The sequence below is a fragment of the Mustela erminea genome, chromosome 16, assembly GCF_009829155.1.
Source record: "Mustela erminea isolate mMusErm1 chromosome 16, mMusErm1.Pri, whole genome shotgun sequence".
Taxonomy (NCBI): Eukaryota; Metazoa; Chordata; class Mammalia; order Carnivora; family Mustelidae; genus Mustela; species Mustela erminea.
This window is the reverse complement of record NC_045629.1, coordinates 82548806-82766942: the sequence shown is the minus strand read 5'-3', so window position 1 is coordinate 82766942 and position 218137 is coordinate 82548806. Positions and strand designations below refer to the sequence as shown.

Sequence of the window (218137 nt, the reverse complement as noted above, 5' to 3'; positions counted from 1 at the left end):
TGTGGACGGAGGGGGAGGGGCCCCGAGCTCGGGAGAGGTCCGGAGGCCAACAGTTTTACGGAACTTACAGGTGCCTCCACTTACCCACTTGTCCATGGGGCTGAGCCCCAGATCCGCGGGAGGGGTTTCCGGAAGGATGGGGCCTGCACAGCAGTCACCCAGTGGCCGCACTGGGGTCTCATGTACGGGGGGCCTCTGGAAGTGAGCTCCTAGAGGTGGTCATCAGGGCCACGGGGACCTCACGCACTCCAGGGCGGGCGCCCACGCAGAGGTGCCTGAGAGAAGTGAGGCCCAACTCTTCCCTGTCTCCCTGTGCCACGTGGGCTGGGCCATTTCAGCCACCAGCCAGCCCCCCGGGGGGGGGGGGGGGGGGGGGGGACTTCTGAGATGCCCCTTGGGGACTGGTGAGGGGGTTCTCCTTCTGGATCAGCACTTCCTAGGGGGCTCGTGGCTAGGCACGAGGCCAGAGAGGTAGGCACAGAAGCAAGTCTCAAGTCTCCCCCCACACCAGTCCTTGGGTGCCCCCTGCCCTCGGCCCAGCCAAATGCCCAGCCTCTCCTCCCCCAGCCAGGTGGAAGCTTGCTCTGGGACCACCTCTTGGGGAGGCTGCTCTCCCCCAGCCGCCCACCCTCAGCAGCCACAGGGACCCCTGGAAGGCAGGTGATGGCTGAGCAAGGGGCAGACAGGTTCACACTCCAGGCCTGAATTCCAGGCTCCAGAATCCCCCCTGGAATCGGGAAGCGCTGAATGCAGGAGATCCCCACCAACCCCCCCACCCCAAGTGGAGAGGAGGCCCCCCTCAGAGATGGATTAGGGGGAGACAGACTGTGCAGGGGCCCACGGGGTGGGCAGGATTAGCAGATTAGCCCGGAGGAGGACAAAGATGAGGTCAGTGCTAAGTGGATTTCCAGAAAGCAGCCTCCAGCCCAGCAGGCTTGGCCCCAGAAGCAGCAGGGCCACAAGGAGGGGACGAGCGCCAGCCATGTGGGCCGCAGGTGCTCCGCGGACACGGGCCTCCGCGTGTGAGCCTCCCCCGGCGGGCTCTGTTGCTTAACCTCTCCTAGCCTCGGTTTCCTTATCCAGAGAGTGGGGCCACAGCGATCGCTCCCACCTCAGAGGAGACGACCGGCCTGGTTAGTGCCAGGTTAGCTCTGTCCGGTCCTGAGCAGGTGCTCAGTAAACATTCTTAGGACTGTCCTTTGAGGGCCATCCTCAAAGAGCGCGTGGTTCAAAGTGGAGGCAGGGAAAAGCGGAAGTTCTATGCAGGTACGAGCAAGAGAAGGGCCTCGGGAACGAAGGGCCTCGGGTGGCCGCGCCACACCCTCTGCCCCTGCCGTTTCGGCCCCAGGGGGCCCATTCTGAGCGCACCCTGACAGCACCTGACCCCCGGCAGGCACCGAGCCTTGAAGGCGTTAGCACCCCGGGACAGGCCTCGCCAGTGGGCACACACCCCAGCCTCCGGTCTGCGACAAGTCTTCAAAGCGGCACCTGAACACTTCTCAGAAGGCCCTGGGCATCACCCCAAATACACGTCCTGCACCCCAAGGCCCCACTGCAGACTGCCACCAGGGCATACGAGGGAGCCGCCATGAGCTGAACAGGAAGAGGAAGCCAGACTTGGGGAGCACAGGCTTGTGGGCCAGGGAGCAGTGAGAGCTGTGCTTGTTTCTCTCGTTCCCGATTTCCGGTAACACACTCCTGTTACTTATGTGACGACAGATTTTCTTTGGGCGTTGGTTAACTAGGCTGCGAGGCAAGTCAGCTCGGACCGGCAGTCCGACCCACCAGTCGCCACCGGGCCTTTCTCGGGGGCAGGCGGGGGGTGTCAGGAGCTCCTAGTAGCTGGGCATCCCTGGGGTCTCAGGTGGCCCCGGCCCCTCCCCTCCAGGTTGAGCGATCCCGGGGAGCAAGGTTTCTCGTTTATTATCGAGCCTCTAGGGTCACACGTGCCCATCTCCCGTTGGTCGCACAGGCCAGCCCCAAGTCAGTGCAGGAAGGGCAGGGCCGCTGAGCAGGCAGGAAAGGCAGGAGGAGCTCAGGCCCTGGGACAGCAGCCGGAAGCACCCGGGAGCACCCACCAGGTCTGGGAATCAGGAAGGGTGTGTCCTGGGCGTCAGAATTTCAAGGAGGTTCTGCACACCAAGCAGACGTCTGCCCGTTGAGTCCAGAGGAGTGCTCCAGTGTGTGTGCAAAGGCCTCCCCGACGACAGCCACAGCCGGGTGTGTCCCCCACCCAACCCTGCGGGCCTGGGCCCATCTGAGCCTGCACCTGGTGACTTCCAGTTCCGTACCTAGAGCCCCTGGGAACTCCGGGCCGTGCCCATATCCCAGACTGCACACGCACGTCCTCCACCCAGGATGGTGCAGCAGAGATCGTCAGAGGCCGGAGGACCCCCTCGGCGAGGGCTCCCACCAGTGAGCGGGCCCAGACACCCACAGTGCCCACGATCCCGATGCCCCCCAGGGCAACAGGACTGATGGTGGCATCTCTGGGATCCAGCACGCCTCACGCACGCCCTCTGGTGGTATCTGTGGGAAGAGCGAGCAGCACGGGTGTGAAACCTGGAGGGTCATTAACACTTCCTGGCAACAGTGGGTCCAGGCCGGGGAACTTGGATGGAACTGGGGGTCCCTAACCACCCCCACCCATGGGACAGGGCCCGCACGATCCCAGGGACTGTGGAGGCCACCGCCAGGCCTGCAAGCTAGAAGACACCATCCTCCCAATTTGTGTGTGTGTGTCTGTCTTCTCCACAGGGCCTGGGGTCCACTCAGGCCCAGGTCGCCTGCATGCCCAGCGGCAGGCACTCAGAGACCCGAGGAGAGGGCCGCAGCCCCCCGACCCCCCCGGGGAGATGCAGAGACCCCCGGAGCTGCGGCAGGCGGCGGCCACCAGAGGGCAGCATGGTTTGCCAGAGCCCCAGCTCCGGAGGCCCCGCGGCAGAGGGGAACCCCACGACTCGTCACACCCACCACCTCACACCGCCTTGGGTTGCTGACCCTCTACCCCGCGCAGCAGACTTTGCAGCAAGGCCAGGCCCGCAGTCCCAGGAAGCTGCCACGGCTGCGGATGTGGCCTAATGAAGTAGTGAGTTCCCCGTCACAGGAGTGTCCAACAGCAAACCCGAGCTCATGAGTTTGCACGCTGCCCCACCACTTACCAGGAGAGCCCACATGGACATCGGGTATGGTTCCCTGGCCTGGAAGAGTGCCCACCACCCCCAGGGCACACACCCAAGTGGCCCTAGTCTCCCCCTCCCTGTCTGCAGGCTCTGCGGGTAAGCCACGGGCCCCACCCTCCAGGCAGACAGACACTCGGGGTCCGGGCGACACTAGCGTGGGGGCTTGCGGGATGCTGCAGGCCCCCAAGGCGGGCAGGGCCGCCCAGACAGGGGAATGGTGCCTACGGAGGAAGGTAGAAAGGCAGAAATGCAAGGCACATCGGGACCACGTAGGCACCACCAGGATCGGGGCATGCGGCGAGTCATTGCGTCCCGGTGGCAGAGGGCCTCGGAGGCCATGCGGACACGCACAGCCTTCACTCTGCGTGCACAGGGTGTCTGTCCTCCAAGGGCGCAGGCCATGGCTTATTAGCTGGGGCTCTGGGGTTGCGGCTGGTAGTTACTGAGTACACAGCGCCGGCATGCTGAAGACACATTCAGGGGGCACCCCATGAGAGAGGGGGAACAAAGCTAGGGCAGTGGCCCAAGGTAGTGAAGAACCAGGCGAGTTCAGGATGGGAGGCGAGGGTGAGGGACTCCCACAGTTGTCTAGGACTTAGAGAAACTGCCAAGAGTGGACCCCACTCTTGGTGAGGTGGTGAGCATCTTGTTCTTGGAGGTAAGCAACTCCTGCTGGGCGCCCCTCCAGCTTCAACAGTGGAGAGATGGCCCCGCTGGAGAGGAGGCCAGCCTACTGTCCTGGGCACTGAAGCATTGAAACTGCTCTTGGGGATTTTCTTCAGAATGGGTTTACAGGGAAGAGGGACCCGGCCATGCCCAGTCCCACCCCGCCTCTGCCCAAACACAGCATTGTACAGCTGAGCACCTGCTAAGTCCAGGCTTGTGCCGGTCCTCTCGCAGGGTCAGGAAGGAGACCATGACAGGAGGAGCCGGGAGCTCGGTGGGCACAACTGAGGGTAAGCGTGTCTGGTCCCTCCGTGCAAGACATGGCTCAGCCTCTGACAGCTTCACTGCATACACCCCCATTTCTGTGGGGGAATATGCATGGCGGAAACAACTGTGTACAAGAGCCCCCCCATCAGAGTACAAAACCTCCGATCAGCGTACAGAATCCCCCGATCAGAGTATAGAACCCCTGATCAGCGTACAGAATCCCATCAGAGTACAGAACCCCCCATCAGCGTACAGAATCCCCGATCAGCATACAGAATCCCCCATCAGAGTACAGAATCCTCGCTCAGAGTACAGAATCCCCTTCAATTAAACTTTCTCATAGGTACCAGCATGCAGGTAGAAACCCAGCAGGTATGGGGTCAGAGCTCTGCAGGGCCTCAAGCGTGCATGGAGTGGGGTGGGGGGTCCTTCCCATCAGGCCCAGGAAGAGACAAGCCCGATTCCTAATACCAAAGGGAAGCACGGCGGAGGGGAGGGCGGGCTAGGTAACTAGCTCGCGCTCTCTCTCTCTCTCTCTCTCTCTCCCTCTCTCTGGGCCTGCCCTCCATACCGGTGCGGATGTGAGCGGATGACCTGCCTGGGCAGCCAGAGGAAGTGAGGCGAGGCCACCACCCACCACAGATGACGGGTACCGCGGGTGACAGAGCCAGGCGGGGAGGTGCCCAGGTGTAGCCATGTTCCCAAACCTGGAAGCAGGACGCCAACCAAACGTGCCCACACGTGCACCGGGGGCGGTGGTGCGGAAGCCCCCTGGGGTGGGTCCCTGAGGGAAGGAGCTGCAAAGGCCACGTGTCCCTCCAGAGCAGAAGCCCCTTGGCTCGGACGCGGCAGGCAGGGACCAGCCTGGAAGCAGGGTGCTGAGCGTGAGAGGTCAGACATGAAGGACCGTGCTCGCAGGACAGAGTCCCATGCAACGTGCACAACAGGCGACCTCACGGACCCAGAGAGCGGATGAGTGCTGGCCCAGCCTCAGGGGTCATTCTGGGTGATGGACATGCTCTGGGATTTTGTAAGCTGGTGGCTCTGCCGGGCTGTGCCCTGTGAAATGGGTCATTTCATGCCCCTCAGTGTCTCCTGAACAAAAACAGGGCAAGGGGAGGCAGAGGGCGTGGGAGCCCCTGGCAGGTGCCGCTCTGTGTGGCTCCTCCCTCCCAGGCTCAGGGTCACCATCCTGCACCCCGACACTCAGCATGACCGCGCCCCAGATGTCAGCCCTTGGGATGAAGCAGGCGCCCCAGGCCGTCCCGAGCGCTACCCCCCTGCACACAGCACAGGTGAGCCTCAGGGAGGCCGTGGGCAAGACAGCGCAGCAAGGCCCCCCACGCAGATGGGTCCCCGTGTGTTCAGGGACCGTCAGAGCCAGCGTGGGTGGACCGAGGCTGCAGTGCAAGACCCCCACCCGTGGGGCCAGCGGACCGCCAGGAAGCGCAGGCTGCCCTGTAGAGGGCTGGCAGCCCCTAGGGGCCTCAAGAAGGGACCAGCATGGCTGGATTCAAGCTCCAGGGACACCTGGATTCGAGCTCTGTAGGCCACCTGGGGGGAAGGGGCACTTCCAGGAACAAGGGAAAGAAACCAGGAGCAGGCTGGCTTCCCGGGAGGGAAGTTCTGATCTCCTGTGTCAGGAAGCACAAAGGCAGGGTGAGCTCCAGGCACAGGCCCCCCGGGCTCTGGCTGTGCTTCTCGGACATTCTTTCTTCTCGTCCTCTGTGGTTTCCCTCGTGGTCACAAAAAGGCTACGAGGTTACGCAGGGACGGGAGAGCGCACAGAACCCACAAGGCTGCCTCTGGCAGCATCTCCCTGGCCTAAATCAGGCTAGACTTGCCCACCCTGAACCCACGTTGGCTGGGGGTGGGGAGGGGCCTGTGACTGGTCAGAGAGTGGCGGTGTAGACCCCCAACCCAGCCATGCAGAAAAGGCCTTAGGAGCTCAGAACCCAGCGCTCTCTGGAAAAGGGGCAAGGGCCTTGGTGTCCGCCTGTGGCCCCGTTGGGTCACCTGCCACGGCTCTCTATGCTTGCAGCTGGGGCAGGGGGGAGGGGTCCGAACGCTAGAGCACGACTCCTACCTGTGCTCCCAGGTGATTCCCTCTTCACAATGACCCTGAGAACCCCTCACTCTGCAGGTGAGGGGACTGACCCAGAGAAGTCAGGTGACGTGCCCACGGCCACACAGCAGGGAAGAGGCAGAGCCAGAATTCTCAGCCAGGACCTCCGGCTTCCCCGATGCTGCCTGCCCTCTGGCCACACCCCTGCTTGGACAACACTGCCCAGGCTTCCCCCTGCTGCTGATACCTTTCCCTCCACCACCTACCCGTTTCCTCCTCCTCAGTCTTCACATCAACCAGTTCAGATGTCACCTCCTCCGAGAAGCCTTCCTGGGTTCCTCCTCTGGGAGGGGCGGGAACTTGGAAGCCTGGGGCCACGTTTCAGGTCTGTCTCTGGTCTGCAGGGTCCCCTCTGAGCCTCCGGGGAAATAATCTGGGGACTCACCTGTGAAAAGCGGACAGTGACAGGGCTGGGGACAGTGCAGCCTGAGACCCCTGTGCAGGAGGGTGCCCTGAAATCCCCCCATGGTCCCCACCCTCTCTCTGGTCAGAATAAACTGAGGCCTTCCTCCCACACCTGGAGTTTCCGCGGACACTGTAAACACATGGAGTTAGCAGGAGTGTCAGCCGCCCTAAACAAAGCCGCTTGCCGGAGACAAGGTGCAGACCACGGCGGAGGCTCGGGCTGCAAGGACCCAAGCAGGATTTAAACAGGGTTTGATTTACAGAGGGAAAAAGAGTTATCTACAGGGCCCAGGACATAGTAAAGTCCATTTGTTTTGAAGGGATTGGAGGGATGGAGGGGGGAGGGGGGAGGGGGAGGGGGAGGGGGAGGGGGAGGGGGAGGGGGAGGCAAAGAGGTGATGCCCACCTGGGACTAATGTCCGGCAGTAACTAAGTGTGAGCCGGGTTCGACGTTGCAAGCAGGGACCTAAGAGGCCGACACCCCAGTGTCCACGCAGACCAGCATCCCAGTGCCCTGGCAGGAACCGAGGTCAGCCCAGTGGCAGTCGCTCCTTGGCTACAGAATCACCGGGCAGGTTTTGGTTTAAATGCTGGTTCCCGAGGGGCACCTGGGTGGCTCAGTGGATTAGGCCGCTGCCTTCGGCTCGGGTCATGATCTCAGGGTCCTGGGATCGGGTCCCACGTCGGGCTCTCTGCTCAGCAGGGAGCCTGCTTCCCTCTATCTCCCTCTCTGCCTGCCTCTCCATCTGATTGTGATCTTTCTCTGTTAAATAAATAAATAAAAATATAAAAATAAATAAATAAATAAAAATAAATGCTGGTTCCCAAGCTTTTGCCCAGACCACTTGAATCTGCCTCTCCAGGATCCAGGCATAAGCATCGGATGGAAGCTTCCAGGGGATTCTGATACACACCCATGCATTCAGGCCCGCACGGCCATGAGGTGGACCCCAAAACACGTCTGTTTTCTCACTCGCTCCTCACTGCGGCACCAGGTATTGCCGTCCTCATCATACGGTTGAGGGGAAACTGAGGCACGGAGATGCTAAATGACTCACAGCGGAAAGGACGCAGCAGGGCCAGGATTTGGATCGGAATCTGTCTTCCTGAAATGTCCCCCTCGTCTTGTCTGAGGCCCCACCCCAGTCTCTCCAGCCACCCGGGGACCAGGCTAGAAACAGAAATTGGCCCCAGAAGGAGGAGGGCCCAGGGAGTGGGGGCAGAGCGGCACCCTGGCGCAGCGGTCAGCCCGTCTGGGCTCTGACGCCCCAACTCTGTGGGACAGCATGGCGGTCCCTTTGGACAAAACACTCTGATGTCTGAGCTTGGGGGTTGTGGGGCCGCTGCCCCTGGGGGACGGGGTGGGGGTCAGTCCCAGTACCCTAGTCCTGGTGTGGGGTCTCCAAGGGCCTGTCTTCTGGGGCCTCCTAAGTCAGCACAGAAGGGCTATTCCTGAATCAGGCCAGGGCCCAGCACTGCCGGGAGTGACCGTCACCCCCACGCTCCTTCCAGGCACCCTCTGGGGCTCCCCCCACCCCACCCCATCCCCCATGGGCAGCACAAGGGTTCCTCCTTGTTAGCGGTCCCGGCACGGCGGAGCTCACGGGGGCCAGCCGAGGGGTCTGTGCCGGACCCGCCCTCCCGATCGCCGTGCCCGCTGTCCCCAGCACCAGCACGCCCACCGGTGTCCACACATCCGCTGACGACCTCCCAGCCGGATCCAAGGCTCCTGGGCCCACCCCCGCCCCCAGGGAAGAGGACGGAGAGCAGCGACAGGACGCGAGGCTGTTTCCAGAGGGGAGGGCCGGAGCCCCAGTCCTCACCGGCAGCCTCACCCTTGTTGTCCCACTGACTGGCCCCAGTTGGTCACGTGGGGAAGGGAACCAGGTTGCTGGCCCTGAAAAGGCACCGTGACCAGGGACAGCCCTCCCGACAGCCTGCAAACAGGACTTGGCCCCACCCTGTCTCTCACTCTGCCTCAGGCTTCAACCCTGTCCAGCCCTCCTGCCCCCCGAACACCTTCTGGGCCTAGCCTCTGGCCTCCGGCCGGCCGGTCCCAGGTGCCAGCAGCATCATGGGAAGAAAGAGGACAGCTTGGGAAGGCCTCAGGTAGGACGTCTGGCACCTCCCTGTTCCCCACAGAAAGAGAAGCCTCCCTGGGGCAGAGGCAGGGCAAGGCATGGAGGTCACGGGGCCTGTTGTGATGCGTGAGATCCTTTCTAAAGAGGCGCCCGGGTCAGTCAGATGCGCAGGAGACACATGCCCAGACTGGGTGCCCTGACCGCTGACTCCCCCTGAGAATGAGCCCTAGTCACACACTGAGCCTTGATCCTGGCTACATGCTAAACCCTGATCACACATTGAGTCCCATCCTGGTCACACAGGCCTTGGTCATCACTGAGCCTTGACCCGGGTCACACACGGAACCCTGCCCCTGGCCCACACCTGACCCTACACACACGGGGACCCTCGAGTTTGGCAGGGCTGAGGGACATCATTCCCTACGCCAGGTGAGCAAGCTGAGGTCCCGGGGCAGGAATCCCTGTCCCTAGCTGCCCCTCGCTGCCACGGCAGGTCCAGTGCCAAACTGGGACCTGAGTTCGGGTCTTGAACACTGAGTCTGGCCCTGGCGCCCTCTTACCAAAGCTTCTGAGGACCTGACCAGGGCCCTGGAGGGGCCACATGGGAGAGTGCACAGTCTCTCGTGGGTAAGTGACCTGGGGCCAGGGTGTGGAGAAGGCCTGTCCCTACCACTGACAGAGGGTGACGCCTGGCAGGGGCCGATGGCCAACCTCCCCAGGAGGCCTCTGGGGGAACAGGCCAACAGAACAGGATGATTTGGGGGGGCCGGTACTTCCTTAGTGGTGAATGACCCCACCCTGCACCCCATCAGCAAGGCTGCAGATCCTGGCCCTGTGGGGAGCAGGCATCCCCACCCCCAGCAAGGACCCCCCCAAATGCAGCTCACTTCTCTATAAAATGCAGGACACAGCCAGACCCACAGCCGCTTCCGTGAACCTCTCGGGGCTCGTGCAATTCTGGTTGATTTTTCAAAGACAATAAATACTGTCAAACATCCCCACGGGGCTGAGCGGTCCCCCCACCCCCACCCCCCGCACTCCCCCGTCAAACACATTGACCATCCCACCGCGAGAAGTCCTCCTAGAGATTCCAAAGAGCATCAGGCTGGCTCAGGCCGCGGATGTAAAGGGAGAGCTTCCTGTCAGACCGCCCGCTCCCTCTCCCATCTCAGAGGAGCATGGACTTCAGAATCCCAGGGCGGGGGGCGGGGGCGTGAAGACGTGATGGGATCCGGCCTGCACCTCAGCCCAGGCTGCCCACTGGGCAGTGCCCGCCCGCTCCCTGACACTCCACGCCCACCAACCCAGAGAACTGGCACCAGTTTTCTGGAAAGCCACCGTCCCGGCCAACAGAAATAGCATCGCTGCCCATTCCCACCAGCTGCCCGCCCCTCAGGGCAGTGGGCAGAGTGGACTGGACAGGGGTCCGCCCAGGCTCCTGTCACCTCCCCCCGCCCCCATGCCTCATCAGCTGCAGGAGGGGCTTTATGCAGAGACATGGGGACTCACGCGTCCCCAGTGCCTGGTTCAGATCCTGGCTCCGCCTCCCGTGAGCTGGGTGGTCCCTGCCCTCTCTGAGACTTTGTTCTGCCGGCAACAAGGATGACTGGACATCCCACCCTGCTCTGTGCCCTTCGACCACCAAGAGGGGGCTGCCTGGCCCTTCAGAAGAGAGGACAGGAGAGCAACAGAGAGAGAAGACAAAGCTGCAGCAGGAGAGAATGTGGCTAGACACTAGGAAGAACTTCCCGCTCATAAGAGAGGTGTATATCCCCCAGGGAGCTTTCTGGGGAATTCTGTAAAAGCAAGAGGAGCCCGGTGCCTGCGATGGGGCCCTGGTAGCCTGAAGCCCCGCCCTCCTTGCCACATCTTCTAAACGAGTGCCCAGCTGGATTTATTGAGCTCCTCCTGTAGACCCGCACAAGTGCTGAGCGTCACGGAGGGAGAAACAAGTAAAATCCGGGCCCTGCCTGGGAGGAGTTGAACAATCAGTTAGAATCCGACTGGGCAAGTGAGGCAGGCCCGTAGTGCCCTGGGGACACTGGCCAAGAGAAGGTAGTAGGCGGGGCTCGGGGAGGACACGGCCTTGTGGGTGGACGCGGATCTAGAAAGAAGTGGGAAAGCATTCTCAAGTGGAGAAGAGTTGGGGTCAAAGTGTGGAGGTCAGAAGGGACTTGGCCTCGCCAGGGGGTGAGGAAATGGCCCAGGGTCTGACTTTCTGTCTGTAGGTGCCAGTGGAGCCGGTAGCCCCAGGCTCTTAGAAGTGATGGCAACTTGGGGCGCCTGGGTGGCTCAGTGGGTTAAGGCCTCTGCTTTCAGCTCAGGTCATGATCCCAGGGTTCTGGGATCGAGCCCCGCATCGGGCTTTCTGCTCGGCGGGGAGCCTGCTTCCTCCTCTCTCTGCCTGCCTCTCTGCATACTTGTGATCTCTGTCTGTCAAATGAATAAATAAAATCTTTAAAAAAAAAAAAAAAGAAGTGATGGCAACTTAGAAGTTTGGAGTCACAGAATCTTAGAACCAGTGACATTGACAGCCTGGGGACTCCGTGTCCCACACCTCAGAGTTCACGAGTCCTCCTGCCCCCCCGGGCCGATGTCCATGCAGCAGCTCTGGGCCGTGCCCATCCGGGCTCTGTTCTGGCCACTTGCAGTGACGGGGAGCTCACTACCTTCCAGGGGGGAAGGTGGACAGGGCTGTCTGAGAACCACGGCAGCTGCAGCGCCCCTGCACGGACACCACCCCCTCGCGGTTCCTGCTCCCACAGCTGCACCAGCGAGGCAGCTCGGGTCCGTAGAGCCTGCACGCCCAGGGCCGCCCCACAGAGACCGGCTGACCACGCAGACATACACAGACGTGGCAGTTCCGGTCCCACGGGGCCGTCCAGAGGCCAGGAAGAGCTGGAATAGAAAGCAGGTCCTGAGGCCCTGCAGGGGCCACGGCCAGCTCCTGGCCTGGGCTGGCCAGTGTGGCTCCGCTGAGGGAGCCACAGCCCCGCCCGGCCCCGGGGGAATGGGAATCCTGGCCCTGGGCCTCCAGAACCTGCGGGATCCAGCTGCCCGAGGAAAGGGGCGTGGACCTACAAGCCCCCTCAGACCCAGCACTGTCTGCGCTGGGGTAGTGCCTTCTTTCCCGGGCCTGGGATGGGCTCCCGAAGCTTCTGAGCGAAGGCTCTGCCGGCCCTACCCAGCCCCATCCCCTCCTAGCTTGTCACCTTGGGCAGGGGACTTCACGGTTCCTCTCTGGCCAGCCAGGATGGGACAAGGGTGCTCCCCACCGAGGGCTGTTTGGTGGACACCGGAAATGCTTTGGGACAGCATGCGCCCGGCACATGGCGACCGCTCCATAAATGGGTCCGCTGCTGAGCGACCGACCCCTGGACCACTGTTTCCAGACCGCAGGTCATGCCCAGCGGGGGGTCAACGGAGCTGGGTCACGACTGCCACTGTGCTGCCTAGCAGCGCCGCCTTCCAGAACCTCCCACCGTGTCCCCAGACCTCAGGAGGCTGTGGGGAAGGCCCAGGGGCTCAGGCCTCCTTTCACCTCTCCCTGGAGCCCGCATCATCCAACAGCCCCTGCCCCAGACGCACTGAAAAGTTCTGCCTCCTCCTTGACCCCAGGGTATAGAAGCCCCCAAGGCAGTGCAACCAGCGCCAGACCTCCCATCCCGAGTCCTCGGGAGCACTGGGAGAGCGCAGGGGAGGCGGTGTAGAGGGCCTGGCGTGAGGCACCCCCAAACCAGCACCTAGCTCCACTGTCCTCCCTGCCCCTGGGGAACCCGGCCATTCTCCCAGTGGGTCCTGGATGGGCTCTGTGGCCCAGGGCTGGTAACAGCTGAGGGGGTAGGTCCTGGGCGGGGGGAGGAGGAGCACCTGTCCAGACTATGGGGAGGCTCAGAGGGGGCTGCAGCTGCATCTGGGCTTGGGAAGCAGAGCCCACCCCTGCCTTGGTTCGCTCACCTGCAGGGTAAGGCCAACTCAGTGGGCTCCGTCCTCAAGCCCGGCAGAGCCCGGGGTGAATCCTGGGAGGGCCTGCGGGGCCAACGAGGAGCTCCTGCCCCTCGGGCAGGCTGGGTTGGGAGGTCGGGCCCAGGGAAGACTCGATGCCGCCCGAGACATCTCTTCTCCTCCTCCTCCTCCAAAGACCAGGGTCGGGCTGGGTGCCCGGGCGGGCCGGCACGCGCTCCCGAGGGGACTGGTCGTTAACCAAAAGGCTAGACAGGGCGTGCGTGCACGTCTGTGTGTCACACATGCGTGTCCGTGCATGCGAGGGGGCTGGAGCAGGGCCGGCTGCCGTGTACGTGCCCAGTAGGGGCTGGGTGACTCCCCCAGCAAGTCCTCCTGGATTGCACCCACCCCTCTGAGACCCGGGGCTCCACCTCAGCCTTCTCGCAGATGAGCCCAGCACCTCTGTACTTCCTTGCAGTTCCTCAAGGGATCCTTCCCTTTGTTCCGCGGGGCCTCAGGAGCCCTGCCGGCACCACACACCCACCCTGTGTCCCACCGAGAGCCAGGGCCACAGTCTCACTGAACTCACGAGGAAGGCTGTTCTCATGGCCCCAGACACCGGGTTTAATGGGAGGTCGAACAACCCTGGCCTGGTCTCTTGGGTGGTCTGAGGGCCCAAGAGCCTGAGGGCGACTGGAAGCCCAAGCCCACCCCCCACCCCATCCGCAGTGACCCGTCCACTGTGTGGCTTTGCGTGGGTCTCTATCATCTCTAGACTTCAATTCCTCCCCCTGTAAAAAGGAGAAGTGGGACAAGATGAGGTCCAAGGGGCTCGTGGATGACGGATGGGGCCCGGAGAGTGGTCCAAGGAGCTGGGGGGGACCCAGGGGTGGTGGTCCCAGTAGTCACCCTGGGACAGTTCTAAGGCTTCGGGGTGCAGCCCCATGATAATTATGCACCGGTCCTTGTTAAGTGCCCAGACACCTCTCCAGGAGGCGGGTTGCGGCCGAGTTCTAGCTGTGCAGCCTGAACTAGGTCCCTCCTTTCCAGAACGTCTCCCAGCCCACCCCGTCCTCACTCTCTTCGAGAACTCTGCCCACCTGAGCCTCACTCCCCTCCAGAGGGCCTTGTGTCTCTGGCTCTTCCACTCTGTGGGCTAAAGCTGTGGGCTTTCGGTGAGTCTCCATCTCTGGCCTGTTTCCCTGCACCTGCTGGGGATGAGCCTCCCTGGGGCACAGCAGGGCGAGGCCCTTCCTGAAACAAAGGGGACCTGGCCTGCAGGCCTTTCACGGGCCACGTTGTCCGCACTTTCTGGGGAGACACCTAGGGCCAGAGAGCGTAAGAGAATGGTCCAGCCAGGCTTGAGCCCACGACTGCCCAAGGGCTTCCCATTCTTAATCTCCCAACACACCCTCCTCGGACACTCGGGGTCGCCTTTTCCCAAGAAAGAGAAAGACCCCAGCCACCCTGCCCTCGCCGTGGAGGACTGGCACCTGCCTGGGGCTCCAGAGCACAGAAGGGACACGTGGCCGTGGGCCCCTTCGGAGGGCCCTGAGGGGCCTCTCTCCCAGCCCCTGCCATCACCCGTCTTCTCCAGGTGACCCCAGGGATCGCCCCGTACGGCTGCTAGCAGTCAGCGTCCTCCCGGGAGCCGACCTGCGTCCCCGACCCTGGCAGGCTGCAGGCCACGCGGCCAGAGCCCCAGCTCTGCTTACATCGTTGAGTGGCACCAAGACAAGGACCACTCGGAAGGATGAATGAGGTCTGGAGCCGCAGGCACCGGGCAAGTGACAGGACCTGCCTGGCTGTCACCAAGTGTCCCCTGTCCACTCAGCGGCTGGGTGGCTCTTTGTGGCTGAATCCCTCAGAAGGTCAGACTCCAGCAGTGACAGGACATGCTGTGCATCGCGAGCGTCACTGTGAGTCCTGGGGACTGGGGACAGAGCTCCAGAACTCCATGGCTCCCAGGGCAAGAGTGAGGGCTCCCCACCAGGAGGGGCAACCCCACCCTGACCTAGCCACGGACAGCCCGGCCTGCCCCAGCCTGTGGAGGTGACAGGGTGAAATCATCAGCGCTGCGGGCTCGGGGAGGGTCACCCTGAGCCTCGTGGGCTCCAGCGCCTTTCCCCCACCACCCCAAGACCCCTGGGTCTTCCAGAGAGGAGCCTCCCTAGGGTGAGGGGCTCTGGAAGCCGCCCCATGCTGTCGCCCTGCTCCCCAGGCAGTCGGCCAGCCTTTGTTTTGTCCTAGAGGATCTCCCCAAGATTTCTTTGGGAACCAGCCTGTGTGTGCCGGTCGGCCCGTGACTCAGCGGCCGTCTCCAGCTCATAAACTCTGAGCCTCCCCGGCTCAGCCCTTGGGCCCCCGCCCACATCCTGGCCGCCTCCAGGCTGCCCTGCAGGGAAACAACACTGAGTCGTCACTCCTTCCGCCAGATCCTCGGTGCCCTGCGCTGCCAGCCGGGAGCCAGCGCCGGCCTGGGGCAGGGGCCGCCGTGGGCCAGAGACACCTTCCCGTTCCTAGGTCTCTGTTTCCCTTTCTGAGACAGACAGCGCAGTATTCGGAGGAGACAATCAATGGTAACCTGTGGGCTCGGACCTGTATTAGCCGGGAAGCTGCTCCAGGGACCACCCTGCCCCCAGAATCTTCCATGGCTCCCACTGCCCTCAGAGTCCAGCCTATTCCCACAGGGCAGCTAAAACCCCCTGCGGAAGGGCTCGGTCCCCTCCCACTTCACCACTCCCGGGAGCCGACGGGCAGCGCCCACAGACCAGATGGGCTCCCTCTCTCCGCACTTCCTCCCCCCGCCGCGCTGCCGATGCCCACCTTCCGCGCTGCCCCTCCCCAGCCGGCTGTTGGTTGTAACGTTGTCCCTCCCCAGACCGAGCTCTTGGGGGCCAGGGGCAGCATCCCTGCTCCCAGTGCCCAGCACGGGCCAGCTCAGTAGTGCTGGCTGGAGGGCGCCGGGTGATTCCATCGCGGGAGTGAGGAGCCACGCAGGGACAGGAGCCCAGAGAGGGCAGAGGAGACGGCGAAGTCCTGACCCGGAGCCCTCCCTGCCCCGCCCCCACGGCAGCCACCCTCAGCCAACCTTCAGCCTGGCAGAAGCCCGACTGGCCCAGGCTGCCCAGCCCAGGCTGCCACGAGCCACCACCCAGGCAGGCTGACTGTCTGGGGAGGGGTGTCCCTCCCAGCCCCACCACCCCCATCAGGCCGGTTACTAAGATTTCCGACCCCCGGCCCCTCCCCCCGGCCCCGGGCACATCCAGATCTCTCCCAGGAGACCAACCCCATGTGTCCCCACAGAGCGGCCAGTACTCACAGGATGGGCGCTGGGCTGGTGCTGAGCCTGCAGACACACTCAGGCATGCGTGTGCCCCAGGGACACACATGAGGAGGCACCAGCGGAGGCCCAGATTCCAAGTACGCAGGCCCTAGGTCACGGGCACACACACACACCCGGGCTCAGGACAGGCAAAACACAGAAAACCCAGTCATAGCTGGGGACCCAAAGAACCACTGCGGGCGGTCGTAGCCAGTGTGCATCAGTCCCCCCGGCAAAAGACTGGGTCCCCGAGTGCTGTTCCCGCCTCCCACAGCCGCGCTCTCAGGGGCCCTGCAGCCTCCCCCAGACATGGCACGGTGGGTAGAAAGCCAGGGCCCGGGCCACCCTCCCTCCCCTCTCTTCACCGCCCCCCACCCCCACCCCCGATCTAGGTGATGCAGCTTTGGCCCCGCCCCTCTGTGCCTCAGTTTCCTCCTCTGTCTGGCCAGGAATGAGCCGCAGACTCAGCTGCCTCTAGGCTCCCTCCCCCGGGGCCCAGGAATCAGGCTCCTCCAGGGGGCTGGCCAGCCCGGGAAGGAGCCCGCCCCCACCCCGCCCCCACCCCTCCGCCTTTGCCCAAAAGGAGCCCCAGCGCGGGCCTGACGTCAGGCCCCAGGAAGGCGGGTCGGGCTGCCGGACTGAGTGGCCCACAGAGCTGCCCCGGGAGGTCTTCCAGGCTTAGGCTGTGCCGGCTCTGTCTCAAGCCACCGGACTAGGCGAAGGTACGGTGAGTCCCCCAAGGGCTGTCCCCCGCCTCCCAGAGCTGGACAGTGCCGGGAGTATCCTCACTCCCCAGCCAGGCGCGCAGCACAGGGGCTGAGGGACCAAGAAAGCGCTCCCAGACCGAGGGAGGGGAGAGATCAGAGCCTGAAAGGGCTTTGAGGTCCCACCCTGCAGGGAGCCATTGTACAGATGGGAAAACTGAGACCCTGAGGGCAAGGGGGCGGGTGGTCGCAGCTGGCCCGGCTAGGCAGAGAGGGGAAGGGAGGGCGTGCGGGGGCTTGTAGGAGCATCCTTCCTGACCCCAGAGCCCCACCTGTGCTGCTCCCACCCCCTTCCCTGGTTTTCATTCATTCATTAGCACTCTCCCTGGCCATCTGCGGGGCGCCCAAAGCTCTGTCTCTGTTTTCCCACCCATCGAGGCAGTAGGGTGGCCCCAGACGCCAGGATAAGGAAGGGATTGGGTGCTTGACCACCTTGACCGCCTTTGGGACCTTGGCCACCACTGTCCCCCAGGCTGGGGCAGGGCCAGGGGTTGAGGGACTCGTGTGGATAGGCTCCTGGCCGTGCCACCCCACAGCTGAGGCTCTATGCTCCAGCCCTGGCTCTTTGCCCACTCTTTCAGCCATGGGGAAACTGAGGCCAGGGCAACGGGCCCTCCCAGGCCCCAGCATGAACCTCAGAGCTGGCACTGCCCCCGCCCGGCTCCGGCTGGCGGTGAGCACCCTGGGAGAAGGGCAGTAGGAACAGGGTCCCGAGGGGGGCGGGCGGGTTGGGAACTGGCCGGTGGCCAGGGTGCCTGGCGGGACAGACAAGGAGCAGCTGTGCAACCTCGGGCAAGACTGGGGATGGAGGCACGGTAGGATGGTGGTGGCGGCTCACAGCCCCGCGGCCGGGGCCCGGACCTGCGTGCAGGACCCCGTACTCTCCTGCCAGGATTGGTCACTCCCAGACAGAGGGCCGCCCCGGATGCCACCTCTTCCCCTCGGGTAGCTTCCCCACGGTGTGGCCATGGGCAAGTCACTGCCCCTCTCTGCGCCTTGGCAAAAGTAGGGGTGGGGGGGAGGGGCTGCTGCTGCTTCTAGAGCCCTGGTCTGTGGGGGGGGGACTGGAGTTCCCCGAGCACCCGCACTCTGGTCTCCTTTCTTCCCGGGGGGCCCGACGGCCGGCTGTGGGTCTCAACGCGCCCACTTCACAGATGACAAAACTAAGGCCCAGAGGGGCCAGAGTGGACACTAAAAATCACTCATCTGGTGGTTTAGCTGCGGTGCTCACGGACTGCCGGTCCAGTAGGGAAACGAATAACTACCCAGCTGCCGGGGGCGGGTGAGCAGCAGAAAACAAAGCCAGTGAAGAGAAGGTAGTGCCGAGAGCTGGGCAATCTGGGAGGGCTTCCCGGAGGAGGTGCACTGGGGTCTGAAGAGCTCCCTCCGCAGACCCTGCCCCGCCCAGGGGAGTGGCCCCCACAGCAAGTGAAGCCACAGCTGTCCCTCAGCCAGGCCTGCCCGCAGGCTTCTCAAGGGTCCTGAGCACAGAAGCCCCCACGTCGGGGCCTTGGCCACCCTCCTCCTGTCTCAAACACCTGTTCCTCCAGAGGCCCCGGGGAGGCCCCTCCTGCTCTGGGGACTCCCCCAGCCTTGCCGCAGCTGTGAGCTGGGGGGAGGGGGCGGGGCCAGACCTGCCCGGGAACCTCTGTGCCCCCTGTACCTGCACCACTGGGGGTTCAGGGTCAGGTCTCATGCCTCAGAAGCACCGGGTCCTAACCACGCCTCTGACCCCGACTCCGGGCTATGCGTCCCAGGCCAAGCTGCTGGCTTCCGGTTCCAGGTCTGCACCATGGGCACAGTCAGCTCTCCAGGGCACGGGACTGGCAGGGGTGCCATGGGGCAGAGCTCAAGTCTTGGGTCCTCCAGCCCCCGCTGAGTGACCCGGACACACCACTTAACTGCCCTGTACCTCAGTGTCCTCACGGGCAAAACGGGGCCAGATGCACAGAACAGGGGCATCTTGGAAGGAATCAGCGGGGATCAGGGAGGGGTCGTCTCGAAGACAACCCCTGGATTGTGGGATCACAGCTCTCCCTCGTGGAGGGGTGCCCAGGGGCTGAGGGAAGACTGTGTGGGCCGGGGACTAGGGTGCACAGGGCCTTCAGCAGGTGACAGGGCCGGGGATGGATCTGCAGACAGCTTGCCCCGAGAGAAGCCGGGGGCGGGTTCCGCTGTTGTAAGCCCCTGCACAGCCGCCTGTGGGCCAGCCATGCCCGCAGCCACCCTCCCGGAGAAACCTGCACGTCCTCCAGGCTGAGGGTGCGGAGGGCGGGCTGTGGGCAGGGTCAAGCCCATGCAGCTCAGGGGCCCCTCTGCACCGCACTCAGCCCACACCCTCCCGCACCCCCTGTGCCTGAGCCGGGGGAAGAGAGCCGGACGGGGATAGGAACCCAGATTCTGGCTGGCACCACCTAGGACCTGCTAGGTGACCCAGGAACCCTCTTGGGGACCTCGGTAGGGACCCAGCAGTCCCTGGATGGAATGAGCAGAGAGGCTCAGACCAGCCAAAAACAGCAGGCGACGCTCTAAAGTGGATGCCGTGAAACCAAGAATAATCGTGAAAATAAACAGGAAGATGGTTCCCCAATAATGGCTATCTGGGCCGTGGAAAGCAGGGGCGGTCACCCACCAGCAGCCTGGGGACACGCACGGGTTCGCTCCGCTCTGGCCATGCCCTTGTGCACAAACCCCAGGTCCCGAGATGCCAGCCCACCCTCCCTTGTCCCCCCACAGCCCAGGCCAAGTGCGCTAGACCCGGGTTTGACTCCCAGTTCCACCAACTGTGTGGCCCAGGCATGTGGCTCTCCTCTCTGGGCTCCTTCTTCCTCATCTGCAAAGCACCCTGTGGATTTCAAGGGTCCTACAGGTGCCCGGCCCACAGCAGATGCTCTGTGCTCCTTGTCGGGGACAGATCGGGCGGCCCCTCTTGGCCTCTGGCACAGACCAGACTCCATGCTGCTGCCTGTTGGCCCAGGGCGGACGCCAGCCTCCCCATCTGCTGGGGACCCTACGTAGCAGGACAAAGGCAGACAGGCTGCAGGATTGGCATCCACCGGGCAGCTGGACAGCTGCGAGGGCACGTGCAGGGAGGGGGTGCGGTTTTGAGAAAAGCCACGATGTTAGGATGTGCCCACCCGTGCCAAAGAGGGGGCCCCCTCTCAGGGCCCGTGGGCAGGTACCAGCTCCTGACGTTGTAGGGAACACCCAGCAAGCTGGCAGCAGCAACCTCCCATCCCTTGTTGGAAAGGACAGAGTCAAATGACCTGTGCAAAGATGCTCATTCCCTGCTCTGGGACCAGGAGCAGGGTGGGGATGACAAGGGACCGGCTGGACCCCACAGGGTAACAGAGTAGGCTTCCTAGAGGGGCTGTCAACCCTTCCTGTGTCCTGGTGGCAGCAGGAGGCACAGGCTGGAGTCCTGCCCCCAGCCCCTCCCCCACCAGGCCCACCCTCCGAGGCTCCCGCTGGGAGTGTTTCCTGGGGAAGGGAGGCCAGAAAGTCCTCAAGAAGGGTGAGCAAAATGTTGGGGAGGGAGGGAACAAGGAAGAGTCTGGTGGAGGAAGAGCTTGGGCCGGAGCTCGGGGCGGGAGGGCTCGTGGAGTGTCAGCAGACAGCTGAGGTGCAGTGAGTCTGCAGAGAGGTCCCCCCAAGCCTAGGCAGGGCCTCGGGTCCCTCACAGGGACAGCCCCTACCAGGGGCATCACCCTTTACCCACATGCCTCCCTGGAAGGTCTCCGCAAAGCTCTGGAAGGCCTGTGATGTGCAGGGCTCTGCGTGTCCCCACCTGGAGGGGCCGGGAGGAAACACCGCCCTCACCGTGCCCGCCCCCCGGGCACACCTGCACCAGGCACTCTGGGTCCAAGCCCTCCTCCAAGGCCAGCTGAGGCCGTAAGCGGAGCAAGAGACTGGGAGGGAAGCCTGGGAGGTCACCTCTGGCCAGGAGCCTGCCTCCCAGCAGGTTGGACCCGGGCCAGGCACTTTGCACCGTGTTCAAGGCCCTGTGAGGGTGGCTCCTGGCCTCAGCCTCCTAGGCTGTTCAAGCAGGCTTCCACACCTGCGGAGTCCACTGCCTCTTCCAGGAAGCCTTCCCTGATCCCACCTTCCTTTGCCTCCCAATCACCCTGCCAGCATTCAGCTGGGGATCTATCTTCTCCACCCAAGACACCCCACAGGTCTCAGATCTATAGGAGAACCATGGATGAATGGGGGGCTGCTGGGTGTGGGCATCAGGCCCTGGGTCTAAATTGGACTCTGTCCCTGCTAAGTATGGGGCTTGCCGCCCCTCCCCGCCAAGACCTCAGGTTCTCACCTGGCAGGTGGACACCTGGCTTCCCAGTCTGCTGGGTGGAGGTGAGCGAAACCCAAACGCCCAGCAAGTGCTCTCTGTATGTGAAAGCAGGTCAGAATCAGCCCAGCCAAGGACAAGCCCCAAGGCCCAGCGGGGTGACCCCAGTTTAGCTGCTGAAGCTCCCTGTCTCTGTGTCCTGTGCCCTCTTTTTAAAATATGGATTAGCCCCCCTCCCAATAATTGGAGGAGTCCTCATGTCCCTTTCCACTTGCTCCCCACCACAAGGGCCCCCCAAGGGCAGGGGGCAAGAGAGAGCAGGCCACGCCAAAGACATGCCAAGTAGAGACTCTGGGGTCTATGGGCTGGGCTCAGGGGAGCCAATTTGGGCTGTAAAATAGAACGACTTCCTTTATTTTTGGAGCAGCTTCACAAGGCAGCAGCCTAACCTGGGGTGATCTCCCCAACCTCAGAGGAGAGCAAGCTAAGCTTTCATGAATTCGCTCACTCATTCACTCGACATGCACTGAATGTGATTTATGCTCCTCTCTTTTGTTGAAATTCACAGACTAGTGGGGACACCAGACAAGTGGCCAGGCAATGACAGAGCCACAGTGTTATGAGAACCCAAAAGAGGCCACAAATCTACCAGGGAGGGCTCTCTGAAGGAGAAGGCATCCAAAGGGAAGGGAGACAGCATGTGAATAAGAGTGTATATAGGGTCATTTTAGTCACAAGGAACGGAAACTCAGCTCAAATTAACGTAAGCCAAAGAGGGAGGTAATTGCTTCATTTAACTGACAAGTCCCAGGATACCAGCTTCAGGCAGGGCTGGATCCAGGCGCTTGAGCCACGTCCTCAGGACTTGGTCTCTGTACTTGGTCCTGCTTCCCCAAAAGCCAGCAGCAGCTTGACCTCACAGCCCCAGGGAGGAGAGAGTTGTCCTTTGAAGTCCCCAGGGCTGGCCATGGCTGACCAATCACTATAGCCTGGGGCAACTCACTCATCACTAGGGGTAGTCTGGGGCTCAGGCCTGCCGGAGCCCAAGAACAAGGCCAGGGAATGGAACAGGACCAAGCCACTGAAGGATTTTTTTTTTCCCGCAAATGGTCAAGAGAGGCTGAGCCAGCCTGTCCAGGCTGTGCAGTAGCCGCCTCTGACCCCAGGAAACCCTGGGCCTGGGTCTCAGCCCAAGCCCCACCCCCACCCCCGGGATACGACCATCACTCCTCCGCCCTGCCTGGCGGTGCTGCCAGGTGGTAAAGACGTTCCAGAAGGCGCAGACATGTCCAAGCCTTGCAGCGTTTCAGAGCTGGAGGTGCCCACAGATAGACGGCAAGACTGAGTCCAGCAAGAGGCCTGGGAGGGCCTGGGCAGGATGGATGGACCCCTGCCCCTCCTTCTGAGACCCCTCACTGTCTCTGAGACAGGCAGGAAGGAAGTCAGGAGGCAGGCAGAGTGAGGCCCTCCAGGGGCTGGGGATAAGTGCCCCGGCCCCCCAGCTGCCCCTCCAGGACAGCGGCACACTAGTAGCTCACTCGCACCCAGGACCAGGACTCACTCCTGGGGGCCGAGGGCTGCGCAGAGCGCCCCTGCCACCTCCCAGCACCCTTCTCCCAAGGGGCCCCCTTTCCCTAACCCTCACCTGTGTGTGTACTGGGCCCCATCTCCCCGCTCCTACCTGCCAAATCCCTTCAGGGCGCATCCTGTGCCACCTTCCAGCATGCCTCGGGGCAGCCAGAGGTGACTTCTAACTTTGCCCACCTTACAGGCGAGGACACTGAGGGCTGTTCCAGGGTGTTCTAAGTGGTTTGGGATGAGCTATGCTCCAGCACCCCCCACCCCCACTGCCCTGTGTCTTCCCAGTTGACCCTGAGCCCCCCGAGAGCAGCCTGCATCTCTGTTCTGCCTGGAAAAGTCCCTGAATGTGGGCAGGCCAAGCGGGCTGGGGAAGCAGGCAGTGCACAGGTCCTAAGTCCAACCGTTTCTAGGCCCTGGGCCCGGCCCCACGCCAGGCACTATGAGGGCATGGCCTCTGCCCACAGGGCTCCCGCCAGCTGGCCCCAGCTATGAGGTCCAATCCACCTCAGCCAGGCCCAGGACACCCTGCCAGGAAGGGGAGGGGACAGGGCTGGGCCACCCCCTCAGACGCTCTCAGGACAGAGCCCCACCTCCCCCATCAGGCCGAGGTGCCCAGGGTGAGGGCGTGGCAGAGCCGGCCTGAAACCAGGGTCCTGGGCCTCCTCTGCTCACTCTCCACCCGGGGCCAGTCTGAAGGCCAGGTCTGTGCCTCCCCCTCAGCCTGGGCGGGCGGGCCTGGGGCCAGACTGTCCCCACAGAGGAGCAGAACCTTCTCTCCTTTCCCCTCATTCCAGGCTATATTTAGAGGCCAAGCAGAGAGCGAGGCACATGGGGAGTGGGTGCCGGGCGCCTACGGGCGGAGGGTGCCGCTTGCCCGGGTGTCCCCGTGCCCCCTCAGGACCAAGGGTCCAGCCCTGGGCTCACCTGAGGCAGCCCCAGGTCCCAGTCCTGGCCTGTCCCTCCCAGAGCTTCGGCTTCTTGGAGTGTGAGTGCAGGACGCCCAGAGGCCAGGACAGGGACCCAGCACCCCGCTCCTCGCCACACCCACACCATGAATCCGCTAGAAATGGGGGAGAGGCAGGCTCTGCCCTTATGTGAGAGGGAGGCAGGCAGGGAGACCGAGGCTCAGAGAGGTTCCTCAACAGCCCAGAGCGGCTGCTGGTGCGTGGGGACCAACCTCTGTTGGCCAATGCCCCTGGACCAATGCTCCCACGACCCCAGCACTCCAGCCATCACTGGCGGTGACACCCCACCCGGCCCTGAGTCCCATCTTAGATGGAAGCATCGTGCATAGGCCTAGCCCTGGCCGGCAGGAGGGTGGGGGCCTGAGCGTGCACAGTGGGAGAGCGGAGCTGGCAGGAGGGTCCTCGGGGAGCCGCGCAGCCAGGGGACAGGAGCACTGGGAGCTGGGATTGGGTCGCTGGGAAGAACACCCTGCTGAGGGTCACGGCCTTGACCCGAGCAGTTTCAGAGGTTCCCAGGGGAAGCCGTCCCAGTGGACGGTCAAGGAGCGGCATGAGCAGAGGCAGTGAAGACCAAGGGGGAAACTGAGGCCCGGAGGACAGAAGTCCTTCCTGAGGCCGTGGGGAAGGAGGAGAGAGGGGGCGCCTCCGCCCAGAAGCTCCCAACCCAGCTCCTCCCCGGGCCAGAGAGGGGCGGGCCGGGTGCTATGTGGGCAGGTTCAGGAGGCCATCAGCAGGCCACAGCCCAAGAAGGCTCCACAGGCCAAGCCCTGGGCCTGGAGGCCCACCACTGAGTTCCTCATTGTTCAAAGCAAAATGAACAGATGCCCTGGAAAGGGGTCATCAAGTGAGAAGGCCCGCACTTAGCCACTGTGAGAAGTGAGCCGCGGAGTGTGGTGTGCAGGGCGTGGGTTGTTACAGGAACGGAGACAGCCAGACTCACAGAGGAGCAGGGGGGAGATGAGACCTGCCGAGAGTCAGGGATGAGGGCCCCGGCTGTGACCGGGGTCAGCGCTCAGAGTGAGGTCTGAGTCAGGGCTCAGTGCACGGCAGGATTGAGGTTCCTGGGATCCGGTGTGGCTGAAGTCAGGGCTCAGCCTTGCTTGGGATCAGGGTTCAGAGTCTTGGAGCCGGGAAGCGCGGTGTGCCCCGCAGACATCGCAGTCTCTCTCACCTGTCTGGCCTCGGGGGCGTCCTGAGCGCCCTGCCCGTCCCCCAGCTGCAGAGGCCCCCGGGCCCCCATCCCTGGCCTGGACCCTCCAGCACCTCGAGCCTGCAGCCGGCCCGCATGTGAGGCCAGCCCTGGGGAGTTTCCTGGAAGGGCGTCATCCTGGGACTATCTCCCAGAGGAAGTGTTCTGTAATGTTTATTATTTGTCTCTCCCTGTGACACGGACGCGAACCTAGTGCAGACACGCTGGAAGACCAACAAGCGCGCGGAAGGGGATCCCAAACGACTGTTGGCCCCGCCCCCAGAGCCAGATCCCTGCCATCCTCCACGCCGCGCACGGCTCAGTTGTTTTCACAGTAGGGACACAGGCAGGGAGGCAGCCCTCTCCTCCTTGGGGCCATTCAGGGGTCCCCCACCGCCTGGGAATCCAGGTTCCCAGCCCCGTGCCCCAGCCTCACAGCCTCCCCTCGCTCTTGCCCATGGCCCCAGGACGTCTCTCCCTGCCCTAGATGTCCCTGTGCTCCCCGCCGGCCTGACGTAGCATTCGACAAACGAATCGACCCTGCGTCTTTGGAGCTGGGGTACCAGACAGAGGGCAGCCCAGCCGGAAAGGACTAGAAAGCTGAGACCTAGACCTGCATGTGGTGGCTATGGCCATGGGCCTAGGCAGCCTCTGACTCCTCCCAGCAGCCTTAGGGGTCAGCAGATGCCCAGGGCCACGGTCCCAGAGGCAGAGGCAAAGCTAGGTGACCTCAGGCACGTGCAGACCTCTCTGGGCGCAAGGAGAGAGGCAGCCTACTGCCCTGCCCGGGCCTGCCTCCAGGCCAGACTGGAGCGTGACCCTTAGCCAGCAAGGACGCCGCTGCCGTGCCTCCCTCCACCAGGCTGGACATTTGGAGCCCAGCCCCCAGCAGACAGAACTCAGTTCCCCCAGTCCACAGAGTAGAAGCTGCCAGAGTGAGCCCGTGGCCTAAGGCCAGAGAGGCAGCCGTGGGGAGTGGGCAGTGTCCCACGTGCTTGCAGCAGACGCCCCACGTCCATGGGCCATGGTGGGGGCCAAGGGGTGCACAGTGTCTTCCTTTCTCCTTGCAGGTGGGGGAGGGCGCACTGTGCGGCTGGGATGTCCCACGTACCCACCCTTCCCCCCAGCTTGTCCCCAAAGCCCTCTCCTTTCTCCAGAAAAAGCCAGAAATGCCCTTATTTGGAGCATCAGCGCGGCAGGGATGGGGGTGGGGGCCTGTTAACCCTTCACGCATAAACAGAGATAAATCTCAGTACGTTAAACACAGCGGTGCAGGAACATAAACAGAGTGGGCGGCCCCTTACCCGGCCGGAGCGCAGCGTTTATTTAACTCACACCCGCCCCACAGCGGCTGCTGGGACCAGGCCCCAGCCTGCACCCTACAGGATCCTTGAACCTCCCAGGCAACAGGGGTGCCCACCTCCCAGCGCGGGGAGCCCCAGGAGGTCGGGTGGGGGCAGGGGGAGATGATGGCCCTTGGGCAAGGTTTCTTATGAGGACCCTAGCCCGCGGGCATTGACCCACCCCCGGCCTTAGAAGAGCCAAGAACAGATGGGCAGGCAGGAGGACAGGGTCTGGCCCGCCGGTGTGGGGGCAGCCAGGCAGGGCCGTCGTGGGCATCACGGGCCGGGCTCTTTGGAGCAGAACCGTGGTTTATCGGGCAGCAACTAACCCTGTGGTTTATCCAGCACCAACTATGTGCTCAGTTAATGCTAGCAGCTCCACAGCCCCCGCCATATGGGTCAGGAGGGGAAACACAGAGAGGTTAAGTGACTGGCCTAAGGCTGCACAGTGAGGAAGGGAGGAACCAGGCCTGGAGCCCGGGTTCAAGCCTCCCACTCTTGGATTCACAGCTTACCTGCGCCACAGCCTTTGTCTTCCCTGTTGGTCCTGGGACAGTCCTGTACAGCAAGGGTTTTTCCTTCCCGCGGCATCAAGGAGGGGCTCAGACTATCAACATTCGGCCAGAGCTCCTCCCCGGCAAGTGCAGGGCCCCATGGGATGGAGAGGGCAGGCGTCTCAGGGCCAGACGGGAACGCTGGGGACCTCGGCGAGCAGGCAAAGCCCAGCAGCACCAGGCTCCAGTCACGGCTCCCACCACCCAGGGCTAACCGGCCTCCTTCCTTGCAGGCCCCCCAGTGTGTGCCGGCCGCCACCATGCCCTCCGCGTCTCCCGTGGGCTCCTGGGCCCCGGCGGCCCCCAACGCCACGGTGGTGGAGGCCAACGGCAGCGTGCCGGAGAAGCCTCTGTTCCACGTGTTCGCCCGGCTGGACGAGGAGCTGCACGCCGCCTTCCCGGGCCTGTGGCTGGCGCTGATGGCGGTGCACGGCCTCATCTTCCTGGCGGGGCTGGTGCTCAACGGGCTGGCGCTGTACGTCTTCTGCTGCCGTACCCAGGCCAAGACGCCGTCGGTCATCTACACCATCAACCTGGTGGTGACCGACCTGCTGGTGGGCCTGTCCCTGCCCACGCGCTTCGCCGTCTTCTACGGCACGCGCGGCTGCCTGCGATGCGCCTTCCCGCACATCGTCGGCTACTTCCTCAACATGCACTGCTCCATCCTCTTCCTCACCTGCATCTGCGTGGACCGCTACCTGGCCATCGTGCAGCCCGATGGCTCCCGCCGCTGCCGCCAGCTGGCCTGCGCCAGGGCCGTGTGCGCCTGCGTGTGGCTGGCCGCCGGCGCCGTGACCTTGTCGGTGCTGGGCGTGACGGCCGGCGGGCGGCCTTGCTGCCGCGTGCTGGCGCTGACCGTGCTGGAGTTCCTGCTGCCGCTGCTGGTCATCAGCGTGTTCACCGGCCGCATCGTGTGCGCCCTGTCGCGGCCGGGCCTCCTGCGCCAGGGCCGCCAGCGCCGCGTGCGGGCCATGCAGCTCCTGCTCACGGTGCTCGTCATCTTCCTCGTCTGCTTCACGCCTTTCCACGCCCGCCAGGTGGCCGTGGCGCTGTGGCCGGACGGGCCGCCCCGCGCCAGCCTAGTGGCCTACCACGTGGCCGTGACCCTCAGCAGCCTCAACAGCTGCCTGGACCCCGTCGTCTACTGCTTCGTCACCAGCGGCTTCCAGGCCACCGTCCGAGGCCTCTGCCGCCGCCACGGAGCCGGGTACGAGCCCAACAGCGGCAACATGGTCAGCGTGCGCAAGAGCTCCCGCGGCTCGGGCCACCATCACATCCTCAGCGCCGGCCCCAGCATCTTCACCCAGGACCTGACCAACGGGCCTGACGCTTAGTCGGCGGGACCCTGCCGGGGGCCCAGAGGTCAGGACCAGGTGGGGCAGACTGGACCAGTCCAGGCCAACGGAGACCTCGGCTCTGCCTGGGGGTGTGGGTGGGAGGGCCGACTGCATTGCCCCTGATTGATTGGTGATGGCTGCCCCGCTCGCTGCCTGCGGAAGGGATCTGAGGCCACACAGCTCCGAAGTCGGTTAGCAATGTCTGCCTCGGGTTCCGCAGGGGATGTGGTAGTCCAGACGCCGACGGCTTATCATCCCGGGGGCACAGACCATGTCGGGTGAAAACGCAGAGGAGCACCCCAGAGCTGCTTCTCTCCTGGCCCGTCCTCACCCTACAAGGGACTCCTCAGAAACAGGCACTAGGAATCCCAAAGCGGTTCTGCTCCCACTGCTCTCATCCCCTCCTGCGCATATCTGCCCCCCACAGACGGGAGGCGTCCAAGTCTCTGGAAGTCCACCGCCCAGGGCCTCCGTGAACCGCACGGCAACACAGCATGACGGCCCTGGGGAGCTTTGCTGGAAGGGCTGTGACATCTGGGCTGAGGCCTGCCCCCCCACAGCCCACAGAAGAGGGGCTGTGTCCTGCCCATCTGGGGTGGGAGGGGGGAGGCAGCACGTACAGGGGCCACGGCTGGGCCACGGCCACATCAGAGTCAAAACCCCATCCCATGTCCTGCCACACCCCTGCGCCAGCCCTTGGAGGCAACTCCAGTCCGCCCAAAACCCCCACTCTAGGAATGACCTCAGAAGACACTGCCTGCTGCCTCAGGAGGGCGGCAGGGCTTGTGGCCCCATCCTATGGATGAGAAAACCAAGAGCAAAGACCTAGAGCAGCTCGGAGGCCTCCCAGCCCGAGGCTCCCAGCAGCCCACATCCAGAGCCTTTGCTCTCCTTCAGGGGCAAGGACCACTGTCCTGGGGAGGTAGCGTTTTTTCTGGCTTGGGTCTCCGGCGCCTCCTCTAAGCTGCACTCCAGGATTGCCTCCACAAACCTTCTATGGAGCAGCCAAGCTCTCTGAGCCCTTTGTAGACTGCTGCAGGGTAGGGGCCTCCTGGGGGAGAGGAGCCCTGGGCCTGAGCCAGGCCCCATGCTGGCACTCGGCCACAGCCACTGAAGCAGGCTGAGATGGAATCCAGCCTCGGATCTGCCCAGCCTTGCAAAGGAGAGTCCTATGTGCTCAGTGGCTCCCGCCAGAGGCCTCCATCCTCCAAGTTCAGGGCCCTGGAGGGAGGCCTGGGAGGCAGGAAGGCCATTTATAGCCCCATGCTACAGATGAGAAAACTGAGTCTCAAAGAGGGAAAGTCCCAGCCAGGGTCGGAGAGAGCACCAGGTCCTCCAAGGTCAGCTCTGTCTTTGCCCGCCCCTGCAGGACAGGTTCCAGGCATAGTGTGGGAGCCTCTCCCCGACCTTGCTCAGAGCAGGGCTATGGCTCCCCAGGGACCCAGAGCCGCATGGGGCAGAGCAGGGACCCGTGAGCCCGTGGCAAGAGGGACGCCAAGCCAAGGACCAGCACTTACTGGTGGGGTTTCAGGCAAGGAAGCCCCCACGGAGCTCTGTCTGTCCCCAGCCGCACTTCACACCAGGGCAGGCATGCGGTGGAGGGGTGGAGGGGGAGGGTCAGTGTCGGGGCTTTGCCCCAGCAGCGCACCACCTGTGGGCTCTCTCTCCCCGGTGCTCATTCTCATTCACACTCAAGAGGGAGTGGCTGAGCCAGAGGGCAGGGCCGTGTTTGGAGGTGGAGGAGTCGCGGTTCTCCTGGGACAATCCCTTCCTCTGGGACAGGTCCGTAAGGCAGGTGAGCCAGCGCGGATCTGGGAAATGGTGACCGGGACCCGGGTCTCTTCCCTTTGCTTCACAGCTGTTGTCTCGTTAGTCCCCACCGCGTACAGACGGAAGAGCCATGGGCAGCCCTGGGATCCGGCATCCAGGGAGGTGTCCGAGCCCCCTCCCCTTGTCCTCAGGCCTGAAATCCCATCATCCAAGCTGGGTTTCTCAGGGGCCCCCAGGGCCCTGTGGGAACCTTCCACCACTCAAGTTGGACAGGTAGCCACCTGTCTTCTGCAGCTGAGACGGGAAACGGGGGCTGACCTCGCTCTTCCGAGAACTCAGTCTGACAGCCCCCCCACAGAGCTCTCTCTAGGTGGGCCTCAGTTTCCCCATCTCCCCTGCCCTCTCTCCCTCCTTGGCCTGCAGCTGGCGGAGAACGGGCTAAGGAACCCCCCCCCCCCAACAGCTCTCTCGAAGGCTTGATCCCACCTCCTGACGTCTGGCTCCCTCCTACTCTGACCTCCTTGTAGGGACGGAGCCCCCAGGGGCCTCCAGAGGCCAACCCGGACTGTCCTTGTTCCCACAGGGGCCAGGGTGTGAGGTCTCTGGACCCCTCTCCCCGGCCTCCCTTCCCTGGTTTTCGGAAAGCCCAAGTGACGCGACATGGTGTGTGTATTTATATCTGATGTAAACGATCTCCTTACAAGAAGTGCTCATCCTGAATTAAATCTGTTCCTTCCCTCCCTGCCCTCCACTCAGTGAGCATGCGCAGGCATCACCTGCCCCAGACATGCGCCCCATGGAGTCTCAGACCCTTTGAGGTCTGAGAGTTTGGGGGGCTCTGCGCCAGCAGGAGCACATTCACCGCCAGGGACAGGCTGTGGTGGTGGGTGTGTGCTTGCACCGTCCCTACGGGGCGGGGGGTGGGGGCGGTTAGGGACCTGGAGCCCCACGGAAACCACTCTTGAGGTGTCCTGTCCTCTGAACCTGCCCAGAAGCCTGGGAGGTGGGGACTGTCATCCCTGATCTACAGACGGGGGAAGGGAGGCTCGGGCGTCCTGGATGGCCTGGCCTCCGGACACCTGGTTCCTGCCTCTCAAGGCAGCCTGGGTCCTCTGGTCCTCTGCTCCTCCTGGGCAGCCCCGGGTGGGAAGGGGCGTGGCTAGATGCCGCCCATCGCTCTGCTGTCTGGCGCGCTCTGAGGCCGGAGGCGGCCGGAGGTAAATATTAGGGCCTGTTTAGATTAAGCTCCATTAATAGCAGAAAATGTCACTGCGGCGCCCGCCCCAGCTTCCTGGGGGCCTCCGGTGCCTGGGGCAGGCGTGGAAGGCCCTGTGGGAGATGGATGTCCCCCCTGACAGCCGGATCCGACCCTGCACTGCCCCGGGCCTCCTCACACCCCCTCCCTTCCCCCGGGAGGCTCAACGTGCGCCTCCTCCAGGGGCCCAGGGGGCAGGTGCCGAGGAGGTGAGGTTGCTCAGCCAGCCGAGGCAGCCTCCCCATGGGGTCTGTGCTCCTAACTCACCGAGAAGGACACCGAGGCTTAGAGATGTGAGGGGACCCATGCAAGGCCACCCAGTGACACCCAGGAAGAGCACTGCCCACCCGGACCTGCCTGGTCCCAGGGTCAAGGCCACCCCCAGCCCCTGACCGCGGCAGGAGCCAGGGCAGCTGTGGGTCATTGCGCTGAGTCTGGGGAAAGGGGGACGCGCCCTGGGGCAGGAGGGAGGAGGGGGACAAGACAAACAGCGGAAGTGGGAGGGAAGGGGGCAGGCCTGGGCAGAGGCTTGTGTCATCCCCATGTCCGCGTGAGCCCCGCCCACGGAGCCTCCCCAGACCTCCCAGACGGGCCCTTCCCCGCCCCTGGCAGCCCCCTCTCGCCCTGCGCTTAGGGCCCTGCACACCCTCCCCTGGGCCTTCCTTTGGTGCAGCACAAGCCCTGACTATGCCCATCTTGGGTCCTTCCCTTCCTCTGGCCCTGGGGCCAGCCTGCCGGAACCCTTCCCACCCCAACCCAGGACAGACCACCCGGCCCAGCCGTCCCTCAGGGCTTGCCCCCAACCTAACCATCGGGCTTGGCCCCGCGCTGAGCCCGCAGGGACTCTGCAGGGCCCCTGGGAGTCCAAAGGCAGGTGGCACAGCTGTGACGCTCAGAGTCCTCTGCCACGCCAAATGGGACTGGCCAGACAGAGGCATCCTGAGCGGCTTCCTGGAAGACGAGTTTCAAGGCCGTTGCCTGCAGGTCCTCACCCCACCCACCTGGCCCGCCACACCCACCCCACTGGGCCTCACCTTGAGGTTGTGGTACTAGGAGCTTTTCAAGCCCCGAGGGCACCCAGAGCCTTGCAGGCAGGCAGGGCATTTCACGCCCATGTTACAGATGAAGAAAGGGAGGCCCAGTGGGTGAGTGGACTCTTGGACCACGCACCATGTCCTGCTGCGCCAACTCGGGGACCCCCTGAGCCTCAGCCCCACTGTCTGTGAGGAGGGGGCTTCTGCCCAGACCGCAGGTGCCCCAGGACCGAGCAGCTCTGGCCCCACTCCCAAGGCAGCCGAGGAAGGGGAGAGGAGCCAGGCAAGGCAGGCGTCCCTCCCAGTGTCCCCGAGACCGCAGCCTCGTCCCTGCCCCTCTGCAGGCCTGTTTGCTCAGCTGTAACACAAGGGCTCGGAACAAATGGCCCCCCAGCCTGGTGATAGATCCTGGGGTCTAGCTGACAGGACTTAAATGGGAGAAGCACGGCACGTGTTTATAAACTAGCCCCGGCTCTGCTTTCCTCCCTCCTCCCCACCCACCAGCCCTCCGCGTCCAGTGCTCTCGGCGGGGAGAGCAGGCGTCCCGAGCGCAGAGGTGGATGCACAAGGTATGGGGTCCCCAGGCTCACCCCCAAGCCAAGGAGGCCTTTGCAGCGGGGTCCCAGACAGAAGTGAGTAGGGCATGAACTTGGAGGGAGGAGTGGGCCAGGAGCACTGCCACCCGCCTTGCACTGGACCCCCAGGACCCAGGCATCAGCACGTCCCCGGGTGTCACAGGGTGCCACAGACATTCACATCTAGGGACTCTGGGTGGGGGCGACAGGTGTCTGGCCCCCTGTGAGCCCCAAGTGTCCAGACTATACCAGTGGCCTTTGGGACCTGTTTCATGGAGGAGTCCTGGGGCCTGTGAGGGTCTTCCTGCTTCACCCACCTTGGGTGCCTCTCCTAGTAGCCTGCTTCGGGCGGGGGCAGGAGGAGGTTGAAGGTCAAGTGAGGTCCAGGGGTCTGGCCTCATCTGCAACCTGACCTCTCTAGAGAGAGCCATGGGGGGCATGTCTGGGAGCAGCTCTGGGACCCTAGCACCAGAGCGCCACAGAGAGGGTGTCACAGTGCAACCCAGCCCAGAACACGCCTCCGGGGACAGAGCCCTGGCAGGTAAGCGGGTGTCTTGCCCAGGCCAGGTCCCTTCGGCCACACCAGCCTCTCCAACGCTGAGCAAGTCACGTACCATTTCTGGGCCTCGGTCCCCTCTTCTGCCAAGGGGGGTAATTGACACCCTCTGCCTTTAGACGCCGTCGTGACAATTGTGCACGTGTCCACGTGTGTGTGCCTGTATGCATGCATTGTGTGTGCTACATGTATGTGCACGTGCATGCTACACGCATGTTACTTCATGTGTGTTGGTGTGCACGCACGCATGTTGTGTGGATTTGTGTGCCTTGTGGGCATGTGTGTGTTGTGTGTCTATATGTATGTGTGCTTGTGTGTACGTGTTGTTTGTGTGTGCACACGTGTGTTGTGTGTGCGTGTACTTTGTGTGTGTGTCGTGCACCTGTCTGTATCCTTGTGTGTTGTGTGTCTATCGGGGATGTGTGTGCGTGCATGTGTCTGTGTGTGCGCATCTGTGCGGGTGTGTGCTTCTCCCCGCGGCACTCGGCACTCGGGAGTCCGTGATCAGCCCGGGCTACGGGAGGACACGAGGCCCCGAGCACGTTCATTCAGCGCGCAGCGCCCTCCGCCTTCCCCACACCGCGCGTGACGGAGGCTGTCCCCGCACCGGACCCCTGTCCCCCACGCGCACGGCGACGGTGACTGAGACCCGTCATTCTCCCCCATTCCTCCGCGGTAAGCCCCGACTTTGAGCTTCCCTGGAACGCGTGCCCGCGGTGAGTCGGGAGCCGTGAGACGGGCCAGGGCTAAGGGGGCACATTCCGGGCTCAGCCTGGGGCGCAGGATTCCGGGGCTCTGCCTCGGGCGCAGGATTCCGGGGCTCTGCCCCGTGCGCAGTCTTGAGCGAGTCCCTCCCAGACTGGCCCCAGAGCCCCGGGGAATGCGGTGCAAACAAAGGCATCGGGGGCCGTGGGCCACCAGGGGGCGCTGCTGGCCTGGGAGAGCCGGCCCCGCTGGACTTGGCGGGCGGCAGTGACCTCTCCAGATCACCTCTGCCTTCTGACCCCGGGGGGCTGCTTGGAGGAGGTGCGACGTCCTGACCCACCTGGGGGCAGGGGGAAGCTCGGCCCTGAGTCAGGAGGCCCCTGAAACCTCCGGCTCCTCCACCTTCAAGGCCACCCCTCGCCCCCACTGCCCCCCAACACAGGGAGGCTCAGTGAGGTGGTCACAGAAGGGAAAGGGTGGCCGGTGAGGCAGCACCTTATCACAGGCTGTGCAAGGAGGCTTACGTCCGCAGGACGCACAGGACAGTGGGCCCCGTGGGCAGCCAGCGCCCTCCCCCTCTCCTCAGACGCTGCCTCCCCTCCCACGGCACAGGCTGCATTACACCAGCGATTCGGGGGAGCTGAAAGGTCCCTAAGGCCATACGTGGCCCCCATAAGAACCTCACTCACTCTCTCGTGAGCCCAGAAGTGGTCAGACAGCTGCCTGCAGTCCCACAGCGTGGTGGGGCGCCCACCGCGTGGGCAGGAGAGAGAACACTCCAAGGGCTGCGATGTCCTGACAAGCGGGGCCTTGCGCTTCCAACCACAGCGCTGGCACCTGCCCCAAAGCCACGCAGCAAGGAGACAGACAGACAGACAAACGGATGCCAGGGAGAAACGGGGCTGGGTCGCTGTTCCTCGGCGATCCTGGAGCTCTCTGGTCAGGGAGAGCCACAGGCCCTGGGGTGTTGGACACAGAGGGAGGCAGCAGCCGGTGGACCCCTAGTCCGACAGCTGGGATGACACGGCCTCCATCGCCACCCGCCCACCATCCGCCCGCACAGCCGTCCTCACCGAGGCAGCTCAGTGGAGGACAGCACGGCCTCAGTGTCGTGGACACAAAGCCAACTCCAGCCAGCCCTGCCCGGGGCCTGGATTCCTGGAGAAGCCTGCTAACTTCAGCTGGTTGTGTGGAAAATGCAGGGAAAGGCACAGGCCTTCAAACTGCAACCACTCACCCGTGAATGAGGACCGTCCGCAGATCAGTCCCTCCGCAAGCACCCACTGAGCTCTGGTTCTGCTGCTTGGCATTAAACTGGAGGCTGCAGGGATGAATGAGGCACAGACCCTGTGTCAGAGAGCCCTAATCCAGCGTGGCGGGTCCTGGATCCCTGCGAGGGCTCAGTGACCTGCCAGAGGGCCAGGGAAGGCTTCACAGAGGAGGTGATGTTTTGCTGGGTTTTGAAGGATGAATAGGAGTTTGCCTCTCAGAGAAACAAGGGAGGGCATCTCAACCGGCACACACTGTGGGGGTCAAGACTCAGAGCTATGGAGGGGCAGGCCAGGGGTCAAAGGCCTGACTGAATGGCAGAGGGGCCTCGGGCAGGTCACTTTTCTGTCTGAGACTCTGTTCCCTTGTCTATCAAATTAGGATGAAAACACCACCTGATGGCTGAACACAGCTGATGGCTGTGGAAAGTGCCCGGCGAATGCTAATGTTCCCTATTTAATTTTCCATGGTCTTTTTTTGAGGCCAGGGTTATTTCTGTCCACACTTGGCTATTTCCAGGCCCAGAGCGCGTCCTTTCCCACAGAGGACTCCCAGCTCCCAGGCCACGGTGGGAGGACAGGGATGGGGGCACGAGGAGCAGAAACGGAGCCTGTCTTCTACTAAGGGAGGGCAGACGCCCTTGATGGGACAGGCTGGGCACTCCCCGCCCCCGGGGAGCCCGGGGAACCAAGGACCCAGTCTGAGAAACCCCAGGGCATACACTCCCAGCTCCTAAACCCCTTTTCCAGATAAGGTGTGACCAAGGCCCAAAAGATGTCGGGGGAAGGGGACAGGAAGAATTTACCATCATGAATGAACTCATCACTGCCTGCCCAGAAACTACCCTGCTACTGTCTGGCCTGCCAGGGAGCCTCCCGGCTCCCACGGCGGCCCTGGTGGGCCCGGGCAGCTCCTCCCCAGCCGCCCGCACCCACCTCGGCCCCTCGGTTCATCACCTATGCAGAGGACTGACCCAGGGGCGTTGACACGGGGAGGACAAGGCTGGCAAGGAGGGGAGGGGCTGGAGGGCAGGGTGCCACACACCCTACATCCCAGCTGTCTGGAGGCTTCCCAGAGCCTGAGAGGGCCCACAGGGGCCCCTGTCCTCCTATCAGGGGCTCAAGAAGCCCCGACAGCCTGGGCAGCCTCTCCCACCTCTGCGGAAAGCCCAGACCCCGCCACCCTGCCCTACTCAGACCCTGCAGGCCCTCCCAGGAGGGCATCGCTTGGGGTCACTCCCTGGGGGGGATCCTCCCTCCAGGGCCCTTCCCAGCTGTCCAGGGGCCTTGCCAGGGGTGGGGCCAGGGGTGGGTGGCAGGAAAGATCGGGGCCCACTGGGGCCAGCTGGGAGCAGGGAAGGGTCTATGGGTGTGGGAATGGACGCAGAACGAGAGGCCAGGAGGCCGGGGGGGGGGGTTGGCTGGAGATGGGGCAGCTGGCACGAGGCAGGAGCCAACAGACCTCCACGCACACACGGCAGTGGCTGCCCCACTTTGCAGGGGTCCTCGGGCTGCTGAGTCTCTGTCAGTGGTGCCTCCGTGCCTTGGACCGCAGTGTGCCTTCTGCCCCTTCCGGCCGGGAGAGCTCCAGCTCCCTCGGGGCCCACGCTGGCCAAGAAGCTGCCCACCCGCCCCGGGGGCCCCTCATAGCAACACACGCTCCCTCCCTTGCCTCCTTGGCAGACTCCCTGACCGCACTCTCTGGGGCCACGCTCAGCACAACCTTGGGACAGCAGTGGGGGCCCGCAAGTGAGTGTCCTAGGTGTCTTCCCGGCACCCACCCTGGCGCCCTTGGCCCCGCCTCGGCAGAGTCTTCTTGTGTTCCACGCCAACCACTCAAATAAATTAATGTTCCTATGGCCGCTGACTCACGGATGAGAACACCAAGGCCCCTGCCAACGGCTGCCAGCCCCTGGCCTGCCAGGGAGCGGCCCTTTGCTCTGGGAGCACAGTGTGGCGAGCCCGAGAAGCCACCAGCTGCCTGCGTCACGGCTGCCAGCTGCCGGGGCGCCGTCCTCAGAGTCTAAGGGCTCAGCACCAGGGCCGCCTGCCACTTCGGTCAGGCTCTGTGAGGAGGCCGGAGGAAACAGGCCGAGCAGGGTAAGGGCCAGGAGGCAGGCCGCGTTGGTAAGGGCCAGGAACCAGGCCACTAACGCGGCCTGCCTCCTGGCCCCTACAGGGACTGCGCAGCCTCCCGCCCACCGCCCCACTCCACCCCCTCCCACTCACGCCCCACCCCCACCCCCCCACCAAGGGAAGCTTCGGCTCAGATTTCTGAGCATGGGGTGCCCTCAGGGACCAGTTGTGGGTCTTCATCTTAAAAGAGCCCAAGAGAGAACCATCCCCAGGCCCCCAAGCCGGGGTGACCTTTGGGACCCCACGGTCCAGGAGATTGAGTCCCAGACAAGAAATCTGAGAGAGAAGTGCAGTAAGACTCCCCAGCCCTGGACAGCCCTAGGATCCTCTGTCCCCCTCCCCTCAAGGGCCTTGCAGCTGGGGCAGGGGGCAGGGGGGACCTGGGCCTGCAGCCCTCCCTGGGTTGGAAGGGCGTAGAGCTGTGCCAGCAGAAGGCCCAGCGTGGTCCAAGGCACAAAGATAGGCTCTGCTGTGGCGGGGGTGAGGTTTGCTGGGGCAGGGAGCAGGAGGAGGGTCTCGGTGAGGGGGATGCTGGAGGTTGGTCAGTCTTTAGCTCAGACACCGCTCTGGGCCTTGGCAGGAACCCTAGGAAGGCTGCATCTCCTTTTCTGTAAGACAGGCAGAACCAGAGCTTGCCCACTGGGCTTCCGCGGGTAGGGGAGAGGCACAACCACTGCTCCATGGGTTCGACCCCAAGGGGGCAGAAGCCCTCATTCAGCTGCTCAGCTCCAAACGTGCAGCTCAGGGATTAGAACCCAGCTCAGGCTGGCCACAGAGCCCTTCTCTGCTTCTCCCCACCCAGAGACGGAGGTGGGAGACAGCTCACATCCCCCTAGCTACCCCACCCCCACCCCAAGACCAGGGCCCAGGGACCTGCGTCATTCCGGACATCCTACAGACTGAAAACTGGATTTTTACAAAGTTCTTATTCCATGAAAATCTCTGGGGGGATGTTCTCAAACCAGTGTTCAAGATGGACAATAGCACACCGACCTTACCGACGTTTGGTAAGGGTTATTTTTAGCCAACTTTCTGTGACCACCTTTTGAATTCAAAGCTCCTGGGCATTGGGCGGCAGAGAGTGGGACGCAGCAAAGAGAGGGAGGGAGTGTTGTCTCCCTCCTAATCAAGGTGTGACTCGGGGCACAACCGTGCTGCAAACCGGAGTGGACCGACCGGGACAGGGAGGGGCTGAGATGGTTATCCGGCTGCGAGAAGGTAATTACAGGCCTCTCCATTGTTCCCAAATCTCAGGGTGCCCTTTATCGCCACGCTGCTAACCTCCGCTCTGCCCGGGCAAGCCTCGATGGGAGGGCAGGAGCTGGGGGCTGTTTTCTAGTCATAAACTGTGAGTAAACAGGCCCCGGAGAGCGTGGGCCTCGGGAAATCCTGCCAAGGACCAACTGGACTTTCGGGCCTGAGAGTCTATGCCCTCCATTTCAAAAACAGAAAAACCCCATGGTGGGCGGAGGTCCCCAGAAGCCCCCCAGCATGCTGGCAATACCACCATGATACCCCCGAGGGCCGCACCTGGGGAGCTCTGAGAGTGGGACCAGCCTGGAGCCCGCTGTGCGAGGATGTGCCTTGATTGGGTCGCTGCCATGATGCTAAAGACAGTTCCAGAATGCTGCCTCCCGCCGTCTCACGGAGCTGCCTCGGCTGTGTGACCTAGGGTGAGCTGGTGCCCTCTCTGGGCTCAGCTCTCCCAGAGCCCTGTGAGCTGCATGCGTAAGGGCCGTCCTCCCGTGTACTTGGCTCCCACACAGCTGACGCAGGGCCTGCCCGGAGGAGCTATTCCAGATGGCTCGGGGACAGAATGCGGAAGCCTCCAGCGTGGGCCCCAGGTGGAGGCACCCGGAGCAGAGATGTGGGTTCAGGCTGCGGACAGTGCGCGCTATTCCCAGGCTGATCTTCAATCGTCCACACAAGACCCCTGGAGAGAGTCTCTTGCCTTATCCCGTGCTACAAATGGGGACACTGAGGCTCAGCGGTGAAGGTCACGCCAGGTGTGAGCAGTCGTGCCCACTAGGGACATGGGATGCCTCGCAGCCTCTCCTGACCCCGCTCCCCAGCACCATGTTAATGGCAGACTGGACTCCCACTCTGGCAGGGGACCGCTGCCCCAACCTCACCCCACCCCACCACGCAGCTTCTGCTCTGCCGATGCCACAGTTGGCCTGTGTGCTCAGGTCCCCGTGGGCACACATGCATACACTTCTCGGGTCCCATGAACACCCTCTCCGGCTGGGTCTGCCCACATCATGGCCCGGGTGTATGCATGAGGGCTGGGACTGGAGAGGCAGTGGGAAGAATGTGTAAATTGGGTTGGGTCAGGATCAGGTACACAGGCAAGACAGCGGACAGAGTGGAGAGGGCTCTGACCCTGAGCAGGAACTTGTGTGGTAATGCTTGTGCCCAGCTCCTAGCCAGCAAGAGGGTGCAAACTTGGATACGAGCAAAGCCCCGAAAGCGTGGCTGACCCTGCTCTCCCCAATCGTAGGCTGCCTGCAACCATGGGGGTCAAGAGCCCTTTCCAGGCCAATGCGGGCCAGCCGCAGAGGGCTGCACTGAGCCATCTGGCCTTAGGGTGTGCTCCGACCTGCCACTCGCTGGGCTTCCATGCGGGTCACGTGCTGACTCCCGATCCTGGTCATAAGCTGAGCTCTGACTCCAGTCCCACGCCGAGCTCACAAACCCATGCTCACAAACCCACTGGCCAGAACCAGTCACGCGGTCTAGCCAGTTCAGGGATGGGGCAGGGGTAGAGGGGAAACGCAGTCCTTCTGGGCCTCAAAGAGAGGAGAACCGGTACCCTTTTGAGGGGCTGTGCCTGTGAGCCCGAGGAACTGTCTGCTCCGAGGAACCTCGTTCTAATTCACAGGCAGGGTTATAATCCTGGACGTGGGCTCTGACACAGCCTCCCAAATAGCCAGGACCCCACTTTGACCCTCTCAGAACACAAGTCCCTGCTCTGTGGCCCCCGCACTAGAAATCAACATAAAGGCTAGTGCAACTATGTATTGTCACCTACATAAACGGGCTCCAGACTCTGCAGATTTCCCCACTCAACACTCACGGCACGTATTTTTGTAATTCTTAGGATCCCATTTGATAGGGGAGGACACTGAGACTCAGAGAGGCAAAGGAACTTGACGGAGCAGACACAGCTCGTTTATGCCAGAGCAGAGTTCGAATCCAGGACTGTGGGCTCCACGAGCAGCTTCCCCCCCTCTTCCTTCCCAGTGCCTGGCTGGTCGGCTTCATTCAGCCCGTTCCAGGGTCTTGCGGCCCCAGCCAGGATTGGGGTGGGAGTTCTAAAGATGAGGCAGGGTCCTTCCCACCCCAGAAGCACGTCGGCTGGGTTTTATACTGTTTCTGCCACCGGGGAGCTCAGTGACCTTGGGCTAGTTACCTAACCTCCCCGAGCTCCTATTCCTAGTCTATAAATGGGCTGTTAAGAGGATTTATTTTCTGCATAAATAAGAGATGATGAAAAAAAGAAAAAAACCAACCTCAGCACAAAGCCTGCTACACAGGACACCCTTAATAAGTGTCAGCTGCTGGCCGCGTCTGATGAATGTGGGCTCAAAGCTGGAAAATCCAGGAGTGTTAGAGGATCAAAGCCATGTGACCCCCCAGTGATGGGGTTTCAGGTACTGTGCCTGCATTCAGAAAAGGAGAGGCTTACAAAGGTCCCTGAGGCCCATGTCATGGCCCCTCACTGTTTGGTCGGTCACTAGGAAGCTGGTTAAGAAGATGATGGGGCCCTCAAGACAGGTGTCCCTCTTCCTGGTCATCCTATTGGATCAAGTGCGCCCTCTGCTTAGGGAATTTATAATGAACTCTCATTTCTGCTAGGCACTGGCCTGTCCCCTGGACCCCTATGTCCAGAACCTGCGATGTGAACATCATCCCAGCCCAATGACTCCCTTACACAGGAGTCCTGATATGGGGGACAGAACAGGGGCAGAGGACAGAGCTCAGAATCCACACTTGCTCCGCATCTTACCTACAGTCCCCATGTTCTGTGCCCGTGCCTGGTCACGATCACCCAGGTCCTCGGTCACAGAGCCCCTTCCTATGGACCCAGGACCCACACCTGGAGACTGAGCTCGTTGACTCTGCAGAGTGGGTGCGGTTCCCCCTTCCTAACAGGTGGGAAGTGAGGCTCAGACCTGAAGGAAGTGTTCCTGGCCACACAGGCACCCGAGGAAAGGCCCATGGGGCTCCTTCTCCTTCCCTAAACTTCCAGCCCTCTCTCCCTGTGCCCACAGCCCAGCTGCAGCAGAGCCCTGCTGGGCTTGCCAGGAGCCCCCATCCCCATCTCCCCGTCAAACACCGCCCATGCAGACCAAGCAAACGCGTCTCTGGTCGGTGGCGGATCCTTTCTCCACTTTCTCTCCTCCGGCGGGCCAGTCTGTCAACAGACGGCTAGCATGGGGGCAGGCAGCTGGAAAAATGTCTGCTGCATTTGAAACCAGAAGCAAAAATCCCAGTCCCCAGAGCTTGGGTGGGGCAGTGAGAACACTGGCGAGGGCGGGCATCCGCCAAGTGCAGGAGCCCCGACGTGAGACATGAATTCTGGAACTTGGGGTGGACCGTCACCACCAGCCTGCCATCGCGCTTCCCCCCAGCCCACCTGCTGCAGGTGCGAACCTGGACTTTGGCTCCCCCCATCACCACACACCTGTGTCACGCAGGTGGGTTCAACCCTCCTACCCCCTATTTAATTTTCAGCGAGCAAATAAGAGTAAGGCACATGGACAGTCAGAGGATACTAGAGGGGGACACAGTGGGCTCCCTCGGGGGCAAAAGACGAATCAAGAGCGACACGCACATGACTCAGAAGCCCAAAGAACCGCGCAGAGAGCGCGCCGCCTGCGGGCAGGGGCCCCGGCGCCGGGCATGCGCAGACAGCACGCCGCCCGCGGGAGGGGAATCCCAGGGCTGGGCATGCGCAGAGGATGCACGGACGGCCGATCGGCCGGGCTCCCGAGGCTGGGCATGCGCAGAGGGTGCACCGCCTGCGGGCGGGGCTCATAGGCGGAGCATGCGCATGGCCTCCTCCCAGGTCCACCAATCAGAGGCGGCGGGAGGGGGCAGCGGGTCCGCGGCGCGGGGGAGACCGCGCTGCACGCGCGTGAGGCTGCGGCGCCGCGCTCTCCGCCGCCTTCTCGGCGCACCTGTCGCAAGGCCTGGCCGGTGGCTCCTCGCGCGTGTCACAGCTGCCCCCTTCCCCTTTCCGCCCCTCCGCTCCTGTCCGAGCTCTCCCAGGAGCCCCGCTGGCCCTCCAGGCCCGACCGCCGCACCCCGGCTCGGTCCTCTTCCGCGGCCCCCACCGCTCTTGACGGGGGCGACCCCGGTCCGCAGCCCACCCCCGGAGGCCGCCTGCGCGCCCCTACCCTTGTCCCGCCTCTGTCCTAGCACCGCACCTGCAGCCCGACCCCCCGCGCCGCACGCCCCTCCCAGTGCCACCTGCTTCCCCGTGTCTCTCCTGGTGCTCCGGCCCCTCTGCTCTTTGCCCCCCGATGCCGACCGGGTTTGAGGGACTGGAGACATCTGCCTCCTCTTCAGTGATGAGCGTCCGCCCCAGGAAAGCCCCGCTCTCTCCTTCCTTCCCAGCCGAATCCCCGCCGCCTCACAGGGTCCGCGGCACCTAGTAGGTGCTGGGAGGGAGGAAAGCGATGGACACCCCGAGGTCAGGCGGTGTGGACTAGTTGCGGGACCGAATACTCATTTTTTTTTTTGAAGATTTTGTTTATTTATTTGACAGAGAGAGATCACAAGTAGATGGAGAGGCAGGCAGAGAGAGAGAGGGAAGCAGGCTCCCTGCTGAGCAGAGAGCCCGATGCGGGCCTCGATCCCAGGACCCTGAGATTATGACCTGAGCCGAAGGCAGCGGCTTAACCCACTGAGCCACCCAGGCGCCCCGAATACTCATTTTTTTAAAAATTTATTCGACAGACAGATCACAAGCAGGCAGAGCAGCAGGCAGAGAGAGAGGAGGAAACAGGCTCCCTGCCGAGCAGAGACCACCCCCCCCCATCATGACCTGAGCCGAAGGCAGAGGCTTTAACCCCCTGAACCACCCAGGCGCCCCCCAAGTACTCATTCTGAAGCTGCGGAGTGACTTAACTCCCAGATCGGGCTGTTACCGGGAGTTCAGCTGGGGGAGAGGAGGCCATGCCTCAGAAGTGAGGAGCCACAGCCAGAAACTTCTCGGCACACGGCCATACTTAGCTCTCTGTGGGGACATCCGCGTGAGCCCACCGGGTTCCCACCCCGGCCCATGAGAGCACAGTCTCAGTGCCCCCATTTCACAGAGACGTGGCCAGAGGCTCAGGGAGGTCAATGCCTCCCTCAGGCCACAGGGCTGGGAAGTGCTCCAGACTCCCTCTCTGTGGCGCTGAGCCCTGGGGCAGGGGGTCTGGGCTGGGGAGGGAGCAGGCAGGCCAACTTGCTGTGGGTCCCCAAAGAGCCCCAGCTATCTTCTGAGGCAGCTCCGGCATCCTCCTCCCCCAGGGCACGACCCGGGGCGACCCAGGGGGCTGGCCCTCCCTGCCCCTGAGGCGCTGGCCTCCTGCAGCTGCTGGGGGCCCCCTGGCTGCGCGCCCACCGGTGTGTGAAGTGCTTCCCGAGGACTCCCCGGGGGAAGCCCCTGCCGGACGCCTGCTGGCGAGTGCATCAAGGAGGAGGCCTTCCTTCCGGGCTCGTCCACAGGGCCCTCAGGGGTCAGGCCTCGGGTCACCCTCCAGCTGGGACGGGAAGCCTTGCAGGAGTCTGGAGTCTGGGGTGGACAGAGGCCGCAGGGCTGAGGACACTAGCTGTCTGAGCGGACACCGGCACGAGCTCAAGCCATTCTGCTCTGCGACCTGCTCGGCGCTGCCTTCTGGGCAAGCTGGAACCCGTCATTCCAAGTCCCTCCTGGGCGCCCCGCCTGGGCTGGCACCTGGAGGGGAAGCCCAGAGCCCTCCACAGCTCTCCAGGGACAGATGGTGGCCTCCCACCAGCCTCCCTGCCTCCACTGCAGTCCTCACACCTGTGCTGTCGAAAACGGCCACTCGCCGCTTGTGAGCTCTTGAAGTGTGGTCGGAACTGGGAGTGGTTGTATGAACACGCACCGTCTGAGTCTGAGGAGGAGAGGGATGGGGTAGAATATCTCAGTTTAGCTCAATAACTGTATATTAGTCACACTTTGAATATTATTTTGGATATATTAGGTTAAATAAAATATATCGTTAAAATAAATTGTACCGGGGCATCTGGGCTGCACGGTCAGTGAAGAATCTGATCCTCCATTTCGGTTCAGGTCATGGTCTTAGGGTCCTGAGATCGATCCCTGCATCGGGGGCCACGCTCAGCAGGGAGTCTGCTTGACATTCTCTCTCCCTCTCCCTCTGCCCCTCCCACTGATTCTCTCTCTCTCAAAAACAAATAAATCTTTTAAAAATTTGCATCAATTTTTCATTTTTATTTTATTTTTCTTAAAGATTTTATTTATTTATTTGACAGACAGAGATCACAAGCAGGCAGAGAGGCAGAGAGAGAGAGGAGGAAGCAGGCTCCCCGCTGAGCAGAGAGCCCGATGCGGGACTTGATCCCAAGACCCTGAGATCACAACCTGAGCCAAAGGCAGAGGCTTAACCCACGGAGCCACCCAGGCGCCCCTCTTGTTCGTTTTTATAACACGAGACTACCAGAGACTTTAAAGTGACATATGGCTGACATTGGTGCCCACTGGAGAACACTGTCTACACCACTGACAGAGGGAGCTTTCCAAATCTGAATCAGATCTGCCTCTCTCTTGCTCAGAGCTTGTCCATGGCTCCCGCTGCCTTCAGAGAAAGTCCTTCACGCCCACTGGATCTCTGTCATGACCCAGGTGCCCCTTCTCACGCCAGCCTGACCTTTCTCCTGCCCCAGCTGCCCCATCGCCTTGCACCCGGAGACCTTGCATAAGCCATTCCCTTGGCCAGGAATGCCCTTCCCTGTTGCCTGCTCGCCCCTCTGCCTGGAGTGTCACCTCTCCCTCAACACTCCTCTGACCTCCTCCCCCAGCCAGTCCCATGACCCCTGCTGCCCCCGGCTGCCCTGCGCTTAAAGAAGTTTGGTGGGAAGCATACAAGTATGGAGGTCACTGAGGCAGTCACTTTCCTGAACGGAGCCAGTGAATTTCAGAAATGTGTCTGGAGCCCAAGTCTTGTGCTGAGCTCCAATCCCACCTGGTGCCTCCCAGCGGCCACTGTCCCTGCTCTTGATCAATGGGCTGCACTGTGCTCTCTGGCCTGTCCCCCCAGGGCTCCGAGGTAAACCGTGAGGGCTGCTTCCCCAGCTGCTGAGCCCTGGGTCTTGGCAGTGGTTTTGTTGTTTAGTGTAATCGCCCACACTTCTTTGGAGGCTGACGCCTGCCAGACTTCACTGCGGCCCTTCCTGTACAGTGATCTAAATGACGGGAACCACCTCCCTGTATTAGTTTGCTCGGGCTGCTGTAACAAACACGACAGATGGGGCGGCCACAACGCCCACTGTTTACTGTTCCACTGTCTGGAGGCCGGAAGTCCAAGGTCAAGGTGTGGCCCCGCTGGCTCATTCCGAGGGCCGGGAGGGAGGACCTGCTCCTCTCCTTAGCTAGTGGACAGACCGCCGTCCCCTTGTCCGCACGGCACTCTGCCTGCATATCTGCGTCCACACGTCCCATCTTCCGAGGATGCTGGTCATCGTGGTTTCGCACTCACACATGCGAGCTTGCCGACACCATCTCCTCCGCGAAGGCTCCACCCCGGGGTCCTGGGGGTTAGGACCTCAGCGTGTGAATTTGGGGATGGAGGTACAATTCAACTCATGACCTTCCCAGCAGAGCCTCACCCCCCATGTCACAGATAAGGGAGGCCTTGGTGGCTATGAAGTGGGCCAGGACCCTGCCAGGGCAAGAGGGTCCCCTGCAGGGAGGGAGGCTCTGGGTTCCAGAGAAGGCGGATCCCCGGCTATGGGTGAATTGAGTTCAACAAGGTGGTTATCGCAGTCAAATTTCAAAATCGGGGCCCTTGCAACAGCCTCCTCCTCCTCGACTAATTGGCTGTGGGTGCCCAGGGCGGTATCGGTTTCTTCTCCAGATCCGGGTGATGGTTCCCACAGAAGGGCGCAGGTCCCGCCCTGCCCGCGGAGCAGTCTTGGCACCTTCCTTCCCGACGGCCCCACCCTGGGGCCAGGATGCTCGTTCCTTCCCAGCAGCGACCCAGGCAGGCCTCGGGTTCCCTCGGTGTGCCCATCTGGAAAATGGGCTGAAAAGAGGATTGATTCAGCGTCCCTGGAAGAGGAAACTGCACAGTAAGTGCCCCAAGGGGCTGTGTGCACAGCAACTGGCTGGAAATGCCCCTATGGGCCTTCCTCCAGCTCTGTGGACCTCCACCCACCTCTCCCCCCCCCACCCCTGATTCTTAGAAACTCCTGGGGGGAGAGGGACTGCCTGCCTGCCTCCAGCAGAGAAGAGCAAGCTCCTGGCAGGGGAGGGGGAGGCCTGGCCCCGAAGCCTGGCTCAAAGCCCTCCCCTCCTCTTCCCTTCCTTGTCCCCCAGTCCCAGCTGCTGAGTCACTTTCCCCAGGGAGGCCTCTCTCGGGAGCTCTCTAGGCAAAAGCGTATTTTGAGCTGGTCTTGGTATTGGCGAGGAAGGCCTTTGTGAGGGAGGTTGCGTCTTCATTTAGTTTGGACGGTGGAGAGAGCGTGGACAGGGCCGGGTGGCATTCTGGAAGGAACCAGCGTATGTAACAGCTGGGAGTGTGGCTGAGTGAGGACAGCAGCCCCTCAAGAGTGCCCCCTGCACTGACCACCCCCCACCTCGGGCTCCAGCCCTCCCAGGGGTCTGTGTGGCCTAGAGCAGACCTCCAGGCCTCAATATCCTGCACCTGCTGTTCCTTCTGCTGGAATGCTTTTCCTGGCCCATGAGCAGGGGAGCCCTTCCTTGCCACCAGGCTCACACACCGCTCGCACCGGGAGGCCTTCCTGAGCCCTGGTCTTTGTGACACAAGAGCAGCACGCTCTGGCTGCCCACTCGCCCGCACACCACAACCCTGCCCCATTTCACAGATGAGGAAACTGAGGCATGGAGAAGCAAGAGCCCACATGAGCTCACACAAGGCCCCGGCGCCTTCCTCTTTGAGTCGGTCGCTCCCTGGAGCCCGCTGCTGGGCTCCTCCTGCCGGGAGGGCTGGAGGCTCCGTGGGGCCCGTGGACGGCATCCTGGTCAGCGAGCACATCCCACACTGTGCCACGTGAGGCGGGCCACAGCTGTGTGAGGCTCTGACCAGGCACCGGCAGCCAACGTGGGGCCGAGGAGGCGAGCTCAGCGTGGGCTTCAGCATCTTTTCTGGAAAGTGGTGTCTCGGGCGCCCCGGGGGTCACATCACAGGGCTACTGTGGCTTCCTCTGGGCCTTACTTCTGAGCGCGGCCGGCCTGCCCCCAGGAGCAGGGAGGGAGACCCTCTCGGCCCACCGCCCCATGGTCCTGAGGGAGGGACGCTGCAGAGCACCCCCCAGCCCTGGGGCAGAATGGGCAAAACGTTCCCATTTCCAATCAGCCTCAGGGAGTCTGAGAAGCCTCTGGAAGGAGCCCGTGTCTCAGTGGGGATGAAAGCCTTTGGGACTCAACCCTGGTCTCTCAATGTCTTCCTTCAGCGAAAGCTTTTCTTTTGTTTTGCTTTGTTTTTTGTTTTGTTTTGTTTTGTTTTATTCTCTTGTGTTTGTGTGGGTTTTTTGTTTTTGTTTTTGTTTTCTTATTTAAATTCAATAATGAACATGTAGCATGCACATGTAGTGTATAATTTGTTTTGGAGCCAGAGGTCGGGGCTTCTTCGTGGCCTACGCCACCCCATGCTCCTCTCATCCCCTGCCCTCCTTCAGGCCCATCCCCCAGGGCCCCCCACGCCCCCACCCCTCCCCGGCAGCCACCCTCCGTTTGTTCCCTAGAGTTAAGAGTCCCCACGGTTTGTGTCCCCCTCTGATTTCGTCTTGTGTCCGCGGCCGCACCACCCTGAACGCACCCAGTCTCCTCTGATCTCGGAAGCTGAGCTGGGTCGGCCCGGTCAGTGCGTGGACGGAGGGAAGGCCTGTCTGCGAACAGCCTCATACACCCACCCCCCAAGTCCTGGGGTCCGGGAGGTGGGAGTGTTAGAACCAGGATTCCAGGTGGCAAAAGGGGCAAGTGGCTGGGCACCCCCTGCTGAGGAGCAGCCCGGTGCCCCGAAGCGAGGGGTCCCCGAAGACCCCTGGGGAGCAGCTGGGCCCCAGGGTCCCCAGGGCACCAGGCACAGGCAAACGGAGCATCAGCCTGCGGTGGACTCCCTGCGCGGCTCGCGAGTGGGGAATGGTTGGGCTGTGACCTCAGCTAGTGGGGACCCCCGGGGGGGCCAGGCAGGGACAGCAGGAAGGAAGGCCCTCGTCTAGCTGCTGTTTCTCCGAAGCTGCCTGAGCCCTTGGGCCGCCGGCTGACTCTCGGGAGACATGAGCTCCAGAAGCAGACGTCCAGAAAAAGGACAGAGGGCAAAAATCCAAGCAGGGGGAAGCAGTGGAGAGGGCGGCGGGCAAGCTCCCCAGGCGTGGGGCACAGGCAGGGCCAAACCAACCCAGCAGGTTGGGCGGGAACTGGGTGGGCCTCGTTCCATCCCTGCGCCCCACCCCTGCAGGAGGCGGGAACCCTCCTTTTGGCCCTGAGGACATCCCTGGGGCAGTGAACGGAGGGGTCGGGGCTCTGCGGTCCTCTGTAGGGAGGCCAGGCCACCACAGCCCTCCACCTTCCCTCTACATCATGACATGCCGTCCTCGGCCAGCAGGGTGATGAGCAAGGAATGCAAAGGGCTTAGTACAGAGTAAATGCTCAATAAATGCCCCCTGTTAGTTCAAGCTCTGGTGATGCTGTGTCTATGAGAGTGACAGGTCATACCAGCGTGCCGGGCCCAAGTGGGACTGGAGGTGGCAAGCAAGGCCCTCTGGTGCCTGAGAGAGCGCTGGGACAGGACCCACTGGCCCCCCAGTTGTTGGGTCCCCACCGAATTCAGACGTAGGCCACCCCACACCCTGGCACAGCACCGGGCTCCATCCTGGGTCCTGACAGCTCCTGGGTTCCAGAGCTCCAACGCTGGGGTCCCGGGTCTAGAGACCAGCCCTAGCTCTGCGTGCTGACCGGGCGGCTTTCAAGCCATCACTGGACTGCTCCGGGGCAGTTTCCTTCTCTAAGCAAAGGGCATCCTGATTGCCTGGTGCGACAGAATGGGTTCTTGGAGGACTGAATGAGCTGTTGTGGTCGTGCAGCCCTAGCCCAGAGGACCCCAGCCCTGCCTGCACCCTCGGAGCCGTCCGAGGTGTATGGCCTCCCCGCACAGCTGGCGCTGCCTGTACTCCTCGCAGCCTCCCCGCACCTCCGGCCTCCCTGCCCTTCTGCAGGCTCAGGTGTCCTCTGAGCCCACGGCCTCCGCAGCCCTGCCCACACCCTCCCCTGGTCCCCCTGCTGTGGGGCCTCAGAGCACCTCCTCCCCTTCAGCAGGCAGCCTGGGAGGCAGCCCCTGCCCCTCTCACCACCCACTCTCACTCCCAGAGCCCAGCCTCACCAGCAGCTGCCCTGACGTGGGATGGGGGTCCCGTGAACCAGGCGGTGGGAGAGCACCGGAGTAAGCCGGGGGTCTGGTCTAGGGTCGGGGAGCAGGAGAATGGAAGGGGCTCTGCAGGGGCAGTACTGGGACCATTGTACTTGACAAAGATCAGCTCTGTGAAGGGCCGTGTGAAGCAGGGCTAGACCCACGCTGAGCCCAGGTCTAGGGCTGGTGGGAAGCCTGAGCCCAGCAGGCAAAGGGCCCCATCTTGCACAGCCCTGCACAGATGGCACAGCAGAGGGTCCCCAAGGCCAAGGCCTGCAGGCTGGGGGCGAGGGTGGAGGTGCTGGAGGCTGCAGGGGCTTGGCCAGTGGGTCAAGCACACAGAGGCGTCGCCAGCAGGGAGCCCTGCCATGGAGCCCGACCCGGGTCCCGGGTGCCCACTGCAGGTCCCCTGCTGACCATGGTCTTCCTCTGTGCACCTTCACCCACTCTGCCGCCCTGGCCTCCCCCCCCCCCCCCGCCGTTCCTCGCCTGTCAGCCCCCTTTCCCATCAGCCTCTCTCGTGAGCCTCCAGCACTCATTCCTTCCCATCATCTTCCGCATTCTGTCCACCCCAGGTGGTGGCCTCTGGGGCAGGGAGTGTTCACCAAAGCAATCACTGTCACCTTGGGGGGACTGCCTGGGGCCATCTCTGGGCCCCTGCAACCCTGGCTCCCTGTCCCCATAAGGCTAGCCTAAAAGGTGCTTTCTGATAACTGAATGCTGTCTGTCCACAGATATGGCCGATGCCGGCCAGGTGCTCGCCGGGGCAACCAGATTCCCTTGTTTGGAGCGCCCACTCCACTCCCTCAAAGGCACCCGGCTTCAAAGCCTTCTCTAGTGAACCTCCAGTCCTGGGGAGGAAACACGACCCTGGCCCTTCCTGGGGAGTGTCCTGTATGAACCAGCTGGGAGATGGGACATCCTCCAGGGATGGCACCGCTGCGGAGGGAGCAGTCTCACTGGCACCTCCTGAGGTGCCTGCCACAGAACACAGGATTTGTCAATGAGGACAGAAAGACGAAGGCGGCTAAAACGCGGAGGAGAGACCCATCAGCCCTGAGCTCGCTGCAGGCTTGGAGAGACCCCACTGGCCTTCAGAGGACCAGCCCTGTGCTGAATCCTGATCCCACCACAGACTGAACCCTGATCCACGCTGAACTCTGAATCCTAGTGACACACTGAACTCTGACCCCAGTCCCGGAATGAATTCTGACCTTGCTCACAACTGGGTGGTGATTTTGATTATGCACGGAGCCTTGACCTGATCACGCACAGAGTCCGGATCCTAATTACATACTGAGCCTTAATCCTGGTCATGCACTGAACCCTAATCCTGACCATACACTGATGTTGACTCTGATCACACTCTGAGCCTTCTTCCTGGTCACGCTCTGAGCCCTGATCCTGATCATATACTGAGTTCTGATCTTAGTTACTGAGTCCTCAACCGAGTTACACAGTGAACCTTGACCCTGATCATATTCTGAGCCCTGATCCCCATCACACACAGAGCCCCAGTCCTGGTCACACACTGATGCTGACCATGATCATACTCTGAGCCCTGATCCTAGTCACACACTGAGCCCCGATCCTTGCTCACATTTGGAGATACATAACCTTGGTCAGACCTTGGTTATGCAGTAGGCATTGATCCTAACCTCGATCTACCACTGGCTCTAGTTTTACTGACTGAGCCCTGACCTTCTTTGCTCCGTGACTGAACCTGACCTGTTTACTAGTCCTGACCCTTTGCACCTGCCCGCTCCACCCCTCCCTTACCCGGCAGAAGAAAGCGTCTCAGCTCAGTTCCACCCTGGCCCCCAGCTCTGAACCCAAATCCGAGGTGGGAGTGGTCTCCTGGGACTACAGATTAGGGAGGAGCTGAGCCCCCACTTCTCTCCTGTCACGGGCTACCTCCAGGCTTCCCAGCTGGCCCAGCCACCCCACTGCTCTCTCCTCACTTCCAGCGTGCTGTTGGGGGGATGACCCTGGGAACGTGGCCCAAACACTCAGAGCTCCTTGGAGCTGGAGGAGTCAGTAAACACCATGGAAAACAGGCCTCCTGGCACGAGTGCCTCGGAAAATGGGGTCAGCCGTCTCTTGCAGCCTGCCGTTCTTGGCTCAGGACTCCGGTTACCCCCAGCAGCTTCTCCTGGGCTCTCCCACTGCAAGGTCAGACAATGCCTGCTCTGCCTTAGGCAGCCGCCTAACACCTTGACTCAAAGCCCAGCCTCTGCCCAATATCTACGGCCCCAGTTCCATTAGCACTGCATTGTCTGGGCCTCAGTATGGCTTCCTTCCACTTTTTTTTTTTTTTTTTAAGAAAGCACAGTTTGTGAAGCACCTGTGACAGGCTGTGTCCCCCAAGCGCCTAGCCCTATACACGTAGTGACCAGGCCACAGCAAGGCTTCACGGGATGAATGAAGGCTGACCCCCCACCCACGCTTTCCGGGGCTTCTCACCAGAACGAAGGCTGACCCCCCACCCACGCTTTCCGGGGCTTCTCACCAGAACGAAGGCTGACTCCCCACCCACGCTTTCCGGGGCTTCTCACCAGAACCCAGCAGTGAGGTCCTAGCACCCCATTTCAAAGGTGGGAAAACTGAGGCTTAAGGAGGCTTAGACACGCTGTCACGGCTAGTAATGACTCTGCTCCCTCTCAGAGAGACCCAGGCAGCCCGCAGACAATCCGTACAACTTGCTGAATGAACGGCCACGTGAATGCACACACGGGGCTATGAACGGACAGGAGCGGAGCCGAACCAGGGAGCTGCCCGTGTGAGTGTCTAGAGGGTGTGCTATTCTCTGCTTGGCCTGGGGAAGGGGCCACCTCCTCTAATGCGCCCGACCCCTGCACCCCGGAAAAGGGGCATCTGCAGGGCCAGGACCTTGGCCCGCAGCTCCTACCTTCCCTCAGTCACTGCTCCTTCCTGCATTGTGTCCGGTGTGGGTGTGCGCGGGCTCAGCCCGGGGAACCCGCGCCCCAGAGGCCATCCTGTGTGGCTGAGAGGGTTGCAGGATTAGAGGCTGGGGCCAGCGCAAGGGCCCAGCAGGCAGGCCCGGGGGGAGCTGTGGGGGCCCCTCTGTGTTTCGGGGGTGAAGGACAGAGGGGCAATGTCCAGCCCCCGGTGGGAGACCGGGCTGGCTTCCGGGATGGACATCGTTGGGGTTGTCCCCTCTCCTCCTTCAGGTTTCTCCAAGTCCCCTTTGCAAGTGATCTTGCCTGACACCCCCCCCCCACGGCTCCCCAACCCAGCACTTCTCCCCACTTCCTGCTCTGCACAGACTCCGTCACCACCTTACTTACCAGCTGACTTGCCGTCTGTCTGCCCTCTCGCGAGGATGCAGCTTGCAGGAGAGGGGGCTGCATTCGTCTGTCTTCCCGGCATCTGTGACAGTGGCTGGCACGGAGCAGGTGCTCAGTCAAGGGTTCCTGAGTGAATAACCGAATGGAAACACAGGGCGGTTCTTGGCACCCAGGAAGTTATCAGTAAGTGTTAGCTCTTGGTGACTCTGCACGCCCATCAGAGCCCACATCCTCCCTTGCCTCTGGGGTCCCCATCTGCAAAATGGGGAGGAAACCATCTGACCCCACAGGGTTCCTGTGAGGTTCAGGGAGATATGGACAGGAAAATACCTTGTAAAGTGTTGATTGCTCTGTAAAGGGTGATTCAAGGCACAATTGAAGGCCAGCTTTATTTTTGGTATGTGCTGGGGGAGGCAGGAATTACCTTGCACTTGTGTGGTCTAGAAGGGCTTCCTGGAGGAGGTGCCCCTGGGACAGGAAGACCAGCGGAGGGGAAATGCACTGCTGGCAAGAGGAACAGTGTGAGCAAAGGCAGGAGGACAGAGGGTCGACCCAGAGGGCGGTGGCAGTGGGCTGGGGGGGCAGTTGGCCATCCAAGCAGAGTGCCAGTGGGAGTTCGGAGTCCTGAGTTCTGAGTGCCAGTGGGAGTTCTGAGTTCTGAGCACCCCAGAGGCCCACTCTGCCCTTATTGACGTCAGCAGGTGGGGCCTGGGCCTCGGGCCATGGGTGGGGTGGCCCCACGCATCACCTGCCTTCACTCTTCATTCTGAGAAGTTCTGCTAGACACCCCACCCTGCACCTGCCAGGGCAGCTGGCTCCCTGCCTCCCCTTCAGGTCACCCTGGTCATTCGGTTCCCAGCTGGGCTGCAGGGAGCCTGGCCCTCCCTCCCCCACCATCTGGGCACGTACCCTCACAATGCAGAGCAGATGCCCCCACTCATCCCCACTCTGACGGTCCAGGAGCTCCTCGCAAGCCCTCGACCTTGGGCAGAGGGCACAAGGATGCAGAGCCAGACAGCCTGGGTTCAAATCCCGACTGGGCTACTTACCCGCTACCTGACACCTTCTGTCCCTGTTGCCTCAGCTCCCTCTTCTAGCAGAAGTGCCCTCAAGTGCTGTGGGCGGGGCTTAGTCGGTGTGCAGTACCTCTGGGAGCCTGTCCATCATGCCCCCAAGCATTTGAGTCAAGCCAGACCAGCATTAGTGCTGAACTCATGCGCCCATTTTGCAGATGAGGCAACCAAGGCACGGAGAAGCAAAGGGACTCATTGACAGACAGCTACATAATTTTTAGGCCCTTTTGAGGGAGGGGGCTGTGTGCAGCCCGCAAGGAAGGAGTGAAGCTGGGTCTTTAACCCAAGCAGGCTGATGCCCACCTGTGCCCAATCCGGGACTTCTAGATCCCCTTTGAAGAAGGCCTGTTGGGGCGCCTGGGGTGGCTCAGTGGGTTAAGCCTCTGCCTTTTGCTCAGGTCATGATCCCAGGATCCTGGAATCCAGCCCCGCATCGGACTCTCCGCTCAGAGGGGAGCCTGCTTCCCCCTCTCTCTCTGCCTGTCTCTCTGCCTGCTTGTGATCTCTCTCTCTCTGTCAAATAAATAAATAAAATAAAATAAAAAGAAGAAGAAAAAGGCCTGTTGGCACTGGTGCCCCTTTCTCCAGCAACTGCAGGTCCCACAGGGACTTAGACAGGAAGAAGCCCCGACCACCCGTTCTGCCTCAGGCCCAGGCCAAGAAGGGATCAAGAGACGGGTGTTCCAGCCAAGGTGTTGTGGTGTGTGTGTGTGTTTATTTTGTGCGCGCGCACGCACCTGTGCATGGCCCTGTGTGTGCCTGCTTTCAGGCTTTGTGAACTTCAGTAGTGTTCTGCCGTCCCCAAGTTCTCCGCCAACTCCTGCTGCATTTATTTACTCTACAGTTTGGTTGTAGAACATAAGACAACTACAGGAAAAGGCAGAGCACAGAAACTTCACCTGGACCTGCTCCCCAGACCCCAGGACGGGGCAGGGGATGGGTTCTCCTTCCCTTTCAGCCCATCTCCTCCGCAGGAGGCCTTCCTCTGCCCCCCTCACTCCTCTGCTCCCGAGAAAGCCGGCCAGGACTTTTCTAGTACCTGCTGCTCAGAAAGCGCCCCCCCCCCCATTCTGGGTGAAAGCGGCCTCTCTCTCTCAGGGAAACCCTCCAGGTCTGCTCAGGCTGAGAAGGTAAGGGCTGTGCTGGGGGCCAGAGCTGGTGTCCCCTGTGTCACAGGCACTCACGGAGTATAGCCTCCATTCCTGCGTGGGCTCTGTGCCTTTCCTCATGCTCGACACCACCGCCCTGTCCCCCAGTCCTCCAGGCACAGATGTCCTGTCCACCACACAGATAAGGAAAGGAAGGCTGGCGGGCGGTGGGGGGGGGGGGCTCACCCAGGACACAGCAGCAGTAGAATGGCCTAGAAGCCTAAACCTCTTCCGAAGGTGCACTGTGGCCCCAGGTGACCATATGACCCTAGGTGGACATATGACCCTGGGAAGCCTATGACCAGAGAGCCACAGGACTCCTGGCAGTTGTATCATCCCAAGAAGTCCTGTGACTACAGGAAGACATATGACCCCAAGAAACCATATCACCTTGGAAAACTGTATGACCCCAGACAGGCATGTGACCGACCCCACAAAGCTATATGACTCCAAGTGGCTTATGGCCCTGGGAAGCTATATGACCTTGAGTGTCCATATGAACTCAGGCGGCTGTACGACCGGGACAGCTAGATGTGTCCCCAGATAGCTTTATGATTCTGAGAAGCCATATGACCCCGGGGCACTTCCAAGCCCCAGGAAGCCTGTTGCTCTCTTGCCAATCCCAGCGCCTGGAGGTCCTGCCACAGCTTCGTCCCCCCGGAACTGAGGTTACTCTGAAGGTCACTCACTGCTCAGGAGGCCTGGGCAGTCATTGTTCTCTCAAGCCTCGGGTCCTATTGTGGGCGACGGGGGAGCCTGGCTTTGCTCTAAGACCTGGGACCCGTAGGGTGTGGGCCCACCTGCCCCACATCTCAGGAGGCCTGCACCCCACGCTCTGCGAGGGCCCAGCCTCTCCATTGTGCCTTGGGACTCACAGAGATTAGGCATTTCCCCCTGGGTCACACAGCAGGAAGTGGCTGGAGCTCCAGTTCTGCCCGGGGGCCTCTGCTCATCTCCATCACACCTAAACTCACTCCCTCTGCCTGCCCCCCCCCCTTTCTCAAAGAAATAGATTTAAAAAAATGGAGAACGCGTTATTGCTTACAAATGAAGGACAGGGGTGCCTGGGTGGCTCAGTGGGTCAAGCCTCTGCCTTCGGCTCAGGTCATGATCCCAGGGTCCTGGGATCGCGCCCCACATCGGGCTCTCTGCTCAGCAGGGAGCCTGCTTCCCCTCTCTCTCTGCCTGCCTCTCTGCCTACTTGTGATCTCTCTGTCAAATAAATAATCTTAAAAAACAAAAAACGGAAAACAAAAAAAAAGCAAAAAAACCCCAGAACATGTTATTGCTTAAAAATGAAGGACAGTTTTGCAAATGATCATCCACTGAGGGCCACAGCCTTGGCTTGTAGCCCCTTCCCTCCGCGGGCCCCCCTGGGTTCACCCCCAGTGTACAGCCTGCAGCCTCTGCTGATGGCAAGGTTCCAACCAGGGCCTGTGACCAGCCCCACCCCCGCCCCAGAACCTGTCGGCTGATTGCCCCTCCACTTCCCCAACCCTGACCTGCCCCAAATCCTGCCCCTCCCAGGCCAGCACGCCCAACCTCTCTGCCTCCAGGCACCAGGGTCAGGGGCCTCATGCCTTCTGCAGGTGTCCTCGACCTGACCTGGTGGGATCACACGATGGGGATGACAGCTCTCGACCCACAGAGGCACGGCACGGCAGGGCATACACGGGATGCTGGGTCTGCCTTCAGCAAATGCCCAGTGAAGGTTGGTTCACGTGGTTTCCGGAGTCTGTGGACCCTTCAGTGCCTCTCTGTGGGTCCTCACTAAGAGATTCCTTTTCTCTTTCTTTCTCTCCCCTTTACCTGCAAACATGTCCGCAGCCCCACTGTGGGCAGCCTCTGGGATGCAGCCACAAACCTGACCTGGTTACCAGCCCCTTGGACAGAGCTTGCAGAACACTCGAGAGACAGACATGCCCAGTTACAGCTGGGAATGATCTGTGAAGGGGCAGAGGGAGTCAGAGCTCATGGAAGGGATCCACTCTCTCTGGTGAGGCAGGACATCGAGAGGGCTTCCTCGAGGAGGGGAAATTCCTGGACAGTCTCTGGAAATGGTCAAGGTTGCAGTTTTATTAGATCTTAGGCCCTGCAGATCCATGGACAAGAAGGACACAGCTCTGCTGCAAGGGGCCCCAGTTGAGGCGGGGAGAAGGCAAGGTTGCATGAGCAGTGATGAGACATTGTCAGACCCTCCCAGTTTCCCAGGACACAGCCCGGGGCTCGTGGGTCCCTCCAAGTGTCCCAGGGGGTCAATGTGCTTACAATGAGGATATAGGATGGGCTCCATAATTTGTTAGAAATTATGAAGGTTTTTTTTTAAAGATTTTATTGATTTATTTGACAGAGATCACAAGTAGGCAGAGAGGCAGGCAGAGAGAGAGAGAGGAGGAAACAGGCTCCCCGCTAAGTAGAGAGCCGTACGCGGGGCTCCATCCCAGGACCCTGGAATTATGACCCGAGCCAAAGGCAGAGGCTTCAACCCGCCGAGCCACCCAGGCGCCTCTTATGAAGATTTTTTAAAAAAGATTTATTTATTTCAGAAAAAGAGACAGAAAGGGAGAGTGCTTGAGCCGGGGTGGGTGTGGGGAGTAAAGGGCAGAGGGAGAGGGGAAGCAGACTCCATACTGAGGGGAGCCCAGCTGGGGGTGGGGGTGGGGGTGTCCATCCCACAGATCACAGCCTGAGCCAAAACCAAGAGTTGGACACTTAACCAGTCAGCCCCCCCAGGCGCCCCAGAAATGATTAAGAATTTCAAGCTACTCACTGCAGAGCTGTCAACCAGGCATAGAGTGTTTCTGAGGTCGCACACCTGTGACAGGTAAGTGCCCGGGCACATCCTGTTCTGGGGCCAGGTCTTTCTGACTCTGGGGCCACAGGCTTCTCATATGTCCAGCTCCCTCCTCACAGCACTGGGGGCCCTGTCATTTAAGGAGGGCATGAGGGGGAGCTGTGTGGCTTTGTAGCCCCCCACCCCCAGGTGGTTGGACAGTGGGGTCACAAGCGACAGGCTCACCTTACCCTCTGTCTTAATCTGCTCAGGCTGCTGTAACAGGAATAAGGCAGACTGGGCAGCTCAAGCACCCAATACTTATTTCTCACAGTTCTGGACACCAGGAAATCCGAGACCCGGACACCAACATGGCTGGGCTCTGGGGAGGGCCTCCTCCAACGGCCTTCCTCGGTGCAGGCATGCAAGAAGAGAGGAACGGAGCTTTCTTGTGCCCTCTTCTTATGAGGGCACTCATCCATCGGTAGGACTCCACCCTACTAATCACCCCAAAGAGCCCTCCAATGTCATCCCGCTGGGGGTGGAGAGTCAACCTGACTTTTAAGGGAACACAAACACACATTCTGCAACCCCCTGCTTGCTGCGGGCAGCTGGACCAGGCCCCAGGGGGCTAGGCTGGAATGGAGGCAGGAAGTGCGGCCCCGCCCCTAGTCCTGCTCTGAATGGACAGAGAGCAAGGTTACCGCGCACACGCGCTCGGGCAGCTGCACCTGTTCTTGCACATGCGCAGTAACCTTGCTCTCTGTCCATTCTCTGTGCCCAACTCCAGACCGCAGAAGTCAATTAATCTGACGTTTAAATTTTATTCACAAGAAACTTTACGCATACGCTTTTATGCGTGCGTTCATTTGTCTTTTCAGAAACACTGATGCGGGACCTACTATGAGCAGGTCCTATGCTGGGCTCCCCGGCTGCGGGCCTAGCAGGCATTCCTTTCGCAGAGGCGCTTCCCATTCTGCTACAGGATCCTCCAGGAGGGACAGCGGATCTTGCTGCCGGCTCCAGTACCCTGCATCTGGCTGAGTACGTGCCATACGGTAGGCGCTCAGTAGCTGGTTACTGAAAGGATGAAAATAGATTTTGATAAGTTGCAGCATTCGGAGTGTCGTGAATAATTAAAGTTATTAAGTCCTTACTCTGTGCTCCTTACTGTATCAAGTTTTTGAATAAAGCATTATTTAACCCCCATGACAGCTTGGGGGGTAGGTGTTATCAGAAGGCTCATTGACAGAGGAAGGCTCTGAAAGATTAAGAAAGGTGTCCAAGGGGGTGCCTGGGTGGCTCAGTGGGTTAAAGCCTCTGCCTTCGGCTCAGGTCATGATCCCAGGGTCCTGGGATCGAGCCCCGCATCGGGCTCTCTGCTCTATAGGGAGCCTGCTTCCTCCTCTCTCTCTCTCTCTCTGCCTGCCTCTCTGCCTACTTGTGATCTCTGTCTGTCAAATGGATAGATGAAATCTTTAAAAAAAAAAAAAAAAAAAAAGAAAGAAAAAGAAAGGTGCCCAGGGTCGCAGCATCTCTGGGATCACCTCTGCCTCCATCTTCTGGCCAGAGGAGCCAGAGACCCAACAGAGGACAGAGACAGACAGTTGTGAGGAACCCACGATGAGCGGGGGTACCCCTTCGGGCTTTTTAGGTACTCGCCGCTGATGTTCTTATTAACCCTTCACTGAAGCACGACATACACACCTGTGTAACCAGATCAAGACATGGAAACTTACCAGCATCCCAAATACTCTCTTGGCTTCCCCCGTGTGGCTCTGGCACCCCTCCCTCTAATGCTAACCACTATCCTGACTTTTATATATACTTTACCACTTTATACCCATGGAACCCTATATGCTTTGAAGTCTGGCTTTTCTTACCCCCAAATCATGCGTGAGTCATCATGTTATATGTGACTGTGCACTATTCGTAGCAGCGCTGTCATTCCACTGCACCGACCGGAGAATGCTGTCGGTGTATCTGTTCTACGGCTGAGGGGCATTTGGGTGCTTCCCATGTGTGGTTATTACAAACAGGGCTGCTGTGAAGAGAAAGACGATCGCATAAGGTATGCGTCTAGGAGGGGACTGCGAGGTCGTAGGGTTTGCAGTGCAAGCCCTTGGAAAGGGACTTCCAGGGGCTGCACCATTCTGCACCCCCAGGAGCCGCGGGAGAGAGTTCCAGTTGCTCCACGTCCACACCAACACTTGCTGCTGTCGGATTTTCCCATCCTAAGTGCTCCGGAGGCCGCGCGGCGCACCCTTCCTTCCTAATCCCTCCAGCGTCCCCACGAGAGGGGCTGAGGATCTCTGCGCTGCAGATGAGGACGCCCAGCTCTGCGAGGCGAAGCGGTTTGCTCACAGCCCCTTCCACCCCGGCGAGGGCACGCGGCTGTCTGACCTCAGCCCGTCAGGTCGTCCCTTTCTCCGTCGGGCTGCCTCCCGCAACCTGGCGTCCCTGGGCTCCCGCGTGGGGAGGCGGCCCATCCTTGGGACCGCAGCCGGTCTGCTTGAGGGGTGCTACGGGACCGGGGTCCCGGGCTGGCATGGGTCCCGCCCAGCTACCCAGAGGGGGCGCAGAGGACTGGCGGATGGACCACGGCGATCAATGGGGCTCAAGGTGGGGAGACCCAGAGGCGAGGCGGGGAAGGCGTCCTCTGCAGCACCTGGGGGCGGAGCCCACCCTGCTCCGAGCGGCCGGGGCCGGGTTGGGGGGGTGGGGGGACGAGAACGCTCCTAGAGGGGATTGGCTGGTGGGGGCCCCGCTGCGTTCGGAGGGAATTGGGCAGGGGGAGAGCAGGGGAGGGGCGGGGGCTCCAGCGCGCGGAAGCCGGGGCTGGGGGCACGCGGGACGCCCCTCCCCGGAGGAGGGAGGTGGGACGCAACGAGGGGCGGGGCCGGCCGGGGCGGGGCCCGGGGCGGCGGGGCGGGGAGACTCGGGGGGCGGGGCGCACGGAGGCCAATGGGCGCGCGCGGAGCCAGCCCCGCCCCGGCCTCCCGCGGCGGCTGCTGCATAGTCATGAGCGCAGGCCGGCGCTGCGTCAGCGGAAGCGGCGCGCGGCGGCTGTTTCCGACCCGATAAAGCGGCGTTGTCCCCGCGCGCCGGCCGCAGCCTCGCAGCGCCCCGTCCGCGCCCGCGTCGCTCGCTGACTGACCGCCCGGCCGGCCGGCCGAGAGCAGCCGCCGCCGGGCCCCGCCGCCGCCCTTGCCGCCGCCGCCGCCCCCCAGCGCCCGGGGCCCCGCGCCCCCGCCGCCTCCGCCCGGCCCGGCCCGGCCGCCCCGCCGCGCCGCCGCCCCCGCGGCCCCGGCCGGAGGAGACAGGTGAGCGGCCGCCTCGCCCGCCCGCCTCCCAGGCCCCGCACCTGGGCGCCGGCACCTGCAGCTTCCCGCCTCCCCAGCCCACCTCCGCGCGGCCCGGCCTCGAGCTCCTGGTCCCGCTCCCGGCCCGCCCGGGCATCTGGTCCCCAGGGAGGAGGCCGCCACCCCACCCCCGCCCCGACTGCCCCCACCACCCGGCCGGGGCGACTCCCGCCGGAACTCGCGCCCCATCCTCGGCCTCCCTCCTGCTCTCCCCGGGCTGCACCTGCCCCTCGTCACCCCCGCGCAGGAAGCCCGCGGGAGCATCCCGGGCCCCCTCCCCGCCGTGGGCACCTTCCCACGGATCCGGCCCCCTTCGGTCGCGCGGCATCCCCCACCGCGTTTCCTCAGGTTTCTCTACCCAGAGCGGAATCTGGGGCCTCGCCCCCTTGGCTCCGACCCCGTCCTGCCTCCGCGGCCTGACATCTATCTCCCAACTTCGGAGAGTCCAGCCCTTGCCAGTCCCCTGCGCCTGCCTTCACCCCACCCCCTGCCCCTGCGCACACACGCGCTCCGCACGCCCATCCAGTGTCCCACACCTCGGGCTCCAAGCTGCCCCCTGGACTGTGCCCTTGTTTGTGTCTTAAGTGCTTGTCCTTCGGTCTGTCCCTTGGAAGACACCTTTATTTCCTGTGGCCTGGCTTGTCGCTGGAGGAGAGGGGCCAGGGCATCTCTGCAGCCGGTCCGGAGCCCCTGCCCTGCACATTTCTCTGCATCTCAGCACCGCTTCCCCTTTCCCGAGTAGCTCCTCCTCCTGGAGCTCTTGAATTTAACCCATTCCTCCCCAAGGTGTGTTGCTTCTGATTCGGTTATTGGGGAGCACTTTGCAGCTGAGGGCTTTTCCAGGGCAGCTATATCAAAACGGGGGCAGGGAGGGTGGTTTGGGAAAAGCCCAGCCTCTTGGTTAGGTATCTGTAATGATTCTAGAAAGTGGTGGGGTGGGGGGAGGGGAAGGGGCACTTGATCTGGAAAGTGTGAGATTGTTGTTTTTCCAAGGGGGGCTCTGAAGGGTCAGACTGAGCCCCCCAGCCCCATTGGGTACCTCAGCTAACTCCAGCAAAAGGGGCCTTGGAGCTCGCGGGTGTCGGGGCATCTTAGCCCTAGGTCCTGGGAAGGGAGGGTTTGGAAGATGAGTGACTGAAGCAGTTGTGGTGGGGTCAAATGCTTGTCAGAATCAAAGCGTGTTTCTGCTGGGGAGACCCAGGTTGGATCTTGGCGGTGCTCTGTGGATGTGTCCTGCATTTTCTTTCACTACGACCACCTCGCACCGCTCTCCAGCCCGGACAGACAGGTAGGGCATGGGGGCAGCGGTCTTCTCTGTTACTTTGTGTTTGAAAAAAAAAAAGGGGAAGGGGATAAAAAGCTGGAGGGCTGGTGTATTGATTAAGTGTAATGAATGGTTGGCTATCAGAAACCGTAATCCCTAATCTCCTTTTAAAAACGGGAGTAATTTCCTTGCCCTTTTGCTAGATTGGAATTAAGTATTAAAAGAGAGAGTTTATTTAAGGCTTGGGAGAGATTTTGCAGAATCTACCTGAAGTTGAGTAGTGGCAGCATTCGCAGCCTGCACCTCTGCAGGCCCCTAGGTGGAAAGACCCAGGCTTGATGAGGGTGGGGAAATAGATTGTCTGAAAAATCAGGAATATCAGTCCCTGGCAGGCTAATTGTTTTTATGGGCAGCAGCTGTAAAGGACGGAGGTGGACCTTTTGAGATGCATTTGAAATGCATATTAGGTCTTTAGTGGTTTTTTATTTTGTGTCCCAGGTGCCCCCCAGGGGAGGCTGCCCAGCCGCTCTGGGGCAGGGGCGGGGGTGGGGGTGGGGGTGGGAGCCGTAAGCGAGTGGCCTGCTTCCTTTGCTGTAAGGAGTGTTGCAGGTCGGTTGGTCTCTGTCGTGGAGGGGCGGTGGGGGGGTGGGCAGCAGAGCAGGGATTGGACTGGGTGAGCTCCAAGGTGGCGTGCAGCTTTTAACATCCTGGGGCTGTGTCTGGTCTCCAACTTTGCTTATTGGAGAGGAGGGGAGTTGGGAAGGGGGGGGAGGAGTCTGGGGAAGGGGCCCAGCTCTCTTGGAGCCAGGAGGTCCCGCCCTGCAGGTCTGCAGAGGGGGAGGGGCTGCGGCAATGGCAGCTCCCCCGTCCCCTAGGGAGGAAAGGAGTCCGTGAAGGTATTTTGGCCAGTGATTAGGTCGCTTGGTGTTGGACTGGTTTTATCTGCGTCGTCAGAGGCGTGGTGGGGAGCAGAGCTGAGTGGGGTCTGGGCGCTGCTGTTACTTCCCGACGGTGCTGCCTGTTTGTCCCTATCACTCGTCTGCACCCTGGGCCGTCTGCCTTCTTCCCTCTCCCACGAGCCCCCGGAGCCCAGCCCTGTGCAGCAGTTAGGGGTGGTTCGAGACGAGCAGCCTCACGGCCTGGCACGGAGTGAGGGCGGCTGGCTAGCGCCGTAGGTGGCCAACAACCCCAAATTGCCCGTACCCTCCTCGGGAACACCCCTGGCAGAGCCCTGTCTGTAATTTGTGGAGCTGGAATGCGCTAGAAGCCGTGTTCCCGGGGAGGCTGCCGCTGCACAGTTGTTGCCTCTGGCTCCCCGGGTTGCTCGGTCACAGCGCGGGTGGATGGAGGTGCACTCGGTGAAACACCACCGAGAAGGGCTGCGTCCACTCCCCAGTCAGGAACACGAGCGTTTCAGCTGGGCGGAGTGGGGATCTGACCGGAGGGAGAGAGCCTCCCAGCCCAGAGCAGCCACAGGGAAGGAGGGGGTGGGGGTCGGAGAGGACCCTGGAGCCAGAGCAGTCGCGTCAGCAGGGGGGCTCCTGGCCCAGGCCGGGCCGTTGCACCTCCCCCACAGGCGCCCAGACAAGGCCCCCTTGTTTACATTAGCGTAATTGCCCCACCAAAATCAATGAACAAGGATCTTTTTAAACATGGAACTTTCAAAATGTGCTTCGAGTGGCCCCCCCCTTTTTTTAAATCAAAGGTATCAAATGTGAGGCCTTTGTGAAATAAGGCACTTGGGGTGAGCCAGGGAATTGTGGATCTTTTCATTGTGTGCAAAGGAAGCTTCCCGGCCCTAGATCAGGAGGAAGCTTGCCAGAAGTCCGACTTCACCAGTCTGCATGATAGATCTTTCGGACCAGCCCGCTGCCTGCGGGGGAGAAGTGGCATTGGAAACACTTCGTGGGGGCCTCACGCGTCTGCGAGCCTCCTTCCCGGCAAGTGACTTTTAGAGGAGACATTTTAAGAAGATTAAAACGTCCACAGACTTTCGAGGGCAGCAGCGTAATCCACTTACTGTTTGCATGTCACGAATAGAGTCCTTTGAAGCTTGGCGCTCCTGCGGGGCCCCTACACGGCTGCGGGGGGACGGGTGGTGTCCCCACCTTCACCGACGGGCAGGCAGAACAAGGGAGGCTGTGGGAAAGGACACCAAACCACGAAGTTGGGCGAGGAGGATTTGGAGATCCACATCACTAATTCGGGGCTGCACAGGGTCAGTGGCAGACTCCGGAGAGGAGCCCCCCACGAGGGTGCACGTTTTCCTGGGAGGGGGAGTGGCCGCCACCACAAGGTGGGATACTGCCGTCGCAGGATGAGGTTTGCAGAGCGTTTTGCACTTACTGAGCGAGAGGCTACCTTGCCCTTCCACCTCTGCTTGGCGGGCAGCCCAGGTGAGGGAACCATTGTTCAGACCGAGGTCGTTGGTGTTTTCATCCTCCCAAACCTGTTGAAGGGTTTTGCTGGCGGAGAGGAAAACTGCATTCCCGAACCAGCGCCTGCGGGGTGCTTTTCTTTCGTTGCATGCAAAAAGGGCCTTCTGACCTGGGGTTCCGGGGTGTGGCTCCTTTCCACGGTTTTTGGTGGTTTGCCCGAGGATCTCTCCTGGGGCTCTGCCTCTGAATCCCGGAGCCGGTTGAATGAATCCATTGGCAACCCACATGCTCCCCGTCGTGAAGACAGCCAAGTCATGAGTGCGAAATCCATAGCAGACCCTTGTGGCAGATGACAGAGGGGAACTGTGGGACAATGGCTGGGGGCTGTGCTCCAGATGGGGCGGTCAGTGTATTTCGCAGGCAAAGCTTATCTCGCAATTTGAGCGATCAGATGGACTCTGTAAGGCCAGGAAACAAATCCGCTTCTCACTGCCAACATTTTAGTCATCGTTGTAGGAGCATCTATTTACCCAAAAGTATGATTTTTGGGTTTGAAATGGGAAGGAAATATTTTTCCACCAGTTATTTTGAGGGGCGAGGAGTTTTGCCTTCCCTACCCCAGAGCTGAGCTTGTCAACCCAGAGTTCACTGGACGTAACAGGGTGGGGGGGGAGCTGGTTCTTCAGTTGGTGGCTGGTTAGATTATGGGTCTTGCGGAGTTCTATTTGCCTCTCTGCGGAGACCTTCAGACGTTTTTGCTTATATAACTTCATATAACTTTGAAGACCTCAGGTGCGTTTCTAGGTGGACGTTGAGCTTTTGGCTAATTTTAAAGAGAATTAGATGTAATGTCTAGTGTAGTGTGTCTGTGGACGCTGTAACTCACAATTAGAATGCCCTTGAAATGATCCAAGGCTAAGTATGTTACTGACTGGATAACCACTACCCACCACCCCCCCAGACTATTGATGGTTGTAACATGTGCATCTTTTTTCTTCTTGAACTTGGAGGTTTGCTGTTTTCAGCTTTTTTCCACATCAGAGTCTTTCATTGATCCTCCTTCCCACTTGTGACACAAGTGTATGTAAATTGGAGTTTAAACTATTTCTGTGATCATAAGGCTGTGTTCACGCCATCCAGAAGTATCTTTTGTCATTGTAATTACCAATACGAAATTGATCACAGAAGCACAAGTGCCTCATTGATCTTCATAATTACTAAATGCACACAATAAAAATACATTGGAAGGGCACGTTGTAAAGAGCTGAGTGGTGGTCCCATTAAAGGAATTAGGGATTTGCCCTTGGTGCCTAGGCAACCCTTGTTGCTGGAACATTCGCTGAGAGGCTTCCCGCTTGCTGATGGGGCAGGAAGGGAGAGTGAAGGCCGGGGCTTCCCCCACTGGCCGGAGCTCAGGCGGTCTAGTCTGGGACTATGAGGTCTGTAAATTCAGTCTCTCAAAGGCGTCCCTCCCGAAAACCCCAGAAGTGCTTCTGCTGTGCGGTGTTACTGTGCTCCGTGGGGGGAGGGGTAAAGAGCATTTGCCACTTCGTTAACCGATGACAGTGAGTGCTGACCCATGTGTACTTTAATATTTAATTGCGTCTTTTCTAGATTTACGTGTTAAAGGGCAGAGAGGATGGTAGATCTCGTAAACATGTATGCTTTAGTGAAGGGGCAATGCATTTGTATTGGGTTGGGTTAAAATTTAAGCTTATGGGATTGTGCCTTGAGTTACACTTTAATTTTCCAGAAAGATTTGTTAAAAGCAGACAGGACTGCTTAGCTGGGTGTTGGATTCCAAAGAGGTTTTTGTCTTGCAGGAATCCAGTGTGCCTGCTGTGCAAAGCTTTTGGAACGGCAGCAGGAGGAGAAGGGTGTGTTGTTGGCTGTCCCTCTAGGGTACTGGCTCTTGGGGTGGGTGAGAGGCCTGGGGGGCTGCAGAGGAGCTTGACTGCTTGGGATTTGCAGAGGTGGGGCTCTCTCCCTGAGAATCCTGGATGCACCGAGAACTTCCTCAGACTGTTGGAAAGTCCTGGGCTGGTCCTCTCTCAGGCATGCTAGAGATGCTCTCAGAGCACACGCGGTTACTGTTGCTTACCCAGAAAAAGAAAGTGCCTCGGGTTGAGAACTGTTGAACTTTGTATTACAGGATGGTTTTATGACTTCCAGGTAACCTCCAAATAACAAGGGGTCTCTGGCTTCACCCAGCTTTGTGGGGAAAGAAAGCAAGCAAGCCGCCCGCCTGGCTCCTGGGATTTTGGTAATGTGTGCCGGCTTGAAGTTTTATCTGTCTTCTGTGCTTAGGGCTGGCTGTTAAGAATCCACTTAAGAATGCTTCCCCACGAATTTGGATTTGTAAATATTTGGGAACAAGTCAGGTCCTCAGATGGTGAGGCAGTGTCTTTGTTCCCAGGGTTAAGTGAAGATAGGGAGGAGCTAGTTCCAGGATCGTGTTCTAGGAGCCCTGTGGCTTCCTCTAAGCCGTGTGGAATGGCGCTGGGCAAGGCAGCACCGCCGGGACCCAGCCTAATAGGGAACGGTGTGGGACAGCTCTGGCGCGGACCCTCCATTGATCTGTATTTTTTATCTTATTTTTTTTTTAAAGATTTTATTTAGTGTGAGAACGTGTGAAAGCGAGAGAGGTCACAGAGCTCCAGAGAGGGAGAAGTAGACTTGCTGCTGAGCCGAGGGCCCGATGCGGGGCTCGATCCTGACCTGGGATCCTGACCCGAGCAGGAGGCAGTCACTTAACCGACTAAGCCACCGAGGCCTCCCTGCACCCCTCCCCACTGATCTCTTAAACAAAAACCCTTGCTTACACTTTCTTAGCATTTGGACCCGGACCCCGAAATGAAGGTTTCAGGCTTGTAAAACCAAGGCTAAGAGGCTTGGGCTGCTGAAGGTGAACTGGGGTACCCAGGTGACCCTGCACAGAGGGGTTCAGTTCTAGACACCTGCTGTCCCCTGGGGCCTGACACCGATGCCCGCCTACCGCCAGCCAGTCCTGCTGCGCGGGGACTCCGACTCCGGAGTCCCGGGGCGACTGTTGGTGGTTCTGCAGGAGCAGCTTAGGTCAGGCCTGCACACCACCACCCTCTGCTGGATGCAGCCAGAGCTTCCGGAGGGCTGAGCCTCTCCGTCCTTCGTGGTCCCGTGTGCAGGAGCCCCGGTCCGTGCTGGGGATGGTTGATAGAGCTGAGGCCAGCTTGCTCTTTGCTTTGCCAGCACGGGCCCGGCAAGCCTAGCGGGACAGGGAAGCCGAAGGGGAAAGCTAAGGGCTGTTTGAAACGTGTCTAACTCCTCCCTGAATTATTCAGACAGCTAAAGTGCTTTTAATTCTTGAGAGGGAGGGGCCCTGGGCCTTTTATTCTACAGCAGAAACATCCTAGAGTCTGGCGTTGTTTGGGGTGCAGGGGCCATTTCCATCCTTGGCTGGGCTGTCCCTGGCTTTGTGACCTTGGCCCAGAAGCAACCCGCTGCTCCACGCTTCAGTTTCTGTGTTACAATCTGGGAAGCATAATGAGTATTTGTTCCTGGTACTTAGCAGGCCCTGGGAAGTGATCTGGGAGGCCGGGTCCTCTGCCGACGGCTCAGCCTTATCCTCTGCAGAGCCCCACGGGGACGGTCTGTTACTACCTGCATTTTTGCGGAGCGAGAGAGGAGGTGCGGAGAGGTAAAGCCGCTTGTACAAGGCCACACAGTAAGTGGCTGAGCCTGGGGGTGAGCCCTGGGACCCACACATGGGGCTCTGGGCCCGTAGGTCTCCTGTGGGACCCTGAGCCCCAGGGATGTGGCTCACCTTCCGCCACCCGCCCTCCGAAAAGCAGGGTTTGCAACGTGGAGTTTCCTGTTTTTGTGTTTACTGCGGTGTGTATAGAACATGGGTAACTTCACAGAATGAAACTTTTTGTTAAAAGATTTTGTTTATTTGACAGAAAGAGAGATCACAAGTAGGCAGAGAGGCAGGCAGAGGGAGGGGGAGAAGCAGGCTCCCCGCTGAGCAGAGATCCCTCTGTGGGGCTCGATCCCAGGACCCCGAGACCATGACCCGAGCCGAAGGGAGAGGGTTTAACCCTCTGAGCCACCCAGGCGCCCACAAAATGAAACATTTAACGCGAATCAAATCCAAAATAAAATTGAGACCGTGTTTTCAAAGGAACTAGGCAGTTGAAGTGAGTGAGAAGAGACGGTGCTTTCGGGGCCATCCCAGAAGGCCTGGTGAGTGGAAGCTTCTGCGGGGGCCGCTTGTCAGTCCTTGGTTAAGTCTGCACCGTGCGGGCAGCCTGTGCAGAAGTGAGATGGTGCGTGTGCCGGGAAGGGTCCTGTGGACCCTGTCGGTTTGTGGCTGCCAAGGTCGTGTAGGTGTCTGAGGAAAGCCTGTGGGTCAGTGGGAGAGGGGGAGCCACGGGGTGCAGGCTGTGGCTTCTGTCGGCTTCGGATACTGTTTTGGAAACGAGCTTACAATTTGAATGTGGATTTCCTCATGATCCCCTCAGAACCTTGTCCTCTGGCGGTTGATTTTTGCCCACAGAGCTGGGCCTCGGCTTGGAGCCCCTGGAGATGTGGCCTGGGAGCCCAGGCCCGCCTCCCCACAGCGAGGTCTGCTCCCGGGCCAGATGGTGGGCTGTGAGGCTGGAGGCCTGGCCTCCCCGTGCCATGGTGACCCGGTCCCTTGTGGTGGGAGCCCAGGGGGCACTTGGCTTTACTTAATTCTTTATTTTTATTATTATTATTTTTTAGAGATTTTTATTTAATTTACTTGACACCCGGAGCGAGATAGTAAGAGAGAACAAGTGGGGGGAGGCACAGGCTTGACACATCCCAGGACCCGGGGATTATGGCTGAGGCTTAGCTGAGCCCCCCAGGCGTCCCTGCACTTGTTTGAATAACCCAGTTAAGGGACGGGGATAGTCGCGACGTTCAGACTTTCTAGAACAGCACGTGGCTTGTATGGGGACTGTGAGGAAGAGTCTGGGCTTACGGAGGCCATCGCGAGGCAGAGCGTGTTTGCACGAGGGTGTGGCAGGCTTGGGGGCACTGAGGACTAGTCCTGTTCATCGGCGTCACCGTGAGACTCCAGAGGCCCTGTGCTTGCGTTGTGCTGAGTCCCGGCATGCTGGGCCTCCCTGCGTGTCGGCGGCGTCCTGCCGGCCCCACGGCGGTCCCATGGGCATTTTCGTCTTGGGTAGGCCCCTGCCAGCGTGGCCACGGGCCGGGCTCTGTGAATGCCACCTAGACTCCGTGTTCACTGCCGGGTTTTCCTGACCGTCCTGCATGGACGTGGTGATATCCCCATATTATAGATGAAAAAATGGACACCCAGAGCTCTTATGGACCCCGCCTGGGATTCTCTCTCCTGATTGAATGCGCTGCTGGGAAACATCCGGGGGCAGTGGGAGCTGCATAAACAGTTGGAGCCTAAGCGGGGAGGCCCCCCCGTGGACCACACGGAGGCAGGAGTGATGATTCGGAGCTCATCCGGCACTGAAGATAGTTCCTGCTGCCCTCAAGCGGGCTGCTCAGGGAGGGCTTTCTGGAAGTGGAGGCCCATGTGACTGGCTTCAGGAGAAACAGAGTCTGGCCCCGGGCCTGAGGGTGTGGACGCCGCTTCTTCGGACAGTACAGTGGGGTGTGCTTCAGCTGCGTCTGTTTTATTTTTTTTTATTTTTTTTAAAGATTTTATTTATTTATTTGACAGAGAGAGAGAGATCACAAGTAGGCAGAGAGGCAGGCAGAGAGAGAGAGAGGAGGAAGCAGGCTCCCTGCCGAGCAGAGAGCCCGATGTGGGACTCGATCCCAGGACCCTGAGATCATGACCTGAGCTGAAGGCAGAGGCTTAACCCACTGAGCCACCCAGGCGCCCCCAGCTGCGTCTGTTTTAATGAGCGACAGCCCCCCTCGGGTTACCACTTGTCACCAGCCAAGGAAAAGACCCTGCGGAGCTTGGGTGGCAGCCTTGACAAGGGCTGATGGCCTTGGGGGGCAGGAGTGGCAAGGGCCCTTCAACTTGGGAGTCGCCTCCTGGCTTGATGCCTGGTCTGTGTGCTGTGAGTGGCCTCCACGTGAGTGGCTGCCGGCTTGGGGCTTGGTCTCTGGGACGAGACTCCTGCCTGGACGCCTTCTTGGCCCCATGGTGGCACATGAGAGACAGGCTGCGGAGGGGCGGTGCCTGGTGGAAGCCTGTGCCGCTGCCACCCTCATACACCCGTGGGGGTGTACGCGGAAGATGGGTGCTGCGGACCAGGTGCTCATGGATCCCCTGCAAGATAACAGGGTGGGGAGCTCAAGGAAGTGTCCGCTGGACCTTCCATCCGCCGAGTGTCCTGGAGTCGACACGCAGCTTCTGGTCACTCACCGTGGGGCTGTTTCAAAGTTCAGTTGTTATGTCCATTTTAAGAATGAGATCTCTTGTCTCTGTTGGTAGGCCCCAGGGACCACCATACCTTCCGGCTGGTTTGCAGGCAGGGAGCAGGCAGCTGGTCGGGTTCCACCAAGACTGGACCCCGAGGCCAGCCTCCCTTTGGCCCTCGCTGACTTACGAAACGCTCCTTCAGCTGTGAGCCCCAGGGCCCCCTCCCAGCAGTCAGCAGGAGGGTCATGGGTCTGTGCGCCAGGTTGTTGGAGGACCCGGAGCTCGGGAGTGTCTGACTCGCCCGTGAGTGCCTGCCTGCCTCCCTGAGCAGGTCCACACCCCCCGGCTGAGTTTCCCCAAGGACTTCATGTGGGGGTGCTTGTAACTAGGTCGCTGTCTTTATAGCGTGCTGCTAATTCACACCAGACAAGGGCCCACATTTCCAGTTGATGTGGGGTTGCCTTCGCAATCCCTTTTCTTTGCACTGTCCCCGAGGAAGTGCGCATGTGAGCGTCTCCTACCCATTTCCGGTGATTACTATGCCGGTGGGTTCCTTAGGGCACGGCAGGGCTCCTGTCCGAGCATCCGAGCATCCGGAATAGTCTTACAGGTCCTGTCTTGCCTCCAGGAATCCCTTTCCAGGCCGACGGTCTCATCTTGATTTGATAACTCACTGAGAACGATCTTAGTCACTGCTTGTAACTACGCAGGGGTGTTGGGCTTACTGCTGCCAGCTTCTGCCCCGGGTCAGCGATGGTGTCCGTGTCACGGACGGATTTTGGCCGCTGTGTCTCTCGTGTCCTGTTTGCAGGAAGCAGGTGGGCATTGCAAGTAGAGCAAGAAGCCTTAGGGCCATACAGAGGGGTGCGCAGGGTTAAGGGACACCAACACGCAAGGCTTCGCCCGACACTGCGCCCAGGGGCTCGGAGTTCGGTTGGAGAGGGGCATGGTTTTCTGTGCAGGGGCCTGGTCAACTGACGGTGACCGCTCAGGTTGAGAGCCCAGGAGGCCAGGGACCAGTTCCCTTCGTGCACCCCTGCACTCCCACGTGGTCGCTGAGATGGAGGATGCAGGGGTGTGTGGCATTCTGGCTGCCTGGCGCTGTTCCTGCTTGGTGGAAGCTGATGCCTATGGGTTTATGGTCATTTGGGGTCTCAGTCAGGTGGCAGAAGGGAAGAACGGAGTTGGCTGGTGTAGCTGAGAAACGCAGGCTGAGTGGGCTTTGGTGGGTCCAGGGTGTAGCTGTGACGATGCCGCGTGGGCCACTTCCTCTTTTCCTGGCGTTGGCTGGTTTCCCACTGTCGGCCAGGTGGCCTGGAAGCGACTGGAAGGCAGTCTGGACCTCTCCGTGTGTGCACGGTGGGAGCGCAGTGAGCGGGAGGGGTGAGGGAGGGGGGCCGTGGGTAGGTGGGGGGTCTGCACTGTGATCCCACTGCCCAGGGTCTGGTGACAGTGGCAGCCAGCTCTAGAGCCAGACACCGCGGAGAGGGCACAGCTGCACCCTGGACCCGAGGGAGAGAGGCGATGCCGGGACCCCTGGTCTAAATGCAGCACGCAGAGCAGATTAAGGTTTCACCCGGAGCCTGGCTCGTTTTGGTTATGAAACGTGAGAGCGGTGTTTTGCTGACCTGGTTTCCCTTGCTCAGTCTTTCCCCAGCTGGGTCTGTCCTGGGTTACTTTTCAAAATGAATGAGCTAACACCATATACAGCAGGTTCAAAACAAGCTCATTATCACCCTGGCGAGCCAAGTAAATAACATTTATCCAGGACTCGATTCCAGATGCTGTGGCCCAACAGAGCGACAGCCCTTTGCCTTGTAGTGGTTCATACTTTTGTCCTTTAGGATCAGTTCTAGAAGCTGCGGTTTGATCTTTCTGATGTCACCAAGTGTTCGGTGAGCTCTGGAATAGTCTGGGCTGGCCCTTAGAGTTTTTCCTAAATTTAGATTTTATCTTTCTAGTTTTGTTTCTGTCTGCCCCGCCACCCCCTGCCCCATGAACCTAGTTGTTCAGCTGAATTCTAAAGGAAACTAAAAGGGAGGGCCGACTTTTCAAAGTTATGAAAAGCGGATGCAGTAACTTTCACAGCAGAAATCCCTCTAACCAGCTGCGGCACCGTGGATACTTCCCTCTTCCCCACTTCGGACTGGGGTTGGACTTAACCTTTCTTGGGTCATGGATTCCTTTGGAAAGCCTGGTGAAAGTGTGGACCTTTCCCACAAAAATGCAAAGAGACACCATTTTGTAGATACTTAGGTCTCCTAGCCCCCTGTGCCAGGGATGGGCCCTCTCAGCCCCCCATCTCTGGGTCTCAGCTGAGGAACCCCTGTTCTGGAACCATGGCTGCAGAGCCTGCTGCGTGGGCTGCCTGGTCTGTCTGGAAGCCCGGGGGGCAGCCTGGCCAGTGGTCGGTCGGAGCCTATGTGTTTGGTGGCTCAGGAAGCAGGCGGGCAGCTGGGGCTGGTGCCGGCCTTGGGCAGTCTCTCCCCCCAGGAGTGTGCTAGAGATAAACTCCAGCGGTGGCGGTTGGGTTTCCTTGCTGTGGCCAAGATGAGCGGCAGCAGCGCGCACTTAGAGCGCTGTCTCGGGGCCAGCACGGCATCCTGCCATCTCGGAGGCTGTTGGAATCTGTTGTGATGGTGACATTGGGACGCTCCCGTTTACTTTGTGGGGAAACGGAGGGTGGTTAAAATTAGCAGTGGGAGAGTCAAGTCAAGGTTGTGTAAAAGAATTAAGCAATGTCACATTGAGATAAAAGTTGGGAGCGGCCGGGTGTCATTCCTGACCCCCAGCCAAGCCAAGGTGGAAGGGTCAGGCTTGCTGTGGCTCGGGTGACCTGGAAGCTCGTGTGACCTGGAAGGGGAGTCACCGGTCAGACCTCTGCGCCTGCACTGGTTCCTACCATGGCCCGATCGGTGCTGTGGCAGAGACTGACCTGGTCCCTGTGGAGTCCTGGGATGCCTGCGGGGCTCAGTGGGTTAAGCCTCTGCCTTCGGCTCAGGTCATGATCCTGGGGTCCTGGGATCGAGCCCCGCCTCGGGCTCTCTGCTCAGTGGCGAGCCTGTTCCCCCACACTCTCTCTGCCTGCCTCTCTGCCTGCTTGTGATCACTGTCTGTCAAATAAGTAAATAAAATCTTAATTAAAAAAAAAAATCTACAGTCATTGGACCTGGTGGGATGTTCCGTTGTATAATAGACACAATTACAGGGCGTGTTGCCTGTGATCTATCATAACGTAGCATGCAGTATGAGGTCACATCATAATGTGTATTTTACTTACTTAAAATTCTTGGTGGGGGAGGATACCTGACTGCCGGGGTTCAAGTTCTCCACTAGCTCATTTTCTTTTCTTTTTTTTTTTTAAAAGATTTATTTATTTATTTGAGGGGCTCCTGGGTAGCTCAGTCATTAAGCATTTGCCTTCAGCTCAGGTCATGATCCGAGGGCCCTGGGATCTCGCCCCCCTCCCCCACCCAGTCAGGCTCTCTGCTTGGTGGGAAGCCTGTCTCCCTCTCCCACTCCCCCTGCTTGTGTTCCCTCTCTCGTGTGTGTCTCTCTGTCAAATAAATAAATGACATTTTTTAAAGGTGCTGTTTACTTATCTGAGAGAGCAGATGAGTCGGGAGGGACAAGGGAGAGGAAGAATCAGGCTCCCCGCAGAGCAGGGCACCCCATGCGAGGCTCAATCCTAAGACCCCAAGACCCAGACCAGATTCCTCCCCGCCTGAGCTAGCCAGGTGCCCTCCCCGCCACTAGCTCAGTGTCACTGGCGGGAGGGACACGCGGTTCATGGGAGGACCATGGTCCCGTGGGAAGCTGCTGCACCAGGAATTCTCTGGACTGTTCCTTGTGTCCTGGGCCTGCCAGGCAGAGAAGGTGCTTGGCTCACAGGACTTGGGGTCTGCCCGGGGCCTGGTTTGCCCTGCCTGCTCCCCTGCCGGACCGGAGAACCCAGGTGTGCTGGTTTTCTCTGCAGGGGCTGCAGTCACGGGGGCCTCACAGGCCACTGGCACGTGGCCACTCCACTCCCCTCAAAGGAGGAGACACGCTCTTTACCAGGGAGTCTCTCCCCACGGTGGCAGCCAGCTTCCCCGCAGAAGGGGTCAGCGCTTCCAAGCTGGGAAGAGCCCCAAGTCCCACCTGTTTGTAAAATTACCTCTACGGGCTCTTCAGTTGAATGAGGAGAATGCGGCTTTACTGTGGGCAGTAACTGATAATACTCCGCCATCTGCTGACCCCATCGGCGGTCCTAAAGGTCGGAATCCTGTCCGGACGGGAAGCCACGAGTCACGTTACATGTGTGACTCCACACGTTCTTGACGGTCACGTATTACGTATGGAAGGTGGACTTTTTTTTTATGTATTTCCTAAGATTTTATTTATTTATTTGACACAGAGAGAGACAGATCGCAAGTAGGAAGAGAGACAGGCAGAGAGAGGAGGAAGCAGGCTCCCTGCAGAGCAGAGAGCCTGACGAGGGGCTCGATCCCAGGACCCTGGGATCATGACCTGAGCCGAAGGCAGAGGCTTTAACCCACTGAGCCACCCAGGCGCCCCTGTATTTATTTATTTATTTATTTATTTATTTAATTTATTTTTAAAAATATTTTTATTTATTTATTTGACAGAGATCACAAGTAGGCAGAGAGGCAGGCAGAGAGAGGGGGAAGCAGGCTTCCTGTCGAGCAGAGAGCCCGATGTGGGACTCGATCCCAGGACCCTGAGATCATGACCTGAGCCGAAGGCAGCGGCTTAACCCACTGAGCCACCCAGGCGCCCTGTATTTATTTTTTAAAAGTAATCTCTGCTCCCAACCTGGGGCTTGCACTCACAACCCTGAGATCAAGAGTTGCGTGCTGCACTGACTGAGCCTGCCAGGCCCTCCAGTAAAGGACTGTTTGATTTTTATTTATTTTCTCTCAGAGCATGCTTGTGAGCTGGGGGGAGGGGCAGAGGGAGAGAAAATCTTAAGCAGGCCCCATGCTGAGGGTGGAGCCTGATCTCAGGACCCTGAGATCATGACAGCCGAGATTTTGCATCTGACGCCTAACCAACAGAGCCAGCCAGGCACCCCAGTAAGGGCCTGTTTGAAACTAAGGTTTCTGATCTGGCCAGGTTTTAATTTCATCAGTTACAGCAACAAGTCCCGCCCTCCCTAGAGCCACATCTCCCCGCGGCAGCCGCCCTGCTCCTTAGCAGACAGCGTCTCCCAGTGCTTGTGCCCCTGTGTTCCCAGGGCCCACCACCGCCAGTTTGTCCAGGTTACGGACTCCCCATGGCTTGTGCCGGCCAGTTCTGGATGCCTGTGTCCAGCTGCCTGCCTCGCGGGGAGGGCTCCCTCCAGAAATCAGGCCCACAGTGAGGCTCCTGTGTCTCCTCGGATCCCCCCTGCTTTCCCCGGCCTAGCACAGGCCTGGTGCTGGGAGGGGCCCTGTGGCCGGGCTGCTGAGCCGCGTCCTCGGTTCCATGGTGCACCTTGTGTGTGCCAGCCTTGGCGCTGCAGTTTCTGTGTCTGGAAATTGAGCCAGATGGCAGGATTCCTTGTGTGGCGTTGGAGTGTCCCGAGGGCTCAGCAAGTGCGTGTGTGTGAGAGAGAGAGAGATCTAGAATCGGAATCAGCTTGCAGGAAAGATGGTCAGAACGGCGGCTACCTCTGTCCCCACACGGAGCAGTCAAAGATGAGGGTCTACGGGGAGAGACTTAGGAGTTTCCGAGAGAGGGAGTGGGGGAAACTGGAATTCACCTTTGCTCCCTGGAGGCAGTCCTGCCGTCCTGTGTTGGGGGGCAGGGCCAGGCTGGGCCAGCGAGGCCTGGAGGGGGCAGGGGCAGCGGGGTCAGAAGGGGCATGAACAGAACCAAGTTGAGCGAGAGCCCGAGGTTCTGGTGGATATGGTCTCTGTGTGTCGGCCTCTTCTGTGCGTAAGCTGGGCCCCTGCTGCTATGAGGGGCTCTATCGTGGCTTTAGGGACGTGCCTGGTAAGGGAAGTCAGGATCTGGTTGGAGAGGGGACTTGTGGGTGCAGGGGTGGGGCGGTGGTCGGAAAGGAGCCACTGAGGTAGCCTAGGTGTGAGCCACCCGTGGGCAGGAGACAGAGAGAGAACCCTGGGCATTGAGCCTTGGTCTCTGCGCCCGGGGAGGCCCGAGGAGCCCTTGAGGAGGTCGGTGGGGCCAAAGGGGGCACAGGGGACCCTTTAGGGCTGACTTTTTTTTTTTTTTTTTTGGAGTTGTTTTAATAGACTTGCAGGTGCTTGAAAGGACAGCCTCTTGAGACAAACACGTCCGTAATGCTCGTGCTTGTAGCTAGCTCCCCTAACCGGCTGCCCAGCCAGCGAGGCCAGAAGGCCAGCGTCCTGGCCGGCCGTGGGGGTGTTCCCTGGGAGGAATTGGGAAATCCGGATGCGCCATGAAGCGGTGATGAGGGGCTTCGAGGGACCTGGCAGCCCGCTCTCCTTGCCCTGTGCGTAGGCCCTGTGAAAACACCAGTCTGCATCCAGGTGACCTCACTTGTCAGGCAGGCAGGGCAGCTGAGTCACGGCGCTGTAAATCATATCCGCGAGGAAAGGTTTCTTAGCTGCGGTTATGTCTTCTCCCTGTTAAAATTAGTCTTGAAGACAGAGTGAGGTGTGTTGAGTTTATAGCGCGTCTATTACAGGCTTCCTGCCGGCCCTGCAGGCCTTTCTCGTGATGGTACTGCCCTTGGTGTGTGGTTTTAAATTGTAGGATCAAAGCCGTGGAAGTGCAGGAGAAGGGACAGGTGCTCGGGCCCCACCCTGCCATTTTGCTTGTGGCCTGGAAAGGTGAGCGGCTTTCTCAAGGTCTCGTGGTGGCCTAGGGGTCCTGCTCTGGGCCCGTGCCTGATACTCGTGGGGTCCGGTGATGAAATGCTGAGCAAGGGTGGATCCCTGTGGCCGTGCGCAGGCCCGTGCGCACCCCCCGCCCAGCTCAGACTGACCGGAGTTCGGCCTCCCTGCAGGTGTGCGTGGTTTCTAAGGAGCAGCTACTTCTCTTTCCTCCCATAGTCCTGAGCTTGCTCGGGGAAGGTGTGGACAGGCTGGGATGCAGGGGGATTGAGGGGAGGGCTGCCAGCCAGGGCACAGGCAGAGGAGAGTCTCCTAGCCCGTGGAGGAGAGGTTGCGCTCCCGCCCTGTGGGTCAGGCTTCTGAGGACGGCGGGAGCAGGAACCCAGCTCAGAGACCGATTAATGCCATCTACTGTTTTAAATGCGCCTTGATGGGGAGACACTTTTGAACTGGGGTTGTCCCTCTGCTTATCCTGGAAAAGACGGACGCCGCTCTAAGTAGAGAATGTCTTTAAGAGGCTCGGAAAGATACAGAGAGATGTGTTTGCGGACTTGCCGCTGCTTCCCTTGCTCTGTCTTGGTCCCTCCCTCACACCACACAGTGGGGGCTGCCGCTAGGCTGTGTGCTTCCTGGGCCACAGAGGGAGGGCCTCCGTCAGGGCCGGCTGACACAGGCCACACACCTCCACCATTCCTCCTCCTCTGGCCCTAAGTGCCTTGTTTCTAGAGGGCTCAGACCGCACCCCCCCACCCCCCACGTTGGGAACTGGGTGGGGCCAGAGGCAGAGATGGAGGGGCAGTGCCGGGGCTGGTGCTGGGTCTATGCTGGGGCTGGGAGGAGCTGACCGGGGCTCCTCAGTGAGTGGTAGCTCCCCCGTGCCAGCACGTCCGCCTGCCTATGCTGCGTTGGCAAATGTAGTCAGGGATGGGGGAGTCACCGTGGCCTCCAGGGACACAGGCCCGAGTGACCCCCATGCGCCCTCCCCTCATGTTGATGGCCCTGGTGGCCTCATGCTCAGCTTCAGGACTGTAGCAGCCCCTGTCGGAGGCTTTCTGCCTTGTGTCCTGGCTCTGCCTCCTGCTGCTTCTCCGGGGCTGGGCGTTTATACCCTGGATGTACATGTCCTTAGGAAAGACCTTCCAGGAAGGTGGACGCGGGTGTGCAGCAGCTGGAGTGTGGGCCTCACGGTTTGAAAGAGAACTTGGAGACAGGCTAGTTCGGTGGGGTTCGTGTCCCTGGAGAGTGTGTCCTTCTGCAGGACAGTGGGACGCGCCCTGGCCTGGGCTGGGCACCCCGTCACCCTGGGACGGGGACTCAGCGATGGGGGAGCTGGGGAGGGCCCTGGGGGCGTCGGCGGCAGTGGGAGGTCGCTGCTCTGTGGTCCTGATGGGAGATGGTAGCCTTTGAGGGGCCGCAGCCTGGGGAAGGCCTAAGGACAGGTGGAGCACGGGCCCTTGCTTAGCGTCTGCCCGACGGAAGACGTCAGGCCGAGGGCCACGTGGGGCAGGCAGAGCTGAGGGCTCCTTCCCTCCAGTGGGGCCCCCACCGGAAGCGGTCGGGGGTGGGAAAGCCTAGTGGGAGCCGTCCTGCCTCGGGGAGGGAAGCCCATCTTGGAGCCGGCAGACCCCGACCAAGCCCCACATTCAGTCCTGTTCCTGGTTCCGCTCAGGCCTTTGCGGATCACCTGCTGTCTCGGGGTCAGCCTTGCTGGGTTGTGAGGGCTGGGGTGGGCACGCAGGAGGCGGTTCTCTGCTCCCCTGTGAGGCCACCGTGGAGGCTGGAGGTGTGCTGGCCCCCAGCAGGACCCAGCCAGCTGGTGGGAAGTGCCCGCAGCCCCGCCCTCCCTGCAGAGTTCAGAGTACCGCGCGGGCCGCTTGGTGTATTGCATTAGGTTTTTATCTCCCGGGAGAGGAACCGAGTAAACAGAATAGAGTTTCTTTGGGCCACGGGCCAAATGAGAAATATTTTGGATCTGGTGACCTTTTTCTTTGGGTCACTATTCACTGTGGAAGGTTTTGACCCGTATTGCGTTTCAGAATAGGAAGAACGGCTTATTTTTCAGAGTGGCAAATAAGGAAAAGAATGAAAGTCTCTTGGAGTCTCTGCTTCCAGAGGCTCCCCTGGGAGGAACATTTTTATAGACACCAGACGTCCTCTCCAGCCGCAGCCAACTTTCCATGGTGCCGGCGGGGGCGCGCCGAGGCCCAGCCCCTCCTGTCCTGAGCCGCGGCCCGCCAGCCAGCCAGGGCCCCTCCTCCCCCAGCGAGAGCACCACCTGGCCCCTCGGCCCTAGGCCTGGAGTCTGTCTGTCCCCTGGGGCTTTGGCCTCTCTTCTGGGACTCTCCTGTCATGGGTCACAGACCCCTGTGTTTTCACAGTTGAGTTGCGGCAGGTCACCTCATTGAAGGTCACTGTCCCTGATTGAATTTCAGGGTAAAGCGCTTATATAGTGAAAAGCCACTGAAGGAAACAGGATTGAAGCCCTTGGTTTTGTTCTGCTCAAAGATTGATTTGCAGGCGGGGGCGGGGGGGGGGGGCGTTGTGAAGGGCAGGGGTGGGGCCTGGGGAGGCAGAGAGAGTCTCCCGCGGAAGCACACTCCGTGAGCCCAGTGCGCGGCCTGGCACAGGGCTCGATCCCACGACCCCGAGATCGGGGCCAGAGCCGAAACCGAGAGTGGGACACTTAACTGACAGGGCTGCGTCCAGACACCCCAGCTTCAGCCATTGTTCAAGCAAGTCCATACTGTTGAGATGAGCAGGAAAACATCCTGACTTTCTCGCTCATGCGACATACCGTGGGCTGCCCGGGAGCAGGGCTAGGGCTTACGGAGATGGTCTGTGAAGCACTGGGATTCGGGGCTGTCCCTTTTCCACGCGTGCAACCCCGGCACTCGGGTTTGCACATGCGGTGCCATCGGTCTTCTGGACTGGAGCGCGCCCAAGATGTGGCCTGTGTCCCTGTTGCCACCTGTCCCCTGTGCCTTCCAGCTGCAGAGTGGCCACTGCAGGAAAGTCCCCGAAGCTGCCCATGCCGGACGCTGACCGAGTGTCGCCCCTTTGGGGCCCTTGTCTGGTGGGCCCCCGGCTGCGCCCTCAAGTGCAGGAGCCCAAGCTGTCGTCAATGCCCGGAATGTCTGGGGAGGTTGAGACATTCTAGGCTGCAGCGTCAAGAGCTTCCTTGTTTGTCCCCCGCTCTTCCTTCCACTGCTGCTTGTCCCAGGGCGCTGGGCGCGAGGCTGTAGACTGGCCTAGAACTTTCAGGCGGGCAGGGAATCTTGCTGTGTGTGTGTCTCTGGCCGGCTTCAAGCAGGCTGGAGCACAGGCTGTGGCTGGCGTCCGCAGGAGGAGAAGAGCCAGGTGCCCCCGCTTCTCCCAGCGCCTCGGCCCTTTGGCAGCGCCGTGGTGTCTTGGGTTTAACTCCTTCCGGAGATGCTCTGCACAGGCCCAGGTTGTGGGGTGTCGTATGGTGATGCGGTTGTGAGTTAGGGGTAGCGGTGGCTTCTGATGAGTTTTGGATACAGCCAGTGGTAAAATAACAGGCCTTCTGTGGATGGTTGGGGTGGTTTGGTGCCCTTGGCCAAGGTGGGCTGGGAGGTCCATGCCTGCCCGGGTGTCGGGCTCCCGTTGGGCAGACCCTGTCCTGCCACCTCTAGTTCCTGTCTGGTCTAGCTTGTCCCATTGCTGGCCATCCAGATGAGCTGTAGTAGAAAAGGACGCTGGGTCAGGCCCCCAGACCTGGGGCGGCTTGTTCGGAAGCCGAGGGAACACGGCAGAGTCCGAGTCTTGGCCAGACGAGGACCGGTGTGGACTAGTGCGGTTTGCTGTGCTTGAGTGGTGAGGAGGGCGGGAACAGACGGAGCAGGAGGGGAAGTGGTGAGGGGTGGGCAGCGGAGGGGCAGAGTCGGGCACAGAATGTTCTGGCCATACCTCGTGCTGGGGACATAGTAGCAGGGAGAGCTGGGGAGAGCTGTGGTGGTGGGGGGAGCAGTTTAGGAGGTTGGTGGGGGGTGGTGGGGGCAGGGGGGAGGTTGGACTGCAGGGGAGGCAGGGACAGCCTGGAGAGCAGGGCCAGCAGGTGAAAGGGAGTGCTGTCGCCGGCCACAGCCTGCCTGCACCATCCTGGCAGCTTCCTCTCCTTAGCCCTGGGTGAGCACACACTCATTCTCAACACCTCTCTGGGGGAATATGTCCTCGATCCTGGGTCCTTGAGCCTGGGTCCCCCGGCCTCTCGGGCTCCATTTCTCTGAGATTCAGGTGGGGCTGGACCACGCCGGAGGGACTTGCCGGCCCTGATGCTGCCCCTTCTCTTATTCCTTGAAGACCCTGTGGCTGACCCAGGTCAGGCCAGAGCTCCTGCCCCTCCTTTTGCACTGGCGGCCCCCGGCCCCCTCCCCTAGCTCTGCCCTGCTGCAGACCTCTTGGACAGCAGATCTCCTTGGACGGCACCTCTCCGCCCAAGTCCCCGGCTGCCAGGCGGTGCTGGCCTCTCGATGGGGGCGGGGGTCTCCCTGGGTGGGGCTACCGCGCAGGGAGGTGCTGCTCTTGGAAAATGCCTCACACACAGTGCTGTCCACAGCAGAGCGAGCCCGCTGTCCTGCTCCTGCTGACGACAAGGCTAAAATGAGCCCGTGCCCTGCACCGTGCCTGGGCTTCCACGTGCAGCACCCCACCTGTCCCTGGGTCGGTCTAGGCTTGCCTGCTGCCCTCTGTTGTCTCGTGGGTCTCCTCCACTTCTGATACCCCGCGTGGCGGTGGGGGCGGTTTCCCTGGCTGTGCCTTGCGGCGACACAGCTTCTCCCTCTTCTCTACCCAGCCCCACACCCCACACCCTGTTTCAGGTGCCTCGAAGGGAGGGACCCTATCCTAGACCACAGGTGGCGGCTTCTTTGTGTCCCCAATGCCTGCCTGTTCCGCAGGTGACGCCGAGGGGGTCGTCCTGACCACGTAGCTGGCCTCCGTCCTCCATGGTCAGCGTTCTCTTGCTGGGGAAGTCCCGTGCAGAAGGCTCTGCGGTATTCTAGACCTGACACACGTGTCCCTTCCTTTACAGCGAAGTCGCTGGCTGTGCCTGCTTTCTGATGAGGGAGCAGAACCACTTAATCTAAAGTTTTGTGTTTCCAACAAAGATTTTCCCCTTTCAGTGACAGCTCTGCGTAAAAGTTCCCGTGAAACCAGGCGTGTTGTCACTATTAGATTACTTGCTGGTGCTCCAGGCCAGTCAGACCAAAATCAGCCTGCATTTGGTTCACTTAAGCCCTGCCTGATTGTTCTCTGCTCTTCCTGCAATTTCTTGATTAGGGCCACGCATGGCGATGTGCTTGACCCAGGATTGGGTCATGCGGGAGATTTCAACACTCTCACGCAGATGAAATCAGAGGTGACCGCTGTCCTGCGTGCGAGGGTGTGGGGGTGACAGCAGCTCCCCTCCCCGAGAACCTGCAGGGCTGAGGCTCCGTGGCGGTGGCCTGTGCGGTCTGGAGGTGTGGTTGCCGGTGTGGACGGGGCGCTGAGGGCTAAATGTCAGTCTGCAAGCCTGAGAGGTGCGCTGGTGATTCAGGACGTCCTGTGGCCCGTGTCCCCGCCCTGCTGCCCGCAGCTGTGGGAGGCAGCATAGCTTGTGTCCAGTGTGTGACATGCTCGGGGCTGGGAGGGCTCTCAGCGTGCTGCTCTGTTCAGAGGAGTGTGAGTGTGAGGAGCGGAGCGTGGCCTCGGAAGGTCAGAGGGGGATGGGTGTCAAGGTCCTGGGGCTGCTGTTGTAGGGCCTGTGGTGGGCGAGGCTGTGCTTGGCAGGTGCTCGGTACCCCCCGCCCACCGGGCTGCACAGAGCCCTGGGCCCAGGGCCCAGCCGGCTCCCCGAGCTGGTCCCTCACTGGGGAGCACTCGTGTGTCCCCCCACGTGTCACCTGCGTGGTGGCTGGCTTTGTTCTGAGCTCACTTCCGGTTCCTACTGAGTTGTGAGCTACAGTGTTAACCATGAAAAGACCCCGCAGGTGGGGTGAAGCGTCAGTGACATTGGGAGGCAGTCGGGGCGTTGGCAGGACGCGCGCAGGCCCACCAGGCCGGCCGCTGGCGCCGGGCCACTCTGCCCGCACCGCGCCACCCTCGGCTGCCCGGAGAGTTCACGGGTCTCCAGGAAATAAGTTTGGATTAGATTGAAGCTGTGACGCTCCTTGTTCTTTCCCGTCCTGACCATTATCTTAAAGTCTCTCCTTTTAATTAACTCAGTTTTCCAGGTCTTTCTGTAGGCCGGGTGGTTGGTTTGTGGAGGGCCTGGCGCTGTGCCCCTGACGGGGAGACGGGGCTGCGGCCCTGCCCTCCTAGGCTGGGCGGGCCCAGGACGGGTGGGGTAATGCGGCCCAGCCTTGGCACCAAGCTCTTGGCCCCAGGGCAAGGGCCCAGCTCCTCCCTCCGAGCTGAAGCCACTCCTGGTTTTTCTTCTTATTTTTTTAGAACTGCTTCTTTGGCGGCTTTCACTTCTCCTGTAGGCAAGTCTCAAGCTAATATTTATCCTGCAAAGTATCTTAAAAATGCCGGAGGGCAAGTATTTGTGGAGAACTTTATCAATCTTTGAAAGAGCGTTATTGTTACCTCGATAAACTGAGGCACTGTTTACAATAGGCAGATTGTGTTTGAACTTGCAACCTTTAATTCAACAGTTAGTTTTTGTTAACAGATGGAATCGTTTTGGCGGCGCTTCTAGAGAGGCCTTTATCCGTGTGGTTTTTGTTTGTCGCTGGCGAGCCTTCAGCCTGCGCTGGGGGAGGGGAGACCAGGCGGCTCAGTCTGCGTCCGTTCAGGTGTTAACTGCTTTTGCAATGGGGCAGACTTTTCAGGAATGTGGACTTTGGTGCTTGAAGCCAGCCCTGCCTCTCTGTGATTGTCTGTCAGACTGGAGGTGCTTCCTTGCAGGGGGAAACTGGGCCTCACTACGACCTAGACCGGCGTGGGGGGGGCAGGTGGTTATCCTTCGCCCGACCTGGAGATTTCAGATCTTAAGGAGAACAACACGGAGAGTGAGCTCCTTCCTAAACACTCAAGTAAAGGGGCACCTGGGAGCCTCTGCCTTCGGCTCAGGTCATGATCCCAGGGTCCGGGGATCGAGCCCCACATCGGGCTCTCTGCTCAGCGGGGAGTCTGCTTCCTCCTCTCTCTCTGCCTGCCTCTCTGCCTACCTGTGATTTCTGTCTGTCAAAATAAATAAAATCTTTAAAAAAAAACAAACAAAAAAAAACTCAAGTAAAATCTTTCCTGTGGGGGGTTACTTTTTAGTAAAAGGAACCACTTCCTGGATCTTCTCCGGAGCCTGTGTCCTCCACCTGGCAGCCCTCTCTGACTGTCAGCTGAGGGAATGCCTCCTGGTGTGTTGGGGTGCAGGGTTCTGGCTCCCTCGGGGTCGCAGGCTCCCTACAGCTCCAGGCTGTCTAAGGCTCCTCCTTAGCTCCAGGCCTGGTGCTGAGGGTGTCCGGGACCGGCAGTGGGGACGGGCGTGGGCTTGGGCAGGAGGAGGTGAGAAGCTGTGCCCGAGAAGGCTCGGTCCTGCAGAATGTCACCATGATTCAGCTGCGGCCGGCGGGGGCTGGCCAGAACTGGAGACAGAGGCCTTTCTCGGGGACTGGGGGAGCCTGGCTGAGGGTGTCAGCCGGGCGGGGCTTGTGCACTGGACCTTGGGCTGGGGTGGGACGACAGAGGGCCGAGGCGGCTGCCCTGGTGGTGGCGAGATGTGCGGGGGCGCCTAGCGGAGATCAGGGGGCACCCTGCGGGGAAGTTTAGGGACCTTGCACTTCCTCCGTGGTCAGCTGACTCACTCCTTCCTCTGACTTGTTCCTGCTTCCTCGGCGGGTCTCCGGCTGTTTGTGTGTCGCTGTCTCTGTGTCTCACCTGCCTCCCTCCTGACCCAGGCCCAGAGCTAGATGTGTGGCTGCTGGGGGCGGTGGCAGTGTGACCCCAGGGCCCCCACTCCGTGGCGCGAATTTGCAGCCCCGTCTGCCCCCGTGCCCGACCTTTCAGTGTGCCCAAGAGGGGGGTTGGCTGAATTGCCTTGGGGTGCGCCGAGTACCCACAGGGGCAGATACCCCACTGCCTTGCTGATAGGGCGTTCCAGGTCATTTCTAGATAAGTTTCTCATATTGCACTGTTCACTTTTATCTCAGCAGAATACACCCAGCACACCGTACCATCCGAACCGTCTTCAAGGGTAGGGCTGCCCGGCCTTGGGTAGTCCTCACCACGCGGCGGCCTGCGTCCCCGCCCTCCGTCCACAGAACCCTGTTGTCTTCCCAGAGGGAAACTCTGTCCCCCTCACATTTATTTCTAATGCATCCGAAAATCCGTCCTAACAAGTGAGGTCCCGTGGTGGGTGCTGCTGCTGTCCGGCCTCAGGGCGGTCGGGCTTGAGGTCCCTGGGCTGGCCGGACCGGTCACCGGGGCTGTGTGCCGCAGAGCCGGCTCGGGTGGAGAGCACTGTATGAAGCGCAGTGACTTTCTCGCGAGTGCCCGTGGCTCTCCAGGAGATGTAAAATCCACCCTGTTGAACCCGGTTCGTTTTGCACACGTGGGGGCCGTCTGTGGTCACGTGCTCGGGTCCGACCGTCGGGCTGAGTTTATGGAGAGCCAGTGTCATTGTGTCTGGTTCTGAGACCTATTTGCCCAGAGGAGTTTGGTTTAACTTCATTCCTGCACTACAGCCTCAGGAGCTGCTGAGCAGCCGGGTGGTCGGGTACGGCCCTTTGGGGGAAGGTGGCTGTGGTTCTCTATCTCTCTGGGCTTCCCCGTGGCCTGCGGCGACATTCCCGTCCCTACCTGACTTAGCGTCTGCATCAGGTGTAGCTTGCCGGTCTCCTGGTATGGCGCGTGGGGAGGCTGAGGGCCGCAGTGGGCTTCCTGTGCGTGGGTTTGCCCTGTGTGTGGGGGTGTGGTAACACTTGGCTGTGCTGTGGTCACCTGCACTGCGGGCATCTGGGGATCTGGGCCTCCCCTTGCTCAGGCCCGGCTGTGAGCCTGGCGCTGGGTTTTTGGCTGTGTTCTCTGCGCGGGCTGGAGGCAGCCTTCTGCTGGCTCACAGCTGGTAATCCAGTCCCAGAGGGCAGTGCTCAGAGGCCCGGGGAACGCCAGCACCCGCAGAGAGTTGAGTGCGGGGGGGCAGCGGAGAAGCACACATGAGGCTTTGGGCCTCGGGAGCCCAGTTCTGTCTGGGTCACAGGTGGGGGGGCTGCGTGTCACCTGGACAAGGTTAGGGTTTCTTCATCCTGCGTGGGCCTATTTCAGACCTTGTTGCGGTGCTGTACTGTCTTGTCTCTTAACCCAGAGAGAAGAGGAGAGAGCAGTGGACTCCCTTCTCCTCGGCGGGCACAGGGCCCGGTGGACAGGCTGACCTGGGAGTGCCTCGCAGTGGGAGAGGCCGATGACCGGCACGGGCGGTCGCCTTCTGTCCAGCGGGGAGGAGGCCAAGCGCAGCAGTGCGTCCTGAGTTACAGGGCGGGGCGGTTGCGCGGGCAGGAAAGCCGTGGGACTGTGTTTGGGGACTGGGGTAGAAGTCTGGTGAAGACCCAGCCGGGGGCCCCAGAGGAATGAATAACTTTCCTGCCCCAAAACATGTGGGATGGGTGTGCTGCTTGCTGGGGTGGGTTAGAGCACAGTCTGCGTCTCCAATGTCGAGGGCGGACTGGGAGCCGCTTCTGAGCCAGTTCCTGGTAATCCGCTTGAACCTGCACGGATGGAGGGGACCTGCCAGTCTGGCTCCTGCGAGATTTGACTTTGTGATTGCAGAACGCTGTGTCCCACCGCACGCCCCCATCTTGTCCTGCATTTGGAGACCACCAGAAAATTTAGTTATTTATTTATTTATTTTTAAGGTTTTATTTATTTATTTGATAGACAGAGATCGCAAGTGGGCAGAGAGACAGGCAGAGAGAGAGGAGGAAGCAGGCTCACACTGAGCAGGGAGCCCGATGTGGGGCTCGATCCCAGGACCCCGAGATCATGACCTGAGCCGAAGTCCGAGGCTCTAACCCACTGAGTCACCCAGGCGCCCCAGAGAAAATTTATTTTTAAAGGTAATTTACTCGGGGCGCCTGGGTGGCTCAGTGGGTTAAGCCGCTGCCTTCGGCTCAGGTCATGATCTCGGGGTCCTGGGATCGAGTCCCGCATCGGGCTGTCTGCTCAGCAGGGAGCCTGCTTCCCCCTCTCTCTCTGCCTGCCTCTCTGCCTACTTGTGATCTCTCTCTGTCAAATAAATAAAAATAAATAAATAAATAAAAATAAAGGTAATTTACCCTGTGTGTGTGTGTGTGTGTGTGTGTGTGTGTGTGTGTGTGTTTTAAGGGCTACTTATTTGAGAGTGAGAGTGTGTGTGCAAGATGGGGGTAGAGGGAGAGAGAGAATCCCAAGCAGACTCCCGTGGAGCCCAACGTGGGAGTCCACCTCGCGACCCTGGGGCCGTGACCTGAGTCGAAATTAGGAGCCCAGGCGCCCCTACTGTTTCTTTTTAAAATTTTTTTTAAAGATTTTATTTATTTATTTGACAGAGATCACAAGTAGGCAGAGAGGCAGGCAGAGAGAGGAGGAAGCAGGCTCCCCGCTGAACAGAGAGCCCGATTGGGGGCTTGATCCCTGGACCCTGGAACCATCACCCGAGCCGGAGGCAGAGGCTTTAACCCACGGAGCCGCCCAGGCGCCCCCTTTATAAATTTAAAATAAATTTAGGTCCTACAGAAGAAGAACAACTACAACTACAAATCACCCAGAAATAACACCTTTTTCTCTGCTTCCGTACCTTTAAAAAAACTTGTTATGATCGTAACGTGCGCTTGACTTCTACCTGCCCTTTGCCCGCGGTATGGGCTGTGTTCCCACGCCAGCAGGGAGGCACGCCGTGGAACCGGAGCCTGGTGCTCCACGCTTTATGTACGGGCGCTTCGGGTTTCTAGCGGCGTCCTCAGCGTTGCCTGTGCCTTTGTTTCTAGGACAAGGTCCGAAGAGGGAATGGCAGCCCAGGGGTGTTCACATTCTGAAGCTTTGGACACACGGTGACCACAGCCTCCGTGTTTCAGAAGTCTTCCTTGTGGTGCTGGGGCCCCCTCACGAATTCCACAGGGAGAGTCCGCCCAGGATTCCCAAGGAAGCCCTGGTTCTGATTTGCTGACTTCTCCGGGTGGTGGAAGGGTCCGTCGGTGAGGTACCAGACAGGGTTTCTTTGTCCCAGAAAATCAGGGAGCCTCCAGGTTAAGGGGTTAGACTTGCCTGTGGAGGTAGAGTTTGACTTACGCTGTTGAGAAAACTAGAGCAGCCTCCTGTCCCCCCTTCCCCCTCTGTAAGAGATTGTCTCTGCTCCCAGCCTCTTCCCTGGGCTGGGGGGGGGGGTGGTCAGGGGGAATGGACACCCTGCCCTCGTCGGTGCCCGGCCTTCCCTGGGGCTCTGGGCAGGGCTCCCCCTTGGGGTCCCGGGACCCCGTGCTCCTTGATGTAAAACCAACTATAGGTGTCGTAAGGAGTTGTGAGATGGAGGGATTTATGAAGGGCATAGAAATACAAAAGACGGCGTTTTTAGTGGTTCAGCGATGCGTGCTGCCTATTGGTGTAGACACGACCTATCCCATCTGTGAACATCGCCGACCTGGGTCTCTGGCTTCATGTGTATGGAGGGAAACAGGGCCCGTCTTGCTGCTATCATTGTACTTCTTAGAAAGTAAGAGCAATTTTGATTCCAGGCATATATTGAGCGCATATAAGTTCTACTCATTAACCAGCACTTAACCTTTTATAAGAAAACTAGGTTTGGTTTTGTCATTTCTCAAATAGATTTCCTACTTCCCTTCTTTAGAAATGGGCATTTTGGGGCGCCTGGGTGGCTCAGTGGGTTAAAGGCTCTGCCTTCAGCTCAGGTCATGAACTCAGGGTCCTGGGATCGGGCGCCGCATTGGGCTCTCTGCTCAATGGGGAGGGAGCCTGCTTCCCCCTCTCTCTCTGCCTGCCTCTCTGCCTGCTTGTGATCTCTGTCAAATAAATAAATAAAATCTTAAAAAAAAAAAAGCAAAAAACCCAGAACAGGCATTTTGCGTTCACCTGACAATGTGGCCCATAATTCAAGTCATTCCATATTGTCAGACCAGTGTCTGACTCCGTGGCTCCGCGGCCTTCTTGCCTTAGGATAAAAGCGGAACCTGGAAACTGCTTTGCTTTCGTTTGACCTATAAATGCTGGCAAAAGGTCTCAGGGTTTCGTTGTGTCTTGGCAGAGTGGCTAGTGGTTCTCCCTCATTCTGCTGGCTCTCAGAGATGTGTTTGTAACCTGAGGCGTTCGTGTTTTTATGTTTTAATACTGTTCAGTGGTTACGAGTGTCCCGAGGCAGCTTGCAGCCTCTCGGGTCCGTGGCCTGGAGAGGCGTCCGTGTGCGCCTGGCTTTGCCCCCAGATGAAGACCGTGCCCGATCAGAGCTGCTCCAAGTGCTGACCGCGGCTGCCCCTCGGCATTGCCGGCGGTCCTGAGGCTTTGCTCTGCACGGTACGCGGCCACGCTCTTGTTTCCATGGCAGCCGAAGCTTCTGCAGACGCCAGTGGTTTGCTCGGGACACGGAGAAGAAGGGCAGGGGAAGGAAACCACTTGCTGCTTTTTAATTAAGAAACAAAACCCATCCCACTGAGTTGATGATGCAAATCTGGGAAAAGTCTCTGAAGGCCAGAGGTAGAAAGTATTTATAGGAGAAAGTTTCTGTATTTTAGCAGAAGGCAAACATTTCAGGGAATATTTTCCTCTGGGGGCAGTTTGTCCTCATTCAGCATAACCTCCTCCTAAACGAACTTGCCCTTTCCTTCTGAGGGTTGGATGCTGGCTGTGTTCCTCGTATCAGGGAGCAGCTTGTTGTAGCACGAAGTGCGGACGGATTCTGTGTAGAGAGGTCCTTGGGGTTGGTCCTAATGCCTTGCCCCCTAAAATTGGGGAAGAATAGAGCTTTGATTTGGTCCAACCTTCAAAATATGTACCATCACGTAGACTGTGGAGTCTGCTGATTTAGCTTGGATGTATTATCCTGCCCTCCCCACCCACGGGAGGTGTAACCCCAGGGCCCTGTGGGGATCAGGACGATGGGACAGGTCAAGTCCTCCTGGGCACTGCACTGGAGGGGAAGGCCTCTTGGTGTCTGTGATGTCCTGCTAAGAATGCAGGCCCAGCGGAGGCCTCCCAGCTGGGCCGGGACCAGTCCCCTCGAGTGCCCTGGCGTCAGACCCAGCACGAGAGCCCTAGCAGGTGGCCGGGGGCTGGGCGGGAGGACGCTGCCTGTGAGGCGTGGCCGGGCAGTGTTTTATGCTCCAGGCGCCCCTGGACTCAGGCAGTTTGATCAAAGCAGAGGAATTCCTGAGAAATTCCACCCACCTGTGAAATTGGGAGCTGCTGTGATTTATTTGGAGGGTGTGGTGCCTTAAAACGAAAGAACACTGTAAGTAGTGTGTGTGTTTTCAGAGTTTACTTGAATTACAATATGCCAGTCTTTTTTTTTTATTTAAAGATTTTATTTATTTATTTGACAGAGAGAGATCACAGGTAGGCAGAGAGAGAGGAGGAAGCAGGCTCCCTGCTGAGCAGAGAGTCCGATGCGGGACTCGATCCCAGGACCCTGAGATCATGACCTGAGCCGAAGGCAGAGCAGAGGCTTTAACCCACTGAGCCACCCAGGCGCCCCGCAATATGCCAGTCTTAAGGCTTTAAAAAAACCATCTCAGCTGCTCGTTAGCATGGACACACTGATGTCTGCTTCCCATTTGGAAGAGAATAAGCTCTTCTAAGGGAGAGGCAGTTCTAAAAATCGGTTTTCTTTTCCTAATGGGGTAATTATGGGTTGGCCTCGTCCTCCACCCTTTTTTTCTTTTTTTTCTTTTAAATTTTATTTATTTATTTGACAGAGATCACAAGTAGGCAGAGAGGCAGGCAGAGAGAGAGGAGGAAGCAGGCTCCCTGCTGAGCAGAGAGTCCGATGCGGGGCTCCGTCTCAGGACCCTGAGATCATGACCTGAGCCGAAGGCAGAGCAGAGGCTTTAACCCACTGAGCCACCCAGGCGCCCCGCAATATGCCAGTCTTAAGGCTTTTTAACCCACTGAGCCACCCAGGCGCCCCGCAATATGCCAGTCTTAAGGCTTTAAAAAAACCATCTCAGCTGCTCGTTAGCATGGACACACTGATGTCTGCTTCCCATTTGGAAGAGAATAAGCTCTTCTAAGGGAGAGGCAGTTCTAAAAATCGGTTTTCTTTTCCTAATGGGGTAATTATGGGTTGGCCTCGTCCTCCACCCTTTTTTTCTTTTAAATTTTATTTATTTATTTGACAGAGATCACAAGTAGGCAGAGAGACAGGCAGAGAGAGAGGAGGAAGCAGGCTCCCTTCTGAGCAGAGAGCCCGATGCGGGGCTGGATCCCAGGACCCTGAGATCATGACCTGAGCCGAAGGCAGCGGCTTAACCCACTGAGCCACCCAGGCACCCCTCGTCCTCCACCTTCAGCGCTCTCGAATCCATTTCTTTCTAGCCGTCTGGAGTGCCTGCACTGGTAAGGCACTGGACCACCCAGTGGGGTCCGGGCCATTCTGCCCTCAGGGTTGGCGCCCGCTGTCTGCTGTGTCCTCAGGCCCCGGGGGATGTGCTCCTCCCTTTACCTGGGGGCCAGAGTGGGGGGAAGGCAGACAGCTGGTCCTGGCTCTGTCCTCAGGCCTGTGGGACCTAAAGGCAAAGCAGAAGGGCCTGGCCAGCCCAGAGGCTGTCTTGCTTGCCAGGCATGTGGGCTGGAGCTGTTCCTTCCTGTCCTACAGGCCTGTCCCCACCTCCGGGAGCTTACGGTGGGGCCGAGGCTGCTGCTGAATGGTCACGTGTGGTGCCGTGGCCCGCTGGGGGAGGGAGTGGCCTGGCCCAGGTCTCTGCTGGAGGCATTTGTGCGGGGTCGGGCATGTGTTTGAGGGGGCAGGTGTGTAAGAGGACAGGGGAGGAGACCACCGGGGCTGTCCAGCGGGGAGGGGCCGGGCAGTATGGTCGGTATGAGAGCCGCCTGGGACGGGCGTGGGGGGTCCCGGGCTTGGGCCCCTCCTGCTTCCTGCTGGGATGCGACTCCATTGAGAAACACTTTAATTAGACCGACTTGTTCACAGCACAGGAACACTTTCATCCCTTGCTCCCAGGGGGCCTCTTGCCACATTTCCTTTGCTGCTCTGCCTCGGCCTGTTAATGCAGCAGTGCGTACACACGCATCTCTCCCTCCGCCCCCTTTCCCAACATCAAGTTCCCAGCAAGCCGATCCACAAGAGTCAAATAGAGATTGACGTCAGGTCCGACGTGTGTCGCGTTTGGTTTCTGAAGCGTCCCCCACTACGTCTTGGGACACAGAACACTCAAAGTTTGGGTTATGAAAAGGTTCAAGTCCCAGCTAAGCTTCTGATCGTTGATCTCCGGAGAGGCAGTGCGCTGTCCGAACCGGGACACTTGAGAGCGGGGCGAGTGGGGGAGGATGCCGTTAATAACTGTGCCACGTGAGTGAGGCACGTGGTCCTTGTACCCGTGGGGAGCGTCTCATGCCGGGCTGTGCCCTGGGTGCGTGTCCGATGGGCGCGGTCCCTGGCGTTCGGGGCTGCCATACAACCTCAGGCTGGGGGGCTCCTCGCCAGCACCCTCGGAATTCTCACCGTCCTGGAGGTGTTTTGTCTGTCTGAGGGGCGTGTTTCCCGGTTCAGACTCATTTTCTCGCCGTGGCCTCACTGTGCAGGTGGAAGGAGCCAGAGTGGCTGGGGTGTCTTCCGTGAGGGCACGGACCCCATTCACCAGGGCTCTACCCTCACAACCTGATCACGGCTCAGAGACCCCAGCCCCTGATCTGACAGCCCAGCAATGTGGTGGGGGGCATGACACTGAGGGTCTGTGTGCTTGGGGACAACCACAAAGTCATGTGCCTTATTTATTTATTCATTTATTTTTTTTTTTTAAAGATTTTATTTATTTATTTGACAGAGATCACAAGCAGGCAGAGAGGCAGGCAGAGAGAGAGGAGGAAGCAGGCTCCCTGCTGAGCAGAGAGCCCGATGTGGGGCTCAATCCCAGGACCCCGAGATCATGACCTGGGCCGAAGGCAGAGGCTTTAATGCACTGAGCCACCCAGGCGCCCCGATTTATTCATTTATTTTTAAAAAGATTTTATTTGTGAGGGTGGAGGGGCGCAGAGGGAGAAGCAGACTCCCTGCTGAGCAGGGAGCCGGACGCTGGGCTGGACCCTGCGTCCCCGGGGTCGAGACCTGAGCCGAAGGCAGATGCTTAACTGAGCCCCCAGGCGCCCCAGGTTCCTCTGCTGTAGCACATGTGCCACGCTGCTGGGGAATGCTCTCGATGGGGGCTGCTTCCCATGCCTGAGGTCAGGGAGATACGGAAAGTGGTACTTGAGGACGCCTGGGTGGCTCAGTTGGTTGGACGACTGCCTTCGGCTCAGGTCATGATCCCGGAGTCCCGGGATCGAGTCCCGCATCGGGCTCCCAGCTCCACCGGGAGTCTGCTTCTCCCTCTGACCTTCTCCTCGCTCATGCTCACTCTCACTGTTTCTCTCTCACATAAATAAGTAAAATCTTTTTTTTAAAAAAAAAAGGAAGGAAGAAAGTGGTACTTGATGCTCAATTTTGCTGCGAACCTAAACTATTCTAAAAAATAGTTTACCAATTCTTTAAAAAGTGCCCTTTACGTTAAGAAAATACACAGTCCAGGGGCGCTTCGGTGGCTCAGTGGGTTAAGCTGCTGCCTTCGGCTCAGATCATGATCTCAGGGTCCTGGGATCGAGTCCTGCATCGGGCTCTTTGCTCAGCGCGGAGCCTGCTTCCCTCTCTCTCTCTGCCTGCCTCTCACTCCGTCTAGTTGTGATCTCTCTCTGTCAAATAAATAAATAAAATCTTCAAAAAAAAAAAAGAAAATACACAGTCCAAAACCCCTGACAAGAGAGGACTCAGGAGGTGATCGGTCTGAACGTTCTGTACCTGGGAATACCTTCTCACATCTGAAAGCACCGTCCTGTAGGGACTCGGCCTCATCGGGCTCCCTGCTCGGCGGGGGCCCTGCTTCCCGCCCTTCTCCTGCTCACACTCACTCGCTCTCGGATAAAACAAAAACAGCTCAGAAACCTGCACTGACGCATCATCATTACCCAAAGTCCATAGTCCACGGTCGGGGTCACCCCGCCGCTGTTCACTCTGCAAGTGTGGGCAGGTGTGTCATGACAGGACCGTTATGGTACCCTACAGAGCAGTCCCACCGCCCTGAAATGCCTCTGCTCTGCACACGTGCGTCTGTCCCCGCTCCCCACCGCGCCACCCCGCTCCGTCCCTGGCAGCCACACGTCTTTTACGGTCTCTAGCGTAGTGTTGCCTTTCCTGGAGTGTCAAGGGGTTGGAATCACGCAGGGAGTAGCCTTTTGGGATCAGCGTCTTTCGCTTAGCGATAGGCATTTAAGGGTCTGGACGTCTTTACGTGGCTTGGGAACTCCTTTAGTTTCCTCACAGATAACATCCCACTGCGTGGGTGGGTCCCAGCTGACTCTCCTGCTGAAGGGGGCCGCGGTCGCTTCCAGGTTTGGGCAGTTAATAAAACTGGACACATCCACGTGCAGATTCTCGTGTGGACACAAGTTTTCAGCTACTTTGGGTAAATACCGATGAGCCTGGTTGCTGGGCCCCGTGGGAAGAGCGTGTTTAATTTGAGAGAAAGCGCCAGTCTTCCCGTGTGGCCGCGCCGTCCCGTGTTCCCATGAGCCGCGAGGGAGCGGTCCTGCTGCTCGGCGTCCTCGCCGGCCCCTGGTGTTGTCTGTGCGCGGACCGCGGCCCTTCTCGTGGGTTCGCCATGGGATCTCGTTTTGTCTTACCGGTTTCTGAACCTGCGTGGCGTGGGGTGTCTTCACACGACGACTCACTGCGCATCTCTAGGGAGCTGTCTCTGCGGCTCTCTTGCCCTTTCGTAAGTCAAGGTGTTCGTTTTCTTGTTGTTGAGCGCGTCCTGTGTTCTGGAGAAGAGTCCTTCAGCAGATGTGTCCTTTGCAAATACTTTCTCTCTGTCTTTGGCTTCTCTGTGTCTTGATACAACATTGATTTGATGTTGGAAGTCAGTGGGATTTCTTGAATACTCTGCAGGAAATAACCTTGTGAACAGATCCGTGGGAGTGCTGCTTTCTTATCAAGGATATGTTGAACTTGATTGGATTTTACATCTTCTTACACTCTTGGTCTGAAAGCAGGTCTTCCTTATTGCCCGCTGCCGGTCTTTGGTCTTTGGTTTCCCTGGTGTTTGTGTTGCGTGCGGGTTTGGGTTCTTTGCGGTGGTCGTTGGTGAGAGAGAGGCGGGCTGAGCACCGAACAGCCGCTCTTCAACAGGGTCCTCGGAGGTTAATAGTTGATGACGTTTTAAGGTGTTGGTAGCTGTGTGGATTGTCTCGGGGTTACAGATGGCCGGTTTTAAAGGGCGGGGGTACGAAGCCAAAGGCTTTTGCCCTAAAGCAGCCACCGTTGCCTCCAGGGCCCAGAGCGCTGCCAGGGGTGGGGGTGGGGGAGGGTGGCAGGAGCAGGACGTGTTGGTGTCGCTTTGCCGACCCGCATTCCCTCCTCTCCGACCGCGTTCCCAGAGACGGATGGAATCATGGAGCTGAACCGGAGCTCGTGGGGTCTGTCCGAAACGGCTCCGCAGTTGACTGCTTGATGGCGTTCCTTCACAGCCAGCTTTCCACAGAGCAAATTGTAGGAAGTCACGTGTTCTGGCATCGGTTACCCTTAAATTAGAAACAGGACAATAGAGGAAGTTGTTGATTGGAACAATGGTAGTTTCACTGGTCTAAGTGCATCTGCAAATCCTACCCTGGTCGCTGTCCCTGAACGCTGTGGCAGCCCCTGCCGCGGGCCCCGGAGGCGAGCCGGGGAAAATCTATCTGAAGCGTGTTTCTGGGTCTTCTGGATGGAAGGTTCTGGGGTCCTAGCCCAGACTTCACGTTTTTGGGCAGCTCTGGCGGAGGTTCTGGGGAGCACACCCTTGTCCGCGCTGCGGGGCAGGAGCAGGCCCGTCCTTGTCCAGCTGCTGCTGCGGGTTTGCCAGGTTCGAGCTCAGGCTTCTTCGTTCGGTCCTTCAGAAGGATGTGCGTGAAATGGCTCATTTTTATGGTTTTAGTTCCTTTCGTTAATGGTCTACCATTTATATAAAACAGCTTCCTTGAAGAAAACCGTTGGTGATAAGAAGGCTCGTGGGCAGCGCAAACCTGCTTTTACGGGGTCGGTGGCTCCCCTCAGTGCGATGACTCACCCTCGGCCCAGGCCCAGGTGCTCGGCTGATGGGCGAGCAGCGGCGGGACCTGCCCCGTGAGCTCCTGCCTTTCCTTCTCGAAGCCGTCTTCCTTTCCTTTCCTTGTGGAGTCCTGCTGGGAAGGCCCGCGAAGTAGAGCACGCGAGGGGAGACTGTGTCAGAGTCTTCGTGCCCAGAACACGTGTGGCCCTTGCGGCGCAGTTCCTGGTCCCTCGCTCCTGAACCGGTCGGTGCTGTGATTTAGTTCGGTTCACACGGGGGGACCCTGAGTTCTGTCTCCGAGGAGCTGACGATCAGGTTCCAGGCAGCGCGTATGAGAGCTTTGGAAATAACCCTGTTAGGCCAGGGCGGGGACTATGCGTAGTTTGGTGACATTTGATCTGTTGTTAACTTGGTGGTAGCCTTTTTGTCTGTTCTCGGACACTTAAAGAAGTAGATTACCAAATTAAAATGTGAAAGTCATTAGCCTTAACTGTAGGGGAAGGGACACTTGGGGACATGCCAGAGTTTTGGAAGTGTTCTATGTCAGGGTAAGTTTGTCTGACAGAGTGAACGCAGCATGATTTCGTCGGGAACAAAGAACACTTACTAGCCTTCTGGTAGGATGGCCAGGCAGGTGGGGTACAGCGGAGAGAAGATCCTGCTCACAGTGCCCACAAAGAAAAAAAAAGAAAATCGTTAGAAACTTAAGTAGAAATGTGCAAAGCCTGTGGAAAGAGTAATTTGAAATTCTCACGAGAGGCGCCGAGGTGGTCCCTGGCAGGCAGAAAGCCCGTCCTCCTCTGGCTGAGGGTACCCAGGGGTCCTCCCTCAAGTAATGTGTAAAATTAATGGAGTCACGGTAAGAATTACCAACAGAAGCTACTTCTTTCCCGAGCTAGTCCAGCTCTTCAAGCTCGTCTGCGTGTACCCCAGCCTGCAGGAAGAAATAGGGGAGTGCTGGGAAGGAAGCCGTGAGAGGGGAGGGTACGGCCCGGCAGAGTCGGAAAGCTCCAGAACCCTCTGTCCTTACGGGGGCAGCTTGCTGGGCACGGGCAGCAGACGGGCAGACGGAACGCGGACCTGGGGGACAGACCCAAGTACTAGTGGAGATTTGATGGGGACAAAGTGGAGTCTCAGAGTGTCGGGAGTGGACTTCCAGATAAACGCTATTGCCACGGTCCGACGGCCGCTGTGAGAAGGGAACGGTGTGTCCTTCCCTCACACCACACACAAGAACATGCGTCCGAGGGGTCACATGTGCTCCACGAGATGTCACTGTGAACTAATGGCTGAGTTGCACAACCCACAGCCTGTGTGCGTAGCCTGACCCAGAGTCTGTGAATCGTGCTCTGTCCCTCTTGGGGGTCTCAGAATTGGCTGGCTCACCTCCCACGTGCTGTGGACGTTTTGACCGCGGCTTTTGTTTGCAGACTGATGTGCGAGCACACGAGTGGGAGTGGGAGGGGCAGAGGGAGAGAGAGAGACTCCCAGACTTGGGCCAAGCGTGGAGCCTCACGCTGGGCTCGATCTCCCCACCCGGAGATCATGACCTGAGCCGACGCCAGAGTTGGCCACTGAACTGACCGAGCGCCCCTGACACGCCTGACTGTGGCCCTTGAGCGGAATTGCTTACACAAGCTCTTCCGCCTTCTACGGGCTCGTCCCCACAGGCTTGCTTGCCGTGGGGTCTGTTCAGTTTCCATCTTAGGTACCCAGTGTTCATGGTTCCAAGTGTAAGATGCCTAAACTCGATTTGTAAAGTGTCTTCTGTCATCCCCTAAAAGCTTGTAAAACGCCCAGCTCGCAGAGAGAGTGGCCTGAGCCCAGCTCCGCCAGGTAGTACCTGCTGGTGGGTGCCCGGGTGTTGTCTCGGGGGCGCCTGGCTCTGAACCGGCTCGGCCAGATCTGGAAGGAACCTGCTGTCTGCTGACGGGGCTGTTAGTTAAGCCCCATTGGAAGGTACCAGTGGGACAGTGGCTTCGCTCTGGGGACGGTGCCGCTGGTGCAGCGCTGAGGCCTTGGCTTGAGAGTGCGGATGTGGGGCTCTGTAGGGCCGTGAGGCCCGGATGGTCATTGTTTACTAACTGCTGCCCACGGAGCAGACTCCCTGAAGACCCTAACGATGTTTGTCGTTTCCATCACTGTAGATGACAGTGAAGTCGCATGTGTCACTGTGCCACTGCGCTTGCGCAGGAGGGAAGCCAGCTGTGTTAATGCCTAGCCTCCCTGAACGACAGGTAAACCCCTGCCATGCTCGTGTCGTCTCACGCGGGCCTCCCTGCATCCTGACGCCCTTGCCCGGGCGGTGGTGCGGGCGGGGATGGTCTCCACTGCGCACAGCCCCTGGGACATTCTGGTCAGCGGTTAGCTGGCCCTCACGCATTCGTTCATTCGTGTGTTCATCCGCTCTTCCCGGGACCTCCCTGGGCTCCTGCTGCGTGGCTGGGCACCTGGGAGGTGCAGAGACAGATGAAGCGTGGGTGGCCGCCTCTGCCACGGGAGCTTGTCCCTGTCCGGGCTGGGGTCGTGTGACGGAGGTATAGGCCAGAGCCCATCGCATGACAGGTGGGGCCACGTCCTGATTTCCAGGTAGGGCTGAGCCCGGGAGGGGCCCTCAGACACGCCACCTGAGCACATGTCGCCAGAGACTGTGGCGGCGAGCTGGGGCTTTCTGGAGAATTCCGCAGAGATGCTTAGTCTCTCGGGAGGGAACTGCTGGCACCCTTCTCCGTGCCGCAGGCCGCATCTCAGAGGCCACCTCCTCCCGCTCTGGGAGGGTGTGGCTTGGGCCCGCCGGCATTTTCCCGTCCACTTTGAGCAACGACTGATTTGGTTCCACGAAGAGGCGGTGACGTTGAGTTTGCCACATCTGGCCCAGTTGATGGATTCAAAATGTAATAGTGTAAAATGTAATGTTTTGGCATTTCTGGAGGAGCCTTTTCCCCATTTCATAATAACCTTCAAACAGTTTCTCAGCTTTGATCTGGTTGACCCTGGGGGCCAGATCATTCCCTACTGGGGGGCTGTGCCGAGCGGCGGCCTGGCCCCCACCCACGCTGGGCCAGCCGGGAACCCGTCCAGACGCCGGCTGCTGTCCTCAGAGCGGCAGAGTTCCCGGAGACCAGGGCCTTTGCAGAGCTCGCAGATACCTAGTGTGGAGCTCGGCCGCCTAATTTCTCGCTGGTGTGGACGTGGCCTTGGCAGAGGCCACCCTTGCTCAGGCGCGGGGGTCAGGATGGTGGCAGCCCTGGGCAGTGCCGGGGCTGAACTGGACGGCTCTATGTTCGTGACGAAGTTGCTAGGGTTCTTGGAAAACGATGATCGTCATTCCTGCCCCTAAAACCCCGGGTCATCACTGTGGGCTTTGGGAACCTGTCTGGGGTTCATGTCTCTCACATAAAAACGATCTGTCTTATTTGGTGGAAAAAGACATTTAAAACGGTGGACCCAGGGACGCCTGGGGGGGCTCAGTTGGTTGAGCGGCGTCCTTCCACTCAGGTCATGATCCCCCCGTCCTGAGATGGAGCCCCGCATCGGGCTCCTTGCTTGGTGGGGAACCTGCTTCTGCCCTTGCCTCTGCCTGCCTGTGCTTGCTGGCTCTCTCTGACAAATAAATAAATAAAATCTTTAAGAAAAACCCACAAAAGCCACGGATCCTATTTTGGTATAAGATTGACGGGTTGACAAACGGATTTCTTCTCTTGCATTTTCTTAGGACAGGGATCTCTCCCAAGGTAGCAGGGAGTGGGAGCAGCGGGTATTGGTGATTGTTCATGCTGGACAACTTGCTTTTATTGTTCTTTTTAACGCTGTTTTGTTTACTGTGTATTCTAGAAGTAGTTTCATAACATATTTTTTAAAAGATTGAGGTTAGAAGTCCTGGTTGTTTCTGTTTTGTTTTGAGAGAGAGAGTGCGGGCGCGCGCAAGGCGGCAGGGGCCAGAGGGAGGGTGTCAAGCAGGCTCCATCTCACGACCCTGGGACCATGACCTGAGGTGACCCCAAGAGTCCAATGCTCCACTGACTGAGCCACCCAGGCGCCCTCAACCCCCTGGTTTTGATTGAGCTGTTAGGTGGTAGGGGGCACGTGGGGCGTCCTGAGAGCATCGAGGATGGGGATCTCGGAGTGAAGCGAAGGGGTGCGGGGTAGGGGTTGTGTAGGACGCACCCGTGAAGACAGGACGCGTACCTGTGGGCCCCAAAGATGTTCCCGTGGCAGCAGGAAGGGGCGGGAGGGAGCCGCCGTGGTGGCGGGGTGAGGGAAGGGCTGGGGCCCCGCCACGGCCTCCGGGGCTCCCCGAGGGGCTGCTCCGTGTGAAGGCTGCCCTTGGTTGCTCACCGGTTCTGGGGGGAAGGGGAGAAGGAGCTGATGAAGTCCATCCTGGGTTAAGTGAGTAGTAACTAGAAGTATTTTTATGTAAACGAGCTGTTGAAGGTCTCTGGTAAGATTTCAACTCACAGACCGACCTTAAAACAAGATGGGAAGCCAGTGGTGTGATTTCAGGGCCCCTCTTCTCCTGCAGGGCGGGGTGAAGAGAACCCCGGTGCCTGGGGGCTCGCATCTGGCCGAGCGGGTGGGTTGGGTGGGGCTACGTCCTTAGACTACCTTGCATTTTCCTAAAACCTTTCTGAGGGAAAGTTCTAGTAGAGCGGCGGGGTGGGTGCTTTGTTGCGGTGTGTCCTGTGGGTACAGAATGCACTCCAAAGCCCGTCGAAGCGCCAGGACAGTGGGAATGTGGGGCCAGGGTCAGGAGTTGGTCACTGGTAGGAACGGCGTGTGTGGTTTGGGAGTCCGTGAGCCCCTAGACAAGATACTCAAGTGTGCGATGCAGGCAATTTTCTCCTGGAGAGGGGCCATAACCCGCCAAGGTCAAAGGCCACTGCTGTAGACAGCCCACAGCATGCACTCAGCTGCCTTTTGGTGGGTTTGGAACACCCCCATCCCCACCGCCCCTGCCCTGCAGATGGCAAGCTGCCCATCCTTGCTCGACCCGCCTCCCTGCTGTCCACTCCTGGGCGGCATCTCTGCTCCTTTATCGGGCCTCCCTGCCTCCCCACCCCCTGAGGCTGCTGATTCCTGCTAGTTCTCACTGTCCAAGAGCAAAAGCCGAGGTCTCTCCTGCTGTCTGCCCTTCTTTGTCCTGTCCTCACCCCGGCCCGGGATCAGATCATACAAGAAGACGCTTCTCTAGGAGTCAGGGTTTGTCTTCTCCAGGGCTGAGCCGGAGGCAGCACCAGAGGGCTGCGGCGGTCCGAGGTTGGGGTCTCCCGGGTGGCCCAGGACCAGTCCACAGAGCGCCTGGACAGCCGGGGAGGGGCGGGGGGGAGGCCACATGGTGGCCGCCCCCGACTGACTCTCTGCTGGGGTGTTTTCCTCTTTTGCAGATCAACCCGTCCCTCGATGGGGAGCAACGGCGGACCCCCTTCCTGTGTCTCCTTCCCACCGCTCTGTAGCAGGACCAATAACTTCAGCACCGCTTCGATAACGATGATGGAGCTAGTATTAACTGAATGGCAATTATGGATTTTTAACTCTAATTCACAGTAAACCAGCAAGCCGTGTGCTTACAGTCCGACCAAACATCCTTTCGTTTTGCTGCGCGCCTCGCCCGTTCGTGAGAAGCTGAGAGATCTCTGTCTACACGGACGGATATAAGCACCGCTCGCCGGAGGAACACGACTGACGCGGAGAGAGAAGGCGCCCTCATTTATCCTTAACGATCGATACCTGATAGTATTCTCTATATAGGCGGAGGAAATCCGTACACACGCATATATCTATGTTTCTGGTGGTAATGAGAATGGCCCCACAGAACGCCGACTCGGAGTCTATGCAAGTCCAGGAGCTGCCCGTGGCCCTGCCGGACCTGCAGAAGCCGGGCAGTGCGGACGCCCATGAGGAGACCATCAGCGAGGGGTCCATAGACCGGATCCCTGTGCGCCTGTGGGTGATGCACGGGGCCGTGATGTTTGGCAGGGAGTTCTGTTACGCCATGGAGACGGCGTTGGTCACACCGGTCCTCTTACAGATTGGTAAGTGCCATCCGCGCCTCTGCCCAGTGTCCGGCACCGAGCGTTGGCAGTCGCGGTTGGAGCTCGCGTGCATGTTGGCACGTGGGGCTTGTCAGTGCGCTGGACAGCGTCAGGAGCCCTGGGAACCAGCGTCCCGGGCTTTTTGCCCTCCTCCACCTACTCTGGCCATTTTTTCCCTCCGGTGGGTGGGCCTTGGGCGTGGATGAGGAAGTACCTGTTTTGGCAAGGGGGTGGTCGAGTGCTGGGGTGTGCGCGGTCAGCTTCCAGTCGCTCTAATCCCGGGGCTGCCCGGCTCCCCTGCGGTACCTCCCACCCTTCTGCCTCCCGGACATGGTCACCAGCCTTGTCCCGGGGCAGGCCAGGGAACCTTCCTGACTCTCCCTCACCTTCCTTCCCGAGGAGGAGAGGGTGACTGTAGACCATCTCCCGGGCAGGCACAAGGCAAGTGCTTGGAACAAAGCCTGGCCTGGAAAACCCAGAATCACGTTTTTATACTAGCTTCTTGTTGACGACTTAAATCTTAGTTTCGAGTGGACGTTGTGTGGCTGAATGACAGGTATTTCCAGAAATACTGGAGTTCACGGAGTTGCTCAGTGAGCCTTACAAAGCCCCGTACGGGAAGACCGTGGCATCCCCTCCGGATCACCGCTGGGGGGCCTTAGGCCCCGTGTGTTTTGTCGGTGTTCAGTTTCCCTCTTGTCTAAGGGAGTTTGAAAATCTGCAACTTTCCAGCCTCTGAGCCTTCTGGATAAGGCGCCGAGCTGTTAAAAGTCTTCTCTTTCATTCCAGAACTCCGCATGTGCGTAGTGTCCGCTTGCTTTGGTGGTTTTAGGAACGTTTCTTTCTCCAGACATGATGCTTCCCGTTCGGTGAGCGCTCACGGCTCCGTGGCTCCGTTGGGCAAGTGCAGGGTCTGAAAACCCTGTCGTTTCTGTCCGGGACGAGTGGCGCCCTCGCTTCCCACCTCGGCGGTGGCAGGTGCTTGCAGTGGTTTCTGACGCCGTGGTTACGGGACGCACCCCTGCCTCTTCTCAGGATCATTCCTTCTCCCCTGCTGAGCTTACCACCCTGTGGCACATTCTCTCTGTAACCCCGGGCCTTACCTAGGTCATCTTTAAAGGTGTCCTGAGGAGGCTTCAGGAGACCTCAGGCCGGGTTGGGCACTTTTCCGGAGAGCTGGGGACAGTGCGGCATGAGTGATGTGGGTCCCTCTTGCTGTCTCATCTGCGTCTCTGCCCTTCACGTTCCGTACCCGGGCAGGCATGCCGGGACCCGAGGCTGGGAGGAGACGCCCGTCTCTGCTCGTGCGGGACCAGCCGGAGCCGCCTCGCAGCGCTGTGAGCCGGAGGGATCGGGGTGGCCGCAGACCTCCGAGAGGGACACCAGCCCTGTGCGGGGGCCTCGGGTGACAGTGGGGGGTGGCGAGCAGAGGCCACTCGGGGAGATGGGCTTGGCAAGTTTAAGAAACGAAGACTGGCTTTGTGGCCATACCTCAGGGAATCTGGCGGCAATTAATTTTACCAGACGTTGATTGTTTTGGGCCTTCAGCGTGGAGGGACTTGGGTCTGGCGCCGCTGCTGAGGTCATCCCAGAGGCAGGCGGAACTGTAAGCGGGTGGTTACAGTTCCACATGGAGTGCCACCATCCGGTCTCTAGACCACCTCGTGCTTACGGTGAATAGTACGGAATTCAGAAGCTCCGGTTACAGAGAAGTAGGTTGTTCTAGAAGGACAGGTCTGGGGCTCTTATTTTCCCGGATTTTCTTTGTGATCGGTTATGCGTATCGTGGCTTAAAACCCTGGCGCTAACAGCTTCTTGGAATGTTCCAGTTTCTAGGTTGCAAGGCTTAGTTTCTGTACAGCTTAGCGTGTTTCCTTGTTGGGGCTTGAGTACCCAGTGTGCTCCGGGAGGCTGGTATGGTTTTGGCTAGCCCGGGGCAGTAGACATGAGTGTGTTACTCTGGAGGGTAAGGCACTTGCTGCATCTGGACCAGAGGTTGTGGGAGTGGCTCCACATGCCCACCTTCACAGGCCCTGACCCTCGGGAGTCGGGGAGGGTATGGACCCCCCAGCACTACAGGGCACTGGCTCGGAGGAGAGCAGGGCTTGGGGGCAGGGGGACCTTGCCCTGAGCCCAGGAGGCCCAGTTTATTTCCTGGGGTCGGGCTTCACACTCAGGAGTGATCAGAATGTCCTCTCACTTGAGCCTGACTTTCTTAGAACAGTTGTCTGCCGGGCCCAGAGGCGTGGTGTTTATTACGGAGTTTTGTTATCTGCGGTTACCGGAGCTGATGCTGAAACAGTAACCTTCAGTTCAGTCCACCTGCCTCATGTCTGCGGTGACTGCCGGTGTGACCGGCCCCGTTTGGCCCCTGTATGTGGTCACCACCTCAAAGGGCCATGGTGACCCCTCCCGTCCGAGGGGATGGAGCTGGGATCCGAGGAGATGCTCACCTTGTGCGTGTGGCACCCGGCTGAGACTGTGGGGCTCCCCAGGGAAGAGGCCTTTAAGAACTAGGTGTTAGAGTCAGCACCTTTCTTGACCCCAGACGGAGCCTCCTCGTGGCCCTGGGATGCCCTGGATGCGCCTGCTTCAGGCGGGAGCCCACTGGGGTCGAGCAGGGACCAAACCTCTCCAGTCGCCTGGTTGACCTGCTGCGGAGGGAAACGGGCATCGCGAGAACGTGGGACGCGCTCGGGAACACTCAGCTTCAGCGTCCTTGGCCGTGAGCTATTCTGTTGTCGCCACGGGTGGAAGCATTGGGTTTTGCCATGGCCTCATCTGGTTTGTGGTCCTGAAGCCACGCATTCACACCGGCTCCTGTGGTGTCTTTGCTGTGGCTGCCGGGCTGGGCGGCGTGCAGAGCCGGGAGGTGTCGGGTGGCTTCCACTTCTGTCCCCCCACCCCTCTGCACGGGTCTCTAAGCTGAGTCCGGTCCGCCTGCCCTCTGGCTCTGGGGGTTAGTGGTGCTAAGGGACTCGGGTGAGTCACAGGGCTGGCGTCTCTGGACGCGGAAGGAAGACACGGTGCCCTTCACCCAACAGCCTTCCGGCCGGGAGGACAAGTGGAACAGAGGTGACTGGGCTCAGAGGATGGGCTGAGTGAGCGTGCAGGGGCCTCCGGGGAATGACGTCCCCGTGGCTGTGGTCATTTTTACTGGGGTCCCTAACACCGTGTGGAGGTGGGGGATCCTGTTCCTTCCCTGCTGGCTGCCCGCTGAGCAGGAGTCTGGGTTGGTAGATCCGGAGCGTTCTGGAGGCCTCTGTTAGGGAGATGGAGCGAATACCGTCGAGGAGAGATGACCCTGCCACGTGGTCTTGGCAGAGATGTGGGGGGCGAGCTGTTGAGCTCTTGTGATCTCGGGCGACCTGGGCCCCATTAAGGAGACCCCGGAGCTGGCCTCAGCAGCCAACGGCTGCCCCATTTTGCTAAATCTCCCTATGTCCGGTCCCCTGGCTTTCCTGGGTCTTCTAGCATTGACATAATTTTGTGGCGGGCTGAAGGTTAGTGGGTTTTTACGAAATGGACTTTCTGTTTGGTTGAAACAATTACTGCATAATACATTTGTAGAACGTACACAGGTTCGGAAAGCCAGCTGGTCAGGTGTGCTTGGCAGATGTTGGGTGCTCTGGGAGACTGAGAAGGACCTGGATTCTCCTCCTGTGGGAGAGGCTCCCCTTGCCTGGTCTGGGACCCAGGCAGCCTGCTGGATGTGCTCTAACTCCACAGCCGCGTTTTAGGGTGTGTTAAGCAGTGACAGCGGGGACCCATATTTTGGTTGAAAGTCCCCTTCCCAGCGCGTATATCTGTGTCAGCTCGGCGTGGAGCTTGGAGATGGTGGTGCGCGGCCTTGCAGGTTCCGGTGGGAGGCGGGGTCACCTGTCTCTGTGGTGAGTCTGTGAGCTGAGTGGGGGGCGGCGGGAGCCAGCAGGTGGGCGGCCCAGACTGGGCCAGGCGCCCTGCCAGCCGGGGCACTTGCCCCACACCGAGATCTCCAGCAGGTGACCAACCAGGAAACTTGCTCTCCATACCGTGGAGCATGGTGGGCTCTTCTTCACGCTGGATCCCACAACTGTAGTCGCACTTTTTCTTTCTTCTTTTTTTAAGACTTTTTTATTTATCTGCGATAGCGAGAGAAAGCGTGAGTGGGGGAGGGGCAGGGGTGAGAGCACATCCGAGCAGACCTCCCGCCGAGCAGGGAGCTCAGTCTCACGATCGTGACCGACCCCAGGATCAGGACTGGAGTCGAAACCAGGAAAATCAGAAATCAGACGCTTCATACTGATGGTGCCCCCGTGCGCCCCGGGCGGCTTTCCCTGCTTTGTGGGCATGCAGTGTCGAAATGCCCCACCAGGAACCGGCCCACATGTGGTACGCCCTGGAAGTCAGCTGGCCTGGCCTGTTGCCGTCCTCGGTTGGAGAAATTAGGAAAGCAGTCATAATTCCAGGACTGACGTCGTTTTAGTGCATAAGTTCCGCTCGTTGCCCAAGCAGGACAGTAAGGAAGAGCCGGGTCCTGACATTGTCGGCCGCGCCAGTTGCTCCTTCCCAGGGAGCTTGGGTCTTGGGTTTATTTTTGGTCGCATGTTGTCTCCTGTGATCCTCAGCAAAGTGCACGTGTGGTGACAAGCGACCTGGCAGGACTGGTCTGTTTCGGTGCTTCGAGGACGACGTAGGCCATCTGTCTCTGAGTTGCTCTGGGAAGGGCAGGGCCCCGCTGCCTCTTTTCTCCTCTGACCCTGGAGCTGAACTTCGAGGCTGGCTTGGGCCGTTGCTCTGCGGGATCTGGTGGGCGCTCTGGTGCCGAGCTGGCTCCTCAGGAGGTGAAGCATTCGGCTTAGTGCCAGTTTAAGTCCAGACAGTCTGAACTCTCTGTGTGTGTTGCACTCGAGGGAGGCGTGCACTCCCTGATGGGCCAGTAAGTGTAGAGAGTGCCACGGCACCCGCGGCCCCACTCCCCACGGGCAGCTCTGCCCCAGACAAGCTCTCTTGCTTTACCTGTTTTACCTGTTTACCTGCTTTACCAGTTGTGGGATCTTGCTCCCTGCTTTACCTGGCCGTTTGGGGACCCGAAGTCCGCTGTCTCTATCCCACGTGACCACCTCTTTCTGAAACGAGCCTTTAGACTAGAAGCAGGTGCCATTTCTTGGGCCTGGAAGGGATGCTGCCATGTTGGCTGGGCCCAGGAGGCGGCAGACAAGGTGGAGGATGGTGGTGGGTGGGCCCGTCCTTCCTGGCTCTGTGCCCCAAGCCTTTGGCTGACTGGCAAGGGGCAGGACGTTGGCATGGAAGGGACACCGTGCTCCGTGGACGATGCCGCCAGCAGTCCCTGAGCACTGTTCTTGGAGCAGGCCCAGCTTAGCCCCTAGCCCGCGCTTCTGAACCCTTGCTCCCAGGGTAGGCTGTCTTTAAATTTAAAGTTGATTCTTCTTTAATTAGTAGCATTGCCCCCAAGGTCAGAATTCAGAAGTTCCCGACTGTTGGGATGCTGAGTTTCCACCCCTCCCCTAACCCCCACTCCCCTTCCAGGTTCATCCCTAGAGGCAGCCAGCCCTAGAAGCCTCCTCCTAGAGACTTCCTCCAGGCCAGACACAAGACAAGGGGCTTTGTGACTTGTCCATGTCCCCACTGGCCACTCCCAGGGGCATCCAGAGCTGGTGAGGATCCCAACTCCAGGTGGGAGCGCAAAGCCGGTCTGTGCTGGCGTCTCCTGCCTGCTCGGCGCTCCCCGTCCCTCTCTGTCCGGTTTCTTCCACGCTGGGTCCCCATCCCCTTTACTGAACAGGTCAGCTTTGGGAGGCGCTTCTAAAAACCGCGTTCCTGGGCCCCAGGCTCAAATATCGGCATAAAGGAGATCAGAGTGGCACGTCCAAGTCCAGGTCCCAGGTTTGGTTTAGTTCGTGCTAAGGTGGTTTCAGCCCTTCTCCAGGAAAGACGCCTCCTGGGACCACCTGCCTGGTCCCACGCTCCCCGAGGATCTGGCAGTGATGAGCCTCAAGGGGATGTGCGGGGTCACTCTTCAAAGGAAGCCTGGGGAAGCGTCTGCCCCGAGCCCCAGAGCAGCCCTTCCTAAGGAGCAGACGCCCCTCCTGGCCTGGCCGCATCCAGCTCCCCTTCCCTGGGGAGAAGTCCCTCCGTGCCCTGCCCCGCCCCAACCCTGCCCCTGGTTTCCTCTTGGTTCAAGGTGTGCCCTCCAGGGAAAAGGGAAGCAAAGCCATCTAGAAGAAAGGAGGCCGCCTCCTTGAGGAATGAGAACCACGTTTGTCTTTATAGGCTCCTAATTCACGGGGAAAGTTCGTGTCTCACCCAGGGTGCAGAGTACGGCTTGTGTGCACTTGGTGCGTGTCTAATAAAAAATGCAGCCTTTTCTCCCCTTCCAGTGCAGCTCTGTGTGAACCAGGATGCCTGGGCTGTGAAGCTCCCCTTTTCTTCCTGCGGGAGAAGCCTACCCTTGAACAGCCGCCCTTAGAGAAAACCTTCAGAGTCTGAAGTGCCGCCCCCCCCCCTCCGCTCCACTCCCAGGATTGCTCAGGGAGGGGCGTGTTGCAGGTGGGGCTGGCAGGGGCCTGGGGGGTGGGGGGAGGGGCTGCTGGCCGTGCCCTTGCCCTGCAGCGGCTGCGGGCTGGGGCAGCTGACTCTGTGCGGCCAGTGGGAAGTCCGCAGGGTGCCCCGCCGGTCAGCACAGTCTCGGTGAGAATTGGGAAACAGGGTCACGCTGCATGGGGACTGGAAACGCAGCTGGTGACTCAGCACGTGCGTGTGTACGGGCATGAACTCCGGAGTCGGAGGCCATGTGGGTGAGGGTGACCAGGCGACCTGCTGTGCGATCACGTTACCGTCTTTCCTGCAAGGTGCCTCTGACGAACATGGAGCCTCCAGCGGGTGTGTTGCGATCTGGGTGGCTAGGGCTGTACCCTGCACAGGTGTCACGGTGACTCCCTTTGCCTGGGGCGTAGTGGCTTCTGGTAACAGGGTACTTTCTGCAGTTCACATGCTCTCAGAGTCTTCCTGCGAGTCCCCTTTGTGTACCTTGATGCCGCCCAGAGGGTCCGGTGGAGGCCTTGTATTTGTCTGGTGGTGCTGCTGCCCCAGGGCCTGCTGCACATAGCACGCTTGGCTGGTTTTCCTGTTTTGCAAAAGCAGACCCAGCAGCCGGCTACCCCCAGCTTCCTCTGCACGGGAAGCTTCCCCAAGGCATAGCTGTCCCGCTGGCGGGGGCCCCGCAGAAATCCACGACGGCCCTGCTCAGCCTCAGGACCCAGGCAGTTGAGCCCAGGGCCACGAGACGAGTCATGGCCTACGCCTCTTGCTTCTGCTGGGGTGTGGCTCCCCTGCTTGGCAGAATGGGCCCGGGTGGGGCAGGAAGGAAGCGGCGCCCTAAAGGGAGATGTCAAAGCTTCACGTGGCCAGGTCAGCCTGCAGAAGCCGGGAAGGCCTGAGGCCTTGTCCCTGAATGCCAGGTAAATGGGCAAGTGCCGAGCCGTGAGCCGTCCCCTGGGGCCTAGAGCCCAGGAGCAAGAGACAGATCGCCCTACTTACAAGTGACTGCACACCTGCTACGCATGCCGGGGTGATGCCCTCCGGCACCCAGGCATGGGAGGCCCACCTCTCCGGCAGCACGAGGACCCTCATTGTCACGGTGGCCCAGAAGCCCTGGCAGTGTGGGTACCTCCCCTGCACGGGGAGGTCATTGTCTTGGCCAAGAGTATGTTGGGGTTTTTGGAATTTTTTTTTTTTTAAGATTTTATTTATTTATTAGACAGAGATCACAAGTAGGCAGAGAGAGAGAGAGAGGAGGAAGCAGGCTCCCCGCTGAGCAGAGAGCCCGATGCGGGGCTCGATCCCAGGACCCTAAGATCATGATCTGAGCAGAAGGCAGAAGCTTAACCCACTGAGCCACCCAGGCGCCCTGGGGTTTTTGGAATTTAATTCTGTATTCCCCTGTTTTTTCTCTAGCAGCCGAACATTGGGTCGGGCGCTGCTGCCTCCCCTGGAGGGTGCTGAGGCTCCTTCTCTAACTGTTCTTCCCGGATCAGTGGAAACTTGAGGCCGCACAAGCCTGGGGGAGGTTTATCAGCAGGCTCTCTTGGGTGGGTTTCCCCAGGACCCACCCGTCCTTCCTGGCACTTGGCTCTGCCCTTGGCTTATCTTTGCTTGCTTGTCTGCCAGGCCCCAAGGGCAGGGGCACAACTGCCCTGGTCCCAGTGGTCCCCTGGGTATTGGGCTGGCACGTGCATCTAGCCTCAGGCCTGGTGCTGGGGGAGGCGCACTCACACTGCTTCCAGCTGGACGCGGGGCACGATCGTTCTATGGTTGACGCTTCCTTGTACGGGGAGTGCTGGGCTCAGTGCCGTCCCCCCGCATCAAGGGCTGCAGAGCCAGACCTCCAGGCCCAAGGGACTGAGTGGGGGAGGGGATGGCAAGTGGCCGAAATCGGACTGGCCCTGGAAGATGTGCGTCTCAGGGAAACATCCAGATGCAGAAGGACAATTCTGTGGTGGGGTTCTCCCTGTTTGAGGGACCCAGACAGTCAGGTTCCTGGAGACCCAAAGTGGTGGGGGCTGGGGAGGGGAATGGGGAGTCTGTTTCACGGGGATGGTCTCAGTTTTGCAACGTGAATGCCCCAGGTAGACGTTGGCGACAGCTGTGCAGCCACGTGAATGTCTGTGATACTCCTGAACCGCACACTAAAAAATGATGGAAGTGGCCAGTTTTCCGTTACGTGTATTTGACCGTGGTTTTCAGAACGTGGAGGAAAATAGGATGGACCCCACAGACTATGCAGCTCAACATGGGATTTCCTGCCGACGCAAGACTGAGGAAGCCCGAAGGCTGCCCCGGGGCCGGGGCTTAGAGTCGGCAGACGGCCGGCCCTCATCCCGCCAGAACTCCGGGGCCCGCAGGCGTGCTGTCCAAGCCTGGGAGTCCCACCCGGGCAGCCCGCTGCGGTCAGGGGACCCTTCCTGCCCGCCCCCTGCCCACCAGCACCCACACCAACCCTTTGAACCACAGGCAGCAGGCCAGTGGGAGAGGCACAGGGAAGGTGGGGGTTCGTCAAAATCTCCTGAATTTTGACCAAAATAGTTGAAAAAAATTCACATTAGGCTGTTTTGTTTGGATTGGGAAGTCTGGATTTCCTTGTGTTTCAGATCATTGTATTTTAGAAACAATGAAACATCAGCTGTAGTCCTTTTTCCCAAGGAATTATGAAGCCTGTTATTCTTCTGTCGAGGCCTGACTGAGCACCTACCTGCTCGGTGCTGGGCATGGGGCCAGGTGTGGTGGCGAGGCCTAGAGTCGACATGCAGATGGGCCGTGTGACCAGAACAATTGGGTGAGGTCAGAGGTGTGGGAGGCAGTGGGGACCACTGGAGCCCTGAGTCCAGGGATCAAGTCACTGCTGAGCAGGGGAGGCCTGCGGGGAGGTTATCTATCCAGCAGGCTGGCCTCGAGGGCGGCCCGGTGCTGGGGGCTCTGCCAGGACCTGGGGGAAGGTTGTGATTGATGGGCTGGAGAAGCAGGGTTAGGAAGGACAGTTAGAGTACTCGCTGTTGGCAGCTGTTGGAGGCAGGCATGGGAACAGCAAACAAAGCAGAAGGCTACCAACCTGGGTGCAGGAAGGGGACGGGAAGTCGGGAGGCTGTGTGGAGGAGGGGACATTGGGCCTCCCTGTTGCAAAGAGTAAGTTGAGGTCAGTGAAGCAAGGGTGACTCAGCGCATTGTAGGCTGTGCTGCGCAGGGAGAGTTGTAGGGGGGAGTGTGGCGTGGCCAGAGGCAGAAGGGCAGGAGCTCGCCACGCCACAGAGTGGTGTGAGCAGAGATCTGGTGTCTGGTAGGCAGGGATTGATGACAGGAGGCATTACGTGCCACTCCAAGGAGGTGATTTCCAGAGAAACTGGGGCAGTTGTGCCTTTTTTCAATATTGAGCATATGAGCATTGGTAAAGGAACAGGTTTTTAGGTGTTAATAGTAAGCAGTGTCTTGTAGCAGTTTCCAGACTTAGCAGATTAGTCCTCAGAATTGTGGTGACCAAACATGAAGCAAGTGCACAAATTTGATTAAAGAAGACAGAAAAAATGATGTGCATAATTCCTGCAGGAAAAGCTCATTTAACTGTACAATGAAAGCCAAAGGTCAGTTAAGTAAATTGTAAACAAAACATTAGAAATATGTGTTGCAATGATAAGATACCAGGCAGCCCAGACACTTGAGTGTGTGTTTGGGGTGACCTGTGGCACCTGTGTGGTGTCCCGACCCCCAACCCCCACCGCCACAGGTGAGCATAGCCAAGTGGCTTCCTGGCTCCCTCCAGAAGTGCGATGGTCAAGGCACAGTTGCAAAGGACTCACTGCAAATAGTATTTTCCTTAAACCTGTATCAGAAATAAAATCAGAATCCCAGAGAGGTTTTTTAAATGGTAAACTTTAGAGCAAATGCTCTCTTAACTTTTCTCTTAAGAACAATCGGCATAGGGCACCTGGGTGGCTCAGTGGGTTAAGCCGCTGCCTTCGGCTCAGGTCATGATCTCAGGGTCCTGGGATCGAGCCCCACACCGGGCTCTCTGCTCAGCGGGGAGTCTGCTTCCCTCTCTCTCTCTGCCTGCCTCTCTGTCTACTTGTGATCTCTCTCTGTCAAATAAATAAAATCTTTAAAAAAAAAAAAAAAAAAGAACAGTCGGTATAGAATGTGTCCACCCGCAAAATACTTTCCAGATAATGGTAATTTTGTTGTAAAAAAAAGAACCACTCATATCTTAACAAAACATGGACACCCATAAATTACGTAAACAGCATGTCAGTAGGCTGTGTGTCTGGGTGCAGCATCTGTCCGTCTGCCCTCCGTTTAGGTGAAGAGTGGATACTGGTGTATCTTAGCGCCGGTGAAGGCTTTTGGGAGCACAAGAGAGTAACTTCAAGAAACTTCAGTTGAACTTTGAGAATCTGGAGTATCCACGTTAGAAGTACTGTATCTGCAAGTCTGGTCGGGGGTGGGTCTCAAAATGCAAAATGGGAGACCTGGAAACCAGAGTTTCTGTTGGAGGTGGTCGGGGCTGGACAGGGGGAGAGTCCCGGATGGGTGAACGGGCTCGGTTTCCTAAAAGTGGCCAGAGCCCTGGAGGGTTCTGCCAGCAGGAGGTGGGCTGGGTGGCAGGGGTGGGGAGGTCTGACCTTGCATCAGTGCAAATAAATTGTCTTAAGTTCCTTTTAGACTTACACCTGCTTACATTTTGCCGTCATCTAAAAACATGACTAAGGAGCATTGCTGCCTGTCCGGGCGGGAACTGTGTGGACCCAGCAGCGGTTCCGTGCTGTGCCCCACACGCTTCCTGTTCCGCCAGCCCCACCAGCCCCTGGGGAGGCCTGAGCTCTGGACACTTCTCCGATCTCACCAGGGCCTGCGCCGCCTGCTGCCTGTAGCCTGTTGGTCCACACTGCGTGCAGACGGCCCCGGGGAGCGTTGGCAGGGCTAGCGGAAGGCCTTTGGTTCCCGCATTCTCTCACCTTGCTGGATGATGGCCCCAGAGCAGAATTGAACCACAGCCCAGCCGATTTTGCAGGCTCTAGACGTGGCCGCGTTGTGGGTTTCAGGGGCTGTTCTCTGCGCCACTGTGACTCGACACTCGGGATTTTTACTTTATTTTTAAAAAGATTTTATTTATTTTGAGAGAGTGAGAGCGTGAGCACGAGTCAGGGATGGGGAGAAGGGGAGGGAGAAGCAGGCCCCCCGCTGAGCAGAGAGGCCCGTGCGGGACTCAGTCCCTGGACCCCGACACTGTGACCGGAGCCGAAGGCAGATGCTTCACCGACTGAACCCCCAGGTGCCCCATGACACTTGCGAGTTTTCAGCGGGGGTCCTAGGCATCCGCTGTGTCCTACTTGTTCACCCCCACGAAGAGGGGAGCGGTGTCTGAGCAGAGGGGAGGACCCGTGTCCCGCTGGCTCTCACCTCTGCAGGGCTCATGCGGAGCCTGAGGTCCCCTGTGGCCCTGCGCCCAAGTGCTACCCCTTCGCAGGGACGTGAGGCAGCACGAGCCCCCTGTCCTCAGGACAGACCAGTGTTCAGAGGAGGGCGCACGCTCTTCGACGGCTAGTTCCCGGCCTCTGCTGGGACAGCCGCAGGGAGCCTCGCTGCTGGGGGAAGTGTCTGAGCCGAGCGCGGGGTGGTGAGTGGGCCATGGAGCGCCAGCTTTCCTGGGTCACGAGGCCACTTGTCCGGGCGGTCACTGTAGGCCCTAGTCATGGCCGCGTGGAGGGGAGTTCTCTAGAGGTAGGCCGTCGGCCTGCTGGGGACCCAGGGCTCAGCTAGCGCCGCGTGTCCCCAACTGCTTCTGGGAGGCTTTGGTGGTGAACAGCGGGCGCTGGTGGGGAGGCCAGGCCCCATGGGACGCCGACCGCGAGAGTGAAAGGCGAGTGTCCACGCGAGAGCCTGCCTGCCACTCTGGCCCCAGGCTCGCCTGCTGCGTGTCGTTGCTGCCGAAGGGCCCGGGCCAGCAGTTTCCTCGGGTCCTTTCCTTCCAAGCAGGTTGGCTTGTACTCAGATCCCGCCCAGCCCGCCTGAGGCCGCAGCAATGCGGCCGGGGGCCCAGCCGGGCCCAGGGGGCTGGGCCTGGACAGGCAGAGAGGGCCGCAGAGGGCCCCAGGCCATGCCCCCTGCCAGCTCGACGTGCGGACGTGCGGGCCTGTGCCGGCCACCGGCTGCTCTCACTGGCCTTCGGGGAGCTCAGCCTCCTCTGAGCGGCAGTTTCTGCTTGTTCCTCAGACAGCCAGCTGCGGGGGGTATCTCTTCTCAGCCGCCCGCCCGTCTCGGCCTCAGGCAGCCCTCCCTGTTCTGCGGTCATGGCCACGGCGCTCCGCAGGTAGTGGACTGCCGTGGCGCCCAGTCCCTGTCACCCACCTGTGGCCTAGGCATCGCCGCCACCTCGCCGTTCTTCTGCTGGTTTCTGCCAGGAGGTCAGGAAAGTGTCAGTGTCCACACCCCCTACGCACGGAACTCTGTAGGATAAGCCGTGCATTTTATGTGTTTTGGGAAGCTTCTGGAAACTTCTGAAATCTTGTGCCTGGCCTTGTGAGTTCCTGTCCTGTCGTGAAGGTGCTTGCTCTGGGCAGCAGACTTCAGAGCTACGAAGTGGGTGCTTGTGCCAGCCGCTGGGGCGAGAGCAGCTGGCGCACCGCTGGCGGGAGCGGCTGGGCCGTGCGCTGGGGTGCTTTGCCTGCCTAGCTGCTGGGCGCCCGGGCGGCGGCAGGTTCACGCCCCTGGCTTCCCAGAGGCTCAGTGACCCGCCAAGTGCATCCAGCTGGGGTGCTGTGTCTCCTCCCCCTTTAAGATAGGACTGGCACCCCCAGCACCAACGCACAGGGAGCCCCCAGTGCAGGGCTGGGGGTGCTATGCACACTTATTCCTGGAAGCAGCCCAGCCTCAGGGCCAGTGCAGGCAGGGGCTGTGGGGTGCTTGTTCGGCCAGAAGAAAGACCCTCAGGATCCCCCGGAATTCAGTGCCGCCCAGGAAGTCTGGAGGACTCTGTCCAGAATAGCTCGTTCCGACGTGGCCCGTGGAGCCGCTGGGACCCTCTCGGGCTAGACTTCACCATCGACCCATAGGGAGCACAAGCCAGCTGACCCCTTGCCCTCTGTCTCAGACCCCGTGAGGACCTGTACCCCCCCACAGCCTGCCCAGGTTGGGGACTGCACCTTCTGGGTGTCTGAGTGCCCCCCTTCAGGGCTGTAATGAAGGATGACACAGGGAGCATGGCCTGGGTGCTGGGGACGCCGCTGAGAGCCGCCCGGGCAGCGGTGGGCTCCTGGCCCTCTGGGAGGGACGTGTGCACACACGCGGGGCCTGTTCCTCCTTCCCTGGAAACGCCAGTTGCTTCACCCCACTCCCTACCTGCCCATGGCTCTGGGGTTCTAGAACATTCCACGCAGATGGAGGAGTGCCTGCCCCTTCTCTGCCCAGTTGTAGACCCTCCCTGTGCCGGGCGCCCTTTCATCCCTCGGGCCGTCTCTGGGATGCCCATGGCCCTCGCCAGCGTCCCCCACACAGCTCGTTGACGTCCGTTCATCAGAGGTCATGCGAGGCTGGTGGGCATTTCCCACGGAGCACTGGTTCTCACGAGTCCGGCGTTATCATGGGATTCTTGCTGCGGATACAGACCTATCTTGATGTGGAAGGCTTTGTCTATCGAAGGAAAGAATGTATGTTCCCATTCCCGGTTCAGATCTTTTGTTAAACATTTATAGGCCACTTTCCCAGTCCCCTGGCTGCCCTCCCCCCCAAGTACCAGTTTATCAAAGACGACGTGGTGGCATTGAATGGGAGCTGCCGCGCGTGACCAGCGTGGCGGCCGCTGCCCGTGACCTCACACGGCCCTCCGACGATGCTGACACACTGAGCATTTCCTGTGAACGGGGAGCCTTCCTGGTCCCACCATTGTTGTTCGCCTTCTGCCCGGGAGAAAACAAAAATTATTTACTACGGGCGGCGTGCTGTTTGTTGAGAGCCGGGCTGGGAAATGCACTGTTGGAGGTGTCCCAGTGGCAGCCTCGCAGCAGCGGGGGGCCCAGGCTCGCTCACCCCCAGGGCTGCCTGGGGGACGTGATGGGAAATGCTGATGCTTCTTGCCAATATGCTGGACAAAGAAAGCCACTGCCCCGTGTCGCTTCCGCCATCCCCAGCTCGTCCCCCCTCCCCGAGGCCGCCTGGCTGGGGCGCGTGGGGCTTCCTGCGGGGGAGCCCGGGCTTCACCTTCGGGAGGACCGGGGACATCACCATTGGGCTGGCACTGCTGCGGGTCTTGTCGGCCCCTCCTGCGCGCTCCCGCCTACCTCAGCCTCTGCTCTGGGGGCCCCTCTGGGGGCACTTTGCTCAATGGGTGCACACTTAGGGTGCCCAGTTGGAGGGGACAGATGGGGCCAGGAAGCCTGGGAGCTGCTGGGCCCGGTGAGTCTGTTCTGAGGATGTGTGGCGGGGCAGGATCCAGCCCAGCGTACCCGCCCTGAGTGTCCCAGTCCAGAGACACCGGCAAGGCTCCTGGGCACCAAGTGCTGCAGCCGGGCATGTCTCGAGGCGATCACGCTGGGTATTGATTGGCCGTGTGGTTGGGGGTGAGGGTTGATGAGTGGGGACCAGAGAGAAGATGGGAGGCCTGACCCACCTGTCCTGGTCCGGAGAGCGAGCCACAGGGTGAGCATGCCTCTGGGCTCAGCAGCCACCACAGCACATTCTCTGGGCACCCAGAGGGCACGGGGAGCCGTCCAGGGTCGTGCCAGGCTGCTGCCCATGCTGGCAGCCCTCTCCCAGAGGGACGGGAAACCCTGGTTTCCAGAGGGCCCCTTCAGCGGAATGGCTTCCTTCCCGGTCCCCTTGATGGCCAGCTTCTCAAGTCCCATCCGTGCTGTTGCCTATGCTGGGGAAGACCGTGCTGTGTCTCACACTTGCTGGCTCCAGGACTCCTAGGGACACCGTCCTGGCCTCACGTGAGCTGGGTGCTGGTGGGCCGTGGCTTAGCAGACGATGGGACGGGGTCAGGGCCCGTCTCACAGCAGGCGTTGGCTGCTTCCAGGCGGCGGTGTGCGCCCGGCAGTCTGTCTTCTGCGGCTCGTGTCTGGCGTGGAGCCTTGCACCTCAGACAGGCGTGTGGGTGTTTGCAGAATTTAGGCAGGATCATGCACGTGTGGTTCTCCGTGACCAGCCCCGGAGCCTCTCTGCCTTGGGCACAGCTCTGGGAATGATGGAGCCCGGCCCCTCCAGTGGAGCCCACGTCTCTAAGGAGCTCTTCCATGCAGCTTGCTCTCTGCCCGTTGGCTCAGTGGAACTGGGTACTGGAGCTGCTGCCCAGGAGTGCGGTGCACCCCACCTTCGAGACCGGTCGGTGGGGCGTGCGTGCCCGTCTGCCGTTGCTGGGCGACTGTATCATGGGGGCCAGAGGGTGCTACTTGTCACGCTGCGTGCTGGAGCTCAGATAAAAGCAGAAAGAACAGAACAGATTTCTCCGGGTTCCTGTTGCAGGGGAGGGTTTTGAGTCCAGCTAAGTTACTTGTTTATTTTATTTTATTTTTTTTTAAAGATTTTATGTATTTATTTCACAGACAGAGATCACAAATAGGCAGAGAGGCAGGCAGAGAGAGAGAGAGAGAGAGGGAAGCAGGCTTCTCGCGGAGCAGAGAGCCCGATGCGGGGCTCGATCCCAGGACCCTGAGATCATGACCTGAGCCGAAGGCAGCAGCCCAAACCACTGAGCCACCCAGGCGCCCCCAAGTTACTTGTTTAAAATGAGAACTGCAGCACTCTTCAAAGGAATGTAGCAGAACGTAGAATCTCTACAACACGTCATTTACAGTGTGAAGGGTACAGCTTAGTGGTGTTAGAAGAAACAGGGAAGCTGAAAACGTGACCCTCACTCCAAGGTGGTGACTCATTGCCGTCGTCAGGCGTCTGTAAGTGTGCTCAAGGCTGTGACAGTGGGAAGTAGGAGAGCTCAGCGGAGAGATGCTGCTGAAGAAGCAAATGGAAATTCTGGGACTGAAAAATGTAATATCTGAGAGAATTAGGGGAGATCGGGTTGACGTAGGACGCAGCACACCGAAGGCTTGGTTGGCAGAGATGAAGAACAGAGGGGACAAAGACGGAGACCAGAAGGGGACAGGGCCACAGGATGTGGGGGTGCATTGTCCGCGGGTCGGATGCTCTTGCGATTGGGGGTCCCAGAGGAGCGGAGCTAGAGAAGGGGGCAGGAGAAAGTTGGGGTACTAACAGGAAGTTTCCCGCGTGTGCTGGAAGACGGGCAGGTTCAGCTTCATGGAGCTCAGTGGCGTCTAAGCAGGAGAGAAAGGAAACTTCACTTAGATTCATCGTAGTCAAACTGCCAAAAGCCAACAAGAAAGAGAAAATCTTGAAAGCACCCAGAGGAGAGGAAGATGATTGGCCTCTCTCTCTAGTCACGTGAAATGTCACCGCCTTCTCTGCAGTAACGGGAGTGACCGCCTCGCTGCTCTGGAGGGGGCTGCGGGAGGAGTTAACCCGGAATTCTTTATCCAGCAGAAATACCCTGTCAGACCCGAAGAGAAAGAGATTTGGGGTAAAATAACAAGCGGATTTGCCATTGGCAGATTGCTGGAAGAAACGCTGAGGGAGCTAGACAGCCCAGAGGCAGAAGGGACGGGCTACCGTGTGAACACTCGGGTCGTCAGAAAGGACGGGAGACATGGTTCAGTGGGAGGTAAAAACAAAGGGAGTTTGCATTTTAATTCCCTTAAACGTGACGGTTTAAACAAGGACTGTCGCACAGACGGGGTTGACACCCTCTAGATGGGACACGTGCGCGACGCGTGCGTGAAGAGCCTCGGGGGCGAGGACAGTGCCTCCCCGAGGTTCTGGCTCGCGTGCCGGGCTTTTCTGCACCGGACGGAGAGTGGTGTGTGATGAGCTCTCCCGAGCAGACCCTTGCAAGAGAAGGCTAAAAAGCCAAAGTGTAAATTAAAACAGAGTTAACTTGGCCGAAAGCAGGCTGGGACAGGAGGTGTGGAAAGACAAGGCGGGGGTGCGGACAGGAACGTGGCATGTAAGCGAGGAGCCTGCGCAGCGCCAGGGGCTGTGTGTGCTCCTGACACAGGGCCCAGGGCTACATAAGGCAAAGATGACCCTAATTCAAAGTTTCGCCACCCCACCCCTAGGCAGGCCCCACAGGTCTCCGCCGGCCGTGTGCGCTGGTCCCCGACACAAAGCGGGAGCCGGGAGCCGCGGCGGGTGCTGCCGGGCGCGAGTGCTTGTGGCCAAGGAGGGGGCGGGGGGGCGCGGCCGTTGGAGAAGACTTGGCCTCTCACTGGAGAGCATGGGCTTGGGGGGAGCACCTGACGATACAGGGTGGGTGTCACAGGGTGGGTGGAGACAGGCCTGGCGGGTGAGAGCGGTCCCGGGCTGGAGAGCGCCAGCCACAGCCGAGAGCTGGACTGGAGAGGGGTCCGCAGGCTGCCCGAGGGCTGGTGAAACAGCGGGTTCGGCAGTTAGGGTCTTCCCGCCGGCCAAGCAGTGTTTATTGGTAAAGTTGTGCCGTATTAAAAGCCCCAAAGAAAGTAAGAGTCTATGTACCCCGGGTCAGGAACACTTTCCATTCTTTGACAGGGACCGTGTCGCACACGTGACTGGCCCTTTCCGAGGCTCGTGGTGCCGCACACGGGCTCCTGCCCAGGGCCAGCATGGGCCCTGCCCGCGCCGCTCCTGCTCTCCCCTCTGCCTGCCTTTGAGGAGGAGGGCGGAGGCCCCAGGCCTGCAGGGGAAACCAGAGCCGGCCAGGGGACGCGCTCAACCTGCGGCTCGTTTACTGAGACATCCGTACGTCTGGTGACTTGCAGTAGGAACCCACCCCACCTTCCCTAGAGCTCCGTGTGGTATAGACGTCAGAGCGGATGCCTTGAACTGTGGACTGCGTGCCTAAGTGTTTTAGGGGGTGCTTCCCTCTGCCAGATGAGTGTGGCTACTGGGGGCGCAGCTCAGCCATTTCCCAGGGCCTGTGGCTGGGCAGAGTGCTAGCCGGGGATCGCTGGTGTGTGGAGCGCTGTCGTCTGAGTCAACTTCTCATGGACGCAGGACACTGGCAGCCTGCAGCAGGGTGGCCAGTCACTAGTGACCCCCACCCAGATCGCGAAGAGAGCACACGAGCCCCAAAGCCCCCACCCCTCCCGCGGGCTGCCACCGCGCTGACTTCTGTCAGCAGAAGCTCTGTCAGCCACTCAGACCTCATGTAAACGGAGCCCACGGCGTGTGCCCTGCCGTGGCTGGCATGTGTGGGGTGTGGCTGGCCATGCCCAGCTGCAGCCGGGACCCCTGGCCACTGTGTAGCACTCAGGTGTGTGGAGTGTGCCGTTCCCCTGGCAACGGGCACGGGCTTTGTGCGAGGGTGGTCTTACCTTGTCGCTGTGTGACCCTGCGCAAGTGGTCTTACCTTGTCGCTGTGTGACCCTGCGCAGGTGGTCTTACCTTGTCGCTGTGTGACCCTGCGCAGGTTACCTAATCTCTGAGCGTCACATTTACATTCACGCTGTCGTGCTGGACAACGGGCGTGATAACACCGCCCTCCCTGGGCGGTTAGGAGGTTATAGAGCAGAGCGGTTCCCGGTGCCTGATGGAGCACCTGGGCTCCAGCCCAACACCTATTCATGCCTCCCCTCTTGGCGGCTGCTCCCTGCCCTCTTGGAAGCCCATGGCGGGGGTCCTTGAGCACATGCGGCCCCTCAGTGAGACTCTTATCATCGATTCTGGCCAAGAGGCCCAGGATGGCACGGGGGCGGGGGGGGGTGTTGTGTTCCTCACCGCTACCCCCGTTCTGGGTCCGGTGCCTGTGAGGCCACGTTGAGCAGCTGTAGACGCGGGTCCTGATCAGTGTGGTTAGTGCCACGGGTGCTTGGTCCCCCTGCACGCGGCAGGTCCAGGTCTGCCGGCTCTAGCAAGTGCCGTTTGTCTCACTGGGTGCCCGGCTGCTGGGGACACCTCCGAGGCCCAGGTGCTGGCCTCCGGCCACCTCATGCTTCTCAGTCGGCGTCGGGTACATGTCAGATGTCCCAGGCTGGGAGCCGGGCGCTCGGACCTTGCGGGGTCTCCGCCGGACCCAGGGGCACGCGTGTCCGCATGCACGTGCCCGCCCCATGACCGCCCGCCCCCTGTGCCCCAGGCCTTCCGGAGCAGTACTACAGCCTGACCTGGTTCCTGAGCCCCATCCTCGGCCTCATCTTCACACCCATCATCGGCTCCGCCAGTGACCGCTGCACGCTGAGCTGGGGCCGCCGGCGGCCCTTCATCCTCGCCCTGTGTGTCGGCGTGCTCTTCGGCGTGGCCCTCTTCCTCAACGGCTCGGCCATCGGTGAGTGTCCCCCCGCGTCCCGGCGGGAGGGGCCGTGCTCTCAGCGGCGCCCGGCGGGCAGGCGCGGGGCTTCCGGGCGCTCCCGGCGGGGCTGAGGCCGGGCCCCACGTGGGAGCGCCGTGGGGACGTGTTCACAGGGCAGCCCTTCCTGTTGTGACCCGCTTGTCTGCCCCGCGCGCCGACAGCACGTCCTGTTTGCAGCGCGGCTTCAGAAACCCCCTTCTTCTTTCTCCTTTTCTCAGACGTTGGATCGACAGCGTCCAGACCTGGTTCTGTGCTTATTTTTTCTATTCGTGTGCTCGTGCTTTGTTGTGTTGTTTTTAAGTCGAGCAGCTCAACGTGGGAAAATGGGTTTGCCCCAAGGGAGCTCATCAGAACTGTTAGAAACAAAACCTGTTTTCTGGCAACGGCTTTTTAAGATCAAGGCCTCATCTGTGTTCTGACGTGTGCACGTGTGGCCTGGTCGACATCAAGTGCGTTGGACACTCACAGAGAGGCCCAGAGCCCCTCGGACTCTCAGAGGCCTCTGTGGGGCCAGGCTGGGGCCCGGGAAGGCCAGTGCGACCGGCTGGTGGAAGTCCAGGGGCGGGGCGCACTCTCCGTGATCCTGTGGGCTTGGGGCTGCTGGCTCTCGGCCTGTCCCCTTCACCCTACGGAGCTGGTGTCCCTTCGCAGCACTGTGCCCCGGAGAGACAGCTGTGGTATTCTCTGAGGCTGTGCCTGCACGTGGGCCGGCTGTGGCACCCTGTGTCTACCTGTGCTCATGCCTCTCCTGGCCTCTCCCCTGCGCTTCCCGTGCTGCAGCTAACCTGCTCCGGGCCCCGGGTTTCGTATGCCACCCCCCGCATCTACAGGCACAGGATTCCCGCCGGTCTCAGGACCCAGCTCTAGCTCAGCCATTGGGGGACCGGTTTGGTCTCTGGGATCACAGGGTGTACTCCCCAAGGCCAGTGAGAGGTGGCGTGTGACTGCCGCTTCCTCTGGGTGCTTACAGCCTGCTGCGGGAGGCATTGTGCTGGACGTAGGGCCGTTCCCATCGCGCCACAGGGCGGCCCCTTTCTGGCGCTCTGAGAAGGCGCCTGACGACCCCAGGGGAGGTCACGAGTCCTTCCTGTGGTCCTGGGTGGGCTGTCACCTGGGGTCTGACTGTGGCCCTCCGCACAGCTGGCCTGTGTTTCTGGTTGGGTGCCTTGGGTACAGTCTGACGTACAAAACATGAGTGTTAGCCTTGAAAGGTTAATTCTTTTTGGAAAAGAAACATGCTCGCTGGATAGCATCAGGAGGACAGCTTTCAAAGTCTTCCATTGGAAGATGTGGAACCGCAGTGGACGGACCAGGGAGACCCATCACATGTTCAGGGAGCGCCCTAGGAGTGCCCCCGCAGACCCAGGCCCCAGGGCTGATCGAACCCCAAGGTGGTGCGTGTGCATATGTGTGTGACGGCACAGTCACGCGTCATGTTTTCTGCTGGATGTTCCCTTCGTGCTCCCAGTGCGCCTCCTTTCCCAGTGATAGGGAGGAAGGACCCTTTTTTAGTTACGCAGCGTCAGAGTAAGTAAGCGTTGAGGTTCACCGAGCAGCTACCGTGACTGGGGAGAAAAAATAACCATGCGCGTAATAACAGAAATGGAAAACACAAGGCCCATCCTCCGTTCTGACCTTCTACGCCAAGGAGCACGTGCCTTTCTGGCGTTGGCGAGCGTGTCCCCACCTCCCCTTGCGGGGGGGCGGTCTGCTCTCAGGAGCTGTGATCTGACTGCCCCGTGTGTTGGGCAGGTCTGTCCCTCGGCGATGTCCCCAGCCGCCAGCCCATCGGCATCGTCCTCACCGTGCTGGGGGTGGTCGTCCTGGACTTCAGTGCCGACGCGACCGAGGGCCCCATCCGGGCCTACCTGCTGGACGTGGTGGACAGCGAGGAGCAGGACATGGCCCTTAACATCCACGCCTTCTCTGCCGGTGAGAGCGCAGCCCTGCCCCCGCCCCACCTGGCATGTGGCAGGACCGGCAGCATGCGGGAGGCTGTTCCCATGGCTCTCCTCCCCACCTCGGGCGGGAGGGCAGGGTGCTGGCGGCTGCTGGTCGGAGCGGCGGGGAGCAGCCCCCGCTGACCGCTCCCTGCGCTCAGGCGCCGTTCTCATCCGCTGGGAGCGGCAGCTTCCTGAGCTTGAGGGATGACGGTCCGCGTTGCCCAGAGTCACAGGCAAGCCTCCGTTTCCTATCCTGGCAGATAGCTGCTCCCGATGCCTTGGACGGGTCTCTGTGAAGTCAGAGCTCCAAACCTAGGGTCAGCTGGAGTTTCTCACTGTGTTTTTCCCACCACTTTTTCACTTTCCATCCCCAAAGTTGTCCTGACTCAGCCAGAGCTACGAATGCCAGGCCTGTTCCGTGGTGAAGGGTACAGGCCCTTCGGGCTCTGTCCTGGGTTCTCCCCGTCTGGGAGGGAGTGTCGAGGTGCCCGACACCGCTCACGGCCCCTCTGTCTCTCCTACCCGCTCAGGCCTCGGCGGGGCCATCGGCTATGTGCTGGGCGGGCTGGACTGGACCCAGACCTTCCTGGGCACCTGGTTCCGGACTCAGAACCAAGTGCTCTTCTTCTTCGCGGCCATCATCTTCGTGGTGTCGGTGGCCCTGCACCTGTTCAGCATCGACGAGGAGCAGTACAGCCCCCAGCAAGAGCGGGCCGGGGAGGCGGCTGACGCGCTGCCCCCTGCCACCCGCGGGAGCGCACTGGACGGCGGCGCGGGGCTGTTCCCCGAGGAGGTGCGGTCGGAGCACGAGCTCGCGCTGGACTACCTGGGCGCGGGCATGGTGCGGAGCAAGAGCGACTCGGTGCTGCACGTGCCCGACGCGGCGCTCGACCTGGAGCCCGAGCTGCCCTTCCTGCCCGACATCGAGCCCTCCATCTTCCACGACGGCTCGTACCCTGGCACCCCCCGCAGCACCAGCCAGGAGCTCGCCCGTGCCAGGCCTCCCTGCCTGGCCTCACTGCTCAGGGGATCCGCGAAGGAGGGCGACGCGCTGCTCGAGAATCACGCGCCCGAAGCCAAAGTCCCCAACGGCAGCGGCTCCCCGCCGACAGACGGCCCTGTGGGCTACACCAGGGTGGACGTGAGGCCCGTCGCCACCGCGTCCGGCTCCATGAGGCGCCGCAGGCACATGTTCCGCCGCCAGGCCTCCAGCACCTTCTCCTACTACGGCAAGATCAGCTCCCACCGCTACCGCTACCGGCGGGCCAACGCCGTGGTCCTCATCAAGCCGTCGCGCAGCATGAGCGACCTGTATGACCTGCAGAAGCGCCAGCGCTGCCGGCACCGCAACCAGAGCGGGGCCACGGCCTCCAGCGGGGACACGGAGAGCGAGGAGGGGGAGGGCGAGACCACTGTGCGGCTGCTGTGGCTGTCCATGCTGAAGATGCCCAGGGAGCTGGCGCGTCTGTGCCTCTGCCACCTGCTCACCTGGTTCTCCGTCATCGCCGAGGCCGTCTTCTACACCGACTTCATGGGTCAGGTCATCTTCGACGGGGACCCCAAGGTGAGGGCCGGGATGTGCCCGCCCCGGGGCCTGACGGGCATCGGCCTCTGTGCCCCGGCCCGGCGGCTGGCTGTCGCCTGGGGCTGCGCGACCTCATGTTGGGCCTGATGGCCTCCACCCGGGCTCTGGTGCCAGGCGCGGCTGGGAGGGGCTGGAACCACCTGTGCGGAGCCTGGCCTGTACCGGGACTGCGTCTCCTTTCGGGGCAGTGTTCACCGCGGCTCATAAACAGCCCACCTGCAGTTGAGATGGAAAGTCCCCTCCTTTGCCCAAAGGCTGTGGCACGTGATCCCTGCCCCGCCTTGAGCCCCAGTCTCTTTTCTGGAACAGGCTCCCTCCAACTCAACCGCCTGGCAGGCCTACAACGCGGGCATGAAGATGGGCTGCTGGGGCCTGGTGATTTACGCGGCCACCGGCGCGATCTGCTCAGGTAGGCCGACCTCCAGGCGGAGCAGCTGCACTCTCTCGGGGGTGCTCAGTGGTGGGAAACAGGGCCCAGGTCGTCCTGCCTGGAAAATGGGCCTGACTTGGAACAGGGCTGTGGCTCAGGGCCAGAAGCATGGAAGCTCGTGTGTCTGGATTTGGGCATCCTCAGACCACGTGCAGGCTGTCTTCTGTGCTGGTTCCTTCCCTGGGGGCTCCTCAGAGAGGGGCTCCGGCAAGGGACGGGCTTGGGGGGATGGGGGACAGCAGGAACCGGGCCCACGGGCTGGGAGAGGGGTCTTTTGTGCTTAGCCAGGAGTACAGGGGGAGGTGGGGTCTGCAGACCTCCTGGAGGAGAGGCCTTTCCCTGCAGGTGTGGTTTCATCCTTGAGGAGAGGGGGGTCGGGGTGACAGGCCTCAGTCTTGGGAACAGCATGCCTAGGCCCACCTTCCAGGAATGGGGCACAGCGGGGTCCAGGGTCCCCTGAGCAAGTCTGCTCTGGGTCCTCCTGTTCTCCACGTGTACCTAGAGGGGGAGGTTGGCGTTATTTCAGCCTGGCCTGGACTTGAGGGTGGCCAAGGTCAATGGAGCAGCAGGAAGGTCACACAGCATTGTCTGTGAAGCCTCAGAGAGGCTTCCTGGGGGAGGTGACATTAAGCCCCTGGGCCAGAAGGGGCAAGCAGGAGTCTGTCCCTCTAGACTCAGGGGTTTACACTCCGGGGAAACCAGCCACAATTTGAGATCTTAAGTCAAGACTGGGTGTCGGGCTGTTCCCGGTGGGAAGGGTCTGGGCCAGCCTGGCCTGCAGGGCGAGGAGGCCCCAGGGAGCTACTGGGTGGGACCAGGCTCTGGACTCTGGGACCCAACCTAGGAGGGCTGACGGCTGAGGTGCCAGAGCCCCGGGATGTTGAGCGGGGTACCATGGGCTCGCACGCGTGATGGGGGCAGGTGGGACTTGGTGGGGCGGCGGGGCGGGGCGGGGGAGGGCTCCGGGTAGCAGCAGCAGCAGGAGGTGGCCGACTAGAGTGGGGTGGGCACGCAGCTCACCCTGTGGGTCACTGTCCCGTGGCCGTACTCTCTCTGCAGCGCTGCTACAGAAGTATCTGGACAACTACGATCTGAGCATCAGGGTCATCTACGTGCTGGGGACGCTGGGCTTCTCCATCGGCACGGCCGTGATGGCCCTATTCTCCAACGTCTATGTGGCCATGGTCATGATCAGCACCATGGGTATCGTCTCCATGAGCATCTCCTACTGCCCCTACGCCCTGCTCGGGCAGTACCACGACATCAAGGAGGTGCGTCCAAAGCTGGGGGCTGGGGTCGGGGGCAGTGGTGGGGCCCAAGGTCACCAGCCGAAAATGTAGCTCAGGTCAGATCATCAGACTCATCTGGCTCCAAAGCCCCTGCTCGTTCTCCACTCGTCTCTAGGCAGAGAGCTCTGTACCTTCTGCTGGGGGGGGCATTTGGGGTGCAAATGGCCCCCCAGATCTTCGGTTCTGAAGTGCCCCCAAATTGGGTCGGTCTGAGGTACCGGCTCCTTCCATGGCCTACCTGACAGTGCGGCTTCCGGTGCATCTTAAGGGATTTGGTCGGCACCCGGGAGGCTGCCTGCCCCTTGCTGTCCCCTTGCAGACCCCAAAGTGGGGGAGCTTGGCCGGCACTGACCTGCGCAGTAGGGCGTGAGCCCCCTGGGTCCGTCTGTGCTTTGAGCAGCTGCGTTTAGAGAGGGAGCAGACAGGTGCAGTCAGTGTAACAGCAAATGCTGTTCGTCGCCATACGTCCCAGACACCATGATTTCAGCACATCCCATATAAAATTCTGATTATTCTCCCCGAGCCTCCCTCTTGACTCTGACCAGCCGCATCTCAAAATGCTCCGTGGCCACAGTGCTGGTATAGACCGTGTTTCTCAAACTCAGACACAGACCCTAAAAGGGAAGGAAAAAACGGAGAAAGGAAAAAAATAAACCCAAACTATGTTTAATCTTCTCTTGCACGATTAGAGAAGCAAAGTAAATCCGCAGTGATTAGGTACCTATGAAATGCCAAACTAATGAAAATCCAAGTAACCACATCGTGTTTTCTAATAAGCTGTTGCGTTGGAGTGTCACGCGACTACAGAAAAGTACACACACTGTAAGCGAACAGTGTAAGTGGGTTTTTGGACAACAAACTGGAAAGAGTAATGCAGACATGGCAACAACAGGAAGCTGGTCCTTGTCCTCACCTCTGACCCCGTGTCATCCTCTTGCCAGTGTTTGAACCTCTTGGGACCAGAGTGTCTGCCTTGCCTTCCCGCCTGTGCTTCCCGCCTGTGGTTGCAGAACGTGGCTCTTTCCCTCCCGGTCTCACTGTCGGCCACAGTCTGTGCTGCACTCTGCTGGCGGTGACATTGGGTGGCACCCTTGTCCCATGCGTGTCTGCAGTCCATCTGGGATACGTGTGTGTGTGTGTGTGTGTGTGTGTGTGTGGTAGAGGAGCGTGACTTCATTTTCCCTCGTCCGGGTAGCTGTGTGACCCTGTGCCACTCACATGAGGGCCACCTGGTCCCTGCCCGCACTGCGGTGCCGACCTTGTCCGAGCTGGGTGCCGGTCTGTGGGGGATGCGTTTCTGGTTCCTCTGTCCTCTTCCCCTGGCCGGTCTGTTCTCAGACCAGTGCTCTGTTCTAAAGTAGCTTCATAGTAAGACCGAAATCTGGTGCCGTGGGTCCTTCATCTTTGCTTTTTGAGATCATCTTGGGTGTTCCTGACGGTTTACTTTTCATCTGAGTGTGAGAGCAGTTTCCGGGCTTTGACATTGGAAGTACGTTGATTGTATAGATCAGTTTGGGGAGAGTTACGAACTTGATAGTGCGGAGGTTTTCTAGCCACAAAGACGCTGCATTCTCCTGTTAATCTTCGAGTGCAGCTGTAGACACTTCCGACATCACACACAGTCCCACCACCCGTGTACCATGAGATTTATGTTTTCTTTTCCACTCCTTAACACGTTTTCCATTTTCCTTGCCTTATTGCAATGGCCAGAGTCTCCAATACAGTGTTGAATAGAAGTGGGACGGGGTCGGGGAGACAGGCTGAGTGGTCGCCAAGCAGCCAACGGAAGGCAAGTTCTGTTTCCAGACTTCTGAGCTCACATTCAAACAAACCATGGCGGTGTTGACTGACGGGCCGACCCCCACCGCGGCCCTCACTCGCCGGCTCTCTCTCTTGCAGTACGTCCACCACAGCCCCGGGAACTCCAAGCGCGGCTTCGGCATAGACTGTGCCATCCTGTCCTGCCAGGTGTACATCTCCCAGATCCTGGTGGCGTCTGCCCTCGGGGGCGTGGTCGATGCCGTGGGGACCGTGCGCGTCATCCCCATGGTGGCCTCCGTGGGCTCTTTCCTGGGCTTCCTGACGGCCACGTTCCTCGTGATCTACCCGGAGGTGTCGGAAGAGGCCAAGGAGGAGCAGGAGGGCCTGTCTAATCGGCCACCGGGTGACGGCGGGGACGGCAGCCAGAAGCCCACCGTCTTGACCCTGTCCCGGAAGGAGGAGGGCCTGCAGGGGCTGGTGGAGACGGAGTCGATGGTCTGAGCCTTGCCCCTGTGCGCACACATTCCTGGGGTGGGGTGGGTTGGGGATGGCGGGCGGGTTGGTCACTGTGGCTCTGGTGACGGCACAAAGCAGAGTTCCTTCACTACACGGGTGGGGGTGCGGTAGCTCTAGGGTAGGCCTGGGCCTCTGGGCAGAAACACCACACTGATTACTTTTTCCACGATTAAAAAAATCATTTGAAATTTTTTTTTTTTTAATTGAAAAGGAGCTTCTGATTTCAACTGCTTAATTTCGCAGGTATATTATTCTGCATGTTTTTAAATCGTAAGGCAGATTTACACTAGACACAAGCAATCCAGAGAAAAATAAGATTTTCATTTCCAAGGTCATAATTGAAAACCACAAGTCCGTGCTGTGGCTCGCCGCCTGCGGTCTGCGGATTAAAGAGAGCAGCCGTGTGGCCAGTCCCTGGCCCTCTCTGCGCCCTCTGGGGGGCCTGCAGGTGTCAGATCTCACGTTCTGTTGGTGCTGCCATTATTGGAGAGTATTTTTATCATTATTTTAGAAAAAAAAAATTTTTTTTTCTCTCAACACTGGTTTTCTTAAGGAAACCATGTTTTCTTTTCCTCAGAGATTCTGATGGCACCGGGGGCAGGCCCGCCTCTGGGCAGTGGGAAGTGGCAGCCGCACCCCCATCCTGAACCTGTGCTGCCGGGAGGGCCCCAGGGCACCTGGGGGGCGGGACAGGGTCCACTGGGGGTGGCCTGCGGGGACGGCGGGCTGGGACGGGCACCTGCAGCCAGCAGCATCCCAGGGAGCAGACAGGCCCCCTGCAGGTGCACGCCCATGTCTGCGCCTGGACCCCCGACCTCGTCATCTTTGTCCGGAGCTCCCCAGAGAGATGGACTCTTTCGTTGCACTTTGACTCGTGTTTAAACCATTTGTTGGGGAAATCATGAGGGCAGAGCTCCAGGTGCGGCCTCGGCCCCTGGGACCTGCCACCAGGCCTACCTCGGGTGCGTGGGACGCGGCCCCGGCCTCTTCTGACCTCTTCTGACCTCTCGGGCCTGCTGGGCCCACGCCGGAGTCGGGGCAGTGGCGAAGTGATGTGAGTGCCTGGGACCTGAGGATGGTCCCCTCCCCCGCAGGACCTGGTGCGGTCTCCGCTCTGAGCATCTCAGCCAAACGCAGACTTGGGGGAAGGCACGCGGTCGATAGACGCCGCAGCTGCTGGGGAATGCTTTCCAGACCATTCTCTCACGACTGAGCAGTGTCTGCTTTTCTCACTTGGAACGATCGGTCTGAGCTTCCTGATGTCACCTGGACACAGACGATGGTCACACTTCGCTGCCTCAAGTTTTTTTTTTTTTTTTTTAATGAAGAACTTTCAGATGCATGAACAATCATGCCGCAGTATCATTCTAGAGCAGATATATACACGTATATATATATTTCAAGAGGAGACTAAGCAGTTTTTAAATAAATTACTTGAATTTTCTGTGTATTCCAAGGACTGGCTGTTTCGTGTGCCTGGCCGGCCTCTGGTCATGTCGCGTCTCGCAGCCGCTGGTGGCGTTTTGGGTCCGCGTTGCTCCCCTTCCGCCCAGGAGCTCACCTCGGAGAGCCGACCTCCCAGAGCCGGCGCGGGGTAGTGAGCGTTCTGCACGTGTCCATGCAGGAGGCTGGCCTCGTGGACGCGGAGCCGGGGCAGGGAGAGTCCGCCCGGCCTGGTGCGAAGCCCCAGTCTCCTGCTCCAGCTGGGCGGGCCCCCAGGACAGGTCCCTATCTCCAGCTCAGCCCGTCATCCCCCTGGTGGCTTTCCGGCCCGGCTTCTCCCGCCGTGGGTCCTCCTGATCGCAGGGTCCGAGTAGCCGGTCTGCTCCCGACAGCCAGGAAAGCCAGTGGCAGGAGAGCAGCTGATCCAGGGTCGGGGGTGGGGGCTGGAAAAGTCCCGAATCCAGGTGTGCAGCGAAGCAAGCGCGTGTCTTGGGTCAGGAGGACCGCTGTGGGGCGGGGGGTGGGGCTCCCAGACGTGGGAGCCCCATGGCTGCATGGGCCATGCGACTGGGGCCTGGCCAGGTCTTGGTGTTGAGGCACGAGGGCCTTACGGTGGGGCTGCCATCCACAGAGCGTGTTGACCCTTGATGTCCCAGCCTTCACCCACCAAGCTCTGGAACAACAAGGGCCCCGAGGGACGCTGTGTTGGAAGCGGAAGCCGGCCCTGGGCAGGGCTGCCTCAGCAGATTCTAGTCGAACGTGGATGTTCCTGGCGGTTCTTCCTCACTCCTGGGTCTGGTCAGGGTGCAGACCTGTGAGGACAGGGAGGTGCCTCGCGGTCCGGATCGGAGGCCCTCTCCGTAGCCGCCTTCCTGGGCCCTTGCTCCCGGCGGGAGCACAGAGGGGCGCTCGGCCCACCCGCGCGGGGAGATGATTTCAGGGTTGCACTGACTCGAGAGCCTCGAGTGTCTTAGGAGCCGTGAGGAGGAGCTGGCCGTTTGCACAGTTGCGCTCTGTGGCTCAGGGTTGGGGGGTGTGGGGTGTGATTTCTAATGCAGTAGCCGGGGCGGACCTGGTGGGGACCCAGCAGGAGAGTGTCCTGGAGCCGGCCATCTTCAGCCCGTGCCCGAGGGTTCTGTGCCTGCAGGTGTTGGTGCGCAGGACAGGTGGCCCTGGGGCTCATAGGCACAGGTCCATGGGCTGGGAGTGTGGCCTGGAGGGGTTCTGTTCAGTTGATTGCTGTGTCCTGGAAATGGGCTGACTACCAAAACAGGGTAACGTGGCTGACTTGCTCTTTCGTTCCCTGTCTCGGATGACCCAAACCCGAGCAGCCAAAGCCTGGTCCGTGCTGGAGCCTGTGTGGGGGCGGGGAGGCTCCGCGTCAGGCCGGGCAGCACGCCCCCGCGCCTGCTTCCCTGTTCTGTGTGACGCCGTTGTGACCTTCCGGTGGCTAAGGGCCCGCAGCGTCTGTCCCCGCCCTGGAGTCCCCCGAGAGTGCCAGGCCCCCCTCAGAGGTACTCAGGTGTGTTCTTGCAGGTGTCAGTGTGGGGGCACGGGGTTCTCTGAGCCCCTGCCCCAAAGGCCCACCTGTCTGTGGGGCTGCAGGAAGCAGGACATGAGCTGGGCCTGTGAGCCCCCCCCCCGCCCCGGCGGCCCAGCCTCGTGGCACTAACGTAGTGAGTCCGAGGGCTTCTGTCCCGTGTCTGCGGGGGTCGCCGCAGCTGGGTGTGGGGACACCTGTCACTGCCCGAGTTCGTGACACACCAGTTCCCACCAGACACCGCCTCAAACAGGCGTAACTGAACGTTCCTTTCGGCCAGCTGTCCGGCTCCTGTCACCCTGGGGAGGGTGGGGCGCCGATGGCCAGGCCTTGCGGGTGGCTCATGCCGGGGGCAGGCCGGTCTTCCCCATGTTGCATCCGCAGGCATCCATCTTCTGTTATCGGGCCTGGGAGGCCGCCGGCCTGCTTCCCGAGCTCCCGGAGTGGGCATGCGGCTGGCGGTGGACTCGGCCCAGCCCCTGCTGGGAGTGGGGTCGATGCACCCCGGCCCTGAACATGCCTCACATCTGGGAGCCCAGCCTCCGCTGCTCCCTACCCCCTCACGGGAAGCCAGCCACCACCGTCCCGGCCCAAGCCCCCCCAGTCTTGAGAGGGCCTCTTGGCCAGCCCGTGCTCCGGAGCCGGCGGTTCCCCCCGGAGCCTCGGACTGCGGAGTCCCTTCGCCCTCCCCGGGCTGGGGGCAGGGCACGTCTCCAATGCTGTGGACTGAGTCTCTTGGTGGCAGAAGGACCCGTTTTTTGGAAATGCCTCTTGTTACAGGACGAAGTCCCCAGGCATCTTGGAACGACGCTACTTAGTTCTGTTGTGAACTTGCCACAGGACTTTTTTTATCAACTTATTAAGTTGGGTAGTGTGACAACTCTTGCTGGTTTCAGCAACAATCTAAGTGTGTGTTAGACACACAGTGTCTTATGAGGAAAAGCGCTTATAAAGAAGAATAATACCACATATTAAGTTTTTATATTGGGTGCTAAGAAGGGGCCGGACGTCGGTGTGTCTGTGTGCCGAGCGTCGGCCGTGTCGTTTCCTTCTGGGTGCCCCGAGCCTGCGTGTTCGCTGGCTTCTGTCTTGCACACGGTTCTGTCTGGAACGCCCGGTCTCCCCGCCAGGGCCTCCCTGGATCTGTTTTGCTGTAACTTTGTGGTTAAATCTTAATGAACCTTTCCCTACCAGGTGACCACGTGGGTGTGTCTGAATCACTTCCCCGCAGCCCCTCCCTGTGCCTTCCTGGGGCTGGGCTGGGGACCCAGGGCCCCCCCACCCCATCCTGAGCCCTGGTGGGTCTGGTGGGAGGGCAGAGAGCCCCCAGGCCCACTGCTGGGACAAAGTATGGGCTCAGGAAGTCTCCCCAGAACCCCTTCCCCACCAGTTCCCAAACCTGGGGGCCTGTGCGGGAACCCCCACCTTCAGCGGGGTTGGGGGGGCCACCAGGACAGATCCCACAGCTGGGGCGGGCGGGGGCGGGAGGACGTCACAGCTCTGCCTGCCTCCCCGCCTGGGGGCACCCAAGTGGGAGCTCAGGCCCAGCCAGCGGGGGTGGGTTGGGGGTGACTCCTGCCCAGCCAGCGGGGGTGGGTTGGGGGTGACTCCTGCCCAGCAAGCTGGCTGGGGCCCCAGGACAGCTGTGGTCGCAGGTCTGGCAGCCCCTCCCGGGAAGAGGGAGCTGCTCAGAAGCTGGGCTTGTACCTCCGGACACACAGGTAAGTAGCTGAAGCCTGAGGTTCGGGGTGCCTGGGCCTCGGGCTGGGTGAGGTCCTGGGCAGGGGAAAGTGTTGCGCCCCCCCTCCGCCCCGCAACGTGGCCCAGAGGAAGTGGGGGTGGGGGCTTGCCCAGGGCCACTCGGCCAGTGATAGCTGAACCCAGGACAGGGCGCAGAGGAGGCTGGGTGGGGCCCAGGGAGGGAAGGAGGGGGCAGGGTGGGAGGGGGTGGTGGCCAGAGGCTGGAGTTCCTGGAGCTCCCTCGCCAGCAAGCCTTCCCGCCACCTGGAGCCACAGCGCCCCCTGCCGTCTGCCCAGCCTCCGCCAGCCTCCCCTAGTGCAGGTGCCGCCGGCCCGGGGGTGGGGGGGCCAGAAAACGGGGGGTGGGGGGGCAGCCCGCCATACTCCGCACATGCTGATGTGTTTTTTTCTTACAAAAATGGAACCACACATGGGTTTGCAATCTACATGTTCTGTTGAGTAAGACCTTGATCATCTTATTTGCACGTTTAGTTCTCCTACATCCTTTTAATAACATGAACCGGGGGGCGGGGGGGTGGTTGTGGCACCCGGGTGGTCCAGTCAGTTAAGCCTGCCTTCAGCTCAAGTCATGGTCTCAGGGTCCTGGGATCAAGCCCCACATCAGGCTCCCTGCTCAACAGGAAGCCTGCTTCTCTCTCTCCCTCTCCCCCTGCTTGTGTTCCCTCTCTCACTGTGTCTCTCTCAGTCAAATAAAATAAATTCTTTTAAAAAAAAGTTGAACAGGGGCACCTGGGTGACTCAGTGGGTAAAGCCTCTGCCTTCGGCTCAGGTCATGATCTCAGAGTCCCGGGATCGAGCCCCGCATCGGGCTCCCTGCTCGATAGGAAGCCTGCTTCCCTCTCTCTCTCTCTGCCTGCCTCTCTGCCTACTTGTGATCTCTGCCTGTCAAATAAATAAATAAAATCTTTAAAAAAGTTGAACAGAGGGTTTTTGTTTTAGGAGTTTTCTGGATTTTGTTCGGGAAGTTTATATCTATCTACTGTGTAAATACCCTCTAGCTTCCTAAAAGCGTAGCATTAATTTACTTTTTCTTGGTGATGCACTTGAGGATTTTCCTGGGAAGAGTGGGACCCCTCAAATGGGACATGCGTAGACGAGAACATTTTATTTGTGAAACAGTGAAGTTGTCAGAGAGCTCCCATCTGGTTTCTGACTCTGGACACCACTCTGGTTGTAATCATCAGTCTTTGCTTCCACTAACGTGGCTCCTTAACATCATTAGGTCACTTCCAACGAAATGGAAAGGAGCAGACTGTGATAATCTTTAGATGAGGAAACCAGAGAGCAGAAGGCGGACACACATCTGTTCCAGGGTTAGAAATGATAGAAAACACACGTACACCCAAGACAGGAGGAGGAATCCTGGTCGGGTGGGAGCAGTCAGCCTGGGGAGGAAGCCTGATCTGAAATGCTCGGGTTCTTCTGCAGGGGGCCGGGGGTGGGGTGGGGGGCAACTAACGTGTCCCACAGCCCCCGGCGGCAGGTGGCCGGTCCCGGACTGAAGCCCTCCCTGCCGCAGCTCCTTGAGCAGGCACGGGACGGTGCTGCACAGTGTGAAGTGAGCAGAGATCGGGCATCAACTCGCCGATTGGGAAACTGCATCGGTAACGTATATAGTTGAAGTTTGATTGTGATTTATTATTTTCTTTTTGCTTTAAAAATTAGCTTTATTGATTCTGATTTACATGCAGTAAGACTGAGCGGTTTCAAGCGCGCAGCGTGCCGACAAACGCACACAGTAGGAACTCGTCCCTGCCGCCGCGGCCTCACGGCTCACGCAGACAGCCCAGCAGTTCCCGCCTCGGGGTGTTTCCCGAGAGAAAGCAAAACCCAGAAACGCCTATCGCACATGCTCACGGCCAGAGGTCGTGTCACACGAAAAGTGCTCCCTCCTCACGCCGCTTCGAACTGACCATCCCGGGTCTGCGTTGTGTCACCGGAGAACCCCACGGTGTGACGCGCTCCTCCCGCGTGCGCTACAGTGCGAGGCCTGTGTGATTTCAGGTTTGTTCCCGCTTTGTTGCTGCTTTGGACCCGACGACGAGCGTCCGTCCGTCCGCAGAGCAGCTGGTGGGCTCGGGTTTTGCCACTCCTCGGTTCCTGCAGACGCAGTTTCCGATCTCACCAAAACTGCCGGGGCGGGGCTGCTGAGTCGCGTGCTGTGTGTGGTTTTGACTATTAAAAGCTACCGTAGGGCGCCCGGGTGGCTCAGTTGTTTGAGTGACTGCCTGCAGCTGTCATGGTCCTGGAGTCCTGGGTTCCGCCCGGGCTCCCTGCTCGGCGGGGCGTCTGCTTGTCCCTCTGACCTTCCCCCTCTCATGCTCACTCTCTCCCATTCTCTCTCTCAAGTGAATAAATAAAAACTTAAAAAAAAAAATCTACTGTATGTTCCCAGGGGTCGGTGGGGGCCCACGATTCTACGTTCCCACGGCGACAAGCGAGGGCTCTGGCTGCACCTGCTGGGCCGCGTCCCGGCCAGGCCGGCTGACCCAGCATCGGCCAGTGCTCGGCTGCGCAGCGCTACCCCAGCGGGGCTCCAGGGGCGCGCGGGCGCTCAGCATCTCCTGTGTTCGCCATCTAACTCCGTGCAGTGTTGAACTCGACATTTTGTCCTATTTTTAGTGGGTTTTTCTCATTACTCGGTTTCTAAGGGCCCAAGTCCTGATCAATATTTTCTCCTAGTCTCGGAGAGAGAGGGGTGTGCGCCGTGTTCCGGAGTTCCGAGGGCAAGACTGAGTCTCTGCCCGGGAAGTGCGGTGTCTGCTGGGGGCGTTGGAGCTGCTCTGGGGCCGCCCGAAGCCCTTCCTGTTCCCGGTTCGTGGTTCTGATTCCATCTCGTGCTCTTCCTGGATCTGTCGAGATGAGCCCGTGTTTGAGTTTGTTATGTGGTGAAGGACATCGTGGTCTCCCGTGTGTACCCGTCTTCCCTTCCTGGGATGGATTCTTCTCCGCCATACGTATTCTCCTCTTTACTTACTGCTGGATTTGAGCTTCTAGAATGTTGTTAAAGATGTTTATGGTTATGAAGGGAAATGGTCCTGTGTTTCTGTTTTCCTTTGCAATGTCTGGCTTTGGTAGGAAGGTAGTCACTGCTATCATAAAATGGGAGGGAAGAGCTCACTCCTTACTTTTATGAAAAACCTGGCGGAGAATTTCCACGTTTTCCTTGTATGTTTGGAAGGGTTTGTCAGTGAATTTTTAAAGAGATTTATTTTAGAGAGAAAACATTGAGGGGGGACCGCGCAGAGGGAGAGAGAGAATCCCAAGCGGGCTCCACGACCCTGAGATCATGGCCTGAGCCGAAACCAAGAGTCAAGACGCTCAACAGACTGAACCACCCAGGCACCCCCATCGGTGAATTCTTCATGAAATTGTCTTCATATGGAGCTCTGGAACCGGGGTTAACTCTCTTCGTCAGAAATGAGGCTCTTCCGGCTGTATGATTGGAATGAGCTTTGCTGCCGTGCTTTTCAAATAATGCTTCCACTCCAGCCAAGTCGTCAGATCTTTAGCATCAGAGTCAAACTATTCCCTTCCGATCTTTTCCAGCAGCTGTAGGACCCATAGTGATTTTTGTGTTCCGGTTTTAGCGGAGGTGAGCGGACACACGGCGGCAGGCACAGTGTACGAGTGTGAGTTTTGTCCCGTGCACACTCCTGAGTCGCGAACACAGTCTGCATAGCAGACCGGAGTTTTCGCTCCAGAAGGTTCTCTCTTCTGCCCGCCACTTGCACTGCATCCCGCGTGCGCGCCGGTGAGCCGTCGGGCATCCGCCGAGATGAGTGCAGGCGCCACGGGTAGTTCTGTCCGTTCGGAGGAAAGACGAGTGGAAGCGGGGGGTGTGCAGCCTTCCCGCTGGCTGCTTCCACTCTGCACACTGCTGAGTGCCACACGGGCCAGTCTCTCCGCACCGACGTGAGGACAGGCCGCCTCCATTCTCTGGGTGACGCGTGTCTCCAGTGTGGCGCTGTTGGAAGCAGAGATGCTGTGGACACACTCGTGAGAGTGTCTCTGTAGACACGGGTGTTCCTTCCTCTTGGGTAAAACGCGAGGTGGGTGGTGTCTAGGGGGCCCAGTCGGTAAAGCGTCTGACTCTTGATTTCAGCTCAGGTCACGATCTCAGGGTCGTGAGTTGGAGCCCCGTGTTGAGATCCCTGTTCAGTAGGGAGTCTGCTTGGGATTCTCTCTCTCGGTCTAAAATAAGTAAATCTTTAAAAAACCAAAAGAAAGAAAAAAAGAAAGAAAAAAAAAACCCCGAGGTGTGGAATTGTGGAGGTGTACGGTAGGTTTGTGCCATGTAGAAACTGGCAAACGGGTGCCTGGGTGACTCAGTGAACTGTCTGCCTTTGGTTGAGGTCATGGTCTCGGGGTTCTGGGATCGAGCCCTACATCAGGTCCCCTGCTGAGCGGGGAGTCTGCTGCCCCCTCTCCGTCCGCCTCTCCCCCAACCCTTCTGCCCCGGTGGTGCGCGCACTTGCTCTCTCAAATAAATAAAACCTTAAATAAAAAAAGAAAGGAAAAGGAAAAAAGAAACAACTGGCGAGCAGTCCTCGGCAGTGGCTACGCTGTCCGCACGCAGCAGTGGGCAGTCGCGGTCACACCCAGTTCCTTCTGCTTCGTTTCCTCCTCGGCGCTCGTTCTCGGGACTCTAACGGGAGCTACTCTGGTGACTGTCGGGTAGTGTTTCCCTGTGGCTCAATGTCTCTCCTAAATGACTAATGATTTAAGCATCTTTTCAAATTGGCATCTGCTTATCTCCATTGGTGAAGTATCCTTTGCCCATTGTTTAATTGGGTTGTTTGTATAGATTTGTAGACGCTCTTTATATGTCACGAGTGTAAGTCTTTGTCAGATCTAGCATGTCAATATTTCCTTCCAGCTGGTTTTTTTTTTTAACTTCTTAATGATGTATTTCAATGATGTCCAATTTGTCACTTTTTTTTCTAGTTAGCTTTTGTAGTGTTTTCTCTAAGATGTCTTTATCTGTACCAAGGTTGCGAAGATGTTCTGTGTCTGTTCTGTTGTACCTTTACATCTAGATGAACCACCTGGAAGGAAGATTTTTTGGAGTGAGATTAGGGTTGAGCTTCCTCCTGTTCCCATACATTTAGCCGGTTGTCGCAGCCCTGTTTGTTGAAAAGACTTCCTACTGACCTGTCCGGTGACTTCTGTTGACGATCAGCTGACTGTGTCTACATCCTGTTCCGCACATCGATCTGTTTATGCGCACGCTCTTACCGTCTTAATCACTGCTGCTTTGCCGGGGTGGGGAAGCTTTAAATCACATGGTGTGTGTTCTCTAGCTTGGATCTTTTCCAAGGTTATCTTGACTATTCAACTTGGTGTTTCCATGTGTGTGTGTACACCTGTGCGTGTCAGATTTTCAACGTACGTATGTTTAAATTGTGTTGGGGTTCGGATTGGAATTACCTCGAATGTACTGGGTTGACTTGGAGAGAACTAACGTCTTTATGGTATTTAATCTTCTCATCCGTAAACATAGTATACTTTTTTATTTAGGCTTTTTAAAATCTCAGCACTGTTCTGTGTTCTTAGTATACTAGTCTAGCGCATCTGCTTCATTAAATTTATTCCTATGAGATGTGTTTTGAATGTGATCATAAGTCATATTTTTACATTTTTTTAAAGATTTTATTTATTTATTTGACGGAAAGAGAGATCACAAGCAGGCAGAGAGGCAGGCAGAGAGAGAGGAGGAAGCAGGCTCCCTGCTGAGCAGAGACCCCAATGCGGGGCTCGATCCCAGGACCCTGAGATCATGACCTGAGTTGAAGGCAGAGGCTTAACCCACGGAGCCACCCAGGTGCCCCTAAAAAAGAGATTCTTTAGGATTTCTGTAATCAGTAGGTGGACAGAGAGTTTGTTCTTCTATTCCAACTTTTTTATTTTTTTAAAGATGTTATTTATTTATTTGACAGACAGATCACAAGTAGGCAGAGAGGCAGGCAGAGAGAGAGAGAGGGAAGCAGGCTCCCCGCTGAGCAGAGAGCCCGATGCGGGACTCGATCCCAGGACCCTGAGATCATGACCTGAGCCGAAGGCAGAGGCTTTACCCACTGAGCCCCCCAGGCGCCCCCTAGTCCAGCCTTTTAATCATTCATCTTTGCCTTCGTGCCAAGGCCAGGACCTGCGGTGTGGTGTAGAATGGAGGGATGAAAGTGCTCGTGCCTGTTCCCGGCCTTGGAGGGGAGCGGCCGGACCGCAGCCGTCAGGTGGGCCGTCCGCCCTGGGTTCCCCCAGGTGCTTTGTATCCGTCTGAGGAGGTTCCTCTCTGTTTGCTGGAATGTTTGTTGTGGATGATAATTTTATTCCATCAGTTTTTTCCTGCATCTGTTGAGACAACCACTTTGGCTTTTCTCCTTTAATACGTGCACTTACAGACTGTCGATTGTTAAATCAACTTTGCAATCCTGGGCCCAGCCCCACTCGGTCATGCTCTGTTATCCGTTCACAATGTTGCTGGATTCAACTGGCTAAGAGTTCGTTCAGGCATTTTGCATCTGTGTTGTGAAGGGAACCGTGTGTACTTTTATTTTCCTGTAAGATGATCTGTCGGATTTCAGTACAACATGGTGCTGGCCTCCAGCATGGGTCAGGAGGTGATCCCTGTCCTTCCGACGGACTTCTGTGGGATCCTAGGACTCCGTGCTTAAGAGTGCGCTGGACTTCACTGTGACACCCACAGGGCCCAGGATTTCCTGGGAAGGCTTTTGACTAAAGTCAGTTTCCCTAATAGATGTAGAAGTATTAAGGTTGTCTATTTCTTCTTGTATAATTTGTACATTTCACCAAATTTATTGCCGTAAAGCTGTTCCCTTACTGCTTTGATGTCCAGAAGAGGTCAGCCCATCTCGTTCATGAGAGTGGCTGTGGGTCTGCTCCTTTCCTCTTGATTGGTTTTATGAGAGTTTACAGTTACTCTACAGAGCCAACTTTTGGCTTTGCTGATCGCTTTCCGTTTCATTGATTTTGGTCTTATCTTTGTTTTTTCCCTCCTTTGCATATTTGGGATTAAATATGCTGCTGCTTTTTTTTCTATGTTTTCATGATGGAAGTTTAATTTTAAACCTTTCTTCTGATAGAGGCACTTAAAGCAATAACTTTTCTCTAAGCACTGCCTTAACTGTATCTCACGAATTTTGTATTATTTTGATTTCCTGTGTGATATCTTTATTTGACCTTCAGGTTACTTGGAAGTAATGTTTAATTTCCAACACGGTTTTCATTTGGGGATTTTGAGGGCATTGCTGCTGTTGATTCCTAATTTAAGTTTGGGCTGGTCTGAGAACACGTCCCGTAAGACTTAAATCTTTGTATTTCATGGTCCAGCGTATGCTCTAGCTCGAGGAACACTCTGTTTGCTACAAAAGAAGGGGATTCTGCGGTGTGGGGTACAGCGTTCTGTCATGTCAGGTCACACTGGCAGACAGTGACGAACTTTGTGTCGTCACGGAGTTTTTATTTACTGGTTCTCCCACTTACCGAGAGGAGGGTGTGAAAATCTCCCGACTCCTAGTGTGGATTTGTCTGTTCTGCCCTGTCGTTCTACCGTGTTCACCCCTGCGTGTTACACAGGATTATTACCTCTTGGGAACTAGTAACCGTCTCAAGGAACTGAACTGCCTTTTTCACATGATGCACACTTCAGCAGGAGGCAATACTTTGCTGGATGGGAACTGGCGGTGCTGATTGTCTCCCTGGTGCACTTGCTCTGCCTCTCCCCGCCCCCCCCAACCCCAGCCCCAATGTCCGTGTATTTGAAAAGTGCGTCTCTTGTAGATGACGAGTGTGTTGGGGGGCGCCTGGGTGGCTCAGTGGGTTAAAGCCGCTGCCTTAGGCTCAGGTCATGATCTCAGGGTCCTGGGATCGAGTCCCACATCGGGCTCTCTGTGCAGCAGGGAGCCTGCTTCCCCCCCACCCCTCTCTCTCTCTGCCTGCCTCTCCATCTACTTGTGATCTCTCTCTGTCAAATAAATAAATTAAAAAAAAAATCTCTAAAAAAAAAAATAAAATAAAAAAAGATAACGAGTGTGTTGGTCTGTCTTCTGTTCTTCTAATGACACCTGTCACTGCCTTTAAGGCCCACCCTAACCCAGGATGACCTCATCTAGAGATTGACAGGGCCACATCCACAGGACATGGGGTCAGGATGTGGACTGGCCTTTCTGGGCCACTGCAGCTGCTCTCACGTGCTTATGGGCTCATTCCGAGCATTTTCACAGGTGCCCAGTAAAGCAGCCTGCTGGAGTGTTCTCTGGGCTGGTCCTGGGCCCAGCGGGGGAGGGCCCTTATTAGTCGCCACGCCAGCCCAGGAATTCCAGGACTAGGCCAGGACTAAGGCACCGAGCCCCTCTCTGTTCCGAGGCACAGAAACCCAGAGCTCTGGAGTCCTGTGGGCTCAAGGCCAGGCTGCAGCCTCGCAGTTAGTAGCACAAGTGAGAAATGAGCTCCCGAGCGTCTGAGCCTGAGCCCCCGGGGACCCCACGGCTTCCAGACGCTTCCACGAAGCAGACACAGCGGGGCAGCTCTGCCCGGCTCTCTGGCCAAGCCCTCCCCAGCCCTGCAGGGAAAGCACCTCATCTTCCTAAGGAACCTTCTAGAAATGGACAAAAGTCAATCATACGCTTTTAATTCAGATGTTACACTCACATCCGATTCCAAGGTTGTCACTGAGAGTGGCCAATGTGTTCACATCTTCAGAGTGGCTCCTGACGACCAGGGCGAGGGACCATGTGTGCAGTCAGCAGGAGTGGGCCAGCCTGCCGCTGGCGCCATAGCCCAGGGCCGCACCCCGAAGCCAGCTTTGTCTTCTCTTATTCGAGATACGGCTGGAGCGCTGAAATCCTAGTAGAACTGGCTTCCCATTCAAGATAAACACTTTTTTTTTTTTGGTACCAACTTAATTCCGGTTTCTGGAGCCAAGGCGGGGAAGGCGTCGGCTCACGGATGCCAGCTCCCCTGGGGCTTCCCGGGACAAGGCGTTCAACACGGATGGTCCCCTGAGCACAGAGGGGACACTGAAGGCAGAAAGTGACCTTTCACCTAACAGCCCCCACCGGCCCTTCTGTCACTGTCGCGTAAGATCTTGGAAATTATCACCAAGAGTAAAGGGAACGAAAAGTTGGCATTAAAGTAACTGGAAGTGCGCGTCGTGTGAATCCAGGGCAAACCCCGAACGGCCCTGGCTTACTTTATGGCTCTCACCCACCAGCGAATGTGGGAAAAGTGAGGGTCTCGGACATCAGTGTTTAATAAACGAAGGAATTTATTATCGACAGGTAAAAACAGCTGGTTACGTGTGGACTGACATTCAATAATTTATGAGTGTTTCTGACCGGATTTGACTGTAATTTTTCACATGTTCACAAAAGCAGAATTCAACCTTGTGTCCTTTGCTACAGCAGAGTCTCCCTTCCAGAAGTCAGGAACACCCCTTCTTTGTAAGCACAGTCATGGGGGCATGAGGCCGCCTGGCTGTTCTCTGCACCACATTCCCAGAACACCCCAAAATCTGGGTCCGTGATATGGACCATGCAAAGCACGTAAGTTCTGCAGAGCAAGACCTGGTCTAAGCTTTCGTCTGGAGGCTCCGGACACTCTGAGCTCAGCCCCATCCCGGGGGCTGGCAAACACCCTCTGACCTTTCAGGGTCAGCATGGCTTCTGAGTCCGACAAGCCCAGGGCAGAGGGTCCAGCGGCCCCTTCTGCGGCTGAGCTCATGGTGGGTCCACTGGGGGACAGGGACCGACCCTCACTCGGTGCTGTCGGGGGGATATCCGCTCCCTCCTGGACACTGAGGAAGGGATATCTCGATATAATAGTAAAAATGTGTAAGAGGTCTTTTTTTGCAAATACTTAATTTATAGCTAATAAGATCATTTCAGATAAATAATGGACCATCTACGGCAACAGACAAGATGCAGATGGTAGAAATATATGTGACTGAGTGGCAGCAACGTCACTAGAAAATTCGATCATGGCTCTTTTCGGTGGAACTCCTCGCCAGTGATCTTTGGTAGCCCAGTCTCTCTAGGTCTCTTCATCACAAAGACCGGACACTAGTTAAAGAAGCACAGGGCTTGCCTCAGCCCAGCCTGGACGCACACCCTGAGCCTGGTGCCGTCCCCTCCCTGGGCCGTCCTGGGTCACCTGCTCTGAGCAGGCCCAGCGAGGGCAGCCACCAGTCTCTTCAGCCACAAGGTTGTCATGTAAAAAGCACCTCCTCTCAAAACGCACGTGCTGGAAATAAGCGGTCGCCGAAGGTGGCAGGTCCCCTGCCCGCTGATGCTCACTAGACACTTGCTGAGTGAACGAAGCAGAGGAAACGCACACCAGAGACTTGAGGTCTGCCGGTCACACGTGATGGGGCTAAATCACTTCCCTCCCGCGCTGGTGCTGGCCCCTAGTCGTGAGTTCTGGAACTTTCTAGACAACACACAGGGTAACTTCACGGCAGAGCCTATTAGCAAGTTGATCCAGCTGCCTGCGGAGAACCACCCCAAGCTGGCTGTTGGACTCAGGAGAGCAGCACACCGCCCTCCCCCATGGGGGGCCGGACTGGCTCCCCTCCCCCACCTTCCTGAGGGGGCGCCGGCAGGGGCGGGACACCGCGCTGCTCAGCATGTTCACCCACGTTTACTCGACTTTCCAGATGGCGATCTTCCCTTCCGCCTTGCCCGACCCGCTCAGCACGTATCTGTCCTCCGCCGAGCACAGGGTCTTCACCGTGTCCACGTGGGCCACCAGCTCCTTTTCCACCGTCTTCCTCTCGGCGTCGATCACGTAGATTTTCCCTTTGGACTTTCCCTGTGCCAGGCCTGTGCCACCGACCCAGATCTGCCGGGGAGGAACGGAGGGGCGTCGGCCACACGCAGACTGGCCCGGGAAGGGAGACCCCTGGAGGTGTGCTTTACCCAGTACACCCCCGCATCCGAGTCCTTCCTGGACAGGCCGCGAGGGGACGCGGCCAGGGCAAGAGCTGGGCCCCCGGGGGGGCGTGGCTCCCCGCCTTACCTGCTGCTTCACCCTGATCATGCAGCTGACCTCGGAGCAGTCCTGGAGGTGAACCGCCTGAGGCCGCTGGGTCAGGTCCTTCAGGCTCCACGTGTAGATGCTGTCGAGGCCGGCACAGGCCGCCCAGAGCTGCTCCTGCTGAAAGACAGGTCACGGTGTGGCTGCCGGTGTGGCTGCCGGTGGCCCTCCGCCCCGGGGGGCCCGCCCAGACAGACGCCGCGGCCCGGACAGATACCTCCGGGAGGAGCTGGAAGCTGAGGAAGGACGTGCTGATGTCCTTGAAGTTCTCGCTGACCTTCAGTTCTTGACAAAGGAGTCCGCTGGACGTCATGGCCACGATACTGTTCCCTGTGCCTGCAGAAGGAAGGGCGAGCGTGAGGCCCGGGGGCGCACCCGGGGCCCAGGGATGAAGCCACTCGAAACGTCACCTGGGCAACTGGCAGGTGCCAGCATCAGCCGAGCGCTCCCAGCAGCGCCGGGGGCCGTCTCCCCGCTGCGACTGACGGGGAGCCCGCCACCTGTCACGCCTTCCGAGGCCTCACCCACCCCGTGGGATCACGTTAGCGTTGGGAACCCTTCCCCCACCAAGCCCCAGCCAGTCCTTCCCCCGTCGCAGATGAGAATTCAAAGTGACGATGCCACATGTCACCAAGTGCATCTTCATCTGTGACTCGGAGAACGTCTGTGACCCAAAAGCCACTGCAGCTCGACAGCCTCAGGAGGCTGGGCAGCCCAAGACTTGTCCTGCTGGGACGGCACCCTGTGCCCCTGACTCCAGCACTGAGGCCACTGCACCAGCACCCAGACACGAGGACAGGCAGGCGCAGCCTCGGGGGCTGCCCCAGCTGGATGCAGAGAGAGGGGGAGCCCGCAGGTGGCTGTAGGTCCCCTCGGCCACCCCTGGCCGTGGTTGCCCCAAAGACTTGGAAACTCAGCGGGGCTCTCAGTCACAGAAAGCGAGAGCTGCCCTCACCCTCTCCTTCCTGCTTCGATGCTCAGATCAGGGTAGTCTCCCCCAAGTAAAACCTGGTCCTGCACACGGCCTGTCGGCCAGCTACACCGTTAGCCACTCGGACCAACCAGTGAGGCCCCTGTGATGCCGCGGCTGGCCAGGAACCCCGGGCCCGCCCCTCGGAAGGCACTTCTGGCCCCCAGGGCCCCCGTCAGTGCACTGGACACAAAGCCCCAGAAGAGGCCCCGATAAGAAGGGGCCCGGGACAGGACGAGGCTCAAGAGAGGCTGAGCAGGGCAGCGACAGAGGAGGGCGCCCGTCCCTGGCCTCTCGCACCCCATGGCCGCGGGCGAGCTCCGCCGCGGGAAGGGCAGTACTCTAGTTCACTTTGCAAATGAAGACGGACTCCAGAGAGGCCACAGCCTGAACCGCGGGGGGTGGGAACAGGTCTGCTTCGCCCTCAGACGCAGGGAGCCCGAGCAAGGGCAGCCGGCCACGCAGCCCTTGGGGAGGACGCGGACGTCTGAGGTGGCCTTGCTGGGCTAGAGAGGACGGCCATAGCCCCTCAGGCTCACCTCGCCAAATGCCTGGAGAGGAGTGGGGCGCACCGCCTGGCCGGCCCTCCCTGTCAGGTCCGCCTCCGAGCACACCGAGGTCCGCATGTCAGAAGACCCCGACCTGCTCCCAGCATCTGCACTGGTGATGTCTGATGAGGGACCAAGGCTTGCGCTTGGCAGACGCTTACGACAACACTTGTCAGGCGTGCGCTCCCTGTGGCCTGAAGAAAGCCCACGCTTCTCCTTGTCAGAGGGAAACTAGTGACTCTACTAACTTGGAAGAGGACAGCGACTCTGTCCTGTGTACACTCCCTCATTGTCCCTGGCACGACCCTTTCATTTAGCACAGTCAGGTCAGCTGTGGTAGTCGAGAATGCAGCCGGGCTGCATGCGCACACACGCACACACATGCACACGCACACGCACGCTGGAGATCAAGCCTGAGACATACGTCCTTGAACAGAGAAGTGAACTCCCACCCCGTACCCAGACCCAGGCTCTCCTTGCCGGTAATTCCCGGTTCTCCACGGGACCCCGAGGAAGAAGCTTTCTCGCGCTATGTCATGGTCCACCTTGCTCAAGGGTCTGGTTCGGGGCTGCCAATGTGTCTGGGAAGAGAAGGAATACCCCCAAAATGAGGGAGCCCAAAAATGTACAAATAATTCTCAAATCTGTGGCCGACTCCTGAACTGTGTATAAACAGAGAAGGCAGAAGCAGAACAGCTCAGAGTTAGAACTCATTCAGCTAGGAAGGCTGCACACATTCCGCAGGCGTCCCCTTGCGACCCCAAAAGAGCCGCGCTTACAAAAGCGAAGACTATACGCGAGAACGTGTCACGTGCTCCAGGATTACGCTCAAAAGTGAAATGTGTTTAACCCAGAAAAGCGGAACACCAAGCCTCTGCAGGATTAGGACTGGCCAGTAAGTGATTCAGTGACCTTCCGGAACAAAGCCTAATGGTCTCTAAAGAAGGCTGTAATTCGGTCTCCTAGACGTGTCCACAACAGCCAGGATACAACAGGAACTCCTGCACATGTGACGCACGAGGACACGAAGGCAGCAGAAGAAACAGCACACAGAAGCAGACCCACCGATGACCCAGGATCCGGCAGAGAACGACCTCGACCGACAATTACAAATAAATTTAAAAACTCACAGGAAGACAGAGGACAGGTGGACATAAAGACTTTAGAAGAGAAATGGAAATTTTGGGGGGCTGAAATGAAAATTTGCTGGACAGGTCCAGCAGCAGACAGGACACTGATGGTGAAACGTTCAGGTCTTCACCAAGCTCGACACAGGACAGGAAGGAAGGAATCACAGCTGTGGGGAGGCCTGAGCGACATGGTCCGTCGCCCACTGTATCAGAACATTATTGTACATGTTCACAGCACGCTCTGACTCTAGAATACGTGTGTGTGTACGTTCACAGACACACACACACAATGAAAATCCCAGAAGACACGGACAAAGAATGGACAAAAGAAATACTGAAGGGAACGGTGAAAAGTCTCCGCCGCTCGTGAAAGTAAACCACAAGCGAGACAGATGTGAAGACCTTCACACCCGAGCACGCTTCAGCCTGACGCGTGAAGAGCAAAGACAGCCCCTCGCGCAGCCTCAGGGCCCAGACATGATGTGTTCAGCCAAACAACAGGAATGACTTCTCATCAGGAACACACAAACCTACATGACAACGGAAAGAGATTTCTAAACCGTGGGGGGATCCAGTCCGTCAGCCTGGAATTTGCTTACAGCAGACTCAGGTCATAAGAAATTCTAAGGGAGATGCTTAATGCTAAGGGAAGCACTGCCTGATGGAAACCACGAACGGACCTCTCCAGAAGTGGTTAAATATATAGGCAAAAATCAGTACTTATGCAAAAATTTTAAAAAATATTTTTGGAAGGGGGTGCCTGGGTGGCTCAGTGGGTTAAAGCCTCTGCCTTCGGCTCAGGTCATGATCTCAGGGTCCTGGGATCGAGTCCCGCACTGGGCTCTCTGTTCAGCGGGGAGCCGGCTTCCTCCTCTCTCTCTTCCTGCCTCTCTGCCTGCTTGTGATTTCTGTCTGCCAAATAAATAAAATCTTTAAAAAAAATTTTTTTTGGAGGTTTATCACACAAAAAGATACTGCTTTGAACAACAGTAGCCCAAGGGGCAGGAAGAGGTCAGTGGAACTGCGGATGCGGCCGGGAGCTCCCTACGTTCCGCGTTCAGGCTGCCGATCGCAATCCTTCGAGCAACCATGAGAAAGTGAAACCAAACAATGGAGAGCTAAGATGACGCTAAAGTAAATTAAATATAAAAAATCCTCCTTTCCTGCCCTCTTTTAGACGGAGTAACAAGAGCGAATTAGAAAGGTGGGAAAGGGAGGGGTGCGGGGGGCGGCGGGCCCCGCGAGAGCTGTCGGCACGGCGCTCGGAGCGAGCGGACCGGCACGCCGACGTTTCTGCACAGCACACGCACACACACGCGGGGCACACGTGCACCGGCCCACGACTGGGACGGCACTGGGGCCACCGGGGGAGGCTGCCGCCACACACCGCCACGAGGGCGTCGACGGTAAAAGCCAGTGGGTTTGGTGAAGACGCCAGCGACCCAGAACCCTCCTACGCGGCTGGCGGGAGCGGCACGCGGGGCAGCAGCTTTGAAGGAGAGTCGGACGGCGTCTCTAAGGGGTAAACACGGGGTAACTCCTGGGTGCCGTTGCAGGATAATCGCACAAGCACATCGACCTCCCCAAAAGGAGCTGTAGCCAAACATCGCAGGTGGCCCTGAGCACACGAGACTCGCCAACCGCGTGGCCACAGGGTCCGTGCAGGAAAGGCCCGGGACAGGTGACACGGCGGCAGAATCCACAACGGGTGCCCTGTGGGCGGGCGCTGCCCGGAACGCGGCGCAGGGGAGCCCCCCGCGGTGGTGGAAATGCCTGGGCCCCTGGGTGGTTCTGTGGTGTATGCTTTGGTCCACAGCCAACAAACGACGAGGTCATGCCTTTTACCTCGTGTAAAACAGGCTTCGAGTCCAGAAAGCTGCGCTCGTGACCATGGCCCTGGCATGTGGCACAGCCGGGGAAGGCTTGGAAGTGCAGGCGGCACCTGGGCTCTGGGAGGCTCAGAGATGCAGGACCCGCGCCTCCAGCCCCAGCGTCTGCTGGTCCTCGTCACAGCCCGGCAGGGTGCCCGGCCGAGCTCCACAGACACTCCCGGGGTCTGGGTGGAGGCGCGCCCGGCAGGGGGGACGTGGGCCACACACAGAGTGACGGGGCCACAGGGCTCCTGGAAGGAGCAGTGATGGTTCCCGGGGCACGAGCCGCATCACGCCCCAAGCAGGGCTCAGCGAGAGCAGAGACGAGCAGCAGGGAGAGGCGGCAGGCGGAAGGTCGCCGGCGTCCTGGTCGCCGTGAGGAGGCCCGAGGAGCCGCCAGCACGGGAGGGGAGCGGGGAGCCCGCGGGCACAGAGCAGGCCCAGCCGGAAGGTGGGAAGGCGCAGCACGGGAAATCGGCCGCGAGCTCGCGTTCCGTCTCCTCTTCCTGGAGCCGGGGGACAGCGGGGGCCCGAGGACTTACAGCACCAGAGGCAGCCGTCATGCAGGCTGATGGACGAGAGCCTGCCGCCGGGCAGCTGGAACCTGTTGGTCACCCGCAGGGTGCTCGCGTTCCACGCCAGGATGGTCCCGTCCGTGCTGCTCGAGTACACCTTGCTGGGGGTGTGAACACAACGTAAGTTCGGCCGCAACACGCCCAGAGCCCAGAGTCCCCGTCCCGCCCCAGCAAACGCTGCCCGCTGGACAGAACAAGGCGTTACGTCGGGACCCACGCAGCAGGCACAGGTGGTCTCCTGAGGGTGCCTCTCGTCGCCCCGCAGCGTCTGCTGCCCGCTCTGCAGAACGGTGACACGACCAGAGTCAAGTCTAGCCCCTGACGCGGGGCACCAGCGGGTGCGAGGCGTGGCCCCTTCACCTCCCAAGAGCGATTAATCTTCAGCTCAGCTCCTTATGTTCTAAGCCAGGCCCCACAAGGACAGGCGGTGCCCCGACAACTCAGGGGACAAGGCATGGAGAAGAGCAGCCGAGCTGGGGGTGCCTGTGCCCCGTGACCGTGCTCCCGGAGCCTCCGCCTCCTCCCTAGAGGGAAATGGGACCCCTCCGTGTTCTCCACTCTCCCTGGGGCACCTGCTGTGTGCCAGGCCCGGTTCTAAGCTCAGGACCCACAGCAAAGACAGAACAGATGGGTTCCAGCCTCTGAGCAGATGCGCTGAATACGGCGAGGACAGCAGAGGAAGCAAGTACACATGGCAGGCTGCGCTGTGTCCCCAAATAGACAGGCCGGAGTCCTACCCCCAGGACATCAGAGTGCAGCCGTCCTTGGACACGGGGCCCTCAGGGAGGCGTTCGAGTCAAAGTTAACGGTGGGGCCTGAACCCAGCGTGACTGGCGTCCTTACAGGGGGATCCTGCGACACGGGTGAGCAGGGCCACGTGGCAGCCGCGCTCACCCTGCAGGTGGCCCACAGGAGCGACCCGCTCCCCCGTGCTCAGGACCAGAAACGAGTGGGAACATCACCCAACTTGGCTCGCGACGGACCTGCTTGCTTCGCTCTACATGGCCGGCCCGCCCCCCCCAGGCCATCACCCGCCGTGACTGGGAGCCCCTCCGGCTCGGGGCTCACCACCCACCCGGGAGCCCCAGGGCCCCTTCCCCGCCACGGAGCCCGGTGGTACCTGGGCGTCCCGCTCTGCACGGCCAAGTCCGTGACGCCGGAGCGGTGGTCGGTGAGCTGCTTGTTGCAGGACATGCTGTGGACGTTGATGATGTAGATGACCGAGTCCTCGGAGCCGACCCACACCTGGTTCTGCTCCGCCATCACCATGCAGTTCTGACACAGGCCGGGGAGAGACGCCGTCAGCCGTGCGGTCCTAGCCTCTGCCTCGCTGCCCCCCCACCCCGCACCTCTGCTTCGGGGCACACGGGGGCCATTCCTGTGCACCCCGGTCATGTTCTGTCCACGGACCAGTGTGTAAACTCGTTACATAGTTTTTCCCCCAAGATTCTATTTATTTGACAGAGGGAGAAAGAGCAGCAGAGGGAGGAGAAGCAGATGTCCCTCGGAGCAGGGAGCCTGATGCGGGGCTTGATCCCAGGACCCCGGGAGCATGACCTGAGCCGAAGGCAGACACTAAACCCACTGAGCCACCCAGACGCCCCAGTTTTATTTAGTTTGTGAGAGCGAGAGCATAAGCTGGGGGAGAGGCATGCTGAGTCACCCAGCCAACCCTAAAAATTGGTAGTTGTAATTTTACCAGTAAATATTCCCATAAATTAGAAAAGGAAGCTAGTTTACTAATTTCAGAATTAATCATTTGAAAAAGCCCTTTCTAGGGGTGCCGAGGAGGCTCAGTTGTTAAGTGTCTGCCTTCAGCTCAGGTCATGATCCCAGGATCCTGGGATCGAGCCCCGCGTCGGGCTCTCTGCTTGGGGTGGGGGGGGGGGTCTGTGTCTGCTTCTCCCTCTGCCCCTCCCCCTGCTTGTGTTTCTGCTCCTTTTGTCTTTCTGTCAAATAAATAAATAAGATCTTTAAAAGAAAAAAAGTTTACTTGTTTGATACCAAAACTAGTAAGTATTAAAAGAAAAAAGAAGCTCTTTCTCTTAAAGTATCTACCTGAGAACTGGTATAATTTTAGTAAACGTTTTTCTTTAGTGGCCCAAAGATACCTCAGATAAACTGCTGTGAACGTCAAGTTTCAGGAGAGACAGTGTGTCCTTGAGACAACTGTCCGAGTTTCCTTCTTGTGAAACGGGATGGAGTATCTCAGAAGACCGCAGGAGGGGGTTTTCCCGGAAGCGGGGGAACTTGCCGCACTGCGGGAATGTCGTTACTTGGCCTGCCTGGGGGCAGCAGAGACGGCCCCGTAATGTGGCCTTTTGATTTTATTTTAGCTAGGATTTTAAGTTATTCTCTTATTAACACGTCACTCGGAAATGCACATCACTAAGATACCACAGCAAAAAACTAAATTTAGAATGCACAGGATTTCCTCAACTGCTGTTTGGTCTCGCGCACTACTGGACCTTAGTAAATATCTTATCTAGACCCTGTTACTTTATCGGCTGAGGCTCCCTGTGTGGTTACGGGGGAGTAGTTCAGTAACCTCACAGTCTTGCCAGCGTGAGGTCTGCTGCCGGCGCGGTGAAGAATGCGCCCGGCGCCCAGCAACGTGCGCCTGAATTCATCGTGTTTCTGTTGGTCGCAGCCGTTTGGAAAGCCCAGACTGGGCCCCAGATGTCCACATTATTTTAAGTGATGGGACGTGGCCACCAAAGTTGACACTAAGTGATGCTGGACGCTGGGGTCCCTAACGCCACTGGACCGTTCTCCTGTTAGAGGAGGAGGGAGGGGAGGACCTCCCAGCGGCACCTCCCGGGGCAGCAGCTTCTTCGCTGAGAGCGTCCCGAGCAGATGCCTCCCACCGGGCGGTCGGCGGGAACGTACCCTGAGCTGGGGGGTGCCGTGGAAGCAGGCCCCGGGGAGCACGTGAAGCGCGCCCGCAATGGCCCACTGCGAAGGCCCTGGTGCCTGCGGGTGCCCCACCATGCAGCGCACGATAAGACCTGGTTTCCAACCCCACAGACGGGAAAACACTGCACACGTCTGCTTGGGATAGGGGACGCGGATACGAGACAGGACCCTGGATCCGCGTCACTGACACCCATCCTCGGGTTCCAGGCTGGGGGGCAGCACGGACGCTAACAGGCTAGAGCAACCGAACAGGCCGATGCTGTCGGGCAACGTGTACCCCACCACTGTTGACCGGTGGATGCGTCTATCCTTCCGGAATGCACGGCCCGACCCAGGCAGCCGCTGCGTTGGAGGGCACAGCACTCACTCACCACCTTGGAATTGCCCGCTTTAAAGCAGTGCTGGTGGACCGTCCAGGAGGAGGCGTCAAACACGGTCACTTTGCCCTCGCTCAGAGCACACCACAGCTTGGGGCGGGCGTCCTCCACTTTCTCTGCTGGGTCCAGGTGCCCTGAGGGAGGAAGCAACCCAAACACGTCTTTAAAGGGAAGCCAGTGACGCCATTCCTCGGGTGCCGCCTGGGGCCCTGCGCGTGCCAGGCCCCGTGCCCACGGGGGACACGCCGACTGACCAGAGAACGACACGGACAGCGGGCAGGGCCCCCGGCCAGGGCGGCTTCCCCGAGCCAGGGTCTGGAGGATGGGCGGGTGGTCTCCGAAGACCAGCAGCCCGAGCAGGGACCGGGAGCAGGTGTGTGCCGGGGACGAAGGCAGGAGGGCGGGCGGCGGGCGAGCCGGGGCGGGAGCCGTCGTGCAGCCCGTGTGCGCCCCCACCCCACGACTGCTGCGCACACGTCCCCTGGCTACAAGTCCCCACACACACTGCATCTCGGCCATTCGAACGGTGTGAAGATTCTGGGTTTGGGGCCGTGACTGGCCTGCACTCCCCTGACGGCACAGGCGCTCATTGCCATGTATGTGGAGGGCGTCTTCTGGGAGCGGGCGTTCTGCTCGCTTGCCTCGGAGCTGGGCAGGGCTCCTCTCTGCGACTTGGGCCTGTTGTTGGCTCTGCTGTGTTCCCAACATGCTATCCACGTCCAGACGACCCTGTTCACTCTCTTCAAAGGGTCCTTTTTTTTTTTTTTTTTTAAAGATTTTACTAGAGAGTGAGTGAGCAAGAGAGCACAAGCAGCAGAGGGAGAGGGAGAAGCAGCCTCCGCGGAGCAGGGAGCCCGATGCGGGGCTCGATCCCAGGACCCTGAGATCATGACCTGAGCTGAAGGGAGACTCTTCACCGACTGAGCCCACAGGTGCCCAAAAAGTGTCTTTTTAAAGTCCATCATCTTCACAGTCAAATCCACCAAGGTCTTCCTGGCTAGCACCTCCGCACGGTTTCCTTCTCTATCCCGAGGTCAAGGTCATGGCCCTCTGTGTTGGCTGCTAGACGTTTGCCTGCCTCACTCGTCAGTGCCTCCCCAGGTACCTTCCCGTCCGCTGGGAACTGACTGCGTGACCTGAGGTGTGGCCAAGGGATGCACGATGTCCCAGCGTCATTTATGGTGACGACTGCCCTTCCCTCAAACCCCGGCTCGGTCATATCCCCTCCGGCACTGATCAAGGAAGCATGAATGTGTCGATCTCTCTGGGGTATTCATCCCACAGCTTCCAGGCCCCCTTGGGGAGATGCGGCCCCACACAGTCAGCCCCACCAGCGACTGGGACGCTTTGAGGCTGGGTGGCGGCGCTGGAGAGCCGGCTCCGGAACGCTCGGGCAGCACTGGAGTCCGGAGCCACCACTAACGGCTTTACCCGGCTCCCCTTCTCAGCAGGTCCTGACTGGGCTTGTCCCTCTTGCCCCTCAGCGCTGGCCGCAGCCCCACTCCGGTCCTCGCTCCTCAGAGACGGGCAGACACTCCACGGGACAAGGGCTCCACCACTCTTCATGGTGGCCCTTCTGGACGCTCTCAGAGTCACCCAGCCCGTCGTGACGGGAGGCCCGGGTCCAGTCGGTGTTCATGTGCAGGAAGCCGACAAGGTCTGAAATACTCATTTATCCAGACACCAGGACGACACTGTCTCCGTCCGTGGTGTCAGAGTCAACAGGAGCCCTGACTGCAGGCGTCCGGCCCGTCTCCAGGGGCGCGAGGTCCGACTGGGCTCTGTCCTCCTCACGTTCCGTCTGTCACTTTGTGGGGTCCTCGTCTGCCGGGGAACGACTTTGCCACCGAGCGGCCATTTGTCCCTCTGGAACCGGAGAGCTGGGGGACACTGTGCAGGCAGAACTGAGGGGACAGGGGAGCACGGCGCGGTGATCACGGTCGCTCACTGCACCCTCGGTGAGCCCAAGCCAAGCACCCGGACGCCGGTTCTTTCCTGCCCAGAATGAGGTCCTTTGTTTCCCGGCTCCGTGAGCCGCGAGCGACCCTCCTGCCGCAGTCCCCACAAGGAGGGCTTCTATGAGGGCGTCCTCGTCCTGCTCAGACCTGCAGCGGCGCCCGTTCCTGTCTGGCCTTCGTGTTGCTGCAGCCTGCGGGGAGCCGGGGGGCCCGTGTGCGGGAGTCGGGCTGCACAGCCGCGCGCCATGAAGATCAGCCGTGTCCTCGGACGCGCCCAGACGCGCCCGCATGCCCACAGCTCGAGAGGAGATCCGGGGCCCAGCCGTCGGGACAGCAGGCCCAGATCAAGCGCCGCCGGAGGAAAGGGTGTGAGTGTGAGCGCTGTCCAAACTGTACAGCACCGTGCGGCATGAGGGACCGCTGAGCAGAGCAGAGTCCCCATGGGGTGCCCCCAACTCCCTATCAGTCCCCGTGGGCCCCCAGCTGCCGCCTCCCTGACGCGGTGGGGGGGTTTCTACTTGTTGAGTGAGCTCGGCAGCCGCTCGTGGACTCGACCTCGTGAAGACCAGAGCTGGGGGAGCCCACAGAGACCCTGGGTCCCCGGACACTACATCACGTCCTGCCCCCTTCGCGTCAGGGCTGACCTCACACACAGACCCAAAGTCCCCGGAGTGCTGAGAAGGGCAGCCGGAAGCAAGCGGCTCTGCTCACCCGGGGTGTACAACAAGACGTCCACGGCGCGGGGCAGAGTCTCTCCCGCCGAAGGGTTGATCTTGTGCTTCAGGGTCTCCGAGGTCGTCTTTGGAACCGCCGTGGGCACTGAAATGCAAGTGCTCTGTTAGCGTCCTATTCTCCAGGAAACTCTCTGCTCTCTCCGGGAGCTTCCGATGCTTGGCCCCAGACCCGAGAGTAAGGCATCCCTGTCGCGGCACCCCCCACACCCCGCTGCGAGTGCGGACCACAGGCAAGATGGGGACGCCGCTCACATCCCAGCTGGGAACCAGTGTGACCTCTGTCTGCACTTGGCCATCCTGATTATCCACTAAAGACATGACCTTAGCTGTTTCCCAGTGACGAAACCGAGACAACTAGCCCGGGAGCTGTCTCTCAGCCTGGGCCCTGTGGCCACCTCTGGCCATGGCTGTGGCGGCTGTGGGGACGGACCCGGGCACTGAGGGACAGCCAGCAGCAGCCTGGGCGCCCCAGGGGATGCCACACACCCCCAACCACAGATGTCTCCAGCCTCCCCCAATGCCTCCCCGCCTGGTTGGGTGCAGCATTTCATAAGTTTAACTTTTAGACCTTCCATCCTGAGCAGACCCCAGGTTGCTGACGGAAGCCGGGCTTCCTGCCTCGATCCTGTCAAGCTTTGCTCACCCGAGAGCAGTTCTTGTGGGTGACGAGGGGTCAGGGACACTGAGCCGAGACCACCTGCCTTGACCACATGGAGCCAAGTGGACAATTAGAGCAAGCCGGCAGGTGCTGGTGGCCACCAAGGTGACGGTGTGCCTCGTCTATAAAGGAGTCAGAAGGCTTTGGCAGAGAACTGAGATAAAGAGCTGAACTGGAGTGTTTGATTTTATTCCTAATGAAAAAAATAACAACCGCTGGGGCACCTGGGTGGCTCAGTGGGTTAAAGCCTCGCCTTCGGCTCAGGTCATGATCTCAGGGTCCTGGGATCGAGCCCCGCGTCAGGCTCTCTGCTTAGTGGGGAGCATCCTTCCCCCTCTCTCTCTGCCTGCCTCTCTGCCTCCTTGTGATCTCTGCCAAATAAAAAAATAACAAGCCGCAATGTCTGCTTCTAAGACTGTTGACAAGAGCCCCTCCCAGTCCCTTCTGCTGGGGTTGCAGTGACCAGAGCATCCTGCCTGCTCCCAGAAAAGGGGGTTCTGGGATGGGGGGGTTCCAGGACAGTGGGGGGAGGGTCTGTGATACAGGACGGGGGATTCTGGGACCAGGCAGCATCAGCGATCCCACAGACGGCGACAGACGTGACAAAGGGCGACATGCACCAAAGCAAATCAACACTTAGATGTGTTTTTTCTGAATCTGGAAGAACATTTTACTTACATACTTACTTATTTATTTATTTTAAAGATTTTAATTTATTCAACTGACACACAGAGATCACAAGTAGGCAGAGAAGCAGGCAAAGAGAGAGAGAGGAGGAAGCAGGCTCCCCGCTGAGCAGAGAGCCTGATGTGGGACTCGATCCCAGGACCCTGAGATCATGACCTGAGCCAAAGGCAGAGGCCTTAACCCACAGAGCCACGCAGGCGCCCTGGAAGAACATTTTTTTTAAAAAGCCAGCATCCCCAGCTGTGTGCCCAGGAGCCAGGACAGCATGCGCAAACAGAACCCACCCGTGCGTGTGCCCAGCATTATTTGCAACAAACAACCCACACGGTCAGCTGACAATGGTGAGCTGAGGGGGTCCACCCGCACAGCGGTGCTTAGCCCCAGGACGGAGTGACACGGGACACCTGCTCCAGGACAGGCTCTGAAAGCAGCTTAAGGAAAGACACCCCTCTCAGAAGGACACGTGCTGGAGGCGGCGCGTACGAGAAACGCCCAGAACAGGCAAATCCAGAGATAGAGAGAGAGAGAGGGGCTCAGTGGTTGCTTGGGGGCTGTGTGGCTCCTACGTGGTACAGGGTCTCTTTCTGGGGCGATGAAGGTGTCCTAACATTCCCTCCGGTGATGCTGCACTCGCCCGTGAGTGCGCTAGAACCACGGAGCTGTGCACCGTCCCTGAGTACGGCGTGCAAATTCCATCTCAGCAAAGCCGTGATTTAAGGAAACAGCGCATACAAACAGGACTAGAGATGGTCCTCCGTGGTTCGCGTCCGTGGTTCACCTGTTTCATGAACTTGATGTTGTTGGACCTAACACAGGGCGGCCACGGCTCGGAGTGATGGTAGCAGGTAAGCAGTCCCCCTGTTCTATGCAAATCACAGGACTGCTCGCTTCTAGATCATTTAAAAATTGAAATACACAGAAGTAGCTAAAATGATGCATAAAGTTGTTCCTACCCATTTGCTATTTCCTAGACTTAAAAATCCACCCCCGACAAATTAAAACAGCCCACCGCGACCTGTGTCCATATGGCTTCCAGAATGTGAGAGCCAGGATTCAGTGTGCACGCAGGTGATCAGAGAACTCCCAACGGGGGAAACTGACCACATCCAGGGCAAGAAAAGACCCGTCCACCCGGGGCCTCCGCTGGGGCTCCAGTCGATACACCGCACGCACACGGCTCTCCGGGGGGCGCATTCGTGACACACAGCGACCTTGCCAAGGACTCCGCGAGCCACTCAGCAGGCATCCACTGATCCCCACCGCACATGACCAGCTACCAGAGAGCTGTTATGGCAACTAAGAGCCCCGGCAAACAGCACCCAGCGTGTGTGGGACGTCACTCAGAGCTCAAGGGGGAAGCCCCTCCATGGGTCCTGGTAGGTGCAGAGCGCCCCGGGAAGAGGAGAGAAGGATGCGTGTGACGCAAAATACACGTGTTAAAGTGTAAAAAGGGAAAAAGTGAGACGTTCAGGATCAGCTCTCACGTCAGCCAGATAAAACTCCGGAAGGCACAGTCGGGGCACCACGGCTCTGGCGCGCACCCAGATAAAACTCCGGAAGGCACAGTCGGGGCACCACGGCTCTGGCGCGCACCCAGATAAAACTCCGGAAGGCACAGTCGGGGCACCACGGCTCTGGCGCACACCCAGATAAAACTCCGGAAGGCACAGTCGGCACCACGGCTCTGTCGCACACCCAGATAAAACTCCGGAAGGCACAGTCGGGGCACCACGGCTCTGGCGCGCACCCAGATAAAACTCCGGAAGGCACAGTCGGGGCACCACGGCTCTGGCGCGCACCCAGATAAAACTCCGGAAGGCACAGTCGGGGCACCACGGCTCTGGCGCGCACCCAGATAAAACTCCGGAAGGCACAGTCGGGCACCACGGCTCTGTCGCGCACCCAGATAAAACTCCGGAAGGCACAGTCGGGCACCACGGCTCTGTCGCGCACCCAGATAAAACTCCGGAAGGCACAGTCGGGCACCACGGCTCTGGCGCGCACCCAGATAAAACTCCGGAAGGCACAGTCGGGGCACCACGGCTCCGTCGCGCACCCAGATAAAACTCCGGAAGGCACAGTCGGGCACCACGGCTCCGTCGCGCACCCAGATAAAACTCCGGAAGGCACCGTCGGGCACCACGGCTCCGTCGCGCACCCAGATAAAACTCCGGAAGGCACAGTCGGGGCACCACGGCTCTGGCGCGCACCCAGATAAAACTCCGGAAGGCACCGTCGGGCACCACGGCTCCGGCGCCCACCCAGATAAAACTCCGGAAGGCACCGTCGGGCACCACGGCTCTGGCGCACACCCAGATAAAACTCCGGAAGGCACCGTCGGGCACCACGGCTCTGGCGCACACCCAGATAAAACTCCGGAAGGCACCGTCGGGCACCACGGCTCTGGCGCAGACCCAGATAAAACTCCGGAAGGCACCGTCGGGCACCACGGCTCTGGCGCAGACCCAGATAAAACTCCGGAAGGCACCGTCGGGCACCACGGCTCTGGCGCAGACCCAGATAAAACTCCGGAAGGCACCGTCGGGCACCACGGCTCTGGCGCACACCCAGATAAAACTCCGGAAGGCACCGTCGGGCACCACGGCTCTGGCGCCCACCCAGATAAAACTCCGGAAGGCACAGTCGGGGCACCACGGCTCTGGCGCGCACCCAGATAAAACTCCGGAAGGCACAGTCGGGGCACCACGGCTCTGGCGCGCACCCAGATAAAACTCCGGAAGGCACAGTCGGGGCACCAAGGCTCTGGCGCGCACCCAGATAAAACTCCGGAAGGCACAGTCGGGGCACCACGGCTCTGGCGCGCACCCAGATAAAACTCCGGAAGGCACAGTCGGGGCACCACGGCTCTGGCGCGCACCCAGATAAAACTCCGGAAGGCACAGTAGGGGCACCACGGCTCTGGCGCGCACCCAGATAAAACTCCGGAAGGCACCGTGGGGCACCACGGCTCTGGCGCGCACCCAGATAAAACTCCGGAAGGCACCGTGGGGCACCACGGCTCTGGCGCGCACCCAGATAAAACTCCGGAAGGCACCGTCGGGCACCACGGCTCTGGCGCGCACCCAGATAAAACTCCGGAAGGCACCGTCGGGCACCACGGCTCTGTCGCGCACCCAGATAAAACTCCGGAAGGCACCGTCGGGCACCACGGCTCTGTCGCACACCCAGATAAAACTCCGGAAGGCACCGTCGGGCACCACGGCTCTGGCGCAGACCCAGATAAAACTCCGGAAGGCACCGTCGGGCACCACGGCTCTGGCGCAGACCCAGATAAAACTCCGGAAGGCACCGTCGGGCACCACGGCTCTGGTGCAGACCCAGATAAAACTCCGGAAGGCACCGTCGGGCACCACGGCTCTGGCGCCCACCCAGATAAAAGTCCGGAAGGCACAGTCGGGGCACCACGGCTCTGGCGCGCACCCAGATAAAACTCCGGAAGGCACAGTCGGGGCACCACGGCTCTGGCGCGCACCCAGATAAAACTCCGGAAGGCACAGTCGGGGCACCAAGGCTCTGGCGCGCACCCAGATAAAACTCCGGAAGGCACAGTCGGGGCACCACGGCTCTGGCGCGCACCCAGATAAAACTCCGGAAGGCACAGTCGGGGCACCACGGCTCTGGCGCGCACCCAGATAAAACTCCGGAAGGCACAGTAGGGGCACCACGGCTCTGGCGCGCACCCAGATAAAACTCCGGAAGGCACCGTGGGGCACCACGGCTCTGGCGCGCACCCAGATAAAACTCCGGAAGGCACCGTGGGGCACCACGGCTCTGGCGCGCACCCAGATAAAACTCCGGAAGGCACCGTCGGGCACCACGGCTCTGGCGCACAGCCAGATAAAACTCCGGAAGGCACAGTCGGGCACCACGGCTCTGGCGCGCACCCAGATAAAACTCCGGAAGGCACCGTCGGGCACCACGGCTCTGGCGCACAGCCAGATACAACTCCGGAAGGCACAGTCGGGCACCACGGCTCTGGCGCGCACCCAGATAAAACTCCGGAAGGCACAGTCGGGCACCACGGCTCTGGCGCGCACCCAGATACAACTCCGGAAGGCACCGTCGGGCACCACGGCTCTGGCGCGCACCCAGATACAACTCCGGAAGGCACCGTCGGGCACCACGGCTCTGGCGCGCACCCAGATACAACTCCGGAAGGCACCGTCGGGCACCACGGCTCTGGCGCGCACCCAGATACAACTCCGGAAGGCACAGTCGGGCACCACGGCTCTGGCGCCCACAAGCTCTGCTTACTTTCATTCTTCATCCTGTCGAAGTGAGACAGCTTGGAGGCGGCGTAGATGGCGCCGGGCGACGGCAGCGTGCCTACCACGGCGTCCATCAGCAGGACGTGCGTCAGCGCCTGCTGGATGTACTGCGGGTCCTGCGGGAGAGAGGCGCTCGTTTCTACGCAGTCAGCAAAATGCCTGCCAGGCCTGGGGACATTACAGCCAACACCACCTTCGAAAAAGCACGTTTGCCCAGGCCGCTCGGACGGTGGATGCGAGGGGCCGATGTCACGGGACTGCTTTTGTCCGTCCGAGTTAAGCAAACCCTGGTCGCTTATAGCCGGGGTCGGCCCATGTATTCTGCAGCTACGTGGGCTCCATGGGCCTTGGGATTTCTGTGGCAACCGCTCAGCTCTGTGGCTGCGGCTTGAATAGCCAGAGATGGCCTGTGGCCCGCGGACTCTAGCTGGACTGTACCGTTTGTGTGAAATAAAGCAGCGGGCGTAAGAGCAGATGGATGGTCTGAAAGTCACGGAACATTCCAAACCCAGCAAGGCCCTGGGCCCCCTCCCCACTCCAGACAAACGATACCTGCTGTAGCCGCGGTCTGGGCTCCGGTTACGGACTCCCTCGCGAGGGCCAGTGCTCCCATGGGCGTGTCTGTGCTTTCTAATGTTTGCCCCTGGTGGGGGTGGCTGCCTCCCCCACCTTCCCCCTGACGACCAGGGGCCATGCACCCCTCTGCGGCCCCTGAGCTGCCGCCCGTGTGAGTTCCCATCCACGCTCTGCGCACGCGGCTGCGGCTGCTGGCTGGGTCTAGGCAGCCGGACCCTCTGCCCCACCAGCGCCCCATCCGGGCCTCCATCCATGGGCCCTTAGTGCCTGCACCATCCTCACTGCGTGTACTCAAAGCCACCAGTGTGGCCCAAGTCAGTGGAAACACACAGATCCCTGGGCTGTAAGTGCAAGTCCAGCAGATGATGTGCCCCGGCCAGAACTCTAGTCCTGGGGAGGGGGGGCGAGGGGTGGAGGAGGGGGCAGCTGGAGGAGGGAGTACCCAGAAGACCCAACTCAGGCCTCGGAGTCCGGCCTCGTTCCTTCAGTGTCCCCAGATGCCACGGGCCACGCACTGGGCCACGCAAACCACGGCATCTCCAGTGCCTCTAGAGGGACCTCATCTGACCCGACGTGCGCTCGTAGGGCCACGCCCGAGCCCCTGAGACAAGCCGGGGGTTGGGATGAGCAGGCGTGCGCGCCCCCAGACCTTGTGGTCGTCAGCCAGCTTCTTCCCGGCCCACATCTCCTTCACCATCAGGTGCCACAGGTCACACTCCGTCTTCAGGTTAGCCTCAAACACTTCTTTCTTGGACACCGTTTTAATTTTTAAAGTGGGTATTCTCAGAAGCAGAAAAGCTACGGTGGTACTTCTCACTTCCTGTGGAGGCAGAAAAAAGAAGAAGCAGGTAGAGAGGTGTCCCCTGGTGGGAACTCGGGTCGGCAAGGGAAAGTGGCAGAGCTGCGGTCTGGAGATCCCCGCTGCCCTGTGCGCACGCGCCCTGTACGCACCTGCCTGGGCCCCCAGCGGCGGCCACCCGACCGGGAAGGCAGGCCCAGGACCGAGGGGGCAGAGCTGGGGCTGGCCGGGGCGCAGGACAGGGTGCCCCAGGCGCGGAGCCCGGTCCCGGGCAGGAGGAGAGGGACGGCCCCGGAGAGGGGCCTCCATGTGACCGTGCTGTCAGACACCAGTCCCAGCGACTGGACCCCCGCCCGTGTCTGAGAGTTCACGGGCTTTCCTGGCCGACCCAGGCCATGACCTATCGGCACAGCCGCACAAAGGCTCTCGTCTGCAGGGTTCAAACAGGGTTCACTCACTCCTGCCTCCTGAAATGCTCCTCCTCCTTTGGAATTCCAGGCGGCAGTCTGCGCGAGCCAGTGTGGGGGGCTGGAGGACGGGGCTGGGGGGCACCCACAGGCCACCTTCACCGCGGCTGCCGTGCCTTCCCGCCTCTCCGTCCCCAGCAGTACTCCGAGCTGGATTAACACATCCAGCTCGCCTCGCGAAGACACACGTAAGGCTGAAGGGGAGGCCAGAACCAAGTGTCCTCGGTGGGGAAGACGATCACATCTACACTCAAAGGGCCCCTCCTGGCAGCAAGCAGCGCGGGCCGGCTGGCTGCAGTCTTACCTCTATGTTCCTGAAGGTGGAAATCTCCACGTAGCCCGGTCTCCCTTCCGTCAGGAGGAACAGGCGCTTCTGGGTCATGGCGATCTTGCCCACGCCGCGGTTCGTCTTGACGGAGCTCGACAGCTTGTACACACACTCGTTCTTGTCCAGACGCTCCATCACCGACAGAGGCAGACTGACCTCCTGGGCCTCTGCTTCTGCCTCTTTCCAGCAGTTGTAGAAATCTTTGAATGTTTCTGGGTCGATCTGTTTCTCGTGTCCTTGGTTTGGTAGAGAAGACGGATTTCTTAGAGCTACATACACGGCCTGGCAGATGTCCGCCCCCCCCCCCCCCCAAGACGTGGCGCACTGTCCACACAGGCCAGCAGGGGGCACCAGCACCCAGGTCTCCCCACCCCAGCTGCCCATGCCCAGGGTGGGCATTCGATCCCGGGGAAGGGGACTGCTGTGTGGCCTGACCCCGGTGGCCACAGTAACTCTTGGGGCATTTTTCACAAGTGTCAAAGCCCTGGGGCACCACTGGACCCAGTGGCAGGCATCCCAGGGCCTGAGGGGAGCTAGTCCTCAGAGGAAACAAATGCTAAAGAGACCAGATCCTTGGTGACCCTCTTCCACCACTGGATCAAGCCTTGCCTGAAGCTAGCTCTATCTCAGTATTGTTTGGTTATGTGAGCAAACAAGTTATTTGTAACCAAGATAAACCTGATACAGTAACCTTTCTAAACGCCCAACAGTCATGGGCTCTGGAGTCAAAGAGAGACCCAGGTCTGGAGCCCAGCCGCCCTGGTCAGTGGTGGGACTTCAAGCGAGCTGTGTAGGGGAACCGCCTGCTCATCCCTACAGTGGAAGTGGGATCACCCCAGTCCCACCTCACCGACCGCCAAGAAGTCCGGCTCACTCTGACCCCCACGTTTCCCTGTGTCTGCTGCTGCCTTGGCCGGGTTCTGCCTCTGCTCTCACCCCTCGGTCATGCAGTGGGTCCCCTCCCCCCGACCCATCCTGCACAGGAACAAACACTCACACAGCCTCGCAGTCTGCTGCCCTCGGCACCCGGAATGCCCTAAGACACAAGAAGGCACTCCCTCTCTCTCGTTCAAACACGTCAGGGCTCCTCGTCTACATCAGCCCCAAATTCCTCCAGGACGGGGCCCCTCTGGCCCTTCACACACCCACATTCCAGTCACACTGAGTATATTCTGAAACAGGCCTACATCACATGCCTCTGCACACACTGGCCCGGGATGTTTGGACCAGAGAACTCTTACGCATTCTATGCAACACCCTGATAAAGCCACAGGGATGACCATCTCACATGCACCCTTCCCTGCCACGGTGGCTGTCCCGGCTGGGCGGCCGCCAAGCTACACACACGGCTCACTTCCACACCGCTGCACACGACACAGGGTCCCTTCGACCCTCCCATACCCGCAGGAGGCCGGTACTGTTGGCGGCCTGTTCACAAAGCAGGAAGCCGAGGCACGGGGAGGAAAAGCGTTGCTGGCAGGGTGGCTGTGGGCCCGTGCCCCGGCTGTGCACGTGGGTGGCCGTGCCGTCCCGCCGTGTCCTCCCTGCCAACCTGCTGGATGCTGGATCTGAAACGGCCAAAAGACACGGAAAAGGTCCAGGGCAGCCACGTCCCCACTCCAGCTCCAGAACGCGGTGTTGGGACAGTCCCCCAGGGACTTGGCTATCACGGCCACCCGTGAGTATGGCCTAATTGAGCTGTCCCTGCGGCTGTCAGCAGGCCTTGGCCACCACCCCCGCCGGGGCAGCAGCGAAACTGGACAGTGCAAGCCTGCAGACACCACGCATATCCATGAGCACCACGTGTCCACCGCGCACTTGGGGGGGCCGCCACGTACCCCCACGGCTCCTACATGCACCCCTGTAGACAGGTCACAACCACTTGTCCCCAGTTCTGCCCAGAAACGCTGGCTGTTCCCTTGCGTGCCCGTCACCCACACACCCCATCTCGCAGCGCGGGCGGCCGTCCGGGCCCCAAGCTTGCACACACGCCCACCTCCCTGCCCCGCGGCCTGTTGGGGGCGGCCACCGGTCCTGCAGTGTCAACACCAGACTCTGAAATGTCTGTGAACATGTACGACGACAAGACAGTGACGGGAATCTTCTGAACGAAATCTCAGATGTGTTCTCAGACCACAGCAACTCGTTCTGAGACAGCAGCGCTCGTCTGAGCTCACGGAGCTCTTCTGACGCGCAGCCGTTAGGCTGAAACGTCCATCGGGTGTTGCCTGTGCTACAGCGGCTCACACACCCCAGGGTCGGGACCATTAACTAATTTTGTGATGTGAACGGAACCAAAGTGACAACCAGGCCGTCGATGGCCCATCCACATGGGCCACGTCCGCTGGTTCCCCCCACCCCTCCGGCACCCTCTGGGCTGCTGCTAGCATAAATCTGGAAGCTGGACACTGTCCACATGTCCAGCCATTAAACTATGCTTCCCAGGCAGCTACAGGCTGTGGAACACACTTCTGGCCACAGGAGTGGGGACAGACCCTGTGCTTCCCACTGGGAGAACAGTGCTCCCTGGGGCCATCGGCGCACCATGCCATGAAGCCACAAGGCCACATCAGGAGAGCCTGGTGACAACTCCGATCAGCCACGCACAGCCTGGACGTCTCGCTCCCGAAGAACAGTAACGCCAGTGGCCGCACACCACCGTATCTCAGGCCTCGCCCCTGAACAGGCTGGCCCTGTGTCCTCGTAGAGGCCACCCAAAGGGAAGGGGCAGGGTCTCCCCTGAGGGCTGCTGAGTCATGGGGGCCCATGCTCCCCCTTCCCGACAGCCCCACACACCGCTGCCCAGGCCTCTCTGTGAGCACCTGTCCCCCTCAGACCCAGCTGGCCGAGCCTGCCCACGGGGGCCCTGGATGAGACCAGGGAGATGCTGCCGAGCTGCAGGGGACACAAGGCTCTCCCACGTGGCGTGAGGAAAAGACGAACATCCTAGTGTAGAAATGGACAGAAGCCACCAGAGCAGCTCCAAGCGTGCAAGCGGACGCTCATCAGACCAGCCGGACATCCAGGACAGCAACGTGGGTGTATCACGGGCCGTGCTGCCCCGAGGGCAAGGAGGCGGCTCGCTGGCAGGACGGCGGTCTCCCGACCCCGACTGGGCTTCTCAGCACCAGCCCCCGGGAGACCCGGCACAACCGGGCACAACATACAGAAGCGGGCACGGTGAAGCTCACTAGGGCAGTGTCTGGGAAAGTAAGAGGCCCAGGTGCCACCGACGGCCGCGCAGACAGGTACGACGTGCCCTGTTCCCGCTGTGCTGCCATCGGCCGGTCCAGTGAATAAACCGGACAGTGAGCTGTGACAGCAGAAGGCTGAGTAACGGAGCGACTGCGGACGATGCGGCCGGACGCACACACGTCGTCTGAAACCACGCGCACACACGTACCGCGTTCAGTAAGCACGTAAAGACCTGGTCGGAGGAACAGACTCAAGCTGGAGATGCAGGTCCCTTTGTGGGGGTGGGGGTGGGCAGAAAGGTCCCAAACGAGCCAGGCAGCGGCAGTAAATATGGCAGTGTGCCCGTCCGCGCCATCGGGTCATGTGAAACGTTCCCGCCGCCCCGGCAGGGGGGCAGTGGGGATGGCACCGTGGGTGGGGCCCTGGGATAGCGGCGAGCCTGCCGCAGCTTCGGACTCTGCACGCTCCCCGAGACCCTAGGGCGGCCCCTCGCCCCCCGCAGGTCCTGCGATTGCCTTTCAGGTGGAGCCCCCCGCCACAGGCTCACAGCGGGGTTGGCGGACTCGGCCCCATGAGCTTCCACGCCAGCGTCTGGGCCCCGCCGGCCGCTTACCCACGGTGAGCGCCTCAAACAGTCGGTGAATGATGTCGATGTCCTTCACGATGCCTGACTCCTGGACCCTCCTCACGAAATCATCCAGCTGCATGTGCTTCTTGGGCAGCTCGAAGTTCTTCACGCGGTCGTCGGGCTTCGTGGCCTCGCCGGCCTTGTCCACCACCTCGCTGATGAGCCGTCGCAGCTCAGGCACCTGCTCGGCCTGGGCGCGCTGGGGGCCCGACAGGGACCGCACCGTCCTCCGCACAAGATCGGCGGGAAAGATCCGGATGTCTGTCTTGTAGAGACTCTGGAAGTCCAGCAGGGCGTCCAGCAGCTGCCCGTGCATCAGGTGCACCGCCCCGCGGAGGTAGAAGTACCGGGCCAGGAGCACAGAGTTGTCGGGGGCCAGGAGGCTCATGGCCTTGGTGAGCTGGGCGATGCAGTCGGCATAGTAGGCCTGAACGCACTGGCTCACCAGCGGGAAGTGGATCTCCGGGATCTTGAACGTGTACGTCGGCTTCGGACTCACATTCAGAGCTAGAGCCAAGAGGAGACACGTGCACCATCAGCAGACGCGAGAACAGACCCAGGTCCCCGTCACCTTGTCTGTGTCAACATTCTGGGCCCTGGGTGCCATGTCAAGCGAGAACCTCTGTGCCTCTTCCAGAAAGCTCCACGTGCCCCCGAGCTGAATGCCCCCCCACCGCTCCTACAGCACCCTGAGAGTTCAGAATGATCTTATTTGCTAGGACGCTAGCACTAAACGGAAACACCTGGTAGTGAGTCTTCGCGGGAGGGTCATGCTGACGACACAAGCGCGATACGCCACTGGGCAGCTCCAAGCCCCAGAAACTGCTGGTTTCGTTGAGCTGGACGGCCACTCTGTGAGAAGGCCATGGCCATCAACCCCATCGTACAGACGTGCAAACTGAGGCTTCACACGTCCCACGGGCCCAGAGCCAACCTCATCCCGGTGTGTCTCCCACTAATTCCTTCCACAAATGTCACTGAAGGGCCTCTCCGGTGGCACCAGGGGACCAGGACCAGGCCAGTCGTGTGGGTAGGCCCTTCAACCCAGGGAGACAGAGTCTCAGCTATGAAACCCAGAGGAGAGGAAGGCCCCTGGGGTGGGGGGAGCTGCAGGCGAAGGTTCAGAGGACGGGGAGGGCAGAGCACCTTCCCACAGTGGAGTGAGCACAGCCGGGGGTGAAAAACATCCCTGGGTTTGACAAGAGAGGAATTACAGGCCCAGAGAGGGGACGCCAGCTGCCTAGACTCACACAGCGAGGAGAGAAACACAGCGGAAGAAGACACAGCAGTACCTCCGGGATGCCTACTCCGTCACGGAGGGCTTTTCTCTCGGACACACGGCCCCCACTGCGGCCGGCCGGGTGCTCCCCTCCCTCGGCCCGCCGCTCTGCTGTGTGCGGTCACCAGGGGGCAGCACCGGGTACCGGTGGCCTCAGCCTGAGGCAGCGGCCACGGGACCTCCCCCGGGCCCCCAGCTCACGGTGTTTTATACGGACACACAGACACGCATGTACGCATGTACGGGAGGGACACCGAAACCGTGCACAGCCCCTAGCTATGGCACATGACTGGGGGGGTGGAAAATACGGGTAAGAAAGCATATCCCGTAACGAATAAGTTTGCAAAATAAACACTTGAGAAATATTTCAAACACTCAAACCGCGAAAACAAAAACAAAACCCGCATTCCCCTGCACGGAGACAGAGCCCGGCGCGTTCAGCGACTCGCTAGCGGCGGGAGCCACGTGCGGACGGGGCTGGTTTATCACCTATGCTGCCGCTTCCGCAGCCCGCGGTGTCCACTTTGCGAAGCGACGCGTTCCGGGCGGGCAGCTCGGGGACGGCGATGTCCTGCAGGTTGGGCATGCTGACTACCATTCGCCTGTGGGCGATGTGCAGGGGCGAGAATTTCCGTGAGGTCATCTTCTCGATGGTGGGTCTTCTTGGGCTTACCAGCATCCCGTTTAATCTGGGGTCAGAAAAAAGCAACACCTTGTCGATACGAGTACGGCCGCAGAACACGTCTCAGCACCCGAGCCTCTTCTCCACGCGACACCCGCGGCCCGCCCTTCCCGCACGCGAGCGGGACACAGAGCAGGAGCTCAGCGTCTGTCTGCCCGCCGTGCGGCCAGCGGCTGGAGGACAGACAGACTGTCCCCTGGAAGGGACACAGATAAACGAAGTCTGTCAGGAACAGCATGGGAAGAGCTGGAACAGCATGGCAGGCAGCAGCGGGAGAGGGAAGGCGGGCGGCAGGGCGTGCACACTGTGCTCGGTGTCCCCCCAGACAGGAGCTCGTGGGGGCGAGCCCCACGTGTTGTGTTTCTGAGTGTGCGATTTTCGGGTCGACGGGTCCTTCACCCCCCAAGGGAACCCATGCTGCTCAGTGCCTGGTCCCGAGTTGTGCGCGGCCGACAGCACCTGTCCTCTTCGGACTGCGTGTGGAGGTCCATCTGGGCGAAGGCGTCCATCCTTCTGCTGAGCCGGGCTTTAAGGAAAGAGTGAAACATGTAGGTATCCAACACCTGAAACAGACCACGGAAGGCCACTTACCGCTGTGCTCTTGGCCTTCGCCGAGCCGTCCGAGCAGCCTCCGGGCCCCTTCCCTGCCAGCCACGGCCTGTCCCCAACCCCCGGCTCCTCAGACACAAGGTCTTAAGCCGGCAGCTGTCCCCACTGATTGCACCCTGCAGTGCTGGCCTCCAGGTCCTCCCCAGGCCACTGCCACGGGCCGTCATTCTGTGTCTGAGGTCACCGAGCTTTCAGAAGTTCAACCACTTCCCCCCATGACAGCAAGAGCCAAAGTGCCAGTGCCCTGTGGCCTCTGACTCCAGATCTCCGGGGACCAGAGCCTCCTCCTCACAGCAAGTGCCTGCGGCTCCCATGACCGGGCCCTGGACTCTCACTGGACAAGGCGACCCTCCAGCAGCCAGGGCTTGTCCCCACCTTGTCCCCACACTGCTCCCTGCTGTGGGCCAGCAGCCTGCAGGGAACAAGGCCCAAGCCCACAGGTCACTGCTCCGCTGGGTGACAGGAGAGCTTCAGGGGCACAGGGCCCATGAGGAAAGTGTTGGAAACCCACGTGCAAAACACCCGCACGAGAATGACGGCAGGAGTGGGCGGGACGGAATGGGAGGCGGCAGCCGTGGCTCACGGGGACCGCGGGAGAACTCCCCACGAGCCGACAGAGCAGGGAGCTCGGGCCCGGCGCTAGTCACGGCTGTGACCCGACTGCGAGCAGGGCTCCCGCCTTTGCTCTGGCCCTGCGAGCATCCCTGTGGCTTCTCTCTGTGCTTGTCTGTGGCGCCTTTCGTGGCAGGGTCCCTTGTGGGCAGCATTTCATGGGCCCACAGGTCAGGCTCTACGCCCTGGGCAGGAGGCATGGAGGGAGCGGACGGCCGGGGCGCCCATGAACGGGGGAAGCGTGTCTGTCCAGCAAACGTCAGAGAGCAGACATGAGGGCGCGGGCAGTGCCCAGAGAGAGGCAGAGGCTGCCGGCCAGCCCACAAGAATGACCCTTGTGTGGACCTCAGTTGTGAGAGGAGCCGCGGCACGGGAGCTCAGACACCCCTCGGGTCATCAGCTGGACGGGGCGCCATGGAGGGCAGCAGCCCAGAGACCCGCCTGGAGCTCAGGGCTGAGGCAGCTCTGCAGAGAAAGTTCTGGAAGTCTGCGCGGGGGCCCCCTAACCTGGGCTGGGCGCGGAGGCTCTGCCCCGGAGGGGGAAGCACGCGGAATGAGGCAGAGAGGAGCGGGCAGGAAGAGCAGGGGGAGGCCTGGGAGCTCTCGGTGGCCGGGGCAGCAGCTCCTACAGGAGGAAGGAGACCAGCCCCCGGGGGAAGGTGCTCTCGCCCACCTGGAAAATGTGGGAACAGCCCTAAGATCAGCACAGCTGCACCAGCTGCCAGCTCAAAGCCCCAGACACGACTCCTCATAACAGACACGATCAGACATGTTCCACGGGCTTGTGAGCAGGGGACCGACCCAGCGCCCCGTGCCGCGTCCGAGAGGAGGGCCCCGCGGCCGCGCGCCTGGGATAGGAACCATCCGGGCCGAGGGGTGGCTCCCGGGCACACGCGTCTGTCAACGTGTCTCAGCTGCTACACATGGCGTGGGTGCGTTTCGTAACGGGGAACTACACGTTGCAGAGCAGATCAAGAAACTGAGATGGAGGGGCGCCTGGGCGGCTCAGTGGGTTAAGCCGCTGCCTTCGGCTCAGGTCATGATCTCAGGGTCCTGGGATCGAGCCCACATCGGGCTCTCTGCTCAGCGGGGAGCCTGCTTCCCCCCTCTCTCTGCCTGCCTCTCTGCCTACTTGTGATCTCTGTCAAATAAATAAATAAAATCTTTAAAAAAAAAAAGAAAGGAAAAAACTGAGATGGGGCCAGAGGGTCCAAAGGAACCAACCAAGCTGGAACGAACTTTCTGGAAACACTAATACTGCATGAAACACTCACAGACGCTGAGAGAGCATCCCCCCAGGGTGCCGAGATCACAGACCCGGGCGTGGGACAGGACCCGCCCGCTCCTCACCTGCCGGTAGAACCGCTGGTCGCCCGGAGCCCTGGTTTTGAGAAACTCCTCGCTGTTGAACACCCTGTGCTCGTAATTCAGGTGGTTCTTCACATCCCTGACAACGAGAGAGACAATCTAAGTGCGGAAGCATCCTTCGATACGGGAGACAGCCACGGCGATTTGGCAGCACAGAAAGGACCAAAAGGTCAGTTTGCAAGCCCGGTCCCACGTGCTGGCAGGGCTGGGCTGGGGCGCGCCCTCTCCTCCAGCTGCTTTGGGACAAGCACGGCGTCCCCTCCCCAGGGACCCTCACGGCCCTCTTCCCCTTCCAGCCCCTCCTTCCTCCTGCAGATGACAAAGAGGACACGAGGGGGCGACCCCGGACAGGCCGACCCTGGGCGTGAACACGTATGATCTGCCGCGGCTAAGTACAGTCTCCACTGGGGTCAGCGAGCCCACGGGCCACATTCCCTAGTTGGACCCTCAACGCTTTCCTTCCGTTGACAAGGGAACGCTTGTCTGAGGACACGGAGTTGACCCTCTGTATTCAGTCTCTGCTTTTTTACAATTCGTCAAGCTTATAAGGTGTTAAGAAAACAAAACAAAACAGCCTTGTTTGCAAAAGATTTCATTCCAAAAGAACAAAATTAAAAGAATATATCCGTGTCTGTACTGACTATGCCATTCGAGCAAGGGACACAACCTGCTACGACACACGGGCCTGTTTTCTCCCGATCACTTCTTTGTCCTACAGGGAGTCACGCCAGCTAAGAATGCAGCCGCCGAATGACAAACAGGACGGCGGCACCGGCGGGAGTGGAGACAGAGGGAAGAGGCCTCCTGACAGGGACAGATTCTGAGTGCTGCCGCCTGCTGGGGGGCTGGGGGGCCAGCTTCGTTCCCGCAGTGACCCGATGTCCCCACCCCGGGCAGCCCCGGGCCGCAGCCGGCATGAGCCCCACCGGCGGCCCGGGGCCAGAGGGGCGAGGCCCTCAGCCGCGTCCACCCGGGGCTGCCCGCCGCGGCTCTCCGGTACCTGAAGACGTCCACGAGCAGCTGCAGTGCCGCGTGCTGCACCTGGCAGTTGAGGCTCCGCTGCCAGGCCCGCCGGCGTGCGCGCCCCTCGTTCAGGTCCGTGCTGGCGCCCAGGTGCGCGAGGTCCAGCTCGTGGTGCAGCCGCAGGCTCTGGACCCTGGGAAGGACGGCGGGACGCTGAGCACCGCAGGCTGGGACCGCGCTCACGGGTGGGGAGAACGTGCTCCCGGGAGCACCGACACTCCAGGTGCTGGGAAGGCGCGTCGGGAACTTCCGTGCCGGGACGGCAAACACCCGCCCCGGAGCGTCCGGTCCCTGCTCCACACGAACAGTTCACCCGTGCCGAGGCCACGGGGGCCTCCGCCGTGGCCGCTCCGGTTTCCACCTGAGCCAGATTCGTCCCTGCCCGGCTCTGCCCCACGACAGCGCACACCCCGCACCCCAGGAAGGACAAAGGGCTTCCAGCGCAGGCTGCCTCCTGGCCGGGGCTGCCCACCACCGTGCCCCGTCTGGGAGGACCAGATGGACCCAAGGGCCTGTGTGTCGCCGCTCGCAGCCACCTGCTCTCCAGATACCCGGCGCCGGCATCCGGCCACCCCGGGGTCCCCCACCTCCCCAGCACGATCAAGGCCACAGCTCTAGAGACCATCCGGCAAGCGTGCGGGTTACTGCAGAAGACACACGCCCAATGCACTTGCGTCTGCCCCGTGTTTCCTGAGTGCCCCCAAACGCCAGGTGCCATCTGGGCGTGGGCTGCGTGGGGACCACAGGCCAAGCAGCAGGGTGGGGCTTACATTCAAGGGGGAAGAAAAAGAAAAACAGAGGAGCACACCCCAAATAGGAGGTCATGGGGTGGGGGGAGGATCCGAGGCCAGGACAGCCGGAAAAAAGCCCGCTGGTGGCTGGAGGGGGCCTCTCGAGGACCCTAGTCCTGCAAGGTGAGATGCCAGACAGACGGGAACGCCCCGAGCAGGGAGGGAGCGGCCAGCCGCCAGCTGGAGGCCCCGCAGGAGCAGGAGTTGTGGGAGGGGTGGGTGGGGAGGCAGGCTGAGACCAGGTCCAAGTAGCCAGCAGGGCTAGGGCGGGCTGGGGAGCGCTCTAGGTTCACCCCTGCGTGTGACAAGAAGCTGTTCCTGGGGACGGTGTCCCAGCCCCACTGACCCCAGCTGACCCGTTCAGGTACCCCCCACTCAGAAGGAACACGAGCCGGCAGTGCACCCGGCAGCACAGGGGCGCGGCGGGGAGGGAATCGATACAGAATCGTGGTGCTGCCGGTGGCCGTGGCCTCCCCCTGCGTGCTGTGTGCAGGGACAACCCCTCCGCCGGAGGAGAAGGCTGGCCCTCCTACCTGGGCACTCTGCAACACTCCGCCCGGGAGAGCTGGGGCCCCTTTCCTGCACCGGGGAGGTCGGGGAGCAGGAAGGACACCGTGAACACAGATGCAGGTGAGGAAGAGGAAGACGGGGTCAGAGAGGGTGAGGAGGAGCAGGGCTCTCGGGGAAGGGCGCCGCTTCCTGTCCCGCTCCACCAAAGGCCCTGTGCGGACACCCCAGCACCCCAGGACCTCAGGGACAGTGACCACTATCGCCTGGAATGGCCTCGGAGCCTTCACGAGGCGCCACGACCGCACCCGGGGTAGCTCACGTGGCTGAGGCTGTAGGAGGCACGTCCCACCAGGTGGGGGCCCAGCCAACCACAGACACAAGCCACCGGGTCTGTCCTCGAATCGGACACCACCACACGGACGAGCAGAGGGCCCCCATCCCACGGGGGACGTGCCACCGAAGTGCACGCTTGGGAACCACCGGACACCAGGCCCGGCAGCGCCAAATCATCAGACTCCCAGAGCTGGGGGAGGCGGCTTCTGCTCACCAAAACGTGAACAGTGGCGAATGCCGGCTTCCCCGAGCTCACGCCGGAGACACTCCGCCCGACACCCTACTCGGCTGCCCTGCACACACCCAGGGGCAGCCGCACGCCCCACCCCCACCCGGGGACCGTCCCTGCAGACAGGAACGTCAGCTCCTTCCCCGCCCCAGAAGCAGCTCCAGCAAGAAAGTCCTGGAGCCCCACACGACACAGGCCAGAGCCTACCCTGGCCCTTCCAGGAAGCTGTGGCTGCCCGATGTGGGCCAAGGCGGTAAGAGCGCTGATGGGGGTTGACCTTAGTCAACCTGACCCTGAACCCAGACAGGACGACGTCTCGCTCACTCGGGGGAGGCGCCCACCTCTGCGCTGTATGGCGGGGGGGGGGGGGGGCAGCTCACAGATCCTGCCCCGTGGGGGCATCATGTGGGTCTGTATACACGTCTGTGGTGGGGGGGGCGAGGGAATGGAGGGAAGTGGGGGGGAGGGGAGGGAGGAGGGAGGGGGAGGGGGAGGGGAGGGGGAGTAGAAGAGGCAGGAGGGAGGGGGAGGAACCGCAAAGGTCACAGGCAGACCACGGGGGGGTGGGTCTCCGGGGTCGGGACCGTCACCTACTCAGTGGGGCCATAACCGGTAACTAGACACGTTCAGAACAAGGACTAATGACTCCCACCTTAAAACACTCACAAATAACTTCCAAACCCTAAAGACAGAAAGCGCGACTCCGGAACGTAAGACGGGCAAGAAGCGCAGAAGCGACCAGAGCCGCCGGGCGCACCCGACCCCCACCTTTACCTCTGAATGAACGTGTGCGCCGCCAGCAGGGGGATGTCGGGGACGTCGACCTCCCGGTCATCAGAACACGTGACGCTCCCGTTATCCATATTTATCAGAATTAGGCCATCAGCTTCCTGCAAGTTTGAGAAGATCGATTAAGATTCTGCATTTGCACACACCTTTGAAAACACAAAAACACACTCTGCGTTCCCTACGGCAGCGTCACCGCTGATGAAATCAGCGCCTTCTCCTGTCCCACCAAGGAACACGGGCTTGCCCTGAGTCACGTCCACAAGCTAGACTGGATGGAACCCGCCCCAGTCCGAGTCAGGATTCCAGACGGGTCTCTGGCTTTCCCCAGCCCGGGTACAAACACTGCCGGCCACTTCAGGGAGCCTGGAGAGAACATTCCAGGGCTGGGGGTAGGCCGGGCCCCGGGCTCAAGGAGCACACACTTAGGATTCCTGTGCTGTGTACCAGGTTCCTGGTCAAGCCTGATGTGTGACGAGATACACAGACACTGAATCCCGCTCTGGGAGTCGGGTGCCCAGCAGCCCCCGGGCACTCTGACGGCCCCACTCTGAATGTGTGTCCAGGCGGCATGGGAACCGAGCACACGTCGTCTTCCGGCCCAAACACATGGCTGACAGGGCGAGGGGGGCTGTGCGGCCCCTCGTGAACATTCTTGTGCACGGGTGCCACACAACGGCGTCCGAGTCCCCGGACCCACCGAGGAAAACGTCCAAACCCAACACGCTCTCCAGCCTGCTGCCTGTCCTGAATCTTCCAGAACACGTAAATCCTCAGTAGGCTTCCTTCCTGACTGCGGGTGGGAGCTGCCGGCTAGACCTGCCCATGAAGGTTCCCGGGGGAACGGCCTGAAACAAGGTGGTTTTTTCTTAAGGTCTAAAAAAAGGCACACATTTTCAACTTGAGAGCACAGCCTTATTTCTTCCTCATTTGCGGGCAGACTGGGAGACGTTTTCCATTCCTTCCATGAAGGTCTGAATGGCCTTTCCACAAAGTCCGTTGTTACTTGGTGAGTCACTGGCTTTGGCAAGAACGCCGCGAGAAGCCGGCTCCTCCCCAGGAGCGGCCCGTCCCCACAGGGCCCCGAGCACCTGCCCGGGATTCGCTCCGAAACGCTCCAGGCTGCACGTGACAGCACGGCGGCAGCGGGTGAGCGCTGAGGCCGGGAAGCAGGGCACGTGCACGTGCTCCGGTGTTCGTCGCCGGGGAAACGCACACCACATCCACAGTGAGACGCCACGTCCCCCTCGCCCGGACGGACAGGAGGACAGAAACGCACAGCGCGGGGGGCGGGGGTGGAGAATGTGACTGCAGGGTGAGCGTCTGCCGCCCACGGCAAGGGACCGCACAGGTCCGCACGGGAGCTCACAGGCACAGGACGGCTCACGGCTGCACCGGTCACGACAGTCTAAAGTCGAAACAATTCTAACATCCGTGGACAGATGACGGACAAAGAAACCGTGGCACGTTCCCACGACGGGATCTGATTCAGCAGCAAGAACCACGGCTATGTGGACGGACGGCGCGGAACCTAGAAAACGCTGTGCTGAGCGAAGGCGGCCTCTCGAGGCCAGCTACGGCCCTAAAACCACACGTGCGGAACGGGCAAATCCACGGAGACATGTGTAGGTGGGGGCGGCCGGAGGACCACGTGGGGTGATGTGAAGGCATACGGGTCTTCTCGATGGGGCCAAAAACATCTAAAATCTGTCGGCACAACTCTGCCAAGCTGCTAAGAGCCACTGACTTGCACATTTTCCTCGGGCAAACTTCGTGGTATTTTATGTGAATAAAGGTGCTTTCGAAAGCCAAACCCGCTCTGCCTGACATCACAGTATCACAAATCCACAGGAGCTCACCATCTAAATATACGTTATTAGGCATTTACTGTATGCCAAGTGCTACTGGCTCCTTTGACCTCAGCCATGACAGCGAGGCCGGCACAGTTACTGCTGTTACGGGAGTTTTGATCCCTCCGAGCCTGGGTTCTTGGTTGCACACTTAGAGGAATGAAGAGGGAGACCAGAAGAAGAGTGGTGGGCAGCAGGGCCAGGTTTATCGAGTGATGGTGCGAAGCTCCCGGAGAGGCGCGCCTGGGTGGCTCAGAGGGTTAAAGCCTCTGCCTTCGGCTCAGGTCATGGTCTCGGGGTCCTGGGATCGAGCCCTGCATCGGGCTCTCTGCTCCACAGGGAGCCTGCTTCCTCCTCTCTCTCTGCCTGCCTCTCTGCCTATTTGTGATCTCTGCCTGTCAAATAAAAAAAAAAAAAAGCTCTCTGAGAGCGAGAGGACCCAAGAGGGCTGCCGTTCTGGTGTTCAGAGTTTAGACTTTTTATAAGCTCTTTTGAGAAACCATCTTGAAGGGCACCTGGGTGGCTCAGTAGGTTAAAGCCTCTGACTTGAGCTCAGGCCCTGATCCCAGGGTCCTGGGATCGAGCCCCGCATCGGGCTCTCTGCTCAGCGGGGAGCCTGCCTCTTCCTGTCTCTCTGCCTGCCTCTGCCTGCTTGTGATCTCTGTCCAAAAAGAAAAAAAACCTTTAAAAAAAAAAAAAAAAAGAAACCATCTTGAGCCCCCTGAGCATGGGCACCAGCGAGGGCTCTGACCACGCACGCATCTACCAGCGGGTTACTGTTCACCTGCTGCTGTCTCATGGGCTGACATCCAGAGACGGTCTCACTTGTGACGGTGACCCGTGTTTCAGGGTTAACGGTGTTGTTTCAGGATGTTTCAAAAACATCACTCCCGCAGAAGCGGCTAGACAGGACGCCGCTGTGGTCTCGTCTAAGGTGTCAAGCCCGGTGCCACTGCAGATTGGTCTCACCTGCCCGGCTTTTCTGCTTTCTTGTCAGGGACCCCAGCCCTGACGACCTGAGTGTCCAGATGACCTCTGCGAGATAAGAGGGCCGAACACGCTGGTGCGGGTCAGCCACAGCAAGTGAAAGGTCCCTGCGTGCGGCGAGGCCCACACCCACCGGCACTGTAAGCGATGCGTGGCGTGGACAGGACCTTCCAGCAGGAGGGTCCCCAGCAGAACGGAACCACAGAAGCTCAGCCAAACAGAGAAACACGAGACGGGGCGCGGGGACGCCGGCCGTGTCCGCGGGTGTGGAGTGGTCCCCGCACGGAGCCCAGTCCAGGAGGACGAGTCATTCAGAGTCAAGGAAGCTGAGGCTCAGCAAGGTCTGGCACCTCACTCGAGGCCACAAAAGGAGAAAGCGGCCACGGCCAGGCCGGAGAGCAGGCCCCATCGGCGCAGATGCCCGCGCTCTGCTCGCTGGAGCTGCAGGAAGCCATGGAACCCTGGGAATTTAAGCGGGTAGGCAGGCAACACAGGGTCCCAGCGCCCAGGACCCTACAGCCTTGGACACGCCCAGAGGCACAGGCGGATGGTGCAGCTAGCACCCTGTGTGTATTTGTGGCACCAGGGGCACGAGCCCCAGGGACAGGAGGGACCACCATCTCCCCGTGGCTGGAGCACGCGGCCCTCCTGGCGGGACCCTTTTGAAGCCACTTCTCCCGGTCCCCGCAGGGGTCATAAGGATCTGACATTCACCAGTGAACGGTCGAGGTCTAACCTTGCTGACTTCGTCAAAGTGGTCGAGGTGGCAGCCCATGAGGAAGGACGTCGGCGCCATGACGAAGTCCAGCATCTGGCGCGACAGGATGGGCACGAACGTGTGCTGCCACTGCAACGGGTGCAGGTAGGCCAGGAAGCACTCGGCCACCAGCGGCAGCAGAGCCCAGCTGGAGGAGAAGAACACGGTCCGCCGCTCCGTGAGGAGGCACGTCAGGATCTGCGGAAACCGACAGCACCGTGTACACGCCTGCGACCGTGCTCCAAGCACTGACCACGTGTGTGAAGCCAGTTCTCACCCGGCTTCCCAGCTCCATGTGCCAAAACGAAAGCCCCTTGAACCCCCCAAAAAGCACTACTTGTCAATGGCGTGCACTGTCCTGAACGTCCGCTTGAAGCCAAAAAGCAGCTATCCCCAGTGCATGGTGGAACATTCCAGAACATTCTGGAATATTCTGGAATACACATGGCCTGGAATCACCCTCCAGCCAACCAACACACTGTCCCAGGTCCGGAGGGGCACATACCTGCAGCACCTTCTCGGGCCTGAAACACAGCAACGGCAAGTGGAGGTCCAAGTCGATGACCGGGCTCTCGGGGTCCGCACGGGAGGGAAACACGATCTGCAGTGGCTTCATGTTAAATATCTGTGATGACCAAGTTCCGTAATTAGTTTAGAGCCGCTCCTAGTAGAGACTGAAAGACACCGAGACTCTCCGTTTAGGCGCCAATGGCGTCTGAGTTAGGGTATGTGTTCGAAGACTCATGCTGTCACCGTGTATGTCCCAGAACCAAACAGTCTAGACACGCACAACTGCAGAGAAAGGCTACCACGCAGATCCAGTACCGAAGATCTTCTTCAGCCAGTCTTGCCTACACTCCTAACTCATGAGCAAACTGCCCATCGGTGAAGAGTGACTGACGCCGGACGTGTGTTCCGGTCAGCACAGGCTCAAACTCAAGCACGGTCAGGTTCATCTTAGCCAGAACGCTCCCGGCACATTACGAATTCTCTTAATATTTTCAACATAACTGTCAAAGCCTTAAAGACATGCCTTCAAGAAATCGCAGAAAAGACTTTACTTTTCCAAGTGATAGTATTTCAAAATAACACTTCAATTCGAATTTGATATCTGCAAAATGCCCTCCCTGTGTTAGAGGACACAGTGGGTGGAGGAGGACGTTAGGCCCCTCCACCACGGGGCCTTCCAGCTTGATGGCAAGTTCACTCCTGACCATGGGTGTCAGCCTCGTGGAGGGTCCCCAGCAGCACCCCCGGAGCTGGGGACGAGCAGAACGGAGTGTGAGCAGTGCCGGGCTGAAAGCACAGGGAGGAGATTAGAATCTGAGGACAGAGAAGGTCGCGCCAGGGCAAGTATGAAAGGAGGACACACGAGAGACACGGAGAGACGCGGAGCCCTCGCTAGAGAAGGTTCCAGAACGAATGTTCACCATCCACACCTCCTCCCGCTTGTGTCACCCTGCTCTGTGTGACTGCTTGTACAGAGAGGACGAGAAAGGACCACTTTCTGCAAGTGCCCCCTGACGGCAGCGTCTTGTCACCCACCGGTTGTGGAAGCAGGACGCGTCAGAAACAAGGCGGGTGCGCCCGTGTGGACAGTAACAAAACAAGCAGGAGCAGAGTTACCGCTCCCAGGGGCGAGGAACTAGGAAAAATGGTGAAGCGTATGTGGAAAACTCCCCTCGATATTTAAAAAAAAACCAAACATGTCGACCGGCTTCCCAACCACAGATAAAAACTAAATACAAATGCCAATCATTCTTACCAGGGATGCTGTCGGGGCCCCCCCGGACGCCAGCGACCTCGCCACACGTGAGACCCACACCCTCTGAGCTGGGCTCTGGGGCCCCCCACCTCACAGGTGAAGAAACTGAGGCAGAGACACTTCAGAGAAACTTTCCATGCTTTGCTTGACTGCAGCCCCAGACAAACATGGGCCCCCACCGAGAGCAACACAGGAAGTGAGTCAGGTACAGCGAGAAGGGAAAGGCACGTTTCGCGTGCACACCCAGGAACTCGGCCCGAGCTCTGAAAGCCCATGAGGTCAGAGCACTGGTGGGCAGAGAAGCAGCAGAGCGAGCCAGAGCCGTGGGGTGTCCTTCCTGCCCTCGGGCCAGGGGTCCAGGCACCAGGCCGGGCTGAGGCTGGGCGCCGCCTCTTCCGACCCAGACCGGAGATGACCCCACACTTGACTCACAGGAACTGCAGCTCCTGACCACCAGCTACACAGCCTTGCCACCCACGTTTGTTTGCAGTGGGTTCTGGAAATTCCTGAACCGGCTCCTGGATTAGAGGAGAACCTTGGCCTCGCGTGTCTCGGAAACAAGGAACAGCCACGGTGATTCAACACCCCTGAAGATGGGTCAGGGCCCCGTCTCAGCCTCAGAGCTGGTGAGGTTGCAAAGGGAGGGTCACAGCAGCAGGCCTGAGCCGGGCTCAGCTCATTTGGACAGACGCGCCAGAAGCGAGAGGCAGGCCCCACTCTGAGAACACGACAGGCTAACACCAAAACACGACCCATCCGTTCCTTCTTCCGCTCCACAACTGCGGGAGCAGTAAGGGCAGGGCGGGTGTGGTAACAGTGCCACACATGCAGCTCGGAGGCCAACAGAGAAGAGGGACATGAAGCAAAACATGTGCATGAGCCCCAGCTGCAGAGGGGGCTGGGCTCCGCGGGAAGGGGGCAAGGCACGGAGATGGGGTGGGCGGTCACAGAGGCTGTCGCGAAGAACCTGACTTCCAGGAACAGCATGTGCAAGGGCCCTGGGGCAGCAGCCATGAGGGACGGAGGGACACCCAGTGTGGCTGGACAACAGTGAGCAAGAGGGTGAGGACACAGACAGAGGAGGACGTGATGACACAGGGGCCAGAGAGGTAGGACTGGCTGTAGGTACACAGCAAAAAGCCATTTGGGGTTTTAAGCATAAAAGGAGAGCCCAACGGAGAGATGTTAACAGTCTCTGCAGCCACTGTGCAAAGCATGAACTGAACGAAGGGTGAAGAATGGACGTGGACAGACCTGCGGCTCCTCAGGTCACACAGATGGGAGAAGCCCGTAGCCCTGCATGGGGGTGGGGGCAACTACAGGCAAACGCCAGGGGCTGGCCCGTCAGGGCTGAGTGATGGAGGGACGCAGGGGTGAAGAGAAGAGGCATCCAGAATGACTCCCAGGAAGCTTTCTCACGAGGGCAGCGGAAGTCAGAGAACCACATATGACTCAATGCAAGATTCCAAGGGACACAGATTGGTGCGGGTTCGAGCCTTACTCATGCTCGAAGGCAGAACCCAATACCGACGGCCAACCCTCAGACTGTCCTGTACTTGGTTTTGTTCCCTGCTTAGCTGGTCCTCAGGGAATACTTGTTGAGTGAACGGAGCAAGAAGGAAACTCCGACGACTTTGCCGAATCATGAAACATACCATTATCCACATAATAAAGATGAGGGCCTTGGACAAAACAAGTACCCCAAATGTCCCTACACAGGATTCTGGGAGCAGAACCCAGGTGTGCAGGCAACCTGCTTTGTCTCTGGGCCTGGAATGCATCAGGCAGGATTCCCCCCGACCCCACACACTGTAGGGTGATATTAAAAATATACAATTTAAGTTCATAATCCCATGTCTCCTGCGAAATAAAACAAACCTTTCCAACTGTGAATAACCACACGGAGGGGACGGAGGTCCTCGTCTCATCCCCCAGAAGGGACGGAGTGAAACAGGATCGACTTTTACAATCTGCGTCGAGACCCTAATTGGGCGGGCGCCTCTCGGCGAACGAGGAAGCACTGGGTGGTTGCGTCAGTCTGGAAACTGCTGAACCAGACAGGTGTCACCACAGCTCGGCTGTCTGGCCCATTACTCAGCCAAGGGGGAACGTGGGCTGCCTTTGCCCACAGCTCTCCTTAGCCCAGAACCCTCACGTAGAGCCAACGTTTCAGGACGAGCATGCCAGGGAAACCCAGATCCCCGGGAAGCTTGGCCAGTCATTCAACAACTCAGTGGCACTGGGAAAAACCAATAAATAAGCCAGGTACTTTTCGTGAATCACCATGGACAGGAGAAAACATGAGTCAACGTAATACCCAAGATGCCAGACAAATAAACCAAAGGGAAATTTGTAATTTAAGTAAATTCTGTATGTTTTCTGCAAGGAATGCACCGGTGTGTTAAGCACTAAGGGGGCCACCACCAGCTCCACACCATGTATCACGGGTCGCCGGGCAAACTCATCTTTAGAAACTGTGCAATCAGAGGATTCTGTAAGGAACCCGAGAAGCCTAATTTAAACACACCAGAACGTAAGAAATAGTTTAAAACATTAAAACCACCATCATCATATGACTTGAGCTATTCGCAAAGAAAAGACAAAATTCCAGATTTAATTACCAAATGAAGGGGTCCAGGTGGCGGGCTAGGTATTAAAGACAGTTTTGCAGCAAAATCTTTTATGTGATTGTCAACTTCGAAATCTTTACAGAGCTTCAGATGAGTCAATAAACTAAAAGAAAAAAAAAATCAAATCACAAAATAAGTATGAGCCTCCAATGGTCATCGTAGCATTTCTACTCTGTGCTCATGTGTCTGCCGGCAGCTCTGGGGCCGTCCGGCAACGGGAGACAACCCTGGACGTGAGACGGCAGGGCACAGTCGCCCAGGGTCAGGGAGGGGGGCCTGCCTGCAGAGGGGGTACAGGGCGAGTGGGGTTTTGGGGGGTGGGGTCCGGCCACGTTCTGCTTCTTGCTGTGGGTGCTGGTTACGCAGCAGGAATTCGTGCAATCTTCTGCCTGGGTCCTACTTCAGCAGCAAGTCAACATCTCAAAAGCAAGTGCTTGACCACGTTTGTTTCCCAAATGCATTCTGACTTTTGAAGTATGGTTGGCCCTTGACCAATGAGAGGGGTTAAAGGCACCCATCCCCCCCATCAAAAAGCTGAACTACTAATTGCTCACTGCCGACCAGAAGCCTGACCCATGACCCAGTGGATGAACAGGCAGTCGTGTCTTATATGCATTATATGCTGTGTTCTTACAGTAAAGTCAGCTGCAGAAAAAAAAACGATTTTAAGAAAATTTTAAGGAAGAGAAAATACATTTACAGGACTGTACTATATTTGTCAAAAAATACGGGTGTATGCGGATGCACACGGTTCAAATCGTGTTGTTCAAGGCAGAGTGGTCACTGACCGAACCGCATAGTGGACCAGCAGGTGCCTGGGGGCAGAGGGGCTGGGAAGCGACCACAGGGCCTGAGGGGACTTTGGCGCGGGGTGGAAATGTTTTCTGTGTTAACGGCAGTAGTGGTGACACGGTGTCTACACTTGGAAAATTTCAGCCAACCGTGCCGGACACCCTGCCTCGGTGCCCTGGGCCGGACCCCAGCCTCGCCCCCCACGCATGCCCGCAAGCCGAGTGCTAATGCTCTTCCTTTAAGTAACAAATCATAGCTCTTCCTGGAGTCAGTGTCAGAATTTAGAGATAATTCAATAGTCCTTCTGTATGTTATTTATGGTAAAAGAATAGTATTGAGTTAAAAAAAAAAAACCCAAGAGAACAAAGACTTTCCATAACCTAGTTCTCCACACACAGCTAAGCATCCTCTCCCGATTTCTGTCCACAGAGGCACCGTTTACATGTCCACATGCTGCCATGATAGCAGAAAAACAGATTTTAAAAATCTATAAATCTACATTTATAAACTGCTTTTTGGATTTCTGTCATTTGTTTTTTCTATTTTCTAGTTCCCGTCCCGTAGCAACGACCACGGACAGAGAAAACTCGAGAAGCAGGGAAACCGAACACGTTTTTCAAGTTAAACACTCATGTGCCTCAACGTCCAGCAGGACGGCATCTGCTGCCAGCGGTATGGGAACGACCCCGAGGAGGAACAGGTGCTGTCGTCCTCAGAGGCGGGCGCTGTGCGGCCCGAACCTGTTCCGTTCGAGGAAGGTGGGATCACCCGCCAGCCTCCCAGAAGGGGAAACTGCAGATGGGCAGACGTGCGCTCTACCCTCCGGTGCTGAAGATGAAGGGTTAACTAAAGAAACGGGGACCCTGCCCTACCTTCTCATCCCATCACTGCCCACGCCATGCCCACGCGCACGCGCTCCACTCAGGCCGCCCCGGCGGGAGACCGAGCGCGCGCTCTGTTCTACGAGGCGTTTCGTGTCGGGCAGTAAGACGTAGGCTGGACCCACGCCCTGCGCAGAGACAAGCCGCGCTTCGAAAGCTGAACCGTGAAGGCACTGGCCCTTGAGTTGCGAGGATCCTGAGCTCGGCCGGGAAGGATTCCTGCTCGTCCCTCTGACCGCAGGCCGAGAACCAAAATGACTCTTTTTCTGGAAGTCTGTGACTTGCCAGGGGTGACGGTGGGTATTATGACATGGAGGCGAGCCTCCGCGGACCACCCCAGTCTTTCACGAAACCATTGCGATTTCCAAGACTAGAACTTGGAGAGAATGAAAACCAGGCGGCCAGGGCGCGTGTGGCCAGGGGCTGGACCGTGTCTGCACGCCACCGTCGTCCCCCGACCACAGGCAGCGAGCACGATGCTCTCTGGAGTCGTCACAAGTTCTCTAGGTCCTCAGGCCTCCTACTGGGTGTCGGCATGAATGTAAAGATGTCACCAAGGGAGGTGATTCGTCAGCTGCCCGCGAACTGCCAGGCCTGACGGGGGCAGCCTCCTGACTGTCTCAGCCAGAAGAGCCATTTCTCATGCACGTCTTTTTGAAAAACCAAACATCAAATCGTCTGCACTAATTTTACTCCCCCCAGCTTGGCTTCGCCCTCCCTTGTCTGGCCGAGCGCCCACATGCTACCACCTCCGGAAGCCTCTGGGCCTTCCCGGGAGCTCCCGGAGCCAGACCAGAGCCCGCCCGCCACCCGCCAGCACCGGGGCGGCCTCGCGGACACACGGGCCACGCAGCTCACCAGGACAGGCAGTCCTTGAGGGCATTGTAATAGGGCAGCTTGGAGACCACGCACACGGCGAAGGGGACAAAGCAGCCAGCCACGCCCGCCGTCGGCCAGGACGGCTCCCAGTGCGCCTTGCCATTGTAGAAACACGATGCGTCCTGCAGAGAAAGCCACAGGCCCGTGTCACCTCCTGGCCCAGCCGCTCCCGGCTTCTACCATCAGCAGCGTGGGCCCCTGCAGACTGGGGCGAGAGGGCAAGGGCCTGGACAGCACGAGCTCCCCCACCGCCCGGCCCGCACTCCCTCTGGAGTCCCAGTCCGTGTGGATGGTGCCCTCGTCATGCCACTGGGGGCCCCAGTCACAGCAGACGGGCCCCGGTGTCTCTGGGAGCCCCAGTCCACACAGGACACCCCCCTCCCCGCTCCCGGTGCCTGCTGTCCGCGGTTCATGACGTGCTGAGGTGGCAGAGGTGGTGAGACCCGCCCCGCCCGGGGGGAAGGGACCCACAGCGAGAACAGAACCGGCTGCGGGCTCTGCTCACGAAGGAAAAAAGCTGCAGCGCCGAGCGTTTGTGTGTGTGCTGGGGCGGGGGAGGGTCTCAGCTGGAGAACGCACCCGGCGCCGGGATTCCAGAGGCACAGACCACCACGGAGCTTACGAGTGGCATGTCACGGGGGGGCCACAATCCGGCCCCCACGGTGGGTGGTTTGGGGTGTCGGGAGGGATGGCGGTGGCACCACAGCTTCACCTGTGGCTGGTGCCAACGCAAGGGTCTTGCGAGACAGGTGCCGGCAGACCCGGCAGCAGCGGGCGCGTTGTTCGTCTGCCCACCGACATCGAACCGACGCCCACTGCCCACAGGTCAGTGTGCTGGGGGCCCCAGGCAAGTCACCCCCCTCCCCGTGCGACTGCTCGCGTCCTCATCTGGAGAGCGGGCTCGGTGCACTGTGCTGCGGATTAAATGAGAGCAGGAGGGTCGTGCCTGGAGCGGGCGGCCGGCACAGGAGGACCACAGCACCGTCTGCACTCCGGGAGGGGCCGTGCGCGCAAGGCGGGACGTGGGTGGTCCCTGGACACACGGGGAGGGAGGGGAGGCTGGCACGTAGGGCCCGGGGAACACCCCGAAACCATGCAGGCTCTGAGAGGACAGGCGAGCGGCCGTGCACACCCCAAAAGCCAGGTGTAGGGGGAGTCACAGGCAAAGCTGAGGGCTGTGACCTTTTTTAAATTCATGTAATGATAATAAAAATAACATGTACTTCTCATAGCAATGGCTTCACAGACCAGCACCTTCCTGAACGACCCAGCCTCCCGTCCTGTGTCCGCTGGAAGCACTACCAGGGAGGGGCAAGAACTCGGGCCCTCTCGTCTCCCCCCCAACCTGACCCGGGCAGGCAGGCAGGCCTGCTGTCCATGTCATGGCTGCAGCCACCCACACACACGGCCTTGAGGGGTGGCCTCCCCGTGCTGACCGCCACCCGCCCAGGGGACGCCTGGTCCAGACACTGAGGTTGTGCACTCGGACCCCAGCAGGATGGGGGGCTCCCCCATGTTTCTGACGCAGGCCAGGTGCGTCCGTGCCACTCCACGGGCAGGAAGGGACAGAGCCCATCGAGTTGTGCCCTGTGCCCCTGACACTTAAGGATAACTCTCCCACCGCAGCTGCCCCCGCCTCCGAAGGCAGAGCAGGGAGGAAAATCCGGGCCGCCACCTCCCCCTCAGTGTGGGTTCCTAGACTTCCCGGATGAAGCAGTGGGGCCCCTTGTGCTCCCGAAAACCCTCCGACATAGGCAGCGGGTCATGCCACCTCTTCAGGTGCATGGCGGCCCCCACAAGCTCCCGAGAGGCCGGCCAGGTCACACACGTGGCCCTGCCGGGCAGGGGAGGCCCGAAGCCATCACCCTGAGCAAAGGAACCCAAGTGGCCCTCGGCGGTTGCGTGGGAAACCAGCCACGGCTCACACACACCGGCAGTAGGACTCAGCCATGAGGACAGAGGCGCTGCTGCCCCAGCGTGGACAAACTCTGAATGCGTCCACTGAGCGGGAGCTGGACACAGAGGCCACGTGCAGCCCGAGTCCACCAACACAGGCGTCCGGAGGAGGCAAACCCGTGGAGGCAGGAGGGGGGCCGAGGGAGGGACTTCCAGGGAGACAAACATCTTTTGGGATGAGACGCGGGAGGGGTTCCCAGCAGCAGGAGCGCACTTAGCACCACGGACCCACACCCACTACAGTGGTCACGGGGGTGGTGGCTTGGGGTGTGTATTTTGGCAAAAATAAAAACCACCCCGGCCTGACTTCCGAGGGAATTCGTGTCAGTCACATACACGCAGGGGCCGATAGTACTGGACCACCGCGCCATACGTTCTGTTCCCACAGACGTCGGTCAGCACCAGGAAGTGGACACAGTCCTCCTTCGGCTCCGAGGCCACGTACATGCCCCCTGTGGATGAGGAAAGGAGAGGAAATCTCGTCACGACCCTGCAGCAACCACCTCTGAGCCCGGGCTGCCCACTTTGCGGCCTACAGAGCCTAGCCTCGCCCTGCCAGCTGTGGCACCTGGGGGGGTCGGGCAGGTTGGGCCACTGGCCAGCCGCCACCCCCTGTCCCTCCGCAGGGCCCATTTCTTGGCCACTCTCTGTGCTCTGCAAGATCTAGAGAAGGAGCACGAGGATAACCTCAGACAAACCCCTTGGGTTGGGCCTGGGGGAGGCGAACGTGTCTGAGCACAGCGGGCACGGGGCTGCCTCGCTCTTCCGGGGTTGTAAGCCCTGAGACCAGGAGACAGCACCGCTCCGGACGGAACCTTCCAGACAGGAAATGACGGAGCGCAAGTCCCTACTCAGTTTTCTACATCAGCCACTCAGCGTTTCTCACGGACCAGGGGGAAACAGGAGGGCCGCCTGCTGCCGGGAGCAGACCAGGTGGGGACAGCACGAGAGCCCGGGCTGTGGGTCCCAGGGGCGCAGAAAACAGGGGCCAGGGAGACTGGACCAAAGCACGCCCTGGGGGGAGACGCTGCAGGCTCACGCGTCCTGGTCCACCTGCCGACCTCTGGAAGACAGACCTGCCAATCTAAGGGGAAAAATCCCTGGAAAACACATCTCCCGACTGCACTGGCCAACCGCACAGCCCCTCGCCGGGGACTGTTCTCCAACATGCGGGGGCTACACTACGTGGACTACGTATCCTTCAGCTCCCAGACCCCCTCGATGGAGACAACTGAGCCCTGCAGTTTGACCTCAAGGCTGCCAGGGGTCACCAGCCCCATCTCTTGCCCTTTCTTGACTTAGTTTCCAGATGGCACCGTGGGTGTGGCAGAAGGCGGGGCGGGGGATACCTGGGAAGCAGAGCTGAGGCAGGGCGAGCAGGTCCACGCCATCGGGGACACTAACGTCTTCAGGAGGGAGGCCCTTCCAGGGCTCTGCTTTGGGCTTGTCCCTCTTCTTCCTGAAGGAGCGCCTTCTGGTCTTGCTCAGAGTCGCAGAAGAGACGCCGGCCGTCTGACTTTCCTCCTTAGTGACGAAAGGAGGCACAAACACGGACAGGACCTCTGGATCGAGAGGAGAGGGGCTGCCGACCCCCTGCTTGAAGGACACCTGAAGCGGGGACAAATTCGAGTAAGCCACCAGGAGCAGGTTTCACCGCCAGCGGCCCAGGACAGGGAGGAGCACGGAAGCTGCTTTCAGGAACCCGTGGGGTCGCGCGCTCAGGCGAGTCACCCCACGGCGCAGCATCTGGCTCTGTGGCTGCCCCTGGGCACACGGCCTGACAGTTCCAAGCCTGGCGGACAGGCGGACCCGAGCTCTGCTAGCAGCACCGCAGCGAACGCTGCATCCCCGCGCTTCCTGCTCCGGGGGCAGGGTTGCCGGTCAAGGCCTCAACCCCGACGCCCCACACTGGAGGCCCCACATGCCCTGAGGCTGGCGAGCAGGGGCCCCACATGCTGTCCGGCCGCTGCAGATGGGGTGCCGACGCCCTGCCCCACACCAGCGGTCCTGTCGCCACTGACCTGGGGACACAGACTGAGGAGTGAGCAGAAGGACCGGCGGCCTCAGAGAGAAGAGACACACCCTTCCTCCCGCAACCAAATGGTCGCCCTGGGTCTACATGATGGGGTCATTCGGACAGAACGTTTGTCAACTTTAACTTGGTACCCGATTTTTACAAAATGTTTCATGTTTTCGCTCTTTCCCCCAGACGATATAAAGAGCACGGGCTCCGCCCCGATCTCTGTTCTGTCTGGCTACGAATCCTAAGAGAGCCGAGTCTGCAGAGACGGCGGCCAGGCTGCGCCCCGAGCCCCCAGACGAGGTCGACAGGCCGAGACGACGAAGTGGGCAGGTCAGCCCCGTGCTAGCGGAGGAAGAGAGAGGTCGAGGGCAGGAGTCGCTGGGCGGTTAGCCTGGGAGGGGGGCGCCGGGGGGGGCGGGCAGTGCGCCACAGAAGATCTCTGAGGGACTCGGGCATCAGGAAGGACGTCACTGTCGCTGGGAGAAACGGAACTGTCCGCGGCAGGAAAGGGCCAGCCAGCAACCCGGTCTGAGTAAGAGTCGTGGAACCAGAGGGGACTCTCCCCCTGCAGGACCCACACCACGCCGCTGGTAAACACACATCAGAAAGCTTGTTTTTATGCTGTGTAATTTAAACTCAGGCAATGATTTCTTTATGTTGAGGAAAATGGTTAATACCAGTGGGAACAAAGACCAAACAGGGGAAATCCATATTATTGGCTAATTTTTAAATCTTTGCGCATCAGGCATGAAAGGAAACCACGGCTTGAGTTATATAAAACCTTTTGAAAAACTTCCTATCAAAATCCAGCACTCGGACCTATTTATCTACGAAAGTATGCGCGTCCACTCCTTCCTCCCATCAAACACCACATCCGGGAGGACAGGGCACAGGTGGCCACGCTGCGCAGCCCCTTTCCTGCAACCTCCCCTCTGCCCTGAGGGCGCAGGCTCCTTCCCAGCCGTGACCCCCACCCCGCCCCCCAGGGCTGACTCCTTTCCTGGCAATCCCAGACCACACCCAACTGCCTCCTGACAGGACATACGCAGTGGGTCCCTGAAATTATAGCTTCAAAAATAAATCTGCTGATTTCCCTAAACCCCGAGCCTGCACTCTTGCACTCCGCTGTGACAGAGGCAGTGACCCTCGGGTCTGCGGAGCCGCCCCAGCTCCTGCTCTCACGCCAGCTGTAAACCCACACTGCAGGGCCGCTGGCCTGAAAGGTCTCCAAGAGCAGCCCCAGGGCCACCCGATCTGCCCATTTCCAAACCTTGCAGCCACCTCACCCGTGGTTCAGAGAGGGTGCAGATTCCCCCCAAACTCATCCTTCAAGGTTTCTGCCAGGAGGATGACATGGCCTCCTCCCACCGGGCCCAGGGCACCCCACCGGCACCTCTGGCCTCTCTCACAAACAGGGGGCACCTGGGGGGTTCAGTCGGTGAAGTGCCTGCCTCCGGCTCAGGTCTTGATCTCAGGGTCCTGGGATGGAGCCCCACGGGGGGCTCCCTGCTCAGCGGGGAGTCTGCTCCTCCCTCGCCCTCTGCCCCTCCCCCAAGCCGCTTGCACATGAGCTCTCTCCCCCAAATAAATAAAAATCTTAAAAAAAAAAAAAAGAAGACACATGTGACCTCATCACATGTCCCAGCGGGCAGTGGCTCCCGCCACCCAGGCCTGCGCTCCACCTGCAGCCCCTCCGACGGGCCCAAACCGCCTCCCGGACCCTCCCGTCTCTCCACCTGTATGAAAACGGGGTCTGTTCCCGGACGTTCTGGTCACCACTCCGTCTTCCATGTACGCATCACACGTGTGCCCGTGTCACAGAGCAGGACGACAGCCTGGACCACACGCCTGAGCCGTGGGCCAGCCTGCTTCGGTGCCAGGGCGCCCCCAAAGCCGTGCGCCACTGAACCTCGTGCTCCAGACTCAAGCGCCGACGTTCCAAGGCTTCTCCCTGCTCTCCGGCTGCCTGACACGCACCCGCGCGCCCTGCTCCGCCTTCACCTGGGACCCCCGCCCTCCCCCCACTGGAGGGAGACTTTCCTCACCCGAAGCCAGGCCATCAAGCCCCTGGCTCCTCCCCTCCTGGAGCACCTCCTCCCGCCTCCCCACCCTCCTCCCCTCCTGGAGCACCTCCTCCCGCCTCCTCCTCCACTGGCTCAGCACCTTTGGAGCACAGATGCCACCACAGGGGAACTATGTAGCCTTCAGAGCTGCTGGGAGGGAGAGGCGGGGACTGTACGGTTTCTCTCCGTGGCCCCAGCCCAGCACAGGAGATGGCTCTCGGCGGGTGCTGCCATCCATCCATGGCCCGGGCTCCGTGATCTCGCGGAGCACACTCAGCCTGAGTGGAACACGGGTGGTTCTCACGCTAACACCAGTAAACTACCTCTCGCTCCCTCTACTCCTCTGGCCGCTTAGAGTGACGTGGCCGCACGTCCGCCGACCGGGCCCCTGGAAGCTCATCGCACACCGTCCCTCCTCCCAACGTATATCCTTGCTGTCTCTTCAGGCCGGATAAGCAGCACAGTCTCACGTTTAAAAGCGAATGACAATGCGGGAAGAATAAAAGAACAGAAAGGCAAGCCCTCCCCTGATTCTGAGAAACGGCGGTCAGTGCCCCGTGCGCGGCGGGAAACCCGTCTTCCCACGTCTCCGCTGTTTATCAGGCTGATCTCTCCCTCCACACAGTCAGCCCCTTCCAACAGTTCCACCAGCTTTTTTCCCCACTTACGCACACAGCGTGGCCGACTTTCCTGTCACAGCTGGGACCACGCGGGGCCACTCAGGGATGACCCAGCAGCGTACCCACGCTGTCCCCTACCAAGGGACCGCGGGTGTGCTCTCGGTTCTTCGTCATGCGCGCCATCTGAGCAAACACGGCAGTGGACACTGACAAGGCGGCAGTGGACAGTGCACTGCCACACACCTGCACACATCCGACCGCGTAACCAGAGCAAGTTCCAGAAGGCACAGTCCTGGATCCCAGAGCGTTGTGACTGCCCTTCCTCCCCTCCGGGTGACACAAGGTCCACCTCCACGGGCCGCTGACACCCATTCCTGCTCTCCCCTCGCTGGCACTGACTTACTAAGCCCTCCCCGGTAACAACCATTTCAGTCTGAAAACCCGGAGCTAATAACAAAAAGTGAGACACACGACCCCCTGTCTCCCAGCGTCACAGATTTATGTCTACAGATTACAGAGTGGCACTGATCGTCGTATAGGATGGGTCATCATTCATGAAATAAGATGGGAAACAGATTTTTTTTTAATGCTCTAGAACTGTGCTGTCCACCACCGTGAAGGGTCACGTGGCTATTGAAATTGAAATTAATTAAAAGTAAATGAAATTTCAACTCCAGCTCCTCAGTGGCCACGCTTCAAGCACCTGGTAGCCACGTGCGGCCAGTGGCTGCCACACTGGATGGCACAGACGGGAAGCATGGGCGTCACCACTCAGGAAGTCTGGTGGACCCGCTGCTCTAGAAGCCCAAGGCCAGGACGCTCTCCACCAAGAACCGTTACAGTGTTGCCTTCGCACGCAAGAATTATGCTGGTGATCTACTCTATGAACACTGGTCTCTGTCCGCTCAGAGGGCTAGCAGTGGTCCTTCCACACCCCACGCCGAGTCTCCACGGCAACCACGGGGTGCAGGGAAATGCAAGCCCAGAAACTCCCATGGGACCGACCTGTAGGCTCCAAGTCGTCGCCACTAGCCTCACAGAGCGAACACCACCCCATCCGAGAAATGAAATGGGAAGTTCGGACACCTTGCTACCCTCACATTAAGTTGGATGTTTTGCATACCTCTGGGCTTGTTCTGTCGCCAAGCAGGAATGCCTCAACGACAGAGAAATGGGGATTTTCAAAGTTATAAAAAAGCCTCGGATGCTGGGAATAGAACTGCTATAAGAGCAAAAGTAGCCCAGTGAGGTCATATGTTTGGTTAACTGGAACGTCAGCACCGGCCTTAAAGGAGGCGCAGTCCAGGAAGCTGGGCCCATCCCGCCAGGCTGCTGCTCTCCTGCCCTCTGCCTTCTGCTGAGCCCCCAGCAGAACCCGCATGCAGGATAGAAAGGGTAAGAGTCAAAGTGCAGAGCAGCAAGCGGCCCGCTCGCCTGGGAAAGCCGTGGCCTGTTTGGGTCAGGAAAGCACCCCTGCGCACCCCGAAGCTGAATCACCCCGCTCTCCAGACGCGTCTCACCCTGGGGCAACCGACACGTGTGTTGAAATCACCCAGAAGCAACTGAAACCAGGTCATTTCCTATGAGAAGAGAAAGGAGGAAATGCCATTTGGCAAAGTAGAGGCAGGGAGATAACTCGGTCACCGAGGGTCCGAGGAGACGGTGGTCAAAAGGGGTCGCAGACATGGGGGGGCGGGGGAGTGAGAAAGGAGGGAAACTCAGAGACCAGAGAAGTCAGCTCTGTGTTACAGGAGACGGGGCGCCTGGGGGGCTCGGTCGGGGAAGCGTCTGCCTTCTGCTCAGGTCATCAGGTCATGATCCGGGGTCCTCGATGGAGCCCTGCCGCGGCTCCCTGCCCCGTGGGCAGTCTGCTTCTGCTTCTCCCTCCGCCCCTCCGCCTCTCCTGCCCGCGCGCTCTCTCTCCCTCTCTCAAGTAAATAAATACAATCTTTAAAAAATTAAGGAGATGAAGAGCCATTTCTCCAGTTAATTTTTAGCCTATCCGGCTTCTCCCGCTGACCTCAGCCCTTCCATTCTGCCGCCCTAAACGCTCCGGTGCCCTCCTGCGCCTCCTCCTCCGCTGTGGTCCAGAACGAGATACGGACTCGCCCAGATAACTGGGCGGCGGGGCGGGTAACCTTGGAGTCCCCCGGGCACCGCCACCCACCGGAGAAAAGTGCCACAGGCGGAGTCGTGCGGACGTCCCGAGCCAGGAGGAGGCGCCGGGCGACGCGGAGGCGAGGGTCGCGCCACCAAAGTGAAGTGAGGGCGCGGGAAGGAGACGCGGACTGAGAGTGTCCCAAACTGCGCTTTCCGGGAAGGGTGCGTCACGCCGGCTGCCCCGACACGGGGAAGGGGGGGTCGGGTGGGGGGCGCAGCCCTTCGTGCGCGCGACGAGCAGCCGCGCTTCCCCGCGAACGGCCGGACGCGGGGCCCCACGAGCGGCCCCAACACCGCCACCCGCACCCAGGAGACGGCGAGTCCGGCACGCGAAGGACCCCCTTTCCTCGGGGACGTGAACCCGCGCCCCGGCCGCACCCCTGTCCCTCCTCCCCGCCCCCCGCCCGCCTCCACCCTGCCCAGGTGTGCGTCCCGGAGCACCGGCAGGGGCGTCCTCCGAGCCCGCGCTCCTCTTCGGGGCCGCAGCCCCCGCGACTGCTCCCGGCGGGAGGACAGCCCCGTCCCCGCACCCACCGGCCGCGGCGGGGGTGAGCCCGGCCGGGGGCCCCGCGCACCGCCCCCACCGCGCAGACGCCGGCGAGCCGCGGCCAGACCCGCACCGCGCCCGCAGCCGCCGCCCGGGCGCTCCGGCCTCAGTTTCCCCGCCGGCCCTTACCTCGGGGCCGCGGAGGCTGTCCCGGGAGGGCCCCAGCAGCGCGCACAGCTCCAGCAGACCCGAGGGCAGCGCCAGGTGGGACGGCGCGGCCTCCGCCATGGCTGCTCGGCGGCCGCGGCCCGCTGCGCGCACCCCGCTCGGGCGCCTCGGGCCGCCGACCCGACCCCAGCCCCGCGCCCCGCGCCCCCGCAGCGCCGCCTGGCACTGCACCCCCGCGCCCCGCAGCCCGCCGCCGGGTCCGCGCAGCAGCCGTCCGCGGGGCGGGGCCTCCGGGGGGCGGGGCCGGCTGCCGCACCGGCGCCCGGGGACGGGGCCTTCCTGAGGGCGGGGCCAGCGGAGCCTGAGCGGGCTCGGGGGCGGGGCCTCCCCTGGGGCGTGGCCGGCCGCTCCTGAGCTGTGCCTGGAGGGGCGGGGTCTCTCGGGGGCGGGGTCTGGCCGGCGCGGCCGCAGGGCCCGACGCCAGGTCGTCATTTCCGAATCGGCCCGCGGGTCCAGGCGCGCGCGCAGCCCCCTTGGCCCCGCCCCTCCCGCCGTCCCCCTCCCGGGGAGCTGTGGAAGGACTGGGTGATGTCCACAGGTGGAGGGCGAGGGCGCCCAGACCCAGGGGCCGTGGGCGTGAAAGTCGCCTGCTGTGGCGGGCCCCGGGGCCAGCCGTCCAGGGCGTGAAGAGGCCCAGGAGCCTGGACCGCGGGGTGGACCGGGTGCGGACGGCCGAAGGGGCAGGCGGGGAAGGGGTAGAAGCATCCGTTCCCGGTTCGTAACCGCCAGGCTGACCTCGCTGGCCCTGTCCAGGGAGAGCTGGAGGGATGCTCAGCAGGGAACCCGGGGTGGGCACCGCTGGAATGGATGGAGCCTGGGAGCGCGGAGAGGAGACAGGGCCTGCCCCTGGCCAGCTCCGCACCCGCCCGATCCCGGGGGACCGTGGACCTCCCCCAGCCGCAGACCGGGCCCAGGGGGCTGGCGCTCGTGCCCAGTCCCGGTCCCCGCTCTGCCTGCCCGCCGACCTTGGACGCATCCTTGCCCCTCTCCGGACCCAGCGTACGCATCGATGAAACCAAGCGGGTGGGGCGCCGGGGAGGCTCAGTGGGTTGACGGTGTGACGGGCTCCGGTCATGATCCTGAGGTCCTGGGACTGAGCCCCGCATACAGAGCCCTGCTCCGCCGGGAGCCCGCTTCTCCCTTTGCTGTTCCCTTGCTTGTGCTGTCACTCTAGCTCTCAGATCAATCAATCAATCAATCAATCAAATCTTGGGGGGGACCTCAGCGGGAAATGATTCCAAAGGAACATTTCTAATTCAAATAGTCTATGATTCATTTTTTTCAAAAAAACTCAAATGCTTAATAATAGTGTCAAACATCTGTCATCAGCCTGAGAAGAAAGGGAACAAGGCAATGTCAGAATCCCAGGGGGACGGGGTGGGCCTGGATCTGGGGGCCAGGGATTCCTCCATCCCTCCAGGCCTGCTGAGGCCCCTCCCGCCTGCAGCCTGACTTCCGGGATCCGAATTTCACTCACTAAGTCACCTATTGGCTGTGGGTCACTGCTGGTTCTCATTTAGGTCTGAAGGCCATCTGGCGCCCCCGGATCTCGCTGGTCTCCAGTGTGACAAGTAGTTACAGTCACTGACTTCAAAAGGACAGGTGTTGCTCGTCCTTGTCTGGCTCTCTGCATCGTGTTTTCACTCTTGGTGGACTCCGCACAGGGCAGAGTGGAGTTACCCGTGATTCCCCAGTGCCCCAGAGAGGCTCACTGATGTGCCTTGGAGGCATGAGCCCCTCCAGGGAGGCAGCAAAGCCCTGGGCTCTGGGGATGTGGTCTGGAGCCTGGCTCTGCGTGAGCTGTGGGACAGCCAAGCCCCTCACCTTCCTGTTTGTTCGAATACGCGGGGTGTGGTCAGGATTCCGGGAGGTAAACACTTGGCAGCTGTCAAGATGGCCCAGTGAGGCTCAGGCTAGAGCAGCGTCCTTTCCTCCAAGACGTACAAGAGTGGGTTTGAGGAAAGGAACTCCGGGTAGGAATGGGCCCGGGCCATGAGGTTCTGCTTCTCTGGGCCTCACTTCTTACCACCCGAGAAAGCCTGAGGTCCTCCACGGGCTCCTTCCACACTGTGTGCTTTTTTTTTTTTTTTTTAAAGATTTTATTTATTTATTTGACAGAGATCACATGTAGGCAGAGAGGCAGGCAGAGAGAGAGAGAGAAGGAAGCAGGCTCCCCGCTGAGCAGAGAGCCCGATGCGGGGCTCGATCCCAGGACCCTGAGATAATGACCTGAGCCGAAGACAGTGGCTTAACCCACTGAGCCACCCAGGCGCCCCCACACTGTGTGCTTTTCACTGAGTCCTAGAGAAAGCGCTGATGGGACACAGAAGTGCAGATAAGCAGCCATCAAAGGCATAGGTGGAAAAGCCTCATAAGGGTCCCCGAGAGGCAGGAGAGGCAGACAATGCAGGCGAGGGAGAAGGGGGCGCACAGGGAGCCTGGCTAACCAGACCAGCAGCCCAGAACGTAGGCCGGCCCTACACGGGAGTCAGGGAAGGGGCAGAGCTGGCTGCACTGGGGCTCTCGCTGCGGGCACCCCCTCCCCCCAATCCTGCAGAGCAGCCTGGCTGCTCTGTCTCACTCTCAGGATTACTGTGAAGAGCAAAGGAGAAAATAGATATGAAAATTGTTTGTAAACCGTAAAGGACGGAGGCAAAAATAGGTGGATGGGTGCGCCGTTGTGAGTATGCTGAACCACACAGAACTGCCCACTCTGAAAAGGGTAATTTTATGCTCTGGAATTTCACCTCAATAAATTGTTTTTTAATGGAATTTATTTTTTAAAGATTTATTTATCACCGAGAGAACGCAGGCTCGCCTGCACGGTGGGGGCGGGGAGGCAAAGGGCGAAGGAGAGGCTCTCCAGCAGGCTCCCCGCAGGGCTGGATCCCACAACCCCCAGACCACCACCTGAGCCAAAACCAAGAGTCTGACCCTCCACCCACTGTACCGCCCACAGGCCCCTCTAAGGGGGTTAGAGGATACAGTCTCAAATCGTGGTGTAGAGCAAATTTGCCTTGCGCATTTTAGCGGTGGTTTAGGTGTGAAAATTCTTTTAAATATAGGGAGTAGAGGGAAAGCTTCAGGACATTGGATTTGGCAATGATTTCTTGCATATGATGCCAAAAACACAGGCAATGAAAGAGAAAATAGATAAATTGACTTCATCAAAATTTAAAGCTTTTTGGGCCTCAAAGGACACTATCAAGGGCGTGAAAAGGCCACCCACCGAATGGGAGAAACATTTGCTCATTCCCGTATCTGTAAGACACGGATGACGCCCACCTCACCGGCCGCTGGAAAAACTGAACATGGCAGGGGCTGCGGAAGAGCCTCGTGCGGAGAGCCGGACATTTGAATCTTTACAAGTCCTCGGGGTGTGGCCCCAGTGTCTCCGGCCCCACCCCTCCCTGCGCCTCTCGGCACCGCCCAGACTTGCTCAGGGGCCCTCCCTCCGCCCAAATGCATGGTGCTTTCCTCCTCCACGCAGGCTGCCAGGCACACCCCCTACCGCGGCACCTGCATTCTCCCAACTCCTCCCCAGTGGGAGGGGCTGCCTCCCTCTGAACCCTACAACCCTCAACTCACCTTTCCAGCCTCCTCATTCTCACACCTGCTGCAAATCTTGATTCCGATATTTGCTAAGTATTTGACCTTGGGCCAGCGACTTAATCTCTTTGGGCCGCGAACGGAATAGTGCTACCTACTCCTCAGGGCTGCTCCGAGGGCCAGCATCGCACAGACCGTGGGCGATGGTCAGGTGCAATTGGCGTGGCCTTCTGTCCTCACGGTTTATGGGAATTATCTTCAGGGCCCGTCCTCTGGCTTCAGGATAAGTAGACACGTATGACCCAGAGCACAGCACGCGGACATGTGCACCTGCGGCCGAGCCCAAACCCTCACCGCTGAATGCGCTCTGCGGCGTCCGGGGGCTCCTCGCCACGGGCGGGGGGCTGTCCGTTCAGTGTTTGTTGTACGTCCCTGTACACAGGCTCCTGCGCACACAGGCTGGGATTTCAGCCGCACTGGTGAGCAGACACTGAGCGACGGCTTTGTCGCCCGCTGTGTGTTCCTTTGCAATGTACAGCGAATCTATTTTCACGCAGGCGTGCGAAGGCTTCCGGCGGAAAAACAGACCTTCTCTCTTCCCTATGCTTTTCGGCTCAGCTACTCCGCTAGTCCTTTCTCCAGGGTCCGAATGCCCCAGGGGTATTTCCACCCCGGCAGCCTGGGTCAGCCTGGGTCAGCCTGGGTCAGCCTGGGTCAGCCCTCCCTGAGGCTTTCCGGGCCGGCTCACAGCTCATCCTGCCGCCCAACAGCGGCTTCCGAGGAACCTGCTGCCTGCCCTTGGCACCTTCACCAGACATTTGCCTGTTGAGCATTTTCTGTTATTTCTTTTGAATAAACTCATCCTGCAGGGTTACAGGGCTTTTTCCTCCCCCTCCATCGCTTGGTGTATGTCGAGCCCAGGAGACCAAGCGTTCCGGAGAGACCTGGAGCGCCTCTCTCCTTCCCCAGCAACACGGAGCTGCACTACAACTGTTGTTGTTTTTTTTTAATATTTTATTTACTTATTTGACAGACAGAGATCACAAGTAGGCAGGGGGAGGGTGTGAGAAGCAGGCTCCCCGCTGAGCAGAGAGCCGGATGTGGGGCTCGATCCCAGCACCCTGGGATTATGACCTGGGCGGAAGGCAGAGGCTTAACCCACTGAGCCACCCAGGTGCCCCTACAACTGGTTTTCAAACCATTAAATTATTTATTCCTCACAAAAATCCAGAGCCAAGGGCTCTCTGGTTTTCCATGTGAAAATATAAGCCAGGCTTTGACTTTTCTGGGTAAAGTTTGCATATCCCCAAAGAAAAACACAAGTCTGAATAAACAGTTTTCTCCAGGAAATGAGCGGACCAGCATGTTGGGAGGAAAGGTTCACCGTGAAGCACTCAGACGTCGCGATCACTTCCGGACCCAGGCCATCTGAAGGCACGAGCTAGGAAGGCACCTCAGCCCCGAGCCTCAGTGACCTCATTTCTGTTGGGGAGTTTATTGAGCACCTACTATAGGTCTGGTCCCATGATAGCAGCTGGGTGCACAAAGAATAAAACACAAGCCCTCCCCTGCCCTCCCCCCAGGAGCTCCTGGGCCGGCAGGGGCGCACCCACGGGAGACAGGGAGGCAGACAAACTGAGGAATCAGAGCCGTGTTCCGGGGGCTCAGGCAGGAGGAGAAGCCCCTGAGACCAACCACGAAGCTGAAGAGACGTTTCCCAGGGAGAAGAGGAGGGCCCGGCAGGCGAGGCAGAGGGGACGGCGCGGTATGTGCAGAGCCCACAAGCGAGTGCTTGGGTCCTGCAGCCGAGGAGCTGGCGAGGGAAGTCTGTCCTGCCCACCGCTCTGCCCTGGACCTGGAACAGGGTCCACGGCATGGCAATGGCCACCTTGCCAGACGCCTCTGACCCCCCACCCTAAGCAGCTAGAGAGCCCCACTGGCGAATATAGTTTTTTCTTCCAAGTGTTCTTGAAGAGGAGGAAGCCACGTGTTGGGAAGTGCTAACCGCGGGGCTTCCTCGGAGGCTGAGTAATCTCTGAGCTCAGCGTCTCCCAGGGTTTGCAAGGTGCAAGGGCGGCCCATCACTGTGGCCACCAGATCCAACAAGCCCTCCACCAGGCCCTGCCCCGAGCGGTGGTGGGCCATGTGTCAGGCAGGCCGCGTGGTCCTGCAGGGATCCTAGGTGGTGCCCAGGTCCCACCAGGCTTCCCAAGCCCGGGTCAATGCTCTGTGTTGTTGGTGGCAAAATGGAAGCCACAGTGCTCTCCTCCCCTGAGGAGTGACTCCTGTTCTGCACAACAAACGTCCATCACGTGTCTCCCCTGAGCCGGCCGCCATCGGGACTGGCAGTTCTGGGGCGTCCTGGGGTAGAAATCGGCTCTGCCGATGTGGACCCGGCCCAGCGCCGGCAGGCTGGGGACCCCAAGCCGGTCCTTTGCACCCTGCGTACATCGCCTCCCGGGCCCGGCTCCCAAACATCCAAACATCCCGGGATGTTTGATGAGTAAGAGGATAAAGTCCTCCCGTCCGTGGTGAGGTCCAGCTGCCCCGCAGGGTGCTGGCCATTCAGCAGGGACTTGCCGACCCAGTACCGAGTAGAAGGATAAAGTCACAGGAAAACACACGCTATGGCATCAGGTAGCAAAGTCCAAGCGTGGACAGACACACCAGGATCAGAAGAGGGTAAGGCAGGACAAGGGGTGCCCATGCTGAGTCCGGGACAGGAGCGGAGGCCGTGTGAGTGCTCGGCAGGTGGGGCAGGAGGGCCCGTGTTACCACAGTCAGACGCGTTCTTCGTAAACACGAAACACTTCGTAAATCTGAAAAAAGAGAAAGCCAATGGTCCCGTCTATTTCTGGAGCACCATTGTGTTTCCAACAATGCGATTGCGTGGACAGTACTGCCCCCACTTCAGACCCGACGCACCTGTCCCCGACGCCCCGAGACAGCGGGCAGGCTGTGAGGATGGGGACCAAAGGTGACTTCCACAGGAAACAGGGAAGCCAGCCGTGCCCGACGGGTCGTCGGCTGCCGCTGGGGTCAGCCGCTGCTGGTGCTCAGGCGGGAGGAGGGGACAGATGCGAGAACTATCGTAACCCATCCAGACCGGGAATCGAGACTAGTCAAAAGAAGCAGCTGACAGTAAAGGGGTGGAAAAGAGGAAGAAAGGCGCTAACCTGCACTTGAGCGAGGCCAAGGTGACTCAAGGTTATTTTCCCTAGAAGGCTCTTTCCCCTTCCCTCCCCAGTAACTCTGGCTTACCTTTCCTTGGATCAGAGGCCATCTCCCTTCAGGAAGCCCCCCGCGCCCCTGTACCTGCCTCCCTGCTTCCCAGGTTAGGGCGACCCTCCACACCCCAACGCAGCTCTCTCGCAGGCCCTCATCACGTTCCTCTGACCATGAGGCCCGTGACCTCTGTGCTGCCCCTGGGCTTCTAACCTCCTAGCCAGCCTTCCCCCTCACCTGCTCCCGGCTCCGGAGCCTCGGGCCAGCCCAGCCCCTCTCCGGGGCCACTTTTCAGAAGACAACGTGCTGCCCTACATCCCGTCCGGGGCAAAGGGCACGAGCGCTGGAGGCGGCAAGACCCGCCCCCCCCCAACCCTAGCCCTCCCTGCACGCTTCGCCAGCCGCGAAGGGGGAGAGCCAGACGGACCCCATGAGGCCGGCATGAAGGCACAGCTGGACCCTCAGTCCAAGACAGATGTCCCTGCTCCTGAACTCTCCCCTCCGGGGGACCCCCTGCGACACTACCCAGCCTGGCCAGGGCTGACAGAGGTGAGGGGCAGGCTGTGGTGATGCTGGCAAAGTCCGCCGATCGCCCGCCCAGCCTGTGTGCGGCGCCTCAGGTAGACACATGCATTCTCCCCTCCGTTGCTTGCGACACCATGACAACGTGGCCCCCATTTCGTAGATCAGGACCTGAGGCTCAGGCAGGTCAGCCACTGACCCAAAAGCGTCCAGTGGTCAGCGCGAGGAAGCACACCTGGGCCAGGCCCCTGCCCACCGCTGACCTTGCTCTGTGCGTGGCCAGAGCCTTCCCGGGCGAGACAGGCTCACCCCCGCGTGAGCCCTTCAGCCCCTCTGCAGGGGTCCTGACGTGTGCTGGGCAGTTAACAACAGCTCCCTCATGGGAACGTATACTAGAAGGGCTTTTCAGACCACTGGGCCAAAGTCAGTCAAGTCTGTAGCTCCCAGGACCGTGAGAGTTCAAAGCCGTCACCTCACAGTGCTTTGTAAGTGCAGGTGGGGCCTGTCTCCCCCAACACACGGTGCTGGTGGCCTCCCTGTCTCTTCACCACCCAGGGCAGAGCTTCCAGCTGGGTCCTGAACAAGCTCAGAAAGGACAGAGCAGGGCCTCAGGGACACAGACCGGGGTTGGGGGAGGGGTGCTCTGCCGCCAGACTGGAAATACGACTTTCCCCAAAGAGACAGGATTCATTCTCCCAGCGCTCTTGAAGGAGCCTGTGGAGCCCAGTCCTAGCAGGGCACGCTCTGTCCCGGCCCAGGAGGGTGGTCCTATTCCCACCCGCAGAGAAGGCTCAGAAGGCCTGGGCTTGCCAGGCCCCCGGCCAGCAGGTGGGTTCCTTGGGCCAGCTCAGGTCAGAGCGGCAGGGGCTCTCCCATCCCATCCCTGGCCTTCTTCGTCTCTAAAGCCAAAGCCAGGCTGACCTCATGGTCAAGGAGGGGCAGAGGCCTGGAGGACCCCCTGCTCCCCCTCCTTCCCCAGCTGGCTGTGGCATTTCCAGGTGTGTACTCACACCTGTGTGTTTGCCTCTGCACGTGCGTGTGGGTGCGTGTGTGTGTGCACACCTGGGGAAGAGGGAGACGGAGAGCTATCTGGTGGACAGGGGCCTCAGTGGATCCCTGGGGGACCTGGGTCCCCCTCCCCCGTTCACCCCTGACCCACTGAGATGTCCTTAGTCCTCCTCAAGCCCTGAAGCCCTTCCAAGGGCTTCAAGGAAGGAAGGAGCCACTCCCTCTTCCCTCCCTGCATCGAGGAACACTCCTGCTGAGGGAGGAGGCGGCAGCCCCGAGCGCACCCCACCCCGTCCTGGGAGGACTGAGGGCGCTGACAGCCAATGGTCTGGAAGGGCCGGCCGGCACAGTCAGTCAGGGTGCATCTCGTTAGAAGCGCCACAGGCTTTGGGTCTCAGATGTTCTCATTACCTGAAAACAGCCCTCGCTCTGTGCATGGGTTTACGAGCTCGTACCAGCTCCCGCGGGGGGTCAGATCCTGGATAATGGAGACGGGTCCTCACCTGCCACGGACCCAGCCTGGGGTCTTCCTCCCCCGCTGGGCGGGCACGGGAGTGTCTACTGGCTCCAGGAGAAACCCAGGAGAGGGAACCCGGGATCCCAGGGGCATTCCCGCACCTAGGCCCCGCCCCCCCCGCACTTACCCACGGCCTTCATCCGTGGGATCCGTGGGATCCGTCCGCCCCGCATCCTCTGCTCCACTCTGGCCGCATCCCCACCCCCACCCCCTGGCCTGGCCATTCCCGGTTCTGACCTGGGCCTCGGGTCAGCACCACGACCCTGGCCCCTTGGAACACAGAACCAGCTTCCGCCCTCCCAAGCAGCTCCTGCGGGTGGGGGCATGGCACACCTTCAGGGCCCCCTCTGTGTCCCTCAGCCTGGCACAGGTTGGGGACTGACGAGGTCAGGGCCAGCCCAGCCTCCTGCAATGACCCCTGAGCCCCAGGACATGTCCTCAAGCGCTCTGAGCACCTCTCCTTCCTCGAAACCTGCCCCTCCGGAGCCCCCCACCCCACCCCCACCCTCTACCAGATGCCCGTCCAGCCAGCAGCCAGTCTCGGGCTTGTGGGAGTCACTCGGGACACCCCCCACCCGCCCTGCCCCAGGCCGAGCCCCAGCCTCTCGCCGCACAGCTCTGTGCATCAGCCCTGCACCCCGGAGAAGGAGCCCCACCATGGGAACGTATGAGCGGACAGCTGTGAGATCGTGTGGGGGAGGGGGTCCCTCAGACTCTTAGCTGGAGGGAAAAGCGTCCCTCCAAACTCATGTCCCCTGTGCCTTGGACCGGGGCCTTACTTGGAAACGTCTTTGCAGATGTGAAGCTACTTTAGGACAAGATCATCCTGGATTAGGGCAGGCCTGCCCTTGTGTTTGTCAGGCATGGCCTTGACCGGCATTTAATGAGTCTCCGAAAACGGATCCAGGAGACAGGCTCCCCGATGCACGCACAGCAGCGGTCACGGAGCATCTGCCGTGTGTCAGGAGTGCGGGGACAAGTCAGCGGTCCCCGCCGCCCCAGACCTCCCCAGAGTGTCAGGTCCCTGCTCCAGGCCACGCCCCATGATGGCGGAGGGGGAGGCCTCAGGCAGAGGTCTGGGGACGCTGGACGGCTGCGTGCCCTCAGGTGTGCTGGGGGGCAGTGGGGAGGTTGCTAAGCCTGGTGTCGGTCCGTCCTTCTCAGGGACACCGTTCACCCCGTACCCAGCACAGAGCAGCCCGGAGCCTGGAGCCAGTGGGGCGTGGACCAGCCGCATCGCCCCCCTCCTCAGCGACCGAGTGACTGGCTCATACCACGGTGGGAATCCAAGTCGAATGGGGCGATTGTCCCCAGCACCACTGCCCCCTGTCCCAGACACAGCCTGGATTTAGCAAGGGGTCTCTGGGTTAGTAGGGACTGTGGGGGTTTTCCCATTTGGAACCTGTTCTAATTAAACCCTTTCTAAAGAATCGTGTGAGTGCCAAGTCAACCCGGAACACCGCTCTTTCCCTTACTGCGAAATCTTTCTTTAGCCAAAAGTGCGTTTATGTAAAATGATTTCTCCTTCAACAGACCGAGCTCATCTCATGCCCTGATCTCTGCATCAGGCTTCTCAACCCCTAGGCGGGTCAGGAGGCCGCCTCACCACGTCCCTGCACCGACGGCACTTGGGCGACAGCCGGTGCCAGGGTCCGGTCTTCCCGAAAGCGGTTTGTCCTCACCCGGAGTCTTGCCACCGTGGCAGGAAGGCTCAGCATCCGCTCTCACCGCCGCAGCTCTGGCTTCGCCTCCTGACCCAGCTGCACTTGGTGTATTTGACAAATGCTCAATCGATGGGTCTGCGGGGAAAACCGAGCCGGAGCAACACGTGAACAGCACGTGCCGGACGGTCTCAGCACCCTTACAACTTGTGACCTTGGTGGAGCTCTTGAAGAGAGACCTGCAGGTTGGCGATGGGGCCATCTGTCGAGTCACGCCGTTGCCTACATGCCCTGTACCGGACCATCGCCACATTTCGTGAGATGGGCATCCCGTTTCACACCAGCGAATGCTCCTAGAGCGGCTCCGTGTCTTACGGCTGGTGATTCCTGGAGCCAAGGGTCCCTGGTCATGCCTCTCCCACAGACCCACACCGCACCCCATGCTCTGGGCCAGGACTCCCCTTAGACCTACTTCATAGAAGTCAGGTGTGGGGGCATCTCGAGGTGGGGCTGGGGCTGGAAGCCAAGCCCACGTGTCCATCCATCCGCAGAGGCCCAGCGAGCCCTCGGGGTACAGCGGAGCAGAGCCTTGATGCTTTACAGCCAAACCTGATCCCATCACTCACCAGCACCTTACTCGGGGCATCTTTGCCATCCTGGCCTTCTGGCCAACCCCCCACCTGCCTCCTAGCCAGGGCTACTAGTGGCCACCCTCCCGGGCTGCCCTCCATGCCCAGCCTGGCACTCAGGTCCCCAGCCTAGCCTGGTGGCACCCCCTTGGCACCCAGCTAGGGCCTTGGCCTGACCTTGGCTGCCCTCCTGAGCGGACGCCATAGCCCCAGGGAGCCTGCCTGGCCCTCTGGGAGCACTTGCCTGGCTGGAGGCCACTTGTTGGCAGGGGTCCGGTCTTCACTGCTACCTTCTGCTGTGGGTTGTGGCCCATGATGTGGACTGAGCTGTGCAGAAGGCTGGGGGGGTGGCATCTGGTGTCCGGCAAGGCCCTCAGCTGCTCTGCCCGTGATCACAATGTCCTATACCTCCCTGCTCAGGATGCTCCGTGGCTCCCCGGTGCTACAGCCCGCGGCTCGGTGTTCTGGGCTCCCCGCCCACACCTAACTCCCACCCGACTAAAGGAGGCTCGGCGGCATCTAATTCTCTAGGCCCTTCCAGAAACTTCCATGCCATTTTCCCCTCCCACCACCCCACAGAGCGAGCCTCCGCTCTGGAGCAGCCCCGGCTGGCCCAGCAGGTCCTCCCCATGACTGTTCTTGACCTGAGACCCCCCTCCCCAGGGACTCCTCCATCCAATAGCTCCAAGTGAAGACCCCTTCCTGGCTCAGAGCCAGGACCATCAGGGGCACAGGCCGGGGACTTGCAATGGGCCCTTGTTATTGGCCAGGTCCCTGAAAACTCCCAGTGAGCTCAGAGCTGGCTGCCCCCCACCCCATTCTACATGCCCTCCCTGACGCCGTCCACGTGGGCCCCAGCTCTGAGGGCTGGTGGTCTCATATGAATGAATGAACTTGAGGCCGCTCGTTTCTCTTTAAAGCTGCTTTGCACGTGGAGGACAGAGCCCAGGTCGTTCCTGCCTCGCCCCGCCCCTCCCCTGACAGAAAAACTCCTCTTTGGACCCCGGCCTTACCCCGCCTCCCCTCTCAGGACAGCAGGTCCCAGTAGCCCTCTGGCCCAGAACTGCCCCAGCTCCTGTCCAGTCCCACGTTCTCTCTGACCTTCTCCCTGGTGCCCCGCCCTGCTCTCTCCTGCCCCGGCCACCTTGGCCTCCGGCTCTTCTTCTGGCCCACCAGGCCTGCTCCCACCGGGGGTTTTGCTCCTGCCGTTGCTCTGCCCAGAGTCTGCGCCCCTCCCTCCCCTCCTCCTCTGTCTTTACTCCAATGTCACCCGCTCACCGAGGTCTTCAGGGCCACCTGATCCAAAACGTCGACGTCTTCAGCGACACGCACTCCATAACCAGCGTCCCCATCATCCTTTTCCTCCCCGGCTCGCATCCTGTGTCCTCGCTCCTGTCCTGAAGCTCAGAGGGCAGGAATTGGGATCCTTGCTCACGGCGGGATCCCCAGCAGCCCCGCGCAGGCACCACAATACACCCTCGGGGGAGTTTTCATTCCTGGAGGAACCTCCAGCCATGGGTGCTGGTTTCTGGTAAGCGCCTGCCCGGCGGCACCGACCGGACTGGTCTGGGGACGCGCAGGTCCCGGAGCTCCTGGAACCATAACTGCGGAGGAGTCATGGGCGGGCACGAGAGTCCCGGCCACGGAACCGATGAGCCCCGGGAGCGGGTGTGGCATGGCCACCCTCGAGGCCACCTGCGGCTCTTCCACGAGGGCTTTTCTTTCTTCGTGATGAAAAATACCCGTTAGGACATGTCAGCTGGGCGTGGCTCCGGGGACTCCAGTTTGGGGAACATCAAAGTGTCACAGGTGGAACCGGCTGAGCGCAGGCGCTGGCCTTGGTGGCAGCAGGCCACAGAGCCCCCTCCCCGCCTGGACACTCAGAGAGGACACTCGGTGCTCCTCTCTCTTCTTCACGGGGAGCCTGATGAGGCCATCAGGCTCAAGCTCGCCATCCCGGGGGGCTCCCTCCCCAAGGCCTCTGGGCTGCCGAAGGTGGGGACAGGACACTTGTGTCCCTGCCAACCTCACGCCGCCTCGTGCACTTCTGGGTGTTCGCTTTGGCTCGGGGTCTGGTCTGGACAGGGGCTTCCTTCTTTGTTTTGATGCTGTCTTTGTGAAAAGAGGGTCATTTAAAAAAAAATCTATTTTAATTTCATTTTTACCTTCTTTTTAAAGATTATGTGTTTATTTGAGAGAGAGCGAGAGAGATGGCACACACAGGCAGAGCAGCAGAGGGAGAGGGAGAGGCAGGCTCCCCACTGAGCAGGGAGCCTGACGCGGGGCTCTATCCCATGACCTCGAGATCATGACCAGAGCCGAAGGCAAATGCTTCACCGACTGAACCACCCAGGCGCCCCTAATTTTATTTTTTCTGATATTGATTTCCTTATATTTAATTGATGGTTCCAGTTAGTAGAGCCCTTTGTCAACCATGAGGCTGAGGAGCGCGTGTAGGAGACTACTGGTCTCCCAGGGTCCATTATCCTCTTCTTCTTTACTAACAGAACTTTGACACTGCTGGTGATGGCGATGTGCCCAGCTGAAAAAATGACATTTTCCATCCTTTCTTGAAAATAGGAATGAATGAGGAGCCATTATGTGAGGTTTCTAGGAAAGTTCAAATGCACGATGACCCTCTTCCTCATTCCTCCTTCCTGCTCCCCAGAGCTAGGATGTGATGGCTGGATCTCTAGCAGCCATTTTGTACCACAAGGGGATAGGATGGCAGTGTAGAAAGATGGGAGGCTCCTGGATCTCTGATGACTGTGTAGTTCCAGATTTTTCTGACATGAGGAAAAACAAACTTTTATCTTGCATACTGCTACTTTTAGAGGTTTTCTGTCACATGTTGCCTAGTCTTAATGGCCACAGAAGATATAGTCCTGATCTCCACTGTACAGAAAGCAGCCTGAAGCACCCACTCCGGCCGTACTGTGCCTCAGTAGTCTTCCCAGGGCTCTGTGAGGCAGCTGCCAGAGCCCCTTCCACCAGGAAGGAGACTGAGACCAGAGAGAGAAGAGGACTTGCCATGGCAGAGTGGAAGCTCCCCCCAACCGAGGTGTCCCTGCTGCTCCGGCCGAGATGAGACACCCCAGGGAGTAATCATACGACGGCGGACATGTAGGCATCTGGAGCCAATGGTGAGAAAGCTGCTTGGGTGAGGCGAGTTTCCTGGGCCCCCAAACCACAGGGCTGAGGCCTTGTCTGTTCAAGTCATCTGTGCAGAGATGGCTTGAACCCTTGGGGACTGAGTTTCCCCACCCTTGAAGGGGGCGGAATGGGGTGGGGCAGCCGTTGGCATGGAACCCCCCCCCCCCCCCCCCCCCCCCCCCCCGCCAAGCCCCAGCCCTGCTCTGGGATTCTGTTCCAGCTCTAGGACTCCCACCGGCTTTGTCTGTTTTTAACCCTCTGTGTGCCACAAAGGGGGCAGCCCCAGAACAGGTCACTGAGTCCCCATCCACCTGGGAGGGAAATTGTTCTGTAGTTCGAGAACCTTCTGAATCGGGCAGGAGCCCTTGGAAGCGAAAGAGGAAGCGTCTTTCTGTTTACCTCCCTCTAGTGATGTCAGCTTCCTTGCTTTGTGCAGAACCTGCAGGTTGGCGGCCCGCCCGTCCCCTGGGAGCGCCTCGCTCAGCTGCTGCTGCGGAAGGGCACGGAGGCAGCCCTTGGCTGGCTCTCCTGGAAACAGGAAACGCCGGTGGGGGACTTTTCTTCCCAATTTAGAGGAGGGCGGCTCCTTGAGGTCAGTCAGGTCCTGTTCACCAGCACATCCCACAGGGTTGGCCCTCAGTGCAGGGGGTGGGGGCTGGGTTGGAGGGTACCGCAGGGAGTCTGGGAGTCCTCGGAGGGCCCAGGAACCCTGGAAGGGACAAGGTTCTAGCCCTGGCTTTGCACTCAGGAGCCAGGGAACCCCAGGCCAGTCCCTCGCATCCAGGGACTGCTTTTCTCATCCGGAAGGTGGACGTGGATAGTCCCGAGGGCGCCGTGTTGATCCCGGCTCCACCAGCCAGCTACACCACCCCAGGCAGGTCAAGGCCTTGGTGTCTCCACCTGGCAAACAGACACTTGGAATGAGCGCGGGGGCGGCACGGACTTGAAAGCCCCCAAAGCTCAGCACGCGCTCGCTGAGTCCGCCCTGAATAGTGACACATCTCCACTCTGTCCGCCGGCACGGGCACAGGTGAGTGGAGGCGAGCCGGCACCGTGCAGGGCAACGGAGTGCTGGAGAAGCCGGCGACACTGGAGAAGCTGGAGAAGCCTGCGACACTGGAGAAGCTGGAGAAGCCGGCGCGGAGGCGGACACTCACTCACTCACCACCGGCCACCGGGCTGCGTCCGCTGAGCGCCCTCTCTGCCAGGCCCCCGTAAGGGCTGACAGAGACAGCACCCACAAGAAAGGCACAGCCTCCTCTCTCAGACCCTGTGCTCCACCAGGTGGAGGCCAAGCATAAAACCAGTACAGCAGTGGAATCATTTCGGTCTGCCTCAGAGGCCAGGATGCGGGGAGCAGGGACCACGGGAGCCAGAGCCTGATGACGAGAGGGGACGACTAGGAACGGTCCGGGGAGTGGACCGTGGGAGGAGACACTGCCGAGGCAGAGCCCCTGACAGGCCCGTGTGTCGTGTCCAGTGTGGCTGCGGAGCTTCCTGAGTGGGAAGAATGGGACAGGAGAGGAGGCAGAGACAGGGCAGGGCCAGATGAGGCAAGGTCTTCCTTGTCAGGGCTGGGAGGCTAAGTTTATCCTAAGTGCACTTGGCAGAAATAGGTGGTTCTCAGCCAGGGGAGGGACGTGGGTCTGGACATGGCTTCTGCCACGTACCAGGTCTGCACCAGGCTCTCCTTACCCTGTCTGTGCCTCAGTTTCCTCTTCTGTAGGATAGGATGCTCACTCCCAGCACCTTCCCACAGTTTTGGCCGGTTGTGCATTTAGACGGTACCTAGCACCAAGGACGGGCTCAGTAACTGTCATTGTGGTGGTTTTTAAAGCAATGACTGCAAATCTTTGGCACTCATCCTGCCAAGAGAGGGGCAGTGTGTCCCGTCGCCTCGAGTCTAGCTGTCCGCTGAGGGGCCTGTTCCAGCAGAGCACTGTGTGGCAGTCGCCCTGGCTTGTGAGGGAAGAAGTCTGCAGGTGGCTGCTGCCCTCAGCTGCTGAATGGTCCCTGTCCCAGGAGCCACCCCAGCTGAGGTCCCCGCTGAGGCCCTGGTGTCGCAGAGCAGAGACAAGCTGTCTCTCGCTGAGCCCTGTCCAGACGCGTGGCGCCAGAGTCCACGAGCCCAGCAGCACGGGGGCGAGTTCTGGGGTTGGTCCGCAGCCACAGGACGGGGAGAGACCGCCACCACCGGGCCCGCAGTCCTTCCCTGCCACACGCTGTCCTCACTTCTCAGGACCCGCCTGCGTTGGCTTCTCTAGCCCTCAGAGTGGTCTCCAACCATAGACAACCCAGATTTCTGGTTTGAGAACTTGTTTTTTAAAGATTATTTGTTTGTTTATTTGTTTGAGAGAGGGAGGGCTCTCAAGAAAGCTCAGACAGACGGGAGAGGCAGAGGGAGAGGGACAAACAAGCAGACGCTCTGCTGAGCACGGAGGCCCAGGAGGGGCTCGATCCCACAGCCCTGAGATCACGACCTGAGTCAAAATCGTGAGTTAGATATTTAACCGACTGAGCCACCCAGACACCCTGAGAACTTGTATTTTAAAATAGCAGAATTCTTTGCTTCAAGTGAAATCTTAGGCAAATCCAAGCAGAGCTGGATGGTGAGCCCGGAGTGACCCGTCCCCGCCGCCTCCCAACCCCAGGCACGGTGGTCCCTGAGCGGTCTGGGAACTCGCGGGCCCCGAGAGTGCAGTCCTCCCTGGTGTGGACACTGGGTCTCTCCGTCTCTCTGAAACTCGTGCATGATTAGTGGGCGACAGGGACTGTCACCATAGCCATAGCCACCACGGCGGGCCGACCCCTCGCTGCACACCTCACACCCCGACTCGCTTTGCCATTGGTCCTCCATGCTCCAGGACACAGAGCCCCTCCGGTCCTCTGCCCCTACAAGGAGCCGGCGTCAGGGGGCTTCTGGAATGCGGGTGAAGGGCTGCAGAGACTAGTCTGAGCCCAGGGCAAAGCACGCAGGAGCTGCTCAGAAATGACCGACCAGGGGAAGCCTGGAAAACATCGAGGTCCTTCACAATGATTCAGGAGTCTTGTATGCCTCGAGAATCAGGACACCGAAGGCCGGCCTGGCGGCTCTGTCCCCATGGTGTGCCTTGGTTTCCCCACAGTGAAATGAAGGGCCTGAGCTCAGGGCCCGCAGAGTCCCTCTGGTGCAAGGCTGCAGCTCGGGGCCGCACAGACGGGACTTGCTGGGGGCAGAGATGCGTCCCTGCTGGCCCCTGCTGAGCCGCAGCCTGGCACTTCCCTCTCGGCTCCGGGTTCCTTCTTGGCCGGCGAGGGTGGAAGCACGTGTTCTAGCACTGGGGTGGGGTGGGGGGTGGGCGGGTGTCTGCAACCACCCTGCCTGACTCCGGCCACAGCCCGGGTCACGGGACCCTCAGCCCTGACCGTGGGCAGGCCTGCAGGACCTCGGGCAGGAAACAGACTCCCGTGGGGCCTGGACCAGCAGCCACTCTGGTCTCTCATGGGCCTAGAAGCCAAAGAAAGGAGAGGAGTGCCCACAGGCAGAGATTCCCAAGAAGTTCTGGGCTTTTATTCATTTCTACTTTGTTTACGGTTCTTTAAAACCACTGGTTCTTGTCTGGGGAAATTTTGCCCCCAGGGACATTTGGTAATTTCTGGAAACATTTGATGTCCCAACTGGGGGAGGAGGGGGCCCTGGCGTCTAGTGGGTAAAGACCAGGGCTGTTGCTGGACTCCTGCAGGGCACAGACCAGCCCGACAACAAAGAATTCTCCACCACAAATTTCAACAGTGTCAGGTCGGGAAGGCCTGATCGAAACCAAACCCGTCCAACCACCAGGCTCCACCTCCTCCAGGAAGCCGTCCTTGGTCTGAGTCCCCTAATTATTCCCACTGGCCTGTAATCGGGTTTTCCCATGTTCTCGGGAGCGCCAACAGCAGCGAGCCTCCCCCACAGGGAGAAGAGCGTCCACCACCTTAAAAAGAATCTTCCATTTGTTCACTTTGTATCATAAGATAAAGCATCTGCAGAGAAACACACGTAACATATGCGCAGCTCAGGGAGGCGTCCTAAGCGGAACCCCTTTAATGGCTGTCTGGGCCGAGACAGGAAACCGTGTGACTCCCTCCCCTCTCCACACCCCCCTCAGCTGCTGGATGGGCCCCGTGGTCAAAGCCTTACCTGCACCGAAGCAAACCCCGCCCTCTCCGGAAACGGCTTCCCCTGGTCTCCCGGCGTCATCTCGAGTTACCGCTGCTGGACAAGATGGTCCCCCTGCGCCCTTTGGAAATACTGGAGACTTTCTTTTTCATTGTCAGTGTGGGGGTAACGGACCGACCTGCCCTCACCCCACTCACGTGACCGGTCAGGATCTTTGTTTGCTCACCGTGGACACATGGATGTGGACGTAACTCAAAGTCTCCATCACTTCAAGTACTATCTTTTTCCAGCTGAACTTGGCCATCTCTGGCCAGTGGACACGTCTGCAAGGTGGACCCGGAGACCTTTCGACATGACCCTGGTCTGCGGCGGCTTTCTTGCTCTCTGGGGGGTCTGGGTGTTCTGGGCTCATCTTGTCTATTTCCTGCTGCAGACCCGGAATCGGCCATTTCTCCAAAAAGCCCTCGTTTATTTTTGTAAGAAATTGCATTTCAAGACCACAGTGTGGGGACTCCTGGGTGGCTCAGCCTGATAGGTGTCTGCCTTCGGCTCAAGTCATGATCTCAGTGTCCTGGGATGGAGTCCCGCCTTCGGCTCCTTGCTCAGCGAGGAGCTTACCTCTCCCTCTGCCTCTGCTGCTGCTCCCCCTGATTGCAGTCTCTCTCTGACAAATAAATAAATACAGTCCTTAAAAAAAAAAAAAAAAAAAAAAAAAAAAAAAAAAGACCATGGTGCGGACTCCAAGATGCTCATTTATACTGGGTTAGTCTTTTTTTTTTTTTTTTTTAAGACTTTTTCGGTGGACAGAGCCAGGAAATATACCAATATTTCTTTTAACTCTAAAGTGCTTCATGAGTTCAAACTGATATTTCCAACCCAGAATCCAGGCATCCAGCATTTTAACTTCAGGTCTTCTGTCGTATGCCCACTACCCTTGTCCTTTCACATTTAGAATTCAGGCTCGAAGGACCTGATAGTCATCCCACAGTATCTCATCATTTCTCATTCGCTCTATCCCTCGTCCCACACTCCGCCGTCTTGGAGTAACAGTACCACGGTCGGCCGATTCCTGACACAAGCCACTGTCTCGCAGGCCCTCCCCAGCCTTGCTCCGGTTTCCACGTCTCCCCACGGCCTACGCCGTCCTTAAGACCCTCGACCTAGTACAATCCTCCATCCTCACAAGCTCCTCTAAGGCTTGGTCCTAGAGCTGACCTTCCTCCACGATTTCCCCTGGTTGCTCATTCTCTAGACGGGGCCTCGGGACCCTCAGGCCCCGGCGGGAACAGTCCCCGACTTCCCGCAGCCCATGCCCGCGTGCGTCTCTCCCGCCGGGAGGTCTGGTTCGCTGGGGTTTGGTACTGGGCTCACAGTCACTTCGAGTATCTTAACATGCGCTTCTCCACTTTCTTCTGGCAGAAAGCGTTGCCATTGGAAAGTCTGAGAACAATTGAATTTCCGTTCCTTTAAGTCCCTTGCTCTTTTTACCTAAATTCCTGGAGGATTTTTCCACCTTCTTCTTTACAGGATTTTACTAGAATGTGTGAATATTCTGGGTAAATATTCTCAAATACGTGGTGTGCGCTCAATACGTAGGTCTGACTGCTGTTTCAGGGACGTTTCCTGGAACTGCCGTGTCAGCATTCGCCTGTTCGGCCTCTGTGCCCCCCGGGCCCCAGGCAGGGGTTCCTGCTGCTCCCATGTTGGATCTTCTTTGCCAACCTTCCTCCGTAGGCAAGGGTTGCTTTTTACCTGTGTCATTGTTTCTTTTCTAATTTCAAGAACAGTCCTCCTGTTACACTGTTTTATTTCTCATAAGGCTTT

The 218137-nt window shown here is 59.8% G+C and overlaps 3 protein-coding genes and 2 long non-coding RNA genes across 9 annotated transcripts; 3 read left to right on the top strand and 2 right to left on the bottom strand.

Annotated features, from left to right (window-relative positions):
• The first annotated feature begins 16617 nt into the window (after positions 1-16617).
• GPR20 (G protein-coupled receptor 20) lies at positions 16618-28445 on the top strand. The gene is made up of 2 exons (XM_032315921.1): positions 16618-16718; positions 26914-28445. The coding sequence occupies exon 2, from the start codon at positions 26941-26943 to the stop codon at positions 28012-28014; it is 1074 nt and encodes a 357-aa protein (XP_032171812.1). The 5' UTR covers positions 16618-16718; positions 26914-26940; the 3' UTR covers positions 28015-28445.
• Positions 28446-58667: 30222 nt separating this feature from the next.
• Positions 58668-62328, bottom strand: LOC116574912. The gene is made up of 3 exons (XR_004279542.1): positions 62143-62328; positions 60128-60288; positions 58668-59324 (listed from the first exon to the last, which is right to left on the bottom strand). It is a non-coding gene; the product is annotated as an uncharacterized LOC116574912 (long non-coding RNA).
• On the top strand, positions 61520-132423 carry SLC45A4 (solute carrier family 45 member 4). 3 transcript variants are annotated; one of them, XM_032315917.1, is made up of 8 exons: positions 61520-61567; positions 103059-103706; positions 123370-123558; positions 125335-125514; positions 126056-127089; positions 127420-127519; positions 128600-128811; positions 130729-131091. In XM_032315917.1, exons 2-8 carry the CDS (start codon positions 103454-103456, stop codon positions 131089-131091), a joined length of 2331 nt encoding a protein of 776 aa, XP_032171808.1. In that variant the 5' UTR covers positions 61520-61567; positions 103059-103453. The 3 variants fall into 3 exon arrangements, with proteins under 3 accessions (XP_032171808.1, XP_032171810.1, XP_032171809.1); XM_032315919.1 differs by lacking the exon at positions 123370-123558 and having other exon boundaries at positions 130729-132423; XM_032315918.1 differs by lacking the exon at positions 61520-61567 and having other exon boundaries at positions 103454-103706; positions 130729-132423.
• Positions 132424-144687: 12264 nt separating this feature from the next.
• DENND3 (DENN domain containing 3) lies at positions 144688-198065 on the bottom strand. 3 transcript variants are annotated; one of them, XM_032315907.1, is made up of 24 exons: positions 197870-198065; positions 191677-191935; positions 190664-190779; positions 188351-188493; positions 185811-185922; positions 181930-182049; positions 181404-181622; positions 177819-177934; positions 176506-176551; positions 175159-175314; positions 174141-174237; positions 172029-172095; positions 171377-171576; positions 169594-170115; positions 165762-166021; positions 164841-165011; positions 163602-163731; positions 157959-158066; positions 155284-155423; positions 153117-153271; positions 151964-152097; positions 147120-147238; positions 146885-147022; positions 144688-146707 (listed from the first exon to the last, which is right to left on the bottom strand). In XM_032315907.1, exons 1-24 carry the CDS (start codon positions 197966-197968, stop codon positions 146507-146509), a joined length of 3828 nt encoding a protein of 1275 aa, XP_032171798.1. In that variant the 5' UTR covers positions 197969-198065; the 3' UTR covers positions 144688-146506. The 3 variants fall into 3 exon arrangements, with proteins under 3 accessions (XP_032171798.1, XP_032171799.1, XP_032171800.1); XM_032315908.1 differs by lacking the exon at positions 176506-176551 and having other exon boundaries at positions 172029-172132; positions 197870-198064; XM_032315909.1 differs by lacking the exons at positions 190664-190779; positions 197870-198065 and having other exon boundaries at positions 191677-191834.
• LOC116574913 lies at positions 175278-189602 on the top strand. The gene is made up of 2 exons (XR_004279543.1): positions 175278-177297; positions 187162-189602. It is a non-coding gene; the product is annotated as an uncharacterized LOC116574913 (long non-coding RNA).
• Positions 198066-218137: the final 20072 nt, after the last annotated feature.

What these genes read in the sequence shown, in the direction of transcription:
- GPR20 (XM_032315921.1), top strand. Translation starts at nt 26,941, where the DNA reads ATGCCCTCCGCGTCTCCCGTGGGCTCCTGGGCCCCGGCGGCCCCCAAC.
- SLC45A4 (XM_032315918.1), top strand. Translation starts at nt 103,454, where the DNA reads ATGTTTCTGGTGGTAATGAGAATGGCCCCACAGAACGCCGACTCGGAG. An exon ending in CCTCAACGGCTCGGCCATCG is followed by an intron (nt 123,559 to 125,334) that starts GTGAGTGTCCCC and finishes TGTGTTGGGCAG; the next exon opens with GTCTGTCCCTCGGCGATGTC. An exon ending in CACCGGCGCGATCTGCTCAG is followed by an intron (nt 127,520 to 128,599) that starts GTAGGCCGACCT and finishes CTCTCTCTGCAG; the next exon opens with CGCTGCTACAGAAGTATCTG.
- DENND3 (XM_032315907.1), bottom strand. Translation starts at nt 197,968, where the DNA reads ATGGCGGAGGCCGCGCCGTCCCACCTGGCGCTGCCCTCGGGTCTGCTG. An exon ending in ACGCAGTCCGAAGAGGACAG is followed by an intron (nt 171,577 to 172,028) that starts GTGCTGTCGGCC and finishes TTCTGACCCCAG; the next exon opens with ATTAAACGGGATGCTGGTAA. An exon ending in GTGCAGAGCGGGACGCCCAG is followed by an intron (nt 152,098 to 153,116) that starts GTACCACCGGGC and finishes TCACACCCCCAG; the next exon opens with CAAGGTGTACTCGAGCAGCA.